General features: G+C 49.5%; 3 protein-coding genes across 6 annotated transcripts; all 3 read left to right on the forward strand.

Moving 5' to 3' along the window:
• The first annotated feature begins 45,911 nt into the window (after window positions 1–45,911).
• On the forward strand, window positions 45,912–59,497 carry ELAC2 (elaC ribonuclease Z 2). The gene is made up of 24 exons (XM_064728595.1): window positions 45,912–46,153; window positions 46,230–46,280; window positions 46,348–46,418; window positions 47,741–47,805; window positions 48,361–48,418; window positions 48,885–48,953; window positions 49,425–49,574; window positions 50,056–50,114; window positions 50,882–50,940; window positions 51,031–51,103; window positions 51,885–51,997; window positions 52,956–53,054; window positions 53,240–53,378; window positions 53,455–53,540; window positions 54,498–54,607; window positions 54,860–54,956; window positions 55,067–55,205; window positions 56,045–56,083; window positions 56,216–56,325; window positions 56,741–56,840; window positions 56,910–57,030; window positions 57,226–57,304; window positions 57,930–58,074; window positions 58,631–59,497. Exons 1-24 carry the CDS (start codon window positions 45,960–45,962, stop codon window positions 58,871–58,873), a joined length of 2,469 nt encoding a protein of 822 aa, XP_064584665.1. The 5' UTR covers window positions 45,912–45,959; the 3' UTR covers window positions 58,874–59,497.
• Window positions 59,498–60,533: 1,036 nt separating this feature from the next.
• On the forward strand, window positions 60,534–95,087 carry LOC135455563 (dynein axonemal heavy chain 9-like). Its single transcript, XM_064728892.1, has 24 exons — window positions 60,534–60,923; window positions 63,089–63,285; window positions 63,898–64,056; window positions 65,271–65,401; window positions 66,536–66,747; window positions 67,955–68,188; window positions 69,718–69,885; window positions 70,930–71,046; window positions 72,089–72,239; window positions 73,359–73,473; window positions 74,812–74,880; window positions 76,382–76,508; window positions 77,598–77,853; window positions 78,828–79,069; window positions 80,100–80,235; window positions 81,292–81,488; window positions 82,105–82,544; window positions 84,315–84,537; window positions 87,557–87,723; window positions 88,548–89,418; window positions 90,018–90,148; window positions 91,225–91,351; window positions 93,863–94,015; window positions 95,064–95,087. The coding sequence occupies exons 1-24, from the start codon at window positions 60,534–60,536 to the stop codon at window positions 95,085–95,087; spliced, it is 5,037 nt and encodes a 1,678-aa protein (XP_064584962.1).
• Window positions 95,088–95,529: 442 nt separating this feature from the next.
• Window positions 95,530–207,840, forward strand: DNAH9 (dynein axonemal heavy chain 9). 4 transcript variants are annotated; one of them, XM_064728903.1, is made up of 46 exons: window positions 95,530–95,595; window positions 96,466–96,705; window positions 97,626–97,786; window positions 98,372–98,528; window positions 99,743–99,847; window positions 101,600–101,757; window positions 102,081–102,219; window positions 103,342–103,629; window positions 104,412–104,622; window positions 106,784–106,911; window positions 107,541–107,649; window positions 108,505–108,652; window positions 109,720–109,894; window positions 111,953–112,126; window positions 113,145–113,352; window positions 116,249–116,414; window positions 117,282–117,384; window positions 118,259–118,498; window positions 121,327–121,488; window positions 121,740–121,936; window positions 124,431–124,593; window positions 125,516–125,639; window positions 126,789–126,931; window positions 127,859–128,020; window positions 129,455–129,688; window positions 134,169–134,429; window positions 135,577–136,002; window positions 139,521–139,640; window positions 143,517–143,705; window positions 144,732–144,961; window positions 147,548–147,670; window positions 149,153–149,357; window positions 151,155–151,319; window positions 153,746–153,886; window positions 156,213–156,383; window positions 157,324–157,446; window positions 168,209–168,402; window positions 171,778–171,926; window positions 175,629–175,756; window positions 187,294–187,521; window positions 189,081–189,272; window positions 189,513–189,704; window positions 190,438–190,608; window positions 193,174–193,356; window positions 200,677–201,066; window positions 206,254–207,840. In XM_064728903.1, exons 2-46 carry the CDS (start codon window positions 96,511–96,513, stop codon window positions 206,479–206,481), a joined length of 8,259 nt encoding a protein of 2,752 aa, XP_064584973.1. In that variant the 5' UTR covers window positions 95,530–95,595; window positions 96,466–96,510; the 3' UTR covers window positions 206,482–207,840. The 4 variants fall into 4 exon arrangements, with proteins under 4 accessions (XP_064584973.1, XP_064584974.1, XP_064584975.1 ...); XM_064728904.1 differs by lacking the exon at window positions 121,327–121,488; XM_064728905.1 differs by lacking the exons at window positions 95,530–95,595; window positions 97,626–97,786 and having other exon boundaries at window positions 96,658–96,705.
• Window positions 207,841–222,251: the final 14,411 nt, after the last annotated feature.

The following is a 222,251-nucleotide window of genomic DNA, read 5'->3' on the forward strand; positions in this document are numbered from 1 at the left end:
ACTCCTCTTTGGACCCCTTCTGCCAAGCTGTAGGGTCTGCTTGGACCCTTGGGCCTGTCTGCAAGCAGAGGGTGTTGTTCCATCAAAAGGGGATTACCTTCAGCTGGCCACACCATTGTTTTCCAGTTGTTCAGTAACTGAGGGATCTCAGAGCTTGCTTTCATTTCAGTCTCACTTCTAGTTTCTATATTGTCAAAATCTTTTGCCAGGCAATCATATTTATAAGGCTTTCCTGTTTCACCTTCCCCAACACCCTTGGACATTCCCTGTGCTGTGCTGGGATGGGTGGCAGTGCCCTGGATGCTGCAGGATGGAGCTGAGCTGAGCTGAGCACAGCCTCCAGCCCAGAGCCAGCGTGGCCTGGCCAGGAGCAGCTCCAGGGATGGTTCAGAGCCAGAGTGAGGATGCTGCCCCCCAGAGCCCCAGATTTCACACGACCTAGGTGGGCTGTTCCTGCTAGGCACAGCCAGCAGCTGCTCCCTGCTCCTATCAGATAAAGCACCCAGGGCTCGTGTCAGGGACTCTCTAACAAGCAAAACCTGGAGAGGGAAAGGGAAGGAAGAAAGAAAAGCTTTGGGTTTGCTGCACATTCCAAGGGGCTTTGCAGAGGCAGGGAAGTCTTTCCTGGAGTTATTTCTGTCCTTCTGTCCCTTGTGAGGGGGGAAGTGGCATTGTCACTGCTAACCACGATGTCACTGGGCTGCTGCCTCTCCCTGATTCACCATCCCCAAATCCCCAAATCCCTCAGCTGGCCCTGGCCAACTTTTACTTTGGCACTTCAGGAGGAAAAAGCACAAATGTCTGTGAAAGTCACCAAAATATTCCCAAAGTTTTCATCACTTGAATGAATGAAAAGAATAAAAAGCAGAGCAGGGGAGGGGGAGGGCTGGGCAGGGTGCAGAGAGCAAACAAGCTTGGTTTAGAGAAGCATGCTGTTATTCCTGGAAGTTGGTTTGTGGAAAGACAATTTACAACGCCTGGGAAAAGTCTGGCTGCTCATCCCAGTCCCATTTGGGGCTGGTAACCACAAGGGCAGGCTCCCCTTTGCCATGCAATTACACAGTGTGAGCTCCAGAGCCAAACAGCTTCACCCAGCCCGAAGTGCTGCTCTCCAGCTCTGCTTCTGGCCTGGATGAGCTGCCCTGAACAATGGGCAAAACTCAGCACTCTAAGTGAGGCCACTACAGAAAATCACAATAAAATAAAATAACTTTCAATTTTTTAACTTTTAAAATATTTTGTTAATTTAAAAAAAAGTTTTAAAACTTTTTTTTAACTTTCGAATTTTTTCAAACTTCCTAACTTTTAAGTTTTGTTTGCCCTTTCCCCTTTTTGCAAGTTCTGTTTGCCCTTCCCCCTTTTTCCACATTTTGTCATTTGCTTGCAGTTTGTTTTCTACAAACCCAAAAGGAATTGGTGATGCTGAGATTTGAAGGGGGAAGGGTGAATCAGAGAGCAACCAGTGAGAAATAGATTTGAAGGTCTCGAAGAAGGTAGTTTTAAAATTTTATTTCTCACCAAAAAAAAAGAAAAAAAAATATATATAATATATGTACATCATATATGTGTATGTATATAAATACAATATATACATATATATAGGGGAGACATGGAAAACCCTACTGGTTGTTGTAGGATTGTTGTTCCTCTCAGTACAGAGCTGCCTTTCCTGTGCCCCAAGGCAGGCAGGAGGGCGTGGGTGATGTCCAGAGCTCTGTGCTGGAAGCCTCAGCACTGACACAGAGGCTGGCTCTGTCCCTCCTCCAGCCCAGTGACACACAGTGCTGACCAGGCCTGGTCCCTCCTCTAAAATCCCTCTGGCCTGGCATGCTCAGCATACCTCAACCTGGAGAGGCAGACAGATAGACAGACAGACAGACAATTCCATCCTCCAGACCCCAGGGCTATCCTCCCCTCCCATGGCTCCATCCTGCTCCCTCTCCTGGGGCACTGCCTGTCCTGCCCACCTGCAGCTGCTGTCTCTGGAGCCAAAGCAGCTGGGTTTGGGTGCACATCAGACACCTGAAAGGTCCAATTTCCTCCAGAATAATCCAATAATCCAGAATCCAGGCCCTTGGCTGCCTTCTCTGGGTGTGAAATGCAGTGGGGCAGCAGAGAAGGAGTTTGGCTTTGGCTCCTCACACATCCTGGAGGTCTGTGAAACAATTCCAAAGAGCTGGGCTCTCATGTGCCTGTTTTTCCCGTCCTATGTCCCTTTCCTGTTCACTGGAGCAGGGAAAACCCACCTGGTTCCACAGCCCAGAGCCAGCAGCTCTGCTCCTGCCTTGCCCTGTGGGTGAGGGGAGTGGGTTTGTGATGAGGGGGCTGCCCTGGGGGTATCAGGGTGGGCAGGGGGCATCTCCTGGCACAATGTTTGCTAAATAAACAGCGCTTTAAAATAAACCCCAGAACATGCATGTTCCTGAACTCAGGCCCGTACTATTTAGGGACTCAGCAAAGCAAATAAAATGCCTATTACAAAATAACTATTTAGAGAAAATGCTGCAGAAAGATCCAGAGAGAACTCTGTGTTTTAGCATGGTCTGTTTACAGTGCATCACTGCTGCTCTGTGGAGAGCTGTGCTGTAACCCAGCAAAAATGCATCTGCATTCCTTCCCTGCAAAAATACCCATGCCCAGACATCACAGCAGCATCACAGCTATTTCCCTTTCTCCCTGCCTTCTTGTTGTGCTGTTGTTGTTTTGGTTTTGTTTGCTTTTTGGTGCTTTCCCAGCTCCTAGAGGACTGACCTAACATATCCTTGTGCTGTCAGTCAGACTCCTGGTGCTGCTCCAGTGCTGCAGGCTGGTGGCACTGCTGGAGCTGAGGACACTGGCACAGGACATGGGTGACACTGAACTCTGCATTTGGGGCTCTGCTGGAGCTGGGGACCCTGGCACAGCGGCTGAACTCTGCATTTTGGGCTCACAGAATGATGATGCCTTCTGAAATTGTAGACTGTTGCTCTGTGTATTCACAGAATCACTGGGTTGGAAGAGACCTTCAAGACTGAGTCCAACCCAGCCCCAACACCTCAACCAAACCCTGGCACCCAGTGCCACATCCAGGCTTTGTTAAACACACCCAGGGATGGGGACTCCACCACCTCCCTGGGCAGCCATTCCAGAACTCTATCACCCTGTCTGTGAAAAACCTTTTCCTAACATCCAACTTGTATTTCCCTTAAGGCTGTGTGCTCTGGTTGTGTCAGTTCCTGCAGACAGAGCCCAGCCCCAGCTGAGCACAGGCACCTTTCAGGAGCTGTGAGAGTGATGGGGGCACCCCTGAGTCTCCTTTTCTCCAGGCTGAGCACTCCCAGCTCCCTCAGGGGTTCCTCACAGGGTTTGTGGGGCTGTCTCAGCAGTGCCAGGGGCACCAGGCACAGCCCCAGCCTCTGCCCCTGTCCCTTGTCCCTGTCCCTGTCCCTGTCCCTGTCCCTGCCCTCCCTGCCTGCCCCGGGCTGGGTGGCCATGCCTGTGCACAGAAGCTCCCAGGGAGTGCAGCTGCATCACCCTGTGCTTTCCCACTTCTCATTCCTCCTCCTGGCTCTACATCTCTCTGACATCCAGACAAAATTTTTTTCCTTCCCTTTTGCTGTTTATTGCTCTCCAACCCTCTCTGGGTGAGCTGAGCTCTTCTGGGACAGATTATTTACTAGAAGGTATTTGGTACATTGCTTTAATAATGAGAACAATTTTTATTTTTTTTTCAAAGCCCTACAAATATGTTTAAAATCTAAATACAATGAGGCAATGCAACATCATTTAATAGTTCCAATAATATGCCAAGCCTGGGAATGACAAAAGCTGCCAGCAGGGTGCTACAAAGCAGGGTTCAGAACCCCACTGCTTCCCAGCTAAGCAGAAACAGATTTCCAGCAGTAAGACATTTGTGAACCATTGTGGAGGCTGCAGGATGGGGCGTGGAAGGAGCCTGGCTGCCTCTGTGTCACTGCCTTGCAAAATCCTTGGCACAGGCGTGCACCAGCGTCCTTGGAATTAAGGCCCTTGTGAAGACTTAAAGGCTTAGTGGACTAATATACTTAAGATGGATTTTTCCAAATATTATTCTAAGTCATTGAGAAACACCGTGTCCTGGTGCTGGTGTGAATGAGCAGAGATGCAGGAGCAGCCACGTGTGCCAGCCCTGCTCCCTCAGGGAGGAGGCACCCAGCCCTGGGGGGCTGGGAAATCATGGAATTGGCATGGAATTGGCATGGAACTGGCATGGAATCACACAATGGGCTGGGCTGGGAGGGAATTCAAAGCCTCATTTCATTCTCACCCTCCTTGCCATGGCAGGGACACCTTCCCCTGCCCCAGGGACACCTCCCACTGTCCCAGGTGCTCCCAGCACTGCCCAGCCTGGCCCTGGGCACTGCCAGGGATCCAGGGGCACAGGATGGCAGGGAGTGTGGCATGTGCCATCCCTGGGGCTGCAGGGTGTCCCCAGCTCAGTGCCATGGCCACTGCCAGCTCCAGGAGGGACAAGGGACACAGGTGCTGTCCCTGCAGGGCACCCAGTGGGGCTCATCTGAATCCACAGGTTAAAATCCTGATGAGCACCTCAGGGACAACCAGAGGGGTTTGGGGTGGAAGGGACCTTAAATCCCATCCAGTGCCACCCCTGCCATGGCAGGGTCACCTCCCACTGTCCCAGGCGCTCCCAGCCCCAATGTCCAGCCTGGACCTGGGCACTGCCAGGGATGCAGGGATGGGCACCCTGTGCCAGAGCCTGCCCACCCTGCCAGGGAACAATTCCCAATTCCCAATATCCCATCTCTGCCAGTCTGACTCTTTCTGTCCCTGGGGAAGGGGCAGCAGAGGTGTCAGAGCATCCCTGAGCTCCTGGGATGCTCCCCCAGGACACACGGACACCTCAGCTGTGCCACGCCTTGCCTGGTGACACCTTGGCTCAGGGAGGTGACACAGGCTGGGCTGGGCTCCTCCTCACCAGCTCTGGCTCAGGGGATGGGGAGAACAAGCCCAGCTCCCTCTGCACGCCATCCCTCCTGCTCCTGCCCCATTTCTGCTCCTATCAAAGGCAGAGCTGAAGCCAGCAGAGCCCCACCAAGGCTGCAGAACTGCTCCCAAGCTGGGCACTGAGCCTCATTTCCCAGGAGAAAAAGGGTGAGAAAATCCAGTTTGAGAGCAGGGTAAGGATGGAGCCATCAAAGGCAGCCCCAGCCCTGGGCTGGCCTCACACACCAAAAGCCCTAAAAAGCTGCTAATGGGAAAAGAGATCATGTTCATTACAGGAAAACAAGTTTATGATTGCTGCAGGAATGACATCATAACCCCCTGTGCCAGTTTAAACAATATTTGGGGAATTCATTTGTTTTGTGCTATTTAAAATTACAGTGTGGGAGCCTATTTAAATGCACTTGTGAGTGTGTGTGTGTGTATGTGTGTGTGTTGATGTAGCCATGCTAATGTTTATTTAAATCTTTTTATTTATAAAATTGATGTTCCTACGCCAAAAATGGAAATTTTTCTGCTCTAAAACATCTCTGAAATCGTGGAAAACTATGGTATATATTTACATTTTCCCTCACATCCACATCTGTGTGTTTATCATCGGGCATGGATTTTCATGGTGACACCCAAAGGTGCTGCCACCTGTGAGAAATCCCCTGAAAAATGGCAAAAATGAGGAAATGAGCTGCAAAACTGCATCACTGCCCACCCCAGACACCAACCCTGGTACTGCTGCATCTGCCACCAGCCCAGGGGGCAGGGGACAACCTGGGGCAGCAGGGCCTGTCCCTGTCCCCTCTTGAGCTTGCCCTGCTTGTCCGACACATTGTGCAGCCCTGGGTACCACAGCCCCTGCCAGAGGGGTGTGGAGATCTGCTGGCACCTCTGGAAACCCACAGGAATATTCCTCAGTCTGCTCTGGAGTGCCCTGACCCCCAGGGCAGCACTGACTTTGACCCTCATTCATGGAGAAAGTTTCCCAGACTTCAAGATAGACTGGAACCCACAAAAGTGTGAAATAGATTATAGAGAGCAGTGTAGGTGCATCACTTGGTGAGAAATTGGGGTTTTGGGAATTTTAGTGTGGTGTGGATGGAAGCAAGATGGGGGGCACAGGGTGTCATCCTGGGTTTCTTCTTCATGCTGCTTCTTCTTTCTTCTCCATGGGTTTGGGTGGCATTTTGTAATTGGGCAGAAAAGTCCTCATTGCAGCTCTTTGGGATCAGTTATTGGGTTAAAAGGGAAAATAATCCAGGTGTCAGTTCTTAATTGGATAGTTTAGTGTTAAAAGACCTTGTACCAAGAGATTGTTGGCCATTTTGTGCCTTCTGATGTAAAGCTGCAGAACTCATGGTTGTGAGGCTCTTTCACTGATAAGAAATAATAAACACTTGAGTTTGAACATGAATTACTGTCTCAAGTGCCTTCAATCCAGACCCAGAGAAACCCACAACTGGTACCACCACAGGCACCCAGATTTTTTGGCTGCCCTGTGGGATGGAAGTGCCCCCTGCTTCTGGCACACCCCAGCACCACTGAGCACCACGGCTGGGCATCCCTGTGCCCCAGGGTGAGCTGCTTTCCTTTCCCCTGAGTGCACTTGCTGGGAGTCCCTCCCTGCTGGTCCCTTGTCCCCTTGGCACAAGGGCAGCCTGGGGGTTTCACCTGCTCCAGCCCTCCCACAGCACTGGCCATGCTGTGCATCCAGCCCAGCTCTGCTCCGGGGCTGAGACACCAGCAGGGATGGAGCAGCATCAGAACCACAGAACCACGGAATCAGAGAACCACAGAAATACAGAATTACAACATCCCAGAATCCCAGAACCACAGAAATCATGGAATCCCAGAACCACAGAACCACAGAAATACAGAATTACAAAATCCCAGAATCCCAGAACCACAGAAGCACAGAATCCCAGCAATACAGAATCTCAGAACCACAGAAACCACAGAACCAACCACAGAACTACAGAATCTCAGAACCACAGAACCACAGAATTACAGAATCCCAAAACCACAGAATCCCAGAACTACAGAACCACAAAACCACAGAATCAGAGAATCCCAGAATCAGAGAATCCCAGAACCATAGAACAACACAATGAGCCAGGTTGGAAAAGCTCTTTGTGATCCTCAACTCCAAGCTGCCCTAACACTTCCTTGTCAGCTGAGTGCCCTGTCCAGGCTACTTTTAGCACATCCAGGGACAGTGACTCCAGCACCTCCCTGCACAGATGGTTCCAGTGCCCAATAGGCTCCCTGCAGACCCATCCCAGGGCCAGGATCCCACCCTGAGTTCACCCCTGTGCTGCAGAGGGGGAAGTTTTAGCAGGGGTGATCCCTGCTGTCCCCAGCAGGCAGCAGAGCAGGGTGACCTGATGGACAATCCTCCATGTCCCAGAGGGATGCTGCAGCGCTTTTTGGCAAGTTCCCCCTGCTTGGCTCTGAGGTGAAGGGCCAGAAGGCCTCCTCCAGCCTTTCAGGAGGATGTACCTGTCCTCCCAGGCAGGGCAGAGCTGGTCTAGACAGCCAGGCCATAAATCTGCTGGCTGCTGCTCTGTGCAGCACTCCCACCATCACTGGGACAGAGGGAGGCAGCCCTGGCACGGCCTGATGGGGAGCTCAGTGTCCAAAAAGGCTTTTGAACAGCCTGTCTGGAAATTTTGGCAGGATCCCACAGGAATACATCCTAAATCCTCCCCTCCTGGGCACCTGGGAAGCTTCAGTAGCACCTTGGTGCCTCAGGAACAGGGCTCATGTGCATCCCTGATGGTGAGGGCATCCAGCAAGTTTTCCTGAAGTTTTCAGAGCACTCCTCTTCCTTTTTTAGTGGGGCAATGAGGCACAGCCCAAGCCAATTTCTTCCTCTGGATCTTTCCAGACTTTGAGTCCCAGCCTGGTCCTGGCTCCTCCTTGTGCCATGGACCAGAGTGGGGTCAGTGCCCTGACAGTGGGGGCTGCCATGGGACGTGGAGCAAGGCACCCCTGAGAGCTCAGCACCTGCAGCTTGGTGGCTTCAGGGCAGCACTGTCCCCTCCTGTCCCCTCTCACCACTGCCAGGGCAGTGGCATATATGAATATACCACTATATATATAGTGGTATATAATATTATATATTATATATTATATATTATATATTATATATTATATATTATATATTATATATTATATATTATATATTATATATTATATATTATATATTATATATTATATATTATATATTATATATTATATATTTACAGTATCTATAATGGTATATAATAATATTATGATATGATATGATACCACTATATATATGTATATTTTATATACATATATATATAACTATATATGCCAGTGTTATAGTCCTTGATAATTATATCATTTCACATCTGTTATTGATTGTGTAATTATCTGAATAATTTCTGTATATGTATATGTGTATATATATGTATATATGTATACGTTATATACATATATATATAAAAAACTATATATGTCAGTGGTATAGTACTTGATAATGATATAATTTCACATCTGTTATTGATTGTGTAATTATCAGAATAATTTCTAATTGCTATCAGCCTCCTCTGCACCACATGCCTTGCTTTGCTCTGCTGTTTCCTCACCCTCACAATAAAGAGATGTGAGAAATAAGGGCTGGGATGGGCTGAGGAGGAGTCTGGCCAAGCTGGGCTGCTCAGCTCTCTCCCTGGTGGGTGTCAGTGCTGGGAGGGCTGGGCCAGAGTCCCCAGGAGCTCCCTGGAGCTGCAAACCCCATCTCTGGCCAAGCCCTGTGGGATCAGCATCCCCAGGGGCTCGGTGGGTCGCGCTCGCACACGCTGCAGCCGAGCACTGCTGGCACAGCACGGCTGGAGCGCTGAGAAACACTGAGTAAACTTTGTTTAAAGGAGACAGCTGTGCACTGGAATGAGCTCCACATGAGTGAGATTCCCAGTGACGTGGCTGCAGCTCTGCTGGAGTCTCCCACCGCCCACGGCGCAGTGCTGTGAGGGCTCTGTCCCCAGAGCAGCCTGCAGCAGGGATCTGCCTGGGGGTTTATTGGAATTATTGCCAATATAGCCAGAACGGACAGGCCTGGGCTTGGCTGGCCCTTGCTGCTTGACCAAAGGCAGCAGCTGTGGTGATTTCACCCCAGACACACCTTTGGCTAATTGGATGTGTGGTGATTTCACCTGAGACACTTTTGCCTGGCTGGGTGTGTGGTGTTTCACCCCACAGACACCTTTGGCCAGCTGGATGCTGCAGCTGGGTGCTTGGAGACAAGTCCAGGCTTGCAGGAGCTCAGATTTACCTCTGGTGGAGAAGCTTTAAGGCGATGGTGAAGGAAAGAAGCTGGTTCTGATGGAGGGTTTGGATCCAGAGGTCAGAGGGTCAGAGCTCCTGGAGCTCAGAGGATCAGAGTCCCTGAAGGTCATAAACTGTCCCTGAAGGCCAGAGGGTCAGAGCTCCTGGAGCTCAGAGGCTCCTGTCCCCTCCCTGATCTGCCAGGAGAGGAGCCAAGGGTTAATCAGTATCTTGGGGGGAAGGAGAGCCTGGGGGAGCAATCTCAGCCTATGGGTGTGTTTGAATGAGTTCAGCTCCAGAGATTCCTGGCATTGTGGTGTTATCTCTCACGGCAGGGATGGGGACTGCACCCAGAGCAGGGTGAGGAGCAGCTCCAGCCAGGGCTGGTGCCTGGGAAGGGGCGAGGGAGAGGCACCAACCAGCCTGGGTATCGTGCCCATTCCAGCCTATAAAAGGCTCTTTGCGTGTCAGAGACAGAATTGACTTCCACCCCTGACAGCTCCTAAGCTCCAGTGTCTCCTAATAAACTCCATATCTTTATGCAAAGGAGTTGCTTCATATATACAAGATATGCAGGAGGATGAGGCTGGGAGCCAGGCTGAGGCTTCAGGACAAGGGAGGGAAAAACTTCTGCTTTGGGGAGCATCTTCTGCTTTGGGAACATCTCCACCCTGATGGCAGGGAGCCTGGAAAGGGACAGCAGGGGTGTTCAGAGGCGCTGGGCAGGGCAGGTGGGTTGGGAATAGCTGGGTGCCGCCAGGGAAGCTGCAGATGGACAGATGGACTTTGTGTGGCCAGAGTTGAAAGTGACCCGAGGGAACCTGCCCTCAGGGAGGGGTGGCAGAATGCAGCAGTGACCCCAAAGTGCCACCAGCAGTGGCTGTGCTGGCACAGAGGCCTGAGCACCCCAAAGAGCTCAGCCTCACCTCAGTGTCCACAGAGCTGCTCTTCCCCACATCATTCCTCTTCCCCAGCCCTGGCACTCCTGGCATTTGGGCAGCTTTCCTCTCAGCTGGATTTATCCCTCATCAGTCCCTGTTCACTGTGCTACAGACTTCTCATGGCTGGGTACCAGCACAAAAAAAAATTAGCTACTGTCCCCCCTTGCCTTGGATTTCCCTCCAGAAATGAGCCAAAAGTAGGAAAGCATGGAAGAAAAAGGAAGGATAACCCTGGGCACCTGGGATCCCTCCCTGCCAGGCCTCCTGGAGCTGCAGCCTACTCCAGTTTCCATTTTCACAGCTCTAGGAGGAGGCAGTGACATTTTCTGCTCTGGATGCTCACAGCCCTGGGCAGAGCTGGGCAGGGCACAGGTGGAGCTGGTGGCATCTCCAGGGGATTCTGGGTTTGTCCTGGCCCTGCTGCCTTCTCCCTGGGCAGGAACAAGACCCTGTGGTCACAAGCTTTACCTACAACGTCACAAGTGCCACCAAGTGCCAGGGTCTGTCCCTCCACACACTGCGCCAGGCTGTGGTTGGTGTAATGAGGTTGTTCCCTCTGGCTGACACGACCTGCAGCCTCCTGGAGGACAATTTTCAGCTGCTGGATGATGAATCTTCCCTGGCTGAGCCATAGGACCCAGTCTGGCTCCCTACAGCTGCCCTGTCTGCCCCTCCCCAGGGGTTTGGATGCTCTGCAAGCATCAAACAGTGCTGGGTCAGCAGAGCAGCACTGGCTGAGCAGTGACCCATTTACAGAACCCATAACCACAGAAGCACAGAATCCCAGAACCACAGAATCTCAGAACACAGAACCACAGAATCCCAGAACCATAGAATCTCAGAACACAGAATCACAGAACCCCAGAACCACAGAATCCCAGAACCACAGAATCTCAGAACACAGAACCACAGAATCTCAGAACACAGAACCACAGAATCCTAGAACCACAGAACCATTCACAGCCTTGCTCTGCCCCAGGATTGGGATGCTCCACTTCAGGATTGATGATAAAATCATAGCTCCCCACTCCTGCTCCTCCTCCTGCCAGGCTGAGCTGCCCTTGCCCTGGGATTTATTGAGCCCACCAGCTCCTCACTGCCCATGGTCCTAGAGTGGCACTGAACAGCAGCTGGCAGGGACAGATGTGCTGCTGTTCAGTGCCACAGACCCTCCTGTCCCTGCCTGGCTGCTGCTGTGACCACAGAAGCTGTGGTGGCCCTGCTGGCCCAGTCCCACCCTGCTGGGGGCCAGCAGGAACCCTCTGGGGCTGGGATGTGCTGCTGGCAGCCAGCAGACAAAATGTCCTTAAATCTGAAATCCCCAGGGAAAAGAAAAGCTCTCCATCTGCTGGGACTGCCGGGGGGTGTTGTGCCAACCCACACTGAGCTCTGCCCACGGCCTGGGCCCAAGGTCTCCTGACACCAAAAGGCAATGAGCAGAACCCAGTAGGGAAGAGTAAACACAGCCTGAGATCCCCAGTTTGGGCTGGGGATGGCTGGGACACTTTGGGTGCATTTCACAAGTGTTTAGATCATTTCTGCTGGGGCGCCGGGTCAGGGTGAGCTGGCCCAGGCAGGACCTTGCACAGCCCCTCTGTCTGTCCCTCCCTGACCCAGCAGGACTGGCCAGGCGTACTTGGAGCTGCAGGGGCCAGGTGTGGGCAGGAGAGCCACAGGAGCAGCAGCAATCAGGCCTGGGGATGGGGCAAGTGGCTCAGCAAGGAGCTGATGCTCAACCACTGCTGCAGCATAACTTATCAGGCTCTGGGGTCACTTTTAGGGAGGAACTGCTGGCCTGGATGAGCTCCCATCCCTCTGTCACCATCCTTGGGCTGGCCCAGGCAGGGACCTTGCACAGCCCCTCTGTCTGTCCCTTCTGAGCTAAGAAGGTCCAGCAGGACAGGCCAAGGACAAAGTGGAGCTGCAGGGCTCAGGTGTGGGCAGGACAGCCACAGGAGCAGCAGGCAGGGCTGACATGGCAGCAAATCAGGTCTGGAGATGGAGCAAGTGGCTCAGCAAGGAGCTGATGCTCAGCCACTGCTGCACCACAATTTATCAGGCTCTGGGGTCACTTCTGAGGAGGAACTGTTGGTTTTGGTAAGCCCCCATCCCTCTGTCACCATCCTTGGGCTGGCCCAGCAGGGCTGGCAGGCCAAGGGCAGCCCCCATGACCTGCCCATCTCCCAGCACCACCTGTAAAACACATTTTTCCCGAGCACCCCAAGAGCCTTTCCTTTGCAAAGCCACCCAGATAAACCCAACTTATTTAGCTGGTAATGTATAAACAGTTTATCAGCTTTGTGCATTTGCAGTGCAGCGGGATGGATGTTGTTCTTGGAATTCTGTTTGGTCATAATATTTAGAAGAGGGCTCTGATAGCACAGATAAGCAGCTCGCCCACAGCAGATGGCTCGTGAGACACTCAGCGGAGCCAACATTCTGTGGGGAATGAATAAACTTGTAATGCAAGTTGTTTGTAAGTGGTTTTAGCTAAATGTCACATGTAAGACTGCACAGACATGCTCTGTCCAAGGTGTTTGAATTTATAGGAGCGAGGATTCAAAGGCAGGGGCCAAATTTGCTTTTAAACTTCCTTAAACAAATGTACAGAGGATAAAATACCTCTGGGTTTGCTCTTGGAGCAGGGGTGTGAGCACGACACAGCCCATCCCTCCCTGCAAGGCCTGGCCAAGGGCTGTGCTGCCCCTGTGCCCAGCCTGGGCTGGGTGAGCCAGAGCACTGTGACCTCAGCAGGTCCCACAGCCACTTCATGAATGGCCTCTGCTGGGCTGGCTCATTCACCTTCCTGCAGAAGGGAAGCAGGGAAACCCTCTCCTCCCAGGGAGCTTCTTCTTTATTCTATCTTTATTTTCTTTATTCTCTCTTTATTTATTCTTTTTTATTGTCTTTTCCTTTATCCTCTTTTTCTTTATTCTTCTGTTTTTTGCTTTAAAAGTTCCTGCCCAGCAGGGCACAGCCTGTGCAGTGTGGTGGAAAATCAGCCAGCACCAGGAGCATGAGCTGCCTGGAGGGACTCAGCCCTCTCACAGGGCACCTCAACACCCAGAAGGGACCCCAGGAGTGGCTACTCAGGACTCAGAGCATCCAAAAAAGGAGAGAGGCTGAAGCCAAGGAGCGTTTGTCTCGTCCCGTGCTGCAGGAGTTAATGAATGTGGTGTTTGCAGCCCTCTCCATTCATCCAGCCTTCCCCTTCCAGATCCCAAAGAGCCACCCAGGTCACCCTGCTCTGGGATGTCCTCATGCCAGAGCTCCTTGGAAACTCTTTTGTTTCCAAAATCGCCCTCCTGCCCCAACATAACAGTGTTGGGCTGCTCTGAGTGCATCTCATAATTGTCCAGATTTATGAGGCCCCTACTGAAGTGTTGAAGACAGCATTTAGAGTCCCTCAGTTCTTGGTCTGTTTAATCCGTTCCCCTTTTCCCTGGGTTGTGAATCCAGCTCAGCATGTGAAGCTCTGCCATTGCCAGCAGGCTCTTTCATTTCCAAACTGAGGCAGCTCAACCTCTCTGTGGTTCTGTTCCCTTCCCTCTCGTGGTCCCTCTGCACCTTTTTTATAAATTGTTTCATTGGCACATTGACTGCAGGCTGGGCACAGTGAGCAGGGACTGAAATTCCTGTGGCCAGCAGCAGTAACACTCTGCTTGTCCTCAAGATGGGCCCAATGTCCTGACACATTCAGAAACCTTCATCTTCTCTGAGGGCTTCTCAGTAGCATCAGTCCTACCACCTTCATCTCCACTCTGGGGCACTCTCTGAAGGACAGATTCAGGCTGCAGGTCACAAATTTATTGATTTTGGTGAAAGGGCTTGAACTTTGTCTTTACAGCCAGAGAAATACCAAAGTAAACAAATTGTGGGAGCCCCAAGATTGATATTTCACCCTGAGGATCCCAGGGAGCACTTTCCCTTGGCACAGTCTGGTGGATCAATCACTCAGGGTGTGGGTTATCCATGATTCTTCCCCAGAAAGGTTTAATTGCATTTATAGCAGCAAAATTGCATTTATAGCAGCAATTTAACTGAAGGAATGGGACTGATTCACCTCTGAAATGGGATTGATTCTCTGAAATGAGAATTGACAAAGGATGCTCCTATACACGATTCCTACCCATGTTTGTTTTTTCTGCAGCCAATCCTTCAGTCAGGGGTCAGAGGGATCTGCCCACTCCTCTCTGGCCCTTCAGCCCCACCAGAACCCTCTCCAGGTGCAGCAAACAGGGGTGGGCAGAGGCACAGGCTCTTTTGGGACTGTGAGTGAAGCAGCCACAGTTCCTGGGCTGGGTGCCTGCAAGGGACACTGCCCAAGACACCAGGGTGACACTGTGTGAGTCCCTGCAGCTCCAGGAACAGGCTGGTGACCTCAGAGCAGCCGCAGAAGCTGAAGCAGCCCCAGCTGTCCCCTCCCCTGTCCCAGGGGTCCCTCCCCAGATGGGGTCCTGCCAGCAGCTCTCGCTCTCCATTGAGACGCAGCCATCGAACAATCCCTCTCTAATTGGCATTGTTTGCTAAAATTAAACCCCTGCTCAATGAAACACAGCCAGGAAGACACAGCTCCCCCAGGGCTTGGGCCCTCCCCATCCCTCAGAGCGCTGCCCTCGTGCTTGGCCATGATCCTGCTGCAGGGATGGTGGTGGTGGCATGGCCAGGGACAGTCCCTCATTAGTGCCATGAACCCATTAGTGGCAGACTGTGCCTGCAGGTCCCCCAGGTGCCCAGATGTGGCACAGCTGTCCTGGCAGAGGCTGTGAGCACCCAGCACAGAGCAGCTCTCCCTGCCCAGGAGTGTCCTTGGGGTTTGGGTCCATCCAGGATGTCCCATTCCCCTTGTCCCCGAGAAGTAACCAGCACAGAGTCTCCTCTCCAGAGCAGGGCAGGAAGGCAGATAGCAAACTTTGAATGCTGAATTTTCTGAAACTAACTATAAATGGTAAAAACTCAAAGTCTTGCTTTCTCTGGAGGTTTTCAAGCAAAATAACCCCAAGAACGGCAGCTTCAACTTTTACTCGGATGAGAAAACATTCTTTTATTTTGACATCATCTCTGCCCGTTTTTATCATAGGGATAAAGTGTCTTTTATCTGGACACAATGCATCAAGTTGCAGGGTGAGTCATGAAGTGAATCTATACAATGGAGCCAAGGTGCTGCTCTGGGGTGAGGCTGGCAATGTCCACATGTCACCCGCGAGGTAGGAGGCAATAAACAGCCCTGTCTGCTCTCCAAAGAGAGGGGAAATGTCACTTCAGAGACATCCCCATGGGCTGGGCAGGGAGCTGAGCCCATCAGTGAACCTTTCTCACACCTCCTCAATCCAGCAGGGTCTGTCCATGTGCCCTGGATTGCCTTACAGGGCCTGGCACGTGGGCAGCTGTGGGAGCTGCTGTGGGGTGATGCTCTGTCAGGCAGGGATCAGGGCTTTTTCAGGGTTTCCATCTGCTCTGTGTTCAGTGTCACACTCCCAGAGGATTAACTCAGGGGCTGGAAGGTTCCTGCACACTTGTAAGGGAAGGCAGCCCTTGCAGAGGGGTGCCAGTGGTGTCAGAGAGCTGGGAACAGCCTCATCCCTTCCTGGCTGCTGCAGACCCATGGCCAGAGCTACCCTAGTGACAATTGTGCCCCACAGTTTTTGGGGAGGGAGAGGGATGTGTGTGAATCACTTTGGCTGTCATGGAAAGCCTGTGTGACTTCCCTGGGGGCAGCAGGGCCATCTCACCCCCTCTGCTCCTGGAAGGGCTGCTGAGCCAGCTAGGGGTGAGGAGGAAGAGGGTCCCAAGACATACCACACACAATCACAGAATAATAAATGGTAATAAAATCTTAATAAAATCTTGTGATTGACCAGAGAGTCTGAGACAGCTGGACTGTGATTGGCCATTAATTAAAAACAACCACATGAGACCAATCAAAGATGCACCTGTTGCATTCCACAGCAGAAGATAATCATTGTTTACATTTCATTTCTGAGGTTTCTCAGCCTCTCAAGAGAAAAAATCCTGGCAAAAGGATTTTTAATAAAACATGTCACAGGCTGGGGCTCACAGGGCAGGAGTGGGTCAGTAATGGTAGGTTAGGGTGGAAATGTGTTCTGATCCAACAGCTGGTTTGAGGGTATCCCTCCATGTCTGCTGAGTGAGAGGGGGGCACAGGGAACACCCAGGGCTCCCCAAGGAGCCAGGCCTGGGTGAACAGCAGCACTGCACTGACTGCAGCCACAATCACAGCCCAGCTCAGCCCAGGGGAGGTTTCCTCTGGCAGGGACACTAAAGCATCTCTACACCTCTGGGGGACACAGTGGGACTCAGCTTTCACCTTCTCCCTCCTCAGAGGGGTCTTCTGCTCCACAGAGCCCTTGCCCACCCCCTCTGTCCCCTGCACTCCTCCAAAGCCTTGGATTAAGATTCAAAGGTGAAAGCGCAGCAGGAAAGGCTTTGATACCCAGAGAGGGACCAGCCCAGGAATGTTACAGGATTTTTCCGTGGCTGTTTCTTCTCAAGCATGCACACAAGCAGCAGCACTGGGTTGTGCAACTTTGCCTCAGTGCCTTTAGCAGCTCCAGGCAGGGAGAGGAGAGTGTTATTTAGAATTACCCCTTCTTAAATCAGGCTGAGAAATCCGGATTGGCACGAGCAGCAGGATGATTCCAAATGTTCCCACTAATTAGCACAACATAGCATCTTTCCAAGAACAGGGGAAGCTCTGAGAGCTGTGGCAGTGCAAATTCAGGCTGATGGAAGTGTGTGTCCTGAGGGTGGGTGGCCAAGCCCTTGTGGATGTGGCCTGGCTTGGCTCACAGCATGGCCTGAGCACGTGGCAGGGCTGGAAAAGCACTCTGATAAAGGCACCCTTCAGCAGCCTGATGCATTTGGGTGTGCTTTCCCTAGGGATGCATCTCCTCTGAGCCTTCCACAGATGCTGAACTTCCACCCTGTGCTCCAGGGACACCCAGTGCCATCAGCTGCTCTCAGACCTGCAGGACACAGCTGTGGTGCCACAGGAACTGCAGGGCACCTCAGCCTGGGGTGGGATAGAAATGGAGAGAAGGACTCTTCACAGCTCCTTCCCATCTGTACCTGATGGTCAGAGCCAGGTAGAAATGTGTCCTTCAGCTTTGAAGTTATGTTTGAAGGCTTTCTTGCCTGGCCCTCTCCCTGAGGCTGGGCTGTGGGAGGCAGGGGCCTACCTGGATCTCTGGGTACACAGAATCACAGAGAATCCCAGAATCACACAGAATTCATGGAATCACTGGGTTGCAAGAGACCTTCAAGACTGAGTCCAACCCAACCCCAACACCTCAACTCAACCCTGGCCCCCAGTGCCACGTCCAGGCTTTGTTAAACACATCCAGGGATGATGACTCCACCCTAGGCATGGAAAGGAAGACTCTTCACAGCTCCTTCTCAGAGCACTCTGCAGACACAGCACCAACCCTCTGCCAGGTTTGCAGTGCTGGCCAGGAGCTCTGAGACAGGTAGGATGGATAAAGCATTTCAGGGAGGCTCAGGTAGCTTCTGCATCACCTCCCAGATGTGCTGGCCCTTGGAAAGTCATTTTCTCTTCCCAGCACGCCCTGCTCTGGGCCTGCCCGAGGGAGGAAGGGAGAAAGCTGAAACCCCAGTGAAATCACAGGAGGTCCCTTGTGGTTCCTGGCTGGAGCTGCTGTGGATCCATTTCAGCTGAATAAAGGATTATCTTGACAGCTTGAAAGCTGCTCTTAACCACAGCTCGTGCCCAACGCCCCCCAAGGCTGGGGGAGGCTCCATAAATCAGCAGAAACCAAATCAGTGAGAGGAGATAAGGGACAGAGCAGAGGTGTGACACTCTCTGACAAATGTCTGTGAGGTGGCAGCCCCAGGGCTTGGTGCTGCAGCCACATGGGACACCAAAGCTCTGGGCTGATGGATGGCTCTGTGGGCCTGGCCCTGCTGCCACATCCTGCAGCACCTCACAATTCCAGCCCTGCTGGCCCGATGGACAGGAGCTGGGCTGCCAAAATCAGAGGGGTTTGGGAAAGCTGCAAAAGGCCTCAGAGACAGCAGAACTGTGATCAGAGCTAAGCAGCAGCCATGAGATTGGTCAGCAGAAAAATTATTTAAAAAAAAAGTAGAAAAGCAAGGACAAATGAAACAATGGTCTGTGTATAAACACTTGTCTAGAATAACTCCCTAAGCTGCAGAAAAGTTTATCAGTGAGATATTAGGGAGTTCTAAGCTTACTAACAGAGCTCTGTGCATTGTGTTTTAAGGCTTACAAGCAGGTATTGTATTTGAAATAAGCAAGCATTGTTTAACCAAAGGTACCTGTGCTTATAGTGGTTGGATAGAACTCCTGTCAATGTGCTTTTGCTTTGTGTGATTGGTCAAAAAACTTATAAAGTGAGTTGTAACAATTAATTCTGTGTCTGCTGCCTGGGATGTGTGCTGGTGGCATCTTCCCATTGTCATACCCATGTAATGAGATTGATGCTGGAAAATACAACAGCTCAAGGCACATTCCCAGCAGTCCTGCCCCATTGGGGCTTTGTACAGAGACCCTGGCTGGTGATAAGAACCACAGAGGTTCTGGGGCCACAGTCAATTCATCCTGGGCTGAGAAGAAACAGCAACTCCAGGAAATGGGGCAGAGGAGCTCCAGGCAGAGCTATCCCCAAGTTATTGTTCCAGGTTATTCCCAAGGAACCTCAATGGGAATCTCAGGGTGGACTCCAAACCCTCCTGATGGCCTGCACCACCCAAAGGTGGCAAGCCTGCATCAGCTCAGTCCCTCATCCCATCCCTCGTCTCAGCCTGACTCTCTCTAACCGGCAGCTTTGCCATGGCCCCATTCCTCAGGAAAAAGCAAAATGCTGCAGGAGTAGCAATGTCTCTGCTCTTCAGGGACTGAGAGGCAGGAGAGGAGGAGGAAACAGGCAAAACTCTGACCCCTCACTGCATGTTTGATCCTTCCCTCCTTCTCCTGTGCTCAGGATTCCCTTCCCTTTCCACCTCTGCTGCTCTGGGCACAAGAGGGAGAGGGCAAGAAAAATCCTGCTGGGAAAGCAGAGTAGATGCAGCATTCTGATGGAAAACCGACCGAGTAGATGGAAACTTGGAATCCTCAGGAATCCACTTCAAAGCCTGCAGAGGCAGCCTGGTGTCCCTCAGGAATTAAGGATGTGCCCAGTGTGGGGAGCCCAGATGCATCCAGGAAGAAATTGGCCCCTATAATGGGATCTGTAAACCTACACAACTTCCAGGGTGACAATTCTGGAGGCAAATAAGTGTTTGAGTCCCCAGGACTGCCCATGCAATGTCCTGCAGGGTTTGCCTGAGGGGTGTGGACACTAAATCAGGTTTGTGTTCTCCTCAGCTCACTGAAAGCAGCAGTGCCTGGATTGGAGACAGTCTGATGGTCTCTGGTGACAACAGCCAGGAAATCCCAGCCTTGGCAGGACCAGAGCTCCCTCAGGTCAGCTTTGGACCATCCCTGCACACCAGAAATGGCCTTTAAATGGGGAGTTTTGAAGGTGCCAGCATCTAATTTCTCAGCTTCTCTTAACTTTTGCCTTCTTGCCAGTCCTCTTGCTTTACAGACAGGACATATCACTTCTTCTAAGTGCTCCAGGACTCCCTGGCCAGGGCCTGTGTGAGGCTTTGGCCATTAATAACAGCCATGGTTCCATATCTCAACCAGCATCCACCTCCCTCCCTTGCAGGTGAGCCCCTGCCAGAAAAGATTTGGGATCTGTGGCAAACTCCAAGGCTCTGGAGAGCCCTTGGCCTCCTGCACTGATCTCCAACCCCAACAGAGAGCAAGTTTATCCTGGAAGCTTTCATTGATACCCAGCCACGTTCGTCACTTGAGTCTCTGCAGACCCTCTGCCAGTTCAGGTGGGGTTTCTTGCTTCTCCCTTTCCCCCCAGCTCTCAGCTCTGCTCGGGCCAGCCCTGAGAGGTGCCTGGCTCCCAGCCACACATCAAGGGCTGGTATCAGATCTGGAGCTCAGAGTTTCATTTTTATGGGGAGAACTTTGGCAGCAACGAGTCCACCCGAGCCGGCTGCTGAAACCTCTCCCCCTGTCTGCTGCTCCAGCCATCCCTGCACCAGGATGGAAACCAAGCCAGGGGCACCTCCTGGGCACATTTCACACCAGTCCCATGGTCTTTGGTGCCAAACCAAGCCAGGGGCACCTCCTGGGCACATTTCACTCCAGGCCATGGTCTCTGACCCCCTGTGAGAAGAACAGCTCTCCACGTCCTGCCCAGTACAACCCCACATCCTGCCCATGCCCTTCTCCTTCTTTCTGGCATTCAGGCTGAAATCAATAAAATTGGCATATTCATTCTTTCTTTTTGGAAATGCAAGGATGGTACTCCTGGCTTCAGGAAGTTAGATCAGCACATGGAGATGTCCTGCTGGAGGAACGTTCCCTTCACCTTTCTTGTTTAATGTTCCAAGGAGGTTTTTATTATTTTTAATCAGTACAAAAATCAGACAAAAGCCACACTGTGCTGCAGTACTGAAAGTACATCCCAATAATTCAGAGTAAAATACCGTACGAGACAGGAGGACTCACTCCCCAAACAACAAAAAACAAATTCCTGCTTCAACTCCTGAAGACCTGGCCAATGCTGAGGATGCATGAGTTCCAAATGAGCCTGTACCTTAATACACTGCTGCACAGGTGGCTGAGAAAGCATTTAAAGGGTTAATGGCATCTTTCTAGTCCTTTATCCACTGCCTGTGCTGGGGGCTGCAGCTGGAGTGTCTTGAAGGTCCCATCCCACTCAATCTCTGCAGGGGATGCAGAATCCCCTTGGATTCATGGTGATACCAAAGGATCCCCCATTCACTCTCCCTTTGTCTCCTCAGGGAGGGGTGCCCTGTCCACATGGCCACACAAGCTTGGACAACACTTTGGAGAGTTCTGGGCTAGAGCTGGCCAAGAGACAGCCCTGGGCTTGTGCTTGGAGCAGGCTGCTGGCCCAGTATGAGGAGTCACAGAACAGGATCACAGAATCATGGCAGCTCCTGAGCTGGGAGGGACCCCCAGGATCACCCAGTGCAGCTCCTGGCCCTGCACAGACACCCCAAAATCCCACCCTGGGCATCCCTGGCTGTCCAAAGGCTCCTGGAGCTCTGGCAGCCTTGGGGCTGTGCCCATTCCCTGGGGAGCCTGGGCAGTGCCAGCACCTCTGGGGAAGAACCTTTCCCTAAATCCATCCCAAACTTCCCAACAATCCCACCCGGGGCATCCCTGGCAGCCTCAGGGCTGTGCCCATTCCCTGGGGAGCCTGGGCAGTGCCAGCACCCTCTGGGGGAAGAACCTTTCCCTAAATCCACCCGAAACCTCCCTGACACAGCTCCAGCCATCCCCTGCACTCTGTCCCTGAGCCAGAGATCAGAGCTGTCCCTTAGGAGGAGCTGCAGCCCCTGGGGAACTCTACCCTCACCTCTTCTGCTCCAGCTGATCAAATCCAGCACCCTCAGCCTCCATCTTCATCACCACCACGGTCCTGGTGACACCACAATGCCACCTGCTCTGCCCAGGTGCTTTTAATGACCAGAATGTCCTGATGGGCACATCTCTGGCTGCTCTGGGCAGCCACCCTCAGCCACCAGCAGCTCTGAGGGTTTCCAGATGGGCCAAAGGAGACCATCACTGCTCGTGCCAGGGGCTGCAACTGCTTCAGCTCCTAAAAGACCTGGCCAATGCTGAGCATACACAAATTCCAAATGAGCCTGGTGGCACCTTAACACACTGCTGCACAGGTGGTGAGAAAGCATTTAAAGGGTTAATGGCATCTTTCCGATCACCTGGGCATGCTGAGGCAGGGACAGACTGGGAAGCACATTCCCAGCTCCATGTCCCCAGCAGGCCCCAGGGAAGGGCTGGCCCAGGGTCCATCCTGCTGCTGTTTTGTCTCTGACTGAGGGGTCAGGCAGCCCCAGGAGCTGTCAGGAGCTCCCCGTGCCAGCAGGCTCTGTGTGAGGCCTCAGGGAGCTTGCACAACACAGCAAAAAGGGATTTTACATTTAGAACATTCATTGTTGTAAATGTAAAACACTTCACGTTCACAAAAACGTGAACACTTCATGTCTTCTTGTGCTTAGTAATGAGTGGGTGCTCTCTAGACTGGCTGGAAAAGCCTGTAGGGAAGATGAAACAGGAAAGCCTTATAAATATGATTCCCTGGCAAAAGATTTGGAGAATATGGAAACTATAAGTGAGATAGAAATGAAAGCAAGCTTTGACATCCCTCAGTTACTGAACAACTGGAAAACAATGGTGTGGCCAGCTGAAGGTGATCCCCTTTTGATGGAACAAAACCCTCTGCTTGCAGACAGGCCCAAGGGTCAGAGTAGACCCTACAGCTTGGCAGAAGGGGCCCAAAGAGTAGTTTTTAGGGTTTAAAAGTACTTCAAAGAGTAGTTTTTAGGGTTTCCAAAGAGAAGTTTTAGGCTTAGCAGAAGGAGTCCAAAGAGGAGTTTTTAGGGTTTAAAATGTAACACAGTGTGGTAATGTAATGATTCTTATAGGCTGTGTGTAAATGTATAGGATTTGTATCTTGTACTAGATTGGTTAGTCAGAATTAGAATATTCAGCACAGAAGATTTATGGTATTGTAACGGGAACCTTGACCTCACATCCTCTTTACCACTCTCTTGCCTTCTCTCTTTACCTCTCTTTACTGCTCTGAGCTGCAGCTGGCAGCTCCCAGCAGGGCCCTGCACTTGGCCCTTTGCAATAAACCCAAGTTCCAGACCTGGCTGCAGAGATCTCTGGTCCCCATCCATCCTGACCATCCCACTCCCTGTCACTCCTACAAAAGCCCTTCAGTCCACGGCTGCTCCACAGAGCTTCTGAATGAGGAGCTGGCTGTGTGTGCTGTCCTTCAAATCAGTCTCCACCACTGGAAACATCTCTGGAAAGCTGATTTGGCAGAATTTCATTGAGAATTGCCAGTCTGGAAATGACAGGTGTATTTGGCAGTGTCTTGTACAGCTGTGCATGGTTCCCACCTTCCAGGAAACACTCCCTGGGGAGCACTGGTCAGAGAGCCAGGCTCCACCAGAAACTCATCCAGAACTAAAGCTCAGCACAACCTAAGAGCCATTCCAAATATTTGTTAATAGAAAAAAAGCAAACAGAAATTACACACGAGGAATTTCAGTCTGAATCAAACTGCACATCATCATTTCTCACCATCCTTGCAAAGGCCTGTTGGTTTCCAAGCGAAAAATGCCACTGATAAACCACTTGCACTCCAACAAATCCACCTGGCTTCCATCCTGACACTTGCATTCACTTGGCTGATTTTTTCCCTCCAAGAAGAGACTTTTTTCTGTACAAAGCAGAACTCTCCTGTTCAGGAGAAAATTCAGAGGAGCTCAGCAAGGCTGTCAAATACCCAGAGGGACACTTGGGACTGTGTAGGGTCAGAAGTTGGGCACAATGGCCCTGTGGGTTCCTCCCACTTTGGGAGATTCTGCAATTCTGAGATTCTATGAAACTTCTAGATTCTAGAAACTTCTAGTACTTCTATGAAAATTCTAGAATTCTCTTGTTGGTGTTTGCATTCAGACAAGAGGCTGGGGAGGTCTGTGTGTGTCAGAGCAGCCCAGTAAGATGAGGGATGAGCTCATGGATCTGCCATGACATCACAGGGCACGGCACCCCAGCCTGCTGGAAATGCCTGTGCATGACAGAACCTTCCTGCACAGAACTGCAAACATTTATTCTGGAAGGCTCTGGATGCTCGTGGCTCAGAGCAATAAATAGAGATTTCATTTCATGGTTAATACCCTGTCCAGGGTAAAATGCTCATTTTTAATATCGCTGCCTGCGATCTGACATTACCAACGAGATGTTGCAATGCAATCTCTGAGTCACTGAGCAGCAGATAATGGGATTTTCTTGAGTTCAATCTGGAGGAGTTGGCCCCATTCATCAAGCTCAACAACACGATGCCAGAGAGTCTGCCAGAGAGTCTGTCTGGGCTGTGCTGCACGAGTTACGTGACCCAGGGCTGCGAGGAGAGGGGGGAGAGGGAGCAGACCTGGATGTCACCAGGGGGATGTCCTGGGAGGGTGACTCCCTCTCTCCTTCCTTGGGGTCAGCCAAGAGTTTGGGGTATGAGGGAGTCAGGAGTGACCACATCGCTCTGCCTTGGGTTTCAGGCTGCCCCAAGGGAGCTGCTGTCCCACACCTGAGATTTGGGGTCTGGCAGTCCCTGTGATATGGAGAAGTGGCCCAATGTGAGAGGATCCCAAGGGTGCTGCTGTCCCACAGCAGGACCAGGCACACCTGAGATTTGGGGTCTGGGGGTCCTGGGGGCTCCAAGCATCTCTCCCATGGCATAGGGTAGGTTCATGGGCACCTCACTGTGTCTGCAGGAAAATGAAACCTCTGGCCAGGTCTTGGCAGTCCCTGTGACATGGAGAAGGTGGCCAATGTGAGAGGATCCCAAGGTCATGCTGTCTTCTCCTTCCTCCTCCTGCCTTCCCCTGCCTTCTCCTTCCTCCTTCTGCCTTCTCCTTCCTCCTCCTGCCTTTTCCTGTCTCCTCCTGCCTTCTCCTTCCTCCTTCTGCCTTCTCCTTCCTCCTCCTGCCTTCTCCTTCCTTCTCTTTCCTCCTTCTTCATCCTCCTTCATCCTCCTGCTTTCTCCTTGCTTCTCCTTCCTCCTCCTTCCTCCTTCTGCCTTCTCCTGCCTTGCCTTGCCCTCCAGCCCAAGCTGCCCAACAAGATCTCCCTGTCCTGTGGATAAAATCCCCATCCAGGCTCTGCTGAGGGTTGGCACTGAGGGCTGGGATCTGTGTCTGGGACAGGAGCTGCTGACCCACAGGAGACCTCCCAGTTCTGAGCATCCTCCCCAGAACAAGTCACCACTGCTTGCACAAATCCTTGTCAGTGAAATTTGGCATTCTGGGCATCAAATTCATAATTTCAAAGAGAAACTTAATTTTCCTACAAAAACAAACAACAAAAAAAGGCATAAATTTTATTTCTAATTAAATCTGGAAAAAACTCAAAGTGATTGAAGAATTTCTGGTTTTAATTGTCAAATGCAGAATGTTGAGGAAACTTGGAGAATCCAAAATAAAATTTTGGACTCAACTTTCATTTGCCAAAGGAGGAATGATGCCATCTTAAAGCTGCCAGATTTCAGATGAGCCTCAGTTTAATCGAATTAATCTATATGTTGACAAAAAACACTTCATGAAAACAACTTTTCTCAGGAACAATTTCCATTTCCCAGTTTTGTGACCCAACAATGCATGCCAAAAGTCTCTAAGAGTGCTTTAGTTTATTTAACTGAAAAGCAAAATGACAATAAAGCGAATATTTAAAGTGAAGCTCTGTTCTGAAAATACATCCACTTAATGCTTAAACGATTCAGCTTCACAGAGCTGGAAACAATTATGAACCAAATCAATTGGGAGAAGGAATTTAATCATAAAAATGTGAATGCTAAGTGGGAATTGTTGAAAAACATTTTACGCGTTACCCCAAAACCACAATCCCACAATTGAGCAAGAAGGCAACACTGGTTACAAAAAAAATAGACAACTCTGGCTCGTGAGGGAAGTGAAGACAACAGTGAAAAATAAGAAAACCATATATAACTTAAGAAAGTGGAAACTGATCCTAATGAATGAGAAGTGAGGAGCTGCAGAAAGCTGATAAGGAAAGCCAAGAGCTGAGAACAACGTTTGGGCTGCAAACCTGAGTGAAGGAGCAGCAACTCCCGTCAGTGAAAAGGGAATAATTATTGCTCTGGGAGGCTGTGGCTCGTGTTAGACTCAGGGTGGGTGCACCAGAGGCAGCAGCTGCAGAAGAAATATGATTTATTCACCAGGGGCTGGGTATCACCTCTGGGCAGGGCCCTGCCAAGGCTGCCACAGACAGCAACAGAGAAATTTAGGGGAGAGAAATGGGATTAAAGCCAACTCACAGACCTACAGAAGACAGAACTAAGTGTCAAACTAAGGCTCACCTTTTCCCTAGAATTGCCGTTTTGATTGATAAAATGATATTGGTGCTATAATACACTCAGAATCCTGCAGGGCCACTGCACTGCTACATTTTGGTGAAGGAACCAGAACAATACCCAATTAACACAGGCCATATTTAACAGATTAAAGCTGGCTGTGGGGTGTCCCAGCTGTGCCTGTCAGTGGGAAATGCACACCCAGAGGGGGGAAAGGAGCTCCCTGGGGGTCAGGGCTGGGCCCTGGGCTGATCAGCTGCCTTATCAATGATCTGGAGATAGATTCAATCATCTGTGCTGGCACTGAGGCAAACAAATGGATGGAATGGTCACTGTGTGCAAGCAGATAATGCAGCCACACATCCAGGGACAGATTATTGGCCACAGAGACAGCCCAGGGTGCTCTGTCCTGGGAGGGGTGGCTGTGCAGAGCTTGTGCAGGCTGTACCCCCTCACAGGTGAAGGTGAAATTCCCAGGGCAGCAGGGCAATCCCAGTGCCCTGAGTGCCCCTGGGTGTGCCAGCACCCAGCTCTGCTGCTCACTGGGCACGGGAATGTTGACAGGCTGAGGAAAAACTGGGAATTTGGTTGTAGAGAACCAGCCCTGCAGTGAGAGTCCTTCAGAACACATCCAATTCACAGTGACCCAAACCAGCTCTTCATAGAGTAACAGAATCCCAGGTGGTTTGGGTTGGAAAGGACCTTAAAACCCATCCAGTGCCACTCCTGCCGTGGCAGGGACACCTCCCACTGTCCCAGGCTGCTCCAGCCCCAATGTCCAGCCTGGCATTGGGATCCAGGGGCAGCCACAGCTGCTCTGGGCACCTTGTGCCAGGGCCTGCCCACCCTCCCAGGAACAATTCCTTCTGTATATCCAATCTAAACGTGCTTTCTGTCAGTGTGAAGCCGTTCCCGCTTTTCCTGTCAAGCCCTTGTGGGTTCCCATCAGGTTCTGGAAAGCCACAATTAGATCACATTAAAGCTTCTCCTCTCTAGGTGAGCAATGCCAGCTGTGCCAGCCTCTCCTCCCAGCGGAGCTGCTCCATCCCTGGCATCATTCTGGAGCCTCCCTGGGCTCTCTGCAGCAATTCCAGCTCCTGCCTGTGCTGGGACCCCAGAGGGAGACAGAACTTGCCCTGTGGCATCTCTCCCACTGTTTATTTCTATTGGGGAATGAACCCCAATATGGAAATGGACAAAAACTCATAAAAGGGTGACAACTCCTGCCTCTGAGTCCATCCTGGGTCCATTTTGGGTGCAGCCCTGACTGGGCTCTTGCACTGCCCAAGGTGGAGCCTCTGAGGCCTTTTAATAAATCCCCACTTTGTTCCTTTAACTCTGCCCAGCCTCTGTTCCAGGAGCCTCTCCAGGCACCCCCAGCACTCCTGGGTGCCAAGAGTGGCTCTGGCTCCCCCTGTGCCAACATCCAGCATGTTTTCCAGCTGACCTGTGAGGAATGTGTGTCACTGAGGAGGATCTGCAGCCCTGCAGAGCACAGAGCACAGCTGCAGTGTTTAAAAGTGCCTGATGCAGCAGAGCTGATCTCAGGGAGATAACTCCAGGAGTGTGCTACAGCAACTACCTTCGCCAGTGGAAGATTCTTATAAATTCACTCCTCCTGCCATCCTTTTGCAAAGGGTCAGGAGATGTACTGACAATAGCAGCATGCAAATATTTCAGGACTTGGCCACACGCTGAGCAAACACTCTGGATAGTTTCAGCACGAGATTAAAATGCCAGATCAGCGAGCAGCGCTGCACTTTAAATATGCTCACTAATTTATGAAGTTTATTCTTAGCAAGCTTGCAGACTTCAGAAAGTTGAATTTCTTGCTGACAAATGGAGCTGGGCAGGCTGGGTGTGCGTGCTGTGGCCCCAGAGGCAGTGCAGGGGAGCAGGTCCCACTGAGCCCTGCATGGGCAGAGGCAGCAGGGCTGGGTGTGCAGACTCTTGTGCAGCCTCAGAGTACAGAACCAGGCTCTTGGCACACCCCACACCCCTCCAAGGAGCTGCTGCCTCCCACTCCAGGCTCAGACATCCCTTATCTGCTTCCCCTGTGTGCTGTGGGTTAACTGCTCTGAGCAGCACTGCCAGCATCAGTCCCTGTGCTCCAGGAGCTGCAGCAGGGTCACCTCCCACACACCCCCAGGGCTGAGCCAACACCCCCCCTACCAGCACAGCCTCCTCCATGGTCCCCAAGGACAGCCCTGTCCCTTTTCCTGGCAGTGCTGTGCCCAGCACCTCTCATCTGCCTGGGCCAGAGGCTGGGCTCAGGAGCTTAATGATGATTTATCCCAGTCCAGACTGGTGGGAGGTGTCTCAGGTGGGACACAGCAGGTACCAGGTACATCCTCAGACAGCTCTGAGGGCCCCCAGTGCCCCTCAGCCCTCTGCCTCTGCTGGGCTCCATGGCCCTGAGGAGCTGGGTATGGAGTAGCAGGGCTTCCTCAGGAGGGGACCAGTGCTAGCACTGCTTCTAAAGAGATAAGAGACAAGATAGATATAAGATAGACATGATAAATATAAGATGATAGATATAAGATATAATATGTAAGATATGAGATAAGATATGATAGATATAAGATTATAGATGTGAGATATAAGACAAGATGTAAGAGATAAGATAGATATAAGATGTAAGAAATAAGAGATAAGAGATAAGATAGGTATAAGATGGATATAAGATATAAGGCATAAGATATAAGATAGATATAAGATGTAGAATGGTATAATATATATGTAAGATACAAGAGGTAAGATATAAGATAGATATAAGATAGATATCAGATATATATTTCTAGTTTCCTTCTCATCCAATCTGAACTAAAGAGCGTGTTCAGGAGCTCTTCTGAAGGGCTGTGTGTCCACCTTTCACCACCACCATCCTGAAGATGAAGCCTGGCATCAGGACAGAGTTCTGGGATGATGTTTGGAGTCCTGTGCACCAACACTTCCCAACCCTTGGGCCCTGTGACACAGGGATGCAGACAAGGTATGCTCTGTGGCACAGGGATGCAGAGGAAGGATAATCCCATGTGGCACAGGGATGAAAAGATGGGATGCTCTGTGTCACAAGGATGAAAAGAAGGGATGCCCTATGGCACAGGGATGCAGAGAGGGGAAAAGCCCTGTGGCACAGGGGTGTAAAGAAGGGATGCCCTGTGGCACAGGGGTGCAGAGAGAGGATGTCCTGTGGCACAGGGGTGCCCCGTGGCACAAGGATGCAGAGAAGGGATGCTGTGGCACAAGGATGCAGCGAGGGGCCATCCCCAGGCCAGGAGCTGCTTTTCAGCCCCAGGGCCAGGCTGGGCACTGGGTGCTGGGCCAGCTCCTCAGCAGGGCGGTGCCAGCCCCCGTGTTGGTGCCCCGTGCTGTTTGTGGGGCAGGGATGGCACAGAGGGCAATAGGATCCCGTGGCTGGGGCTCACAGCTGTGCGGGGCCACTCTGCAGCTCTGGGAGCTGTCACTGCTGTCCTGGCAGGGAAAGGCTTTCCCAGGAACATCTCCTGAGCTGGGGGCAAATCCCACACGGCATCACAACAGCAAAGGCATGTCCTTGTTACTCACACTGCAAATAAGCTGCATGTGCCTCTGCTGGGAGCTCAACAAACTCCTCTGCCCCATCCAGCAGGGCTGGGTGATGGGAGAATGTTCCACCAAAACCAGAATGAAACCAGTCCTCCTGGCTGGGTGCTGGATAAATTTCCCACCTAAACCAACCCTCCTGGCTGAGTGATGAGAAATTTTCCACCAAATCCAACCCTCCTGACTGGTTGATGGATAAATTTCCCACCTAAACAAATCCTTCTGGCTGGGTGATAGATTAATGTCCCACCAAAATCAATCCTCCTGGCTGGGTGACTGGAGAATTTCCCACCAAAACCTGGCTGGCTGATGGGCAAATGTCCCACCAATCCTCCTGGCTGGGTGATGGATAAATTTTCCACCTACACCAACCCTCCTGGGAAAAGGCTGGGTGATGAGTGAAGTTCCCACCAAAACCAGTGTTCCTGGCTGGGTGATGGATAAATGTCCCACCAAAATCAACCCTCCTGGCTTGAGTGATAGACAAATGCTCCACCTAAACCAACTCTCCTGGCTGGGTGATGGGTGAAGGTCCCACCCAAACCAAGCCTCCAGGCTGGGTCATAGATAGATTTCCCTCCTAAACCAGCCCTCCAGGCTGGTCCCCACAAGGCAGAGCTCTGTCTGGGGGCACACACCCCACACCCCACACCCACAGCACCAGCCCCGTGCCATCCCTGCAGAGCAGCCCAAACCCAGGGGTGTGAGTGAGGGGGACACAATCCCGTGCTGCTGGTGGCTGTCCCACTGTCCCAGCAGGGTTCAGAGCCAGGAAACCCCTGGGGACAGCTGATAAGCCCTCTGCATCTGCTCCAGGAATGCCAGAGCAGGCAGGGTGCATTTCTTGGCTGGATGTTGAGCCATAAATCAACCAGGAAAGCCCCCTGGCAGTTTGTCCCCCTCCCTGGTGCCTTCTCCAGGGCACTGCCAGCAGTGCCTGGGACATGGGCACAGGGCCTGGGGCAATGCCAGGGAACCCTGGAGGAGCCTGGCAGTGCAGAATCTCCCTGCTCCTCATGCCCAGGGTGGGCTGGGCCCTGGAGGAGAGCGTGGCAAGGGGGCTGCCAGGGGGGTTTGGGGCTGCCAGGGGGGTTTGGGGCTGATCCTGTGTGCAGTGAGAGCCGCGAGGGAGCCAGGCAAGGGCAGGGCTGCTTCTCTGGGGGCTCACATTGGGCTGGGGGGTGCAGCTCTGTGGAGAAGTCTGATGCCTCTCCTCTCCTCTCTTCCAGAGAGGATTCTGTGCCTCCTGCCCTGCTCTGCTGGGTGTGGGGGTCTGTGCAGCATCCCTGGACCCCCCATCCATCCTGTGCTGGTGGGCCCACAGGTGAGGTGACACTATGAAAGTTGTCCCCAGTACGCACAGGGGGACATCACTGAGCAGAGGACACTGCAGACTGTCTGTGCCCAGCTGCCAGCCCGGGATGGGGACATGCTGGGGCCTCAGACGTGGGGAGGGGACACAAATTTGTCACATCTGGCAGATGTGACACAGGTCCCTGGGGGCTGGAGGGGGCTCAGAGCTGGAGAGGTGACACCACAGCCCTGTCACATGTGGCAGAACACCACCCCAGCAGGTCCCTGGGGGTGGAGAGGACTCAGAGCTGGGTAATGGACAAATTTTCCACCTAAGTCAACCCTCCTGGCTGGATGATGGGTGAATGTCCCACCTAATCCAACCCTGGGGAGCTGGGGAGGTGACACCCCAGCCCTTTCACATCTGTCAGAACACCTCCATAGCAGGTCCCTGGGGGCTGGAGGGGGCTCAGAATTAAGGAGGGGACACCCCAACCCTGTCACATCTGTCAGAACACCTCCATAGCAGGTCCCTGCCCTCCAGCTCGGTCCTGGTTCAAGGCACCCCTGAGCCCAAGAGCAGGGATCTCTGGATCTGTGTCACCCAAAGCCCAGAGCACGAGCTCAGCTCGTCTCCAGTCCCAGGCAGGAAGGCCAAGAAATAAAGCAGGTACATTCCAGGAATGCTGCAGCAGCAAACACTGCATGAATCACATCAGGCCACGTCTCCTTCCCAAAAATCACACTTGGGGTGGGCACCCCACCTTTGGAGCTGGGCCCTTCTAGCACAGACAGGTCCTGCCCACCTGGGGTGGTGGAGGGGTGGGGAAAGCACCAGGCACAGGGAGGTTTGGGGCAGCCGTGAGGGGTGGAAGGGCCACACAACATCCCCCAGGCTGTGCCCCTGCTCCATCTGCACCCCCTGAGCTGCCCGGGGGCATCAAACCAACCCCACAGGCCTTGGCACAGCACCCTCAGCTCCCCTGCTCCTCTGGAATATTTATAAATATTAGAAATATTTATTCATTTATTTTCTCCATCTTAAACTCCGCTGGAACATATATAAATATTATAAATATTTATAAATAAATATTATTAATATAGGTATAAATATATATTTATAAGTATACATTTATATGTTTATTTAAAAATATATATTGTAAGCATGTTATAAATATTATAAATATTTATTTATTTTCACCATAATAAACCCCACTGGAATATTTATAAATGTTTGAAATATTTATTTATTTATTTTCTCCATATGAAATCCCACTGGAATATTTACAAATATTAGAAATATTTATTTATTTATTTATTTTCTCCATATTAAACCCCACTGGAATATTTATAAATATTAGAAATATTTATTTATATGTTTTCTCCATATTAAACCCCACTGGAATATTTCTAGATATTAGAAATATTGATTTATTTTCCCCATATGAAACCCCACTGGAATATTTATAAATACTGTAAATATTTATTTATTTTCCTGCTCCCACACACCAGCCCTGCCCTGCCCAGCATGCCAGGGCTGGCCTGGCTGACATCCAGAAGGGAAATAAAGGAATTGGAGTGAGACCACAGTGCCCACCGAGCACCCACCCCTGGCAGAGCAGGGCACTCACCCCGGGCAGAGCAGGGCACTCACCCTGGCACAGCAGGGCACTCCCCCTGCCAGGCACGGGCAGCTCCTCACCCCCAGCCACAGCCCAAACCCTCGGGCACAGGGGAGCAGCTGGAGTGTGCCAAGAGGAAGAGGATGATGAGGGTGGGAAGAAGGCCCATGGAGCACGCCCAGAGGAGGAGGAGGATGAGGGTGGGAGGAAGGCCCGTGTGCCCGGGATGCTCCAGCAGTCCCAGGATGCAGCACAGCACACAGCACAGAGCCCCACAGGACGGAGCTTTCTGCTGGTTACACGTTTTGTGAAAAGCTGCTGGCAAAAATGCACATTTTCTTTGGCCGTGTTTTGCAGGGATTTGGCAAAAATGTAACGTTAGTGTCTCCCCTTGAGAGAACTTTATTGAGTGGAACAAAGTGGGATATTTTTAGCTACCCATTGTTAGCTGCAGAACAAAGCCATAACTAAGATATTTTGTCTCTTACACTGAAATGGGACTATCAGACAAATCCATGTACAGTCAAATGTGGCTGCCCATTCACATGGAGCACGAGAGGGAAACTATTTTTAGCCTGAACGCTCCACACAACGACCACATTTCCACATTTCCCCTCTACGCTGGACCACCAGAAAACACAGAGCAAACACAGAGAGGCAGCACCAGAGAGAGCAGCACTGGGCAGGGGGACCTGGGGTCACCTCCTGCTGCTGGCCCTGGGGACATCTGACAAGTGACATTTATAGGAGAAGTCACCAAAATAAAAAAAAAAACCTTTCATCCTTTCATTGTTCTGCCTTTTGGGGTGTTTTCCCCCCGTGCTCGGAGCCGAAATGATGAGAGGCAGGAGGAAGCAGCAAAGCAGGATACAGAGAGCTCTCAGTGGAGCTGTAATAACCCACAGGGCTGAGCCCTGAACCCTCCCTGTCCCCAAAACACTCGTGCATGGCCCTTCTGGGGGCTTCTAAATCCTGCCAGAGCAACGAAGCCCTCCTGGGGCCACCAAACAATTCTCAGGGCTACCAAAAAATCCTGGGGGCCACCAAACAATTCTGGGGGTCACCAAACCCTCCTGGGAGCTACCAAACAATCCTGCAGGCTACCAAACCTTGCCAGGGCCACCAAGCCCTACTGGGAGCTATGAAACCCTGCCAGGACCAGCAAACCCTGCCAGGGCCACCAATCAATCTCTCCTGGAAGCCGCCAAACTCTCCTGGGGGTCACCAATCTCTCCTGGAAGCCACCAAACCCTGCCAGGGCCACCAAATCCTCCTGGAAGCCACCAAACTCTCCTGGGGGTTATCAAGGAATCCTGGAAGCCACCACACCCTGCCAGGGCCACCAAACCCTCCTGGAAGCCACCAAATCGTCCTGGAGGCCACCAATCCCTGGGATGAGGAGGGAGGATGCTCCCGGAAAGTGCTGCCCCCTCCCCGCTCCATCCCCGCTGGAGATGCCCCGGCTGCGGTGCCAGGGCGCTGCTTTGGGAAGTTTTAACCCTTAGACACCCGGGAGCCCAGCCTGAGGCTGCTTTGGGAAGTTTTAACCCTTAGATACCCGAGAGCCCAGCCCGGGGCTGCCCAAGCTCCCCGAGCAGCGCTCAGCACATGACATCAGCGTTTCTGTGAAGGATTCGGGTAACAGAAACAAAGCGCTCCATAAATGCCCCGGATTTCTGCGTGTGAGAGATGCCGGGAGCTTCTCTAAACACTCCTTGTGGGTTGCAGTGTGAGTCACTGAGAAATTGCATTAAACACTGAGGGTTTGGTACGACCAGGATGACCTTGCACGGTTAAGGGAGCCGTGACACGCTCACGGCAAAGGAGGAGTAAAAGAGGGGTGACACCACAAAACTCACGGTGAGGGGGTCCCACCGTGCCAGCTGGGGTGGGGACACCAGAGAAGCCACCAGAGCAGTGTCCCAATGGCTGCAGCACAGTCAGAAACTTTGGGAACATTTAGGGAGCTGCAGGGCCCATCAGCTCCATCCTCCCTGCACTCAGCCACCTCTGGCTGCCAGGCTGGCTCTGAGTGCCAACCACACCGTGTGCCCTGAGTGCCAAACACACCTTGTGCCCGCTCCTGAAGGAGTGCCAGCTCCTCAGAGATCTCTGCACTCCACACCCTGCCAGGTGCCGCTGGCACCCCTCAAAACCCCAGCAGCAGCAGGGGCAGCGGCGATGCCCGGCTCTGCTGTGTTCCCAAAGCTGTCCCCACACACCGTGTGGCACCGTGACCGAGCCGGCAGAGGACAGGACAACAAGAAGGAACATGAATTCATTACCTGAGGGCTTTTCGAGCGTCCTGCAGGAGATGCTGCTCTGCCGCTGCTCCGCGGCTCGGGGCTGCTCTGACCAGGGAGCACCGATCGTGTTTTATAAACTTGAAGCACAGTAAGAACGGGTTTAAAATAGAGTGAACGGAGCTGGTGCGGGTGGAATTAGACAAACTCTGCGAGCTGCTTTTCCAAAAATAAATTAACTTCTTGCAGCCCTCGGCGGAGCAGAGGCGGGGGCCGGGGCCTCCCGGGAGCGCTGCCCGAGCGCCTCTGCCGCTGCTGTCCCCTCCTGGCACAGCCCCGAGCTGGGGCTGCCCCATTGCTGGGGCTGCATGGCCAGGGGGCAGCCCCACCGCATCCCCCCCGGCCCCTCTGCACCCCAATGAAGGGTCTGTGCACTGGGAGAGAGGAGCAAGGCACCTGAGGAGTCGTGCCCTGGCAGGATCCCAGCCAAGGGTGGCACTGATGGGGCCGTCCCTGCCAGGATTGCTGTCCCAGTGTGTGCTGGGCATTGCTGTCAGCCCAGGGAGGCAAGGCTGGGTGAGCAGAGCAGGGCTTGGCACTGCCAAGTGCCCCTGCTTGGGTGGAACTGGGCAATGGGGAGCTGGAGAAGGGGGCACAGAGAATCAAAGGAAAGTTTGGAAGTGTTGGAAAGGACTTAAAGATCATCCCATCCCACCCCTGCCATGGCAGGGACACCTTCCACTGTCCCAGGGACACTTTGCACTGTCCCAGGTGCTCCCAGCCCCATCCAGCCTGGCCTTGGGCATTGCTAGGGATCCAGGGGCAGCCACAGCTGCTCTGGGCACCTTTGCCAGGGCCTGCCCACCCTGCCAAAGAACAATTCCCAATTCCCAATATCCCATCCAGCCCTGCCCTCTGGCAGTGGGAAGGGATTCCCTGTGTCCTGGTGTGCCAGGCCTTGTCCCCAGTCCCTCCCCAGCTCTCCTGGAGCCCCTTTGGGCCCTGGAAGGGGCTTTAAGCTCTCTCTGGAGCCTTCTGCTCTCAACAACTCTCAGGGGTTGATCTCACACAGGTGGCAGGAGGAGGTGGCACTTCCTGCATCCTGCTCTCCTGAGTGTGGCCTCAGGGACCCCACGCTCTGTCCCCACATACCTGAGCTCTGGGACATTTATTGAGCTCTGCCCAGCCCTCCCAGAGCTGCTGTCACCTTGGGCACAGCAGGCTGAGCCCCAGAACAGGCATGGCATGCCCTGCCTGTAAACCCCTGCACGTCCCCAGTGCTTTCTCCTTCCTTAGAAGAATGAGAAATACATCCCCAGTGCTTTCTCCCCACTGAGAACAAGCAGAATGATGTCCCCCCACATGTGCCCTCAGTGCCACTGTGGTGCTGGGGACAGTGCTGGTGGCAACCCCTAAAAAACCAAAAAAACCAACCAAACAAATAAGCAAAACAAAACAAAAATAAACAAACAAAACAATGCCTGTAGGCTTTTTTACACCAGCAGGGAAGCAAATCCCACTTCCATCTGGCATCCAGGCCAAGGGCAGCCCTCCCTGGGCGGGCAGGATGCCACTCCAGGCAGGGAAAGTCCTTTTCCTGCTATTTATTTATATCCATGTGGCTGTAAACTCCCCCGCCTGCTGTGTCAGTGTGAACCTGCTGCTCACACTAACAAACACATCCCCCTTTGGTCAGAGCAGCAGTCCCTGCCTGGGGAGCTGGGGATCTCCACCAGCCCTTGCAGAAATGCCCAGCTCCCACTGCGTTTGTTTACACTGCAGCTTGTGAATTCCTTTTGGCAAAGCAGCTCCCGGCCTTAGGCAGAGCCCCAAAGGCCACAGCAGTGATGGGACAGGGCAATGGTCCCTGGAAGGTTCTTCAGTGTCACACCCAGAAGAGCTCTGCTCGTGGTGGGTTTGCACTGGGCAGAGCTGCAGTCCATACAAAATATCCTTTAAAAGCAGGAGGGTTTTAGGACAGGCACAGAAAGGGGAACAGTGACATTTCTGGGGTGGAGAGGTGGGAATTTCTGTATTAACAAGTTCCTGTACCAATACAGAAATACCATTGTATTTGTATTATATTTCTGTATATTTCTATATTTCTGTATCAATAAGCTTCTGTACCAATACAGAAATCCAAGGGCTCTGTGTATTTAGGGTGCTTTTTGTGCCAGTACAGAAATCCCATTGTATTCCTGTATTAATAAGTTTCAGTACCAGTACAGAAATGCTGGGGTTCTGTGTATTTGAGGTGTTTTTCTGTACCAGTACAGAAATCCAGAAATCATGATGTGTTTGCACAGGGCAGAGCTGCAGTCCATACAAAATGTCCTTTAGAAGCAGGAGGCTTTTAGGACAGGCATAGAAAGGGGAACAGTGACATTTCTGGGGTGGAGAGGTGGGAGTTTCTGGATTAACAAGTTTCTGTACCAATACAAAAATACCTGTATATTTCTGTATCAATAAATTTCTGTACCAATACAGAAATCCCAAGGCTCTGTGTATTTGGGGTGTGTTTCTGTACCAATACAGAAATCCCAGGGCTCTCTGTATTTGGAATGTGTTTCTGTACCAATACAGAAATACCTTTGCATTTCTGTATCAATAAGTTTCTTTATCAATACAGAAATCCTGAGACTCTGTGTATTTGGGATATGTCTCTGTACCAACACAGAAATCCCAGGGCTCTGTGTATTTGGGATATGTCTCTGTACCAATACACAATACAGTTGTTATTTAGGTTGCCATCCTTTGAGCTCAGAGTTAAAAATCCACAGTGGGCAGTGGAACAACTCCCACTTCCCTCAGGTTCCTTCTGAGCCATCTCCTGTCCATCACTGCCCCAGCCCACTCCAAATTGGAGTTTTTGCTGCTTGCAGAGGAAGATGCTCAGCACAGTTTTGCCCCACAGGTGGGGCAGGACCTTCCTGCAGCAACATCAGAGCGTGGCCCAGGGTGAGGAGGAGAGGCAGGGTGGGCTCAGGGGCACTTCCAGAGCAAGCCCTGCGTGCTGGCAGCAGTGTAACCCCACAGGGCACAGGGGATCCCCCTGCCAGCCCCACACCTGGAGAGTTGATCCCATCCAAAAGGAGCTGAAATGATGCTCAGCACAGGGCTCAGCTCTGCCCTGCAGCCCAGGACGGGTGTGGTGATGGCTTAGGGGCACCCGTGGGTGGCACGGAGGTGGCAGGGACAAACGGGGCAGTCCCCTGGCAATCCCACCGAGCAGCCAGCGCTGGTTCTTGGGGTCACTCGCTGCCCGTGGGTGGCATGGAGGTGGCAGGCAAGGACAGGACAGTCCCCTGGCAGCCAGCGCTGATTCTTGGGTCACTCGCTGCCCGTGGGTGCCACAGTGCGCCAGCGGAGGTGGCGGTGTGGCGGTGGCTGTGTCACTGTGCACATTCGGGATGGGGACACCGGGGATGTCCCGGGGTGTTGATGCAGGGAACCAGGACGCGGGTTCGGCTGTGGCAGCACCCCGGATCCCAGCAGGTGCTGACCCAGCGGGGTTTTTGGCACGGCGTGTGCAGGGCTGGATTCCCGGTGCCGGCTGTGCACCAGGAGGTTTTGCTGGGAGTTTCGCTGTGCAGCAGGAGGTTTTGCTGTGAGTTCTGCTGTCTGTGCAGCAGACAGTTTATTTTAGCCACGGAGGCAGCAGACGGCTGCAGGACCGCGGCTGGGGCTGTGTGGGCGGGCGGGGGCCGGCAGCCCGTGCCTCCAGCGCGTGTGACACGCGTTCGGTGTCACCCGAGGGGGAGACCTGCTGAAATATGAGCTGCGGGATCCCGGCTGCAGCTGGAGCAGCTCGTCCTGCAGCCCGGCTCTGCTCCCGCCCCGGGCCAGGAGGGCAGCGGGAGCCGCTGCGGAGAACGGGGGCTGCAGAACCGTCCCCGGGCGGGGCGGGACGGACAAAGGGCAGCGGGACAGACGGACAGCGGGCAGTGGGAGGGATACTGGGCAGTGGGATGGATAATGGACAACGGGACAGATGGACACGGGGCAGCGGGACAGATGGACACTGGGCAGCAGGACGGACAGACAGCGGGCAGCGGGATGGACACTGGGAAGCGGGATGGACAGACACCGGGCAGTGGGACGGACAGACAGACACTGGGCAGTAGGACAGAGAGACAGCAGGCAGCAGGATGGACAATGGGCAGTGGGACAGACAGACACTGGGTAGTGGGATGGACAGACACCAGGCAGTGGGACAGACACCGGGCACTCTTTCAGGGCCAGCAGCGAGGCCAGTTGGCTCTGCAGAGCCTTGAGAGCCACATGCCAGGACAGACAGCGCCCAGGACACACAGCACTGAGGGTACACAGCACCCATGTCACACAGGGCACACAGCACCCAGGACACACAGCCCCTGCTGCAGCCTGTCCATCCCTGAGCATCCCCTGGCACCCGGCAGCCTGTGCTGGAGCTGCTCCTCCTGCCCTGTCAAGCCCGAATCCTCCAGGACAGCTCCTTCCCTGCCTGTGGTCTGAAGGGATGGGGAAGGACAAGCTGAAGCCTTTCCTCAGGATACCCCAAAAATACATACACAAATAAAAATGCCCTTTCAGAGCCAAGCTGCCATCAAGGGAAGACACAGAAGCCTCGTGTCCCTGCTGTGGGCAGCTCCATCACAGTGCAAAACCCCAGGGCGCTGCTATTTGGGGTGTGGATGAAGGAGCCCCATCCCTTGGGGGAAGTGGCAGGGTTGGATGCAGCTGCCATGCCCTGAAACATGAAATAGCTTCTTCACCCCACACACTGCATGTCTGGGACACAAACACTTCCCTTAGGCACCCAGCCAGCCCTAGGGATGCTCTCCTGCACCAGGATGCTCTGCCCTGTGGAGGAGGGCAAACGGAATGGGGCACCTCCCTTGGTGGTGGCACCTGTGCCTGTGTGGGGACAACAGGACTTGTTCAGGGACACCCTGGAACTGGTGCAGCTGCTCCTGTGCTGTCAGCAGCCCGAAGGACCCCGATCTCTCCTGGCCCCACTGCTGCCCACACCCAGCTGGGCATGGGGGCACCGTGCATGGGGCCGGCAATGCTCTCCCCACGCTATTCTTAGGAAGGGTAAAGTTTATACAAGAAATTTAAGCTTTAAGCCCAGGCACCATAAATAGTCTATTTTTCAAGGGCTTCAAGTCAGTTGTAGGCTCAAAGCCAGAGCCGAAATTTGGCAGCTGTCTTTGTTTAGTGATTAATTAAAATGAGGTAACAAAACGAGACATATCTATTAACGAGGGTATTTGCAGCGTCAGTAGAGGATTCCAAATGGCTGATTTTTTTCCCCTTTTAATCTTCAAACCTCTCGTTAGGAAAACAAGCTCTTCCTCCGGGCTGGGAGGGAGGGGCCGAGCCGCGGCCCCTCGGCCGGGCAGGGAGGGGAGCGGCGGCGGGCGAGGCTTTATCTTTATGGTCCTCTTCCTTTAAACAAAGCAAACCTCTGCATAAAGATTTTTCCAGCTTGGAAATTTTATTAGACCTTAAAGTAAACTTCAATGGAGAGACCCTTGGCTGTGACAGAGGCGGGAGGGGGGAGGATTTGTGCATCGCCGGCCTCTCCCCAGCGGGTGCCACCCAGTGGGACTAAAATGGGAGTGATGCAGGCAAAGGGGCATTTTCCGGGCACTTTTCCACATTTGCCAGGCAAACAAGGCCAAAGCCGTGTTCCCTCCTTGTCTTGGGGCAGTACACAGCAGTTTGGGCACCCTGAGGAGGTGAGACCAGACGAGGTGACAAGGAGGAGGAGGGTGAGGATGGAGCCTGGGAGGCTCGTTCCCATCTGCCGTGCTCTCAGCTCATCCCTGACACTGGATGCATTTCCCAGCTCCAAAAACCGAGTGGAGCATGAAGCTGGCGTGTGTGGGAGGTGCCTGTGGTCAGGGGAGGGGGTTAAAGTGTGTGCAGAGGTCAGAGGCAGCTCTCAGGGGTGTGTGAAACAGGTTCACCCTCCCCGAGGCTCCGAAGGCTTTGCCACATGGGAAAGCACCCAAGTATGAGGAAAAGGGAAAAACATCCCAAAATAGTTTAGTCTTGTTTTCTGCACTGAGAGCCCAGACAGGGTGGGAGTTCTGGTTGTGTCTGAGCTAAAAATTACAGTAAATAGAGCAGTGGCTGCAAAGCCCCATGTTCTGGATAAGAGGAACATGTGCAAACACCGTCCATCAGGGCAAAGCCATGCTGAGGTGAAGGACCATAAATAAATGAGGAGGGGGATGGAGTAAAACGAGTTCTGTGTCAAGGGTGAGCTGTCAGCCACCCACTGAAGCATGTGCTTGCCCCAGTTTGGTTCATGGGGTGACTGGGAGTGAGGGGAAGCAGCTTTGAACCGAGGGACCACTCTGAGCAGAGGTGGGATCCCAGCATCTCTGTCTGCATGGGGCTCTCAGTGCAGAATATGGGATATGGGCACCACTGAGCCCACTGGCACCTAAAGCCCCTCTTGGCTCTGCCAGGACAGAGCAGCTCTGGGCCCTCCTGCTCTCCCTGCACCACCCTCCAGGCCCATCTCAGCTGCTGGCAAAACCCCAGCAGAAATGCTGAGCTCTGGTTTCTGGAGGAGGTGATGGAGTGGGGGTCATCCATGGAACAACCAGAGAGGTCCTGAAGGGATCTGCTCCTGTGGGACACACGAGAGAAGCAGGATGGGGATGGGGACAGAGCTGGAGCTCAGGATTTGGCCAATTGTGGCCAAGTTCATGCATGAAGATTTGTAGGACCTGCATTTTAGATAGGTATTGCTCAAATTTTAACTGCATGGGCCTACTCTTCAAAGTCTAAGATTGCCAAAAACCTGAAAGAGAAATCCAGGAGGAAGGGGAGGGGAGGAAAGCCTACTGCTCCTCCTTGGGGGATAACTGTCCCAGGGAGGAACAAACGTGGGATACATCCCATGAATGCTCCATGGCTCTCTTTAACCACCAGGAGTTGCCCACACCCAGCCTCAGGGCCCTGTGATAGTCCTGGCCTGGGTGAGCTGGTGAAAACCCAGCAGCAGCTTGGGGTCCTGGGCTGTCCAAGCTGTGTCTGCAGCTGGCTATGGGCAAGGTGCCACCCTCAGTGGGGCAGGGACTGCTGCACAGGAGGCGACAGGGCACCCGTGGGGCAGGGCCCTGCCTGTGCCGCTGCAGGAGCTGGATTTGCCGCAGGATTTGCCCTGGGGGTGCCAAAGGTGACACCGAGAGCAGGTGACAGGCAGCCAGCCGGGGTGGGAGCGCTGCCCTGTGGGATGTCCCCGTTCTCCGAAGAGGGTGAGCCCGGAGCAGCAGCAGGTGCTGCGCAGGGACGTGCAGCAGCCCAGGGGCGGCACGGAGGGGATGGGACAGCCTGGGGACAGCCGGGGGGCACAGGGACAGCGCAGGGACAGCGGTGGGACAGCGGAGGGACATCAGGGGAAGCGGGACATCGCGGGAAAGGGGTCAGGAGGGAGGCGGAGGGGCTCGGGCGCTGCCGGGACCCGCCGGGGCTGCCCCATTCTCACTCCCTGCCCGGTGCCGGCGGGACGCGGTGGCGGCGGCGGAGTCGCGGTGCCACCTAGGGCCGGAGCCGGGCCATGGCAGCGCCGGGGCTGCGGGATGGGGAATGGAGTGTGGGATATGGGAATGGGATATGGGATATGGGATATGGGATATGGGATATGGGATATGGGATATGGGATATGGGATATGGGAATGGGATATGGGATGGGGATTGGGATATGGGATAGGGATTGGGATATGGGATATGGGATATGGGATATGGGATATGGGAATGGGATATGGGATGGGGATTGGGATATGGAACATGGGATATGGGATGGGGATTGGGATATGGGATATGGGAATAGGATATGGGATATGGGATATGGGATATGGGATATGGGAATGGGATGGGGAACGGGATGGGGAATGGGCTGTGGGGCAGGGCTGGGCAATGGCCTGTGGGAATGCACTGTTCTGTTCCTCCTCAAAGAAACAGGAATTGATTTAACTTATACTTTGCCAGGCAATACTGAAACTAATCCCAAGCCACTGCAGCTGGGTGGGGTTGTTTACCTTTCTTTTATTGAAAGAGCAGGAAGAAATATCCCTGGACTGGGAGGACTGGGAGAGGGAGATTGGGCTCTGCAGGGACCAGGCGTATCCTGCATCTGCTGCTCTGGCAGACACAGAATTTCCCCCCTCCTCTGCCAAGTACTGTCATGATTTGTTGCTGAGGAACAAGAACTTTTCAGCAAAATGCCTCTAATCTGAGGGATGAGCCACCTGAAATTTCACCTCTTAAGGTAATCTTCCCCACAATCTCCCTTAAATCCTTCATGGCAAAAGAAGCATTGTCAGATTGCTTTGTCCTCCTGGACTCCCTGTGTGTTCCCCATCACTGGATGCCATTGGTAACTCAGTTATCCCTCAGGAACCACAGGTTTGCAGGGTAAATCTGATAGCGTAGGGATAAAATGTTTCTAAAATCATGGGATATTCAGGGGAGGTGGAAAGAAATGTTGGCCTTGGTAGGCCCTGGGAAAATTTTAGGCTTTACTGGATCATGTGAAACTGCACATGTGAAATAATTTAATGACTATGATAAATGATATGATTGTTAAATGATAAATTATATGATTGTTAAATGTGATAATTGTTTAGTAATTGCATATAATTATTGTTTAAATGTGACAAGAATAATGAGAAATTATGTTTGGGGGGTTTGATGAAATGACAAAATCTATGCTTGGATGAAATCAATGTATACAATAGAACAATAGAAGTTTAATAGTGAATATTTAGTTATATAATGATAATGAAGTATAATGATAATGTAGTTATATAATGATAATGATAATATATGTGATAAATTATATACATATATATATATATTTGTATATGTGTATATATATATATATATATATATGATTATAATATAATGATAAGGGTATAAAAACATGCTCTTCCTGAACCCATGTGGGAGTCAGCTTTGGGTCTGTACCCCTGACACCCAGAGCTCTTCAATAACAGCTCCTGCATAGAATCATTCCATGATTCTGTGTTTCTGAACAAATCCACCCCTGGGGCTGTGCAGAGCCAAACTCAGCAGGATTTCATGTGAATCCTTTGAGCTGCAATGCTGAGAAAGAGGGGGCCCTTTGTGAGACCCTCCTGCCATCCCACTCTACATTCCAAAATCTTTCAGCTAAGCACACATATCTGTGAGACTTTCTTGTCAAACTTGCATCATTCCCAACACCCTGTGCTTGGAACCAGCATCTTGTGGTTATTGCTTCGCCCTCAAGATCTGCTTTCCACTAATTTTGGTTTTTATCTTGACCAGACTGGTTATCTTTATGAGCCACTGACACACCAAACTCTCCATATTGTCCTGTGCTGTCTTTAACCTGTGTAAACCTGCTCTTCTAATAAACTCAGGCTCCAGGGGATGATGATAATCATGGAATACACAGAAAACAAAGGGAAGTACAGATATCACCTTGGGGAAACCCAAAGATAAGGATCCCCCTTGGTCTGTCAGTGGGGTCTGTGAGGATATTGCTTTTAAATCTCCTTTTAAATCTCCCGTGTCATGGCTGATGCTATCAGTGCAGCTGGATGTTTGTCCACAGGTCCTGAACAGGCTCCTGGAATGGGGGAGAGGGAAGAGACGAGAATCTTGACTCCATGTTTCAGAAGGCTGGTTTATTATTTTATTATATATATTATATGAAAAGAAAATGATATATTAAAACTGTACTAAAAGAATAGAAGAAAGGATTTCATCAGAAGGCTGGAAAAGGAAAGAAATGGAATGATAATAAAATCTTGTGACTGACCAGAGAGTCTGAGACAGCTGGACTTTGACTGACCATTAATTAGAAACAACCACATGAGACCAATCACAGATGCACCTGTTGCATTCCACAGCAGCAGATAACCATTGTTTACATTTCATTTCTGAGGCCTCTCAGCTTCTCAGGAGAAAAGATCCTAAAGAAAGGATTTTCCATAAAATATGTCCGTGACACCTGGTGAGAGAAATGGTTACTCACTTTTCATAATTTTTGAAAAGTTTATTAAACCTTATCAAAAATACAACAGGAGACTGAATAGAGAGAACATTACAGCACCAGGAGCAGAGGATTTTTCCCACAATGTGCTCAACCACACATTGAGGTTTTTTCTCTTTTTAACCCTTTAACCCCTCTCAAAGTTCTGTCCATCAATTCCTTCTTTGCTGTCCAGTCGTGGAGATCATTCCTTAAATTCTGATTAGAGGTCAGAGTCACCATAGGGACAATCTGACCCTCCCAAATGTCCCAACCCCAGCTGTCCCTTGATGACAATGCAAGGGGCTAAAACGTAACTATAAATCGATAAAACTTTTCTTAACCTATATTAATGATATTTGTCTATTATCGTATCATATACGTATTATTATACATGATATTTGTCTATTGTCAATCACGGCATTATTCATCTATCACACTGGGGAATTTAAAAAAAAAAAACAACAAACAATTAAATCTGTTTTCTAAAAAAGCCCTTTTAAAAGTTCTCTCCCAAATTTGCCCTAAACCAAAACAAACACTCAGGAGTTCAGAGGGGTTCTGAGAGGCTCAACCCCCTGATGGAGGTCAGGGCTCCAGGGCTGTGTCCCCAGAGCCCCGGCAGGGACCGGACACGGAACGGACTGGACCGGACATAGAACTGGCAATGACCGGACACTGAACCGGCGGTGACCGGACACTGATCCACCCGGACCGGACACAAAACCGCCCGGAGCGGAATTCCCCGAACACCGACCGGCAGAGCCCAGTCACGTGTGAGCAGCCGGGCAGCCCAGCGGCGCCTCAGGGGCGGGGCTGCACCCGCAGTTCTCACTCCCCATTGGCCCGCCAGCATGACGTAACGAAGGGGGGCGGTCCTCCGCGGGCATTTCTCTGCTCTCATTGGCCGCGGCCCGCCGGGCGGGGCGGGCACGCGGATGTGGGCGCTGGCGCGGGCGCTCGTGTGGCGGCGGCTGCGGGCGGGCCCCGGTGGCGCGGCCCGGGCCATGGCCGAGGGGCCATCGGCGGCGGGCGGGCCCCGGCGGCGCCCCAAGGACGTGCCCCGGCACGTGTGGGCCCGCGAGCGGCGGCGGAGCGCGGGCACCGGCCTGGCGGGGCCCAACACCGTGTACGTGCAGGTGGTGGCGGCCGGCAGCCGCGACGCGGGGGCCGCCGTGTACGTGTTCTCCGAGTTCAACCGGTGAGTGCGGGAATGGCGGCGGCAGCGGCGGTGATGGTCCCCGGCCCGGCCCGTCCTGACCGCGCTGTCCCCGCAGGTATCTGTTCAACTGCGGCGAGGGCACGCAGCGCGCCATGCAGGAGCACAAGTAAGTGCGGGACACCGGGGGGACACCGGGGGCTCAGCGGGCCCCGCTCACCCCCTGTGCCCCGCAGGCTGAAGATCTCCCACCTGGACAGCATCTTCCTGAGCCGCGTGTCCTGGGCCAACGTCGGGGGGCTGCCCGGTGAGTGCGGCAGGACGCGGTCACTGCCGGGGCCCGTGCGGTTTGTTGGGTGTTCCAGGCGGCGCTGGGGACGGCGACATCTGCGGCTGGGCTGGGGCTCTGCGGCGGATTTGTTCCCGAAATCGCCTGAGCAGGAGGTGTTGGGCTGGGCTGGGGCTCTGTGCAGTGCAGACACGTGGTGGGACAGGCCCTGGTGAGCAGCGTGCCTGGCTTCAGCTGCCCAAAATCTCCTGAACAGAAGGTGCTGAGCCCCAGCCCTGTATCTGTGATACTGCAGATACGTGGTGAGACAGGTCCTGCCTGTCCGGCATGCCTGGATTCAGCTGTCTGAAATCTCCTGAGCAGGAGTTGGACTGGGCAGGGCTTTGTGTGACACTGCAGAATCACAGAATGATGAGGTTGGAAGAGACCTCTAAGGTCATTGAGTCCAACCCAGCCCCAACACCTCAACTATAGCACCAAGTGCAATGTCCAGGCTTTTTTTAAACACATCCAGAGATGGTGATTCTACCACCTCCCTGGGAAGAGCATTCCAGTACTTTATTATTTTTTCAGTGAATTTTTTTTCGTAATATCCAAGCTATCCCTTCCCTGACGTAGCTGGAGACTGTGTCCTCTGGTTCTGTCAGAGACCGACCCCACCTGTCCACAACCTCCCTTCAGGAAGGTGTAGAGAACAATAAGGGCACCTCTGAGCCTCCTCTTCTCCAGGCTAAACAGCCCCAGCTCTTTCAAACATTCAACACAGGGTTTGTGTTCCCAGCCCCTCACCAGCCTTGTTGCCTCCTCTGGATGTGCTCAAGCATCTCAACATCCTTCCCAAACTGAGGGGCCAGAACTGGACACAGCACTCAGTGCTCACTGCAGACACGTGGTGGGACAGGCCCTGCCTGTCCAGCATGCCTGGATTCAGCTGCCCAAAATCTCCTGAGCAGGAGGTGTTAGCCATGTTGCCAGCAGGGTATCAAGCTGGTCTTAGTCCAAAGGAGCACACAAAAATTTGTGGGCACCATTTTGCTCAGTGCAGGATGAGGTTAGGATAGATGGCCGTGGATCTTGTCCATTAAAATTCTGGAAATCTCCAAGAAAAGGAGGAGATTAATGATCTGTTCTGATGCCTTGCTTGAGATTAATTTTATCAAGATGTGTATTTTCTTTATCTGTAGAGGCAAGTGACATGTTGAAACTGCCACAAAATTCAGGTCCGGGTGTAGTTCTGGCCTTTGTGGAGAGGCCAAGCACTCCTGAACAGAGAGGGCTCTTTTGGAATCTGCCAGTGCTCACTGGAGCTGTGATAAAGCTGTTTCTCTGCTTGCTCTTAGGGATGATCCTCACCCTGAAGGCCATAGGGCTCCAGAGGTGTGTGTTCCTGGGGCCACCAAAGCTGGTGAGTATGGCAAGGTGCACAAGGCAGAGCAAACCCTCAAAGGGTTAAAGCTCACCCTGGAACTTGGAGAGCTGGTGGCAAAGGGAATATCTGTGCAGGTGTGAAATGCTGCTCTGAATTTGTGTCAGCACAAAGGGCTGGCTTGGAAATCCAAATCTCAGAAATCTCCTGCACCTGTGTTGTAGTCTCATATCCTCATAAAGCAGCTTTGGGGAGAGGGGAGGGTCTTTGTTCCCTTGCCTGCTCCCTCCCCATTTTACAGTAATAGGAGCTCAGTCTCTGCTCTCCTGTTTGATGTGGTCCTTGCCAGCCTAATGCCGTGTCTGGACCAGAAATTTGCAGTCCTCAGCGTTGTTGTAGTGGTTTTATTTCCTTGCAGTTTCTGCTGACTAATTTCACGGCTGGAGGGGGTGGGGACAGTGGCTCTTTGCCTTTCTGAAGGCACAGTGCCTGCCCTGAGCTGTCTGAGCTGCTCAGCTTGGTCTGGCTGGCTCTTTGGGGTGTTTGGCATGGCACTGCTCCTGTCCTCCTGACAGCCTTTCTCCTTTTTTCCAGCAAAACTACTTGAAAGCCATTCGCCTCTTCCCTGGGCCCCTCAAAAGGATGGATTTAGGTAGGTCGGGGGGTCAGGGATGTGGAGCTGAGGAATTTGGAACTTTGTTTCCTCTCTAGCCAAGGTCTCATTGCCGAGCAGCAGCCTCAGCCTCTGGTTTGGATCCACTCTGAGGATGTTTTAAACATTTGTTTTGCTCTGATACACTGTTAAACCCCTCACAACAGTGTTTCCAGCTCTGTTTCTGCTCAGGTTGGCTGATTCAGACATCATTTCGTTTTAAAACACTGAAGGCAGTTTGCTTCTAGAGTCGGCCAGTGAATTTGCTCATCATGGCACCATGAGGATGATGGGCTTTTAAAACTTTAATTGTTCATTGGAGTGTTCAGTTGGGCAGAGAAAGGGAAGGGGAGCGCTCAGCAGATTGTGTTAAAGAAAGACAAACACACTTTTCTGATTTATATCCTTGAAGAGTGTGAATATCTGCTTATGCACTTGTTAATGGTGGGTTTTGATCTCTTCCCAGCTGTGCAGTTGCACACAGAGCCTGAGTACAAGGATGAGACAATGACTGTCTGCCAGATCCCTCTGACAGGTGAGCCCTGCTGCTGCAGGGAGACAGGGGAGGCACAATGAAGGTTAAGGAGCAGCTTCTGAGTAAGCAGAGGTTCATTAATTTGCTTTTCTCAGGAGAAGCATCTCATTTAAATAGCAAGACCTGCTGAGTCAGGCTTGTTCGTGTAGGTGTGGGTGGATGTAATGACCTGTGGGCATCCTGGGGTTTGGCTTTCTCAGCCAGCTGCATTCTTTCTGCTGCAAAATGTGATACTGAGGGTGCAGCACAGACTTGACAGAGTTTGGCAGTTTGGGGAGAAGGACTTGGTGAGGGATGGCTCCTGAAATAAGTGACTGCAGAATGCAAGTGCAAGCTGGACTGGGAGAGGAGCTCTGTATTCTGGTGCAGTTTAAACCTGACTGCCATGGAGGAGGGAATGCTACTCATGATTTTCTTTTTTGTTACTGTGGATTGAGTGATCTTTGTCTGCTTTTATTGGATTTGGGACAGCAAAACCACTGGCTGCTGGAAGTTCACCCCCTCGGAGTCCTGGAGCATCTCCCCAAGGTAGAAACAGCCCTAAAGGGGACACAGGGCCTGGATCCCCGAGAGCTGCACAGCAAAGCTTGGAGGAAGGAAAAGAGAGCCCAAAGAAAGCAGGTGAAACACATGGAATGGCCTTTTTAACTTGAATGAGATGATTCCAAGGGATAGGAATTTGTTCTCTGAGCCATTTGCTGTCTGAAAGTGAGGTTGGTAGAGAAGCTCAGCTGGAAGGTTCCATGGAGCAGAAATTGTTCTTTGGAAGTTATAGAGAACTTAAAAGACCTAGAAATTGGACATGATTGTTGCTTGGGTGTGATTAGTCCCTGTGGTAGTTTGCTTCTGGCTGGGGTAGGTGCTCCAACCTTTGTAATTTAATTACAGGTGGATGCTGGGCTGATTTTCAGTCTTGGGTTTTAGTTTGGCTTCCTGTATTTGAACCCATTGGCTCTCTGGCCTTGGGTGTTCATAAGATTTTGCTGCTGAGCTCCAAGTTAAGTGGATAATGTTCCTGTTAATGCTTTAGCAAATTTTGGTATGTTTTGGTTTTAAGAAAAGCAAGTGATTATTTTTTTTGTGATTTTGCTTTGTTTTACAGGTGATGAGCAGAAATGTGCAAGGAAGCATCCTGAGCTGGTGACAGCTTTTCTTTGCAAAGTGAGTTTGGGCACAGGGTCTCTAAACCAACACAACAGATAAGAGAATAAAACAGGGTATTTCAGGGGGAAGGGACATACAGTGATCATCTATAACCACAGGATGAGTTGAGTTGGAAGAGACCTTAAAGATAATCTCATTCCATGTCCCTGTGGGCAGGGACACCTTCCATTAGATCAGGTTGCTCTAAGCCAAATCCAGCCAGGGTTGAGCCATCTAGTCCAGCTGCCTGCTATTTCAGGCTGCCCAAAATTTAAAACATATTATTAAGGGCATTATTCAACCATCTCTTAAACACAGGCTTGGGGCACTGACCACCCTCTATAGGGAAATGTTTCCTAATGCCATTTACTGCAGGATTTAAATGGAGACAGTGTTTTCAAGTAGGGCTTTGAAGCTCTAATGTGTTTCTGCTTTTCAAGTGTCAGAGTTACTGCTGTAGCATGAGTAGGAATGTGTAAACCTGGAGGTGTTTTTCAGAATCCAGCAGTGGTTATGTGTGTACAGGCTCCATTCCTGTTTAACCCTCAGAGGAGGGCAGGCTGTTGTGCTTGCTTGGCTAGAGAGGGGAGCAAGAGGCAGCAGCATGATCCTGGAAAGCAGAGAGCCCAGAAAAGCCTTTTTGGGGTAAACTGGAGCAGTGGCTGTGGAACTGAAAAAGGACAAAACATTCCCTTGATTTGTGGAGAAGCTTTTAAGCTGGCAGTACATGACCCTGTTTCATGGCCCTCTTAATTTGGGTGATAATTGTGTTTGACTCTCTGCAGGTTCACCCGAGGAAAGGGAAATTCCTTGCAGCTAAAGCCCAGGAGCTGGGCCTGCCAGTGTGAGTATGAGAGCCCAGCCTGGGCCAAGGGGCAGCAGGAGCAGGCACGGGGGTGCTGGCAGCTAAATATTTCTGTGGCCTTGTTCTCAGGGGCACTCCAGCCATCCTTCCCATCATTACAGCTCTCAAAAATGGGGAGAGCATCACTTATGAAGGCAAAGAGGTAAGATGTGTCTATGTTTCTGTTGTGGCTCTGCCACTCTCCCTCCTTCACTGGGCTCCCAGGGTGACAATTTTTGTGCAGAATGCTTTGCCTGCCAGGACATCCAGGTTGTTGCTGACTGTGGCATGCCTGGGGCTGTTGGGGTGCTGATCAGGGAATGAACTCCTGTGTAGGTGTGGCTGGGTGTTTGCTGTTTGGCAGAGCTGCTTCATCTCCCCTCTCCAAAGCTGCTGCAGGTCTAGGAGTGAGCTGGTGGAGTTAATCCCTGCATTGTTTAAATCTGGGGGTTAAATGCCTGTGCAGCCATCACTGACACCAAAATAAACTCAGTAGTTCTGAGGTACAGGCTCTGCATCTCTAACACTGGAGTGAGAGGCAGAGCCCGCTCTGGCCATGCCCAGGTGATCTGCAAGTGAAGATCCTGACCTGGGAGACAGGATCAGCACATCTTTGTGTCACAAGAATTTTATAAAGCCTTTTTGTTCTTACACATGCTTTTGCTACCATCTGAATCTGTCATGGGAACCTCAAAACTGCTGAAATTCTCCTCCTTGGTTAGGTTGTGGTTTCTGTGAGGCCAGGGTTGGGATTTGCTGTTACACACATTGGATTTTGCTGTGAAATGAGAGCAGAAGGGGCCCCAGAGCTGCCCTGGCTGGGTGCACTGAGCTCTGGGAGTGGCTGCTGGGCTCTGTGTGACTGAAGGAGTCGGACACAGAGGTGCAGGCAGGGCTGTGTGTGCAGGCTGGCTGTGCTGTGACCACTGTGTATCTGCCTGCAGCTCTTTCCTGAGGAGCTGTGCACCCCCACTGACCCTGGCCCAGTGTTCCTCGTGCTGGAGTGTCCCCACGAGGGCTTTGTGGATGCTGTCTGTGAAAATGAGACCTTCCAAAGGTAGGGCTGGGGCACTGCAGGGCCTGGGGAAGGACCTGGGCTGAGATTTGGTTTTGTTCTTGTTCTAGCCCAGGTGTGCTGTTTCTCATTGCTGATGTCTGAGCTCTTTGGCACTGTTAAGGAGCTTCAGATACAAGAAAGGATTTTGGTGGTGCATTTTGGGGCTTTTAGGAAAGGCAGAACCTGTGGGTTCTGTGACTGCCATGGGCCTGTTTTCCCCAAGGACCTCCAGAGCAGGAATGTGCCCTGGTGTCTGCCTGGGGAGCAGTGGAGGTTGCTGGAAGCCTGGACTGCACATAACTCTGTAGGGCTTCTGCAGAAGCATTTGGGCTCCTGCACTGAGGCTCTGCAGATGTTGATGGAGGAGAGGAACTGCCCTGTGGGGGACAGTGGAGGTGTCAGCAAATGGTCTGAGCCTTGTGGCTTGGGTGCAGTGCTGGAGCTCCATGCTCTGAAAATAAATCCCTGCTCTGCCTGTGTGCCAGTGTTCACAGGGGTTTTAGGATGAGGGAAGAGATGAGCATCTGACTCCATGTTTCAGAAGGCTGATTTATTACTTTATGAAATATACTACATTAAAACTATACTAAAAGAATAGAAGAAAGGGTTTCATCAGAAGGCTGGCTAAGAATAGAATCAGAAAGAATGAATAGTAAAAGCTTGTGGCTCGGACAGAGTCTGAGCCAGCTGACTGTGATTGGCCATTAATTAGAAACAACCACATGAGACCAATCACAGATCTACTTGTTGCATTCCACAGCAGCAGATAATCAATTTTTAGATTTTGTTCCTGAGGCTTCTCAGGAGGAAAAATCCTAAGGAAAGGATTTTTTCATAAAACATGTCTGACATGCCTGCCTCAGGGGGCATCTCTGGTGGCACCAAAGGGGGAGAGGGGAGGGCATGCCAAGGATGTGGACTGGAGCACAGATGTTCTTTGTGCTTGCATGTGTCCCAGGTACCAGGAGGGAGCTGCTGAGCACCAGGTGGCCTTGGTTATCCACATGACCCCCGAGGCAGTGCTGCGAGACAGCCGCTACCAGCAGTGGATGCACAGGTATGTGTGCTGTGCTCTGGGCTCTGTCTCTGTGGGCAGCAGCCTGTTTTGCTGGTTCACATCTTGTTCCAAAGTAAAGAGCTCCAAAAAGAGGGCTCTGCTGGCTCAGGTGAGGTTTTTAGCTCAGGTATGCACATATACCCAGTTCTAATGTGAAGCTGTTGGGCATTGTTGTCCTCTGGCAGATTTGGGCCTGGCACTCAGCACTTGGTGCTCAATGAAAACTCCTCTGCTGTGCACAACCCACGCAGCTACAAGATCCAGACTCAGCTGAACCTCATCCACCCTGAGATCTTCCCTCTGCTCACCACCTACCAGAGCAAGGTAATCCTGGCCCACCTTGCCCCTGTGCCTGCTGCCCTCAGCAAGGGCTGTGTCTCACTTCAGCCTCCTCCTGCAGGAAGCAGAGGCTGTGTGCCCTGTGCCCATCGTGAGAGGGGAGTGCCTCCTGAAATACCACCTCAGGCCACAGCAGGAGTGGCAAAGGTCAGTGGGAGCCTTTTTCTTCCCAGGTTTTGGGTGTTTGCTGAAGCAGCTTTTTGGTGAGGGAGGGCACTGTGTCAGGATCCCCTGCAGATCCTTTCTGGTGCCTGTGCTGAGGGAGCTTTTGAGGGCTGTGTCCCTGCCCCTGAAAGTCTCAGACAAGGTGTAGCACATGGAAGAGGGAACCACTGAGAACAACACCTGGCCAGTTTTTGGGAGTGTTGTTTCTGTCCCTTGCTCCTGTAGCCTTGTGGTCCTCTGTCCTTTGCTTTGACTCATGCTGTGACCCAGCTGTGGCTGTGGCAGAACAGATGAGGGCAGAGAGAGAGTTTTTGGGGAGTCTTACCTTCTGAAGACCTGGAAGGCCTGACATTAGAGCTGAAAGCTCTAAAACAGTTACTAGCATTGCTCCTGGGTGGGCAAATGGGTGAGAACCTTAAGGGCCAGGGACCACAGGGGGCAAGGGGATTTCAGCTACCATGGCTCAGATTTCTGTCCTTGCTGGGCACAACAGGAAGATACAGGTGCCAAGAAGAGTTTAAGCTTCTCTGTTGAGGTAACTGAAGACCTGTAGACATGCTCTGAAGCAGACCCAGGTCACAGGTTTCTTACACTTTTCATCAGTGCCTGGATCCCTTTAGGTGTCTGCTCCTCTTGCAGGACTTTCTGTGCTGCCTTGCAGTGCCCTCTAGTGCCTGGCAGCTCTGGATGGGATGAAGTGCTATTGCAGGAGCTTCTCCACTTGGTGGAATGATCATTTCTCTGCCTGGCTCAGCCCAACCAGGCCTTTTTGGCACATACCACAGTTGTGGATGTGTCTTCTCCAACCCCTCAAAATGGAAAGAGCGTTTGTCCCTTTGTTGTAGGGCTGTTTTGTCACAGGAGTTTGGCACTTTGCTCTGAAAAGGGCTGTTTCAGCTCCTGCCTTGCCCCATGCTGATGGGTGTTCTGTTGTTGCAGAGATGCTGTGACTGTCTGTGATCCTGAGGAGTTTGTCAGCGAGGCCTTGGATCTCCCTGACTTCCAGACCCGTGTGAAGGAGTGCAAGGAGAGCCTGTCTGCTGTACCAGGTACAGATCAGGATCAGTGTAGTGGGAAATAGGAGCTCTTGGTGGTACACCCACTGCTTCAGAGCCCAGATGAAGCTGTGAAGTGGTTGGGCTTGTTCTGCCTTCCCTTGTAAACCTCCTGCTGAGGGGGCAGAAATGCCTGTGCTGGCCATGTTGGCTCTGGAGTTACTGTGCTGGTGAATTAGATGGTGTCTGACTGGGCAACGTGTGGAGAACATTTGCCTCCAAATCCTTGTTGTCTGTTTTCTCTAGGAAATGTGGGTGCTTATCCTGAGATTGTGTTCTTGGGAACAGGATCTGCAATCCCAATGAAAATCCGCAATGTCAGTTCCACGCTGCTGAACACCAGGTGAACGCCAGGGCTCTGATCTCCACCTTCCAGCCCCAAAATCCCCCTCCCTGCCTGGCCCTGCTCAGAGCTCTGGGTGGCTTCTGAATGTCTCTGTCACCTCTCACCAGTGCTACCAGGTCCCTGCTCCTGGACTGTGGAGAAGGAACTTTTGGCCAGCTCTGCCGCCACTATGGAGAGCAAGTGGACCAAGTGCTGTGTAACCTCGTGGCTGTATTTGTGTCCCACATGCACACAGATCATCACTCTGTGAGTTCAGGGCTGGGAAGGGGCTTGTGCACCTCTTCTCTGAACCTTGGGTTCAGAGCTACCTGGGTAGCTCCAGCTGAGCAATGTGGGCTGCCCTGTATGGGAATGAATCACACGAATTCCATTTTCTTCATGGTGGAAAAAGCCCATTCTTTATTGTTAAGGAGGAGTTTTATTATTATTTATATTTATATTATTTATAGGGTGTTCGCTATTTATATATAATATTTATATTTATTTATGTTTTTATTAGTTATGTATTTATTTATACCTATGGTTATTAAAATTATTTAAATAATTGTTATTATTATGGAGTTATGTATACAACTCCATTTTATACAGTTTTACAGACCTCAGGTGTGACTCCTCTTGGTTAGTAGTTTCCTTGCCAATTACATTTATTGGTTGGCAACAAGTTGTTATTCTGTATTGAATGGTCACTCAAACCCCTGGTGTATATGTGCTGGGAAGTTGTGAAATACAGCTTTCGTTTTTTTATCTAATGGTGGAGAAACAGTTGATGCAGGTGCAAGTTGTTTTTTTACCCAGGAAAATGGCTCACAATAGGATTGCATTCACATGGGAACTTGCAAAATTCTAGCTTTGACAAGGCCAGCCACTGATTCCAGGAGAGCAGGCTTGATTTTAGGAAGCCTTTCTCTATGGTTTTTCTACCTTACTGCCACAGCCCTGCTCTGCATTCCTCTCTTCATTCATTCCCCAGGCACTGCTGAATCTGTCTGTGTTTCTAATCCCTCTCCCTTCTTGTTTATTCTGACTCTGAACTTGCTGAGCTGTTGCCTCTGACTCCCTTGCTGTGTCCTGTGTTCCCTTTGCAGGGGCTGGTGAATATCCTGATGGAGCGGCGGAGAGCTTTTGTGAGTACTTTCTATGCTCCTGAATGTGGCTTGGGTGAGGTGGAGAGGAGCACCAGCCTTTCCCTAGCATTCCTCCTCTCTGATTTGGTGTACACCTAGCACTGATTTTTTTCCCCACCTTTGGTTTTTCAGGCAGCCCTGGGTCAGGATTTCAGCCCTCTGTTTCTGGTAGCACCTGAGCAGATCATGCCTTGGCTGAATGAGTACCACAACCACTGTGAGGAGATCCTTGGAGACATCAAGTGAGTGTTCTGTGTGGAGAAATGTCCTTGGTCTTTATTCAAGGCAAACTCATCCATTCCCCCAGCCCTTTGTTGGAGGTGGCTCTGACTCCTTCCACTGCCTGTAGAACAAGGATTTGCAGTCTGCAGAGGGCAGGGTGGGGTTTGTACTCAGCTGTGCTGCTCAAATAGAGGTTTATATGCAAGCCTCCCTTTGCTGTAGGAAAAGGAAGTTGGGCAAGAAGAAGAGTGTTTGGTAATGGGGTAGAAGTGATTGGGTGAGTTACTGGGGCACCAATGAAAGTGAGAGGTTATACAGAGGTTATACCAAGGCACTGAACTGACACTGAGAAACGGGAGAAATCAGCTGCTTGAAGAGAAGATCAGGTTTTATTTTGTACCTGTCCTTAATTATCTCTTCTTCCCTCCCTCCCAGAATGATTCCTTCTCAGTGTCTTGTGAAAGGCTGTGAGAACATCAGACCCAAAGCCAAGGAGTTTGTGAGCTCTCTGCTAGAGAGCTACGACCTGGCTGAGGTGAGTTCCTGAGCTGGGGGCTCTGTGGCTGGAGGGGACCTGGAGTCTAACACTTGTATCCTTGTTCAGTTTCAGACCTGTGAAGTCCAACACTGTAAAAATGCCTTTGCATGTTCAGTGATCCACAAGTCTGGCTGGAAAGTAGTTTATTCTGGTGACACAATGCCCTGCATGGCCTTAGTGCAAATGGGTAGGTAACAAAACCCTCTGCTTGCAGAATCTTGGAGAAAGTTCTCCATCTGTCAGTATCCAAAGTGGGCATCCCCAAACCTTTGGTGCTGTGTCTCCCACACAGTGACGGGCTGAGGAGGGACAGGAGGGCTCCTGTGGGCAGCTGGGCAGGTCAGTTTTCATCTAAGGATTGAATTTGTGATTGTTTGCACAGGTAAAAATGCCAACCTGCTGATCCACGAAGCCACGCTGGAAGATGGCATGGAAAAGGAAGCTATAGAGAAGACCCACAGGTGGGGTGTGTTCTGCTGTCTGTCCCTGCTAGGAAGGGAAAGGTGCACAGCTGGGTGTGGTGTTTGGAGCTGGTGGTGAAGGGCCCAAGTCCTGTCAAAGGTTCTGGTGTGTGTAGAATTCCTCTACAATAAAGATGGGGTGTTGGTCATTGCAGCAGCTCTGAGACCACCACAGCTCCTCTCAACATCCCCAAAAGAAATGGGGAAAGCTTTCAAGCAGACATTGGTAACTCTACAAATAGAGCAGCTCGAGGGAAAGACCCTCTGCATGGGTACAACCTGGGTAGAAGAATTGTTTTACCCTCACAGCTCACTGAGAGCCCTGCAGCCAGGGATTCCATGTGCTGCCCAGGCAAATGTGGCAGCAGCTGCTCAGCATTCCCTGCCAGGCACAGCTGAGCCTATTGGCACCCCTGGGACAGGTGCCTGTCCACAGGTTGTGGAGCTCTTAAATGCAAGGCTGCAACAATTACAGCTGCATTCCTGCACTCAGGGTTGTGTGGAAGTCAGAGTTTCCACCAGTGCAGGCTGCCCGAGGGAGAGGGGCCTGTGCCCATGAGGTCACTTGGTGTGGTGTGACCATGGGTGCCAGCCTGGCTGTGACCAGGGCGTGTTCCTTTTGCAGCACAACCTCCCAGGCCATCCAGATTGGCATGAAGATGAATGCAGAGTTCATCATGCTCAATCACTTCAGCCAGAGGTACGCCAAGATCCCGCTCTTCAGCGAGGACTTCAGCGACAGGGTCGGCATTGCCTTTGACCACATGAGGGTGAGTTGGGAGCTTGGGGCCAGGCCTGGGGATGGTGTCAGTGTTATTTTGGGATGGCTCCTCATTAATTAAATGCTCATCTTGTATCAGTATTCCATCTCCTCAACAGCAGTGTCTGAAACAGCTCCTTTAACTGCTGGCAGCAGATACTGTGTGTCACCCTTTCCCCATGCTGCTGTGAGACAGGTGCTGATGGCCCTCAAATCCAATTCTTGAGTACTTGCCTCATGCCACTTTAGGTCTGTGCTTGCTATTCCCAGCCAAAAACCCTAATTTTGCTTCCATTCCCATCCCAACTCATCAGCTGCTGCAATGGCTTTCTGTAGCAGACAGAAGCTGGCTAAATGCACTCGTGGCAGTGAGGGCAGCTCACTCTCAGTCAGAATTTGTACTGGGCCACAGCATTTCTGTGAAGCAAAGATCAATAACTCGCTGAGGTCAGGGCTGCTGGGTGCTGGAAGGGGCAGTGCCCTGCTGCCTGCACAGGCCAAAGGCCAGGGGGAGTGAGGAAATCAAACTGCAGTTGTCACACAGGAGCTGTGTGTTTATGTTTCAGGTTCGTTTTGGTGACTTCCCAGCCATCCCAAAGCTGATCCCACCCCTGAAGGCTTTGTTTGCAGATGACATCGTGGAGATGGAGGAGAGGAAGGAGAAGAGGGAGATGAGGCTGCTGAAGGAGACTGCCCTGGTCCTGGACAAACTCACCAGGGGGGACAGCACAGAAGCAGCATGCCAGAAAAGAAAACAAGCCAAGAACCATCAGGAATTGCCAGACAAGAAGCTTAAAACAGCCAACTGAGAGGGACAAGGCTGGGAGTGCTCTGCTCTGAGAGAGAAGCCTGGCTCTGCACAGGCTTGGGCACTGCATGGTGCTGCCAGCACCACGGGACAGGGGCTGGCCTGGGCATCTGGGTCTGCTTGCTCATCATGGATGTCCGTGGGCTGCAGCTCCAGGGGTTGTCAGCAGCACTGGTCCTTGTGGAGACAGGATCTGCCCACATAGCTCCTTCTGGGGGCTCACCAGTCTGTGGGGCAATTCTTCTTTTAACCAAAAATTCTCTGAACTGTTTTAATTTTGGGGTTTATGCTATGAAGTATTGATAATGTAACAGCAGCAGGTGTGACCTTTGCAAGAGATCAGGTGTGAGAGGCCCTGGAGGGGCTGTGGGTTTGCCAGAAGAAGGTGAGCATGTCTCAGCTGGGTATGCCCCCTTTCACTATCAGAACCCAGGTGATAAGAGGAAAATTAACAGTAAAATGGGACCCAATTGTAGGGGTTTAGGTTAAATTAGGGCTGAGAATACATCTGTACATTGGTGTTCCCATTTTATTTTGGTTTTCTCTGCTGGTTTTTTATTCAAAAGATCAGTTTTCCAAACCCTTTATTTAGAATCTGAATAAACCACTCGCCAACCTCCAGAAAGCTGTGTTGTGTATGGATCACTAATAAGGAGACAAATACCTGGATTTCTCTGGCAAAGGACCTTGGTTTGGCTGACTTTGGGGTAAAGACCAAGATCTTGCTCATCAGATCTGGATCATGTTGGAGCCTCATGGCTGTGAGTGTCCTTGGGCAGGTTCTGCCTCTGGATGCAGGGGACAGGAAAGTGGCACAGCAGGCAGAGAGAGGGGAGGTCTCTGGTTTAGAGGAGTTTTTCTGAGGCTTTTTGTGGGACAGCCTTGCTCCTTCCCTTGCCAATGCCTGTGTTTGGGAGTAGGAGGGGAGTTCTGTGCTGTTCCAATAAAGGAGTTCATTTTTGGAGACAACTTTTAGATACCCAGGCCTTACTCAGGAGATGATGCTTGCACACAAGTCTTAAGACTTCATTTTGAGTATGGAAATTAAGGGGCAAACTATCAGCAAATCTTTTGTTGATGAGCAATGCTTTAGTGTGATGCTTGTCTAAAGCAGAGACTGGAGAATTGACACATCTGTGTCCTCCAGAAAAGAACTGCTGGGCTTTAATGAATAGCAGGGGACTGGGGAAAACAAAAATGTTCCTGTCACTGGACAGGTGGAGGTAGGAGCAGGCTGAGGTGCCCAGGAGAAAGAACCTGGCTGGGGTGACACGAGCAGCTCTGGGACTGCACAGGATCCGTATGCAGCTTTCCAGGGAATTTCCAAACAGAAGGATCTTCTATTTGGAAAATAGTGAACTGCTTTTCACGGAAGAGGGTGTTAATGATGTGGAAATGCAGCGGGCACACAAGTTTCAGCTTCAGGTGGTTGCTACAGGTGTCGGTGTCAGGAAAAAAAATTCCCGCTCAGCGAGCCGGGCTGGAAAACTGCTGGAGCTGCCCAGCGCTGCCGGGATGAGCGAAACGGGTCCGGAGCAGCCGGAGGGAGGCGGCAGCGCTGGGACCGCCCTCGCATCCCGGCGGGGCACAGCAGCGGCTCCCGGGAGTCCCCCGGGCAACGGCGGCGGCTGCTCGCAAACAAAGCACTGCGGAGTCGGGGGATGGAGAGCGAGGGGGATCCCGGGTTAGCGGGGGAGGGCTCCCCGGAGGGTCCCCCGGAGGATGCCCGGGATGATGCCCCGGAGGAGCAGCGCCTGGCCCGGTGCGCGGCGCGGGCGCTGGCGCTGCCCCCGGAGCGCTGCCGGCGCTGGGCGGCGGATCCGGCGCTCCGCGGTTTCGTGCGGGGCGCGGCGGGGCCGGCGGCGCTGCTGGCCTGGCGGGGCCCGGGCGGGGAGCTGGGAATGTGCCCCGGGCCGCCCCCGCCGCCCCCCAGCGCCACCAAAGCGCTGTTCTTCCTGCGGCCGCCCGCAGCCGGGCCCGGCCCCGCGGAGCTGCTGTGCGGGGACCTGCCCGCCGAGCCCCTGCCGCACTTCGCTGCCCTGGTGGAGGAGGTAAGGCGGGGGGAAAGTGGTGCTGCGGGCTGTAGAGCCCAATGGAACCTCCTAAATCATGAGCCGTGGAGGCTCTGGGTGTCTGGTAGAGTCCTCCACAGTCGTAGGATAGGCTCCTGAGAATGGAGTTGTGCGAGGGTTGTCTCGGGGGGCGATTTGGGCTGTTCAGTGGAAGGGTCAGGAAGTGGTTTAGTCAAAAATGTCAGCTTTGGGAGTTGGAGATGAGGGTTTGAATCCTTTCTTCCTGATAGGATGGTGGAGTAGCTCCTAAGAAGGGATTTAGTCTTCAATCTTTGGCTTACAAGACCAGTGTTTTTATAAACTATTAATTAGAAGAGAAGCTGTGCTTGTCCCATCCTTGGAATTTTCAAGGCCAGGGTGCAACTTCAAGGCTTGGAGCAAACTGGGATAGCAGAAGGTGTCCCTGCCCATGGCAGAGGGTGGAATGTGATGAACTTATACATCCCCCCCAGCCCAAACCATTCTGTGATTCTGGGATAGTTTGTGCTGTGTAGCACATCTCACACACAGCTGGTCCAAGCCCTGCTCCAGCCAGGCCACCCAGAGCCCAGGGCCACGTCCAGGTGACTTGTCAGTATCCCTGCAGATGGAGACTTCCGTGCCAGCCCTCAGTCACCCTCAGGAAAGGGCTTTTCCTGCTGTTCAGAAGAGCCTCCTGCATTTGAGTGCCCTGTTAACCTCAGGTGGGCTGATGTTTTCCCAAAGGGATCTTCAAGAGGTTCCATCAGGGGCCCAGTTGTCATTTTAACAATCCAAAAGAATACAAGCAGCTGATGGGACTGGTTATGGCATTACTCTCATCAGCAGTCTGTGTGATTTGAGTAATGGACACAAAGCCTGCTACTATTGCAGCTGGAGATGTTGAAGGTGAGTTCTGTGTGCCCTGGGGTTGTTCCTCCTTCCCATGGCTCCCTGGACATGGTGGTTGCTCCTGCTGCTCCTCTTTGCTTGGGATGCAAAGAACTTTCAGCCCTCTGGAGTGGCACCCTGGTTGTTCCTTTAGTATTCTGTGTCTGTTTGTAGCTGGTTTTGTACCTTTATCCTCCCCCAAGTCTGGCCACACAAAGGCTGCTCATCACCGGGGTAACCTGGCTCTGATCCCAGCAGAAGGTGACAGGCACTGCTGCTATCCCAGCACAAGAGAGCCAGAGGCAGCTCAGCTCCAGGCAAGCCCAGCCCAGAGCATGTTCAGGGGGCTGCAGTTTTGGGAAATAACCTAAAATGTGGCTCTGCTGTAGATGCCAGGAGGTACCAGAGGACCTTTCCTCTGCTTATGAGGGTGGCTGTGCAGAGACAGCCGCTGGCCTTCATCATCACCTGCAGGGAGCTGCTTGGGACAGGGGTCAATGAGGGTCGGCAGGTGTGATGGTGCTCACAGGTGTCCCAGGATGAGGGAAGAGATGAGGATCTGACTCCATTTTTCAGAAGGCTGATTTATTATTTTATTATATATATTATTAAATATATATAATAAAATAATTATTATATATTATATATTATATATTATATATTATATATTATATATTATATATTATATATTATATATTATATATATATTATTAAAACTTTACTAAAAGAAGAAAGGATTTCATCAGAAGGCTAGCAAGCAAAGGAAAAAGAATGAAATGATAACAAAAACCTGTGTCTGACCAGAGTCTGATACAGCTGGGCTGTGATTGGCCATTATTTAGAAACAACCACAGATGTACCTGTTGCATTCCACAGCAGCAGACAATCATTGTTTATATTTTGTTCCTGAGGCCTCTCAGATTTTCAGGGGGAAAAATCCTAGCAAAAGGATTTTTCAGAAAATATCATGGCTACATCCAGGCTTGCCTAGGACCTCAGAGCCTGGTGGCCAGTCCATCCATTGTGCCTTTTGTCATAGAATTATCAAATCACAGCGTGTTTTGAGTTGGAAAAGACCTCAAAGCCCATCCAGTGCCACCCCTGCCATGGCAGGACACCTTTCACTGTCCCAGGCTGCTCCAAGTCCTGTCCAACCTGGCCTTGGGCACTGCCAGCCACAGCTTCTCTGTGCCATGGCCTCCCCACCCTCACAGGGAGCAATTTCTTCCTAAATCAAACCTACATCTGCCCTCCTTCAGCTCTTCCCCCCTGCTCTCCCATGGCTCCTGCTGCAGGTGATTGTGCCCATCCTGACGAACCGGAGGAACCATCAGGGCTGGCCACGAGTGGTGTCACAGGACATCATCCATCACGTGCACAGCCTGAAAAACACTGTCTTCAAGGTTGTTGGCCAGGTGAAGGGCAAGACCTTGCTGCCTCTTCCAGCTGCCTCGGAGGGAATCGAGAACATTGATCCTAAAAGTGAGAAATTGTGAGTGCCAGCCCTTGCTCTCCACTGGGTTTTCCTCTGCTGCTGCATGTGCTGCACCTTTTGTGGATCCTCCCTGTCTGACATGGGGACTCTTCTTGCTCCCTGTCCTCTGCAGCTCGTCAGGCTGCCAAGGAGGGGTATTTTGTTCTGTCTTTGGGGACTGTGCAATGCTAGAAGCAGGAAAAGCTCAGGAGGTGGAGGGGGATGAGGGCATGCAGAGAAGCTATGAACTGCTGGGATCACTGAGGGAAAACTCCAAACTCTGCAGTCAGGTTGCTCCAAGCCCTGTCCAACCTGGCCTTGGGCACTGCCAGGGATCCAGGATCAGCCCCAGCTGCTCTGGGCACCCTGTGCTGGTGTCTCCTCACCCTCCCAGGGAACAATTCCTTCATCATATCTAATTGAAACCTCCTCTCTTTCAGTTTAAAACCATCCCTCCTTATCTTGTCTCTAACTGCCCTTCTAAATATTCTCCCTCGTGAACTTTGTTTTTGTGGTATTGAAACATGAATCTGGGTTGTACCTGCAAAATCCAGCCACCCATTGAGGTGGACCCAACTGAGCAATGCACAAGTGGAAAGCCAAGTGACCCTGGTGCTCTGTTTCCTACAGCTTGGAGCTGATCAATAAACCCCTTGTGCATGCCACAGAGTCAGCCATCATCGAGTGGAGCCAGCAGATCCAGAGAGTGCTGAGGAAGGAGTCCTCAGAGCCCCTCCTGCAAGGCACCAACCCCACCCCGAAGGTGGAGCTGCAGTTCTGGAGGAGCAGGTGCTGGGGATGCTTTGGGTGCAGGGGGTGCTGCTGCTCTGAGCCAGGAGCAGCTGCTCCAGGTCATGTCGAGTCCTGAACCCAAAATATTGCTAAAATCACGATGATCTCTGAGTGTGAGGGTGGCTGGGCAGTTGGCTCAGTTTGGCTTGGCCCAGCCACAGTTCAGGGGACTTAGCTGGAAATGGTGTTTGGTTGTCTCCAGACAGCCAGGACACAGCTTTGAGCCAACTGGCCAAGGAAACAAAACAATCTCCAGCAGAATCTAATTGACAAATCACTTCAGATAAACAATCTTCTGAACACATTCCACATGTGCAAAACAGCAGGAGCAGCAAGTAGAGATAAGAATTGTTTTTCTCTTCTTCTCTCTGTGCTTCTCTAAGAAAAAACCCTGACAAAGACAATTATGTCTCTCTATTCAGAGCATGTGAATGGCACAATGGGCCATCACTGGGCACTCTCCATGCTGTCAGCTGGGGGTGCCACAGGGGGGTCAGATGAGCCAGGGAGTGGAATTTCAGCTGCCCTTTGTGCTGTGCTGGCTCAGGATGGCTGGAGACAGAGCCCTGCCCATGCAGAGCTGTCAGCAGTGGCTGCAGGAACAGCACCTGGCTCCTTCTGGCACTGCCCTCACCTGAGCCTGGCACCAGCTCTGTCCTCCAGGGCTGGCCCCATCTCCTGCCAGCTCACTTCAGACTTAAACATGGGCTTTTAAGTTCTAAAACTAAATGTTTCCTAAAGTGAGGAATGTTTCCTTTCTGGGTGAGATCTGTTTGCACTGCAGCCTGCGCAGAAAAGCCTCCCAGTGGCTGCAGGATTTCACCACTTCCCTCTCTCCAGTCACAGCCTTGTTCTTCTTACATCCTCTGTACTTTCCTGTGCTGGAGCTCTTTGCTCTTGCAGGTACATCTGCTGCTTTCCAGAGGTGTGAGGGCTTCAGGAAAACTGCTTTGAAAAATTCTTGTGTGTCGTCCAAAAAACCCCAAAATCTAAAACAAACATGACCCCTCCCTCTAGATTTCTTATTCTTCAAAGGGTTTTTTTCCTCACATAAAAATAAGTTTAGGACTCTCACTATTAGGGGATCTCAGTTCCAAACCCTGCTGTACCTCTAACTTCCCAGTTCTACACAGTCTGTGCCCCTGTGTAACTGCAGAAAATCCTGAGCTGGGGCTGCCCCAGCCAGGCTGGTGACGTGTCCTGTGCTGCAGGTGTGCTGACCTGGAGGGCATTCACAGACAGCTGACATCCAGGAGGGTCAGCAACATGCTGGAGGTGCTGGAGAGAGTGCAGAGCATCTACGTGCCAGCCTTCCAAAGCATGCTCGGGGATGTGGAGGCAGGTGAGAGCCTGGGGCAGCTCTGCCAGGTGCTGATTTCTGTCCTCTGCCATAGCCTGGGGTGCCAGGGCGCTGTGCCCTCCCTGCTGGGGGACAGGGGGGCTTTGTGGGAGGGAGATGCTGATAGGGAGAGTTTCTCCTTCTTAGTCCTGAGCTTTAGGGTTATTTCCATGTGCACTTCTGAAAAGGCTGAGGTGATTGGGGTTGCTCAGTCCAGAGAAGAGAAGTCTCTGGAGTGTTCTTATTCTGGTCTTCCAGTGCCTAAAGGGGCTCCAGGAGAGCTGGAGGTGGCTTTTTACAAGGGTTGGCAGTGACAGGACAAAGGCAAATGGCTTCATGCTGTCAGAGGTTAGATTAGATGCTAGGGAGAAACTAGGAAGAAATCCTTCCCTGGCAGGGTGGGCAGGCCCTGGCACAGGTGCCCAGAGCAGCTGTGGTTGCCCCTGGATCCCCTGGCAGTGCCCAAGGCCAGGCTGGACAGGGCTGGGGGCACCTGGGACAGTGGAAGGTGTAACAGGATGTGCTTCAAGGTCCCTTCCAGCCCAAACCATTCCATGGTTCTATGATTAGATGATGATGATGCTTCTCTTCATGTAGTCTACAGGTTTAGTTGCACAATGATGTCCTGGCTTTATTAAATTTCATTAATTTAATAAAAATTAATTAATTGTTAACTCTGGGGTAGTTCTTCAGGGTCCAGACACACAGCTCTTTGTGCCAGCACCACCCAGCTCCTCACCAGGACTGTGTGCTCCCCCTTTGTGCTCCCAGGTCCTGCAGTGTTGGGACAGTCTATGTATCTAATCTATGTATCTAATCTATGTATCTAATCTATCTACATCTATCTATATATATGTATCTATACATATATATATCTATACACAAGCATATATATTTATATACACACATATATACACAAACATATATATTTATATATATACACATACACACAGACATCTATATATACATATATATGTATATATATGTGTATATATGTGTGCCTATAGAAATATATGTTTGTGTATATATGTGTGTATATAAATATATATGTTTGTATATATGTATAGAAATATATATGTTTGTGTATATATATACCCCCCCCAGCCCTTCTCACCCCTTCTGCCCTTCCTCCCCCAGCTCTGAGGGAAGCTCAGGACATCGACCTGCACCTGACAGCCCTGCAGCAGCCCCTGGAGCGCTTGGAGGCTGCTGAGTTCAGCAAGGTGAAGCCTCTCCTGGTGCCCCTGCTGCACGTGGTGTGCTGCATCTGGGCCAGCTGCCAGCACTACAGCGTGCCCCTGAGGCTGGTGGTGCTGCTCCAGGAGATCTGCAACCTCCTCATCCAGCAGGTGTGATGTGCCTGTGGCACCTGGGCTTGACAGGGAGGGGTTTAGGGAAGATGAAACAGGAAAGCCTTATAAATATGATTGCCTGGCAAAAGGTTTTGAGAATATGGAAACTATAAGTGAGACTGAAATGGAAGCAAGCTTTGAGATCCCTCAGTTACTGAACAACTGGAAAACAATGGTGTGGCCAGTTGTAGGTAATCCCCTTTTGATGAAATGTGGTGGTTTTTGTCCTAGGACAAAGGAAGAGATGAAAATCTTGATTCTATGTTTTAGAAGGCTGATTTATTATTTTATTATATATATGATATTAAAAGAAAATGGTATAGTAAAACAATACTAAGAGAATAGAAGAAAAAAATTTATCAGAAAGCTAGCAAAGAATAGAAAAGAATGATAACAAAAGCTCATAACTCTCAGACAGTCTGAGCCTGCTGACTCTGATTAGCTATTAATTAGAAACAACATGAGACTAATCAAAGATGCACCTGTTGCATTCCACAGCAGCAGATAATTCTTGTTTTTCTTTTCCTCTGAGGCTTCTCAGCTTCTCAGAAGAAAAATCTTAGCAAAAAGATTTTTCTGAAAATATCATATTGACAATGAAACAACACCCTCTGCTTGCAGGCAGGTCCAAGGGTCAGAGCAGACCCTACAGCTTGGCAGAAGGGGCCCAAAGAGGAGTTTTTAGGGTTTAAAATGTAACATAATATGGTGATGTTATGATTCTTATAGGCTGTATGTAAATGCTATAGGATTTGTATATTGTACTAGATTGGTTAGTGAAAATAAGAATACGCAGTACAGAAGAAGATTTATGGTATCGTAACGGGAACCTCACTCTCTTTTACTCTCACTCTCATACTCTTTTACTCTTTCTGTCTCTTCCTCTTTACTACACTCTTGTCTTCTCTCTCTTTCCCACTCTCTTTTCTTCTCTTTACTGCTCTGAGCTGGGGCTGGCAGCTCCCAGCAGGGCCCTGCACTTGGCCCTTTGCAATAAACCACAAGTTCCAAGCCCTGGCTTCAGAGATCTCTGGTCTCCATCCATCCTGACCATCCTACCCCCGTTGCTCCTACAGGAATTCTCTTCTCTCTTCCTTTCCCCTGTGCTTCCTTCCAAAGGGATTCTGACTGAGAGGAAGGGTCAGAGCTGTTCAGTTTGCTGTGGCAGCAAAGGGACTTCTCTGGTGTGGTTTGGCTCTTCCAGGCTGTGGTGTACCTGTCCCCAGAAGATCTGCTGAAAGGAGAGGTGGAGGAGAGCCTGGGCAAGGTGCAAACAGTGTCTGACGTCCTGAGTGCCTTCAAAGGGGCGCTGGAGGAGAGGAGGGCAAACCTGCAGGTGTACTATGAGCCAGGCCAGCAAGTGAGGAGCTGGGACTTCCCCTCCAGGCTGGTGTTTGCAAGGCTGGACAGCTTCCTGCAGAGGCTGCACATGGTGAAGGTGAGAGGTCCTGCAGCCACGAGCTGCCTGGCTGGCACCTTCCCTCCCTGGTGCCAGGGGATCACTCTGTGCCCTCTGATCCCCTTGACATCAAGGCCAGGACTTGTTTGCCCAGGTCCTGCTCAGTGCCTGTGTCAGGTTTGCTGCTGTGTCCTTCTGGTGGCTGTGTCAGTGCTCCCAGGGGTCCTCTGGGACTGCTGTTCCTGTTGGGACAAGGGGATGGGGGTCATGGGGCTGTGGTTTGCATGGATGGGAATAAACCAGGAGGAGCTCTGAGGCTTCCTGGGGCATTCAGGGACACTCTGGAGCATCTCCTGACTTGGACAGGGGGTCTAGGGGTGGAACAGGGCCTGGGGAGGAGCAGGGACACATTCCACATCCCTCACCAGGGCATCCCTTCCCATCCCAGTGTGTGCCCAGCTGTGGAGTGTCCCTGTTTGCTGTGGTTGTGAGATAGGGCAGGGACAGGGGGTGTTGTGAGTGCCATCATCCCCCAGCATGGCTGAGGCTCTGTGAGTGCCTGTTACACAGCGTGTAGCTGTTACACAGTGTGTAGCTGTCACACAAACACTGTGCTCACCTGTGAGCTCTCCTGTGGGTACCAGCTCACTGCAGCTGCTGGGCACACTGTTAGTGTTCAGGAACACATAATCACAAAATTATTATATGCAGGTGCTTTATTGAAGAGCTCTGCGTGTCAGAGAACACAAACCCAAATCTGACCTGACATGGTTTCAGACCGAACATGTTTTATATTATCATTACATAACTTACATATTAATTATTAAACTTAGATTGTTCTATTGCATACATTGATTTCATCCAAGCATGGATTTCTCATGATCCCCTCAAAGGCTTAACATAGTTTCTCATGATCCTTTAAACAATAATTTTATCTAATCACATCTCATAGTTATATCATTTATCATATACTGAATACACAGGTGCAGTTTCACATGATCTAGCAAATACAAGGCCTAACATCTCCCAGGGCCTACCTTTAACATTTTCCCAGGGCCTACTAAGCCTAAATTTATTTCCAACTCCCTGAATTTTCTGTGGTTTTAAAATATTTTACTATCAACAATCTCTTCTGTGGTTTTAAAATCTTTTACTATCAACAAACTCAAAAGTTTTTGGACGGGCTGTTTCCAGCTGGAGGGCCAGATGGACACTGCACAGGCTGCTTGTGCCTATGCAAGGCAGGGTCTCTGGGTTGCTTTTCTCCTTCTCTCATTCCCTGCACTGGAACAGAAGGTTTTACTGGTTTAACCACACTGTGTAACTCTGCTCCTTCCTTAAGGAGCTATGTTGAAAAGCACAGTGGATGGCATCTGTTTTAAAATCACTCAGTTGTAGAATCACAGGGTGGTTTGGGTTGAAAGGGAAGGTTGGAAGGGACCCCAGAGATCATCCTGATCCCATCCTGAGCACCCTCAGGGTGACACAGGAGCAAACATGGCTCTGTGCTGTGCTAACTTGTCATGTGCTTGTGGCTGAAGCTGTGTGTGCCTCCTCTGGCTCTGCAGGGCCTCCTGAGCACAGCCCTGGACCTGGCCCAGCTGGAGAAGATTGAGTTTGGGGGCATGAGAGGGAAGGCCCTGGGCCAGCAGGTGCTGGCCATGCACGAGGAGTTCCAGGAGTGCTACCAGGTGTTCTCAGAGCGAGCCTACGACTGCCTGGACCTGGCCAACGTGGTAGGTGGGGCCCCTGTGGGGATGGCAGCAGCTCATCCTCCTCTCCAGGGAACAGCTCCCTCTGCAGCAGAGCCTGGCTCCTCCTTCCAGCTCCTGTCTCCCTTTGTGGGGCTCTGATCTGTCCCTGTAGGGGACTGGGAGCTGCTAGCCTTCTCTGCAGGCACTTGGCAGTTCTGGCAGCTTCATATCTCAGAATCACACCATGAACCAGGCTGGAACAGACCTTTGAGGGCATTGAGTCCAAACTGTGCCCCGACACTCCTCATCAACTAAACCATGGCACTGAGTGTCACATCCCTGCTCTTTTTAACATGTCAGTGACTTCCCCACCTCCCTGGGCAGATGATTCCAGTGCCCAATCACTCTTCCAGTGAAGAATTTTTTTCTGATGTCTAACCTAAAGCTCCCCTGGCACAGCTGAAGTCCAGCATACCTTGCTGGTTTAGTGATTTTGAGCTGCTGTGGGTTTTTGGCGTGGTGGCATGGTCTTCATGCCATCTTCAGGGTCAGAGAGTGTGGAGACACCTCCTCTCTTGCCTCCAGCTGAAGTAGTTAGCTGTTGTTGGATTTTGGGTCCAACCTGGGGGGCCCTGAGCTCAGCCATGGGATGGGACAGAAGTGTCCTTGACTGTGGAGGAGTGTTTAAATTCCTGGTGAATAAGATTATACATCCATTCAGATTATACATACATTCATTCTTTGCTCTGCTTTATGAGAGTGTGTTTTACTTCAGATTGTTTCTCCCCACAAACACACAATCCCATTTTAAAAGCCATGACAGATGCTGCTTTTCATCTTCACTTGGACAGCAACTGTTAAGAGACTCAGTTACCTCTGGACCTGTTAGGCAGGAGCCAAATGCAAGTGTCCCTTGCTGCTCCACAGCACAGCTGATTCTGGAAGCATTTCTGGCTCTAAACTACATATATATTCCTGAATCTGTTCCTGGTGAATAAGCAGAGCAAACAGCTCTGGGCAGGGAGGTGACAGGTACCTCCCCAGTGCCCTCTCCCAGCCCAGGACCTGCTGCTGCCCTTCCCACAGGAATTTGAGCAGGATGCCCTGGAATTCCAGCAGAAGGTGCAGGACATTGACCGGCGGCTGGGCACCGTGTTCGGCCAGGCCTTCAGCGACGCCCCGGGCATGGAGCACATCTTCAAGGTCTGTCTGTGCCTCCCCTCCCTCCCTGGGAGTCCCATTGAGAGCCCAGACAGGGCTGCAGCTGCAGGCTGTGCCCATGGGATGGACAAGGGGACAGTGACGTTGGGATGGATTGGGGACAGTGACACTGGGTTGGATTGGGTTGGACTTGGGCAGGGATGCTCTGCCCTGTGGGTCCCTCTTGAGCCCTGGAGCTGGGGGTGTCCCTGCTCCTCACCTCTTGACACAAACAGAAGAGTTTGCTTAGGTTGGGGAAGAGCAGTGAGAGCAATGATTCAAGTCAGGATTTTGGGTGGCAAGAGTGGCACTGGTGTCCCTGGGAGCTGGAGGAAAGGCTGCTCTGAGTTCCAAGGCCAGGTTGGACAGGACTTGGAGCACCCTGGTCTAGTGGAGGTGTCCCTGCCCATGGCAGGGTGGAATGAGCTGGCCTTTAAGGTCCCTTCTAACCCAAACCATTCTGTGATTCTCTGATTTCCTGGTGAAAGCTGCTGTTCAAACCAGGTGATTGTTGTTAATATCAATTTGTTAATACATGGATGAATTTCAACCCTGAAAATTGAGGTTTTCTAGAAATGAAGGGGCTTTGTTTTCCAGTGAATCTATCCTGCAGAGAAACTAAATGGTATTGTCTGAAAAAAAATAATCAGAATAATTGTAAAAATTACTATAGAGAGTGGTAAGTGATAGCATTTATCTTTGAGTTGTTTTGGTTTTTTTTTTAAATAGAAAATTTTGAAGAATGATAATTGGAATATGGTTTACCCACAGAGAAGACCTGAGCTTTCTGTAACAAAGACATCCTTTGTGGTATGGTTTAGTGGTGGGATCAGTCAAAGGTGATCTTGGAGCTCTTTTCAAACCTTAATGACTCCATGAAAGGCAGGAACTACTTGGGAAAGTGGGGGGGAAAACCTTCCCTTTGACAAATGTCCATCAGTGCAGACCTCTGAGTTACTGAGGAGCTGCATCAGTGAGGAAAATCCCAGTGGAGGATTTTGGAGTGTGATTTTTCCTGTTCTTTCCCTGCTCCTTCCCTGCACAGCTGCTGGCCATGTTCCGGAACCTTCTGGAGCGCCCTGGGGTTGCTGCAGTTGCTGCTGACAAGATCCCTGTCCTGTTCAGCATGTTCAGCTCTGCCCTGGACCAGGCCAGGCTCACCTACAGCAGGCACACCCAGGCAGGGCTGCAGCTCGGTGGGTGCCTGTCATGAGGAAAATGGATTTTACAGGAAACTGCATTTAGGCTCATTTAGATGGGGGGAAATAATTTGCTTTTGTTAAGGACACCAGAACTTCTCAAGTTGCAAAGGATTTCAGCTTTCCTGGTGGGAAGTGCCTGGGAATGCCCTGTTGGTGGCATTAAAGCAATGCCAATGTCCTTGTTTGAAATGTACTTGGGTGATGTGTGGGTAGTGGTGGAAATGGAAAGGGGAGGTTGGAATTTAGGGTTTGTTCAGCCTTTCCCAGGTTTATTATTCCCTGGGAATGCTGGCACAGAAGGGAATAGGTAAATTCTTGTCAGGAAGACTGTTCTGGAAGCAGAGAAGTTGCAGGAGAGGCAGCACTGATGGAACCAGTGCAGGTTAACAAGGGGAATGGGGAGATTTGTGGAGGACAAGTTCAGCATTTGCTGTGACTTTGGGGAGCTCTGTTCTGTGGCTCTGAGATGGGATGGTCACAGACAGCTCCCAGCCAGAAATCCCTTCCTCAGTGTCCATGGGAAGAAGAGAATTCACCTCAGTCTGGTTCCAGAACGTGCCAGGCTTCTCCTCTGATCCCTTATTGCAAATCTACAGGGGGGGTTGTAGGTCACAGAGTGTGACAGTGTTCACAGGGGTCTGAGGATGAGGGAAGAGATGAGGATCTGACTCCATGTTTCAGAAGGCTGATTTATTATTTTATGATATATATTATGTTAAAACTATACTAAAAGAATAGAAGAAAGGATTTCCTCAGAAGGCCAGCTAAGAATAGAATAAGAAGGAATGATAACAAAGGTTTGTGGCTCAGGCTCTCTGTCTGGGCTTTGATTGGCCATTAATTAGAAACATCCAAGATGGGCCAATCAAAGACCCACCTGCTGCATTCCACAGCAGCAGATAATCAATGTTTTGCTCTTGAGACCTCTCAGCTTCTCAGGAGGAAAAATCCTAAGGAAAGGATTTTCCATAAAATGTCTGTGACAGCAGACCTCCATGAAGTGACAGAGGCTGGATTTCAGGAGGGAGCCTGGAGCCAGGGCAGTTCTGTAACGCTGTGGGTGGATGCTGTGGGGTTCAGGGCTGATGGAATCTGTTCCCCTGTGCCCTGCAGGGTTCCCCCCCCTGCACAAGAACGCCCCTCCCGTGGCCGGAGCGCTGGGCTGGGCGCGGGAGCTGCGTGCGCGGATCCAGCAGCCCTTGGAGCACCTCAGGCACGTCCCAGGGCTGTGAGTGTCTGCTCCAGATGGGCTGGGACCATCTGGAAACCTCTCTCTGGGGGTTCTCTCTATGTTGAATGCTATCCAATGGCTGTTGTCATTATAGTGCAAGAGTTCTGTTGTCATTACATTGCAAAGGTTCCATATTGCCAGTTTTGTACCTCCCTCATGTTTCTTGTAGGCAGCTCCTCTGGGCACTGACTCTTCCTTGTCCTCACAGCAGCCGACTGACTCCAGTTCCCCCTCAACCAACCAATCCACTCTTTTGTAACACTCTTCTTGTTGGCTACAGCTGTGACCTGTTAAATCAGGCCTGTTCCTAATCTTTAATAATTAACCCGGCTGCAACTTTTTAGGGGGTAAGATTACTTGCTATACTACCTTTATTTACTTATATTCTATGCCCTTACAAATGGCTGCAGCTGAAGCAGTCCTTAGTGAGGAAGTGAGAAGTGAAGAGGTGCCCTGGAGCCATTCACTTCCCTGCCATCTTGGTTTTTTGAAGAAGTTTTTTAATTGCATTTGTTATTAAGTGATTGAGAGGCACTGTGGGACAGTAGATAGGCTTCTCAGCTTTTAACAGAGCCCTAGGTTGTAATTAAAATAGATATTGCAACCTTTCCCACTGTAATTCCTCCAGGACCCAGTTGGGAGCAGCCCAGCTCTTTGGTGATAACTTTCTCAGAATTAAACAAAGGAACAGTCACCCAAGATCAAGAAAACAAACAGGGCTAGAATTCTCATGGTCCCTGCTGCATTTAGCATTGATTTTACCCCTCTGTGTAGAGCAGTTAAAGACAAGTCCTTCAGCAGGATGGTGTGAGGCTCTTTCCCATGTGGAAATTGAGGGGGAGAAAGGATTGAAAAGGAAAAATGAAGATATGTGTATATATAGATTTATATTATATATATTTACTGTATAGTATGTTACTGCATATATTTTATTTTTTTTCTATACATTATATAGAAATGCATTTTATACATTTTATAAACAGCCATTCTCACAGCTGTGACCTGCATTTAGTGGAGCACAACTGTGACAGAAAACTGCCAAGGGTAAAATGTTCAAAAGTGATGTTTGGTAACATTACAGTGATTTTTCCAGCAGCCCTGGCTCCTTCTCCCATCTTAGCTGCTTCTCCCCATTTTACAGCAGGGAAACACCTGAGAGAGAGCCCAGGGGTCTGGGCCGCCTTGGGCAGGAGTGGATTTGGGCTGGAATCCAGGATTTGGGGTGAAATCCAGGCAGACTGTGCCTGTGGACTGTGGGGCACCTTGGGAAGGGGGAAATGCAGATTCCAGCCCCCAGGACTGAAGGTGATGAACCCCTGTCTGTTGTGCTGGCAGGAACTTGGACTCTGCCCGTGGAAGACTGGTGATGCAGAAATATGAAGAGATGATCCAGCTGCTCGACAGGTACGGGGGCTCAGGCAGGGCAGTAGCTCAGGGAAGCTTCCCCTCCCCTGAGCCACCTGCCAGAACATTTGGCAGCCCAGGGCTTGGCAATGTCCCTCTCTAAGCCCAAGGGAATTGCCTGCCTGGAGAGGAGGGGGGAGCTGGCACTGGGTGCCTCAGGTTTGCTGGGATGGCTTCAAGTGAGAATCCTGCAGGGGGAACAGGGGCTCTGCAGCCCAGCAGGAGCTTCAGAAGGAGATGCTGTGGGGTGGAGGAACGGCCCTGGTGGAAAGGCTGGGCTGGGAGAAGTCTCTGTTCTCTCCCTGGCTGTGTTTGCAGTGGCTGCAATGTGGATATTCCACAGTTGGAGCTGGGGGTGACTGTCCAGGACTTGGCATCTCAGCATTTGATGTTTCACCTGATTGCTCTGGGCTGTCCCTTGAGAGGAACCCCTTCCCACTGTGACCGTGTTCACAGGGGTCCAAGGATGAGGGAAGAGGCGAGGATTTGACTCCATGTTTCAGAAGGCTGATTTATTATTTTATGATGTATATTACATTAAAACTATGCTAAAAGAATAGAAAAAAGGATTTAATCAGAAGGCTGGCTAAGAATAGAAAAAGAATGAATGATAACAAAAGCTTGTGGCTCAGACTCTTGGTCTGGGCCAGCTGACTGTGATTGGCCATTAATTAAAAACATGCATGAGACCAACCACAGATGCACCTGTTGCATTCCACAGCAGCAGATAACCACTGTTTACATTTTGTTCCTGAGGCCTCTCAGCTTTTCAGGAGGAAAAAATCCTAAAGAAAAGATTTTTCACAAAAGATGTCTGTGACAGGGATCCCTGCAGGTCCTGCTCCCCATGCACACTGGAGGGAGCTGGGATGAGCAGAGCCCACCCTGGGTGCTGCAGGGTGGGTGGAGGGAACCCTGTTCCCATCACCAGAGCAAGACTGGGGGGTTCAGCAGAGCCTTTCAGAGAGGAGCAGCCCCACAGGTGGTGTGGGATGAGCACCTCGAGGTGCTGTGTCCTGGGTGCTCAGGTGACAAAGTGATTCAGAGAAGACTTTGTCACTGGGGAGGGGCTGTCCATGCCCTGTGAGATGCCAGGAGCCCTCCTCTGCCCTCTGTGCTCCCATGCCAGGGTGCCATGGCCTCACCCAGCCGGGTGAGCTCAGCTTCAGCCACTCCAGCATTCCTGGGGCTTCAGGAACCTGCCCTGCTCAGACCTTGGAAACCTCCAGCTGCTGATACATCACATCAGGCTAAATGCTTTGGAAAGTCCATCTCCAAATCTGAATTCTCTGCTAAAACTGGTGCTTGAGAGAGCTGTGCCCTCCTGACTTGATGCTGCCACTGTTCTTTTGGGTGTTTGCCTTGTTGTTGAGGTGGCATGGGTGGGTTTTGAAGATTCCTTCACTTTCTTCAGTCCTCAGAGTGGAGTTGGCTTCCCCTCAGTTACAGCTGCACCCTCTGGTCTGGTAACTGTGTGGAGCAAGTTTCTCTCTTCTGGCAGGTACCAGGAGAAGCTGTATTTGGACTGGTCCCAGACAGTGTCAGAGAAATCCCAGTACAACCTGGCCCAGCCTCTCATCCGACGAGAGGCACAGAGCAAACTGATCAGGGTCAATTTTGATCCCCAGGTAAGAGCTGCTGCCTCTTCAGCCTCCCAGCACATGTCCCCAAGATGTGGGGGACACCTGGGGGGGGTCTCTGTGCTCTGTGGAGCCCCTCCCATGGGGGTAACAAGGCTCTACCATAGATCTGCTCTGTAATACCAGCATTGAGTTTAAGCAGAGCAAATTCTGGTTTAAGGCAGTGGTAGAAGTCCCTCAGGAGCCAGAGGTGTGACAGCATGTCCACACTATACTGCTTGATACTGGTGTGGGGAGTGATGGAACATCATCTAGAGACACACATTCATGTTGTGTGTACCTGAAACCTGAGCTTCAAAGGGTGTGAAAAGCCCAGGGAAGGTTTGTTTTGTGACTCCAGAAATCTTTGATGGCACCAGAGTGGGTTTGAGGCCATGGTGCTATTTTTAAATTATTTTTTATACCAATCGGCCCAGCAAAGCAAGAGAACTGGAGCCATCTTACCTTTCACTTTTATAATGGCCAATGGCTCTTGCAGAACAGCATTGCTGGGACTTGTGATGGGGCTCAGCCTCCATCTGAGAGGGGAAGAACATGACTGGGGATGGCCGAGAGCACCAGAGGTGATGGTGGCTTTTAGAAGAGGCTGGTGGGTGCTTAACAGAGCTGGGAAGGAATCCAGAGTCAGAGATCAATGGGAAACAGACCAAGAGCTGTCCAGGCCCTTTCCAGCTTGGTGCTTTGGGAATAAACCAGCAGGACCAGCAGAAGGACTTGGAGGGAATGCCAGGAGCTGGCAGGGCTGTGCTGACCAGCAGAAAGGGCTGGAGGGAGTTCCAGGAGCTGGGAGGGCTTAGCTGATGAGCAGAAACCCCTGTGATGGTCAGAACAGGTTGCAGGGAGTTCCAGGAGCTGGCAGGGCTGTGCTCACCAGCAGGACTAGCAGAACAGGTTGTAGGGAGTTCCAGGAGCTGGCAGGGCCATGCTGACCAGCAGGACCCACCTGTGATGCTCAGAAGGATCTGGCAGGGCTGTGCTGACCAGCAGGAACACTCTGTGATGCTCAGAACAGGTTGTAGGGAGTTCCAGGAGCTGTCAGGGCCGTGCTGAGCCCAGCTCTGTGCCTTGCCTCCCCAGCTGGTGGCCGTGCTCAGGGAGGTGAGCTACCTGAGGCGCAGTGGGGCAGGAGCCATCCCCCCGGCAGCAGCTGAGCTCCATGCCTGCAAGGAATCCCTCTGGAAGCTGGTGGCCAGCCTGGAGCTGATGGCCAACAGCTACAACAAGGTCCTGAGGTCCCTGCTGGAGGTGGAACATCCTCTGGTGCAGGGGCAGCTGCAGGACATCGACGTGAGGCTGAGAGAGGCAGAAGAAACGCTGACCTGGAAGACAGAGGGTGAGCTGGCTCTGTGTGGTGTTGGTTTTCCCAGCTTTTACTGAGATGGGGCAGCTGAGAGGTGTTCTAAAAGATCTTATTTCATCATCAGTTTCAATGAATAGTGAGACAAATGTAAAACTCAACTCCATTCCATCAGAAGCCAACCAGTTTCCTGGTTACAATACTTTATAAATCTTTTTCAGCCTATTAGCTTTTGGTCCACAATGCTGCTGTTACTTCTAACACCAATCATCTCTATTTTTACCTATATTTTTACCTATATTTAACACAAATCCCCTATATTCTTACCTGTATTTTTACCTATATTACCTATATTTAACACCAATCACCTATATTTTAACTATATTTAACACCAATCACCTATATTTTTACCCCACGTCATGCTACAATGCATCTTTCACAATTCTAATTCTCTAAAATACCTGGTCCTTTTGCAAATCTACATTTTGAAACTTGTTGAAACTTTTTTCCAGTTCAATCCCTCTCTCAACAATGTCATCTCTATTCCATGGCATTATAGTATATTATAGTATATTATAGTATAGTATATTAAAAGAATAGAAGAAATTATTTCATTAGAAGGTTAGCAAGGAATGGAAAATAATGGAATTGGAATGATAATAAAATTTTGTGACTGACTAGACAGTCTGAGCCACCTGGGCTGTGATTGGTTATTAATTAGAAACAACTACATGAGACCAATCACAGATGCACCTGTTGCATTCTACAGCAGCAGATAACCATTGTTTATATTTTGTTTCTGAGGCTTTTCAGCTTCTCAGGAGAAAAAAATCTTAACGAAGGGATTTTTCAGAAAATATCATAGCTCTGCTGCTCCAGGTGGTGAATCTCTTACCTTAAGGATGAGTGAGAAACATGTGAGACCATGGGGGAAAGGTCTGAAGGTGAGAATACCAGAGCTTGTCCCAGCAGCTCTGGAAATAGAGGCTCAACCATCTCATCTTCCCCAGGTGTCTGGGATCACATCTCCGGGGTGGTGAGTGATGTCTGTGACCTGGAGCAGAGGGTGCAGAAGGCCAAGGACAACGTTGAGGAGATCCAGAGCATCGTGCGCTCGTGGGGATCGCCCATGCTGGAGAGGAGGGACCCCAAGAGGGAGGCAGTGCTGAGCCTGGAGGAGTGCCAAGAGCGCCTGGAGCGGCGCTACAGCCTGGTCAGGGAGGCTGGGCACAGGATCCACTCCCTGGTGGAGGTGAAGGGGGCACCTGCAGAGCTGGGGGGCTCCTCAGAGGCTCCGTGTGGTCCCTGTGGCTCTGGAAACATCCAGAGTGCTTTGCCTGAAATGAACTCCCTGAACACATTTGATATTCCACCCCGGGGTTAATTGGTGCTGTCTCAGGGCTGGGATGAGTTGGATTGGGGTGTGAGGCTGGCTGGGCTCCCAGCCCCGGGCAGGACCAGCAGCAGGTCCAGCCCGGGGAAGGGTCTGGCTGCAGCCCTGGCTGCTGGAGAGCCACTAGAGGGGAGTGGTGCATCGGGATTGGGATGCTGCTCCAAGGAAAGGAAAAATCCCCTCTGAGGAGTTACCTGAGAAGAGAAGCTGGAGCTGACCCTTTGGTTTGAGGCTCTGTCCCTCTCTGGAGCAGGAGGTGATGCTGAGCACCCAGGGAGAAGCTGAGTGACAGGGGAGAAACTGCTCTCCCAAACCTTGGTGCTTCCCAGCAGTTTTGCCAGAGCTCAGAGTCCTCTGCAGGCCAGGAGAAAGCCCAAAGCTCTGCTCCTCACCTGCCTGGAGCCAGATGTTGTGCATGTCAGGGACGGTCCCTGGCTTGGAGGAGATGGCTTATGGGCCCAGCCCTCTCCTGAGGATCATGTCTGGCCTTGGACACTGAAGAGAAGCAGATGGGTTCATCAGGATGGTCCTTTGAGACCCCCAGTTCTCCCTGCCCCAGGGGTGCAAAGCAGCCCCAAGTCCCATGGCCTCAGAGAAGAGGGAGGAAAACACGTGGAAGACCTTCTAAGGCTCTTCTGCCCTCCATTTTCACCTTGACATGTTCCTGGAGACCAAGCAGCCCTAGACAGGAGCAAATTGTGGCCATGCCCCAATAGGAAGATCCACCTCCATGAGGTGCTGTGCTGCTCAGCATCAGCCCTTGGCTGTGGGGCAGTGATGCCTTCACAAAGCATCAACTTCAGCATCAGCACCTCTGCATTACATGCAAGGAGGATTTTTGGACACACTCAGCCCTGTTGTGTGTGAAGGAATCTTCTTTGTGTTTCAGGAAAACCAGAGCCTCCTACGTGCAGAGCCAGCCTCTGATGCCTGGAAGGGGTATTTGGATTATGTGGATGAGATAGTTCTGGATGGATTCTTCACTGCCATTGAGTGCTCCCTGAAATACCTCCTGGAGAACACAGGTGACACCTGGCTCCTGTCTCCTGGCTGCAGGGGCTGCTCAGCCTCTCCAAGGGCTCATTTCTGGTTGTGCTCCCCCATTCTCAGTGGTTGTTCTCCTCTTCCTTGCTTTGCTCTGACACTGGAGGAAAGCAGTTCTCTTTTTCCTGGCCTCTCCAAGGGGACATCTCTGGTTGTGTTCCCTCATTCTCAGTGCTTGTTCTCTTTTTCCTGGCTTTCCTTTGGCACTGGAGTGTCCAGAAGGGAAGGGTGGCTCCAGCACTGGTCATTGGATTGCTCAGGGGGAGGGATGGAGGTGACTGCACTGCAAGGGTTAATGGAGAGAGACCTCTGAGGCTTCCTTCCACATCTCTGCTTGGACATCAGGCACCTCCCACCCTCCCATGCCCAAAGCAATAGGGTGGCACCATCCCTCCTCTGTGGGCAGTCTCAAGAGCCAGTTCTGCTCCTGAAAGGCACAATAAAAAACCCTCTGGAGGGCAGAGGTGAGCTGGGCTCAGGAGTGCCCAGCCCTCCTTGCTGTGCTGAGAGCAGCCTGTGTGCAGCTGAAGCACATCCCCAGGAACGCTTCCCTTCTGGATGTGAGGCACAATGAGCTGGAGAATTGCAGGCAGTTCTTCACCATCTTGTTAAAAACTTGCCTAGGTTGTCACATTTGCATCTGGCTTCAGTTTCTGGTTGCTGTTTTTTTTTCATGCCTTTCACCACTAAATTAAAGAGCCACTTGGTTCCTGTTGTTTTCCTCCTCTGCAAGCACTTCCATGCTGGCACTGTTCAGCTCTCAGACTCCCTCTGCATTACCTGAAGAGCTTTTCCTCCTCAGGGTGTTTTCTGCTCCTTGCATCACTTGTGTCTCACCTGTTCCCCACTGGTTTTGGTGGGTACCACAGCACAGCTGGTTTGCCAACACCTCCATGGGTTGTGCAGGCCCCAGGGAGTGTGTGTGTGCCACCATCCCTTCCTGCTGTCTCTGCAGGGCATGTGGCACCTTGTAATAGGACCTCGGTGGCTCAAGATGCTTTGAAAAACACCCAGATATCTCTGTTCTTCCCTACCAGACCCCAAGGCAGGGCTTGCTCCCCTCTTTGAGGTGCAGCTGGATTTGGTGATCCCAGATTTGGTGTTTCACCCTCCCTTGGACCCTGGCACCAGGGATGGCTTCTGTGACATGGTGGAAAGTCTTCTTCAGGGCATCTTCCACATCTCCTCGCTGGTGCCCCGGCTGGCTGCACACAGTGGCTTCAGTCACTACCAGGTCTGTGCTCTGGGGCTTCCCTGGGCTGGGGCAGTGAGGAGGTGCCATGTGCTCCCATCTCATTGTGCTCTCCTCTCCCTCTCCACTCTCTCCTTTCTCCTCTCTGCCTTCTCTCCTCTCCTCTTCTCTCCTTTCTCTCCTCTTTCTCCTCTCCCTTCTCCCATTTTCTCTCTTTCCCTTCTTCTTCTCTCCTTTCCCTTCTTCTTCTTCTTCTCTCTCCTTTCCCTTCTTCTTCTTCTCTCCTTTCTCCTCTTCTTCTCTCCTTTCCCTTCTTCTTCTTCTCTCCTTTCTCCTCTTCTTCTCTCCTTTCCCTTCTTCTTCTTCTCTCCTTTCCCTTCTTCTTCTTCTCTCCTTTCCCTTCTTCTTCTTCTCTCTCCTTTCCCTTCTTCTTCTTCTCTCTCCTTTCCCTTCTTCTTCTTCTCTCTCCTTTCCCTTCTTCTCTCTCCACTCTCCCTTCTCCTCTCTCCTTTCCCTCCTTTCTCCTGTTCTCTCTCCTTTCTCTTCTCTCTCCTTTCTCTTCTCTCTCTTCCCTTCTCATCTCACCCTCCTTCTCTCTCCCTCCTCTCTCCACTCTCTCTTCTCCTTTCTCCATCTCCCTTCTCCCTGTGCCCACCAGGCTGCCCTGGAGGCCATGCCCTCACTGTGCTCGTGGCGCCAGGAGCTGCTGGCGCGGGCTGAGACAGTGGCCACCGCGTGCCGTGAGCACCGCGCGGGGCTGGAGCAGCGCTTCTGCCACCTCCTGCTGCAGGACAGGAGGGACCTGGGCCACCCCCTACTGCTGCAGGACAACAGGGAGCTGGGCCACCATCTCCATGTCCCTACACCTGCAGACACTGAAGAGGGGCTCCCCGAGGCACCGGCCACGCTGCAGCAGTTCAGGGAGCAGCTGGGCTCCTACGAGCAGCTCTACGAGGAGGTGGCTCGAATGCAGCCCCTCTGCACCTTCCAGGGCTGGCTGAGGCTGGATGTGCGGCCCTTCAAGGCAGCCTTGCTCAACGAGATTAAAAGGTGGAGCTTGGTGTTCAAGCAGCACCTCCTGGACCACGTCACACACAGGTGAGGGTTGATTCTGCCTCTGATCATGGAATTTCTCTTGTCTTGGTTGGGCTGTGTCATTTCCCACTCATGGCCAAAGGATGGAGAATCATGAAATACTCAGGGTTGGAAGGGATCCACAAAGACCATCCAGTGCAGCTCCTGGCCCTGCACAGACACCCAAGCAATCCCACCCTGGGCATCCCTGGGAGCATTGTCCAAACACTCCTGGAGCTCTGGCAGCCTCAGAGCTGTGACAACCTCCAGAGCTAATACAGGAGCAAGAAAAGGGCTCATGCTGCATGACAGCTACACCCCAGCACTGAGTCTTCCATGCCCTGGTCTGTGCTTGTGTGTGAGCTGGGAGTTGTGGCATCCCCTGGTACCCCTGACATCCCTGGGACCTCATGTAGGGTGTTAGACAGTTTGTGTTTGCCCAAGGTGTGTATTTTGCTCCTCCCAAGCAAAATAATCCCATCTCTGCAGGGCACTGGGCTTGCATTACTGGATTTGGTGGTGGCCATCAGTAAATCTGCATTAATGTTGTGAGGTTTCTAACAGCCCATGATTCAGGCAGCCTGGTATGAGCAGTCATGGGGAGGTGTCATGGAGCAGTTTGGGCTCCAACTTTTTCATTACCAGGTGTTTCTTGCCCTGAAGAGCTGCTCAGATCTGTGCAGGACAATGCCCTGGGTGATTTATTGGTCACAACTGAAGGTTATCCTAGGTTGTGGGTGTTCCCAGGGGAGTGCTCACAGACATCTGAAGAGGAGGCCGCTGCGTGGGGTGGTGAGGTGATCTCTGGTGTGCTTTTCAGCACCATAAATCTGTCTGATAATTTCTTTGCAAAGAGGTTTAGTGTGGCAGAGAATGAGCATTTAGGAGCTGTTATTGAGAGTCCCTGAGTCAGCAGTTTAGTCTTTATTAGGTGAAGTATTTAAGGATACTTTTAGGCCCAGCAGCATCCAGAGAATTTAAGCAGGCACTTAAGAAGTGTTTTGAGACCCAGGAGCCCAGTGCTCTTCTGCTCAAAGTGCCCAGTATCTGGTGAGGTTAAAAAGCAGGTGAAGAAATGTGTCCCAAAGACTTTCCTGTCTGTGATAGTTTATGGCTCAAGGGCTTTGAGAGACAGGGATCTTAATTTTAAAGACCTGGAGGGATTTTTTCCTCCCAAAAATGTACAGTTGCTTTTCTGAGCTGCTGTGAATTTGCATCACCTGCAGGAGGGAGCTGCCCTGTGAAGAGAGGCAGTGCAGCAAGGACAAGCCCTGTTTGTTACAGCTTTGAAACGTCTCAGGTTCACCTGGGGAGCTTGGATTCTCATAGTGGAAGAGATAGGGTGAAAACTGTCACAGAATCCCAGAAAGGTTTGGGTTGGAAGGGATCTTAGAGCCCACCCAGTGCCACCCCTGCCATGGCAGGGACAACTTGCATTGTCCCAGGTGCTCCAAGCCCTATTCAGCCTGGCCTTGGACATTTCCAGGGATCCAGGGGCAGCCCCAGCTTCTCTGGGCACCCCATGCTGGTGTCTCCCCACTCTCCCAGTAAAACTGGGACAGTAAAATCTGTGCTCTCAGACAGCCCCTCCTGAGCTCCCTGTCTCTGTTCAGGTACTCTCTCTCCAACTTGAGAAGTCCCAATCTTGAAGGAACCTGTACCATATCCAGGGATGCCTTTGAGCTGGAATTCCAGTTCTGAGGCTGGATATTAACTCCAGAGGAGCTGGAAGAATAATAATTCCAGAGGAGCCGCCCTCATCCTGTGCTTCCTCCCTTGGTTTGTGCTCTGCAGCTTGGCTGACCTGGACGAGTTCATCCAAACTGCCGAGAGGGGTTTGAGCAGAAAGGTGGAGCAAGGTGACTACAGTGGCTTGGTGGAGGTCATGGGTCACCTGCTGGCTGTGAAGGAACGTCACAGTGCCACTGATGCCATGTTTGAGCCTCTGAAGGAGACCATTGAGCTGCTGAGGGCCTATGAGCAGCAGCTGCCTGAGGAAATCCACCAGCAGCTGGAGGTGGGTGAGGGCTTGTGGTGGGCACAGCAGTTTGCCCAGGAGCAGAAGGTAAAGGGGGCAGGAGTGGGGGAGCATCCCAGGCATACTCAAAGTCCTCTCCCTGTCATTAGAGGGCCTCAGTGGGCAGCGTTTTGCTATTGCAGGATGTGCCTTAGTAGCTCTAAATGTTGAGATTTTTTTCTTTTAAAGCAGAGATTAAGCCTTTTGTTATGTGTGAAAAACATGGAATTGCCTGCTCCAACTCCCAGCGATTGCTCTTGAAAAAAAATTAATGCATTTTCAAATCCATCTGTTAATTAGGTTGAATTATAATTATTTTTAAATAAGCTGGTTCTTGGCAGCTATGGAGATGGGGAGGATAATGTTGGCAGAGGAGCTGCCTTCCCACAGGACTTCAGTTCTCCTCTGGGTCAAGACCACCAGGTCTGCTTTACCCAGAGGGCATCCCTGGGAGCAAGTTATGAAAATATTTTGGCATCTTTCCACATCTGGCTCTTATGAGTCAGTTCTTTGGGAATTCCTTTCTTTTCTGCAAAGAGGACCAAGAGATGAGGGTTGCAAGAGATGGTGAGTGTTGGGGGACAGAGACAAGCCCTGCCAGCTGTGTCTTCAACCACCATAAAACCTAGTCCTGTGGGGAGCCCAGCCCTACTAAATCCCCCTGCCTGGGAGCTGCTGGTGTGTTCCTGCTTGTGCAAATACCTCCAAATACCAGATTTGCTTTGCTGATAGAAGAAATGAGGGTGTGGAGCAGCCATCCAGATGCAGGAGACAGCCAAAGAATTGTTCTTCCTGGCGAGTGACAGCAACGCTTGTGTGTGAATGATTCATTCCCTCCTGTGTGGAGTGGGAAAAGCAGAAGCTCCTCCAGGCTCCTCTCCCTCCCTGGAGATGGATGGGCTGGAGCTGCTGCTTGGGAGGAAGAGAAGGAGGCAGCTCTGTGCGTGGTCATGGATGGTGATTTCTGCTGAGACTGTGGTGAAAAATGCCAGGAGGGGACTCCTCAGAAGGAGCTGGCCCTGCCTTGGCCATCTCTGCTGTCTCAGAGTTGCCTGCAGCTCCTTCCCTTCTTTCCATGGTGGGTTTCCATTAATCTCCTCAAGAGTGTGAGCTGGAATGGAGGGAAACCTAGAATCTTTCCTGTGGGCTTGCACAGCCCATGGAGAGGAGGGGACCTGGGGACAGCAGAGCCCTTGGCAATCATGGAATTGACAAGGTTGGGAAACACCTTTTAAGATGATAAAATCTCACCATCTACCCAGCACCACAACTGTGATCACCAGTAAACCACATCCCCAGGTGCCACATCCACAGGGTTTTGAATACTTCCAGGGATGGTGACTCCACCCTGCCCTGGGCAACCTCTTCTGATGCTTTACAACCCTTCCTGTGAATGTTTTTCTTCATATCCAATCTAAACTCCCCCAGGCATAACTTGGGCCATCCCAACCTCTCCCCCTTGCAGTTTCAGCCATGGGATCAGTGGCTTTTCCTGCTCCATGGTTATCCATGAACAGATCCCACCCTGCAGAGCCCCTCCTGCCTCCCAGCAGTGTGGCAGCAGCTCTCTGGCCACAGAGAGCAAACACAAATCTTCCCAGGCATTTTCCCTGGGGAAAGCTGTGAGAAAGCTCAGAGAAAGAATTAAAACAAATCTTATCTGCACTTGCTGCACCTGTTGCTAGGCAAATGTGGAATGTGTTATGGAGATTTGTTTACCAAAGGGTGGTGGTGTATTGTATTTGTTGAGATTTTTGTGGGAGGGAGGAATGATGTATTTGATTTTATGTTTTTAGAAGGTTAATTTATTATTTTATGACACTATATTAAATTAAAGAATACTATACTAAACTACACTAAAGTGTACAGAAAGGGTACTTACACAATGCTAAAAAGATAATAATGAAAATTCGTGACTCTAGAAAGAGTCCTGACACAGTTTGGCCCTGATTGGGTGTGAGTTGTTTTCACTCATTGACCAGAATCTAATGAAACAATTACTTGTGAGTAAAAAATCCCTAAACACATTCTAGACGAGCAAAACACAAGAGAAACAAATAAGATAATAATTGTTTTCCTTTTTTCTGAAGCTTCTCAGTTTCCCAGGAGAAAAGTCCTGAGCAAAGAGATTTTTCAGAAAATGTGAATACCACATTTAGAGGTTGACCAATGAGGTCAAAGCTCTATCAGGCAGGCTAGAAGGGGGGTTATGGACTTCTTAAGAATAGAGTAAGTATATAATATAGAAGAATAAAGCAATGGCTCAGTGTCAGTGACATATTTTATGAAAAATCCTTTTGCCAGGATTTCTTCTCCTAGGAAGCTGGGAAGCTTCAGTTTCCCCATGTTTTACTCCTTAGGAATGTGATTTGGAGAATTGTTTATCCAGATGTGAAGTGTTTTTAATTAATGGCCAATCACGGCCAGATGCGTCGGACTCTGAGTTTGTCACGAGATTTTATTATTCATTCTTTTCTAACCTTATGGTGTCTCCTTTCTCTTACTTTAATATAGCTTTAGTATAGCATTTATAACATATAGCATAACATATAATATAGTACAGTATAATATAATATAACATAGTATAGCTAATACAATACACTACACTACAATATACTACAATACAATATTATACAATACAATATAAAACATAGTATAACATATAATATACTATAGTACAATATAGTATAATCAAATAGAATATAAAATATAATACCAGTCTTCTAAAACATGGAGTCAAGATTCTCATCTCTTCTCTCATCCTGGGGACCCTCAAACACCACCACAGTTCAGCTTTCTGCATCATGGAGTCAGTGCTAATCATGCAGTGCTAATTACACCTTCTACATGGTGGGGTCAGTGCTACTCCCATGTTAGGGTGACCCAGCAGTGCCCTTGTGCATCATGGGGTCAGCGCTAACCCCCTGTGTCAGGGGGACCCAGCAGTGCCGTTGTGCACCATGGGGTCAGTGCTAGCCCCCTGTGTCAGGGTGACCCAGCAGTGCCACTGTGCCCGCAGGAGCTGCCAGAGAAGTGGGGCCAGGTGAAGAAGCTGGCCGTGGCCGTGAAGCAGCAGGTGGCCCCTCTGCAGGCCGCCGAGGTGACCGCGCTGCGCCAGAGCTGCGCCGCCTTCGATGCCCAGCAGCAGCGGCTCCGCGAGCGCTTCGTCAGGGAGGCTCCCTTCAGGTACAGCTCTCCCAGCACCAACCAGCCTCAGGAACATTTGAAGAAGCTGGGGTTGTTTAGCCTGTCTCAGGTTTGTTGTTGTTGGAATGGCTTTTGAGGTGTTAAAGGTTTTTTTCCCAGCCCCATGCTCGAAGGAGAAGTCAGGATTCTTTGGCTTTGGTATTCAAGGTTGTTTATTTTCTCTTATTTAATACACGCTTTTTGGATCTGCAGAGATTTGTTCAGCTGGTCAGGTTGAGGCACACTGAGAGCCCTCAGGGCGGCGTTATCTTTTTAAAAACTACATGTACTTTATTTATAATAATTTTTAAATACTTATCACTTATGTTAGACAGCTTGTCTTTAAACTAATCTAAAAGTGCTACTATCACAGCAGAAGATGGAGGACAAGAAGAAGAATGAGAAAGACTGGACATGTCTAGATTCCTCCATCTTGCCTCCTGAATTCCCATTTTAAAAACTTTAAAATTCTACATTTTCACCCTCTGACAAATTCACTATCATTCTACCCAAACTCTTGTGGCTTGTAACTCTTCCCACAAAGTTGGTAATTGTTTCCATGGGCTAAAATCAAAGGCACAGGTGCTGAAATCTTAAGGCATCACCTGCATGTCCTGGTGATGCACAGCTCTCCTCCCTGCTGTGCCTGCAGTGCCTGGGAAGAGGTTGGGTTTGGGTGGTGTCAGCAGTGCCATGTGGCTCAGCCATCAGGGTGTAGTAGAGACCTTTCATCTCTCCCGTGGCTCTCAGAGGCTTTGTTTGTTTTATTGGTCCTTTAGAAGTTGTTACAGTGTCACTTATGAAGAATAAATGTTTATTTCTAGGTTTGACACTGAAAAGCCTTATCAACTGCTGGATGCAAAGCACATGGAGATTAAACAGATGGAGTCAGCCATGACCTCGATTTATGAATCAGCTGGTCTGTTTGAAGTTATGGTGCCAGAGTATAAGCAGCTGAAGCAGTGCAGGAAGGAGCTGTGTCTGCTCAAAGAGCTCTGGGACATGATCTCCTTGGTGAACACCAGCCTTGAAGACTGGCAGACCACCAGATGGGTGGACATTAATGTGGAGAACATGGACCTGGAGTGCAAGAAGTTTGCAAGAGAGATTCGAAATTTGGACAAGGAAATGAGGGCGTGGGATGCTTTCAGTGGGCTGGACAGCAAGGTGAAAAACATGCTGACAGCCCTCAAGGCTGTGGCAGAACTTCAAAATCCTGCCATCAGGGAGAGGCACTGGAACCAGCTGATGCAGGTGACAGGCGTGAGGTTTGTGATGGACTCGGACACCACCCTGGCTGACCTCCTCAAGCTCAACCTGCATGAATTTGAGGGGGAAGTCCACGGCATTGTGGACAAAGCAGTGAGAGAAATGAGCATGGAGAAGGTGCTGAAGGAACTGAGGGTGACCTGGAGCTCCAGGGAGTTCCAGTACGAGCCTCACCCTCGCACCCACATCCCCTTGCTGAAGTCAGATGAGGAGCTCGTTGAAACTCTAGAGGACAACCAGGTGCAGCTGCAGAATTTGATGTCCTCCAAGTATATTGCCTTCTTCCTGGAGGAGGTGTCTGCCTGGCAGAGGAAGCTCTCCACTGCTGACTCCGTCATCTCCCTCTGGTTCGAGGTGCAGCGCACGTGGTCTCACCTGGAGAGCATTTTCATAGGCTCAGAAGACATCAGGGCACAACTGCCCCAGGTACGAGCCCCCAAATCCCAAATTCCTGCTTGGGAAGTGTTGAAGAAGAGGCTCCATTATTAAATGGGGTTATCTGTAGTGCCAAATCCCCAAAAGCAGGGCTGTTCTCCTACTGCCTTGCTCCTCTGGAGGCTCCCTCAGTGCTCTGATTGTTCCTCCAAGGATGTTTTTGTGCTTGAGCTGTGCTGAGGGGCTGATCTCCCTTGTAGCACTTCATGGCAAACACAGAATTCCTGGGTGCTGGCAAACACAGTTCTTGGTTGCTGAGTGAGAGCTGCTGCCTTCCTTCAGAGCTCAGTCCTCTTCCCTCTTCCTTCAGAGGGGAGAGGACTGAGATCACTGCTCAGACACTGCAAATCATCAAACAGAGGTGGCCCTGGCAGCTTTCCCTCCTTGTCCTGTCACTCTGGTGCTGGGGGAGATCAGCTTTTCTCCTGCTACTGCTCTGGGGAGCTCCTCAGGTGCCTCCAGCCCAGCTCCCAGTGTTATTCCAGGCTCACAGCCATGCTGAGCAGGAGCAAGACTTTCACTGCTCTCAGAGGCTGGGATCTCTCAGCACACCAAGAGAACATTGCTGTGACCTTTGTGTCCCTTTGTAGGACTCCAAACGTTTTGAAGGTATTGATGTGGATTTTAAAGAACTGGCCAATGAAGTTCAGAAAACCCCAAATGTGGTTGAAGCCACCAATAGAGCAGGTCTGTCCCAGCAGCTGGAGGACATCCAGAGTAGGTAGGTAGAGCATCAGTCCCAGGGTTTTGTCAGAGGCTGGAATCAGCCATGAGAAGCTGAACCTGTGCTCTGAGGCTTTTTCTGAGGCTCTGCTTCCTCTGTAGTCACAAATCTCTAGCTTTTCTGATCTTTCTCAAGTTTCTGTATTTGTGACCCATCACCCTGGCAGGGTGGGCAGGCCCTGGCACAGGATGCCCAGAGCAGCTGGGGCTGCCACTGCATCCCTGGCAGTGCCCAAGGCCAGGTTGGACAGGGCTGGGAGGAGCCTGAGACAGGTTGGGCTTTGAGCTCCCTTCCAACCCAAATCCTTCTGTGATTTTGTGATCAAACAAAGCAGAGCTGAGCCCATTTAATTTACAAAATTATCCCTGTGTACCCTTGAGGCATCACACAGCTCCCTGAGACAGACCTGAGTGCCCTGGAATGGAGACACTTCTCACTTAACATATGAATCTGCCTAAAAACCACTTCAAAGTCCATGCTAAGCTGTTGTGGCAGTAGCAGTTCTCCATTTCAAATAAGGATTTGATTTTATTTTCAATCGAACAAGGCCAATGTTCCTCACAGAGAATGTTATTTAGGAACTTTGTAAGCTCAGCAGCAGTTTAGCATGTGAACACTGCAAGATTCATTTTAGATCGGAGCAAACAACTTTCCTTTCATGCTTTGCAAACACAAAAAGCTGAGTTGGTTGGAATCAGACTTTAAAATGTGGCTCATTAGAATAAAAGCAGTTCTGGAAATGTTCATCCCAGTGGATGCCACCACCTGTGGCAGCTATGAGCTTGTCTAAAGCAGTGGGGTCAGACTGCAAACCTTTCCAACCTCTTCTTCCACTTGTGCTTCTGCTGTTTCATCAGGCTGCCCTGACTCCTGGGTGTTTGACCCTGGAGTAGAGTGAGCTGTGAGTTCCCTTGTGCTTTGTGGGTCTGTTCAGGGCTGTGGGAAGGAGCAGCCTGCAGGCTCAGCTCATGCCCGGCATTTCCCCATGGTGGGCAGAACCTGCCTGAGAAGGGCAGCACAAAGCATGGCAGGGTATTCACCCACATGTCCTGGGCTCTGCTTTGTCTCCCCAGGTTGTCTCTGTGTGAGAAGGCTTTGGCTGAATATTTGGACATGAAAAGGTTGGCTTTCCCCAGATTTTACTTCATTTCTTCTGCAGATTTACTGGATATTCTTTCCAATGGCACCAACCCACAGCTGGTAAGGCTTGTGCTGCATTTTCAGGGGTGTCACAGTGAGAGCTGTTGTCCTGGGACTCTCTTCAGTGTCCTTTCTGGAGGGATTTTCTCCCACCCTGTGTGGATTAACAACTCCTTCCCAGCTGATCTCCACCTGCCATCACTGACAGGCAGCCCTGCCCTGGCTGTTGTCTGATCTGATCTTGGGAATGCTTGGGGCAGGTTCAGAGAGCCCCTCTGTGGCCTTTGTGCCATAAAACAGGGCTTTGCTCCTGCTGGGATACAGTGAGATTGCAGGAAAATGATCTCATCCAAAACTTGGTGCTGACCTTAGATCCTAGCCTGGGATGGCACCAAACAAAGAGCCCCAGGCTGGGCATTCCAGTGTGGGAGGGCTGAGCACTGGTGGCTTGTAGAGGGTTGGTTTTTTAGGCTGAGGAGGCAATTTCCAGAAAGTGCCTTTTCCTTCCCCCTGCAAAGCCTTTGAGGTGTCCTGAGGGCAGGACAGGGATGAGCACAGCCTGCACAGGTGAGCAGCCAGGTCAGGCAGTGGCTGTGGCCAGGTGGTGTATGACCCTGCATTGGGTTTCTGGGATGGGGTCTGAATGCGAGGTGTGGGGAATCCCCCCAAACACACCATTCCTCCCCCAAACACACCATTCGTCCCCCCAAACACACCATTCCTCCTCCTGGCTCGGCAGGATTCCTGGATCATCCCCTGGAGGAGCTGGCAGTGACCCTCCTGTTGTAAGAAATGGCTTCCCAGTCCCCTTCCCCCATTTCCAGGGATCAGAACCCCCTGTCCCCCGTGGGCAGAGTTCACAGGATTCAGTCCTGCAGGTGCTGTTCCATGTGGAGCTGCTGCCAGGGAACATCAGCCCCTTAGCCTGGCAATGCCCAGCCCTGCTTTGGGAGGCATCAATAATCCTGAGGTTGGTGTGTGAACCAAATCAAAGTGTTCAAAGCAAATGGAGCCTGTTGGGTAAGGAATCAATTCCTTATTCCACCTTTTAGCAGTGAGCAACGTCAGCCTCCTTAAGCTTTTCCTCCTTTTCAGCGTTTGTGTCAGGATGTGAATGGGGCAGGCTTGGGTATGCTCTTGTTGCCACTAACCTTTAACTCAGCTTGGATGTGTTTGCTGCTGCTGGGTGATTTCAGCCCACAGAGTGTCATAAATACACAGCTGATTGATGCTTAAAATGGAGAGAGAGAAAGAGAACACAGGAAGCAGAGAAAAGCTGCTGTGCTGAAATGCTCCACGGAGTAAGGAGAAATTCCTGGTGCTTTCTGTTATTCAAAACTATTTGCAGTAAAATCAAAGTAAATGTCAGGCAGGATCATACACGGATACGCTCTCAGCCTTTCCACTGTAGTTTCAAAGCCTGATAATTCCTAAAGGAGGATTAAATAGACAATGATATTATCCACTTGAACTGGGTATTGAGCTGGTGCAGGTTCAGGTGCATTCTGGGCTCTGGTGGCAGAGCTGTATCGAGTGTTGGAGCACAGCCAAGGCCCTGCTAGAGTGGCCAGGGGCTGGGAGAGCACAGTGGGGCTCACTGAGCCTGCCCACTTGCAGGGGAAAACAAGGATTCCATGGTTTGTGTAAGATTTGAAAGGATGTGTGCCTGTCCTTGTGGGGAAGTTGAGTGTCCATTGCTTCCCGATCCACTTGGCACCTCCTGGGATTCAGGAGATAAGAAACTGATTTGGGCACCTGTGGGACAGCTCCTGAGGAGGGGCTGGAATCCTCTGTGGGGCAGGGAGTGAGAACTGGGCAAACAAACCCTAGGATGGATTACAGGATAGCCTGAGCTGGAGGGAACCCACCAGGATCATCAAATCCAGCTCCTGAGAAGGACAGCAAGAGGCTCCTGTCAGCAGCATCCTGGCCATGAGTGAGAAGATGTGGTGCTGCCAAGATGTCCAGGTTATTCTTTGTGAGCAGGACTGTGGCTGTTACACCTCTGCTGCTCTCTTCTCTGCCTGTTCTGGTCCTTGATCTTGAGTGCTGTGTCCAGCTCTGGCCCCTCAGTTTGGGAAGGATGTTGAGATGCTTGAGCACATCCAGAGGAGGCAACGAGGCTGGTGAGGGGCTGGGAACACAAACCCTGTGATGAATGTTTGAAGGGGCTGGGGTGGGGCTGTTTAGCCTGGAGAAGAGGAGGCTCAGGGGTGACCTTATTGCTCTCTACACCTTCCTGAAGGGAGGTTGTGGACAGGTGGGGTTGGTCTCTGACGGAACCAGAGGACACAGTCTCCAGCTACGTCAGGGAAGGTACAGGTTGGATATTAGGAGGAAATTTTTCACCAAAAGAATAATTAAGTACTGTAATGCTTTTCCCAGGGAGGTGGTGGAATCACCATCTCTGGGTGTGTTTAAAAAAAGACTGGACATGGCACTTGGTGCTATGGTCTAGTTGAGTATTAGGGCTGGGTTGAACTCGATGGTCTTAGAGGTCTCTTCCAACCTCATCATTCTGTGATTCTGTGTCCTGTCCCCCTCACTTCATTTACACAATCCCTTTGGCAGGTGCAGCGTCACCTTTCCAAACTCTTTGACAACTTGGCCAGGCTGAAATTCCAGGCGGACTCTGATGAGAAGACAACCAAGGTTGGCCTGGGAATGTACAGCAGAGAGGAGGAATATGTCCAGTTCAGTGAACCCTGTGACTGCAGTGGGCAGGTAAGAGGGGAGACCTTGTCTGTCCAAGCTGCCTGGTGGAACCTGCTCCCACCCCCCTTGGGTGGGCATCCCTGGCCCAGTGTGGTATTTTTGGGGTCCCCCATTGTGGGAAGGAAAGATGAATTTGATTATGTTTTTAGAAGGTTAATTTATTATTTTATGATATGATATTCTATAAAACAATACTATATTAAAACTATACTAAAGAATAGAGAAAGGATGCTTACAGAAAGCTTAACCAGACAACAATGAAAAACTTTTGACTTTCTAGAATCCTGACACAGCTGGGCCATGATTGGTCATTAAGTAAAAACAATTCAAATGTTTTAAAATAATCTCCAAACACATTCCAAAGCAGCAAAACACAGGAGAAGCAAATCAGATAATTATTGCTTTCATTTTTCTCTGTGGTTTCTCAGCTTCCCAGGAGAAGAAAAATCCCTGGTGAAGAAATTTTTCAGAAAATATGACAGTAACAGCCAAGGTCTTGTAGAGTTCCACTGCGTTGCCTCTGTGGGAAAAGCTGGAAGAGGTGGTGTGGAACTTAATCCTTGCTTACACCACAGCCCTAGTCCTGCTCTGGATGGGTCCTCACAGCCCATGGTGTGAGGAAGGGCTGTGGCCTATTCTTTACTGGGCTTTTTAATTTTAATTCCTCAGAGATGTTCTGAAGGTTACTCTTACCCTCCCCATTGGGAGAGGATGCAGACTGAAAACAGATTAAATTATTCCAAAGTATTTCTGCCGGTATACCTTTGGGAATAAAAGGGTTTTCCCCCTGTTTTCCAAATCTTATTTCATGGGACAAGTTAAAGTACAAAATTTAAGAATCAAATTACTGCTCAGCTTTTCCATCCCTGTAGCTGCACTTTCCTCCATGGACTGTTAAAGGAAGCTAAAGTAGGTAATACCAGCTCTGAGCTCCCTGGTGATGGCACTTGGCATTTCAACTCTCCTCTCTGAAATACTAAATACTAAATTCAGCAGGAATTGTGAAATACTAAATTCAGCAGGAATTGTGTTCCCAGCATTCTCTTGCTGCTGGCAGATTGTGCTCAGGTCCCACGAGTGACTGCCATGGCCTGGAGCTGGAACACGCTGAGCTCAATTGCTCCTCAGTCCTCAGTGGAGTTCAGTGTGGTTCCTCCTCCAGCTGGATTTCCACAAAAAAACCTCTCTGTGAGGAGATGCTGATCTTGCAGGAGCAGAAATGGCTGAGTTCTCCAGTCTGGAAGAGGCCTGGGGCTTGTTTGACTGGAGATCTGAGCTGCTTGTCCCCCTCACTGCTGAAGGATGGCAGGCGTGTTCTGGAATCATTCCTCATCACCCTTTAGCAGTGAGGTGTTTGGGTGCCTGTCCTGGCCTGAGGGATTGAAATAGCCCCATCTGCCTGGGCTTTTTGGGAGTGTTGATGTAGGTGAGTTTGGCATCACACATGACAGGCCTGTTCTGGATTAACCTTTGAGGTGATGGGCCATCGCCTGTGAGCAGAGGGCACGGTGAGGGACGGGATGTGCGCGGCTGTGGCGGCCTATGAGGACAAGCCCAGGGAGCAGTGGCTCTTTGACCACCCTGCCCAGGTACTGCCCCTGCCCTGCTTCCAGAGGGGTCTGGGCTGTGTATGGGAGTGGTTCTGTCCAGGGGAGAGAGGATGGGTGTGGTTCCTTGAGGAGTTAAGAGGAATAAAGGGGAGATTTATTGAGGGGCCTTCAAAGGCCACACCCTGGCAGCGCCCAGATGGTTCCAAGATGGAAGCAAAAGAGGGCTCGATCATGAGATCTCACATTTGTATAAATCTTAGTCCATTTGCATATAGGATTTAACTGCCCAATTAATAGCTTCCAATCATGAAGTTTCATCCTCCTTGCTTTCTTGCCCGCCCTCTTCTTCTTGCATTCTTTATGCTTTGGGCCTGAAGTTTGAAGAGATTGTCCTTGAGTCTCTGACTAGAATGGGATTGCTTTGTCTCCACCATCCTGTGAAAAGATCCCAGTAAAACTTAATATAAAACTAAAGCTGCACACCAAAGAACAGAAAAACCTAAAAGCTAAGGTTTCAAGTCGGTTCTCCTTTCTCCTGGCCAGCTCTTGATGGGTGCCCAGACTGAGCTCTGGGTCACAGCAAGCCCCTACCCCCAGTGGGGTGAGAGAACAAATTGATGGGGCCTGACTAGGGGAAGGAGCCCCTCTGGCAGTCTCCCATGTGTTCAGACATGAGAAAGGGGCTCATTTACTGAAAAAGCAGCTGCTAATTGTGTCTGTCACTGATGGGAATTTCAATTTCAATGGATGTAAAATGGATTCCTGCTCTCCTTCCTGCTGTGATACTGTACAGCAAAATTTCATTTCACATCAGAGATGCCTCATCCCTGACCTCCCCATAGCCCAGACCCTCTCAGAGGTAAGAAAAGCCTGGTGTTGCCTTGCTGTTGAGCCACTCTGTTTCCTCAGGTGGCTCTCTGCTGCACCCAGATCTGGTGGACAGCTGAGGTGGGCATGGCCTTCTCCAGGATGAAGGAAGGCTATGAGAAGGCCATGAAGGAGTACCACAAGAAGCAGGTGGCCCAGCTGAATGTGCTGGTGACCATGCTGCTGGGACAGCTCTCCAGGGGCGACAGGCAGAAGATTATGACCATCTGCACCATCGACGTGCACGCGCGGGACGTGGTGGCCAAGATGATAGCACAGAAGGTTGGTGCTCCCAGCTCAGTGTGAGCCATGCTGGGCTTTGAGGGGGAGATTGTGGAGGGACAGACCAGAGACAGGCACTGGGGGCACTGCCTGCCTCAGCAGGGCCATAAGAAAAAGCATTTGGATTTTTCTTTTCTGTAGCTTTCTTGCTCTGGTGTGGGCCCACAGGGAATCCCTCGAGATTTGTCCTCCACTCCCACACTGCCTGCCATCACATACTCCCAGAATGGTTTGGGTTGGAAGGGACCTTAAAGCTCTTCTCATTCCAACCCCTGCCATGAGCAGTGACACCTTCTGCCATCTCAGAGTGCTCCAAGCCCTGCCCAGCCTGGCCCTTGGCTCTGACACCTTCTGGGCTCCCCTGGCAGTGCTGGCAGGAGTAGGGGGCAGGAGGTGGGTGTTCCTCTGCTCCAGCGGTTTTCCAGATGCCTTCTGTCCCATCTGGGGTGCCAGAACTGATGCCTAGAGAGGCTGACCGGGAACAGAGGCTAGGCAGAGTTAAAAGAATAAAGTGAGGATTTATTTAAAGGTCTTTAAGGGATACATCTTGGGCAGTGCAAGAGCCTAGCCATGGCTACACCCAAGATGGATCCCAGTTATGAGTTTTCACACTTTTATGAGTTTTGGTCCATTTCCATATTGGGGTTAATTGTCCAATTACAGCTCCAGGTCATGAAGTCCCATCCTCCTTGTTTGCTCTCTCAGTTCCCCATTGTTTATGCATTTTGGGCCTGAAGCTTGTATCGATTTTCCTTGGACCCAAGCTGGAAAAGGATTATTTGGTCAATGTGCCTTGTAAAGAAAACCTACTAACACTTAACACAAAGCTCAGAGCTACACACCTAGGCAGCACAGAATCTGAAAAACATGAAAGCCAGACCTTAAAGCACCACCCCGGCCTCCCTGGTGTCCCTCTGCAGGTGGACACTGGCCAGGCCTTCATGTGGCTGGCGCAGCTGCGGCACCGCTGGTCGGATGAGGAGCGGCACTGCTGGGTCAACATCTGTGATGCTCAGTTCCTCTACTGCTATGAGTACCTGGGCAACACCCCCCGGCTGGTCATCACCCCCCTGACCGACAGGTGAGGCCCTGGTGGTGCCCCCTCAGGTGGTGGTTATGAGATGTCATGGACATCTTTTATGAAAAATCCTTTCATTAGGATTTTTTCTCCTGAGAGGCCTCAGAAATGAAATATAAACAGTGATTATCTGCTGCTGTGGAATGCAACAGGTGCATCTTTGATTGGTCTCATGTGGTTGTTTTTAATTAATGGCCAATCACAGTCCAGCTGTCTCGGACTCTCTGGTCAGTCACAAGATTTTATTATCATTCCTTTCTATTCCTTTCAGGCCTTCTGATGAAATCCTTTCTTCTATTCTTTTAGTATAGTTTAATATATAATTTTCTTTTAATATAATATATATAATAAAATAATAAATCAGCCTTCTGAAACATGGAGTCAAGATTCTCATCTCTTCCCTCATCATGAGACCCCTGTGAACACCACCACAATGAGACATAATCTTTAAGGAATTTAGAGATTTTAGACAAGCTAAGATTTTAGTTAGAGATAAGCTTTATTGTTGTAAAGCTTGTTTGTAAAGACAAATCTGCCATTCCTCTGACCCAGCTCAGTCTCTTTCCCCTTTTCCCTCATCCTGTGCAGGTGTTACATCACCCTGACCCAGTCCCTGCACCTGACCATGAGTGGAGCTCCTGCAGGCCCTGCTGGCACTGGCAAGACAGAGACCACCAAGGACCTGGGCCGTGCCCTGGGCATCATGGTCTACGTGTTCAACTGCTCCGAGCAGATGGACTACAAGGTGCTGTGTTGCCCTAAAACTTTCTGAAAAATCCCTTCATCAGGATTTTTTCTCCTAGGAAGATAAGAAGCCTCAGCTTCTCTATGTTTTGCACTTCTGGAATGTGGTCTGTAAATTGGCTATTAGTTAAAAATAATTTACGTGTTTGGATAAACAATCACAGCCAGCTGTGTCAGACTGTCTGAGTCAGTCACAGGTTTTTATTATTCATTCCTTTCTTGCCTTCTGATATATCCTTTCTCTATCTTTAGAATAGTTTTAGAATATAATATAATTTATAGTATAATATATTATAGTATATAATATTATAGTATATAATATCATAGTATAATATAGTATAGTATAATATAGTATAATATAATATTATCATGAAATAATAAACCAACCTTCTGAAAACATGAAGTCAAATTCTCATCTCACCTTGTCCTAAAAACCTCACAACACCACAGTGCTTCTTTCCCCAAACTGGGGCTGCTCAGGGCCCCTGGAACCTGCAGAGTGGGAGTTATCCAGCTGGGCTTGCTCTGATCCATCCCTTCTCCTCTCATCCCCGCTGCCTCCCTTCCTGCTGAGCAGCTTTTCATGCTCCTCCTTCTTTTTGTCTCTGAGACTTGCACAAAGTTCTTGAGGAGCAGAACTGAGCTGTGCTTTCTGCCCTGCTCCACCTTTCTCTTCTCTTCTGGAGTTAGATTCCACATGAAATTCTTCACAAATTCTGGCCTGTTCAGTGGAGACAGAGGCTATGCTGATCCATTCCCTCTCTCCAGACCCACAGAACACCTGTCCCAGGTGTGGGGACAGAGCTCTCCTGGTTCCTCAGGATCCTCTGCTGGGACAAGGCCAGCTCTGGTCATGGTGCTGATCCCTGTGCTCTCCAGGGGCACTGGCTTTGGTGGCCTTGGACCATATTTTGTCCAGCTGAGGTCTCTCATGGACTTGGGGTCATCAGTAACTCAGCCCAGGTGACCTTTGGATGGAACCAGAGTGCAGAGATGTCTAGAGAGGGCAATTAGCAAATCAAGTAGCAAACTGTGCAGAGCCATAAATATTATAATTGAGTTGTGCCTGCTGCTCTCCTGGACTTTCTAAATACCCACAATAGACTGTAAATTGCTATAAATAAACAGGCAGGGAAATCAAATCCATTTTTTACTGGAGTAGATTCTGTTTGTGATTTCACTCTTGTAATTTTATTTTATTTTTTTTCTTTTCAGTCTTGTGGGAATATTTACAAAGGCCTTTCCCAGACAGGAGCCTGGGGCTGTTTTGATGAATTTAACAGGATCTCAGTTGAAGTCCTTTCTGTGGTTGCTGTACAGGTAAGTGGAGAAAAGCTTGTGGATAAATACAAGCCAGCCTTCCTTCCCTAACTCCCACAGGGCCAGAACAGAAGGATTTGAGTCTTGGGGAACGTCAGTGCTGAAAATTGAGTTGCTAAAATTTCAAAGTTCTTCTGGTCCCCAGTGTCAGCTGTGAGTGCAGGTTTTGGGATCCCATTGTTTGACTGAGGTGCTGAATTCATACTAGACCCACTTTGGGGCTTGGCATTGCAGAAATTAAGGTCTACAGCCCAGAAGTTTCTACACTTCTGTAAATGTCTCGGTCAAAGGGATTGTTCTGAACCCCTCCACGAACTCCTCACTTTCATCCCTCTTTGTCTCATCATTGTACCTCCTCTGATGTCCCAAAGAAATCCCAGGCAGGTACAGGTGTTTGCATGTCCTTCCCTCTCCACTTCCCTTCCATCAGGTTCTAGCTTAAAGTTGTCATTGAAAAACGCCTTTGAGGATCTTAAAATAAAAGGGGAAGCTGAACAAAAGAAGCCCAGATATGACTCAGCTGCTAATGATTCCCTGGCTCCTGGCTGGAGCGTGGTGTCTGAGCAGCAGGGCTGTCACTCCATCATCGCCTCTGCTGCTATTAGAGGGTAACCATGGTGATGGTTAATTGGCTGCCTTAGTCATGCAGCTCCTGTCGATGTGGGTCCTTACGCTGAGAAACTCCTTTAATTGCTTTGCTTTAAGGTGGCAAATGGGTGAGTTTAGGGCAGAGATAGATTCCTCCCTGATGAAGTGGTGTTAGGAGCTGCTCCCTTGGGAAGTGGGGAAGGAGGATCTGGCTGTAATGGACTTGGAATGGGAGGTGGGCAGTGAGGTGGTGGAATGGAAGGTGGGCAGTAGAGTGGCCTGGCTGTGTTTGCTCTTTAGGAAAACACTTTTTCGTTGCCCTGATTTTTAAGATTTTCTAAGCCTTCTGATGTTTATATTCTTGTAATGAACTTTCTCGTGCACTTTATGTTAATAACTTATTGTTTTGCATTCTTTTATGGAGGAGGAGAAATTTGATGGATTGTTGGTTTGTCCAGTGTCATTGCAGAGGTGGCACTGTCACCCTCCAATCCACTGTCACTTTTGGAAAACTATAAATGTTGGAATCAGAAATTAAAAGTGCTCTTTTTTACCTTGGAGAGCTGCGTGTCCACAATATTATTTTGTGGACAATAGCAACAGTTTTTTACAGGAAGAGTGATAAAGTACTGGAATGATCTGCCTGGGGAGGTGGGGGAGCCACCATCCCTGGGTTTGCTTAACAAAATATTGGATGTGGCCCTGGGTGCCAGGGTTTAGCTGAGGTGCTGGGGCTCGGTTGGACTCAATCTGAAAGGTCTCTTCCAATCTGGTCATTCTGGGATTCTGTGACTCACTCCATGGGAATGGAAGGTGGTCTGGCTGTAATGGAGCTCTTTGGAAAGAGGGGGATGAGAAGAACAAAGCTGCAATCAGACAGGTAGAAAAGACCAGCCAAGTGTCTTATGAAGCAAACTCTTGGAACTCTTTTCAGTTTGACTGTCCAGTCTCTTCAGCCATTTTCTGCTTTGTCAGAGTTAGATTGTGATGGGAGACACCCAGATTTACCCCAAACAGTGCAGAAAGCTTTATGTGATCAGTAAAAACCCAGACCAGAGCAGTGATAATCCCCACTCATCATGGGCCGAGAGCAGGGAGGACAGCAGGGCTGTCTGAGGGTTTTCATAGCTGAACACCAGCACTGAGCACTGCCGTGGTCCCCAGGTGAAGAGTGTGCAGGATGCCATCCGGGAGAAGAAGAAATCCTTCAATTTTCTTGGAGAAGACATTAACTTAGTCCCCTCAGTTGGGATTTTCATCACCATGAACCCTGGTTATGCAGGACGAACCGAGCTACCTGAGAATTTAAAAGCTCTCTTCAGGTGAGTTGAGGTCAGGTTTTGTGACTTGTTTGATAAAACTGGCAGAAATTGTCTTTTGGAACTTCCAGACTTCATTTTGTTGGGAAATTCACTGGCATTGGGGATTCACAGATGGTTTCAGCCTTGTGCACCAAGCCTGGATGAGGGAATGCAGGGAGGACAAAGGAGCTCTGTCCTGTGCCATGGGAAAGGCACTGTGGGCAGACTGGGAGAGTCTCCAGTAGCTCACTGGAGAGGACCTGGAAGATAAAGCTACAAATCCACTGCTCTCGAGCTCTGTAGTCAATGTTTGCTCTGCAATCCTTTCCTGCCTGTCTCCCTAGGCCCTGTGCCATGGTTGTGCCAGATTTTGAGCTGATCTGTGAGATTATGTTGGTGGCTGAGGGCTTCCTCCAGGCCCGGGCCTTGGCCAGGAAATTCATCACACTCTACCAACTCTGCAAGGAGCTCCTGTCCAAGCAGGTGAGCCTCTTAGATGGATGCTCTGCTGAATGACCTCTGCATACTCCAAAATCAGGGATGTGACACTCTACAATGATATTTTCAAACTGCTCTCCTGGAGGATCTTCAGGGACAGAAGCATTTGACCAACTGCATTAACCTCACTAGTTTTTGAATTGGAGAGATTTTTCAAAAGCCTCAAATGCCACCATGATTGGGGCAGTATTCAGTGACCCTTTGCTTTTTCTCTTAAAAAGTTCCTATTGATTCTCCTGCCTGCAAGGGGTTCATGATGACTGTTCCTCTCTTAGTCCAACTCAATACTTCTCTGTCATGTCAACTGTTGACTATGTAAAGTCACTTCCAGTGCAAAACCTTGGTTAATCAGATTTTAACTTGGCATTGTCTGCATAGATCAAAGCTGGGGTGAGTTGAATCAGGACTCCAGATGGAAAACCTGATCTTGCCTGTGCCAACATGAGCTGGGGTGGGTTTCTGCCTTCTCACAGAAACTTTGTGCTGTGAAGCTGGAGGCTCTGTGGGAGCTTTGGCCTCCCACACAAAGCAGTCAAGCTGTTGGGCTGTGCTCTGCAGGGTCTCAATGGAGCACAGACAGAAGGATTTACTTGTTGGATTCCTTGAGGATTCCTTTCCAGCAGTGTCCTCCCTGCCCCTGTTTGGTGAACTGTCCCCAGGACCAAATGTCCCTGGTAACCTGGTGAGGGAGAAATTTGGCTGTCTCAGAATGGACTAGCAAGCCTTTCACCTCAGCAACTCCTGCAGAGCCAGGGCTCTGACAGGCCTTGCTTAACTTGCACAAAGGCCAAGGTTTTAGGGTTTAGGGGGAAAAATTCCTTAGGTCTCCAGAGTGCAAGTCCTGCTGCTGACTTAGTGCCAGCTCTGAGCCCATGTGATGGCATGAACAGCTGAATTATTTGGCTCCTTAGTGCTCTCCCTGGTGGGAAGCTCGCCTTGTGAAATGGAGACTTAGGCTGATGGAGTTCTCTGCCCACGACACAAATAACAAATTTGGCTGCATTTCCATTGCTGACTGCTCTGGCAGCTGGGACTGTTGGTTTTTACCCCTGCCTGGGCATAAACTCACCCCTGTTTTTATTTCTTTCTTTCTCCCCCCTCACATAGGACCACTATGACTGGGGTCTGCGGGCCATCAAGTCAGTGCTGGTGGTGGCAGGCTCCCTGAAGCGTGCGGACCCTGAGCGGCCTGAGGAGCAGGTCCTGATGCGCTCCCTCCGCGACTTCAACATCCCCAAAATCGTGACAGACGATGTTCCAGTGTTCATGGGGCTGATTGGGGACCTGTTCCCTGCCCTGGACGTGCCTCGGAAGCGCGACCTGGATTTCGAGGCCATGGTGAAGGAGGCTGTGCTGGAGCTGCGGCTGCAGCCCGAGGACAACTTTGTGCTCAAAGTAAGGCCAAGGGGTTTTCTGCTCTGTTGGGGTGGTGTGAGGGTCCCCAGGAGGAGGTGAGAGATGAGAATTTGACTCCTTGTTCTCATAAGGCTGATTTATTATTTTATAATATAATTTATATACTACATTACATTACTTCACTTTATTTTACTTTACATTACACATTACACGTTACACGTTACACATTACACATTACACATTACATTACATTTTATACATTATATAATATATAATATTTTATAGCATATTATTTTTTATGTATTATAGAAATTATATACTATTATATACTAAAACTATACTAAAGAAAGAGAAAGGATACATCAGAAAGCTGGAAAGGAATGAATAATAAAAACCTGTGACTGACCAGAGAGTCCGATACAGCTGGACTGGGATTCATCATTAAGTAAAAACAATTCACATTCTGGGTAAACAATTCTCCAAATCACATTCCAGAGGAGCAAAACAGGGAGAAGCTGAAGTTTCCCAGGAGAAAAAAATCCCAGTGAAGGGATTTTTCATAAAATATCATGGTGATACTTCTCTATCTGCACCATCATCAGCTCAGATGGGTATTCTCAAAATCCATTTGTGTGTCTGGGGCTGTTGTATAGAAATTTGTGACCCAGTGGGAGCTAATTTCACAGAATGATTTGGGTTGGAAAGAACCATAAAGGACACTTTATTCCAACCCTAAGCCATGGACAGGGACACTTTCCCTTTAGATTTTGCACATTTGAACTTCAGTTTGGCATGTCTGATCTCTGGGGGTGTTTCCCCAGGTGGTGCAGCTGGAGGAGCTGCTCAGTGTCCGGCACTCCGTGTTCGTGGTGGGGGCTGCAGGCACAGGCAAGTCCCAGGTGCTGAGGTCCCTGCACAAAACCTACCAGAGGATGAAGCGCCGGCCCGTGTGGACAGACCTCAACCCCAAAGCAGTCACTAATGATGAGCTCTTCGGCGTCATTAACCCAGCAACCAGGGAGTGGAGAGATGGTAAATGTCCTTTGGGGGCTGAATTTGGAGATAAAAGGATATTTGTAATGAAGCGCCTGAGTGGATGATGGGTCTCTGTGTGCAGGTCTCACAGCCCAGGTGCTACTCCCAGCTGTGTGAAGGTTTGCTGTTGGAAGGACATGTAGGGTGTCACAGCTTTTTGGGAATTTATCTTTTTGCCATTAGGATAATCATTATGTTCGTTAACACCAGTGCTTCCCAATTCCTAATTAAAGCAGGTTGTTTTTTGGGGCTGGGCTGCTGATGGGAGAGAATTCCCTCCTGCCCTGTGCTGTGCACTGGGGCCCCCGAAAAATTGTTATTTCCAGGTTTCTATGGCTGGACACTCCCAGCAGCATTTGAGAGGTGTTTTTCCTCTGAATATCCCTGCCTGATCTCCAGCACACGGTGTTTGCCAGGCTGTTGATCCTGATTGCTCCTGAGGAGGATGAGATGAGCATTTAGACCTGCTGAAAGATTACAGAGATGCAAAGTGCAAACGTTGGCTTGTGACTAATCCAGAAAGGCAGCTTTGATTCCCTGGGAGCTGAGGGGGAGGTGAGGGAGGACAGCTCCATAAATCATCCTCGGCCAGAGGTCTCCAGGAGAAGGAGCTGCCACCACCTCCCCTGCCACCACCCCTCCTGCCCCCTGCTCCGCTCCAGTGCCCGGGTTAATTTCTTTTTAATTGTGATTGGGCACCCTAAATCAAAGTGACAGAGGGAAGTGTGGGATGTAGCCAACCCTCTGCAGAGAGAGCTGCACATTGGGGATTGTGGATCAGGGGCTGTGGGTGGCACTGGACAGCAGGAGGGACATTGGCAGGTGGCTGTCCAGTGTTCTAAATCCTCTAATGCTTCAAGAGAACTTACAGGGCTCCTCTCTGATGGCTCAAGGCAGATATTTTCTGCATGAACCATTCCTGGAAATGTTGTTTCTTGGTGCCAAAGAGCAGCCAGGCCATTTTCAGCACAGCCTGACAGGCGATGATGTGTCCCCTTATGGATCAGCTCCTCCTCCTTCTCTTCCCGAGTTCATCCTGTCACTCATTTCTGCCAGCAGCTGGGAAGTTTGCACATGTTAGGTGGAAAAAGGCCCCACAAGGGAATCCTAAAAGTGTTATTTGTAGATCCAAACTCTCCTTTCAAATCCCAAGACCCCTCTATGGTGTGGATGCCCAAGGTTGGGAGAGGGGCACTTCCCTCCTGCTGCTGCTGTGGCTGTGATGCTCCCAGGCAGGAGCTGCTGCTGGCACTGGCAGGGCTGGAGAGGTTTCCAAGCTGTGTCCAGCGTGAGGAATGGAGCCCAGGCAGAGCCAGGGAGGTGTTATTTATCTGTGACCCTCCCCCGTAGCTGTGTGGCTGAGCTGTTCTGCACAAGCTTTTCTTGGGTCGTGCAGTGCCATCGGCGGCTCCTGACCTGCATCCCGAGGGAATAGCTGGTTCTGGAGAAACAAAAAGCATGCCTGTCACAATTCTCCAGGAGAGAGGCTGCTTTTAATGCTTGCCTGATGTTCCTTCATGCAGACCAGCCTTTCCCTAGGTATTTCCTCGTGTGGAGGGGAGTGATGGTTTTGTGGAGCTCTCATTTGCCCTGCAGTACTTCTTCTCTGTTCCCAGCTTCTCACTCTTCTTAGCATTCATTATTTACTCCCCTTGAGATTCTGTATATTCTCTGTCTCCTTGATTTTACTGACATTTTGTTCTGTCACTCAATGTCAGTATGGGCTTGTTCTCCCCTCAGTCTCACTAAAGCAATGACCCCGTGTTTAAAGCATCTTGATTTTCCTGATATACTTCAAACCACAGGAAACAAAACCCAAATATAAGAATTTCCAAGGCATATTCAAATAGTTTTCTCTGCATTGTGTAGTTTGTGGGGTTTGTTTTCTCTGAGTACCTGCTCTTAATTTTTCCTATGTCTTATGGTTTTTAGTGGGAATGAAGCTCATGTAGGCCCACAGTAATTCTCAGTGATAATAACTCTGATAATATTTTTTTCTCTTCAAAGCAGATCTCATTATACAGTATTATTTATGTCCAGATGCAAAGAGTTATGAATGTATAAGGGGACAGCATAATTTTTAGGAAACTGCTGGAAAAATCTGTTAGAGCAGGTGACAACTTCAATGTTCATCAACATATTCATGTCACCCTCCCAGGACTGTTTTCATCAATCATGAGAGAGCTGGCCAACATCTCACATGATGGTCCCAAGTGGATGGTACTAGATGGAGATATTGATCCAATGTGGATTGAATCTCTGAACACTGTGATGGATGATAATAAGGTAATGGATGTCAGGTAAAGAAGCAGGTATTCCTTGTCGGGGGTGATTCAGCCTGGGAGAAATGCAGATTGTAATAACATCTCCTGGAATAACGCAGCTGTGTTTCCTCAGACACACCAAACAATATTGCATAAAGGCAATGGTGCATGAGGGAAATAAAACTTATTTTCATTGGAATTTCCCTTTTCTGGAGAGGCGTGCATGTGAGTAATTGCAAATGTCCTGATCATAACTTCAGGCCCTTTAGAAGTAGGGTAGGTACATAATTCTGTCTTTTCCCCACTCTGAGGAAGGGCTTTGGATTTGTGGAAGAGAGAAGGAGCATTCTTTGCCTGTCAGAAATCATGTCCTGGCATCCTGCTCCATCCCTCTGCTGGTCCTGGTGCCTCCTGTGGGCTCTCTCCGGCAGCTCCAGCTCCTCGCTGTGCTGAGCCCAGGGCTGGGGCAGCTCTGCAGGTGGGGTCTGGCCTGGATGGGGCAGAGGGGCAGAATCCCCCCTTGTCCTGCTGGGGCTGCAGACCTTTGCTGCTGTGCTTGGGCTGGGCAGCCAAGCCCAGCAGTGCCAAGTGCTAAACACTCTTCATTCCTGTTCCTGCCAGAGCTTCAGCTGTCTGTCTGTCTGTCTGCAGGTGCTGACCCTGGCCAGCAATGAGAGGGTCCCTCTGAACCCCACAATGAGGCTGCTGTTTGAGATCAGCCACCTGCACACGGCCACCCCGGCCACCGTGTCCCGGGCAGGTGGGTCCTGCTGGGCTGCACCTGGGGCTCTTTGCAGCCCTTTGTTGGCCAGCCTTAAAGGAAATATAGGTTGGATATTAGGAAAAATATTTTTACTGAAAGGGTGATAAAGTTCTGGAATGGCTGCCCAGGGAGGTGGTGGAGTCACCATCCCTGGGTGTGTTTAACAAAGCCTGGATGTGGCACTGGGTGCCAGGGTTTAGTTGAGGTGTTGGGGCTGGGTTGGACTCAGTGATCTTGAAGGTCTCTCCCAACCTGGTGATTCTGTGATTCTGTGAAAGCTGCCAGGCTAGGAGCACAGCTGCCTGTGGTGTGCAGGGGGTGTTCCTGAAGCTCACAGACCTGGGAGGATCCTGAGCCCAGCCCCACTTGTGGTCTGCCATCATCTGGGGGGTTTACTCAGAGTGTTGCCACTGCTGCTGTGGCTGCAGCACTGCTGAGAGAACTCTCCTGCACAGCTCTGTGTGTGCCTGATGAGGAGAGAGCAGCCTCTGTCCCAAAGAGCTTTTGGAGCAATGCATGGGAAGGGGAATGAAGGTGTTCCCTGGTGTCTGGTGCCCAGAGCATTAACAGGGCTCAGGCAACACCATGTTCCCAATTTGGGGCAGGGTCCTGAGAATTTCCTGAGTTACGTCTCTTCCCTGTGAATGTTTCTCCTCTGCAGTGGGGCAGGAGGAGGGGGCAGGTAGTGAGAGACTAGGTGCATTTGACGGGGTTTCTGTTGTTTTGGTTAATGAGGGACCAAGTGTATTTGACAGGGTTTCAGTTGTTTCAGAGAGTAGCTGAAAGTTCCTGGTGAAAAAAGGGAGAGCCCATGCTGTGTCCTTACCCTTGTCTCTTCTCCTGCACCTCAAGGGATCCTGTACATCAATCCCTCAGACCTGGGATGGAATGCCCCCGTGAGCAGCTGGATTGACCGGCGGGAGGTGCAGTCGGAGAGGGCCAACCTGACCATTCTGTTTGACAAATACCTGCCCGTGTGCCTGGACACCCTGAGAGCCAGGTACCCCTGCAGGCTGCCTGCGTCCCCTCCAGAGGGTAGGGGGTTGTGGTTATTAATTGTTGTGGTGTTTGTGAGGATCCCCAGGATGAGGTGAGAGATGAGAATTGACTCCTTGTTTTCAGAAGGCTGATGTATTGTATTGTATTATTTATGTATAATATAATATCAAATGTGTTATATTCATTATGCTTATTATATTTATTATAATTATGCTTATTATAATTATATTGATATGTATAATATAATTATTATCATTATATTATATTATATTATATATAATATATCACAACATAATATAATATTATAATACCCATACCTGCAATTTCATTAAAAAAATTTAAAAGAACAAAAGTCAGTGAACAACTGAACCTGGGCACCATCAGCCCCAACGAGGAGGTGTCAGGAGGAACTGCTTGAGTGCAAGTCTTGCTCTTTGGGACTGGGAGCTGGGAATCTTGCTGGGGAGCTGCTCTCTGGGAGTCCAAACTTTAAAGCTGTTGGCAGCAAAGCCCATCAAGCATCTCCAGCTCTCTGTGCTGAGCAATTGTCAGCCCATGAAATCCCCAGGATTAGCTGCACCAGCCCCGAGCTGAGTATTTTGGTAGCTTGCTTAATTCAGAAATTGTAGAACCAACCTTTCAAATAGCTCTAATTACTTTATGGAGGACTTCAGTGCTGCTACAATATTAGTTTGGAATTCTGTAAGTGTAGCTTAAACGAATGTAAAATGGCAAGATGAAAGGTTTTATTTTATTACTCCTCTATTTGACCGCTTTTGAACTCCTGGCGCTCCCAGGAAATCATCGCCTTCAGCAACTCCTCCATTTTACTTCTTTCAAGAGGATCAAAGTTTTTAAATGCCTGAAACTTCTGATTACTGTTATTATGTCTGTGTGTGCCAGTGCCAGCAGGGCCAGGCAGAGGATGGGTGTTCTCTTCTTCCTGCTGACAAGGAAAATGCTGATATTCTGCCAAAGCATTCCTGCCTTGCTTTCCTGGGCTGGGAGCAGCCCTGGTGCTTCACCCAGTTATATTTCCCAATTATATTTTCCATTTCCATCCCTCAGATTTAAGAAGATTATTCCCATTCCTGAGCAGAGCATGGTTCAGATGCTGTGTTACCTGCTGGAATGCCTCCTGACAGAGGACAACACCCCTCCAGATTGTCCCAAGGAGCTTTATGAACTTTACTTTGTCTTTGCTGCTGTCTGGGCCTTTGGTGGCTCCATGTTCCAGGACCAGGTAAGAAATGTGAAGATCAGAAACTTTCAAGAGACCTTTTATTGCCTTTTTTTTCCTATTTTTTTCTACTTTCCCAGACCTGAAGCTGTATCAGTGCTGCAGTTTGACCTGGAAACCTGAACTCAACAATCCCTTTCATGAAAGGCCTCATTATCCAGGTGGTAACAATGGAGAATGGCCAAGCCCAGCTTGGTGCTCCCTTGGTGCCATCACCTCGAGGTCCTTGTTGGAGGATTTAACCCTCCATTCCCTGTGTGCCAGCTGGGAAAACCACAGCCCTGCTTCTGTCAGTGCAGGGTGACAGCCTGAGGGGCATGGTTTAATTCAGAAATTGGTCCTTGCCCAGCTACTCCCTCCAGCCCCTCTCTCTGGCTGGAGCGTGGTTGGTGGCACTTGGACATGGCATCCCTGTGCCACAGCAGCCAGCCCTGGCATGGCAGGGCCTTGGCACAGCTGGGTGTGTGGCAGGAGGAGCTGGGAGCAGGCTCAGCATCCCTCTGGGAGGATTCTGGGCGTTGCTTCTCTGTAAATGTCAGGCAGGAGAGCGTGAGCAAACGGCGTCCGAGCGAGGGGGAGCCTGATGAAAAATGATCCAATATAAAAGCTGTTTATTGCTCCCTGCTGAAGGTGCCCTTCCTGGTGACCTTTTGCTGCTGAAATGTCAGGAGAAACAGGCTGGAAGGCTTCCCACTGCTCGGTGTTTGTTGGTGGGGAGCGGGGCCCCTCTATAAAAGCAGATGATAGATTTGCCATTTCCAGGCCCTCAAATTAGCAGAAATCCACACGGGGTTTTTGTTAAGGAAGCAGTTTGAGCTCGACACCATTCTGGCAATAGAGCTGGGGCTGGGACTGCTCCACTTAAGGGCTCAGCCCCTCCCAGCACTGGGAGCAGGGCGAGGCAGCACTGTGAGAAAGCTTTTAGCAGTGCTGCACATCCCTTTTCTGCTGCCAGGCTGAGGAGTTGTGACAGCAGGAGGAAGGAGATTACAGTCATTCTGCGTCTCTGGGCAGCACGAGACTGCAAAACCTTGGATGCTAATAATGTGGTTTTCAAATCCTCTGGTCTTTTGATGTGTGGTGGCTCGGGGAGATTTGCAGAGGACACTCAGTTCAAAGCCGGAGCCTGAGCAGTCCCTGGTCCCACCTGCTCCCAAAAACCTCTGTGGTGGCTATGGGGAGGAGAGACCTAATAGAGATGCCCCAGGAACAAACTGTGCTGCTCAAACTGGCTCAGTGATGCGTGTGCTCTCTCCCAGACATCTTTTTAGCAGCACTTTCCCTCTCCTTCCCCCCTTGTTTCTCCCCAGGGCTGAGGGCTGCAGTCCCTGTGCTCTGCGTGGGAAGGGTTCACACAGTGGCTGGCCCAGTTTCACAGAGGAGACCTGAGGCAGAGAAGGGGACTAAGCACATTTTGCAAATCCTGACTCAGTGTCTAAAGGAAAAACTGTCACCCCAGCTCCAAAAGAAAAAGTTCAGATGCTTGAAGATCTCCATGCAGGGAGGGATAGAAGGGGGAAAAGCAGGAAAGCAGGAGCTTGCTGGGCTCTGTGCCAGCAACCACTCTCCCATTCTTTGCTGAACTGGGGTCTGCTGCTCCTACTTGGAAAGAGTCCAGAAAACAACAACAAAGTGTTTGCAGGGTGGTGTGATTTATGAGGAAGAGATTTGGTATGCATGCTCTGACTGTCCATGGCCACGGATGGAGATGGATGTGGTGTCCTTGTCTGTTGGAAGAAGTAGGCACCAAAAATCAATCAAGTGTCTGTTTAGTCATAGGCACGTATTTCTCTTTTTCAAATTGATCCATCTGTCTAATCTCAGACATACTAGGAGTGATCAACACACAGGATGAATTATTTAGGGGAATAAATAGGAGTGATGAGAAAAAATGAAGAAAATGAAAAATTAGACTTAATAATAGGAAAAAGGATAAGGTTGTTATGCTGTGGAATATATTTTTAAGGACTAATCCCACTCTGGTGGACTGGGATAAATAACATTCTCCATCTCTAATAATTTCTCTGGATTTGTCTAATTTCTTCTCTCTTTATCTGGCAGCTCGTGGACTACAGAGTGGAGTTCAGCAAGTGGTGGGTGGCAGAATTCAAGACAATCAAGTTCCCTTCTCACGGCACAGTCTTTGACTTTTACGTTGATCCAGAAACAAAGAAGTTTGAGCCTTGGTCTAAACTCATCCCCCAGTTTGAATTTGATCCAGAGGTGCCACTGCAGGTAGGTGACCCCGGCAGGCTGCTGGGCTGGAGGAGTTCCTGTGTTTCAGGGACTGAACGTGGGTGTTTCAATGAAGTCTAGTGAAAGGCCAGGCACTGATGGAATTCTTTATTGGATACAACTAAATCACCCATCTTTTCTTGCTGTGCTTTGGCAGTAACAGCACAACCTCCATCCATCTTCCAAGCAGGAGTGATGTACAGCAAGGCCAGGGAGCTGCTGTGCCCAGGGTGGTGACACAGAGCAGGACAAAGCCTCTGAGACACCAGAACTTGTTGTCATTCTCGTGGCTGTAAACAGAGATGGGTTTATGTTTGTGCCAAGAAAAGAGTTCCTCAGGTAGTCAATTGTGGTTGCCAGTTGCACTCTTGTGTTTTTTCAGAAGTGCCACACTGAGCAGATGACTTGTAAAAAACATCACTGATTTAGCAAGGTGTGATTTTGTGGGGGGATCCAAGTGCTGCTCCCAGGGGTGTGGTGGTGTTTGCAGGGGTCCCAGGATGAGGGAAGGTATGAGCGTCTGACTTCATGTTTCAGAAGGCTGATTTATTATTTTATGATATATATTATATTAAAAGAAAATGATATATTAAAACTATACTAAAACAATAGAAGAAAGGATTTCATCAGAAAGCTAGCAAGGAAAGGAATGGAATGATAGTAAAATCTTGTGACTGACCAGGCAGTCCGAGCCAGCTGACTGTGATTGACCATTAATTAAAAACAACCACGTGAGACCAATCAAAGATACACCTGTTGCATTCCACAGCAGCAGATAACCATTGTTTACATTTAGTTTCTGAGGCCTCCCACCTTCTCAGGAGAAAACATCCTAACGAAAGGATTTTCCATAAAATATGTCCGTAACACAGGGTCTCCCCTGAAAAGGTAAATTTTAATGGCTGGCAGCATTGGATATTGATTTGATGGTTCCACAAACATCATTCCTTCGCTAAAAGGCTAAAACATGAAGGAATCATGGCAGGGGCACTGAGGTGGCACTGTGCTGTGCCCCCAGGCCTGCCTGGTGCCCACGGCTGAGACGGTCCGGGTGCAGTTCCTGGTGGCCAGGCTGCTGCAGCGCCGGCGCCCCGTGCTGCTGGTGGGCACTGCTGGCACAGGCAAGTCTGTGCTGCTGGGTGACACGCTCTGCTCGCTGGACACTGATGCCTTCCTGGTCAAGAAGGTGCCCTTTAACTACTACACCACCTCTGCCATGCTGCAAGGTAAGCTCTGAAACTGTGCTGGGGGGGTTAGGGTTGGATATCAGGGGGAATTTCTGTGCATAAAGGGTGGTTGGGGATGGGAATGGGCTGCTCGGGGAGGTGGTGGAGTCAGTTGACAAAGCCTGGATGTGGCACTCAGTGCCATGGTTTAGTTGACAGGGGGGTGGTGTTAGGTCACAGATTGGATGCGATGATCTCAAAGGTCTTTTCCAGTTTGGTTAATTCTGTGCCATTCTGTGTGATTCTATGTCATTGTGTGCCATTGTGTGATTCTGTAACATTCTGTGTGATTCTGTGTGACATCATCATTCTGTGGGATCCTGTGTGATCCTGTGTGATCCTGCAGCATTCTGTGCCATTCTGTGTGATTCTGTGCCATTCTGTGATTCTGTGTTTCTGTGATGTTCCTGGGGCACCCATTGTGGTTTGGAGCTGGATGTGCACTGGGATCTGAAGAAAAGACCCCTGGGTGAGTTGCCCATGTTGTTGTGGGCACACTCACAACCCCACAGTGAATCTCTCTGCTCAGCAGAGCCCTGCTTTTGTGGAGATGATGTTTTCCAACCTGAGCATTTGCATTCTTAACCCCACCACTCTGGTTTAGAGTTGTGCCAAAGCCCGGGCTTCAATCTGCTGCAGTTTCCATGGCTTGTATTTGACTTGAAGTGTTTTTAACATGCTGGAATTGAAGAATAAGATGGGTTTTTTGGAAAGGATCCAAACTGTCCTCTGTGTGCAATGATGGGAGCTGCATCTCAATTAGCAGTGAGGATGGTGCTAATGGCCACGTGCAGGCTGGAAGCCAGGCCTGTTCCTGGGGCTGTGTTCCTCTCCTGCCACAGCCCAACATGTCCTACATCAAGTGCCACCCCCTGCCCAGGGGCACAGAGCTTGCTGGCCTGGGGGGCTCAGACCCCTGAGGAATTTCTTGCACTTCAAGAAAAAAAACAATGGGTAAAACCTCCTATTTTGGCAATTCTCACAGCCAAAAGTGTGGCTGTGTGATGGGAGCAATCTGCCTTTTTCCTTTTCCTCCTGGAGTGGGGAGTGCCCTGGCTTGGGAGGGGGCTCAGCTGCGTGTTCCCCACCTGCCCAGGTGAGCATGTGCAGGTGTGGGGCAGGTACAGGGTGTCCCTTTTGCTCTGAGCTCCAGGCTGAGCCCTCCCCTTCCTTCCTCTGCAGAGCCCAGCACATCTTCATCACAGGGAAGTGTGATTTATGCTGCCTGGCATCCTTCCCCACTGCTCATTTTTTAGTTAATTTGTCCCTTTTTGTGGAGTTTGTCAGTTGGCTGCTTTTTTTTCATCCCCAGCAGGTGCCTCTTTAGATTTGTAAAATGTGAATCCAAAGCAGTTTGGGATTCTAGTTTTTATTTACTTTGCAACCAAGAGCCAACCTGAAAGCTAGGAATTTTTAGTCATGGTGCCTGTTGGGACAGAGATTTTTTAAGGTGCAGAGCTGCATTCTTGAGGGGAAGCACAGGGATGTGTTTCAAACAATAATTGTGGACCTGTAGCTTAGAGATTTTCATGTGCATGGGGGTTAACAGGAGCCAGATTCTCTGTGTACCCAAACCTGAGCACATTTTGGGGATTTTCTTTGGTTTATTGTGACCAAATCCCATTTCCTGTGGAGCCTGGACCTCTGGTGTGCTGGTCCATGCCCTCTTGGACCTCTGCTCCTCCATCAGCTCCATCCCTCTCTCATTCCCCACCTTCTCCCTCCAGATCTGCCTTGAGAAAATGAGAATAAATGGTGTTTTTTGGAGTTGGGTACTCTTTCCCCCTTGGCCATCAGGGTGAGAGGGGCCACACTTGCCAAATCTGAGTGTTTGAGGGACTGATGGGGATGTGTCAGGAGCCCAGAGCAGGGACCCTGCAGGCTTATTGTGGGATAAGCTTTGAATTAAAATGCAACTTCCACAAACATGTCACTTCATCCCCAGTAATTGCATTTCACTATGATGAATCTCCTGCATCCTTGTTTAACCTCGAAAAGGGCTGATTTTATGTGTTAATTAAGGCCTAATTAAATTTAAATTAAATGCTTATTTGAAACACTTAATTTGACTTGCTACCAGAAATTTCAAATATTGTGGTTTTATTGAAGGGGGAGAGAGACTCCACTGAGGAAAAATCTATCATTTTTCTAAGCACAATTCATGGCTTTGTGCAGAAGTGTCTGTGACAAGAAAACAGCTGAATTCTTAGTGGGTAACCAGGCTGTCTGCAGGGCACCCAAGCAGGAAACAAATGGGGTTTTAAAAGATTCGTGGTCTGAAAATAAAACAACCCAGAATATAAATTTTCCCTAATAACTTTTGCCCTTGATAAGGGATGGCTGAAGTGTGAGTTTGCACAAATTTTTTATCAAAACTCCCAGTTGTCCCTAATTACAAAGGATTGCTCCTTGCCTTTCTGCTGCTTACAGGAGTGGTGATAACCCCAAAACTCTGACAGTGAAATAAATTCTGCCTCCATCTCCAGGAGGGCTGGGAGAACCTGGGAGTGAGGATGGGCTCCAGGAAAGCTTCTGGCAGGAAATTCACCCCAGAAAAGCTGCTGCTGTTTGCTTTGCCCCTTCCTGAGGCAGTAAAGGTTGCTCAGGCCGCAGTGAAAGAAATCAATAACCTATAAAACATTTTATGCAGCAGTGTGGGGTGATCTGCATTAAATATCACTCCAGCATTGTAAATACTCCCAATATGCTACAGTCTAGAGCAGCACATAACCTCAGCCTTCTGCTAAAACAAATGGGAATTTTCCAGAGCTTCCAAATGAGTTTTCTCTTCGTGCTCTTCCTTCCTAAAAAGCCACAAACCTCACAGGTGAGCTGGGAGGGCTGGGGCTCCCTGCAGCAGCCTGAGCACTCACCCCAGTCCCTCCTGCCCCTGCAGGTGTGCTGGAGAAGCCTCTGGAGAAAAAGGCTGGCAGGAATTACGGCCCCCCAGGCACCAAGAGGCTGGTGTACTTCATGGATGACCTGAACATGCCCCAGGTGGACGCCTATGGCACCGTGCAGCCCCACACCCTGCTCAGGCAGCACCTGGACTATGGACATTGGTACGAGGCTGCTGGATTGCTCTGGGGTGGCTAATTGGCAAATCTGCACTGCTAAAAGCAAGGAAAGCAAAAAAGCAGAAGTATTGACGCTGGCTGGGGTCTGTGTACAAACCACCAATGGGACGGGACCGCTGTAGAACGTGCCTTGAGCTGTTTGATTTTCCAGCATCAGTCTCACTCCATGGTTATGACAATGGGAAGATGCCAGCAGCTCACATCCCAGGCAGCAGACACAGAATTTAATGTTACAACTCACTTTAAAAGTTTTTTGACCAATCATGCAAAGCAAAAGCACATTGACAGTAGTTCCATCCAACCACTATAAGCACAGGTACCTTTGGTTAAACAATGCTTGCTTATTTCAAATACAATACCTGTTTGTAAGCCTTAAACACAATGTACAGAGCTCCATTATTAAGCTTAGAACTCCCTAATATCTCCCTAGATAAACTTTTCTGTAGCTTAGGGAGTTATTCTAGACAAGCATTAATACACAGACCATTGTTCTATTTGTCCTTGCTTTTCTACAGTTTAAATAATTTTTCTGCTGACCAATCTCATGTCTGCTGCTTAGCTCTTATCACAGTTCTGCTGCTTCTGAGGCCTTCTGCAGCTTTCCCAAAACCCTCTGATTTTGTAGATTCCCACAAAGCATAATATTTGATTGAAGCCCGTATTTCCCTTAAGCTGTCATCTAACAAAAAATTCTTCTTCTTCACATTAAAAGCAGTAGTGTGTGCGTTCGTGTTGTTTCGTGTCCTACAGTGACAGAGTCTCATGCTGTACTGACTGAGCTAGCTGGGCAGACATGGATTGTTACACCCAGGGGTGTGTGGTCACCATCTGTGGCTTTTGCTGTGCCCCAAGGTACGACAGGAGCAGGCTGTCCCTGAAGGAGATCAGCAATGTGCAGTACGTGTCCTGCATGAACCCCACTGCAGGGAGCTTCACCATCAACCCCCGGCTCCAGGTAAAGCCCTGCTCCATGGGTGGGTTGTTCAGGCTCAAGGCTTCAGACCCTGTTGTCGTTCAATCAGTGGAAACAGCATGAAGTGGCTAATTCCTGATGGAATTTCTCCCTTCTTTGTGTTTCCTCTTGTTTTACTGCCCAGTGGGAGGAAGAAGTCACAAGTTCCCAGGCAGCTGGACACACACTCTCAGGAAAACTTCTGGTTCAGAAAGGCAGATTTTATCTTCCTCCAGCTGATACTTACTGCTGGACCATAGTTCTTGAAAGTCTTTTGGTGGTCAGGCACTGGGAACTTGTAGCCCAGGGAAGTGGTGGAGTCACCAACTCTGGATGTGTTCAGCAATGAACTCCAAAATGGCACTCCACAGTATGCTTTGGGATTTGTTCAAAGGTTGGACTTGATCTCAGAGGTCTTTTCTAACCTTAACTATTCTGTGTTCTCTTGCTCTACAAGTTCCTCATCAACAAAGGGTCTTCTTGAGGTGGCACCTTCTGGGGCTGCTCCTACCAAAGACAGGCCTGGGCTTCACCAGGGGTCTGTGGGGCCTTCAGACCTCTCAGCTCTTCAGAGGACTGAGCTTCCCTTGTGAAATGCCACTGAAAACCCCTTGTTCAGCCAGCAGAAGGTGTCTCCTGCCAGCTGTCCTCTGCTGGGAATTGGAGGGGGGATATGGTTATGGTGGACTTCAAGTCATGGGATCATAGAGCATCCCAGGTTGGAACAGACCTCAAAGGATCACCTGGGCCAACCTTTACTGGGAAGTGGAGCCCAGATGAGATTGTTCAGTGCTGTGGCCAGCCATGGAAAGGGCACTGACCTGGGAGATGGTTTCCATCTCTCTGACCTTTCCACCTCTCACTTTCTCTTCCTCAGCGTCACTTCTGTGTCTTCGCTCTCTCCAGCCCTGACCAGGACTCCTTGTCCAGGATCTACAGCACCATCTTGGTGCAGCACCTGGCCAGTGGGAACTTCTCAGAGGCTGTGCAAAAATCAGCCCAGCAGCTCATTGCCCTGGCCCTGGGGCTGCACAGGAAGGTGGCTGCCATGTTCCTGCCAACAGCTGTCAAGTTCCACTACGTCTTCAACCTCAGAGACCTCTCCAATATCTTCCAAGTAAGTGCAGCTCCTGTCCTGTGCCATTTGGAGTTTATGCCTGTGTCAGAAACAGCTGAGGTCCCTCTGGCCCTTGGTGAGCCAAACACAGTGTCTCATTTAGCAATGACACAGCATGGGTGTCCTCTGGGCTCAGGGGGTGACCTGGGGCCATTCACTGACCCCTGGTTGGTTTTGAATGGATTCCAGGGCCATCACCCATGACCATTTACTTTCCAGCCTCCTCTGGCCAATGGGGAGGGATGTACAGCTCCATAAGGAGGCTTGGGTTTTGAGGGGTTTGAAGTGTCCTCTGGCTGGAAAAAGGACAAGCTGTAGAGAGCTTTGGGCTCCTACCCCAGCCCTTTGAGCAGTGGCTATTGTCAGGGTGCTGGAGCGGGGCTTGTCTTGGTCATCTCCACCCCATGGTGTGGTGTGGGGGTCCATGGCACCACCCCACCACACTGGGAAGCTCCTCCTGCATGGGGCAGGGGCTGGAGGCTCTGGGGGCTGCTGGCCCTGAGGAGAGCACAGCTGGTTTTTGTTCAGCTACTCTGCCAGAGCCAGGGCAGCTTGGTGGCTGTACCAGCATGTCCTCTCAGGTGCTCAACATTGAGCATGCAGGCTGGTAGTTAAAGAGCTGATAAATCCATCCAAACCAGCTTTGATTTTTCCACTGAAACTGAATTACCAGCCACTGTACCAAAGTGAAGTTGTTTAGCTCCAGAAATGTTGTCTCCCATCCTTGGTGAGATTTTGTTTTGCTGTTTTCCCCAGCAGTCTCGTGCTTTGGAGCAGCTGGTGTTACTGCTCAAAGAGCCTTTCATGCTTTCAGACTGATTAATAAAATTTGATAAATTCCTCAGCAGCCACACTGAGGGTCAGCACCGTAGCCTGCTCTATATCCCCAGCTGGTCATTTGTCACTGTCCTCGTTAACATCTGCTTCACCAAGTGGGCACGTGGAAGTTCAGAGCCTTGTGCCTGCCATCAGACAGGAGCTGGAGCAGAGACAGACAGGGAATCTGGGACCTTGAACAAGTGAATAACTCCACTGAGGCAGGAAGGAGTCAGGGCTGTCACTGTGCTCAGCTGAGCAGCAGCAGCTCAGAAATGAGATGTGGGTCTGGGGAAATCCTGCCTTCCAGTTAATCTGGGCTTTGGGAGGTGCAGGGAGAGAACATTTCAGAGAGAAGCATTTTAGTGGGAGGCTTCAAATTGTGCCAGGGTTGGGGGGGGTAACAGAAAACATCCTGCCAGTTCCCAGCTCTGGGCCAGAGGGTGACAGGAATGCTCCTCATTCTCCTTTCCAGGGCTTCCCCATCCTCTTTGTTAGTTAGTTTCTTTTAAATCTTGGCCTTACCTCCATCCCAGATGCAGTGACCCACAGCCACGTGTCCCTCATGCTTTTGGGTTGTGGGGGTCTTTAGATTCAGTCCCTTTAAGAGAGATTGAGTGACTTTTAATTTAAATTTTAATCAGTTTAGGATCTGATGTGTTTTTCCTTCCTCTCTTTGAGATGTCAGCTTTTCTCACCAATTTTTTTTTCCGGAATAAATAAAATAATTTGACAGCTGTAATGACAGATGTGAAACCCAAACAATCTGAACCATGGACCAGTGAGCTGAGAGGGCCTGCTTTACATTGCTTTCAATGCATTTAATATTTAATGTATAAATAATTAGATGTTAGGAATAAAAGCTGTCTGTTTAATTCATACCATTGAAAACCCTGTGTGCTGTTAATAGGCTTAGTATAGGCGACACCTCTTTGAAATATAATTCTTTTATGCATTTTAATAGAGTTCATGGTAAACACACTGTGCTAAGCAGACAGCAACTGATATTTCCTGCAGGCAGAATGCACCTAATTAGAATTAATTGATTAAAAGAAAAAATAGCCACCAGTAACATTTCCAAACCTTTTTTTCCTTCTTGACAAAGCACCCATGGCATGGGGCTGGGATGGTAGAACCACGTGTCTGGGCTGGTGCCTGGCTCTGCAGGGCCCCAATGCTGAAAGCAGGAACCCAGCCTGGCCAGGGGAGGCTGGGTGGGGGATTAAAATGGGTTTAATGAGTGTAAACCTTCAAAACAAGGTGGGAAACATTCCCAGAGCTGTGGGCAGCAGGTTGAGGGAGGTGATTCTACCCCTCTGTGCTGCTTTGTCAGACCTCACCTGAAAGACTTGTCCAGCTCAGGGGTCCCAGCACCAGGGAACCTCCCAGGAAAGAGCTGGAGCTGCTGGAAGGAGCCCAGAGAGACACCAGGATGAGCAGAGGGATGGGGCAGCTCTGCTGGGAGGAAAGGCTGAGAAAACTGGGGTTGTTCAGCCTGAGGATTGCTCTGAAGTGAACTGACTGTGGCCTGAAGGGGCTCTGGGAGAGCTGGAGCAGGACTGTGGGCAAGGGATGGGGTGACAGGACAAGGGGGAATGACTTCCTACTGACAAAGAGGAGGTTTAGATGGGATCTTGGGAAGAAATCCTTGCCTGAAAAGGGTGGTGAAGCCCTGGCAGAGATTACCCAGAGCAGCTGTGGCTGCCCCTGGATCCCTGGCAGTGCCCAAGGCCAGGTTGGACATTGAGGCTGGGAGCAGCCTGGGACAGGGGAAGGTGTCCCTGCCATGGCAGGGATGGGATGGCATGATCCTTAAGGTCCCTTCCAACTCAAACCCTCCTGGATTGAGAGGCAGTTTTGGGAGTTTTGGGTTCACAAAGGACACATTACCTGGGTGTTTGGTGTGGGGTTGCTCAGGTGCAGGTGGCTGTGAGGGGAACTCAGCCTGGTGGTGCTGGGGAGGCATCCCTCAGGACCAAGGTGGGTTTCCTGGCTGTCTTTGCTCTCCACAGGGCCTGCTGTTCTCTACCCCTGAATGTCTGAAGCAGCCCCAAGACCTAGTGAAGCTCTACCTGCACGAGTCAAACCGGGTGTACCGGGATAGGATGGTTGAGGAAGTGGATTGGGACACTTTTGATAAAATCCAGCGGGAGATGGTGAAGAAATGCTATGACGTAAGTGTGGAGGTCTGGTGAGGTCTAATGCTGATGAGAATGGAACAGAATGGGTTTATTGGAAGGGAGATCAGTTCTGGGGATTTTCCTGTCCCACTCATTCACTCCTGAGCCTGTTTCCTCTTTTCCAACAGCAGGTGCAACCGTGGGGACATAAAAAGGCTGGAACACCATAATTCCCTTAGAAGGTGGCTCAGAGCTGCAGTGGGCTTTTCTGCATTTGTTCTCTACTATTTTCTGCTCTTTTCCAGGACATTGAGGACACTTTAGAGCAGGCCAAACACATGAATATTTACTGCCATTTTGCCAAAGGCCTTGGGGAACCTGGCTACCGGCCAGTTCCAAGCTGGGAGGAACTGAACCAGATCCTCGTGGAAGCCTTGGACAGCTACAACGAAGTCAACGCTGCCATGGACCTGGTACTGTTTGAGGATGCCATGAGCCACGTGTAAGGGCTTTTCTGCCTTTATTCCTCATCATTTGTCTGTGCAGATGGCTTTGTGGGGTTTCCTAGAAGATGTAGGAATATGGATCCATGGGCTGAGGCAAATAATTTGTAGTTCTACAGGGCAAAGTGCCAGGTCCTGCACTCTGCATGAACATCTCTCAGATGTGACAACATTCAGGTGCTTTTCTGTCTTCCCTTGCCAGCCAGGACAGAACTGGTTGTACTGGGCTTTCCCCAGATGCTGACTGTTGGTTTAGGACCACATTTACACAGACCCTTAGAGGGATTTTCCTCTGTATAAAGTAAGATTATGTGCATTCAGCCTACTGCTTTTAAAGGATGGAGGCATTTAAACTGCTTTGATCCTTTGGAAAACCTGCTTGCATGGAGATGCCTGGGGGTGCAGGTGGATTCCAGCTGGAAATTGGACATGTGGGACTATATGAAAATAATCCTCCTGATGATTATTATGAAGCTGTTTACATGCTTTGGGGGGACCTCCAGCTCTCACACACAGCCTGAGGGAATCCCACCAGGGACAGAATCACTTCTGAGTGCTGGGATGCAGAGCTGGCCTTAGGTGGCTTCAGGAAATTGTGCTGCCCTAGCAATCAGAGCTTGAATTTGTACAGAAGCCTTGTCCTAGGAGGTACAGATTTGGGACTCTAAGCTGGGAGGAAGCCCCTGACCTGCTGCAGCCAGGGTGGGTGGTTTTAATTCTCACTGGACCTGGCAGTCTGTTATATATATCTGTATATATACAGGAGTAGCATTTTCATATGTATAAATATATACATATATATGTGTGTGTGTGTATGTATGTATATGTGTATATATACACACAAATATATATATACATATTTACATATATATAAAAATATAAATATAAAAATAAACTCTATAAAATATATATTAATATATAATATATACAAATATATTAATATAAATTACATATATTATTTTGATATATTTTATTTATATTATATATAATATAAATAAGTATATAATATATATAAACACACATACAAATTTGTCTGTTCCAAGGGCTCCCAACCTGTGATTAGTCTGGGCATTCTCTTCTCCATCCATGGGGGCCATGGAATCAATCTGCTGTCCTGTTGTCCATGAGTCCTTCTGCTTGCATTGCCTGCAGAATGGTGTCAGGAATATTGACCCTGTGCTCCTCTTGCACGTTACATAAATCGGGATTTGCAATTGGAATTTGCAAAACATGGCTCTGCCCCTCCGGTTCATACTTAGAATAATGAGGAAAGGAAGATTTGAGCATCCAGCAGCACTTGCCAATTTCACAGGAGCTGAGTGAATCTCATTCACTGCATTTGGAAATTGCATTTGGCTGAAATACACAACTCCTTCCATCTCAAGTAGCTTCTGAATGTCAGCTTGAATTTGCTGAAGATTTTCAATTGGGAGAGAAAAAGAAGGAAAAAAGACATTTGATGACTTAATATGTGTAGGGCCATGGGGGATACCTGTCAGTCACCTCATCCAGGGCTGTGTCACAGCACAGAGCACATCAAGGCAGGAACACGGGCAGAGCTGGCCTGGGTAATTCAGAGCAGGAATGCTAAAGCTCTCCTCACAGTCTGGATTGCTTTTATGGAAATAATTTCACAGAAATCATTAAATTATAAAAAAATCTGTCAGAGTCAGTGCATAGATTATGGAACACTGGAGTTGTAATAAAACAGGGTAGTGTTTCTCACAGTCTTAAATGAAAAATAATTAGATTAATCCAGAAAAATAGTGAAGGGAGATGAGTAAAGGAATGGGGCTTGTGTTTTAGACCCTGGACAGGGAGGGTTCCACAGCTGGGATCCTCTGGACCCCCTTCACCTAGCAGGGAACATGTGGGGGTGTCAGCGTTTGCTTAAGGACAACAAAAGGGAGGCAGACAGAGTTCACCACAGGACTCTCAGGTGAGCAGACTTGGGAAATAACAGCAAATTCATTGCAAGAGTGAGAAAATCTCACTCTTATGTAGTGATGGTGGATAAAAGGAACAGAGATTGTTTTCCAGGCAGGTTTGTGCTATTCCAGCCAGGTGTGGATGTTCTTTAATGCTCAGTAGGGATCACCTGTGCACAAATCCCAAAGCCCTGAGAAGAGAGAGGGGCTTTTCTGGGGAGGGGGGTCAGAGCCTTGAATTTTGCTCTGTTTTTGCATGTCAATGTAACATCCTTTTCCCCTTGCACTCCCTGCAAAGACCTTCACTTAAACATTGTTCTGTCCAGCAGGACTTGGCAGGTGGGAAAAAAATAGGCACATTTTAAATTTCCACCAAACTTTGGGGGTGTTTTTGGACAGGTCTCATCAGAGATGAGCATTGATTGCTGCCACATCTCCGAGACTGTGTTCTGAGCGGGGTGAAGAATGGCAATTTCCTAGTGAATAAAATATGTATTGAGGAGCAGTGGGCAGAGAAATGGGAGAGCAGTGTTATTAATGAGAAGTTTTGCATGGCTCGGTGCAGCTGCCGCATCAGCCGTGTCCTGGAGGCGCCGCGGGGGAACGCGCTCCTGGTCGGCGTGGGCGGCACGGGCAAGCAGAGCCTGACCCGCCTGGCTGCCTTTCTCTGCTCCATGGAGGTCTTCCAGATCACCCTGAGGAAAGGCTACGGCGTCCCTGACCTCAAGGTGGGGGACTTGAATTGGAGGGGAAGGAAAAAAAGAGCAGAGCTTTCCCGGAAGGGGGTGGTGTGTGATGGGAGAGAGAATGGGGGAGGATGATTGTGAGCCCAGGTGGGCAAGAGGTCAAGGCCACCTGGGATGACCCAGTTCTGGGGTGGCAGCAGGGTCAGGGCAGTGCTCATCCCCTGTGCTGGCACTGCTGGGACACCTCCAGTTATGGGGACAGCTCTGGGACACTCAGGACAGGAAGGACATTGAGGAGCTGGAGTGTGTCCAGGGAAGGAATAGAGCTCCAGGAGGGGCTGAGGGAGCTGGGAAAGGGGCTCAGCCTGGAGAAAAGGAGGCTCGGGGGGACCTTGTGGCTCTGCACAGCTCCTGCCAGGAGGGGACAGCCAGGAGGGTTGGGCTCTGCTCCCAGGGAACAGGGACAGGAGGAGCGGGAATGGCCTCAGGCTGGGCCAGGGCAGGCTTAGGGTGGATATTAGGGAATATTTTTTCACTGAAAGTGCTGTCCAGCCCTGGCACAGCTGCCCAGGGAGGTGGTGAAATGCACACCCCTGGAGGGATTTAAAAGCCATATGGATGTGGCTCTTAGGGACGTGGGTTAGTGATGGCCTTAGCTACTCTGGGGAACAGTTGGATATGATGTCCTTAGAGGGCTCTTCTAATGTAAATGAGATATTGAAACACCCAGAGACAACATGCTCCTGTGGAGAGGAGCACATGCCTTGCTGCTGTGTGTGTGCCCAGGGCTGCAGCCACACCTGGGCTCCCCTGGCAGTGCCCTGAGAACATTCCAGACCAGCCCTGAGCCTCAGCCCTCCGCTGTGTTGATGTTCTCAGCCACTGAGCTGGTTCTGAATGATCCCATTTCTGTGCCTGGCCCATGCTTTGCAGCATGCAAGCCCTCCTGGTGTCCCCCCTGCAGGCAGACCTGGCAAACCTGTACCTGAAGGCAGGGCTGAAGAACATGGGCTCTGTGTTCCTTCTGAGCGACGCACAGGTGGCAGACGAGCAGTTCCTGGTGCTGGTCAACGACTTCCTGGCATCAGGTACAGCCCTCGTGTTACAGGAGCCTCCTCCAGCCAGGTCTAATCAGCTCTCAGATGTCTATAACACACCCAAGATGGCTCAGCTACCCTTGGAGGTGTAAAAATCAGCAGGATGGCTTCTGTTGCAATGTTGGAAATAAAAAGGTTTAATAAAAGGCAAAATAACAAACAGAGAAAAACCAGGCCAGGTGCTCCTGGTAAAATACCTCACAAAAGCAATTAGGTTTTTTGTTCTCTTCTAGTAAATTGCCCAGGTGGGACTTTTTGGCTTCTGTCCAATTAGCTATCCTTAAATTTGAGGTGAAGGCCCTGGCACAGGGTGCCCAGAGCAGCTGTGGCTGCCCCTGGATCCCTGGAAATGTTCAGGGCCAGGTTGGATGGGGCTTGGAGCAACCTGAGATAGTGAGAAATGTCTTTATTACTTGTTTCACTTGTTGTCATTATCTGGAACAAAATATACCTTTTAATCTTCTTGATGAATGAGCAGATTTCTGATTAGTGTATTTCCCTAAGTGATCAGTGCACATATTGAAAGTATCTGGCTCAATAATGATGATTTTAATCAAATCAAAAGCCAGAAATGAAGTGAATATGTGATATATTAAGGAAACACTAAGAAAAAAAAAATGGTTGGTAGCATTATTGGCAAACAGCTGCTTAACTATTAACTTATAAAAGTTTTTTACAAGATTTGTAACTCATAAAATGTTTGGATCGTCTGGGAGTTATTTGGTCACTGCTGGAAAAGGCCCTGAACAGCTGCAAAAATTTTACGTGTAATTAATGCACTTGCAAAGCTACAATGATTTTATAATACGTATGGCATATTAGGGATTTGAATATTTCTTTTTAAATCTAATTAGACTACAGAGCTAAAAAAAAAAAATTGATTTTCTGTACCTTGACTCTACTCTATCATCCTTTCCCTTGTGTTTTATAAGGAAGTTTGCTCTAACAGATGTTTATTTTTCAGCAGAATGACCTTGTGTGCCACTTTGCTGCTTCTGGGGCTCAGGGGGACCTGGTGCAGGGGTTTTACCTGAAAATGGGATGTCCCTGAGCCCCTGAAGAGGGAACAGCAGTTTCCCTTTGCTCTGAGACTACAACAACGTCCACATGTGCAAACCCAAACATGCCCTCCTCTCCTAGGGGAAATCCCAGATCTCTTCCCTGATGATGAAGTGGAAAACATCATCAGCAGTGTGAGGAGTGAAGTCAGGGGCCGGGGGCTGGTGGATTCCAGGGAGAATTGCTGGAGGTTTTTCATCGAGCGCGTCCGACGGCAGCTGAAGGTGAGATGGAGCACGAAGGGTTAGTGCTGAATGATTTTTTGCCTTTTTCCTTTTATAGATTCTCTTTGTTCTTCACACACATATTTGTAGCCTGTTATTGGATTAGTAGCTAGTTCCAGTACTTTTCCCTAGCCAGAAAGACAAAATTCCAGAGTTCCAAGCCCCAGGAGGTACAAGGCCTTCATCCTATCGTGGTTTTTCTGTGTAGCAAGGCCAAAAACCAGCTCTTCAGGACATAGATTTGTAAACAAAGTTTAGTTTCCATCTGTGGTCCATTTGCATATTGGATTTAATTGTCCAATTACAGCTTTAGGTTATGAAGTCCCATCCTTCTTGTTTTCTTTCTTCAGTCCAGGTTGTTTTTGCTCTTGGGCCTGAGATTTGGATCATTTGTCCTCGGTTCCCAGCTAGAGAAGGAATTGCTTTGCCTCCTATTTTGGGAATCCAGGACTCCTGAGCAACTGACCAATATCATCAAGCAGAGGCTGTTTATTGTTTACATTACACATATATTTATGGATTCTACAAACTTAGTAGTTTTAAAATATATTTTTAAAACTAATATACTAGTTTTTACTAGTTTTGTGTTACACTTGTGGCTATTTTTTTTATTAGAAAGTACAGAAAGAACTCTGAAGTAGTTTTGTTTGTTTCTTGTAGTTTATGTTTCAAAGTTTAAGAAGTCTCTCTTATCTCTTTTTACATTCTTTTGTGAGTATAAGTTTTTTGTGAGAACAGGTAGTTTTGAGCCCAGACTAAACAACACATCTCATGTATTTAAGCAAGCTACAGACTTAATAATTTAAACGGTGCATTTTACCTAAATCTGAAATAGATGGAAATCTATTAAACTTTCCCTCCGTTTCAGCGGCAGGGCAGGTGCTGCTCTCCCTGCCCTGCCCCTCAGTGCCCTGTCCTGCTCCTCAGGTGGCTCTGTGCCTGTCCCCCGTGGGCCCCAAGCTGCGCCTCCGCAGCCGCCGCTTCCCGGCGCTGGCCAGCTGCACCACCATGGACTGCTTCCAACCATGGCCCCGCCAGGCCCTGGAGTCCGTCAGCCTCCGTTTCCTGCGGGACATGGACACCCTGCAGGTGAGCACCACACAGATCCTGTGCTGGGACACTGGGGGACACCGGGAACAGTGCTGGGCACAGCCAGGGTGGGGCATTTTCAGGGTCTGTTGTGGCAGGAAGGAAACGTGAATCTGACTCCATGTTCTTAGATGACTAATTTATTATGATATGATATGATATTATGCTATGTTATGTTATAGTATATTATACTATGTTGTGTTATAATACGTTATATTATGTTATACTACACTATATTATGTTATACTACACTATGTTATATTATACTATATTATACTACATTATGCTACATTATACTACATTATACTACATTGTACTACATTATACTACATTATACTATATTATACTAAAGCTATACTAAAGAATAGAGAAAGGATATTTAACAGAAGGCTTAATAAGATACTAATGAAAAACCTGTGACTCTCTCCAGAGACCCGACACAGCCTGACCGTGATTGCTTATCCAACATGTGAATTGTTTTTAGTTAATGACCAATCTCCAAACCACATTCCAAAGCAGCAAAACACAGGAGAAGCAAATCAGATAATTATTGCTTTCATTTTTCTCTGAGGCTTCTCAGCTTTCCAGGAGAAGAAATCCTGGCGAAGGGATTTTTCAGAAAATATGACAATGACACCAGAGGAGGCCCCATGTCACTCATTCTATTACAGGGAGGGTTGGGTTGGCTTCAACATATCCAGGTGGCTGTCCAGAGGGGCATCACTGGTGGCACTGAAGTGCTTTAAACTCAACCAAACCATCACTGAGGCACATTCCACATTTTTTTGGAGACGACCATGGGTAGAGCCACGGGCACCATGCTCCTGTGTCTCTTGGAGCTGATGAGGATATCTTACTGGGAGCTGCTGAGGTGTCAGTGGGAGCTGATGGCACTGCCAGGGAAAGGACAGCTCTGCCAGCACAAGGGCAGCCCCAAACCTGCACAGAAAATAACCTGCTGCTCTCCCCACTTGTGTCTGAGCCTCTGGAAATCTCAAGGGCAAAAATAGGTCAAGTTCTCAGCAATGACAATCTGCTACTAGAATAGAGATTCATTTCTGTTTATTTAGCTTTTCCAGGTGAGGTTTAGGAAGAATAAAGCCTACAATGTTTCTTTTTAGGAGTGTGCACTTTTCCCATTTGAACAGGAGAAAAGCCCAAAATTATACTTAAAAGAGCTGTTATTTTGTAGAGAAATTGCTTGGAATAAGATAATGTGAGATAAAAAGATATGAAAAAGGGGTATAAAGTAGATGAGCAACAAAGTTATTTTAGAGATAAGAGTGAAAAGGGATCAGCTGAGGTGTTACACCCTGGATTGTGCTGCAGCAGAATCAAAAGTTACCAAATTCCTTTCTATTCAGCACAGACCTGTGTTTATATATAGTTTTCTATTTAAAACAGTTTCTCCTCATCTTCCCATCTTCCCTTTAGGATTCAGTCAAGGATTCAATAAGCAAATTCATGGCCCACGTCCACATCAGTGTCAATGAGGTGTCCCAGCTGTACCTGAGCAATGAGCGCCGTTACAACTACACCACCCCCAAGTCCTTCCTGGAGCAAATCAAACTCTACCAGAGCCTGCTGCTGAGCAAGGACAGGGAGTTAAAGGCAAAAATGGAGCGCCTGGAGAACGGCCTGGAGAAGCTCAAGAGCACCTCTGCACAGGTAAGGACTCCTTGGGGTTGATTTTCCTTGTTTTTCTTGTCTGGTTCGAGGGGCAGCTTTAGAGGGAAGAAATCTGGGCTGGATCCTGGCTCTAGTCTGGCTTGAGCTGGGTTTCTGGAGGAACAGAAGTGATGCTCTGCACTAGAAAGGAGACTGGAGAGGTGTGTGCCCAGACTCTGCTGTTTGGGAGGTAACTGCAAGATTTCGGTAAGTAAAACAAGATTGGGATCCAGCTGACTCTGCCATCCTCTTTTAATGGTTAAATTTTAGCTGTGGTGACAAAACAGCTTAGAAAATACAGGACAGTCAGTGATTTTTGGAGTTGCATCCAGGAAATCTACAATAACCCCAGCAAGACTCTTTCAAACTAAGCAGTGCATGCTGTTAAAATGAGGCTGATGTTCATTTTTCCTTTTATTATGCAATCCATCTTTAAAGAGAGCTAACACATGTCTGAAATGTACATCAGTCATCCCAAAATCCCCCAGCTGAAGACTCCCTCTGTCACTCTCCTCTGGTAGTGCCTAGAAGTTGTTCTGGGTGTATCCCAACCTTCTCTGCAGTGACACCTACATCTGTTGCTACACTCCCATTTTGCTCTCCATTTCATATTCTATTAACTCTCACAAATGTTTGCTCACAAAGCTTCTCCAGTGTCAAATGAGGCTCTCCTGGAGCTGCTCTGGAGGAATGCAGGGGGGTTGATGAGAAGGAAGGACTGGCAGGTCCATCCCCTTCCACACATCTGCTCTGGGGCGTGCTGGGGGCATCAATCTCATCTGTCACACTTGGGGGACACAGCGTGCCTGGAGGTGATGGATGGGCTGGGCTGGTGCTCTCAGCACTGATATCTCCATCTGCCTTCAAACAGGCTCTACTCACAGAGCAGGGCATGGCAAGGGTGGGCACTGCCACGTACCCTGTGCAGGTTTTAGCATCTCCTTTGGAGGGAAGGGGTAGCAGAGAGCAATGGTGGCACCCACCAGAGCCATGGGGCCGTGTCCTCACTGCCCAGCACACACCTCACCCTGTCACCAAAACTACAGGGAAAACAAAACCCCTCCAACAACGCTTTTAGTGTTAGAGAATTGAGGCATTATTATGTTCTGGCCAGGATGTGCAACAGAAATCATTTCATCCACACATAACCTGGGTTTGCAGAGAAAATCATTCCATGGCACATGAATTTTGCCAGTTTTTTCACAAATCTTATGCAGTCAAAACACATAGAGATTCACTGGTTCAGTGTTCATTGATATCATGGAGTTCTTAGTCTTTGGTTTCCTGTTGGTTCCAGATCTCTTCCCCTCTGATGCTAATTATGTTCTCATTACCTCTGATGCTAATTGGGTTCTTATTCTTATTTCTCTTTTCTCAGACCAGGTGTCTCAGACCACGACAGGGCTGATGTTTGGAGCTGTTGTTAGTTTTTCTGTACCTTCTCTCCTATTCCCAATCTGTTAAGATGTTAAATTCATCAGGCCTTACCTGGTGGAATAATGCTCTGGAAAGAAACAGAAATTCCCTTCCCCGAGAACAAAGGCAAACAAACCTGCTGAAATTATAAATTTTAAATTTTGAACTTGCTATATTTTCCAACAACCTCACCTCACCCATGCAGGCAATAGCTTTGATGGACCTGTGGGGTGCTGCTGTTTTTTCAGGACTCCCCAGTGGTGGGTAAGGTGGATTAGGTTTATTTTTTTGGGGAGAGCAGCTAATATGAAATGAATTTTTGAGAACAAGTCCCTGGGTCTGTTGTGACACATGCGAATCTTTCAGGCTTCTCTTCAGTGGGTGCTGTGTGGGCAGGGTTCTCTGCTGAGCCACAAAGCAGGGGTGGGGGACTTGCAGGCAATGGTTAAAATGGGAAAATCAAATCCCAAGGAGGATGAAAGAGCAGAGTGTTGGTGTCTGGTTGCAGTGAGGCTGGGTTGAGAGGTGCCTCCTTGAGCAGGTAATTAAGATGCAGAGCAGTGAGGACAAACATGTCAAATTCAAGTCTAAAATTAGCACTGGGGGCCTAAAATTAAACACCTAAATTACCAGATGTGCGCAATAGTCAAAACTGCTGTTGATTTGAAAGCAGAGTGTGGATATTTATCAGTATTGGAAATCATACCAGCATGTTCAATCTTGAACATGGGTTTAAATGGCTGAACTTTACATTCACCCATGGAAACACTTGGGGCTGAGGAAGTGGAGAGTCCTCTCTCACTCAGTGTGTCACCTGCAGGTTGTGTTGGGAGTGATGTGCTGAGGGAATTTTCAAAGTAAAGATGGAGGAATTTGATCCCTGGATATCACCTGGCTGTGCTGTAGCTCTGGGGCCTGGTGCTCATCCCTGGCACCCTCCAGGGCTCAGTTAAGGATGAGGTTTGTGTAATTCTGTAGGCTCAGAGTGGCCTCAGCACTAGGGGCTGTTGTATCAGAAGCTGCAGGTATTTTTTACTTTGCTGTTCCCATTTCAAAATAACCTCTCTGCCTCTTTTCACCGTGGTCCTCTCTTCCTCTACCCCCTTTTATTTTTCCTTCCTGTGGAGATTTGGCCACCTGGATGCTGCTGACAAACTTTGCTCCTCTAGGAATGTTTTACAAGCACCTCTCCCTGCGGCCAGTGCATCCTCAGCACTCAGGAAGCTGAAGCCTCCTTCCCAAAGCCTCCTGGCCAGTGCATCCTCAGCACTCAGGAAGCTGAAGCCTCCGTCCCAAAGCCTCCTTCCCGTTAGGAGATAATGGATTGGGAAGATGTGTGGGATGAGTCATTTGTTTTTCAGAGTGCTGTGTGCCACCAAGAGGTCAGCACCCATTGCTGAGTAATTCTGAGGATGGCTGTGGTTAATATTGCATCACTGCATTCCACATTCCAGCCTGCCTGCCGCTATCAATTAATCGCTGACCTTTTGATGTATTTTGTGTTCTTGAAACAAGGCAGGGACAATCAGATAAAATGAGTCTTCTGGGAGCCTGCCCTCCAGGTTTTCTTCTCTTCAATAATTTTTCTCAGGCTGTTCTGGTGGTAGGCAAGGGCTTCTTTCTTCCTTTCCCTGATGAAGTCACAGCACATTACCCTTGAATTTCTCATTTGCTTTGCTCTTTGCCTTTCCACCTCACATTACTAATTGCTTATCAGATTGTTCTGCACTCAGGAAGCTGCTCACAGGTTTCTCATGGAATCACAGAATCACAGAATTCTTTGGGTTGGAAGGGATCTTAAAGATCATCCTTTTCCACCCCTTGCCATGGCAGGGAAACCTTCCGCTGTCACAGGGACAGCTTGCACTGCCCCAGGTTGTTCCAAGCCCCATCCAGCCTGGCCTTGGGCACTGCCAGGGATCCATGGCCTCCCACCCTCCCAGGGAAGGATTTCTTCCTGATAGCCAACCTAACCCTGCCCTTCTTCAATCTGAAGTAATTCCCAATTGTCGTGTCCCTTCAGGCCTTTGCAAACACTCCTTCTCCAGCATTCTTGCTTTTCTAAAATCCTGACAAAGTCATTTCCCCTTCCATTGTGCTTGGCAGGGCATTGTGTGTTGCCCGGGGCTGAGCTTACACCTTCTTTTTGTGCTGCTGTTGAGTGCCTGTGGATTTTAATCCCCTGCTTGTTTTGTCCTGGCCCTGTAAACCCCTGGAGCTGCTGTTTGTGTGTGTATCCAGCACACAAAGGCTGATTTCTGGGCAGAAGGTCACAGCCATATCAGCCATCAGCAGAGCCCACTTCAATTTCCGGCAGCCCCCAGAGAGCTGGAGCTGCACAAGGAGCTGCTGCTGGGTTTGTCACACCACGGGGGGATTCTGTGAGCCTGGATTTACAGCTGTGCCTTTGTCCTGCTGAGAGCAGTCCCACAGAGCCAGGAGCAGGGCATGGTGATGGATGGAGGGCGTGTGGAGAGCCCTGAAAAACTGCTCTCCACATGAAGCCAATGCCAAATGTCAGCAGCTTCAGTTGATGGACTGCAGGCTGTGCTCTCCCTTCTGGTATCACAATGGTATCACCAAAACCAGTGGCTGCTTTCCTTTCTGTGAGTATTTGTATGTGGGTAAAGATGTACCCCAGGAGCTCTAAGGGAACATTTGCGAGCCTGAGATCAGGCAGCGAAAGCCTCTGTGCTCTGCCCAGAGTCTGGGTGAGTTCACTGAAATGGGGATTTTACAGGAGGTTTTCTGTCTGTAGGTGAGAGTCTGTGTAAGCTTCCCCTCATGCAAAAAATGCGGATTTTAGCAGTAGGTTTTCTGTCTGTAGGTGAGAGCCTGTGTAAGCTTCCTCCTGGGCAAATGCTGCTGAGGGCTCCTGTGTGTGAGCAGGGGTGAGGAGCTGCCACCATGGCCATGCTGGTGGAGTAAAACACGAGGAGTCAGCAGAGTGAAGGCATCAGCAGGACTCTGCTGACAGCCAGGGGTCCCTCACTGGGTGTGAGGCTGTGCTGGGCACTGGGGAGCAGGCAGGGCAGCCCAGCTCACACAAATCTCTGCCCTGCAGGTGGATGAGCTGAAGGCCAAGCTGGCAGCCCAGGAGGTGGAGCTGAAGCAGAAGAACGAGGATGCTGACAAGCTGATCCAGGTGGTGGGGGTGGAGACGGAGAAGGTGAGCAGAAAGAAAGCAGTGGCTGATGAGGAGGAGCGGAAGGTGGCCCTCATTGCCCAGGAGGTGGAGCAGAAGCAGAAGGACTGTGAGGAGGACCTGGCCAAGGCTGAGCCTGCCCTGGCAGCTGCCCAGGCTGCTCTCAACACCCTCAACAAGGTAGGGTGAGGGCTCCCTCAGTGGTTTTCCTCCTCACTGGGGGAGAGGGGCTGTGTCCTCTGATGTCCCAAGTTCTGTGCATTTTATTGTCCTTTCTCCAGCTTCCTCCCTGCTGGTGCTAAAGTGTGTAAAAAAGGATTGGATGTGGCTCTCAGTGCCATGATTTAGTTGACAAGATGGTGTTTGGTCACAGGTTGGACTTGCTGATGTCAAAGGTCTTTTCCAGCCTGGTTAATTCTGTGTTTCTGGGGTTCCTGGTGGAACTCGGAGAACCCACGAGGCTGCACCATGTTCCCATTCACTCATTGCCATGGAGAGGAGCAGACAAAGCTGGTGCAAAGGAAGATGTCACTGGGAAAAGGTGTGATCAGGAGATTAGCATTGCTCTGATTGCAGGAGATTGGTTTTGGGAGGAGTTCTTGTGCCTTGGAAGGTTTGTCCTTCAAGGGTGCTCCAAGGGTTCCCTTTTGATGTGGCACTCAGTGCCATGGTTTAGTTGACAAGGTGGTGTTGGGTCATATGTTGGACTTGATGATCTCAAAGGCCTTTTCCTTGTTCATTTTGTGGTTCAGTGATGTGCCTGAGAGATGGACCTGCAGTTTGTTTTGGTCTACAGTTCATGCATAGTGTGATAGTGAGCTTGAAAACTTGGGAAATCAGGAGTTAGAGACAAAAATGCCCTTTTGGTTTCTCCAGTCCAGTTTGGCTGCTTGCTCTGTGAGGATACATGGGCTGTTTCAGCAGATGCATTCTCTGAACCCTGAGGGCTGCAGGATGTGGGAATCAGAGGATGGATTTGGCCCTGGCATCTCAGCCTGGGTAGGAGGGAGCATGAAGGGCCTGAGCATTATTTCTATTAGTTTCATTCTTATTTATCCCAATCTTCTGAGAAGGCATAAAACCTCCTGCTCCCCCAGGAGCCTGGGGAGGAGCAGTGTGCCGTGCTGGTCCCAGGTGGGATGTCAGGAGCAGGGAATGGAGCAGGTGTGCTGCAAACATTCAGAGCAGAGATCTAAAGGCAGCACTGCTGGGGCCCAGAGGAGCCCAATTTATCAGATTGATAGCCTGGGAGCCTGACTCTATTAGTGGCAGAGTGAAAAGAAAGCCAATTCATTTTTACCTAACAACCTTGTTTTCCCCTTTTCAGACCAATCTGACGGAGCTGAGGTCCTTTGGGTCACCTCCTTCTGCTGTCAGCAACGTCACAGCAGCCGTAATGGTGCTGACAGCCCCGGGAGGGAAGATCCCCAAGGACAGGAGCTGGAAAGCAGCCAGAGTGGCCATGGCAAGGGTAGACAGCTTCCTGGACTCCTTGATCAAGTTCAACAAGGAGAACATCCATGAGAACTGCTTGAAAGCCCTGCAGCCCTATCTGCAGGACCCCAGCTTCAACCCCGAGTTCGTGGCCACCAAGTCGGCAGCGGCGGCTGGGCTGTGCTCGTGGGTGCTGAACATCGAGCGCTTCCACCGCGTCTTCTGTGAGGTGCAGCCCAAGAGACAGGCCCTGGACAGGGCCAATGCTGAACTGGCAGCAGCCCAGGACAAGCTGGCCACTGTCAAGGCCAAAATTTCTGTGAGTGACCTTGGGGGGACCCGTCCTGCTTGTCCCTGCCTGGGGGAATCCTCAGCTTGGGCTAAGGTGCTGCTCGGTGCTTGTGTTCTAAAGCAGGGTGGGAATCCAAGGGGTTGGAGGTTGTAGGGTTTTCTGTCCCTCCTGTTGCACTGGCAGCCCCAAAATCCAGCTCTGTGCTGGGCTGAGCCCCCAGCATGGGCAGCAGGGAGGGGAGGGGGATTCTGCCCCTCTGCCCCTGTGCTCAGGTCAGACCCCACCTGCAGAGCTGCCCCAGCACAGGGAGGAGCTGGAGCTGCTGGAGAGAGCCCAGAGGAGGCCATGGAGATGCTCCAAGGGCTGGAGCCAGGCTGGGAGAGCTGGGGGTGCTCACCTGGAGAGGAGAAGGCTCCAGGGACTGCTCAGACCCCGTGCCAGGGCCTAAATGGGCTCCAGGAGAGGACAAGGGATGGAGGGACAGGACAGAGGGAATGGCTTCAAACTGAAAGAGATGAAATTTAGGTTAGTTAAAGGGAAGAAATTGTTCCTTGGGAGGCTGGACAGGCCCTGGCACAGGTGCCCAGAGCAGCTGTGGCTGCCCCTGGATTCCTGGCAGTGCCCAAGGCCAAGTTGGACACTGGGGCTGGGAGCAGTCAGGAACAGTGGGAGGTGTTCATGCCATGGCTGGGGTGGAAAGGCTTTTAAGATCCCTTCCAGCCAAAGGAATTCTGTGATTCCTTTGGCTGAATATTGCTGCTGTCTGAATTTCCTCTGTTCTTCTCCAGCCTTGCTTGCACCCAAAGAGGAAGGCTAAATAAGAATCCTTGTTACTCCCACTTAATTTTTTAATGTAATTTACCTCTTCTCCTGGGCCCTCAGAAAAGTCATTATCTCAAACCAGGGTGTTCCCAGTGTGCTGCAGAGGGCAGGGGATGGGACCTGGAGGCTGATTCAGTGCTGGGAGCACAGAGCTGGTCTGGCTGCACACTCAGTGCCTGCTTTTGCAGGATGACAAGTGCTCTTGCAGGAGCCTCATTTGTCACGGCACAGCTCCCTGGCAGCACATCTTGGATGTTATTTGGATTTTTGCTACTTAAAAAAAAAAATTAAAAAAAAAAATCCCTGAATAGAAGAAATTACAGCATGATTAAAAGTGCATTTCCACAGAGTGCAGAGTGAGACCTTTATCGCTTTCCTTCAGAAAATTATCTCTATGTAAAAACACATCCTGCTTTATCCTGCTTTCCCCCCTGCTCCCTCCCAGCATGATACCTGCTAAGAACAGGCTGTGGGAAGCAGCAGCTCTGGTTTTGGGGTCTCTCTTTGGGAGTGGGATCCCCTCCAGGGCTGGGCTGTTGGGCTGGATCCACAGCAGGATCAGGGTCCCAGTGAGTGAGGTCCCTCTGCTGCCCTCACCCCCTCCACCACACCTCATCCTGTTAAAAAACACATCACTCCCTTGATGCTTTCAAGGGCTTATCATTCTTAAAATGCTTACTACACTTTTAAACTAAAAATACAAGAAAATGGTGCAGAACTCTCTGGCCTCCCCTTCCTGCTGCAGATGAAAGGAGGCACCTGAAGCAGGGATGGATTTAGAGGGCTTTGGTGTCTAATTCTCCCACCTCAGATGTGCCATACAGTGCTGGGGAACTTTCTTCATCCCTTTATGTTGCTCTTCTCCAAAGCTTTTTTTATGCCTGGGCTTTTTATTTTTTTTCCCTCAAAGGAGTGGGATTTTGTTAAAGAAAATTGCAATCTTTGGGGAGATTACTGCTGCTCCTCTGGCAGGCTCTTACAAAACTGCCTGCTTTAGGGGCTCTCTCCTCTCTGCAGATGGGGAGTGATGCAGGGTGGTGTGGGATGGATGTGGAGGTACATCCTTGCTTATCTGGGATCTCTTGGATAGCTTCACTGCTGGCTGCTGATTCATACCTGCTCACAGCTGGGCCCCAAGCTGTCTCATGCTCATTTTTATTAATAAATGAGGAATTTCTGATTGTCCAAAACATTAAGGACTTTCTGTTGTTTTTTCCTTACCTGGGAATTGAGTGCTCTGCACCTGGAGCTGCTGGAGGTAGGAGTGAAAGGTGTGTCCACATCTGCACACAGCTGTATTTGTGTGCCCCTGGTGGGGCCCTGCAGACCAGGTATATGCATATATTCTAGAGAAAATCAATTATCAGCTCGTGCTTTTATAGTGGAATGTGATATACCTGAGCCTTTGTAGGCTGATAGATCCACATGCACACAGGGACAGAAACTTTTGGTGTTATTGTTCCAAGGAAGGTCAAGGAGAGGCTGCTTTGTGTTTGCCAGTATCCAGGAGAGCTGCAGAGATCTCTAATATAATCCTTTTTCATTTTTGGGTTTGTTTCTAGTGTGTAGCTCAATGTTAAAGTGATTTACAAGCAGTTTAGCCTTAAGCAGTCTGCATTGGGTGCAGATAAAATCAATTATTACTTTTCTTATCAGAAGTGAAATGCTCCAAGTGCTTGTGGGAGCTGTTGGTTTGGTTTAGATCCGAGTGTGAACAAGAACAGGGCTCTCCAGTTTTCTCTGCAGGTGCTTTGGCTCCTGCTGCCTTCCCAGCCCTGACCTGCACAGGACATGGTCCCACCTCGCTGGGGCAGCTCTCAGAGCAGAGCCATTTAGCTCACTTACTATATTCCTTGCTGGAAACAGTGTGAGGGCATGGTTTGGAGAGGGTTCAGAGCTCCAGGAGCCCTTGGGGATTTGAACAGGACCTGGGGAATCAGCAGAGCCTCAAGGACTGCTCAGAGACAAGGGGCTGATATATCAAATTTGGGTTCCTCAGCTGCCTGCTCATTGCTCAGCCATAGCATTCCTCATCAGGGCTCAGCCAGAAGCCCCAATAAATTCATTTTGAGTGTCCTTTGCCTCTGCCTGTGCCGAGGGTGAGTTCCAAGCTGTAGCACAGCCCAGTCCTGCTCTGTGCTGGCTCCTGGTGCCAGCCCTGGGTGGATGAGCTGGGCTGGAGCTTGGCCAGCTGTGCACAAGGGTTTGCCTTGGGATCACAGGATCCCTGACTGGCTTGGGCTTGAAGGGATCTCAAAGCCCATCCAGTGCCACTCCTGCCATGGCAGGGACACCTCCCACTGTCCCAAGGACACCTCCCACTGTCACAGGTGCTCCCAGCCCCAATGTCCAGCCTGGCCTTGGGCAATTCCAGGGATCCAGGGGCAGCCAGAGCCTGTCCACCCTCCCAGGGAACAATTCCTTCCCAATATCCCATCCATCCCTGCCCTCTGGCAATGGGAGCCATTCCCTATATCCTGTCCCCCCATCCCTTGTCCCCAGTCCCTCTCCTGCTGTCCTGGAGCCCTTTTAGGCCCTGCAAGGAGCTCTGAGCTCTCCCTAGAGCCTTCTCTTCTCCAGGCTGGACATCCCCAGCTCTCTCAGTCTCCAGAGCAGAGGAGTCCAGCTCTTGGAGCATCTCCATGGCCTTCTGGACTCCTCCAGCAGCTCCAGGTCTCCCTTGAGTTGTGCTGTTCCTGATTTCTCCTGTTTTTCACCCACAGCGCCTCAACGAGAACCTGGCCAAGCTCACAGCCCGGTTTGAGAAGGCCACATCAGACAAACTCAGGTGCCAGCAGGAAGCTGAAGCCACAGCCTGCACCATCACCCTCGCCAACCGCCTGGTGAGTGCAGCAAGGGCAGCTCTGGTGGCCCCAGGGGGAGGGACAGGGCTGGGCTTAGTGCCTTCCATCCTCTCATGGTTTTGGGAATGTTTCCTGCTCTGCTGTCACTGTCATTTTTTCTGAAAAATCCCTTCACCAGGATTTTTTCTTCTGGGAAGCTGAGAAACTTCAGAGAATTATCTGATTGCTTCTCCTGTGTTTTGCTGCTTTGGATGTGGTTGGAGATTGTTTATCCAACATGTGAATTGTTTTTACTTAATGACCAATCATGGCCCAGCTGTGTCAGGACTCTGGAAGCAGTCACAATTTTTTCATTGTTGTCTTGTTATGCCTTCTGTTAGATCCTTTCTCTATTCTTTAGTATAGTTTTAGTATAGCATTCTTTATTATAATATAAGTGCATAAAATAATTAATTAGCCTTCTAAGCACATGGAGTCAGATTCTCAATTCCTCCTTTGTCCTGGGGACCCTAAAAATATCCCACACTGCAGCAAGTTTCAGCAGTGAAAATACTTTTACAGAGGTTGTTTCCATGAGGTTGTGGCAGAATGTCTTCTCTTTCTCAAAGAAACCAGGAGAGGCAGCTGCAGAAAGTGTTGTTGTATTCCAGATGGTTTGGGGCAGCTCTGCTCATTACAGGGCCTGGCTCTGCTGCCATCTCAGCTCCTTCTTGGGGCTTAAATGTGTGAGCAGGTGCTGATGGACCAGAACAGTGGGAGTTAAAAATGGCATCATAAAACAAAGGTGTGAATGTGCCCGTAGCTTTGCAGGGTCTGAAATGACAAGAATTAGAGAGAGAATATCTCTAAAAGCTTCAGCCTCCTCCGAGCCAGAGTACAAAGGTTTTAGAGAGGGGCCTATGAGGAACTGGAGATGGGTTTTGCATCAGGAAGTGTAGTGACAGGACAAGGGAGAATGAGGAAATTTAGTTTAGATATACAGAAGAAATCCTTCCCTGTGAGGGTGGGCAGGCCCTGGCACAGGGTGTCCAGAGCAGCTGTGGCTGTCCCTGGATCCCTGGCAGTGCCCAAGGCCAGGCTGGACACTGGGGCTGGGAGCACCTGGGACAGTGGGAGGTGTCCTTGGGACAGTGGGAGGTGTCCCTGCCATGGCAGGAGTGGCACTGGATGGATTTTACGTCCCTTGCAACCCCATCCATCCCATGGTTCTGTGACTCTGGGACACCACATCCTAGGCCATGCTTGTTACATCTCTTCCCCACCCCATGACGTGGGAACAGCTCCCAGTCTCAACAATTCTGTGATTTTTTACTGTCAACAATTCATCATTTTTGCAGTGCAGGCAAGGAGCTGCTTGCATCCCAACTCCCTGCTGTGCACTGCACACCATCTCCTGTGCCACCCTGGCTTTGATCTGGGAGCAGGGCCTGACAGCCCTCACTGGTGTGCAGCTCATTTGACATTCAGGAGGTGTCACTGGTGTGGCTCTGGGTAGAAATGAGTTCCCCGACTTTGAAACAAACACTGAAGTTGTATAAAGAATGGAAGTGAATGCAGGGAGTGATGCTTTGGATTGACAAATGAACCTGGGGAACTGAGGCAAGCCCAGTTCTCACAGTGCCAGGCTGGCATCTCATGAACTTCAGGTGGCCTCAGGAGGATGCTCCAGCATCCAAAGGACAGGATCTGTGTAGCAGAAAGGGAGGCTGGCTGATGAGTGCTGTTTGTGAGGGGGTGTGTGCTAATGCAGAGGAGGAAATTTAGTGATGACAAATGCTAAATAACGTGTGCAGGGAAAACAAACTGTAATCATGCAGTTACATGGATAGGGCCTAATTGCACTATTATCACTCACAGAAGGGCTCTTGGAGTTGTTGCAGAGAGTTCTCAGGAACAGCAGCATGGCACTTGACAGGAGGAAAAAAGACAAATTGAATATTACTAATTGGTAGGAAAAAACTTCAGGAAACAGAAGTTAAGCGTCATTGTATTGGGTCTGTCAGTGCCTGCATCCCACACGTGCCCACCCTGTCTAGGAAGGCTGTGGGCAGCCTAGAAAAGCTACAACAAAGTACAAAACCACTTCCACATGAGAAGAGAGGGAATGGATTAGGGGTGTTCATTTTGGAAAAGGTGTAGAAGCTTCTGAAATCATGGCTGATGTGCAGAAGGTGGGTGAGGGATGGTTTTTCACTTTCTGTCATTATCAAAGGTAATCCAAGGAGTAGCTTTTAATTTGCCTCTTGCTAAATAAAAAGAATTGCAATGATTTCTAGGATCTGAAGTGGGAGACACCTGAGGTGTCTTGAATGTATTAAAAGTGGCAGTAGTGTGTGATCCAAGGAAAAGAGAAGAAAAGACTTCCAGGACTTAAGGAGGAAAAAAGTAACCTAAAAAAATTAATTAGGAGTAAGGAAGCACCAAGGACCAGGAAAACCAGACCAATAAATATTTCTTTGTCTTAGAGGGACTGTGGGGCTGCCTCTGGATCCCTGATAGGATCCAAAGGCCAGGGTGGACAGGGCTTGGAGCAGCCTGGGACAGTGGAAGGTGTCCCTGCCATGGCAGGAGGTGGCACTGGGTGACCTTTAAGGTCTCTCCCCACCCAAAGCAGTCTGTGATTCTGTGGTTGTATGAATCATAAATGAGCTGGTGTGTGGGAGCTCGCACTGCTCCGCAGTGATGATGTCAATGTCTGTAAAGAATTGTAAAAATGATCCCAAGTGATGGAGAGATGAAACACCACGTAGATAAATGTAATGTAAAGTACCTTGGAGAAATGAGGTTTTACTTCACATGGCCTGTAAGTGATGCTGAGCTGATTGTTATCACTCAGCAATGAAAGGATGGAGTTAAGAGTGCTGTGAGCTCTGTGCTCCCAGAAGCAAAAAGCCCTCACCAAACCCAAAGCCCCTCTGAAACCGGATATTAGGGTTTATTAGGAAAAGAAGGGAGAACAAAACAGAAAAATCCCCATCTTTCTCTGTGAATACCTTCTAAATAAATCTTGAATGGGCAGCATCACCGCCAGCCCCTCTGCTGCACCTCAAAGGCTGGAGGAGAACGGGAAATGGTGCAGAGGCAGCAACAATAAAAGGAACCGGATAATAAAGATTGCATCACTCGGTGCAGATAACGATTGCAAGGAAAATCAAAAGGCTGCTTCTGTCTGAGGAATTATTGAAGAGGCTAAAGCTCTCCAACCTGAAAAGAAGACAGCACAGGGGTGCTGAGGGCTTGGAATCCTGAGTGGTGCAGAGAAACTGGTGCCAGCAGGATTGTTCCCTGGTTTTGCACTGGACAAATGTTTCAGCAACTGAAAAGTTCAGACAGCACATCAAAGGATGTACTTTTGTGCAGAAAGCTCAGCTGAACTGTGGAACTCCTGCCCACAGGATGCTGTAGGTGCCAAAAGTTGGGCTGATATCCACAGCAGTTTAAGCTCGGTCTTGAAGTCAAAACCCATCAGTGGCTGTTAAGCACAGGGATTTGAGCTCTGGGTCAGAAGGTCCTGAAGTCTGCAGCTGTGGGAAGCTGTAAGCCGTGTCCAGAGCTGCACCTGTGTGTGCAGCATTCCCAGGACAAGGGCTGCTGTCAGCTGCTGGAGCTGGGCCTGGTGTGGGGATTCCAGAGGGGAACCCAATAACATCTCAGCTTAGGAGATCCTGGCTGTTTATCACAAGATCATGGCTGTTTATCAGGGGGAATGGAGGTACACGATGGTTGAAGTAGAGCTGTTTGATCTGGAGTGTCTGCAGGACAAGCAATGCCATAGAAATGGCAGTGAGTTTGTGTTGGGAATGTGAAGGTGGCTCTGATCCTCAGGAGGCAGCTGGAATTGTGCTGGAAACAGAACTTGGTCAGGTTCACATTCCATGATTGTGCAAATGATCAATTTGACTTGGGAATTTGCAGGTTGGGGGGCTCGCCTCTGAAAATGTGAGGTGGGCTGAGGCTGTGAAGGACTTCAAACAGCAGCAGAGCACCTTGTGTGGAGATGTCCTGCTGGTCACAGCCTTTGTCTCCTACCTGGGCTACTTCACCAGGAAATACCGCCAGGAGCTCCTGGATGGCATCTGGAGACCCTATTTGCACCAGCTAAAAGTAAGTCCTGACTGCTCTGAGAAGCCATTGTTTCTGGGATTAATGTGGCCACAAATCCTGGTGCCCACAGGGGATCTCTCAGGTGAGGGACATCACTGTGTCCTCAGGATGTGGCCATGCACTCCTCCCTGGGGATAAGGTGGTGTCCTTGCTCAATGAAGTTCCTCCATGTACACAGGAAAATCCCAAACACAGAGCCCAGCTCTGCAGTTTTGTCCATGGCCATGAAGGACGGGGGAATGTGGAGAAGGAATTGGAGCAGGCAGAGCTCGCTGCCAGCTCTCCAGGAGGCTTGGAAAAACTCCAGGTGTTTTTTCGTTCTGGACATGAGCTCTGGTCGTGCTGGCCGTGCCTCTCAGCTGGTTTTACCCATGTCTTGCTGTTAGGACCAGATGGAGATCATTGTGCTTGAAACTTGTTTAATATTTCACTAATTTTAACAGGTTCCTCATACAAATGGTGCCAAGAAGCATTTAAATAAGGTCCCAGAGATGCCCAATTCAAAGGGCTGACCAAAGCAGACAGTACCTTAGGCTGAGAGAGGGAAACTTCATTCTGTATTTCTTAACTGAGCCAGAAACTTAGTTAAGACATGGTTTCAAAAATGACCTGGCTGTGCTTAGAAATGCCAAGGAAGTGCCTGTAATTCCAATGGAAATGAAAGGCCCATTCTGCTCAGACACCTGGCACCCGTAACTCTGGCTGGGGCAGCTCTGCAGGTGAGGTCTCACCTGAGCAGGGCAGAGCAGAAAAATCGCTCCCAAACCTCCCGATCCCACTGCTGCTGACACAGATAAACACCACCTAACCCTTTTTACCTCAGCCCAGCTTTTCACCTCATCCATCTTTCCCTGGGATCTGCAGGAAGCCTCTCTGTTTGCCTGGCAGGTGGCAGTGCTGGTGACTCCGGGGCTGGAGCCGCTGGTGGCCATGGCGGCGTGGCGGAACCAGGGCCTGCTGCCCTGGTTTTTTACATCAGCCAACTTTCCCTGGTATCTGCAGGAAGCTTTTCTGTTTGCCTGGCAGGTGCCATTGACGCCGCAGCTGGAGCCGCTGTCGGTGCTGGCGGACGAGGCGGCCGTGGCGGCCTGGCGGAACCAGGGCCTGCCCGCCGACCGCACCTCCAGCCAGAACGCCGCCATCCTCAGCAGCTGCCAGCGCTGGCCCCTCCTGGTGGACCCCCAGCTGCAGGGCAGCAAGTGGATCAAAAACACCCACGGGGACGCGCTCCGCGTGATCCGAGCCGGGCAGAAAGGGTAACGCCGTGCTTCTCTGGGAGGGAGGGGTGCTGAAGGTGGTTGTGGCTGTGGGGATGAGCCTGGAGATGGCGGTGGTTGTGGCTGTGGATGAGGAGGTGGGCTGCTGTCGGGATCTCTAACTTGTCAGTGACCCCAAGAAAAGTTGGAAAGTCTCTTTTCCCAGCCTGGCGCTTGAAGAAGGAGTCAGAGCTCTTCAGTTCTTGGTCTCAAGGTTGTTTATTGTATCTTATCTATAAAATTCTTTCTCCTGCCCTGCCGAGGTCCATCCAGCAGGACAGTTCCAGGCACTCTGCCTGCCCCCGGGGCAGTGTTATGTCTTTATACTAAAAACTACATATACAACGTTTACAATTACTTTCCAATACCTATCACATATGTTAGACAGTGAGCTTCTACTCTAAACCAATCTAAAAGTGCCAATATCACAACAGAAGATGGAGGCCAAGGAGAAGAAGGAGAAAGGCTGGACATGCCCAGATCCCTCCATCTTGCCTCCTGAACCCCCATTCTAAAACCCCAAAATCTAATTTTCACCCCCTGATAAATTCACTATCATTCTACTTAAACTGTCGTGGCTTGTAATCCTTCATGTGAAGGCTGGTAATTGTTTTTTTCCAAGGGCTAAATCAAAGGCACAGGGGTGTCGGTCTCACTGCCAAGGTCTCTGAGCCCCCTGACAGGGTCTCGAGTCCTCCAGGGCAGTCAGAGGAATTTCCTGGGTTCCCACAGCCTGCTTTGAGGCAGTGAAGCTCACACCCAGGGCTAGAGGGTCAATGAGCAGGCTTGTTGTTTTGGTCAGGATGAGGGCTGGCAGCAGTGGTGTTGGGGTGTTGGGTGGCTGGTTGAGGGTCTGATGGCTTAACTTGGATGCAGCAACATTCCCAGAGAGAGATCCTGCAGGAGACAACTTTCTAGGGGTCTCAGCTGAGAGCATTTCAGCTCTCAGTGATTTCAGCTCTGCCTTGCCAGGTGTACCCTGGCCAACACAAGGACAGAGAGACAGGAGCATGGTGTGGTTATTTCACAGTTAGCCTTTATTCCAGCATTCTGCAAAGGACACCGGTGATGGCAGCTCCCTTCTGAACAGGGCAGAAATTGGGGGTTTTATGGGGAAAAGCGTGGGTGGTACAAAGGGGGAAAAAGCAATCGGTCCCAACAAATCTACATGGGGTTCCAAAGGATGCTGGGGACTCACCATGACCAGGGAGGATTTCTCAGTCCAGGAGGGTTTGAGAAGATCACCCATTCCAGGGGTACCACTCCATGCCTATCTGTCTCCACACTGGGGACCCTTCTGGCAGCCTTAGAGCTGGCTTAGGGAGGCAGAAGGTTGGTTTTACAGGCCTGTGAGAAGTGTGGCAAGTCATGGGAGGAAGGCTGAGGCTGGGTTTATGGGCAGTTGGGTGGTTGGGGTAAATGTGTATGGTAATAGGCCTGATAGGTTGATTGGTAGGAGAGTGCCATGTAGTGAGCCTGAGATGTGCCTGCCCAGGGTGCTTGGTGAGCACTGGGCACTCAGCTGCACTGAGCCAGTAACACTGAGGGAAACCTGACACTATATCTGCTCACATTATCTGCTGGTTCATTACCAAAATGACAGGTTTCTTATTAAATCAAGAGTCTGTTTAGTGCTTGGCTCTGTTACCATAGAAACTCCTCTGAAGCTGGTGATGGAGTGAGCTGAGGCTCAGTATCAGACAATTCCAAACTGGCTTGGCTTGGAAGGGACCTTAGAGACCATCCAGTTCCCCTCCTGCCCTGGGCAGGGGCACCTCCCACAACCCAAGGGGGCTCCCAGCCCTGTCCAGTCTGGCCTTGGACACCCCCAGGGATCCAGGGGCAGCCACAGCTGCCTGTGTATCCTCAAAAGGCCTGTGTATCCTCCAAAGGCTCGTTGTAGCTGTAATGTCCTGGTTAGCTTTTATTTTTAGGGTTAGGGTTCTGAAAACCACAAAGCCCAGAGCTCCAGGCACCCTGCAGCTGCAAAGGACATGAGGAGGGGAACATAGCACTGCCACAACATGGCTTCCTCCACAACTTTTTCCTTGGAGCCAGCCTTATCCAGGAGGATCCTTAGGGCTCCCTCCCTCTCGGAGAATGAGAGAATTTGTGTATGGAGCAGTAACCACGTGCCCTGGGCACAGTGTTTCATTTCCTTGTTAGGAATGAATTTTTTCTAAGCATGACTCTCAACTCTGGGCAAAACAGACCTGAAATCTGCTCTTCATCTTTGCTTTAAGATGAGCTGTATCATTTGGCTCTGGAGAATACAAAGTATGTGCTGAAAATAACTCCAGTCTGTGCTAGCTTTGCTCAAGGCTGCCCTGGGACAGACTTGGTGGTCACTCTTGTCCTTGGGATGTCTGGGTCCTCATTCTCTCTGTTGGACTGCCAGAACTCTCTCTGTCAGTGCACCAGGGACTTTCTGCACCAGGGACTGGCACCACCTCAGCCCTCTTCCTCTCTCCAAATGCTGGCACCCTCCTGTAGATACCACCATAATGAGGGTCCCCTCTATCCCCTCCTCACTGACAGTGTCACATCCTGCTCTGCTGCAGGAAGCACCAGTGCTCTTTCCCACAGGTATCTGGACACACTGGAGCAAGCCCTGGCTGCTGGAGACCTGGTTTTGATTGAGAACCTGGAGGAATCCGTGGATCCTGTGCTGGGGCCATTACTGGGGCGAGAAACAATCAAGAAAGGCAGGTGAGTTCGGGGGGCTTGGGGACACGTATGGATGGGGGCTTCTGTGCTCTCTGTTCCTGCCCTCACACTGTGGGTGTTCACATCCAGCAGCACTAACATCCTGCCTTCAGCAGAGAGGGTGTTTTTAATCAGGCAATCACAGGTAATTCAGCCATTGGATGGCTTGGAAATCAACCCAGATTTCTCATTTCATTTCACAGCATCGTTCAAACCTCGTGTAAAAGAGAGACCTGTAATTCTCCCATTGTACACTGACCTTGGGGTCTGTAATTGGCTGTTCTGACACCAAATTATTACCAAAATAGCTGCTGCTGCGTTGTGAAGTAAAAGCAGCCTTGAATTTTAGCAAACACTGCACAGTGCTTAGAAATGCAGCTACAGATTTCAGCATCAAGTGTTTCTTAATGAGGTCAAGTTGTCATGGCAGCTGCTGGTCACCTCCAGCTGAGAGGAGATCAGCAAGGGAGGCAGCCAGGGGGCTCTTTTCCCTTAAGTTCTTTAAGAGTTATTTCCCTGCTTGCCTAAAACATCCCAGGCTGTTGTGAAGTGGTGGGCAAGGCAAGCTGTCTGCAGAGTTTGCTGGGGAAAACGTCCTGGGAAGGGTGGCTGAGCATGGGTTTGGCTGCAGGATGGAGGATGGAGGGGGAGGATTGGTCCCAGGGCAGGATTGAAATGTTTGGAGGATGTTGAGAGGGGGATGCAGCAGGATGGGTGGCAAATCTGAGTCCCCCTCCAGTGGAACACTCAGGCATCCCCTTTTGTGCATATCTGCTCTCAAGTCTCCCTGTGAAATCATGTGTTTGTTTGTTAACAAAGGGAAAATAAGTCATAAACCACAAAGGAAATCCAAGGGTTTCGTGTTTCCAGGGCTCTCCAGAATCCTCTCCTGACCCTGCTGCCCACACCCCTTTGGATACAGCCCAGGACATGGTTGGATTTCTGGGCTGGGTAAAACTTGGGTTCAGAGAATGTTGGAATTTCCTGGGGTCCCTGTGAGCTGTAGACTGCATGTCAGCAGTGCAGAGCAGGAGGATGCTGGGTTTTCCTGGCTGATGGCACCTCCTGGGAATGGCAGCCACCACCCTCCACTTGTCAAGCTCAGTGCAGCTGCAGAGCTGGCCTGCTCAGAGCCAACACTCTGGGTAATTTTAGCTGTGACCAGTGAAAAGCTCGAGGCTGAGAGGCTTTTCCTCCCTGTTTTTGGGAGAATTCAGCCTCTGCCCAAAGCCAGGAGAGTTCATGGTTTGTTGGACTGGCTGTGCCACTGCTGGAAAATCTGAGCTTCCTTAAACAGGATCCAAAATTGAGGAGAGACTCTCTGGGGTTTTCACCTTAAATCAGAATTGATTTAAGCATGCCCAGTATGAATTAAATCATGATTTCTGTGAGGAGTGCCAAGTATCTGGTGCTGCCACTGACTGAGACCACCGCGTGTGCTGTGGTGACAGCTCCTGGCTGATGCTCCTTCTGCTGAAACCCCAGGTACATCAAGATTGGGGACAAGGAGTGTGCCTTGCACCCTGCCTTCCGTCTGATCCTGCACACCAAGCTGGCCAACCCCCACTTCCAGCCCGAGCTGCAGGCCCAGTGCACCCTCATCAACTTCTCTGTCACCCGCGACGGCCTCGAGGAGCAGCTGCTGGCGGCCGTGGTGCGTCTGGAGAGACCCGACCTGGAGGAGCTGAAGGTGAGCTCCTGGGAATTGTCTCTGGGAGCATGTAGAAATCATCAGAAGCATTGTTATTACACTTAGAATTTAATTATAATTATTTTAATTATTGATATTGTTGTTGATATTGTTATTAGTATTGTTGTTGTTGGTCTGCACTGAGAGACCTGACCTGGAGGAGCTGAAGGTCAGCACCTGGGAATTGTCTCTGGGAGCAAGTAGAAATCATCATCAGCATCATAGAATTTAATTATAATGATTTTAATTATTGATATTGTTATTAGTATTGTTGTTATTATTGTTGTTGTTGGTCAATACTGAGAGGCCTGACCTGGAGGAGATGAAGGTCAGACCTTTGGAATTTACTCTGGGAGCATGTAGAAATCATCAGCAGCATCATTATTATACTTATAATTTAATGATTATAATTATAATTAGAATTTAATTGTCGATACTGTTATTGATATTGTTGTTATTATTGTTGTTGGTCTACACTGAGAGACCTGACCTGAAGGAGCTGAAGGTCAGCACCTGGGAATTTACACTGGGAGCAAGTGTTATAATCATCATTATCATAATTTTTTTTATTATTTTTATTATTGGTATTTTTTAATTTTTGTTTTTAACAAGCAACATTTCATATGCCAGCTTGCAGACGTTGCTGAGCTCCTCACAAAATCAGATTTCCCTTGTATGACAGACATTGAGGGGCTTTTTCCCCCTTCACCCTTCTCTTTTCTTGGTATTTTGAGAACCCTTGTACTTAATTTTCAAGGTTTTTCTCCAAAAAATTCTTTTTATTTTCCTCCTCCTCTGGTGACTGAAAGCTGAGTTTCTCATTGCCTCGGGTTTTTTCTGGACTTCACAGATTTAATTTTGGAAGCAGGATTAATCTCGCTTATTTTCAGCATTTGTGGTAAAGGATTCTCTCTGTAAATATTGTGAGGCTGGAAATGATATTTTTCTCTTCTGGTTTTTCCTCCCACTTTGTAACAGGCCAAAATATTTTCTCTCTCTCTCTTAACAAGTACAGCTTTAATTTCAAGGCAATTTTATAAAGAAAATCCTCCTTTCTGACGACAGCTTTAACAGTGTAACAAATACGAATAATCCTAAATATTTTCTGAGAGTGGGAATAAGTTTACTGCATGTGCTCACTCATTTTCTGCCTGGCCTGGGTTGGAACTGCCTCTTCTTCTCAGTTTTAGCCCAGTAAGCCACTGGTGGCAGTGGGACCCTGAGGGCAGGATAGAAATGGGAGCAGGACAGGAGACGTTGTCAGTTGTGAGCCTGAGATTTCCCTGTACTCACATTGGTACCCAAAGGATTTCACTGCTGGTTTTGCCACCAGGTTTTAACCCTGTGTTCCCCATGTCTGGTGGGACTGCTGTGGGCTGGAGTGGTGAGGGCAGAGCTTCAGCAGGAGGGGTGAGGAGCAGCTGGGACTCTCCAGGCTGGCTTGATCCCAAGAAATGAGCTGCAAAGACACAGGATATGTGTTTGAGATGGGGATAAAGGTCTTTTATTCCTGATTCATTTCCAGTGTTTTCTTACATTTCTAGAAACCCGTATCAGTTCTCCTGGTGCTTTCTGTGCTGTTCCAGGTGCTTTCTGTGCTGTTCCAGGTGCTTTCTATGCTTGTTGGATAAGGATTGATCCCAGACCCCAGAGCTCTGTCCACTCCCAGGAGAGCAGGAATCAGCATTGCTGGGCCATGGCAATTGTCAGTGGGAAACCTGTTCCCATGTGAAGCTGATTCATCCTTAATTTACCACATCCTTTATGGCTAAAGCTTCCTGGATTTATTATTTGCAGTCAGATCTCACAAAGCAACAGAATGAATTCAAGATCACCTTGAAAACGTTGGAGGACAATTTGCTCTCTCGGCTGTCATCAGCATCTGGGAATTTCCTGGGAGACACAGCATTGGTGGAGAACCTGGAGAGCACTAAGAGGACAGCTGCAGAGATAGTGGAGAAGGTACAAAGACACTGATAGCCTGGAGAAAAGCATGTCTGTGCTCCTTTAAGGATTTCTGGGTTTAATGTAACCTCTGCTCTGCCCATCTCTGCTCTGTCTGCTGAGCAGGGAGTAGAAATTGGTATAAATGGCAAATGCTCTTCATTCTGGAGAGCTCCAGGCCATTTAGTTCTTTGGAGCTTTTTTTTTGTGTTAAATGACCTATTTAAGACCAAGAGAAAACAGTGGTGCCTGATGTGAAGACAATAAAATTTACACACTGTATCAAGGCGGCTTTAAGCTGTTCCAGCATAATCCTGGGTACATCACACTGCCTCTTAGGCTGGGTTTTAGTACTGACCAGGGACTGGAGTCTGTGATTTCAAGTAAATCTGAAAGAACTCAGGTATTTCATACCCTTTTATTCCTCAGAGTGTAAATCAGCATTTGTGTGAGCACTGCCAGCTGCCCTTGCTGGCTGCAGGGGCTTAGGTAAATGCCCAGAGGTTTTTCCTTGCCACTGAGGGAATTTGGGAGGTGTGGTTCCCATGCCAGGACTGTCCCAGTGACCAAGATATTGAGTGATCCTCCCTCCATTAAAAAACAGAATAATTTTCTCTAAATGGTGCATCAAGTATTGGAATAATATACTGCAACAATCAGGTGCATTCAGCTCCCTGGGGAGGGGTTTCTTGAAGCTCCAGAAGAGGTGTTGAGGGGATTTTTTGATGTGTGGAAAGCTTGGCATCTCCCCCTTGATGTAGGTGTTTTGGAAGTGCTTCACCCTCCAAACCAGCTGTGCTGTACAGCTGCTCACTGCCGGCAGTGCCAACAAGGCATGGATTTTAGAGTTTGCACCTGGATTTTATGAGTTTGTGCCCACCTGGAATGCTGTGGAAGAGCCCTGCTAGAGGTTCAAGTCAAGCCTCACTCTCCTTTTGGTTTGCCTGCCCACAGAAAGGTGTGCAGCCAACATTTTCCTTGCTTTGGAAATCCTCCCTGCTCTGCAGATGAAGAGCATCTGTCTGGCCCAATTCTGGCTCTGGGTTTGGCAGAACTGTTCCTGAGCCCAGCACTGCTCATGGAGATGTGCAAACATCCCACAGACCCCACAGCAGATTGAGACTCATCCTGTGCTTCCTTGGGGTGCCTGCTGGCTTGTTCTGCCACAGGGAGCCTAGGAAGGGCTGGACAGGCACTTCTTGCACTGGTAGGACAAAGGGAAGGGCTTCAAGCTGAAAATAGGCAGATTTAGATCAGATGTTAGGAAGAAATCCTTGGCTGTGAGGGTGGGCAGGCCCTGGCACACGTTGCCCAGAGCAGCTGTAGCTTCCCCATCCCTGGCAGTGTCCAAGGCCAGGTTGGACAGGGCTGGGGGCAGCCTGGGATGGTGGAAGGTGTCCCTGAGTGGAATGAGAAGAGCTTAGGGGTCCCTTCTGGGATTCTGTGATCTCATGGCATGGTTTGCTGGGCTGGGTGGGTCAGCACTGTCCCAGCAGCTCCTGGCCATGGTGTTAGACCTGTCTGTCCTCAGCCAGGGAATAAAATAAACCCCAGCAGTCTCAGGGATGGCACTTCTTGCTGCTGAGGTGGAATGAAAGAACAAACAGGAGTGAGGTGATGGTTCTGCCAAGGAGGTTTTCACATGTCCATAAGAGCAGCTGCAGAGCCCTGCCCAGGGGGGTTTGGTGCTGCTGAGGAAAGGCAGCAAAGAGCTGCTCTAAATGAGCAGCTCTCAGCCCTGAGGAAGCTGCCTGGAGCAGCACTGGGGCTGCTCAGCCCAGGGTTGCTAATGGCCTGCACAGGAGGGGGGCAATTAGCACCAGAAACTCATGGACGAGAAATTGAATTCCAGTCAGCAAAGAGCAGGGAACAGAAGGAGAAGTCAGGAAAACTGGGTATGGGGCAACTGGGTGGAAAATGCAGTTAGATGGAAGGTTCCAGAGGGAGAGGATGCTGGGGAGGGCAGCTCCAGCCTGGTCCCATGGTGGTCACTTGTGGCTTGCCCTGATGGCTTTGTGGCCAGTCTTTATCACTGCAACAGGCTCCCAGATGGGTAATAATTAGTATAGACTCTGTATATTATAGAAGAATGATTAATAATCTTAATTAAGAAACCCATTGCTCCTTTTTATACCTTAGTTCAATACAGGCAGAATTGATTGGTCCTGTAGTTAAAACATCATTACCATTGGTTAATTAAGAAACCACCTTTTGGTAAACAAATTTTCATAACACATTCCACATGTGCACAATATCAGGTGCAGTAAGTTAAGACAGGAATTGTTTCTCATTCTTTTCTCTGATTTTTTCTCAGCCTTTTTCCAGAAAGATGCCTGGGAAATTTGTGTTTCTGTCTTTGGCCATGGAGCTGCTGCCACAAGTGTGGCAGGGCTGTGAGCACTGCCCAGGGGTGCTGTGACAGGATTTGTGCTGTTTCCTTGCAGGTGCAGGAGTTCAAGGTGACAGAAGGCAGGATTAACGAGGCCAGGGAGCAGTACAGGCCCGCGGCCTGCCGTGCCGCCATGCTCTACTTCACCATGAACGAGCTGCACAACGTCCACCCCATGTACCAGTTCTCCCTGAAGGTACCTCCCCTCTGCTTCTGGGCTCCATAAAATCACAATTCAGTTCTCCCTGAATGTACCTGCCCTGTGCTTGTGGGGTCCATAAAATCAGAATTTGGTTCTCCATGAAGGTACCTGCCCTCTGCTTCTGGAGTCCATAAAATCACAATTCAGTTCTCCCTAAAGGTACCTGCCCTGTGCTTCTGGAGTCCATAAAATCAGTATTGCAGTCACAGAGTCACAAATCACACAAGTTTGGGGTTGGAAAGGGTTTAAAGTCCATCCTGTTCCACCCCTTCTTGTTCCACACCTTCCACCATCCCAGGTTGCTCCAAACCCTGCCTAGAAGAAGTTGCACCTTTAATGTTCTATGAAATGGAAAACTTTTTTTCCTATAAGAAAGGTATTTTGGGGGATGGAGGGTTAAATGAGCATCCTGGTCTGCAGCTTCTTGCAAGTGATTTCTTACCTTGACAAGTGACCTGGAAAAAGGAATTGAGGAGACACTACAGAATGTTGAGCCTCATCCACAAAGAGGCTTTTCTTTTTGATAGCTACAACTCGTTTGTTGAAGTAATTTTATCAGAAAAAATGTACAGAATATCTTTTGTGCCTTTTGAAAGATTCATCCCTCTCACATACATAATAGATCTGGGGGTTCCTGAGGTTTCACCTTTAATCTGTGTCTCCTGCAGTTAGTTTGTTTTATGTTTTCCAGTGAACATTAGCAGTGTGTATATATACATGGAAAATTATTGGGGGAAATGTTTTTATCTAATAAATTTTGATGGCAGATCATAAAACATTGTGTAAAGATGCACAGGGATGATTTTAGAATACTTGCCACACAGCTGGGAGCCCATTATAAATTAGAACACAAAGATTTATGTGCTGCTCTGCAGCATGTTTTAACACAATTTAAAGAAACGTTAAGCAGGAAAATGCATTCTGCAATTATTTAATAATGCATTCAGTATCAGTGTTACTTTAATTTGTCAAGGCATCATTTTTCCTTTGTAGAACCCTAAAAATCAGGCTGCCAGCATGGTCATGCCTTGTACAGTTGGTGCCATCACTGTGTATTGGCCTGGTTATTTCCTTTAGCTGGGCCCAGCACATGGAGCCTTTGCATTTCTAAGCAGAGCTCGGGGTTTATGCTCTTGTTAATTTTCTTTTTCCAGCTGTATTTGATAATTTCCCCGTGCTTTTAATTTGGACAACTCTGAAACTTGTTTGTCTTTTCTCATTTAGATCAGAAATGTTGTTGCAATAATCCTTAACCTCTTATATAAGAGGGTTATTCTCAATGCAGACACCCACCCTAGAGGGGACTTCAATGACTGCTTCAGCTCACTGTTCCCTGCCCTCCTCAGCCAGTCCTTTGCTGGATCCAGACAGTAAAACACTCATGGGACTTAAAAAAAAATATTTTTATTTTTACCATTTTTATTTATTTTTTTGAGGAATTGCTCTTCTCTGAGTTGAAATATTTGTGCAGTGGGAGATGTGATTTCCTCCTCTGCCCCACTCCGCTAAGACCCCTCCTGGAGTAGTGTCCAGCTCAGGGGTCCTCAGCACAGGAAAGGTGTGGGCATGATTGAGCAGGTCCAGAAGAGACAATGGATGTGATCCAAGAGCCCCTCAATGGAGCCAGCTGGGAGAGCTGGAGAAAACTCCATGGAGAGCTCAGAGCCCCTTCCAATGCTCTCCAAGAGAGCTGGAGAGGGACTGGGGACAAGGGATGGAGGGACAGGGCACAGGGAGTGGCTCCCACTGCCAGAGGGCAGGGATGGATGGGACACTGGGAATTAGGAATTGTTCCTGGGAGAGTGGTGAGGGGCTGGGATGGAATTCCCAGAGCAGCTGTGGCTGCCCCTGGATCCCTGGCAGTGCCCGAGGCCAGGTTGGGCAGGGCTTGGAGCAGCCTGGGACAGTGGAAAGTGTCCCTGACATGGCAGGGGTGGCACTGGATGGGTTTGTGTTGGAGTTTTCCCCATGGAGTTTTTCCCCCTTTCCTGGGAGCTCCACTCTCTGCTGGCTCTGTTTGCAGAGGACGTGGGTGTGCCATCCCAAAGGGAGCACACTGGGCACAGAAACATCTCCTGTACCCTTGTGTGGCAGCTCCCTGTGCCCTGTTGGGGTCCCAGGGGATGTCACCATTGCCAGGTGGTGTCACCTCTGCCAGGCAGAGCCAGGGGCTGCTTGGTCTCTGTGTGTTCCATGAGGGGCAGGACCTGAGCTGGTCCCCAGGATCCAGGACAGGTCCCCACAGGCAGGACCTGTGACACCCCAGGGGTGTGCAAAGGGCATCTCTCACTGCTCCTTCCTGCTGTGTCTCCCCTCCCAGGCATTCCAGGGGGTGTTCCAGAAGGCCATGGAGAGGGCAGCCCCTGCTGAGAGCCTGGCAGGGCGGGTGCTGAGCCTCACAGACAGCATCACCTTCTCCGTGTTCCAGTACACGGCCCGGGGGCTCTTCGAGAGGGACAAACTGACCTTCACTGCCCAGCTCACCTTCCAGGTACCAGCAACACCCTGTGTGCCAGGCTTCACTGCCAGAGCAGCCCATGCAGGGGCTTGATTGTCTTCTCTGCCTCTCTGGGAATCACGAAATCATTCAGGCTGGAAAGGCCCTCCCAGACCACTGAGTCCAACCTGATCCCCACCTTGTCCCCAGCCCAGAGCACTCAGTGCCACCTCCAGGAATTCCTCGGCACCTCCAGGGATGGGCACTCCAACCCTCCCTGGGCATTTCCAATCCCTGAACTCCCTTTCCATGGGGAAATTCCTGCTGTGCCCACCCTGAGCTGCCCTGGCCCAGCCTGAGGCCGTTCCCTCTGCTCCTGTCCCTGTTCCCTGGAGCAGAGCCCAACCTGGGGCTGTCCCCTCCTGGCAGGGACTTGTGCAGAGCCAGAATTTCCCCCTGATCTCCCTTTTCTGCAGGCTGAGCCCCTTCCCAGCTCCCTCAGCTGCTCCTCACAGGATTTATTCCTGCCAATAACAGGCACAGATGCTGTGCTGGATTTGAATTACACTGACAAAGGTTATTTGAGAAATTCCTGCTTGCAGGACCTGCAGAAAATGGCAAAGCAAACTGGCCTGGAGGGGCTCTTGCACTGAACCTAAAGAAGCGCCTGCTGCAGTGCTGCTGTCCCATGTCTACAGTGGTTGTATAATTTTTATTTTTTTGTCCAATCTGGCTCTGCTGCCAGGACCTTCTCCTCCGGGTGCTCTCCACCCATATGGAACTCAGCCTTTACCACATGGTTTTCCCAACTTTTTTTCTCTTGCCAATCTCCACACTCATTCCTGGTCCTCTTTTGGGACACCCAGAGCACCTACATGGTGTGTCCAACACACCTCTCCAGCACAGGGCACTCTACATTTCAGCCACACATTTTTCAAGCAAATTAATTGAATAATTAATCTGCTGCTCTAGGATATCTTGTTTGGAATTACAGATACTTCTGATGAATAAAGAAATCTACCCAGCAGAACTGGATTTCCTGCTCAGATACCCAGCACAGACTGGAGTCACAAGCCCTGTGGAGTTCCTGTCTGACCATGCCTGGGGAGGAATCAAGGTACCTGATCCATAGAAATCAGCTCCCTTTATCTCCTCTAAAAACCCTTCAGAGGTCTGTGGTGTTGTGAGGTCTCTAGGATGAGGTGAGAGATGAGAATTTGACTCCATGCTCTCAGAAGGCTGATATTTTATATATATATTATATATCAATCATATCATATCATGTATCATATCATATCGTATTATATATTACTATACTAAAGAAAGAGGAAGGATATATCAGAAGGCTTAGCAAGAACGATCATGAAAGCTCATGACTGATTCCTCAGAGTCCGACACAGCTGATGGTGATTGGTCATTAATTAAAAACAATTCACATGTTTGGATAAACAATCTCCAGGCCACATTCCAGAACAGCAAAACATGGAGAAGCTGAGGCTTCTCATCTTGCCAGGAAAAGAAATCCTGGTGAAGGGATTTTTCAGAAAATATCATGGTGACAAGGGTTCTTGTGGCATTTGTTGAACATATGTCTGCCTTTGAGGGGCAGCACAAAAAGGCCACAGACATGGAGAGTTCTGCAGGTCCAACACTGCTTTTGAGTTTAGATTCATCTTTAGTATAGATATAATATAATGTAATGTAATGTAATATAATGTAAATCAACCTTTTGTGAACTTGGAGTGAGATTCTCATCTCTCACCTGATCCTGAACACCTCACAAACACCACACTGCTGTTCATGAGAAGGTTTCCAGGTGTGCTGCACACCTCAGGTGTCCTCAGCCTTCATCTGATGGCCCCAGGAACTGCACAAGAGTCACTGCCTAGTAATCTGCACTAATTTTATGAATTTCAGGACTTTCTGATTGTGAATTTTGCATTATCAGATACCAAATACCCTTCAGATTGCCTTTTGTGATTACTGTATTATTGATTTTGCTATAAATAATATGGTGTCAACTTTTATTAGTGTTTGTGTTGATGTCTGTTGGTTTATTAACCTCTGAGGTTTTGGCAATTCTAGTTACTTGAGGCATGGGTTTAGTAAAATCATATTTTGTCACAGACTGCTATAATTAGGTTAATTAGTCATGGATTCTACACAGTTTATTAGCAGGCTAAAATCTCCTTTTCTTATATCAAGAAGATTAAATACTATAATAAATTGTTTCTTCAACAAAGCTTGAACAAAGTATGCTTCAGATTTATATTTCAAATTCAAAGTGAAATTTAGCATTTCTGCTAAGTTTTCACAGAAACATTGCAAATGCTCCAGCCCAAAGGACTCCTTTTGCCAGGGGGTTCTGGCCAAGATAGTGCCAGAAGAAATCAATATTGATATTTGTGGCCCATTCTGAGCCTCCCACTTTGGGCACATTAACTTCCAAGGAAACCTCATTAAATGTTGAGGGCTCTGGGCATGCAACTGGCCTTGTGTGACTTGACTTATTATTTATTGTTGGGGCTTGATTAATAATATATAGAGGCCAATAATCCTTTGCAGTTGCTTGGCTGTTTGCAGCTCGTGGTGCTGGAGCATCTCATTTAGGAAACTCTCATTTATGATTTAGTTTTCCAGCTTCTATCAAGTTCAGCACAAAGTTTCACAGAGCCTCTTGCTGTAACTGTGTGCCAGGGAAGTTTGGTATTCACCCCTGGATGAAGAAATCCTGGCCAGAAGGAGGTGGTTTGTAGGGAAAGGGAATATAGCTTTAATTATATCTGCTGAGAGATCTGGGAAAACAGGCACATTTCAGGCTCTTTGGTGCTTCTTTAAAGCTGAAACAGGAATTGAATTCAAGCTAAAGGCTGAGGAGAGCTGCTCTGAGCTTGGTTCTGTTCATCAGTGAGATGTGTGGGAGGCAATGGCACCTGTGGAGGAGCTTTGCCTGGCTCTGGAGCAGGGGAGGTGTTAGAAAGGGCACAGTCATTGCCTCAGTGCCAGCCCTGCCTCTGGGTTACTGAATATTAGCTGAGAGCAGGAAGGGCACAGAGTTCTGTCATTTAATTAAAGCAGTGCCTTTGCTGAGCCCCTGCCTTTGGTGCTCAGTGGAGCTGGTCATTTCAGTCCTAAGGCCTCTCATTTGCAGGGGCTTAGCAGCGATCCCTGGAGAAGGCAAAAGTGTTCTTTTGTTCCTATAATGAGGTTTTCTGTCTCTTTTCAATTTCCTTTATTGCAGCCTGTTGTGCTGTTCTCCCCCTCTGTGTTCCCAGAGTCTGCCTTGAAAGTTTTTATTTCTGTTGATACTTCTGAAAGCCTTTTCTGTGTCCATGCACAGCTGGCCATGTCTCCTGGCTTGGCTGGTGGCTTCCTCACCAGGAAATGTGTGGATGCACATTGTCCATGCACAGCTGGCCATGTCTCCTGGCTTGGCTGGTGTTTTCCTCACCAGGAAATGTGTGGACACACCTTAGATCATAGTGCTGCCGTGACCACAGCCAGGTGCAAATGCCACTTGGGAATTCTCATTGTGTGACTGAATGAACACAGAATCCATGCAGAGATTGTCCTTTGGAGGGTGAGTGTTTTCTGAATTCATCTCTGCGTGGATGCTCTGAGGTCCTTTGAACCTTGTGTGAAGGCAGGCTGTCCTGTTGAGCTGCTCTTGGTCAGACATCTCCTGTCATGGCTCTTCTCTGAGCATGATGGTGAAATGATGTAATTTGGTTTTAGGGTCTTTTTTTTGGGTCTTTGCTTGGTTTTTCAGACTTATGACGGTGTTCACAGGGGTCTTAGGATGAGGGAAGAGATGAGGATCTGACTCCATGTTTCAGAAGGCTTGATTTATTATTTTATGATATATATTATATTAAAACTATACTAAAAGAATAGAAGAAAGGATTTCATCAGAAGGCTAGCTAAGAATAGAATAGGAAGGAATGATAACAAAGGCTGTCTGAGCCAGCTGGATTGTGATTGGCCATTAATTAGAAACAACCACATGAGACCAATCACAAATGCACCTGCAGCATTCTACAGCAGCAGATAATCATTGTTTACATTTTGTTCCTGAGGCTTCTCAGCTTTTCAGGAGGAAAGATCCCAAGGAAAGGATTTTCAGAAAAGATGTCTGTGACACAGACTGTACCCAGATTCAGCAGTGAGATGAGCCAGCAGTTGTTTGCTGCCCTTAGTGCACACAGTAAAACTCCCCTGAGCTCCCAAACCAGAGCCACCTGCAGGGTCCTGCCCTGCTCATGCCCAGCCATTTCCTGAGAGCAAGAGAGTCCACCCAAACCAAGGCTGAGCCAGGAGGACAGAGCTGGCAAATTGTGAGGCTCACCCTGAGCTGTGCCTGGCCACCTCCTGGAGGAGCAGATCAGCAGGGAGGGAGCAGCACCTTCCCCTTGCTGTGCTGGGCTCTGAGACCGACAGCAGGAACTCCGGCAGCCCATGTCTGACCCAGCCTTACTCTGCAGGTGTGGGTTTAGGGCTGAGTTTAGAGCCTGGCTCAGGCACAGACTCACACAGGGCACAGTCTCACCTTCTGCCCACACCAGGGGTGTTCCAGGCGTGCAGCAGAGCCTGGGTGTGTGCCTGCCACAGACCCCCTGAGCATCCTCTGGGCCAGCTGGGCTCTTCTCCAGCTTCTCCACTTCTGATGGAGCCACTGGCTGTGCCCTCGTGGTCTTCAAAACCAAAACTTTTTGGTTTTGGCCCTAACCAGGAGGTGAGGGCAGTTCTGAGGCTGTTCCCTGGGACCCCAGGATGCCAGGCTCTCCCAGCTCCAGCTCCTCCACGGTCCCCTGTGGCTCCTCGTGGTGCACGTGGCTGTCCCCATGTCTGGCTGTTCCCTAGAGCTGGAAATGTGCATTTCCCCAGCCTGATTTCCTTTGTGACATTTCCTGCAGTGCCTCTTCAGTGCTGAATGCAGATGTGTCCCATGGGATGAGTGCAGTGAGTTAATGCACAGCAGGAGTACACCTGGCCAGCCTGGATTACTTCTTATCCCAATCATCTCCCTCATCTTTTTCTGAAGAGGAAGAATTTTCATTATGTAGATATGAAAACCCCACTGAAAGGGCATTGTTTAATAGATGTGATGTTGAATAATGAGCTCTAAATACTGAATTCAGCTTTCGAGGAGGAGAACAGCCCTAGACAAAGTCGTATATTAACTCCATATTTATAATTTTGCAGAATGCAGATGATAAGATTGTGTATGTGGCTTAGGAGATAAAATACCAAATCATATCTTTTGCATTTAAGAAAACTGGATTGGATTTTTTTTTTTGGACAAAAAAAAAAATCTCTCTTCCAACTTTCAGTTCTTGCACTTTTTAGATGAGGAAATTTTTCATTCTTCTCCAAGATTCATTGTGGCACAATCTGCTGCATACATTGTGCTCTCTGTGCATATGCAATGTCCTTTGATCAGGCTGGTCAGACAGGAAAGGCTCGCAGCTCACAGCTTCCCTCCTACATTCAGGATTATTATTATGCAAGAAAATCATAGTCTTAATTAAATATCTTCCATTAACTCAGTTCTTCAGATGTAAAGCCTTTTGGAGCATCTTTGATAGAAAACATTGATTGTGACACTTCAATGGGAATTTATCTGCTCTCATCTAGAAGTTTCCTAAGGACATTCTTCTGTCCTCTGTATCAAGTCTCAGAGAAATATTCCCAATGTCTCACAGAAATGCTACTTGAGAAGGTTTTACCTTTTTTTTTTCCCTTTTCTTTTCTAACCTGCTGGCTAACGATCTGATGCTTATCTGAAATATGGCACAGATTGTGATCGCATCAAATATTTAAGGACGCACTTTGTCGGTTTGATTGCAGAGTGGAAATTGAGTTTTTCTGGATGCTCTAAGCCTCTGTCTTTCCCTCTCAATCCTCCCTGACACAAAGCCTGCTGTCAGCTGAGCATTTGGAGTGTAAAAGCCTCTTCACCCTCTAAATGGGAGGAAAGAGAAGTAATGGCTGCATCCTGCCCTTGGGTCACACCAGAGGGGCTGGAAAACTGGGAAGAGCCCTGGGGGTGCTGGAGACAGAGGCTGTGCATGAATCCAGGTGTGCCCAGGTGGGAAAGGGGCCAGTGGCACCTGGGCTGTGGCAGCAGTGCCAGGGCAGTGCCCATCCCCTGTGCTGGCACTGCAGGAAGGACATTGAGGGGCTGGACTGTGTCCAGGGAAGGAAACAGAGCTGGGGAAGGGGCTGGAGCAGCTGAAGGAGCTGGAAAGGAGCTCAGCCTGGAGAAAAGGAGGCTCAGGGGGGCCCTTGTGGCTCTGCACAACTCCTGCCAGGAGGGGACAGCCGGGGGGAAGCTCTGCTCCCAGGGAACAGGGACAGGAGGAGAGGGAGCAGCCATGTAGATGTGGCATTTGAGGTCCTTTTTAACCTAAACAATTCTCTGATTCAGTGCTGTAGGACCTGTTGGAGCTCCTCAGTGTGTGCCAGAGCCCACTCCCTGGTTCCTTTCCCTGGCTGTGGTGGTTCACATGAGGAGCTCTGGAGATTGCAGACCCAGTGCTCAGCTCACCTCTGACTGGCAGTGACCTCTGGAACCCTGGGGGTAAAACCAGAGCTTTCCCTGGGTTGGGGAACATTAAATGGCATTTTTGGAGGCTCTCATGGCCTGTGTTTGGTTCCCACAATGTGAGCTCAAAGCAGCAGTGGACCCCTGTATCCCAACAGGAGCCTGGGGCCTTCACTCAAGCACCTGAAAACACAACTGTGAGAAGAGACTAAAGAAAGGGGAAAAGTTATGTCTGAGGACCTCAAAACTGAGAGGCCAGGAAGGTCTGATCTCCAAGAGATTCCTCTGGAAGGGAAAAAGCATTTGGCTCCCTATGTCAGTAAAGAGAAGAAATATGCAGGAAATATTCACAGCAGGCAGTGGACCTTGAGAGCTTTCCAGCAAGGGACACCGGGAGCAGCTGCCCTAGCTGAATTCTTGCAGAAAGTGGGACATCGTTTCTCTTTCAGTTTTGCTGTGTGTTGGCCCATCTGGGATTTATAACAACCAAATCCAGGGAAGTTTTTAGAAATCCACAAGTACCATCCTTCAGCTGCCCTGGGGGGGACCCATGCCTGGCTTCTGGTTCTGGCTGTGTGTCCCTGATTGCTGAGAGGCACCCAAGAGTGAAGAGGAAAGATGGAAAGCACGGCTTGGGAGAACAGCCTGACTTTGCAAGGCCTGTTCTCAAACCCACTTGAACAACCTTTTTAGAAAATGCAGAGAAAATGTCAACATGAACCCATCTGGGAAACATCTCAGGCAAAATGAGGAAAACATGGTGGGTGGCTGTAAGCAATGAGAATACAAAGATTGTGACTAAGTCTCATTTCTGTTACTGACCTTTCCCATCAAGTGGAGCTGGCTCTAAGTAGGCACTGGTAGGAAGCCGATGAGAGCTGAAGCCATTGTCCCCCAATTTATGATTTTTCACTGGAAATTTTCTGAGGAAAGGTGCAGAGATCTGATCCATCACTCATCAGACTGCTTGTGATGTCCAGCCTGCATGTTGTGATGCCCTGGGATCCTGCAGATAAACAGGGGGGTTTGTACAGTGATGGGGTGAGGCTCTGCGCACCTCCTGTCCCCATTACAATGTAAAAGCAGCAAGGAGGAGTTTGAAGGGAGACAGGGGCATACAGTGCCTTGAGCTTGTCAGTCAGCTTTTATGAAAGAAATAAGGAGGGTCAAAATAACATTTTTTGGATTGAAAGTTGATTGAGCTTGGCAAACCCCATCAAATCTTTATTTTCACCTTGGTAGAGATTTTTCTTATGAGTTAAATTATTCAGGTAGGGCGGCTAAACAGAAAATAACACCTTCAGTGTATGAATAATACAACCCAAAACCTAGGATGGGAGAGATTGTAAATAATCCATCATCTGCTACATTAATTCCTCTAGTTAACAGTAGTATTTAAATGGAGCAATTCATCTGCCTGTACGTCTTTTTCCTGAGTGATCCAATCTATCAATTGAAGCCAGGTGCAGCTCTGGCTCTGCCATTCTCCCAGGAGCTGTCATTTTCCAGCTGTTTGTGGGGATGCTGCTTTTCCTAAAGACTCCTGGGCCAGCTGCAGCAAATGAAAGAAAGGAATTATGAATGTTGGCTGAAATGTGCCCATGGACAGTGTAAAACCTTTACAAAGTGCTTGGGGATCACAGAATTGTGGAGTTGTTAAGGTTGGAAAAGATCTTCAAGATCCTGGAGTCCAATCTTCTCCTGAATCCCACCATGGTCACCAAACCCCACCACAAAATTCACCCATGAGCCACTCCAAACCCCTCCAGCCCACCAAGGACCTCTGTGGATTTCTGCTTAAAAACTGTGTAACTCAATTCATAAATTCCACAGCTCCTTAATTCTGCAAGTGCAATCGTGACTAATCATCAGGATTTAATCATCTCACCGATTATTAAAACTGGGAGAATATTAAATATAATTTCTTCCCAGTGTTGGCAGGTTGTGTGATTTTTATAGAGACATGTTTGATGTTCAGTGTGTTCCCTACAGAACATAATTTTTTAAAGCAGAGGCACAAGTTTTTTTTTTTAAAGAAAAGCAAGATATATTATAAAAACTGAAAGTAAAAACCAGATACAACCTGAAGCCTCAAATGATAATGATAGATTTTACAAAACCCCTCAAATTCCTTTATTTTGTATTCCTTCTGTCTTTTAAAACTCAGTCCCATGGCTGCTGGGGAGGGTGGTTATAGACTTAAATGATAATGATAGATTTTACAAAAACCCTCAAATTCCTTTATTTTGATTTCCCTCTGTCTTTTAAAACGCAGTCCCATGGCTGCTGGGGGGTGGTTACAGACTGGGTGTCGGGAGTGTTCTGGCAGCTCTGCCTTTACTGGCTGTGTTTTATTTTCACCCTTTTTGTGTCAGTACAGGGCTCAGCAATGAGGTGATTTTGCCCTGCCTTGCCCCAGAGCTGTTCTCTATCCAGGTGATTCTAAGGATGGCTGTTTTTATTATAGAAATATTTTAAAATGCAAAACAATCTCTTTTTTTAAAATGATAATTCCTTTTGGAACTGAGGGGAAGAAAACGTGTTAATATATGTGTTTGGGGTTTTTTAAGATTTTAAACATCTTGTGAAGCAACACCTCAACTTGAGGCCAGTTTGAGCAGATGGCTTCCTTAGAACAGTTGCCTTTAGTGATCAGAGCAAGTAATAAATGTCCAGAACTTGTTGTGCTGTGTCTGGCAGCAGGAGATTCCTCGTGTGCAGCAGCAGTGGCAGCAGCCTTGGGGAGCTGTTCTCTTCTCCACGGACTCCTCTGCATTCTCAGGGTTTCCTCTCCCCCCTGGGTGTCCTCCCTTGTCCCCCCAGATGTTGTCCCCACAAAGATCCCCCCATTCCCTCAGATCCTTGGTGTGTGTGGAGTCTGTGGTGGCATCCAGTATTCCTGTCCTGGAGCCAGTGCCTGATCCTTGCTGTGTTTCCTGCAGCTGTGGGGGATTGGGAGAGCTCATCTGGGGATGTGTGAACCCCAGAGAGCTGCTGAGGCTCCAGTTCCACAGAAATGCTGCTTCTCACTCAGACTAGGAGCTGCCAGAGGAAGCTGAAGTGATAAAGCAACTTGTCTGTGACTCACTGGATGGAAAACCACTTTCTCTGAGAAGATGGTGTGTGATGGCATTCACAGGGGTCCCAGGATGAGGGAAGAGACGAGGATCTGACTCCATGTTTCAGAAGGCTGATTTATTATTTTATGATATATATTTACATTAAAACTATACTAAAAGAATAGAAGAAAGGATTTCATCAGAAGGCTGGCTAAGAATAGAATAACAAAGAATGATAACAAAGGTTTGTGGCTCAGGCTTTGTGTCTGAGCCAGCTGACTGTGACTGGCCATTAATTACAAACATCCAACATGGGCCAATCACAGATCCACCTGTTGCATTCCACAGCAGCAGATAATCAATGTTTACACTTGGTTCCTGCGGCCTCTCAAATTCTCAGGGGGAAAAGTCCTAAGGAAAGGATTTTTCATAAAAGATGTCTGCGACAATGGTGGATCCTCTCCCTGACATGGTGTAAACAGCCCTGTTTTGCTGGAAAAGTCTCATTTTGAGATATAAACTCAAGCCCCTGCTGTTTCCAGCCACCAGAGGTGATCACAGTGTGGGCTGCAAAGACAAGAGCTTGAGTCCTCCAGCCCTTTGGATAATTTTCTATTTTGACCAATATTTTTTGTCTCCCTCAATTTCCATGACAACTCTTAAGTGACAAAAGTACTTTTCATTATGTGGACAGAAATAGATACCCTGCACAGGTTGATGTGCAGTTCCCATCTGCTGCCCCAATGTACCACTCCTGCCTGGGAACAGGGATCCTTTAGTGCTGGGCTAAGTTTCTTGGAACAATTCACTACAGGGGTATTGAAAAGCAATTAATATTCACAGAAAGATTACTGATCTAGAGACCTTTCACTCCTCTGGCTTTTAAATAGAAGCATCTCCCATTCATACCATCACTCCTAATAAATGCTATTAACATTGTTGACTAATGACAATTTTAGTGTTTATTTATATAATACAGAGGTTTTATTTGCAATTAGAGTTCTCATGATTCTGCAGTATGTTGTTTAGGGAGAGAGAGAGACCATCATTCCTGATTACGTCTGTCATTTAGACAGAAAAAAGCAATTTTTCAGAGTCTCCCTTGTTAACATAAGCCAAGAGACTTCTCGAAGCAGCAGCAGCCAAAGTTCTGAAGTGATATTTTAAGTAAATCACGTCAAAAGTCAACAGTGAGAAGATGTTTTATATAAGCAGTTGCACTGAGAATTCCCCGAATTCAACATTTGCCGTTGTGTTCCGCTCAGCCATGAGAGGTGCTCTGAATGCATTTACTGCTGCAGGGCCAAGGGCTTGGCGGGTCAGAACTTGTGCCATCATTCCTGGGGACTTCAGTTTCTCATGTTTGGTGCTCTGGTTTCTGGGTTTTTCACAGAAATCAGGATAGGGAGCTGAATTTGGAGCGAGTCCTTCTGTCGCTGACATTTCTCCTTGTTAGTGCAAATCCACACATGGAAACAGCAGCTGTTGGATCACTCCTGTGCTCACAGTCTCCATGGAATTCTCTGGATCCCTGGGAATTTGGCATGGGGCTGATGCATGGAGAGGCTCCCTGGAAGAGAGGCTGGGCAGAGTTAAAGGAACAAAGTGGGGATTTATTAAAAAGCCTCAAAGGATCCACCTTGGGCAGTGCAAGAGCCCAGCCAGGGCTGCACCCAAGATGGACCCAGGATGGACTCAGAGTCAGGAGTTTTCACCCTTTGATGAGTTCTGGTCCATTTCCATGCTGGGGTTCGGTGCCCAATCCCAGATCCAGGGGATGCAGTCCCACCCTCCCAGGTTGCTCTCCTCCATTCCCTGATGTTTGCCCTTTTTGGGGCTGAAGCTGCAGCGGTGTCCTTGGTTCTGGGGCTGGAAAAGGATTGTTCTGTGTGCCTGAGCTGTGAGGGGACCTTGCTGACACTTTCTGTGGAGTTCAGAGTTATTTACCAATGCAGTGCAGAGGCTGGGAAATATGAAAGCTCCAAACAGGAGAGGAGAGTTGTTCCGTTTTGGGGTAGTGAACAGGGCATGCTGGTTGGTGCCAAAAACTTTGATGAACCATTCAAGGAGATGGATGGTTCCAAACCATCCAACCATATTTCCCTTCCCTGGAACCATCCAAGGAGAATGGACAAAATCTGGTCCTGATGCGTTTCTGGCCATGGTGCCAGGCTCCAGCTCCCTGGTGGAGCAAAACACGAGGAGTCATTAGAGTGAGACAAATGGTTCAGAGGCACTCAGAATTGTTCTCCCTGACCTTCCTTGAATTCTTCCAGGCTCTCTCATCCATGGAGGAATTCAGAAACCTGGATCGGGACATCGAGGGCTCTGCAAAACGGTGGAAGAAGTTTGTGGAGTCTGAGTGTCCAGAGAAGGAGAGGTTCCCCCAGGACTGGAAGAACAAGTCAGCCCTGCAGCGCCTGTGCATCCTGCGTGCCCTGCGGCCCGACCGCGTCCCCTGCGCCGTCAGGTGGGGCTGGGGCACCCCTGGGGGCAGCAGGAGGAGCTCAGGGGGGTGCTGGGATTTGGGACTGTCAGAGCATTTTTAGCATGGGAATTCTGCAGCGTGGTTTCCTATCAGGGGTCTTGAATGAGCCCAGTGAGGGTGGGAGGCACCAGCACAGGGTGCCCAGAGCAGCTGGGGCTGCCCCTGGATCCCTGGAATGCCAAGGCCAGGTTGGCCAGGGCTTGGGGCAGCCTGGGACAGTGGGAGGTGTCCCTAGGAAAATGGAAGCTGTCCCTGCCCATGGGATGATCCCTAAGGTCCCTTCCAGCCCCAAACCATTGTGTGATTCATTGATCTCTGAACTCTGCAAGGCAATCAACACATGGGATTTAAGTGGAATTTCTTGCTTAGTGGGATCCAAGCTCCCTGCCACCACCAGGGATGGAGCAGGGATGGAGCAGTGTAAGGAGGGTGTGGGGCAGCCCTGCCAAGTCATAAATTGGCATCACCACACAGGTGTTACACATCTGCTGCAGTCTGAGCTCAGGAACATACATTTTAGTAACTAGATCAGTTTGAGCTTCTTTAAGACCCCAGAATAGGAGTAGAAGTAAAGAAAAGTCTTATGGAGGTTTTCTCTTTTTTTTCCCCTGTAAAATGCAAAATTTATGTTCTGCTGGTTCTGAAAGTTGTAGTGGTGAATTATGTAGTGAAGGTAACTGGGCAAGGCTAAACTTCCTGAAGTCATGCAAAAGCAACCTCCTTGTTCCAGGACAAGCTAAAGGTCTTTCACTCCATGAGGATTTGGTTTTGCCTTCCCTGGCCAATGTTTTGCCATTTCTGGGATGTCTCTCATGCTCCTGTTTCTCCAGTAGTTTATATTCCTGCACCACCTGATGTGCACACAGCAGGGTGTTTTACTCAGTGTATGAATTACATCTGTTTGTGCTTCAAGGTTCACAGAAAAGCACAGATGAGACTGAGGGAAGCTCCCTGTGGTCACTCTTATTACTTTTTTTACTAGGATAAATACTGCAGTTTATCATAACACTAATACTAAACTATCTTTTTTTCATTTCTTACTCTTATGGCTGGATTCTCCATGTGTTTCTCAGCTGAAAATATTGGTTTTCCTGTTGTTGTTTAGCTTGAGTAAAATAAGCTCTTGGAATTTTAGGTGCATTTATGCAACTCTAATTAATTTCTTTCTTACTCAGACAGCTCAGAAATAACAGGAATATCAAATTTCATCCCCTTTCCTGTTGCTCTTTTCTGAAAAGGGAATCCAAGTTCAAAAGCTTGGCTGGATATTTTTAGGGCACATCAAGCTTTTCTGTTTGCACAGGAGTATTTAAATGGGTTTTTGTATTGTTTTGTTTTGCTTCTTATCTCAAAGTGCAAACAGTAACAGTTCACTGAGCCTTCCCCAGGACTCTGGGGACTCTTCTTGAAATACAACTCAGTTATCAATATCTCAGTGTGCCAGCATAAAACACCTCACTGGTGACCATGGACATCATGACCAGTCTGTGGGTGCATTTTAGGAGTAATATTGTGCCATGGGGGATTTTAGGTGCCCTGGATTATCCCAAGCTCATTTCCAGCTGCTGTTCAAGAAGCTCTAAGCCCCTTTGTGTCCCATCTCATGTGTCCCTGCTCTGAGATGATGGTGCAGGATTTCTTTGGGATTTAAGATTATCCTAGCCTGTACAGGCTCTGGGAAATTGGGGGTTTCATCCACTCTTCCTAGCAGATCCCTGGGGATGTTTGCCCAGTCTGGTTCATTCCCTAGGCCTAAGGAACATCAGGAGAAGCCCCTGACTCACTCCTTAGAGCGTCAGGGCCAGCAGTGCACCAACAGCTGTAATTTCCTGAGAAAGGATTATCCCCTGTAAATCTCTTTTCCCCTTCAATCTTATTGAAGAACATCAGCAAAAAGCTTCTTGTAGCACCTTGTGTTTCTGAGTCCCCAAGGCACTGTTTCAAAAAGCTGAGATGTGAAGTAAAACAAGAATGTTGTGATCTTAAATCTGATGGACTTGGTTAAATTTTGTGACCTGAGCCTTTCCAGCAGCAATTTTGACCCTGAACAGAAAAATCTTCAACCAAATCTTGACCCTGAACAAAAAAATTTCAATTGAATCTTGACCCTGAACAGAAAAATCTTCTTGAAAGAGAGATACCAAAAATGTGGAAGCTTTTTTTATTTTTTTAATTGCAATCTCTTAGGCATTTCTATTCCAACTGCCTTTCAGCAGTCCTTGAAGGAGGTTCTCAGCTCTCTTAGAAAGAATTTGGCTGCCTTCAAAAGGCCTGAGTAATCCATCTGAGCTGCAGCAGCATTCCTGGGGTTTGAATATAGCATTGGTACCTTTGAATCAGTGCTCAGTGTCTGTGTCTTTGTAAAGCACTGATGTCAGGAGCTCACCCTGGGGGAATCCAGCCAGAACATTCTCCACGCACCGTGCTCTGTTCCAGCAGCTGCTGTGGAGCTGAGCCTTTCCCTGTTCACTCCTTTGAATTTTCCCTTGTCACTCTCATGCTAAGGCTCCATGCTCCAGACATTCTTAGAGCTCTTCCCTTTCAGCTTTGCAGATCAAAGCAATTGTGTAAATCATCTGGACTTTGTGTGGATGGCTGCTTCCTCTGCAAGGCTGCTTGGCTTGCACAACACGTGGCAGGTGCTTGTATCTTGTACCTTAACTCATCTCTTCCCTCCTGAGATTCCTGAGTCAGAGCTTGTATTGTGCTTCTGAATGCAGCTCCCACTGTTCTCCCTTCCTATTCCCTTTGTCTGCCAGGAGCTCCTGTCTCCTGTGGCATCCCAGTCCTGCACAGAGCACCAGGCATTGCTGCTGAGGGACAGCCCAGCCTACAGAGCCTCTCCACAATCATTTCCTGCTCATTTTCCTCATTTCAGTTTCTAAATCATTTGAAGGATCAAAGTGAAAACTAATTGCAGGACAAGACATATGAGGAGAGGCTGAGGGAGCTGGGAAGGGGCTCAGCCTGGAGAAAAGGAGGATCAGAGGGAACTTCTGACTTTGCACAGCTCCTGACAGGAGGGGACAGCCAGGGGGTCAGGCTGTGCTCCAGGGAACAGAGACAGGACCAGAAAAAACAGCCTCAAGTTGCACCAGGAGAGGTTTAGATTGAATATTAGGCAAAACTTTTCCAGTTGAAGGGTTATCAAACCCTGGCAGTGCTCAAAAGGGGATGGGACACTTGAGGACATGGCTTAATGGTGAACACAGTGGTGCTTGACAGTGGTCACACTTGATAACCTTGGGAGTCTTCTCAAACCTTAATTCTGAGATTCCATCATAATTAATTGATATTCACAGGGGAATCTGCATTTCCTGAACAAACTGGCTTTTTTTTTTTTTTTTCCTCTGGCAGAGATTTTGTAGAAGAAAAACTGGGCAGCAAATATGTGGTGGGGAGATCCCTGGATTTTGCAACGACCTTTGAGGAGTCAGGGCCTGGCACCCCCATGTTTTTTATCCTGTCCCCAGGAGTGGACCCACTGAAGGATGTGGAGAAGCATGGTAAATCAATCCTGTCCCCAGGCACAGCACAGCATTGCTATTTATCTGCTGCATTATTATCTTAGCACGACATGCCTGTTTTGTTTGGGTTTTTTTTCCCTCATCTCTTTGTAGATAATGAAGTAATTTGTTAAAAATAGATAATTGTGAGAGGATGCAATGGGATTTTGCTTTGGTTTTATTGTTTTTCTTAAAGTTTTTTTTTTGGATTTTCATCTGAAGTTTAAATTAAACTTGTGTTTTTCCTGCCCTGCCTGGATTCCCAGTGTGGTTCACAGTGCAGGGGTCTCTGAGTTGGGTTTGTGCGCAACCTGTAATTTACGTCAGAGATCTCTCTCACGCTGTCAGATGCTTGTTGCCAAGAAAGGTTGAACCAGAGGACCCTTGAGGTCCCTTCCAACCTGCTAATCTATGATTTTATGGTCACTAAAAATAAGCAACAGCTCCCTGTAACAGATTGCTGCTTTGTGGCAAAGTTTCCAGCTTTCCTGCCATCCTCCCTGAGCTGATTTCCATGTGGATGCTCAGCTGTGGAGCTGTCAGCTGGGTCCAAAGGGCCTTCTGTGAGATGCCTCCCTGGGAAGGCACTGATGCCCCTGTCCCCAATGGCTGCAGCCTCTGCTGTGCTCCAAAGCTGCCCTTGTGTGGAATTTACTCTGGGTCTTGGCTCCACTCTGGAAAAATTCTCATTTTCAGTCTGAATGTCCCTCTGGAGCAGAGGAGTCTGATGCCTTTGGGGCTGAACAGGACAAAACATCATCCAGGCTGGCACAATGACTTGTGCTTTCCTTTTCCTGTCCACAATGCACCCAAAATAATGTTTCAGTGAGCCTTTACCAACATGGCCAGGAGCAGCTGTCAGAGCTGTTAAACTTTGCTCATTCTGGGGAATTCTTGGGCTTAGCTTTGCATTTCAAGTTCTTTCTGCCCCCAAACCAGGTATGATTACTGGAAATTGAAGGGACACCCCCAAAAGAAGCTCCTGTGGTGTCTCTGGCTTCCCTTTGGAGCCACCTTGGTGATTCTGTCTCTCCCTGTTATTTCCTTGTAAGGGAAATGAAGCACTAAAATCAAACCATGAGTGCTTTAATTGGAATTGTAAAGATGAGTGTAGCTGAGCACCTGGGGTTAGCCAGCCAGAAAAGTTACAGCAAGAAACAGCAAAAAGAGAAGGAATTAAATAAAATCACTGCCACAGAGCAGCTGCATTGGCCTTCCAGCTGCCTCACTGGAATTCTGCTTGTTATTAGTATTTCTCTGTCCTTCATTAGGTTTTATTAAAGTACAGGATAATTCCTGTGAATGGAAGTCAGCTTCTTGCAGATGCTGCCCACCCATGGGAGCTTTCCTTGGCATCACAGGGAGGGCTCTGCAGCAAACACTGCTGGGCTGGAAGGGCTTTGTACCCTCCCTGAGTGCCCATCCCCTCCCCTGTGCAGCCAGCAAGGAGGGAGCAGGACTGGCACTGCCAGGGCAGGCTCACTGATACCCCTCTGCAGTGGAAATAATAATGATAATGATAATAATAATAATAATAATAGATGCTCATTTATTACTCATCCCTGGCCTGGGGTGTTGCCCTGGTGTGACAGTGTTCACAGGGGTCTGAGGATGAGGGAAGAGATGAGGATCTGACTCCAGGTTTCAGAAGGCTGATTTATTATTTTATGATATATATTATATTAAAACTATACTATAAGAACAGAAAAAAGGTTCTCATCAGAAGGCTGGCTAAGAATAGAATCAGAAAGAATGATAACAAAGGTTTGTGGCTCGGGCTCTCTGTCTGAGCCAGCTGACTGTGATTGGCCATTAATTTGAAACAACCACATGAGACCAATCCCAGATGCGCCTGTTGCATTCCACAGCAGCAGATAATCATTGTTTACATTTTGTTCCTGAGGCCTTTCAGCTTCTCAGGAGGAAAAATCCTAAGGAAAGGATTTTCCATAAAAGATGTGTGTGACACCCTGGCTCTGTGATTCGCCCCATCCCCTCTCCAGGCAGAGGATCTTGAAGACAGAGGAGAAAATCAGCAGCTTTCAAAGCTTGCAGCAGCCAGAGATGGTGAGAAACAGAGCTGGGAACTCTGAGATGTGTGGAGAGCTGTGTCCCAGGGGGAGCTGTGCTGAGGCTCAGCAGAGAGCTGGAGTTTGGAGGTTTGTTCTCCTCATGGCCATCTGTTCCCAGTCCTGCACCACAAGATGGTTCCTAAGCCTTACAAGACAAATCTTTTCTTTGTGTCTCTCTGAAACCTGCCTGCTTTTGGCAGGAATTGGGAATTCAGGGCACACCATCTGCAGGAAAGCAAACCTGCTTGCAGAGATAAGTGTGGGCAATCCCCAGGGATCCCTGTGGGGATGAGTCCTGGCTCCCTGGCTGAGCCAAACCCATCCTGGGGATGTTTGTGGGGCTGTTCCCTCCTGCAGCACACTTTGGGTTTTTCTTCTGAGGTGCGCAGAGCAGAGAGAGCTGGGTGTGCTGTGAGAGGAGCAGCAGGACAGACCCAAAACCTGGCCAGGAGATTTGCAGCCATGAGCACAGAAATGATCTGAGCCACTGGGATGCTCCAGAGGGAGCAGGGGAGGCTGAAGGATCATCAGAGACCAGTGAGGGGACAGGAAGGGCAGCAGGGCAGGGAATGACAGGGCTGTGGTGTTCCTGGAGAGGGGAAAATCACACAGATGGAGCAAATCCCAGTGTCACAGACATCTTTTATGGAAAATCCTTTCCTTAGGATTTTTCCTCCTGAGAAGCTGGGAGGCTGCAGGAACAAAATGCAAACATTGATCATCTGCTGCTGTGGAATGCAACAGGTGCATCTGTGATTGGTCTCGTGGTTGTTTCTAATTAATGGCCAATCACAGTCAGCTGGCTTAGACACAGAGCCTGAGCCACAAACCTTGTTATCATTCTTTTTGATTCTATTCTTAGCCAGCCTTCTGATGAGAACCTTTCTTCTATTCTTTTAGTATAGTTTTAATATAATATATATAATAAAATAATAAATCAGCCTTCTGAAACATGGAGTCAGATCCTCGTCTCTTCCCTCATCCTCAGACCCCTGTGAACACTGTCACATCCCAGAGCCAGGGCACCACCCCAAGGCAGGGGATGGATGATAAATGAACATCAGTGGTGAGGATGAGTGATAAATGAACATCAGTTGTGATTTCCTCTTCCCAGCACTGCAGAGTGAGCCTGCCCTGGAGGGACACTGGGATCTGTCCCAAACCACCCTTTCCCATGGGCTTTGCTGAGAAACCTGGAGGTTTTCTCTCTGCTCTCCAAGTCCCAGACACCTGGGAGGCCTTGCCTGAAGAAGCTCCCAGGGATTTTGTCCTATTCCAACTGTCCTGTCCAAGCCCAGCTGCTGCACCCAGCCTGAATTGCAGGGGTTTTTCCCCACCCCCTGTTGTTGTTCAAACCTGGCTAATCAGCAGGAAAAGATTTTAATTTCTTATCACTGTAAAACGTGTTTTTACACCAGGTTGCAAGGGAATAATGTTCTTTAAACAAGAACCACTTTGTAATAAGGTACCTCTGTGGATGCTGCACTGTAATTAAAAGAGTTTGGGGGAAGCTGCTGCTGGGTGAGCACTTGGGCAAGGAGTGGGTGAGAGTCAAGGGAGATGATATGAGGAGTGTGACAGCTCCTGTGTGAGGGTTTGGTACCTGAACTCACTCCTTGTTCCCTCCCAGGGAAGAAGCTGGGCTACACCTTCAACCACAGGAACCTGCACAACGTTTCCCTTGGGCAAGGCCAGGAGGTGGTGGCTGAACAAGCTCTGGATGTGGCTGCAAAGGAGGGACACTGGGTCATCCTCCAGGTAAGGGGCTGGGGGCCAGTCCTGCCCTCTCCCAGCTTGGTGTCCCCTCCATAAGGACACAGTGTCACCTGTGTGTCACCAGCAGCCACCTCTGCCTGGGATCAGGCTCTGTCAGGTTGGGTTTCTCCTCCTGGAGCTGGTGGTGGGCAATTTGAAGAAATTTGTAGAGAAAATTTGAAGAAATTAGCAAATTTCAGCCTCCCAGGCAGATTAGTCCCTTCACCTACTCAGGGAAGCAAGAGCTGTGTGGTTGTGTAACTTAAATCAGTATTTCCCTGTCGTGGTTTTAGTCCCCCCACAAAAGAACAATTTTAGTGTGTGCGTATCTGGACTGTCTGGGAAGGAAGAGACAACTTGAAGGAACTAAGCAGGGCCTCCCAGGCAGATTTTGTCTCTTCAACTACCCAAGGAAGCAAAGGGGAACACAGCAAAGGCTGTGAGGTTGTGCAACCTAAGTTTGCACCTCCCTGTCATGGTTTTGGTCCTTTCACAAAATGACTGAAAACCACAGTGCAAAAGGTAAAGCTGAGTTTTATGCTTTGCTTGCTAAATACAATGCCACACTTTCTCCAGGAGGAGATGAATGGGCCAAAGTACAATTTTATTAATGCTGAAATTCCCTCTGTGTTGTTTCTGCACTCTGAGATCAGTTAAGGAATAACCCCACTTGTACTGGTGGATTGTGACAAGTGTGCAGTGCAGGAACCTGTTCCACCCTTTCCTGTGCCTTTGTTTGCTCCATGACTGAATGAAGAGCTCTGTCCTGAGAGCCCTGGGCTCTTCCTCTGCCCCTGAACCTCAGAGAGCACAGAGGGACCACTCAGGGAGGGAACTCTGCAGTGGGGCTGGCTCCCCTGGGTGCCATTCACATACTCTGAACAGAGAGAGACAGAATTCCCTCCCAGGACTTCTCCTGGAGAAGGCAGAGACAAAATTCCTTCACAGGATTTTTCCTAGCAAAGGCAGAGACAAAATTCCCTCTCCCAGGATTTCTCCTGAGAAAGGCAGTGAGAAGCACAGAGGGAGAGGAGAAAACAATTCTTATCTCTACTTGCTGTTCCTGTTGTTTTTGCACATGTGAAATGTGTAATGGAGATTGTTCACTTAGAGGGATTTGTTAAATGGACACTGGTGAGGGTTTTTTTGGACTGATTGGCCAATGGGGTCAAAGCTGTGTTGTGATTTTTGGGGACAGTCATGGCTTTTTCTTTAGTATAGTATAGTATAGTAGTAATAATAATAATAATAATAATAATAATAATAATAATAATAATAATAACTATATTATTATATACTATACTAAAGTATTATTAATAATAAATTATTATATACTATACTAAATAATACTATAATATTAATAATAATAGTATTATGATTAATAATATTATAGTATTATCATAGTATAATATAGTATTAGTGTTATATAGTTTAACTTAATAAAGTTATATACTTTATTCAGCCTCCTGAATCAGGGGGTCAGATCTCACTATTTCCTACTTTGAGGATGCCCTGCATCAGTACCCCTGAGCATCCCAAACCAGGGAAATGCTGCCAGGTCCCATCACAGCCCCACAAAACCCCTCAGAGCCTCTGGGGTATGGGGGGAGCTCTGTCTCTGTCAGGGGCTCTCTGGAGTCCCTCATTCAGGGAGGGTTTGGTTTTGCTGATGTGCACTCAGTGATGTCAGCTCTCATTACAGGTTTTGGGAACCCCTCTGATTTCCTTGATGTGGATTATATAAACTTCCATTATCACTGAATTGTTTGCATAAAATTAGATTAAGACAAAGCTCTGAGCCCTGATCTGAGCCCTCAGGCCTGGTTATGAATTGAAATTAAATAACCTTGATATTTTGATCCTAATTTTTGCCTTTTTTTTTTTTTTTTTTGCAAGCTCCCTCTGAGGTAAACAATGCTGAGCTCCTCTAGAGCTTTTAATATACAGAGGGCTGCAATCCTGGCATCTGCCTTTGAGGTGGTGCAGATGGAAATGTACAGCCTTTTGAGCCGTTCAGTAATGCAGAGTGAAAAGTTATTTTCTACAGTGCTGGTGTGCTGCTGTAAAGGAACTGTCAGCAGTGCCAGGCCCCATGTGCTGTTTCAGTGCTAACAGACAAGCACTGGGGGCCTGAAGGGTTTTTATTGCATCCATTCCCATCTTCTCTGGTGGTCAGAGCAATCAGTAGGAGGTTAGGCAGACACTGAAGGCTAAATCAGGAGAATTCCTCCCTGGGAGGGTGCCCAGATCAGCTGGGGCTGCCCCTGGGTCCCTGGCAGTGCCCAGGGCCAGGCTGGAGCTGCCTGGGATGGTGAGAGGTGTCCTTGCCATGGAGGGGTGGGATGGGATGGGATGATTGGGTTCTGCCATCACTCAGGGGTGGATCAGAGCAGTATTTGCCATTGGGTTTATCTAGCAAGATCTTTCCTGAGAGGCTTTGGTGACAAATACCTCACAAACAGCTCCAGGAGTGTTTGTACAAGATCTGGAATGACACAGATGACTCAATTTACGAAAGTGCCACAGGATTTGTGGATCATTGCATTAATAATAAAAGAGAGGCCAGAACAGATCTCAGGGTAATTTTACCCAGATTAATTAAACTCATTATTTGAAGGCTGTATCCCACCCACAGCACAGTTATACCCAGGCTTCCCATTTGTTTTTGAGCAGACAAAAAGCAACTGTTAGCTTTGCTTCTGTATTTTATCATCCCTGACCAACAGCTCAGCTCACATGGAGCTCACACCCACGTTCTCCAGGACAAACATTGAGGGGATCATCTGGGTGGCTTTTGCACATGTGGCTCATTACTGGTCCTTGATTGGGACCAGGCATAAAGAGAGTCACATGCTTGGAGCATTAATGAGCCAGGGAATGAGGTTTGGGAGGTTTTTGTTGGATGACAGGAGCAGGATCACTGCTGTGCTGGGAAGGGCTGTCCTAAGGCCACTTCCTCTCAGTCCTGGTGCCTTCTGACACCACAGGAGGCAAAACAAAGACAAAAACACCCTGGGAAAAGTTCCTCAGCTCACTCTGAAAATGGAGATTTTCATAAATGACTCATTTAATGAGAGAGAACAGCAGAAAGCCTCCCAATCCTTCATTTCCATGGGAAGACAATCCCCCTCACCCAGGCAGAGCCTGGCCAGAGCTCCCGGCCCCTTCAGCACCAGTTGCTCCTGTCTGGTGGCTTCAGCTTTGCTGTGCTCTGGTACTGGGTGCTGACAGATGAGTGAAGCCCACAGCTAAAATGATTCTCTACAAATACAAATGGTCCAACTGCAGAATAGGAGCCCCTGAGGCCAAAATGCAGCTCTTTAAAGGAGCTTTTGTTACCTGAGGGCTGCAGGACAGCCCAGCTCAAGCCCAGCAGCTGCTCTGCTCCTTCTATTGGTGCTGAAGGGCTGAGCTTGATCTCTGAGCTCCACAAAAACCCATTTATAGCAGGTTCAGCTTTTGTGCCTCCTTAGCAGCACTTCAGAGGTTTGGAGGGCTCGGAAGCCTCTGCATTCCATTGGAGAGTGCAGGCAGAGCTCACTGCCAGCTCCTCTTGGCTCTGGGGGGCAGGAACAGCTGGGCCCACAGCTGGAGATGCTCTGTGCAGCCTGGAGAAGAGATGATTCCATCACCGTGCATGGTGGGGAGTAAAGACCAGGCTCTCCCATTGGTGTCTGGTGATGGGGACAACCTGGAATTCAGGAAATTCCATTTCAATGTAAATACCATCTTTTTTTTCCCATGTGAATGACCAAACAGGGGATGGAGTTGCCTGTGGAGTTGGTGGTGTTTTCATCCCTAGACACATCCAAAAGCTCCTGGGCCTGTTCCTGGGCCACTGCACTCCCTGGCCCTGCTTTGAGGGCTGGGACTGGGGGTGCCAGAGGTGTCTCCAGCCCCAGAGACTCTGAGATCTCTGCATTCCAATGCCTGTCCATGGATCTGATGTCCCTGCTGCCTGCAGGGTCCTCTGTGCATGGAGGAAGGAGCTTTGCCCTCAGCCATGAGTTAGCACCAGCTGTGTCTGCTCTGTTTCCCCCTCAGAAGCCTCTGCTGATCCAGTGGCCATCCCAGTCCCAAATGGGGTTGATCAGATTAACAGCAAAGACACAGAGAAATCTGTTTGTGTTTGTTCAGATGCATGTTTGAATGCACTGATGCAGGGAAGAGCTCAGACATTAGATATTCCCAATTTAATTGTAGTCTTCACCCATTAGCCAAAATGTCACTTCCCTCTCTTTGTGATCCAGTTAATTTAATTCTTGAGCATCTTTCCATTTTCCTAGGTTGCTGCTTCACTGAGTCAGGTTCACGGATTAAATTGAATAACAGTGAGCTCCTGGAGCAAAACTGTGTGAGATTCATCACTGTATCAGAAATCACAGAGTCCCAGGACAGGGTGGAAGGACCTCTGGAGATCATCTGGAGAGCCCTCTGCTCCAGCAGGGTCACCTGGTCCAGAGGAGGCTCCAGGATGAGCAGAGGGATGGGGCAGCTCTGCTGGGAGGAAGGGCTGAGAGCATTGGGGTTGTTCAGGTGAGGATTGCTCTGAAGTGAACTGACTGTGGCCTGAAGGGCTCTGAGAGAGCTGGAGATGGACTGTGGGCAAGGGATGGAGGGACAGGACACAGGGAATGAGCTGGAGATGGACTTTGAAAAGGAATGGAGGGACAGGACACAGGGAATGGCTTCCCAATGACAGAGAGTGGGTTTAGATGGGATCTTATGAAGGAATTGTTCCCTGGGAGTGTGGGCAGCCCTGGCACGGGTTGTCCCTGGATCCCTGGCAGTGCCCAAGGCCAGGTTGGGCATTGGGGCTGGGAGCACCTGGGGCAGTGGGAGGTGTCCCTGGGGCAGTGGGTGGTGTCCTCTGGGACAGTGGAAGGTGTCCCCTGCCCATGACAAGGAGTTGGAACTGGATGAACTTTCAGGTCCCTCCTAACCCAACCCTTTCCATGGTTCTGTGATTCTGACACCACATCCCAGGCCAGGCTGGCGGCATCTCCAGCCCATGCCATGCCCTGGGCACAGCAGTGCCCTTCCCTGTCCCCTGGGGTCCTCCAGCACCACACAGTGAGCAGGGGCAGGGCAGGGCTGGCTCTGGCTGTGCAGCCTGGCTGGCACAGGGATGGAAAATCAGGGACTGTTTTCCCTGAGGTCTCCCGAGAACAAGGCTGTGTACAAACATCAGTTCTCTGTTGCAGGAGTGATTAGTGAGGAGGGCTGGAGGAGAGGTGCACTCTGGGGCAGGGCAGGGTGCCCAGGTGCTGCCAGCACAGGGAGGGGAGCCTGAGCTGCTCCGTGTCCATGTGCTGCTGTTCCTGATGGTTGCCATGGCAATGCTGACTGTGATCCGTGTTCTGCCTTGTGCAAGCACAGGGGCTCGGCAGGGAACTCCCAAAGGAAACCTCTGGGGCTCCCATGGCCCTGCACGGGCAGCCCAGCCCTGCAGCACTCCCCTGAGAGGGGAGGGGGGGGGGATGGGATGGGATGGGATGGGATGGGATGGGCAGAGTACAGGGGATGGGCAGTAGGCACAGGCATGGGATGGGCTGTGGGGATGGGCGGGGGGCATGGGATGGTCAGTGTGCAGGGAATGGTCAGTGTGCATGGTCAGTGGGGAGGGTCAGAGGGGTTGGTCAGCATGCAGGAGATGATCAGTGGGATGGTCAGTGCACAGGGAATGGTCAGTGTGCATGGTCAGTGTGCAGGGGTCTGTTCCACATTGTCCACCCTGGCTTGTTATTGATAACTGGCCCATCTCTCAGTTACTGATAACTGGCCCATCTCTCAGTTACTGATAACTGACACATCTCTCAGTTACTCTGAACCACGTGTCCTCATTAGATGTGTTCTTTCAGGTTTTGTTACCTGTCTGCTGAGAATTAATTTGCAAAGTTTCTTTCCAACCTGTGAATCCCTTCTGCAGCATCTCTGTCTGGCCTGGGCAGATATATTCATTTGAATTATGAATTCTTAGTACCAGCCCATGTTTGACTGCATCTATTCCTCTTTTTCATCCCTTCTATCACAAAAGGACAGGATATAAATGCACTCAATTATCACTGGACTGGAAATATTCCCTAAGTTGGCTGTTAGCAGGCAGTGATACCCACAAATAATGATCACTGGTGTCATGTCAACACAAGCAAAAGCAATTATTTTTGAGGCATCTAACACCACAAAAGCAGATGTGGGAAGAAACTACCAATTAGAGATGAAAACACTTAAGGTCAGATATGCAGACTATGATTAAACTGATACTTAATGCACGATTTTTCTTTTGATATTTTGTTGAGCTCTTTCCCAGCTTTATTAAATCTCTGTGGTGTTGGCAGGACTTTGGTTTCAGGTTTCTGTCCACTCCTTCCTCATTGTTTGATTTGTGTTTGTAGAGTGAATGGGTTGTCTGGACCCTGGGATGATCTGATCTCCCAAAATCCTGAAATCCTGAGTGCATCAGGCCAGCAGTGGTGCAGCAGCACTCCGGTGTAATTGCATTTTGCCTACTGCTCCTCACACAGTCCTTGTTTGTGAGAAAACAACTCCAGAACAATCCCTTTGCCCAGGCATCTCCTCTCATCTGATCTCTCAAAATCCTGAAATTCTGAAATCCCTTTGCCCAGGCATCTCTTCTCATCTCTCCCCACACCCCAAACTCCATCTCATCCACTCAGTGTGAGCACAACCCTAAATCACTTCAGCTGAGGAGACTGAATTTCTGCAGTTCTAAGTAAAAATACTGTTCCCAGCCACATCAATCCAATTTGGGGCAGCAGAACTGGAGGCAGCAAAGTGTCAGTGGCTCCCCCCAACAGCAATTCTCTTGGCTCACCCCCTCTCTGAGAGCTGACCCATCCCTCCGGCAGGTTCAGATCCTGACAGAAGTGACAGCAGCCACCACTCTGTCGCAGCCTGAAGCACCTCAGCTTTTCCTTTCCACAGTGTTCATCCTGTTCTGCACTCCCAGCTGGGATCTGTCCATCCCTGGCTCACCTGGAAAGCCAGCAGGCGTTTCTGTCCTCACATGAGGGGTCCCTGGGTGTCCCTGTGTGGCACCAGCCCTTGGCACTGCCAGCCCAGCTCCAGCACATCCACAGCCTCAGGGAAGGGGACAGAGGTGCTGGAACAGGGCAATAATGGGATCACCACCCCTCGAAGGGCTCAAAACCCCTGTGGCTGTGGCACTGGGGACCTGGGTTCCTGCTGGGCATGCTGGTGCTGCTGGGGTGATGGATTTGCTGAGTTTAAAGCTTTTTTTTTAAAGCTTTTTTCCAGCATTAACAATTCTGTTTCTCTCTGTGACTTCCAGCTCAGCTGCACTCTGTGATTCTCTCAAGTCCCCAAACACCCTGAAGCAGTAAATTGGCAGTTTAGTTCTGTGTCACATGAAAATGCACTTCCACTTTCTTGCAGCCTGCTCTGCTCACCCTTCACACCCTCCCTCCAGCCCATCTCTGCTCTCTCCAATGGGTGAGTCCCTCCTGATGGAGTGTCTGCTTTTGTGGGAGTTAAATCCTGCAGGATTTAAGAGCAGTGGGAGTTGGGTGCTGTTTACAAGATGAAGGCCCACCATGGATTTATGGAGTGGCAAAATCCCGTTTGCAGCTTTATTCTCTGTCCCTCTGCTCTTGCATTGCCAAGCACTGAGCTGTTATTTGCAGGAAATAACTGAGAGGACTCCAAGCTCTCTTCCCTGAGTGATAATAGTTAATTTTGAAGCCATCAGTGTGTGTATCTGTAGCTGGGGTTGTTTTCCTGAGTGCATTACTTTGCATCTATCACCAGTGAATTCCTGCTGCAGTGTCATTGCCAGTCACTGAGAATGATGGCATCCTCCTGCAGCTCTTCACTACCAGCCTTTATTTGCAAGACTTCAAATGGCTTTGTCTTATGAGTTATTTTGTCAGCTCACCAATCATTTGCTCTTTCAGCTGCTTTTTTGATATGGAGAGGAGTTAAAACTCCATCAGTAGCCTCCTTACCCCTGTTGGCTGTGTTTTAAGTGGTTGGTAGCCTGTGAGATTTTCCCTTTTCCCTGCAGCAATACTGGTTTGGGGAAGATAAAGCGCTGGTACTGATCAAAATCCACGTCTGGGGATACAGGGACCCCACAGAGACAATTCCTGCTCTGTGCAGGGCCTGCTGCTGATGTGGGGGTGTCTGGCGAAACCCCCTCTCCAGCCCCCAAAATGGAATTCATGGGGATGAGCTGCTGTGGTTAACCCCAGGTGGGAACTTGGCCCCACCTGCTGCTCCCTCACTGCCCAGGGGTGGGAGGGAGCAGAATATGGGGTTAAAAATGAAATTGAGATCCGGACAATGCAGTAAGAAGAGCCAAAGCTGCCCAGGCAGGGAAGCCAAGTAAGGAATTCATTCCCCATTTCCCCAGGCAGGCGGGGGCTCTGTCACACCCCGTGGTGACTGGTGAAGGCAAACACCCTCCCTGCCAACATTCCTGCTTTCTCCTGTTCCTGCTGAGCAGGATTCCATGGGCTGGGACATCGCTGGGGACAGCTGGGACAGCTCCTTGTCCCCCAGGCTGCTCCTTGGCCATGTCCACCCTGCCCAGCAGGGACTGACTGACCCCTCCAGTGTCCAGCACAGCTCAAACCCTGCCTGGGGACAACAGCATCACCTCCACCCCACCCCACCCACACACCAGCCCAGGCTGTGATATCCTCACATATCTGAGCTCCCTGAAATGGGTTGGAGTTTCAGATTGCCGTTCTTTCCTAGCTGGTGCTGTTGGGGTGTTACTATAGGACATGAAAAAACACAAGTGTACACTACTGTTCTCAAGGTGAAGAAAAAAGGGAAGTTTATTATCTGACTCCAACATTAGTTTTCCAAAAGTGACAGTGGATTGGAGGGTGACAGTGCCACCTCTCCAATGACACTGGTCAAACCAACAGTCCATCTACTTTCTCCTCTTCCATAAAGGAATGCAAAACAATGAGTTATCTATAAAAAGTGTGTGAGAAAGTTCACTACAAGAATGTCAACATCAGAAGGCTTAGAAAATCTTAAAAAACCAGGGTGACATTGGGGAGTGACTTGTGTCCTGCTGGAGCCCCTGCCAGGCTGGCTGCTGCCTCCTGAGCTGTGCTGCACACCTGCGCATGTGGGGTCCTTTGGGGTGACCCCATCTGCTCCCAGAGACCTCTTTTCATTTATTACCTCATGGACTCCTCTGAACAGCTCTTCATCTGCTGCTTCAGCTCAAGAGTCCTTGCAACAATTAAGGGATTGAAGCATCTGCTACATGAGGAGAGGCTGGGGTGATTTAACCTCCAAAAGCTGGGGTTTGGCTGGGATTTGGACAAATTTAGTTTATTGGTGTGTTTAAATCCCTTCTGGTAGAAGAGGGAGTCAAAACCTTCATAGTGTGAAAGAGCAAGAAGCAAAGGGTCAAAATTGAGATGCAAATTTCCCTTAAACTTTCATTCCATTTCATTTCACTGTCTTATACTATTTTTTGATTTAATTTTTTTACTGTGAGTGTGGTTGAACACTGGCACACATTGCCCAGACATGCTGTGGAGACTTCAGCCTTGCAAAAATCCAATAGTCCAACTGGACCCAGTTAAAAACCTGCTCTGGGTGACCCTGCTGGGAGCAGGAGGGTGTGATGGATGATGTCCAGGGGCATCTCCAGCCTCAGGGTTTCAGTGATTCCACCAGGCTGGACCAGTGAGAGCCTCCCCAGGGAAAATTCCTGCACATTTGGGCTGCTTTGGGCTGGCCTGGCCTTCCATGGGCTCTCCCTGCCGACCTTGATCATGTTACAGTTTTATAGACTCTCTGGTAGATTCCTGGTTTCTGGAAAAGGCTTTATTATTAGCTTTTATGGTTTTCAAAAAATTGCTTCCTGTAAGTACTTTTTGACTTTACCATGGATGGCTTTTGTGCTCTTTTCTGTTTTTTCTCATTTGGACACAACTTCCACTTTCTGAGGAATGTAATTTTACTCCTAATAATCTCCATTACTCTGCTATTTAACCATGAGAGCTCTTTCTGCCCCCAGTTATAGGTGATATATATTTATTCTCAGCCTCTAATATGGTTCCTTTATGTAATTTCTTTGCCACCTCCAAGCAGTTTATCTTTCTGGCGGCTGCTTTTAATTTAGGTTTAGCAAGTTCCTTGTCCTTTCTTGGGCTAGGATAAATCACCATCCCAAGTGCCTGTGAACACAGCCAGTTTGGATTGCACACCTGCCTTCAACACAAGGGTAGTTTAGCCCACAAATCCCATTCCTAATATAACAAAAAAGCTGTTTCCTTGCCTGGAAACTATAATGCTGTATAGGACTCCAGGGGAAAAACTGAGGCTTAACTTCATCCATTTCACCATCTCCCCATGATTCTGCTTAATCTTCTGAGGGATGTGTCCAATTAGTTGCATGAATATATAAATCCTTTTGTTTTAAAAGACTTTGTGAAATCACCTGATTGACTTGTTTGCCCAGGAGCTGCTATGGAAGGTCCTCACTGTAATTCTGATCAAAATGATCAAAATGTTTTTGTCTGAGCTCAGTGGGGTTGGGGGGAGAAATAACAGCTTTGCTTCCCCAGGAATAACAACTTTTCTCCCCAGGAATAACAAATTTCTCCCCAGGAGTAACAGCTTTACACCCAGGAGTAACAGCTCTGCTTCCCCGGAATAACAACTTTGCACCCCAGGAATAACAGCTCTGTTCCCTAGGAATAACAATTTTTCTCCCCAGGAATAGCCTCAGCTGGTATTGCTGAAATGAGGAGAATTCCAGCACCAAGAGCCCAACCAGCCCAGCTGTGACTTGCTGATTTATACTGATTATTTTGAATTTTCAAATGTCCTCGCTGCACCTGGCTCTTTGGGGCTGGGAGCTGCACACAGACACCCCTGTATTCAGATTTTTAGTTGGTTAGAGTGATTTTGAGATAAGTTAGAAAGTTTCCTTTTTCAGCTCAGTGCTTGAAGAAGAAGTTAGAGCTTTTCAGGTTTTGGTTTTAAGGTTGCTTATTATGTCTGTGGTGGTTTGGCAGCAGTCCCATTGGAATTGTGGCTCAGCCCTCCTGCAGTGTCAGGGGTGGTTCTGCTGGAGCGAGGGGGTGCTGTAGAGAAGGATGTATTCTTCCTCTGAAGATCCAGTGGAAGAAGAGGCAGCTGCTGTTCCTCTGGGGAATCCAGTGGAGAAGCCATGCTGGTGTCTCAAAACCTCTGGATTATATCTGGGTAGGAATACTTGGCTCCTCCCTCTGGGCTCACATCTCCCAATTGGGTGCTGTAGTTCTTATCAGTCATGCAGTGACATTCAATAGCTGTTATCAGCAGGTGTCCCCTCCCGAGGGAAGTGTGAAAGAACCCAAAGAGAGAGATAAGGCAAACTGCCCACTTGACAAAAGGTGATCTGTCATACAGATGATAATGGAAAACATCTTGCATTGCAATTTTCAACAAGAGAGCATCCATCAGTGGGCTGGATTTGGTGCCTGCCCAGCCCATGGGGGTGTAATGGGGGCACTGAGCAAGCCTTGTCCCTTTGTCCCTGCCAGAACATCCACCTGGTGGCCAAGTGGCTGAGCTCCCTGGAGAAGAGGCTGGAGCAGCTGAGCCAGGGCAGCCACCGGGATTTCCGCGTGTTTCTGAGCGCGGAGCCGGCACCGTGCCCGGAGAGCCACATCATCCCCCAGGGCATCCTGCAGAACTCCATCAAAATCACCAGCGAGGCGCCCACCGGCATCCACGCCAACCTGCACAAGGCCCTGGACAACTTCAGCCAGGTGGGAGCGTGACGGTGCTCACAGGGGTCTCAACCTTAGCCATTCTGAGATTCTCTCCATAAAATTTCTTGTTATTTGGGATGAGACAAGAGCAGCCCCAGTTGTGGGTCATAGGGCAGCTCACAGCTGGTTTTGCACTGGTATCTTGGTGTGGAGAGAATCCCAAGAACAGGAGGGAACGTTGCTGAGCAGGTGTGGGGGGAGGCACCATGCAAGGATTAATGCCAGTGGTCAGGGAAGATTATTCCATACTTATCTACTGCCATTCATCATCCTGAGCTCCACTAAATGTCCTGGAGAACAAGGGAGGGGAGAACCTTAACCCCAAGTAACATTTTCATCCTGCCTCTGCTCATTTCAATCAATAGTAATTAGCATTTTCTAAATTGCTGGAGGATTATGAAACATCTCTTATCAGAAATCCTGAAGCGAGTGGGTGGGGTCCCTTTTACACCTCATTTCCCTGCTTTATACAGAAGAGATGTTCAAATTTAGCTTTCAGCTGAAGGCTACAAAGAAGGCCCTTTATTCTGTGCAGGGGAAATTGTTCTGCTTTGTAGCTGAAGAAGAATTGACAACTGAAGAGAGGCCGAATGAGAATGAACTGGGTTGTTCTGGGGATGTTTCCTGAAATGAGAAAGGTGTTCTGCACATATTTGAAGCAGGTCTTCCTCACAGTGCTGTTAAAGGGAGCTTAGAGTGCTGCCCAACTCAGGGATAAACAGGTTTTGGGATGTTCTTGATTGTCACATTGACATGCACTTGGTCAATGTCTTGCATCCTCTAGAGTAATGGATTCCCCTTTTCCTGCATAGATCCTGGGCTCTGTGGTGGTCTCAGAGGATTAAAGGTCTAACATGGCATTTTTTAAAGATAAACATTGGACGGGGCTTGGAGCAGCCTGGGATATTGGAAAGTGTCCCTGCCCATGGCAGAGGAGCTGGAAAAACATGGACTTTAGGGTCCCTTCCAGCAGAGAATTCTGTGATTCTGTGGCTCCCTCCCCATCTTCCTGGTGAGGGATGTTGAGCACATGCAGGTGATGGGGCGTTGAGTGGGTGCATGTGTCCTTGCTTCCCTGTGTGTGTTCCTGTGCAAAGCCACTTCAGCAAATATTAAGGCAGAAAATATTTGTTAGAGTTTGCCAATAAATCTGCAATGCAAAGCCACTGACTTTGAAATACATGGGTGTGTTCTGTATCACATGTGTGATACAAAATGAACTGAAGGACAGTTTGGTCAGCCTCTTGTCCCGGGTAACGAGCAGCAGCAGAGGAGGTTCAGGTTGGATGTTAGGAAAAATTTCTAAAGTGGAAGGTTGATAAAGCTCTGGAACAGGCTGCCCAGGGAAGCGGTGGAGACACATCCCTGGAATTGTTCAAAAAATACGGTTCACAATTAGTTGTGCATGGGGATATTTGGTTGAAGGCTGAACTTGATGGTTTTAGGGGCATTTCCAAGCCTTGACCTCTGATTCTGTGATTCACCCTGTCCAAAGCCCGGCGTGTTTGGGTTCCCTGGGAGTTGCTGAGGCTGAGGGCAGCTGTCCTGTGTTGCAGGACACCCTGGAGATGTGCAGCCAGGAAAAGGAGTTCAGGAGCATCCTCTTTGCCCTGTGCTATTTCCACGCAGTGGTGGCGGAGCGGCGCAAGTTTGGCCCCCAGGGCTGGAACCGCCCGTACCCCTTCAGCACTGGGGACCTCACCATCTCTGTCAACGTGCTCTACAACTACCTGCAGGCCAGCTCCAAGGTGGGGGCACCACGGTGGGGCTCTCTGGGGGCTTTGAAGCCATTTCCTTGGCATCTTTGAGTTTAGAACTTCACAGTTCAGGGTGCTTCTGGAGGAGATGGGAGCCATCAGTGCCACCCGCACTGTGCTGTGCCCCAGCTGGGGCAGGGTTTAACTCCTGCCTGCTGTTTGTTTGCTGAGGGGGGAGCTCTGAGGGTGCAGGGCAGTGCCTCGATTCAGCCCAGCCTGCTCCACGCCCAGGTCCCCTACGATGACCTGCGCTACCTCGTGGGTGAGATCATGTATGGAGGGCACATCACGGATGACTGGGACAGGCGGCTCTGCAGAACCTACCTGGAAGAGTTTATCAAGCCAGAAATGCTGGAGGGAGAGCTCTGCCTTGCTCCTGGATTTCCCCTCCCAGGGAACATGGATTATAATGGCTATCACCAGGTAAGCTCTTTGTTTGCTGGCATTATTTATACATGCAAATGGAATGTCTTCCCTAACTGCCCCATAATCTGCCTTAGGAGGCAGGAACAGGGCTGCAGTGCTCCTGCACTGTTCCTCTTATTTCCCATTATGTTTTGTTCCTGTGGATGTTTCAGCATTCCCCTGGATGAACCAAGTCTAATGGTAATTTGCTACTTCATCATGGGCTCATTCTGTTCATGCATGAATAGAGCAACTGTATTGGTGCTCGAGACTTAAGTGGGGCTCCTGGAAAATTACATCCACATACTGTTTGCTAAAATGGCCCTTTCAAGCTCTTTTTATCATTAGTTTTGATGAGAATCACTGAAGGGTCTTGTTGATCTACTTACTGATCTCATCTGCTCTTTGTACACAAATGCAGAGGCACATCAGGCTGGTTTTGTTCGTAAAACTTAACTACTGGAAGCTCAATTCCCACAAGAGATTTCAGGATGCTGATGCTGAAATGCACAGCAGATAATTGCTAGAGAAGGTCCAGCCTGAGACACGGAGCCAAGCTGAACTCCAGCAATTACAGAATTTTCCCAGCAGGAGCAGAAGCAGCTCTGTAAACATTTGTACTCTCCTTCCTCCATCACTTCCCTGGTGTTCAGCCTGGGCTGACCTCTTGGGGGGATGATTCCAGGACTGAAATTCTGCAGGCAAAGTGCCCTGGGCTGTTCCTAACATGCTCCTGGATGTCTCTGTGCAGTACATTGATGATGCCCTGCCTCCAGAGTCCCCCTACCTGTACGGCCTCCACCCCAACGCCGAGATCGGGTTCCTGACGCAGCGCTCGGAGCGGCTCCTGCACACCGTGCTGGAGCTGCAGCCCTGTGACAGCAGCACGGGCCAGGGAGCTGGGGGCACCCAGGAGGAGATGGTGAGAATGTAGATGGGGAGTGGGGACCCAGGAGGAGATGGGGAGAGTGCAGACGGGGAGTGGGGACCTAGGAGGAGATGGTGAGAGTGCTCAGGGGCAATGGGCACCCAGGATGAGATGGGGAGAGTGCAGAGAGGGAGTTGGCACCCAGGAGGAGATGGTGAGAGTACAGAGAGGGAGTGGGCACCCAAGAGGTGATGGGGAGACTGCTCAGGGGCAATGGGGATCCAGGAGGAGATGGTGAGTGTGCAGAGAGGGAATGGGCACACAGGAGGAGATGGGGAGAGTGCAGAGGAGCACTGGGGACCCAGGAAAAGATGGAGAGAGTGCTCGGGGGCAGTTGCTGGGGTTTGATGCCTGTGTCATCCATCAGTCTTGTCCATGGTTCTGTGTTCTGCCTCTGCCTGCCTGAAGCCTGGTTTTATGCAGAACATCACCCTGGTGGGATGTAATTGAGTGTTGGCAGTAACAGGACAGTGCCTCTTAATTACCCCGTGCTCTGCAGAGCCTTCGTTATCATCCGCTGAAGGTGCTGCAAATAAACCTTCCCTGAGCAGCAGTCCCTGTGCAGACCTGTGACTGGCATAGCAATGGGCACCTGGCATACTGCCTGCCACCCCCAGTGTGCCACCCAGAGCTCAGCCCTCCTCCTGCTGCTGCCACCGTGTCCCCCAGCTCCCCAGGGCCTTGTAATTCCTTATTTCCAGCTGAACTCCTTTGCTGCACCTGTGTCCTGGGCTGATCTCAGCTCTCCCTGTGGAAACTCACAGCTCATTAAAACACGGCCCAAACATCCCTGACAAGATCTGGAATCAGCCAACACATGCTCAGGTTTTCACTCCTGCAGTCTTAAGGTGCCAGCTCTGTGCTTGAAGATTTGCAATTTAACGAGTGGCTAATTGCAGCTCATAGAGAGCTGTGGTTTCACACGAGTTTCCTTTGGCTTGCTGTGAAGATGGGGAACTGACTACCTTCCCTAAGGGGCTCCTAGAAGTGCCCAGCATGGTCAATTTTCAGTTCATACTCGAATTTCAGGTGATGGGAATAATCCAGGGGTAGCAAAGCCAAACAAGATCCTCAGAGAGAGCAAATGTGAGTTCCTCTTCTCCTCTCCCACAAATAAACTCCTCAGCCCAGAGAAGCCAGACGATCCTCCAGGGAGTGCCCCAGCAGTGGTGGCACAGGTGATGGTCACCCTGCAAACTGCTGGTGACAGTCAAGAACACTCTCACAGGAGCACAGAAGTCCTCATGGCTCTGTCTGGGAATAAAATCTGCCTGAGAGCAAGCAGAGTGTGCCCTGCCTTGTGCCTGGGGACACACTCCCACAGCTCATTTTCTTCCTGAAGTGATCCCTGTCATTATCCAAGCTGTCCCTTCCACTTGGCCCTTGGATGGGAGTGAGCAAAGCCTTGTCTCAGCTCCTCCACTGAAGGATTTCCAGCCCTGGCTTGGCTGAGGTGATTTTAGGGAGCTCCCAGGGAAAATGTGAGCCTGTCATTTTCCTGAGGCTCTGACAAGTCCAGTTCCTCCCACAGATCTCTGAGGTCACACTACAGCAAACGAGCTGTAATTGCTGAGAGGGAATCAGAGCCACAGGGACCTGCAGGGGAATTTCAAATGAGCAGATATTTCTGTGGTGCCCCTGAGGTGCAGCTGAGGAGTTTTTCCAGCTTTAGCCACCTGTGTGGCTGCAGTAACAGCCCACACATCATCACTGCTGACAGGGTTGGGAAGAGCAGCAACAGGAGGGAATTGGAGCACAGAGTCCAAAATGTGAATATTGGTGGCCCTGGCTGTAAGATTACCCTGCCCTAGGTGGCACTGGCCCTGTATGCCAGGTTTGGCACTTAGGATCATGGAATTTTAACTGTGTTATGTGTGCCCAAAAGGTGCCAGCAAGCAGAAGTCTTGCCCAGGTTCCAGCTCAGAAATAAAGCAAAGACCTTCCACATTAAACCTGGGAAATGCAGCTGAGCCCAGGGACAGCAGGGGCTTCATGCCTCACTGTCAGAAGGAAGTTTATTTAATTTTTTAGACACTACAAAGATCTTCTTGCATTGGAGATTTCCCTGTATAGTTCTGAAGAAGCTGTGGTGGTGACCAGAAAATAATTTTGTTTCGTTATGCTTTCCTTCCGTGGCTCCATTAGTCCGGAATGCCAAATTCAGCTTAAAATTCAATTTTATGTAATCACCTCTCTCCATCAGTACACCAGAGAAAACCAGCTCATAAGCTGAGTTGTCCTGAGGCTCAGCTGAGGCTCCAGCCCCATCCATCTCCTCGTGAGTGTGACCTCGGGAGAAATGAGAGAGCCGAGAAGAGAGGAGGCTGCCACATGTCACGGGGACATTTTAAAACCATCATTTTGCAAGCTGCTCATCTGACATTAACTTCTGTCATCATTTGGATTTAAATAGGACAGGGCAAGCTCTTTGAGAGGTGCCCAGGGCTGACAGCAATGGTTTTGGAGGCACTGACAGGGCAGAGGGAGTTCTCCCAGCTCAGGCTGTGAGCCTGTGGATCCCTCACCAGCATCCCCCTCTCTCTCCTCCCTTTGGCACAGGTGCAAACCCTCCTGGAGGAGATGTTAGAGAAGCTCCCGGACGAGTTCAACATGGCAGAGCTGCTGGCCAGGCTGGAGGAGAGGACTCCCTACGCCGTGGTTGCCCTGCAGGAGTGCGAGCGCATGAATGCGCTCACGGCCGAAATGCGGCGCTCGCTGGGCGAGCTGGAGCTGGGCCTGAAGGTACCGATGGCCTGAGGGGCTCCTGAAACACAGAAAAGAGGATAAATTGGGGGTTTATTAAAGGTCTTCAATAGGAACACCTTGGGCACTGCAAAGCCTTGCAGAGCTGCACCTAGAATGGGTGATTGATGCATGGAGAGGCTCCTGGAGCAGAGGCTGGACAGAGGTAAAGGAATAAAGCGAGGATTTATTAAAAGGCCTCAAAGGATCCACCTTGGGCAGTGCAAGAGCCCAGCCAGGGCTGCACCCAAGATGGACCCAGGATGGACTCAGAGTCAGGAGTTTTCACCCTTTGATGAGTTCTGGTCCATTTCCATGCTGGGTTCAGTGCCCAATCCCAGCTCCAGGGGATGCAGTCCCACCCTCCCAGGTTGCTCTCCTCCATTCCCTGTTGTTTGCACCTTTTGGGGCTGGAGCTGCAGCGGTGTCCTTGGTTCTGGGGCTGGAAAAGGATTGTTCTGTGTGCCTGAGCTGTGAGGAGACCTTGCTGACACTTTCTGTGGAGTTCAGAGTTATTTCCCAATGCAGTGCAGAGCTTGGGAAATATGAATGATAAAACTGAAGGCATCACAATGGTCACAAGTTTTTTATACAGATATCAGTTTGGTCTATTTGCACATCAGGGGTTAATTATCCAATTACAGCTTCAGGTAATGAAGTCACATTCCCCCAGTTTTGTCCCCACAATTCACATTTGTTTATACTTTTCAGGGCCTGTGATTTGTCCATGGATCTCAGAGGGATTGTTCTGTGTGACCAAAATGTGAAGGCATTTGACTACACTTTATATGGAGTTTAGAGTTATACACTAATACACCATAGGATTTGATAAATATAAAAGCAGAAATCTCAAGGCATCAGTAGGAGAGCTGGAAAATCCTGCAGGGTGCTGCTCAGGGAATAAAAGGGGTCTCAGGGAAGAATTTGCTGCTGGCTGCAAAGCCAGCCTGGCTCCACAGGGCTCACAGGAGGATTTGCAGTGACACAGTGTCCACAGGCACACACAGCAGTGCCTGGCTTGTGGGAACGGTGGATGAGCACTTCTGGCCACCCCAGATTGTGCCACAGCAGCAGCAGGTCACTCACAAACTGAGACATGGCCTAGTTAAAGGTGAGCCAAAAATCTAACCTTTGCATGAAATGTCCAGGAGTGGGGGGAGCTTGGAACAAAATATCTTAGAGGCACAGGCTGAGCTGAAATCAAAATTTGGCTTTGTGTGAAGGCACAAAATGTCCAGAACTGTAAGAAAAAGGCTGAAATCACAAGAAAATATGCAATTCCCTTGCTGGGTGTTAGCCACATGCTCAGGAGTCCCCATCCATAGGGCTCCACTGCAGCTGATCCCCAAACTGGTGTGGAACCAAACTCTGCCTCAGAGATCCCATGGATCTGCTCTGCCCCAGGCAAGGATCCGATGGATCTGCTCTGCTTTAGACAGGGATCCCATGGATCAGCTCATCCGTGTCTCTGCCCAGGACAGGGGTGTCTGTGCCCCCCTGGCTGCTGCCTTTGCCCCACCCGTTGGGATGCAGATTTCTGGTTCTGCAGGGTGTGAGGGAGGGCTGTGATTGATGCTGCATCCACTGTAGGAGAAGTCACTTCTGCATCCCCCCCAGGCACTCAGTGGTACAAAACAGAAAAGGCTTCTCTGCCCCTTAGGGATGAGCCAGGGAGTGAGGAGCTGCCTGGCAGTCTTGGTGCTCTCTAAGATCACTCCCTCGCCACCCTGTCACCCCCAGGGACCCCTCCCCACAGGCAGCTGCTGTCCATCCCTTGGGGAGGCACATGTGCAGCACAGCAATGCAGCCTGGAGCTGGCAGAGCAAAGCCTCAGCACTGCCCTGCCTCCCCCTCATGCCACAGCTGGGTCCTGGGGCATCCCCTGCTCCATCATTTCCAGAGTGGCAGGCTGTGATCCTGTGATAGATGAGTAATGCATTGATTGGCTCTCACAATTAATGGACAAATATCATGTATATAGGTTAAGAAAAGTTTTGTAGATTTATAGTTATGTTGTATCCCCTCACGTGGTTATCAAGGGACATCTGGGAGGGTCAGATTGTCACTATGGTGACCCTGACCTCCAGTCAGGATTTGAGGAAGAGATCTCCACCACTGGACAGCAAAGAAGGGGTTGATAGAACTTAAGGAGGGGTTAAAAGGGAAAAACCCTCCATTGTGAGGGGGCTGAGCACATGGCAGGGAAAATCTTTTGCTGCCAGCACTGTAACCTTTTTTCTTTACTCAGTCTTCTGTTGTATTTTTGATAAGGTTTAATAAACCTTCCTAAACTATGACAGGTGAGGAGCTATTTCTCACAATCCCATCTCAGGGAGATGCTGAGCTCCCACCGCTGGTGTGCACAGTGTGGCCTTGGACCCAGCCTGTTCATAGGAGAGCTGAGGGTGGGCCAGGAGGGCCTGCCTGAGATGGAATGACATCTCAAACCTCTCCCAGGGGCAGCTTGGAAAAGAAACCTTCAGCTGCCCACCCTGCATGAGGAGGGGCAGGCTTGGCTCGGGGTTTGGGCAGCAAGCTGCTCCCAAATCCCAGCTGCAGCCTGGAGCAGCAGCTGCAGATGTGTGTGCACTGCATTGGCTGCTGGTGCTTGTGAAAGCAGAGATATCCTGGACACAGGTGGTGGGTCAGTGTGTGCAGCCCATTTTGAAAGAAGCTGATATTTATGTAGTCAATTATCATAAACAGATTTCTCTTATTTTCTAGCATAAGGCAGTGGAATTGAAAATTCCATTTCCTGAGACAGGTAAACAGAAGTGATTTAATGTTTCAATCCCAGAGCCCCAAACAAGATATAATTGTGACTTGGACAAGGGGTGGCAATTAGATTTCATGTAGGGAAGAACGTGCTGTTTAATATTGGTAGGGAATGAGGGGATGCAGAGTGTGCAAACAAACCACAAACAAAATTAACCCCAGGAATCTGTAACACAGGCTGCAAACCTCTCCCCAAACCCTGCCCACATCATGGCAGGGAAGGAGATGGGGACTGCAGAAAAGGCTCCTCAGAGGGCAGCAGCAGCCCCTGAGCTGGGATTCAGAGAAATCCTGGGGCTGAGACTGGAGGAGAGCAGCAGAGCAGAGCAGCATTTGGCATTTCTGGTGTTTGGCAAATCTGGTGTTTGCTGCACACACACATCTGCAGGCTCTAAGAGGCCATCCATGGCAGCTCCAAGAACCGTGGAGTCCTTAAGGCTGGAGAAGCCCTTTGAGATTCCCAAGTCCAACCATCACCCCAGCAGCAGCACCGTGCTCACCCCTAAACCATGGGCTCAGGTCCAGTTGGTTCTTTGGGCACTTCCAGGGCACTTGGGCTCAGCCGGTGCTGACCCCACCAAGGCTGGGTGGTCAGTCCCTGGTTTGAGTTGGACTCGATAATCCTTGAGGGACCCTTGCAGCTGGGAATATTCTGTCAGAATATTCTGTCAGCCTGTGGCTGGTGGCTGCACCACAGCTTGTTCCAGTGCTTCACAGCTTTCCTGAAGAAAGCTTTCCTGATATCCAAACCAGGGTTCTCCTGGAAAACTGGAGCCCAGTTCTTGTGTCTGCAGCCAAAGGCCACGTGTGGGTCCCTGCAGAGCTGAGTTAGAGCTTGTGCATGACCCAAAACCCTGCTCAGCATCCCTCCCATCACCTCCCACACCTGGGGGACCACAGAGCAGCCAGAGGGGGCTGATGGCTCTTCCTGGTGCTGCCCTCACTTCACTCTGGGCCTTACACTGAAGAAATCCTGCTGCAATTGCCCTTGCTGACAATTAAAGAGCTGTCAGGGCTCCTTCCTCTCTGGGGCTGGGGCCCTGCACTGACAGAACTCAGAGGAGGAGAGTTTACAAGTCAGGCCCCACAGAGCTCAGCTGAGAATAAATAAAGCCCAGAGAAAACAAGGCTTATTGTTTTTAACTGACTGAAGGATCTGCCAAAAGAAGGCGATTCGGAAATGTCACGCCTAATTTGAATTTTTGAATAATTCATCGTGTCGTCCTAGCGGAAAGTGATTGTTTGGTCCAAAAATAGGAGACATCCCATTAGGAGGAAGAGAAATTGCAATAGACTGGTAGCCATCAGAAATAACTGGCATGTTGCATTTCAAAGCCCTTTGTTCTGGCTGGCTTGGGTGGAACCAGAGGCTGGGCTGAAGCACTTGCATGTTAATGTTGTACCAGCCTCATCTTTTGCAAGCAGATCCTCTTCTTTGCAATTTGGGTGAAGGATGAGCCTCCAAAATGAGGATAATATATATTGTAAAATAACAAAGACCAAATTTTGATAGGCAAGCTGGGTATTAAGTGAAAATAACCTGAACTGAGGAAACAGTTTGTGTCTGTAGAGTGCTCATCTTGAAGGAATGGCTGCAGGCTGATTAGGATTTCCTTCAAGGGTGTCTTTAAATGAAAATTACTCCCAGCATTTGGGAAAAAAATTTAAAAAGTAACTTGAATAATTTCTGATGCACTTTAGTATTCAGCATCTGAAATGCAAATTTATGCATAATTGTGTTTGGACAACTCTATGAGATTGCTGCTGTAGATGCTTTGAACCCTCACAGGAGACTCAAAGCATGCTTGAGTGCGCAGGCTTTAAAAATTGCTTTTTTCAAGCCTTGCTGAGAATTACATTTGCTAATTCATTTGTTTCCTGAAAGTAAAACTAGACATGATATATGATTGAGGGGGGCTGTCTTTAAATCAATTTGGCTGCTCGCGCACATTCTGCCATATTCTTACCCATGTCAGAGCACTTCCAGGAGCACAGAATGATCCTGTTCCAGTGTCCTGCTGTGCCCAGTGCAGCATTCTTGTTCTCCCTGCATGGTCCTGCCATGGCTTCAGCCCAGCCCATTGATGGTTCCTCTCTGTGTCCAGTTTCTCCTGAGCATGGAGATTGTGATGGAGATTTCAGGAGGTTGTTCCTCATATTTTAGTGTTAATTGCAAGTGCTGCTTCTTCCAGCTCTTCATTTCACTTTATTTGCTGTTGTAGCTTTGAAACCCATCTTAAACCCTTTGTCCTCAGGATTTTCTCTATCCATCTGCTCCCCAGGGTGTCTCTGAATCCCAGCTCAGGGACTGCCTCTGCCCTCTGAGGAGCCTTTTCTGTAGACCCCATCTCCTTCCCTGCCATGATGTGGGCAGGGTTTGGGGAGAGGTTTGCAGCCTGTGTTACAGATTCCTGGGGTTAATTTTGTTTGTGGTTTATTTGCACACTCTGCATCCCCTCATTCCCCTACCAATATTAAACAGCACATTCTTCCCCACATGAAATTTGATCTCACACTTTGTCCAAATCACAATTCTGTGACTAGATTTGGTGATATTAAATGTCTTTCTCAGCTGTCAGTGTGTGCCACAGGGCATGGCTAGCACAGGAACAAACTGCAGAGATCTTGAACTGCTGGGCTCTGCCAAGCATTGCTAAACAACTGTGGGGGCTGCTTTAAGAAGATTTCAACTTTTTCTAAAGCTTTCTGGATTTTTGTGGCCCCAGCAAAGGGCACCTCTGCTGACCTCACTGCTGGAGGCACTGAAGTCCTGTGAAAGAACAGTTGGAATCTTTTAATGTGAATAGACTGACCCAATTCCCTCCCCCTTGTTCTCAGCAATGGCTCCACTGGTTTCAGTTAATCTTTCCAAAAAACACTTTGCCCGAGGCAAAGAGAAATTGTAAATGAGATAAATTTTGGCCAAACAATAAGGGAACAAAAGGAAGTGTTTACAATGGAGAGCAGTGATGGACATTATCTGTGGGTCTCCAGAGTTCTGGGGGTATTGTACCCCTCCAGCTGAGCACAGAGCTGCAGAGATTGAACTGTGGAAACCATTCCATACCAGGGATGCTGAGCTGGCATTTGCAGGTTTTCTCTTTTTATTCTGCTTGGTTTGAGTGAGCCAGAATCACAGAGGTGTTGGTCAGGACATTGCTCCAGCCCCATCTCGAGCAGGGACAGGCAGAGCAGCTTGTTCTGGACCATGCCCTGGTGGGTTTTGAACATTTCCAAGGATGGAGACTCCACTGTGGACAACCTGTTACAGTGTTCAGCCACCCTCACATTGTCTTTCAGTGGAATGTCCTGGAATTCAGCTCTTCTGATACAGGTTTCTAAAAGCTTTGAAACTAATTAATTGCTGCACAAAGGAAAAGTCAAACCTCTCTCTTTATCTCACTCGGCTGAATCATATCTTACTTTGTTGTGCTCCTTCCCTGCTGTGGAAGGAGCTGTGATTACATTTGCAGACAACACGTGGAGTCAAAGAGAAAATCTTGCACTGCAAAGCAGTAAATGAGGGGAGGAGTGAGTAGAAGTGGAGGAGAGGAGGGGGATAGGAATCAATAAATATTTGGACAGTTTTAGAGTAAATCATCAGAAACTCCAGTATCCTGCCCTGGCAGTGAGCAAGAACAGATTTACACCTCTGAAAATCTGTGTGTCCATGAGACAAAACAGAAGTAACACCAGGACAACTGAGGGACACCCCTACTGCTGTCATTATACACAGTTTTTCCTCTCAGTAGTTTTTTTACAGCAGGATGCAGGAATATGCAATAGAAAGTGTGCAGAAAAAACTCAAACTCATGAAGTCACCCAGAGTATGTGGCCAGCAGTGTCTGTGTGGGATTCTGTGCTCTTCTTCATGCCCTGGCCCAGCTTTGCTTCCAAGCAAGCTCTGCTGGGCAGTGTCAGTGCTGACTGTGCTCTTTGTGGTGCTTGTGAGGGTCCCCAGGATGAGGTGAGAGATGAGAAGCTGACTCCAAGTTCTCAGAAGGCTATTATATTATGTCATGTTATGTCATGATATATTATATTATATTATATTATATTATATTATATTATATTATATTATATTATATTATATTATATTATATTATATTATATTATATTATATTATATTATATTATATTATATTATATTATATTATATTATAGTATATTATATTATATTATATTATATTATAGTATATTATAGTATATTATGCTATACTAAAACTATACTACAGAAAGAAAAAGGATACATCAGAAGGTTTAACAATAAAAAATAATAAAACCCTGTGACTCCTCAGAGCCTTGACACAGATGGACCACAATTGGTCATTAATTAAATTAAAACAGTTCACATGGAACCAATCAAACATTTACCTGTTGTTGGCGAACAATGCCCAATCCAAATTCCAAAGCAGCAAACACAGGAGCAGCAATCAAATAATTATTGTTTGCATTCCTCTCTGAGGCTTCTCATCTTCCCAGGAGAAGAAATCCTGGGCAAAGAGGATTTTTCAGATAATATCATGCTGACACCCTTTCTCCTCAGGGGGAACTGACCATGACCAGCGAGATGGAGACCATGCAGAACTCCCTCTTCTTTGGCACCGTGCCTGAGTCCTGGGTGAGGAGATCCTACCCTTCCACAGCCAGCCTTGGATCATGGTTTGCTGACCTGCTGGCCCGCAGCAGCGAGCTGGAAGCCTGGACCAGGGACTTCTCCTTGCCCTCCACGCTGCGGCTCGGAGGGTTCTTCAACCCCCAGGCCCTCCTGACGGCCATCATGCAGAGCACAGCCCGCAAGAACAGGTGGCCCCTGGACAGGATGGCGCTGCAGTGTGACGTGACCAAGAAGAGCAGAGAGGATTTTGCCAGTGCTCCTCGTGAGGGGGCCTATGTGCATGGGCTGTTCATGGAGGGAGCACGCTGGGATGTTCAGGTGAGCTCTGCAAGGCTCTGGGGCTGAAGGAGAAGCCACAGGTGTGGCCCTGTGTAGGAGCATCAGGGGTAGGATGGTCGGGATGGACAGAGACCAGAGATCTCTGCAGCCAGGCCTGGAACTTGGGGTGTATTGCAAAGGGCCTGGGTGCAGGGCCCTGCTGGGAGCTGCCAGCCACAGCTCAGAGCAGGACTGAGAGAAAAGAGGGGGAGAGAGGATGAGAGGGTAAAGGGTAAGAGAGTAAAAGGGCAGGAGCGTAGAAGGGTAAGAGAGTAAAAGGAGTAAGAGAGCAAGGTTCCTGTTACAATACAATAAATCTTCTTCTGTGTTGAATATTCTAATTCTCGCTAACCAATCTAGTACAAGATACAAATCCTATAGCATTTACATACAGCCTAGAAGAATCATTACATTTTCATTCTGTGTTACATTTTAAACCCTAAAATCTCTTCTTTGGGCCCCTTCTGCCAAGCTAGCAGGGTCCACTCTGACCCTTGGAGCTGTCCGCAAGCAGAGGGTGTTGTTCCATCAAAAGGGGATTACCTTCAGCTGGCCACACCATTGTTTTCCAGTTGTTCAGTAACTGAGGGATCTCAAAGCTTGCTTTCGTTTCAATCTCACTTATAGTTTCCATATTCTCAAAATCTTTTGCCAGGCAATCGTATTTATAAGGCTTTCCTGTTTCATCTTCCCCAACAGCCCTGAAATTCTGATCCAACACTCTCTACTTATTTGTCTCTTCTGATCCTACACTCTCCACTAATTTTTTATAAATCATCTTCCTCTCTGCAATGGTTTTCGATGAAGGGTAGGAAATTAGGGAAAGCTGTGCCCTCCATGATGGATGCCATTTCATCACATCTCCTTGGGCAGTTCAAAGCTCCAGGCTGTTTTTTATTTTGCTCTGGAAATGGCCTGAATTGGGTCTGGGAAGCCACAGGCAGCCAGGAACGTTGGCAAGGGCTCTGCTGGGTGATGGCAGTGAGGATCTCAGTGGGTCAGCTCAGATCTCTGCTCTTGGAGTCTGGGCTCTGCTCACACAGACAATCCCAGAGCCCTGTGCAGCTCCCAGCTCTGCCCCCACAGCTCCCTGGCTGTTCCCTTCCTCACACAACCCTTGGGAGATCACAGCCCCTGCCACAGGGAGCACTGGATTTCTGCTGCCCTAAAAACCTGACAGAAATCAGCTGCACACACCAGAACAGAGACAGCTGTTAAAATTCCCAGTCCTGCATATCAAATAGTCCATTTAAGAACATTCCAGTGCCTGCTGTTATGTTTTCTTTGTCACTATGACCAGAAAATGAGTTCTGGCTGGGTTTTACCAGCTGGAAGTGGAGAGTGAGAGGTTTTGGGAGTGCAAAGCCAGAAATCTTTGGGAAATACTTGGCTTCTCCCCTCTGCCTCCCTCCAATAACTGGTCTGGATGATTGCATCCAGCAATGGGATTTGTCTTCAGAGACCATCCCAACACCAGGAAATGTGGTTTTCTGATTACATTTTCCTTGTGATTGAAAGATACTGAGCAATTATGTTCATGGAGCCATTCATAATCTCTGGGTATCATGCTTCAATTTATTTCAGAAAGGAAAAGGATATTTTTATGGGCTGCTGCTCCCACTGAAATATCTTTTCTACCTAGTGGAACTATTCATTTTACCTATAATCCAATGAGTACCAGTGTGCATTAATGGATGCAGGACTTTTAAAACAGGTGCACAGCTCTTTTGGGTTGTCTACTCCTTCCAAATTAATCCTCTGATAAAAATGGCAGGCCACGTTTAGAAGAATTCCTCTGGGGAGCACCTCCACTTTTAAAAGAATATTTCACATTTAGGTTGTGCCTCCAAAAAAGGAAAGAGTCCTTCTATGTTCTGCTACTCACATTTTTCTATTTATTTAAACATTTATGTTTGCCCTTGGGTGTCTTAAATTTATAAAACATTCATTACAAAACAGCAGGCAGCTATTAGATGAAATGAAACTAAGCAGATTATTTTGGGTGCAAATGATCTCTTGCTGCAGCCCTGTTAAAGTCACTGGGACTCAGTGACAGTCAGAGGGAGGCTGTGGCTGGGGACACTTGGAGACCTTTCATCTCAAGCTGCTGGCTGATCCTTGGCTTTCTTTCTCTCTGCAATAGAGAGTTTGATGCCAAGGGTGTGCCCTGCCCTCTCCAAGGGAGTTGGAGTGTGATGGGACAAGGGCAGGGGTGGGTTTCACACCCATTGAGCTTTGGCAGCTGTGCACAGCACAGCCCCTGCCATGGAACCACAGGATCCCAGGCTGGCTTGGGCTGGAAGGGACCTTAAAAATCAGCTCATTCCACCCCCCCATGGGCAGGGACACCTTCCTCTAACCCAGGCTGCTCCAAGCCCTGTCCAGCCTGGCCTTGGACACCTCCAGGCATGGGACAGCCACAAGGCAGGGCCTCACCACCCTCACAGGGAAGAGTTTTTTCATTCCCCTTGTGCAGCTGAAGCCACTGACCTCATGACTCAGGCACCACCTTGGAGTGCTCCTTGCAGGCTCCTTGTCCCCTTTCCTGCTGGCTCCGTGTCCCCTTCCCTGCTGGCTCCATGTCCCCCTTCCCTGCTGGCTCCATGTCCTCTCCCCAGCTGACCCCAAAGGGGCTGTGGTGTAAGGAACCTGTGCTGGGACCCTGTCTTGGTTTGAAAAGACAGGTATCTGCTGAGGAAGGCAGGAGCCTCCCCTAAAATAGAAAATGTAAACCTCCTCTCTCTGAATTATTATAAATTTGAAATTAAGGGCCTCTCAGGCAAAAATATGGGAGCAGGAATAACAGCTCTTTATTAGGGAAGAAAATAAAAATAAAATAAACAATGCAGTAAATCAAAATAACACTGATAGAGTCAGAATAGGACCTGATACTTTGTGGGTCAGGGTGTTGGCAGCAGTCCCATTGGAATTGTGGCTGCAGCCCTCCTGCAATGTCAGGCGTGGTTCTGGTGGAGCAGGGATCCTGTAGAAAGGTAGAGTCTTCCTCTGAAGGTCCAGTGGAAGAGGCAGTTGCTGTTCCTCTGGGAATGCAGTGGAACGGCTGCTCTGGTGTTCCAAAAACTCAGATCATATCCAGGTAGGAATGCTTGAAACCTCAGATTATATCCAGGTAGGAATGCTTGGCTCCTCCCCCTGGGCGGAGCATCTCCCAGTGGGATGATGGAATTTTATCATCCATGCAGTGTCACTCACTGGCCCATGAACAGAGGCTAGTTAATAATTAATGACCTATTAAGAGAAGAGATCTCCTGGAGGGAGGATTGCTTGTGGAAGAGATAAAGAAAACTGCGCCATGAACAGAAGATAACTGCCCCACTCCACCCTCAGTTTCCTGCTGGGATAAGCAGAAGTGAGGGATCCTTTAGCAGCTGAGGCTGAGGGATCCTTTAGCAGCTGAGGCTGAGCTCTCCAGGCTCCACAGAATGATGGTTCTGCACCACGAGGGCTGTGCTGCTAGTCAGGAAGAACTGCTTTCAGAGCAGAATTAATTTTCTGATGATGAGAGTGATAAAAAATGCAAATGAGAATCAGCCCAGACATAACAAAATGATATCTTACATGGAGGTACCTCGGGAAGATTTCAGCTCTTGTTAACCCAGAAACAGGTAGAATATCTCTTGGAAATTACATTTGAAGTATTCTCAGCAGTAAAAAAAAAGAGAAAGACTTGATTAAAACCCAGTCTCAGGAATGAAAGGTGTGAATTTAAGAAGAGTGCATAAAAATGTTTCATAAATAGCTACTTTGCAAGGTATTATACGAATTATTTAATGTTTGTTCAGCACGTTGGAAATATAAAATCCTAAATGAGAGTTGGATTTTTCATAGCTGAGCATAACAGATGGCATTAGTACAATTAAACCGAGGTGTGTGGCAAGGGGGATGATTTTTCTTTGCTCGTTACAGAACTAAATAAACTGCTGGAGAGGCTGAATCTCACCCCACAGCTCTGATCCGAGAGCATTTGGAATAATGATGATATGTGAAGCTCAGCTGCAGTGAGAGGCAGTTTCTTTAGTGCTGAAAAGTTTCGTTTCCATTTCCCTGTTTATTTTCATTTGGTCTCTCTAGCCTCCATTAGGCAGTTTTCTCTGGAAATGGATTGATGTGCAGGGTATTTTATTGTCATGAAGAGAGAGAGAAAATGTCAGAGAGACCCAAATTAGAGAAACAAACTTGATTTCTTGCCCTGGCAGGGTTCTCTCCCTCTCCTGCAGTGGGCAGCCTGCTGGGCAGGGCATTGCTTGGAGGAGAATAATGGGACTTGATATTTATTGATGATATTCCCTCAGAAAAGTCATTTTGAATTCTCTTGCTTGCATCATGAGAGTGGGAATAAGCCTGTGCTGGCTTTTGGGGCTGTTCTCCATCCCCGTGGTTCAGGTGTCCAACCTTTTTCCCACCACAAGCAGCCCCTCCCACAAGGTGATTCTGGTCTGAGAGATGATGATCACTGAGAAAGAGATGCATGAGAATAATCCCAGGATCACTGAGGTTGGAAAAGATCCCCCAGCCCATTCAGGCCAAGCTGTGCCCAATGCTCATCTTGTTCCCAGCCTATCCAGGCCAAGTTGTGCCTGATCCCCACCTTATCCCCAGCCCCAATTACTGAGTGCTACATCCAGGTGTTCCTGGGACACCTCCAGGGATGGGCAATCCAAACCTCCCTGGGCAATGTTTAATCACCCTTTCAACTAAGAAATCCCTGCTGATGTCTACCCAGAGCCTGCCCTGGCCCAGCTCGAGGCCTTTTCCTCTTGGTCCTGTCCCTGTTCCCTGGCAGTAGGACAAGAGGAAATGGCCCCAAGCTGCATCTCAGTAGAAACCACGAGAAGTGAAACTTTGTTGATAATATGGCTGGACAGGGCCAGGGACACTGTCCCCACACAAATTCAGCTTGGATGTGAGGGTTTGGGCACCTGGTGGGAGTGCAGGCAGCTGGAGCTTTGAGATTATCTACTCTGGTGAGTTGAGGAGGGTCATGGTGAGACAGGGAGTTCTTGGATCCAGACCTCCTTCCTCAAAGAGGCTCATCCAGCCCCCTGACCCTGGAGAAGCTGTTTGTACTTCCCCAGCAGGAGCAGCTTGGATAAACATCACATGGGTTCAGGTCCATCAGCTGGTGGACACCTTGGGGATGTGACCTTTGTCTCCTTCTCTCTGCAGGCCGGGACCATCACGGAGGCCAGGCTCAAGGAGCTGACCCCAGCCATGCCTGTGGTGTTCATCAGGGCCATTCCTGATGACAAGCAGGACACCAGGGGCTTGTACCCATGTCCTCTGTACAGAACACGCCAGAGAGGCCCGACCTATGTGTGGACTTTTAACCTGAAAACCAAGGAGAACCCATCCAAGTGGGTGCTTGCTGGGGTGGCCCTGCTGCTCCAGGTCTGAGGCACCAGCACAGGCCCTGCTCTGCAAACCCCTCACAATGTCACAGCATTTAAACAGTTCAATGCTGAGATTAACAAATTCCATCTCTCTGATGGACTCCCAGGTTATCTCTGTGTCCTGCGGATGTGACCCAACAGGGCCTGTGAGGAGGGGACAGAGGTGCAGGGGACACGGCCCAGGTTGGTGGCTGCTGTACATCAATATCCTGTAATTCCTGCACTGCTGCACTCTCGGGTTTGGTGTTGCTGAAATGGCTCCCCAGGTATTAAAAAGCCTTTTTTCCAGCCCTGTGACAGAAGAAGAAGTTGGGATTCCTCAGCTCTGCTTTTCAAGGTTGTTTATTTTCTCTTATCTGTTACATTCTCTCTCTGACCTGCTGAGATTTGTCCTGCAGGCTGGTTTGTGGCACAGTCCCTGCCCTTGGGGCAGTGTTGGCTTTTTATACTGAGAACTACATGTACTTTATTTACAATAATTTCCCAACACTTATCACCTATGTTAGACAGTCTGTCTCTGCTCTAAACCAATCCAGAAGTGTCACCATCACAGCAGAAGATGGAAGACAAGAAGAAGAAGAAGGACAGGACATGCCCAGATTCCTCCATCTTGCCTCTTGAACCCCCATTCTAAAAACCCCAAAATTCTACTTTTTCACCCTGTGACAAATTCACTATCATTCTACTCAAACACTTGTGGCTTGTAACTCTTCACACATAGTTGCTAATTGTTTCCATGTGGTAAAATCAAAGGCACAGGTGTTTCTGACTCTGTGCCAAAGTCTCTGAGCCCCCTGCCAGGGTCTGGAGTCCTCCAGGACAGCCAGAGCAATGTCCTGGGATCTGACACTGCACTGCAAGCTCCCAGCTCAGAGCCTGATACACCATACACAGAGAGTGCTAAACTTAAATCTGGTTTTTATTTCTCTTCATGATCCAAAGCAGTTTTAAAATCATCCATCAGTAAAATCAGCAGCCTTCTCCAAAACACTCAAATAGTCCAGTGGCTTGTGAAATCCTCGAGAATTTATTTATTTTCCCTCCATGAGTGTTTCTTTGTGGTGTGTGTGATGTTGGAAGATGGGAGGTGAGCAGATGTTGTGGTTATCAGCTGTGTGTTGCTAACACCCCTGTAAATCTTAGAAACACTGGAAATGCTGTTAATATCCAGTGTGCTCATTGGAATCAATAGTGAAAGCACAGCACAGGGAGGATTTAAGTGAATATGTTGTGATGATAGATACTTACTAATAAAAGTAATTGTTCCTGGAATGGTCTCTGGAAGCTGCAGGTTTACTGAGGTGAGGAGAGCACAGGGGCCAGGTGGGAGGAACACACCTGGCACACACTTGGCACACACCTGGCACACGCCTGTGTGGGTCACTGGGCTTTAATCCCAGCTGGAATGGGAGAGCAGTGAGGAGTGGAGTGTCCCTGGTGCAGAGGGCACACAGGGGTGGCTGGGTGGGCACCGTGGCAGTGACAGTCACACAGAGCATCTCTGAGCACACAGAGCTGGGAATGGCACCTGGGAAAGGGCTGGTTCCTGGGAAAATGGGCTTTTCCTGGGGAAATGGGTTTTTTTCTGGGAAAAATTGGGCTTTCCCTGGGGAAATAGGCTTTTCCTGGGGAAAGCTCTCTGCTTGGAGTCTCACACAGGCTCTGGGTGACATTTGCTGTCCTTTGTCACAATAGAGATGGACAAGACACTTGTTTCCTCATGCAGAATAGCCAAACCTTTATTCGCATAACCCATATGTTTAATATTGTTCATGTCTTTTGTGCTGGTGAATGCTTTGCATGTTAAACAAACAGGGTTTTTTTTCCACAAGCTTTTCCCATGGCTGTGTTTATGGGGCATGTCCTCCCCAAGCTCTGTCCTGCTCCTGCCTTGCAGCACCTGGAGGCACCATTCCCTCATGGATTTGCATCTCAAAGTGCCTTTACCTCTCAGCCTGAGAAGTTTCACACTTTTACCCCATGGGAGGGAAGGAGCTGGGGGCATGGGGGGGGGGGGGGTGGCTGCTCCTGGGGTTACACCAGGACAGCATTTCGGTGGGCACAGTTTGGTTGCTCAGAGCCCCATGTCAGACTGCGTGGTTTTAGGGGTGGCTTTGGCATGGGGCAGAAGTTGTGCCCAACTCTCTGCCAGCCTAGGGGATCAGCTTTGCTCCCTCTGAGTCATCCAGGAGGGTGAAGCCCTCAGGCTTGGCAGGAGATCCAGAGGAACTCGCCTGCCCAGAGCAGCACAGCAGGAATAAGAACATCCAAAACCCTTGTCCTTGCAGTCCTGTGTGGCAGACATCTTTTCATGTAAAAGCCTTCCCTCAGGATTTTTCCTTCCTGAGAAGCTGAGAGGCCTCAGGGACAAAATGTAAACAATGATTGTCTGCTGCTGTGGAATGCATCAGGTGGATTTTTGATTGGCCCATCTTGGATGTTTATAATTAATGGCCAATCAAGGCCCAGCTGTCTCAGAGTCCAAGACAGAGCCTTTTTTTATCATTCTTTCCTTTCTATTCTTAGCTAGCCTTCTGACGAGAACTTTTTTTTCTATTCTATTAGTGTAGTTTTAATATAATATATATCTTAAAATAATAAATCAAGCCTTCTGAAACATGGAGTCAGATCCTCGTCTCTTCCCTCATCTGGAAACCCCTGTGAACGTCGTCACAGTTCTGGAGAATGACAAACTTCTGGATGAAGGGAAGGAGGGAAAACTCTCTGGTAAGAACTTTGTTTAATTGCTAGGCACTGTCCCCAAGGCACAGCCTCAAAAAATTAATGATGAAGGAGCTGGTTATGGCTTAGCAAAAGCCATTTGCAAATATCTAATGGAAGGGGGAGAGCTGTCTTAAGCTGGGTTCTTTAAATTGCCTCTAACCCATAAATGAGGCACCAGGGTCTGTAGAGTATCCCCTATAATGAGTGCCTGCTAGAAGAGGTCTGTTAGCTGGGGAAAGCTTTGCTATTAAATTAAATCCCTCCCAATTTAAATTAAAACCTGCCAATTAGATATGAAATGCAAACTGGTCACTTCCCACAGCTCTGCAAAGTTGGGCACATTAAATTCTCTGTGTATTTCACCATGCAGGAGGTTGAGATGCATAAACAGAGCACTGCTGAATTAAACACAAAAGAGAAGGACTGGAAGGAAGTTCATTGTGCTCCAGGTAATCCATCATGCTGAGTTAGTCCTTCACTGGGACATCTTCAAGGCTGCTTTTACCAGAGGGGACCTTGTGGCTCTGCACAGCTCCTTCCAGGAGGGGACAGCCAGGGGGTTCAGGCTCTGTTTCAGGGAACAGGGACAGGAGCAGAGGGAACGGCCTCAGGCTGGGCCAGGGCAGGCTCAGGGTGGGCACAGCAGGAATTTCCCCATGGAAAGGGAGGTCAGGGATTGGAAATGCCCAGGGAGGCTTGGAGTGCCCATCCCTGGGGGTGCCCAAGGAATTCCTGGAGGTGGCACTGAGTGCTCTATGCTGGGGACAGGGTGGGGATCAGGCACAGCCTGGCCTGGGTGGTCTTTGAGATCTTTTCCAACCTCAGTGATGCTGTTTGTGACTCCATGTGATTCTCAGTGCTCTGGATGTGGGATTTCCTGCCATTCTGGAGACTTTTACTGTCCTAAATGTTGCAGACAACTTTTATGAAAAATCCTTTCCTTAGGATTTTTTTCCTTCCTGAGAAGGTGAGAGGCCCCAGGAACAAAAGGTAAACAATGATTTTCTGCTGCTGTGGAATGCAACAGGTGCATCTGTGATTGGCCCATCTTGGATGTTTGTAAGTAATGGCCAATCACAGTCAGCTGGCTCAGCTCTCTGTCTGAGCCACAAACCTTTGTTATTCATTCCTTTCTATTCTTAGCTTAGCTAGCCTTCTGCTGAAACCTTTTCTTCTATTCTTTTAGTATAGTTTTAATGTAATATATATCATAAAATAATAAATCAAGCCTTCTGTAACCTGCAGTCAAATCCTCATCTCTTCCCTCAACATAATACCCCTGTGAACATGGTCACACCTAAACTTCATTCTTCTTCTCTTTTAAAACCTTTCCTCCTTTTCCCAGCACAGCAGGGCCTCTCTCTGCTCAGTGTTGCCCTCCAAGATGCCCCTGGACATCCAGGAAAGGAGAAGCTCAGTGACTCCCCAGGCACTGCCTGCTCTTTCCAGAGCCACAGCCTGAGCTATTCCCTTGTCAGCTGAAGAAGAATGGTCTGTTGACAACAAAATGGATCCGATTGTTTTATTATATATATCTCCCTGCATAATTCACCAGTTGGGCAGGCAGGGTAGTGGGGAGATATTTATAGATACTAGAAATGTCACCAGGGTGCTCATTCTTCATCCTTTGAAAATCATCACAGGAAAGAGTTGGCTGCAAAATGCTACAAGAGGACGGTGAATAATTTGATGCTTTAGGGGGTGGAAAAAAAATCTTGACAGGCATGAGATTTTTCCAGCCATATCTGCCCAAACCAGGCAATTAAATCCAGCTGGACAGGCTCTTTATTAGGAGTGATTCATTAGTCAAAGGTCAAGGCTTTCTATCCATAAGCTCTTGGAGACAGCTGCCCACTTGGCACTGCCATGTGCACCTTCCTCTGCTCTCCTGGGCTGGGCTGGAGGATCCCAGCATGGGCAGGAGCTGGAGCTGCTGGAGGAGCCCATGGAGGCTCCAGGATGATGCCAGGGATGGAGCAGCTGTGCTGGGAGGAGAGGCTGGCACAGCTGGCATTGCTCACCTGGGCAGGAGGAGCTTTGGGGTGAGCTCAGTGTGGCCTTGCAGGGCTGAAGGAGCTGCAGCAAAGATGGAGAGAGAGCATTGACAGGGGATGGGGACAGGACCCAGGGAATGGCTTCAGACTGACCCAGGGCAGGGCTGGATGGGAGATTGGGAATGAGGAATTGTTCCCTGGCAGGGTGGGCAGGCCCTGCCACAGCTGTGGCTGCCCCTGGATCCCTGGCAGTGCCCAAGGCCAGGCTGGGCAGGGCTGAGAGCACCTGGGACAGTGGAAGGTGTCCCTGGGACAGTGGGAGATGTCCCTGCCATGGCAGGGGTGGCACTGGGTGAGCTTTGATCCCTTCCAACCCAATCCATTCTGGGATTCTGTCATTTTCAGGCTGTTTAATAACAGGGAGCACATGGCTGCTCACTTTTACATAAAGCAGGGGACTCTGGGGAGCGACTTTGCCATCACTGGAACAAGTCCCACTAGGCATTGTCCAGGCCCATCCTGAGGGTGCTCTCTGCCCTACAGCCCCTCCATCCTGGCCCCACTCCTTCACCACTGAGCTCACCACACCTGCTTTACCCCAGCCCTTCCTCCAGCACCCAGCACAGCCCAGCTGGGCAAACAAGGCTTTAAACAGCCAGGTTGGTGTTTGGGGGTGCCCAGGGGGCCCCAGCCTGGCTCTCAGCCTTTCCCTAGATCCTGGGGCTGCTTTGGGCCTGACTCCTCCAAAGGTCTGTGGTCAATTGGGTAACTCCAGTTTGGTGACATTTTGCAAAGAGATGAAAGCTAGAGAAGGGAAATTGTGCTATTGAACACTGAATGTCAGGTAAAATTGACTGAACTCTCCCAGGACAGAGAAATGGCTTTTCCACAGCCTGGGAATGTTGTACCTGCTGCAGATTATAATTGGCAGAGGAGCACAGTTCAAAGTGGAGTCTTCACAAATGCTTTGTAGTGGTGTCCCATGCTCTGGGGTTAACCAGCTCCATTTTACTGCCACTGTTGCTCACAGAGCAGAGGAAAATGAGGAGCAGGCACACAAAGGAGAGCCTGGTGGCTGGGCAAGAGATTGGCTCCACTGGGGCAAATTATTGCAGCTATTCCTGGGCACAGGCAATGCCCAGGGATGCAAATCCTGCCCGTGTCACTGCTGCAGTGTTTACAGCACAGGAGTAGCTGTAACATATCAGCAAGATGCATTCGTTTTATAATGTGGCATTAATACATTTAATTAGCAAAGGCTTATTAGATTCATGTCTGTTATTATGCATTGTTTTTTAAATGACTGTAATTGCCCAAACAAATCTACAAATGTATTTACCTTGTTCATGGCTGTGAGCCTCATTTAAAAAGCTTTTAGGCTGTACAAGACATTCATGGAGTTATAAGCAGCCCCTCTAATTGGAGTGCTGGTGTTGCTGTCAGTGGAGAGGGTGATTTGAGGCTGGAAATAATTTGTCCAAAGTATTGAAACCAACTTATGCGTTGGTAAACTTTGGGGTTCACTTCTAGGAAACTCCTAAATCCTTCATCTTGATTAGTGCCAGAAGCAATGAGGAGAAACCCTGAGCCTGAATTTGGTATTTAGGTTCAATTTTCCTGAGAATCCATTGGGAGCTGGGATGAGGGAGGTGTCAGCTGGGACAGTCCCAGTGCCTGGGCCCCTCTGGTCCCTGGGAGGGGCTGGTTCAGTGTCCCAGCCTCCCTGTGGAAAATTCAGAATATGTGTAGCGTTATGGGAGGTTTGATGAAGGCCACACAGGGAAAGGTGGCTCGTGTCCATGAGGGAAGCATTGTCCAGGTTAGCAACCCTAGAGACCCTGGCACATTCACGGCATTTTGAGGATAATCATATAAAATCACAGAATTACAGAATGCCTGAGGCTGGAAAATATCTCAGAGACCATTGAGACCACCCTGTGCCTAATCCCCACCTTGTCCCCAGCCCAGAGCACTCAGTGCCACCTCCAGGAATTCCCTGGGACCTCCAGGGATGGGTACTCCAACCCTCCCTGGGCAGTTCCAAGGCCTGAGCCCCCTTTCCATGGGGAAATTCCTGCTGTGCCCACCCTGAACCTGAGGCCGTTCCCTCAGTCTGTCCTAAGGCTGAGTCTGTCCCAGCTGTGCCACCCCACTGCTCCCCTATGGCCCAGGGGATCCAGGGCTGCCCTGGGCAGAGTGAGGGGACAGGGAGGAAGAGCTGAGCTGGGCACAACCTTTGGAGGAGCTGGGCACCCCTGATGTGATGGTTCCAGGCTCATTTCTGGGGAGGAACTGAGGTAATTCCCTCTGTGCCTTCCTTTACCAGCTCTGTGACAGTGGGGTGAGTCACCTGTGGCTGCTTTGGGTCCGTTCAAAGGTTTATCTCATAGAATCAAAGAGTTATTAAAGTGGGGAAAAAACTCTAAGATGATCAAATCCACCCTTAGTCTGCTTTCTGCTTGGATCACATCAAGAGCTTGGGTTCTATCAACACTTCAGCAATAAATGAGCTGCTTGTTGGCATTTTCCTTCCATTTGTTACCAAAACTGTGAGGCTCCAGCCCCCTCCTGCCCCCTAATCTCACACTGTGATCTTCCCTGAGAGATCCTCCCTTGCAGGGAGAGGAGAGGAGAGGAGAGGAGAGGAGAGGAGAGAGAGAGAGAGAGAAGGAAGAGAGGAGAGGAGAGAGAGGAGAGGAGAGGAGAGAGAGAGAGGAGAGGGGAGGAGGAGAGGAGAGAGAGAGGGAGAGGAGAGGAGAGGAGAGGGAGAGAGAGGAGAGGAGAGGAGAGGAAGAGGGAGAGGAGAGGAGAGGAGAGGGAGAGAGAAGAGAAGAGAGAGAGAGGGAAGAGGAGAGGGAGAGGAGAGGGAGAGGAGAGGGAGAGGAGAGGGAGAGGAGGCACAGCACCAGTGCCAGCAGACGTGCTGGGGGCCACAAGCTGAGAGCCTCATGAGATCAGCCCTCACTTCCCAGCGCAAAAAGGCAGCACACAGGGCACGAGGGAATGAGGTTTGGATCTGATTACAGTGGAGAAAGATGTCAGCCCTGGAAATTAATTATCTGCTCTTGAAAAGGAGCAAGTTCTCCAAGTTAATGACAATTAGGAATGGAAAATTGTAGAGGGGGAAAGAAAAAGGAACAAAAGTGAAACGTTCTCTAAAGAAAGGTATTGGGAGGTAAAAGAGCCACAAGCAGAGAGGCAGTTCTGACTAAAAGCCTGGAGGGTGGATGGTGTTACCAACTGCAAATAGAATTGAATGGAGAACAACTGCAAAGGGGAAAAAAGGAGTTCTTCACAAAGCAGAGCTGGAAGATGTGGGAAATTGCTGAGGGAAGCTGAGAGCAGTGGGAGAGAGCCTGTACCAGGCAAAATTACAGTCCTGGGATTCCTTCCCAGTGGGTCAGGTCCCACCATGGCCAGTGCTCAGCTCTAATCCCTGCTTTGGACAGATGGACAGCAGGGTCTGGTGGTTTTGAGGTGAATTTTGCACATTGGGAGATGTTTACCTCTGCTTCTAAAGCAGGGGAATGAATTGCTGCCTCTGCAGCCTGACAGGGCTGTTGGCACCTCCTGGGCTCCATCCTGGGCTGTGCCCTTGGCTCCAGAGAGATCCCTGGGAATTCCCAAAGCCCCCAGGTGAAAAGGCCACAAGGGATGGCCAGATGGGATGAGGAAAACATGGGTGGAAGGTTATTAATGCTGGATTAAAGGCCAGCAAGGACAATTACTGCCAGTCTTTGAGGCTTTGTAGGACTTGGGTCTTGTCAGACAAACAAAAGATGCAATTCCAGGTTGGACAGACAAAGGTAATGGGCTTAGTGCAGGGGAGGCATTTCATTTCATAATGCATCATGTGCTAATTATAAATAAAATACATAAAACCATAAAGGAAATAAAACTTCACTTTGGGAAATGCAGAGGGAGTGGGTGGGGATGGCTGCCTGACAGATCAGGGAAAGTGATTTTGGGGCTGATGCCTGAAAAGGCTCCCTGGAGCAGAGGCTGGGCAGAGTTAAAGGAATAAAGTGGGGATTTATTAAAAGGTCTCAAAGGATCCACCTTGGGCAGTGCAAGAGCCCAGCCAGGGCTGCACCCAAGATGGACCAAGGATGGACTCAGAGTCAGGAGTTTTCACCCTTTGATGAGTTCTGGTCCATTTCCATGTGGGGTTCAGTGTCCAATCCCAGCTCCAGGGAATGCAGTCCCACCCTCCCAGGTTGCTCTCCTCCATTCCCTGTTGTTTGCACCTTTTGGGGCTGGAGCTGCAGCTGTGTCCTTGGTTCTGGGGCTGGAAAAGGATTGTTCTGTGTGCCTGAGCTGTGAGGAGACCTTGCTGACACTTTCTGTGGAGTTCAGAGTTATTTCCCAATGCAGTGCAGAGTCTGGGAAATATGAAAACTCAAATTTAAGGCATCAGGGCTAATTAGAGGAACCAGTTGTGTCTCCACTTGGAGATCACAGAGGAGCCAGCTCAGCCTGGTGTTCAGCGAGCCCAGGTGCCAACTCTGCCTGCCCAGAGCTCCGTGCTCCTGTCCCTGCTTGCATCATCCAGGCCACTTTCCTCATCTGTCCCCTCTTGGGACTCGTTTGTCCCCAGCTTTTTTGGTGTGGAACATCTGGGCTGGGGCAGGGCCAGCATCTGCTGCTGAGGCAGGCTGGCAGGAGGGACAGAGGGACAGGGACCTGTGGCACTGACAGAGCCAAGGCTCAGCCCCACTGCTTGGGCTGGGAGCAGAACAAGCAGCACCTCTGCAAACCAATGAGACATTTGGGTGCCAGCTGGGATCTCCTCGAGTGCAGCTGACCTCTGCAGCTGGAGCAGAGCCAGGAGGCAGCAGGATGGAGCAGATGACAATAAAACACCTCTATTAACACTGCCAAAGCAGGAGAGTGAAGAAGTGCTTTGTCAGGAGCCATCTCCTTGCCCTCCACGAGCACACAGTGCTCATTTAATGTCTGGTTTAATGTTGAGCTGTGTCTAAAGAATAGGCTGAGGTTGCTGGGAGTGAGAGCTTCCCCCAGTCTGGCCATCACCTTTGCTGGCTCATCCATGGCCTTGTGATGAGCTGATCACAGCATGGCAGCCACAAGGGTTCCTCCAAACCTTCCCTGTGGCCCCATCCTCAAACCCACCCTGAACCCTTCCAGCTCTCTGTTGTGCTGTACACTGTACATGCACAAGAAATATTCATCATTATTTTAATAATGTATGATCTCCAAGACATCGTGGCAACCAAAAGGGCTGCACTGGGAAATCAAGATGCATCTGGTTCTTCCCTGGAAAAGAGAACAGCCTGAGGCATTCCATTGCCCACATCCATCCTCAAACAAGGCAGCAAGCCAATGCTCTCAGCCCTGCTGGAGGATTGTTCTGTGGGTTAAACCTGCAGCAGAAGAGCCTGGGTTTCAGGGAGGAGGATCAGCAAGAACAAGGAAAAGGGCAGCCCTCAGGGAGATCTTCCAAAGGCCTGTTTGTACTGGGAAAAGGCAGGATGGCTGGCAGGTCCAGCTGTGCTCCCTGGGAGGTGAGAGCTGCCAGCACATGGCAGGAGACGGATAAGCAGTAGCCATGAGATTGGGCAGCAGAAAAATTATGTAAAAAGTAGAAAGTAAGGACAAATAGAACCATGTGTAAAACCCTGAGAGGATTTTGGTGCTTTCCCAGGTCATTCCTGCACTTGGTTGCCCAATATTTTAGATTCCACAGGAAATCAACCTCCCCTTGGAAAGGGTGGCCAGGACAGTGTGTGAGGGGACTCCTGGAGCATGTGGGGCTGAAGGATGAACATCTCTCTCTGCCAGGCCTGCTCGGGAGCTGAGGATGCTCTGGAGCTGCTCCAGGGAGCAGAGTGGTGGGTGAAACCATGCTGGACCCAGGACACAACTTATACTACAGAGATACCTTTAAATAATTAAGAGTGGGAGAGTTTATTAGTTCTATGGGTGCTTGTTCCTGTATCATCCTTCCTGGGAAAGATCTGCACATTTTTTTCCCCACTCTGAAAATGCCTGGCTTCAGCTCCCAGGCCCTGCTCCTGTTGCTTCTCCCAGTTTATTGAGGAGCCTTTCAGAACTTGGTGTTTTTCCACATTAAGTTGCTCTGTGTTGTGAGCACATTGTCTTTCAAGTGTCTCCTCAATTAGCTAAACAGGTTGAGGTTTTAAATCCTTCACTTCAAAGTGTTCTCTTCCACCCTCAAATCATTTTTATGGCTCTTTTTGCACTCGTTCCCTTTTTATCATCCCTCTAATGTGTGTGGATGGCCTCAGCCCGTTGTCCCCAGGGGCTGGAGTCACCTCCCTGCCCTGGGAACATCTCAGAGCAGAGCTGGCTCCCTTGCTGCTGAGTCATGGTGAGTTATGGTGCTGCTCTGACCCCTCAGTCCTGGGCACTGCTGGCACTTTGGGATCAGCTGCAGAGCCCTGCCAGAGCACCAGGGAGCACAGGAGAAACTGAACAAAACTGCGTGAGATGTGAAGGGGATCCTGCCGTGCTCAGCACCCTGAGGAACAGCTGCTCTGGGTGTGCTGTGACCCTGTGTTCTGGTTGTCACTGCTGTCCCCAGGGGAGCTGAGAGAGGGGCAGAGCTACAGAATAAAGGAGGGATTTATTCAAAGGCTCTCCTCAATGGATCCACCTTGGGCAGCACAAGAGCCCAGCCAGGGCTGCACCCAAGATGAACCAAAATGGTCCCAAAATGAACCCAAGATGAACCAAAATGGTCCCAAAATGCACAACTGGGCACGGGGTCTCTCCCTTGGATCAGTTCTGCTCCATTTGCATCTTGCAGTTCATTGTCCCATTCCAGCTTTAGCCCATGCAGTTCCATCATTGTTTTTCTCTCTCCAGCCCACGGTGTTTGTGCTCTTGGGCCTGAGATTTGGATCATTTGTCCTTGGTGCCCAGCTGGAGCAGGAATTGTTTTGTCTCCCTGCTCTGTGCACAGAGCTCACCATCCCCTCATGTGAACCCAGACCCACACACTAAAGCAGCACAGAATGTGAAAAATATAGAAACTAAAACCTGAGGCATCAGTGTCAGCACCAGCCTGAGCTTCCAGAGGTGAAATGACCATTCCACATCATCACTGTTGCCTAAGCATCCCCTGCCAAACCCCTCCATCAGCTGATTTCGGGCTCCTCTGTTCCAACAGCCCCTCTGTTGGGAGGGCAGTGCCTGCTCTGAGACCTCTGGCTCTGACAGGAAGATGTATTCACAGTGTCCTGTTCAGGCTGTTCAGGCCTGGGCACACATCTGGGTGTGGGGACACATCTGGATGTGGTGGCTATGTGTTTTGGCCATGTAGAGTTTATTTAATTACAAAGCAAAGAGGTGGCTGCCAGCAGAGACAATGAGAAATTGTCCTGTTTTACATGGAGAGCCTTTGGATTCCAGCACAGAAAACCTTTGAATTCCAATGCAGCAGAGCCCAGACAGTGAGTAATAACCTCTTCAACAGGTGCTAACTTGAATTTACCTTGGGAAAAATACGTGCACTGGAAGGCAATTAATCAGATAATCCAACATTTGACTAAATCCCTTTCTTGAACTCTTTGATCTCCTCAATTAGCTGCTACCAGGCTGCCTTGGAAAAAATACCTTCCAACATAACAGGGCTGGGTGAAAACCATGAATTAGCAGCTCCAGTGCTCAGGGCAGGGCCAGAGAGGGGGCAGCAGGTCAGACGCAGCCTGGCCTGCATAGGGGAGATGGACAGAATGCTGCTGCAGCTGCTGGGGGCTTTCCCTCTTCACCCACAGCAGGATCTGCTGTTCTCCTGTGTCACCGTGATATTTCATGAAAAATCCCTTCACCAGGATTTCTTCTCCTGGGAAGCTGGGAAGCTTCAGCTTCTCCCTGTTTTGCTGCTTTGGAATGTGATTTGGAGAATTGTTTACCCAGCATGTGAAGTGTTTTTAGTTAATGGCCAATCCCAGTCCAGCTGTGTTGGGACTCTGGTCAGTCGCAGGTTTTTATTATTCATTCCTTTCTAGCTTTCTGATGTCTCCTTTTTCTTTCTTTAGTATAGTTTTAGAATATAATATAATGTGATATAATGTGATATAATGTAATGTAATGTAATATAATGTAATATAATATAATATAACATAATATAATTAAGATAATATAATATAATTAAGATAATATATAATAAATCAGCCTTCTGAGAACATGAAATCAAATTCTCATCTCTCACCTCATCCTGGGGACCCTCACACCACAGCAGTGGCTGTGCCCTGGCAAGCAGCCCAGCCTGGAGGGACAGGGAGAGCTGGTGGGTGATGGCTTCGCTGCACTGAGCTGACTGCAGCACTTCAGCAGCCTCAGGGGGCTGTGGTGGTGCAGGAGATCAAACCAAAATCAAGCCAAACTGCTCTGGTGGTGAAGCTTGTCTGGCTTGTATTTACAGCCAGCTCTGCATGTCCCCAGGCCTGTGGGAATCCATAAAATCAGAGGGTTTTGGGAAAGCTGAAAAAGGCCTCAGAGAGAGAACTGTGGTTAGAGCTAAGCAGGAGCCATGAGATTGGTCAGCAGAAAAATTATTTAAAAAGTAGAAAAGTAAGGACAAACAGAACAATGGTCTGTGTATTAACTCTTGTCTGGTATAACTCCCTAAGCTGCAGAAAAATGTATCAGTGAGATATTAGGGAGTTCTAAGCTTAATAATGGAGCTCTGTGCATTGTATTTTAAGGCTCACAAGCAGGTATTGTATTTGAAATAAGCAAGCATTGTTTAACCAAAGGTACCTGTGCTTATAGTGGTTGGATGGAACTACTGTCAATGTGCTTTTGCTTTGTGTGATTTGTCAAAAAACTTTTAAAGTGAGTTGTAACATTAAATTCTTTGTTTGCTGCCTGGGATGTGAGCTGATGGCGTCTTCCCATTGTCATAACCATGGAATGAGACTGATGCTGGTGAATACAACAGCTCAAGGCACGTTCCCAGCAGTCCCATCCTGATTTGTGATTTGTACACAGCCCCCAGCTGGTGATAAACCCAACCTCCCTCCAAGAGGGCACAACAAGGAGACCACCCTATGGCCACCCCATTGCCAGGCAGCCCTCATTTACCCACCTCAGAGACCAAAAGCAGCTCTTCAGCCCATGGAGGGGATGTTTCTGTGCAAACACAGCCTCCAGGAAAGCCTGGGTAAATGCCTCTTTATTTTGCTCACAGCAGGCAGTGCAATTTGTCTCTAATGAGCACTAAGGCTCTCTGCTATCACTCAGAGCAGTCATTCTGGACTCTCTGCTTGCATGAAGGAGGCTCAGGGGGGCTCTTGTGGCTCTGCACAGCTCCTGACATGAGGGGACAGCCAGGGGGGTCAGGCTCTGCTCCCAGGGAACAGGGACAGGAGGAGAGGGAATGGGCTCAGCCTGCATTAGGTTTGGATATTAGGAAAAAATTCTTCATGGAATGAGTGCTGAGCTCCTGAGCTTTGTTTGGATCACTGCAGGCACTGCCATATAGCCCCTGAGCAGAGCCAGCTCCTAAAGGGCTCTGGGGCAGCACTGTGACCCTAAACCCTCTGCAGCCCCCTGAGCCAGCCCTGAGCTGCTTTCTGACCTGGTGCAGCCTTGTGCCAAGCAAGGAGAGGCAGCAAGGAGAGCAGAGAAACCTTCCTGGGCACGTGGGGGTGACAGGGACGCCCTGTGCAGGTCACCTGTGAGGTTTGTCCCCCCTCAGTCCCCAGCACCCCGTGGTCACTGCAGGGCTGAGGCTCTTCTGGCAGCAGCTGTGCTTTGTCGGCAGCCCTGAAGCTCAAATTCAAATAAATAAAAAAGTGCTTCAAATTCAGGGAAATAAAGAAGCGCTTCTCGAAGCTGAAGGCAGAACAGAAGAGCTGCTACCTGGCATCTGGACAAGGAGAGAGGATGGGGAGCTGCATCCTATCCCCAGAGTGCTCCTGACTCACTCTGTGCCTGGCGTGAGTCACTTCCCAAGGTCTCTCCTTCCAACGTCCCCTCTGCTCTGCAGGGAAAGGAAATGCTCCTGAAAGCTCTTCCAAGCCCCATTCATTATTGAATGCCTTTAAAAGTGTGACTGCAGGGGCAGAAACACCTTGTGGGCACAGATCCTTCTCCCTGGGCAGAAAACACCCCGGGGTTGGAAGGAGCTTCAAGTGACAGGAGGACTGGCTGAGCTGTGGAGAACAGCTGGGAGGAAGGTGGATTCCTGTTCAGAGCATCCCTGTGGCAATGAGGCAGTGCTGGCAGCTTCCCAGCATTTATTGGAGGCACACAGCCCCCATTCTGTGTCTCCTTGACAGTTTTATTTCCAGGGCAGTGGATCTGGCCCCAGCTTTCAGCAGCTGCTCCTCCTGAGCCTGGATTAAAGAGCTGTTTAATACCCTACACTTTTCACCCCCTAAAAGTGCTTATATGCAGTGACCCTGTCACCTCAGCATCTCACTTTGAATTAAAATGCTGAGCTTTGTAAAAACCTCATTGAAAAGCATTTCCCCAACTCTGTTTTGGGCTGGAATGCCTTTCCACTCAGATATCCATGTCCACCCCAGCAGCCCTGCTCTGGTTCCTGCAGGTCTGAGAGAACTGGTGGCATCAGGACACCTCCTCTTCAAAGGACCCAGCCCACCCTGACTCAGAATTTCCCTCTTTTGTCACTCTTTTTATCCCAAATTCTTTATGTCTACTGAAACTTTTAGCAGTTTCATCTTAACCCTGGATTGCTGAGCTCAGTGTTGTGAAGTGTGTGTGGCCTTGGCCTGAGTGCCCAAACACCCCTGAGGTGGCCCTTGTGAGGATGAAGCCCTCTCTGAGCTCCTCCTTTGCCACCAGCTCCCCCAAGGATGTGCAGGGATGAATTTCCCCCTCAGATTATCCAGCAGCACAAGATCCAGGGCTGTGGGAAAGGTGGAACTCATTGCACCTCCCCTCCATCCTGCCAGCCCCAATTGTAAGAACTTCAGAGAATTGGTTGGAGATTGTTTGACAAGATCTGCTTTTTTAACCCCACGCTGACAGGTGTTAATTACCCTGCAGTCCTTAATTTCCTCATCATTTTCCAGCATCTTTCCAGGGCAATTGGGAGCAG

Source organism: Zonotrichia leucophrys, chromosome 18, assembly GCF_028769735.1.
Source record: "Zonotrichia leucophrys gambelii isolate GWCS_2022_RI chromosome 18, RI_Zleu_2.0, whole genome shotgun sequence".
Lineage (NCBI taxonomy): Eukaryota > Metazoa > Chordata > Aves > Passeriformes > Passerellidae > Zonotrichia > Zonotrichia leucophrys.

Coding starts and splice junctions, on each gene's coding strand:
- ELAC2 (XM_064728595.1), top strand. CDS start 45,960: ATGGCCGAGGGGCCATCGGCGGCGGGCGGGCCCCGGCGGCGCCCCAAG. Junction 51,104..51,884: donor TCACTTATGAAGGCAAAGAG/GTAAGATGTGTC, acceptor ATCTGCCTGCAG/CTCTTTCCTGAGGAGCTGTG. Junction 56,084..56,215: donor TGGAGCGGCGGAGAGCTTTT/GTGAGTACTTTC, acceptor TTGGTTTTTCAG/GCAGCCCTGGGTCAGGATTT.
- LOC135455563 (XM_064728892.1), top strand. CDS start 60,534: ATGGAGAGCGAGGGGGATCCCGGGTTAGCGGGGGAGGGCTCCCCGGAG. Junction 63,286..63,897: donor GATCCTAAAAGTGAGAAATT/GTGAGTGCCAGC, acceptor TGTTTCCTACAG/CTTGGAGCTGATCAATAAAC. Junction 94,016..95,063: donor CCTGTGACTGCAGTGGGCAG/GTAAGAGGGGAG, acceptor TGCTGCTGGCAG/ATTGTGCTCAGGTCCCACGA.
- DNAH9 (XM_064728903.1), top strand. CDS start 96,511: ATGGCCTTCTCCAGGATGAAGGAAGGCTATGAGAAGGCCATGAAGGAG. Junction 107,650..108,504: donor GGCCACCGTGTCCCGGGCAG/GTGGGTCCTGCT, acceptor CTGCACCTCAAG/GGATCCTGTACATCAATCCC. Junction 193,357..200,676: donor AGCTGGAGCTGGGCCTGAAG/GTACCGATGGCC, acceptor CTTTCTCCTCAG/GGGGAACTGACCATGACCAG.